The 276,714-nt window shown below is 32.4% G+C and overlaps 43 protein-coding genes, 2 long non-coding RNA genes and 2 pseudogenes across 63 annotated transcripts in view; 22 read left to right on the top strand and 25 right to left on the bottom strand.

Annotated features, from left to right (window-relative positions):
• The window catches only part of LOC105435172, a 5,642-nt gene extending 5 nt beyond the window's left edge, over positions 1 to 5,637 (bottom strand). The window contains exons 1-6 of one of the 2 annotated variants that reach the window (XR_004216288.1): positions 5,404 to 5,636; positions 2,424 to 3,337; positions 2,135 to 2,172; positions 1,854 to 2,046; positions 1,366 to 1,459; positions 247 to 386 (exon numbers count right to left, since the gene is read on the bottom strand). Coding sequence is in view for 1 of the 2 variants with exons in the window: in XM_031884718.1 (XP_031740578.1) it covers positions 252 to 386; positions 1,854 to 2,046; positions 2,135 to 2,172; positions 2,424 to 3,332 (1,275 nt within the window). In the remaining variant the exon portion in view is untranslated. Of the gene's footprint in view, positions 387 to 1,365; positions 1,460 to 1,853; positions 2,047 to 2,134; positions 2,173 to 2,423; positions 3,338 to 5,403 lie in introns of both variants that reach the window. The other variant, XM_031884718.1, reaches the window with a different exon arrangement.
• A 7,227-nt stretch (positions 5,638 to 12,864) lies between these two features.
• Positions 12,865 to 14,282, top strand: LOC101210877 (calmodulin-like protein 3). Its single transcript, XM_004152050.3, has one exon. It carries the CDS (start codon positions 13,274 to 13,276, stop codon positions 13,724 to 13,726), a length of 453 nt encoding a protein of 150 aa, XP_004152098.1. The 5' UTR covers positions 12,865 to 13,273; the 3' UTR covers positions 13,727 to 14,282.
• A 2,902-nt stretch (positions 14,283 to 17,184) lies between these two features.
• Positions 17,185 to 22,583, top strand: LOC101211125 (proline--tRNA ligase, cytoplasmic). Of its 2 annotated transcripts, XM_004152051.3 has the most exons (13): positions 17,185 to 17,323; positions 17,737 to 17,801; positions 17,900 to 17,985; positions 18,416 to 18,508; positions 18,589 to 18,705; positions 19,250 to 19,437; positions 19,683 to 19,749; positions 20,368 to 20,490; positions 20,592 to 20,744; positions 20,836 to 21,120; positions 21,257 to 21,475; positions 21,916 to 22,009; positions 22,117 to 22,583. In XM_004152051.3, exons 2-13 carry the CDS (start codon positions 17,756 to 17,758, stop codon positions 22,179 to 22,181), a joined length of 1,536 nt encoding a protein of 511 aa, XP_004152099.2. In that variant the 5' UTR covers positions 17,185 to 17,323; positions 17,737 to 17,755; the 3' UTR covers positions 22,182 to 22,583. The 2 variants fall into 2 exon arrangements, with proteins under 2 accessions (XP_004152099.2, XP_011653053.1); XM_011654751.2 differs by lacking the exons at positions 17,185 to 17,323; positions 17,737 to 17,801 and having other exon boundaries at positions 17,907 to 17,985; positions 18,407 to 18,508.
• Positions 22,584 to 23,556: 973 nt separating this feature from the next.
• On the bottom strand, positions 23,557 to 26,220 carry LOC101211375 (protein FAR1-RELATED SEQUENCE 5). 2 transcript variants are annotated; one of them, XM_031883744.1, is made up of 3 exons: positions 25,871 to 26,220; positions 24,987 to 25,536; positions 23,557 to 24,015 (listed from the first exon to the last, which is right to left on the bottom strand). In XM_031883744.1, the coding sequence occupies exons 2-3, from the start codon at positions 25,527 to 25,529 to the stop codon at positions 23,791 to 23,793; spliced, it is 768 nt and encodes a 255-aa protein (XP_031739604.1). In that variant the 5' UTR covers positions 25,530 to 25,536; positions 25,871 to 26,220; the 3' UTR covers positions 23,557 to 23,790. The 2 variants fall into 2 exon arrangements, with proteins under 2 accessions (XP_031739604.1, XP_004152100.1); XM_004152052.3 differs by having other exon boundaries at positions 25,980 to 26,220.
• Positions 26,221 to 26,861: 641 nt separating this feature from the next.
• Positions 26,862 to 29,718, bottom strand: LOC101211624 (15-cis-zeta-carotene isomerase, chloroplastic). Of its 2 annotated transcripts, none has more exons than XM_031884245.1 (4): positions 29,103 to 29,718; positions 28,352 to 28,498; positions 28,000 to 28,173; positions 26,862 to 27,367 (listed from the first exon to the last, which is right to left on the bottom strand). In XM_031884245.1, the coding sequence occupies exons 1-4, from the start codon at positions 29,526 to 29,528 to the stop codon at positions 27,032 to 27,034; spliced, it is 1,083 nt and encodes a 360-aa protein (XP_031740105.1). In that variant the 5' UTR covers positions 29,529 to 29,718; the 3' UTR covers positions 26,862 to 27,031. The 2 variants fall into 2 exon arrangements, with proteins under 2 accessions (XP_031740105.1, XP_004152101.1); XM_004152053.3 differs by having other exon boundaries at positions 28,000 to 28,209; positions 29,103 to 29,712.
• A 2,461-nt stretch (positions 29,719 to 32,179) lies between these two features.
• LOC101211860 (eukaryotic translation initiation factor 3 subunit H) lies at positions 32,180 to 35,384 on the top strand. Its single transcript, XM_004152054.2, has 12 exons — positions 32,180 to 32,366; positions 32,492 to 32,571; positions 32,821 to 32,937; positions 33,038 to 33,141; positions 33,519 to 33,585; positions 33,815 to 33,948; positions 34,020 to 34,068; positions 34,206 to 34,277; positions 34,371 to 34,472; positions 34,582 to 34,649; positions 34,794 to 34,946; positions 35,082 to 35,384. Exons 1-12 carry the CDS (start codon positions 32,357 to 32,359, stop codon positions 35,137 to 35,139), a joined length of 1,014 nt encoding a protein of 337 aa, XP_004152102.1. The 5' UTR covers positions 32,180 to 32,356; the 3' UTR covers positions 35,140 to 35,384.
• Positions 35,385 to 39,474: 4,090 nt separating this feature from the next.
• On the top strand, positions 39,475 to 40,992 carry LOC101218022 (ervatamin-B). Its single transcript, XM_031884643.1, has 4 exons — positions 39,475 to 39,941; positions 40,089 to 40,321; positions 40,430 to 40,570; positions 40,652 to 40,992. The coding sequence occupies exons 1-4, from the start codon at positions 39,491 to 39,493 to the stop codon at positions 40,868 to 40,870; spliced, it is 1,044 nt and encodes a 347-aa protein (XP_031740503.1). The 5' UTR covers positions 39,475 to 39,490; the 3' UTR covers positions 40,871 to 40,992.
• A 4,089-nt stretch (positions 40,993 to 45,081) lies between these two features.
• LOC105435340 (ervatamin-B) lies at positions 45,082 to 46,615 on the top strand. The gene is made up of 4 exons (XM_031884614.1): positions 45,082 to 45,543; positions 45,644 to 45,876; positions 45,985 to 46,125; positions 46,209 to 46,615. Exons 1-4 carry the CDS (start codon positions 45,102 to 45,104, stop codon positions 46,425 to 46,427), a joined length of 1,035 nt encoding a protein of 344 aa, XP_031740474.1. The 5' UTR covers positions 45,082 to 45,101; the 3' UTR covers positions 46,428 to 46,615.
• Positions 46,616 to 49,516: 2,901 nt separating this feature from the next.
• LOC101212104 (protein farnesyltransferase/geranylgeranyltransferase type-1 subunit alpha) lies at positions 49,517 to 54,127 on the top strand. The gene is made up of 5 exons (XM_004152055.3): positions 49,517 to 49,927; positions 51,178 to 51,287; positions 52,231 to 52,351; positions 52,458 to 52,553; positions 53,331 to 54,127. Exons 1-5 carry the CDS (start codon positions 49,703 to 49,705, stop codon positions 53,754 to 53,756), a joined length of 978 nt encoding a protein of 325 aa, XP_004152103.3. The 5' UTR covers positions 49,517 to 49,702; the 3' UTR covers positions 53,757 to 54,127.
• A 1,023-nt stretch (positions 54,128 to 55,150) lies between these two features.
• On the bottom strand, positions 55,151 to 61,171 carry LOC101212347 (endonuclease III homolog 1, chloroplastic). The gene is made up of 11 exons (XM_004152056.3): positions 60,820 to 61,171; positions 60,587 to 60,717; positions 60,170 to 60,233; positions 59,963 to 60,046; positions 59,654 to 59,772; positions 59,002 to 59,068; positions 57,547 to 57,638; positions 57,222 to 57,359; positions 57,023 to 57,127; positions 56,672 to 56,755; positions 55,151 to 55,603 (listed from the first exon to the last, which is right to left on the bottom strand). The coding sequence occupies exons 1-11, from the start codon at positions 60,950 to 60,952 to the stop codon at positions 55,460 to 55,462; spliced, it is 1,161 nt and encodes a 386-aa protein (XP_004152104.1). The 5' UTR covers positions 60,953 to 61,171; the 3' UTR covers positions 55,151 to 55,459.
• A 645-nt stretch (positions 61,172 to 61,816) lies between these two features.
• Positions 61,817 to 68,441, bottom strand: LOC101212594. Its single transcript, XM_004152057.3, has 8 exons — positions 68,231 to 68,441; positions 65,153 to 65,312; positions 64,908 to 64,970; positions 64,599 to 64,665; positions 64,392 to 64,492; positions 63,977 to 64,021; positions 62,394 to 62,864; positions 61,817 to 62,305 (listed from the first exon to the last, which is right to left on the bottom strand). The coding sequence occupies exons 2-8, from the start codon at positions 65,285 to 65,287 to the stop codon at positions 62,135 to 62,137; spliced, it is 1,053 nt and encodes a 350-aa protein (XP_004152105.1). The 5' UTR covers positions 65,288 to 65,312; positions 68,231 to 68,441; the 3' UTR covers positions 61,817 to 62,134.
• A 1,332-nt stretch (positions 68,442 to 69,773) lies between these two features.
• LOC105435170 lies at positions 69,774 to 71,469 on the top strand. Its single transcript, XM_011654749.2, has one exon. The coding sequence runs from the start codon at positions 70,031 to 70,033 to the stop codon at positions 70,949 to 70,951; it is 921 nt and encodes a 306-aa protein (XP_011653051.1). The 5' UTR covers positions 69,774 to 70,030; the 3' UTR covers positions 70,952 to 71,469.
• A 44-nt stretch (positions 71,470 to 71,513) lies between these two features.
• Positions 71,514 to 73,993, bottom strand: LOC105434441 (probable aldo-keto reductase 2). The gene is made up of 4 exons (XM_011654748.2): positions 73,554 to 73,993; positions 73,274 to 73,446; positions 72,608 to 72,710; positions 71,514 to 71,994 (listed from the first exon to the last, which is right to left on the bottom strand). The coding sequence occupies exons 1-4, from the start codon at positions 73,965 to 73,967 to the stop codon at positions 71,659 to 71,661; spliced, it is 1,026 nt and encodes a 341-aa protein (XP_011653050.1). The 5' UTR covers positions 73,968 to 73,993; the 3' UTR covers positions 71,514 to 71,658.
• Positions 73,994 to 76,212: 2,219 nt separating this feature from the next.
• Positions 76,213 to 77,732, bottom strand: LOC116403188 (ervatamin-B-like). The gene is made up of 4 exons (XM_031883737.1): positions 77,268 to 77,732; positions 76,867 to 77,099; positions 76,618 to 76,758; positions 76,213 to 76,530 (listed from the first exon to the last, which is right to left on the bottom strand). Exons 1-4 carry the CDS (start codon positions 77,722 to 77,724, stop codon positions 76,312 to 76,314), a joined length of 1,050 nt encoding a protein of 349 aa, XP_031739597.1. The 5' UTR covers positions 77,725 to 77,732; the 3' UTR covers positions 76,213 to 76,311.
• A 1,296-nt stretch (positions 77,733 to 79,028) lies between these two features.
• LOC105435169 lies at positions 79,029 to 79,402 on the top strand. The gene is made up of 3 exons (XR_004215812.1): positions 79,029 to 79,094; positions 79,195 to 79,267; positions 79,385 to 79,402. It is a non-coding gene; the product is annotated as an uncharacterized LOC105435169 (long non-coding RNA).
• Positions 79,403 to 80,291: 889 nt separating this feature from the next.
• Positions 80,292 to 81,440, top strand: LOC105435339 (myb-like protein J). Its single transcript, XM_011656024.2, has 2 exons — positions 80,292 to 81,118; positions 81,194 to 81,440. The coding sequence occupies exons 1-2, from the start codon at positions 80,292 to 80,294 to the stop codon at positions 81,438 to 81,440; spliced, it is 1,074 nt and encodes a 357-aa protein (XP_011654326.2).
• A 1,407-nt stretch (positions 81,441 to 82,847) lies between these two features.
• LOC105435338 (vignain) lies at positions 82,848 to 84,409 on the bottom strand. Its single transcript, XM_031883738.1, has 4 exons — positions 83,953 to 84,409; positions 83,561 to 83,793; positions 83,325 to 83,455; positions 82,848 to 83,241 (listed from the first exon to the last, which is right to left on the bottom strand). The coding sequence occupies exons 1-3, from the start codon at positions 84,392 to 84,394 to the stop codon at positions 83,399 to 83,401; spliced, it is 732 nt and encodes a 243-aa protein (XP_031739598.1). The 5' UTR covers positions 84,395 to 84,409; the 3' UTR covers positions 82,848 to 83,241; positions 83,325 to 83,398.
• A 1,326-nt stretch (positions 84,410 to 85,735) lies between these two features.
• LOC101218260 lies at positions 85,736 to 87,417 on the bottom strand (annotated as a pseudogene).
• Positions 87,418 to 90,942: 3,525 nt separating this feature from the next.
• LOC101218500 (GDSL esterase/lipase At5g03980-like) lies at positions 90,943 to 92,511 on the bottom strand. Its single transcript, XM_004152250.2, has 5 exons — positions 92,241 to 92,511; positions 91,899 to 92,111; positions 91,658 to 91,809; positions 91,301 to 91,574; positions 90,943 to 91,210 (listed from the first exon to the last, which is right to left on the bottom strand). Exons 1-5 carry the CDS (start codon positions 92,509 to 92,511, stop codon positions 90,990 to 90,992), a joined length of 1,131 nt encoding a protein of 376 aa, XP_004152298.1. The 3' UTR covers positions 90,943 to 90,989.
• Positions 92,512 to 95,205: 2,694 nt separating this feature from the next.
• On the bottom strand, positions 95,206 to 114,328 carry LOC101212830 (isoleucine--tRNA ligase, cytoplasmic). 4 transcript variants are annotated; one of them, XM_031884070.1, is made up of 28 exons: positions 113,937 to 114,328; positions 113,218 to 113,847; positions 110,031 to 110,096; positions 109,100 to 109,243; positions 107,792 to 108,012; positions 107,435 to 107,600; positions 106,078 to 106,191; positions 105,462 to 105,559; positions 104,925 to 105,003; positions 104,135 to 104,293; positions 103,677 to 103,766; positions 102,738 to 102,871; positions 102,000 to 102,159; positions 101,550 to 101,633; positions 101,184 to 101,396; positions 100,783 to 100,908; positions 99,963 to 100,100; positions 99,031 to 99,134; positions 98,883 to 98,946; positions 98,525 to 98,613; positions 98,310 to 98,451; positions 97,662 to 97,725; positions 97,515 to 97,582; positions 97,232 to 97,354; positions 97,087 to 97,152; positions 96,607 to 96,718; positions 96,438 to 96,529; positions 95,206 to 95,562 (listed from the first exon to the last, which is right to left on the bottom strand). In XM_031884070.1, the coding sequence occupies exons 2-28, from the start codon at positions 113,749 to 113,751 to the stop codon at positions 95,458 to 95,460; spliced, it is 3,555 nt and encodes a 1,184-aa protein (XP_031739930.1). In that variant the 5' UTR covers positions 113,752 to 113,847; positions 113,937 to 114,328; the 3' UTR covers positions 95,206 to 95,457. The 4 variants fall into 4 exon arrangements, with proteins under 4 accessions (XP_031739930.1, XP_011653048.1, XP_011653047.1 ...); XM_011654746.2 differs by having other exon boundaries at positions 113,218 to 113,764; XM_011654745.2 differs by having other exon boundaries at positions 114,023 to 114,328.
• A 2,912-nt stretch (positions 114,329 to 117,240) lies between these two features.
• LOC101213073 (probable phospholipid hydroperoxide glutathione peroxidase) lies at positions 117,241 to 120,787 on the top strand. Of its 2 annotated transcripts, XM_031883800.1 has the most exons (7): positions 117,241 to 117,391; positions 117,794 to 118,152; positions 118,578 to 118,654; positions 119,232 to 119,293; positions 119,377 to 119,495; positions 120,004 to 120,177; positions 120,451 to 120,787. In XM_031883800.1, exons 2-7 carry the CDS (start codon positions 118,003 to 118,005, stop codon positions 120,481 to 120,483), a joined length of 615 nt encoding a protein of 204 aa, XP_031739660.1. In that variant the 5' UTR covers positions 117,241 to 117,391; positions 117,794 to 118,002; the 3' UTR covers positions 120,484 to 120,787. The 2 variants fall into 2 exon arrangements, with proteins under 2 accessions (XP_031739660.1, XP_004152107.1); XM_004152059.3 differs by having other exon boundaries at positions 117,246 to 118,152.
• Positions 120,788 to 121,706: 919 nt separating this feature from the next.
• Positions 121,707 to 125,368, bottom strand: LOC101218737 (pentatricopeptide repeat-containing protein At4g20090). Of its 2 annotated transcripts, XM_031884817.1 has the most exons (5): positions 125,080 to 125,368; positions 123,506 to 124,944; positions 122,826 to 122,918; positions 122,489 to 122,722; positions 121,707 to 122,073 (listed from the first exon to the last, which is right to left on the bottom strand). In XM_031884817.1, the coding sequence occupies exons 1-2, from the start codon at positions 125,272 to 125,274 to the stop codon at positions 123,535 to 123,537; spliced, it is 1,605 nt and encodes a 534-aa protein (XP_031740677.1). In that variant the 5' UTR covers positions 125,275 to 125,368; the 3' UTR covers positions 121,707 to 122,073; positions 122,489 to 122,722; positions 122,826 to 122,918; positions 123,506 to 123,534. The 2 variants fall into 2 exon arrangements, with proteins under 2 accessions (XP_031740677.1, XP_004152299.1); XM_004152251.3 differs by having other exon boundaries at positions 123,506 to 125,367.
• A 2,149-nt stretch (positions 125,369 to 127,517) lies between these two features.
• LOC101213317 lies at positions 127,518 to 129,957 on the bottom strand. Of its 2 annotated transcripts, XR_004216199.1 has the most exons (4): positions 129,407 to 129,957; positions 128,320 to 128,589; positions 128,060 to 128,142; positions 127,518 to 127,966 (listed from the first exon to the last, which is right to left on the bottom strand). XR_004216199.1 is itself a non-coding variant. In XM_004152060.3 (2 exons), exons 1-2 carry the CDS (start codon positions 129,876 to 129,878, stop codon positions 128,510 to 128,512), a joined length of 552 nt encoding a protein of 183 aa, XP_004152108.1. In that variant the 5' UTR covers positions 129,879 to 129,957; the 3' UTR covers positions 128,173 to 128,509. The 2 variants fall into 2 exon arrangements, 1 of the variants encoding a protein (XP_004152108.1); XM_004152060.3 differs by lacking the exons at positions 127,518 to 127,966; positions 128,060 to 128,142 and having other exon boundaries at positions 128,173 to 128,589.
• Positions 129,958 to 145,826: 15,869 nt separating this feature from the next.
• Positions 145,827 to 152,171, top strand: LOC101213559 (30S ribosomal protein S1 homolog B). 3 transcript variants are annotated; one of them, XR_004216344.1, is made up of 10 exons: positions 145,827 to 146,215; positions 147,123 to 147,282; positions 147,551 to 147,612; positions 149,893 to 150,052; positions 150,138 to 150,258; positions 150,820 to 150,901; positions 150,999 to 151,102; positions 151,569 to 151,642; positions 151,728 to 151,778; positions 151,855 to 152,171. XR_004216344.1 is itself a non-coding variant. In XM_004152061.3 (10 exons), the coding sequence occupies exons 1-10, from the start codon at positions 145,982 to 145,984 to the stop codon at positions 151,936 to 151,938; spliced, it is 1,137 nt and encodes a 378-aa protein (XP_004152109.1). In that variant the 5' UTR covers positions 145,827 to 145,981; the 3' UTR covers positions 151,939 to 152,171. The 3 variants fall into 3 exon arrangements, 2 of the variants coding, with proteins under 2 accessions (XP_004152109.1, XP_011653045.1); XM_004152061.3 differs by having other exon boundaries at positions 151,564 to 151,642; XM_011654743.2 differs by having other exon boundaries at positions 151,552 to 151,642.
• Positions 152,172 to 155,620: 3,449 nt separating this feature from the next.
• Positions 155,621 to 157,130, bottom strand: LOC101213795 (dCTP pyrophosphatase 1). The gene is made up of 2 exons (XM_004152062.3): positions 156,847 to 157,130; positions 155,621 to 156,173 (listed from the first exon to the last, which is right to left on the bottom strand). Exons 1-2 carry the CDS (start codon positions 156,967 to 156,969, stop codon positions 155,865 to 155,867), a joined length of 432 nt encoding a protein of 143 aa, XP_004152110.1. The 5' UTR covers positions 156,970 to 157,130; the 3' UTR covers positions 155,621 to 155,864.
• Positions 157,131 to 159,424: 2,294 nt separating this feature from the next.
• On the top strand, positions 159,425 to 161,378 carry LOC101219208 (rho GDP-dissociation inhibitor 1). 2 transcript variants are annotated; one of them, XM_031884659.1, is made up of 5 exons: positions 159,425 to 159,762; positions 159,952 to 160,018; positions 160,345 to 160,572; positions 160,843 to 160,967; positions 161,111 to 161,378. In XM_031884659.1, exons 1-5 carry the CDS (start codon positions 159,556 to 159,558, stop codon positions 161,201 to 161,203), a joined length of 720 nt encoding a protein of 239 aa, XP_031740519.1. In that variant the 5' UTR covers positions 159,425 to 159,555; the 3' UTR covers positions 161,204 to 161,378. The 2 variants fall into 2 exon arrangements, with proteins under 2 accessions (XP_031740519.1, XP_004152300.1); XM_004152252.3 differs by having other exon boundaries at positions 159,439 to 159,762; positions 160,348 to 160,572.
• A 1,935-nt stretch (positions 161,379 to 163,313) lies between these two features.
• LOC101214042 (phosphoglucan, water dikinase, chloroplastic) lies at positions 163,314 to 178,036 on the bottom strand. 2 transcript variants are annotated; one of them, XM_011654741.2, is made up of 19 exons: positions 177,291 to 178,036; positions 176,443 to 177,163; positions 174,194 to 174,280; positions 173,983 to 174,114; positions 172,949 to 173,074; positions 172,650 to 172,828; positions 171,754 to 171,838; positions 169,643 to 169,810; positions 169,512 to 169,564; positions 168,813 to 169,021; positions 167,647 to 167,765; positions 167,292 to 167,362; positions 167,090 to 167,207; positions 166,466 to 166,552; positions 166,229 to 166,315; positions 166,072 to 166,148; positions 165,814 to 165,997; positions 165,558 to 165,666; positions 163,314 to 164,604 (listed from the first exon to the last, which is right to left on the bottom strand). In XM_011654741.2, exons 1-19 carry the CDS (start codon positions 177,500 to 177,502, stop codon positions 163,703 to 163,705), a joined length of 3,726 nt encoding a protein of 1,241 aa, XP_011653043.1. In that variant the 5' UTR covers positions 177,503 to 178,036; the 3' UTR covers positions 163,314 to 163,702. The 2 variants fall into 2 exon arrangements, with proteins under 2 accessions (XP_011653043.1, XP_011653044.1); XM_011654742.2 differs by having other exon boundaries at positions 176,443 to 177,198; positions 177,291 to 177,526.
• Positions 178,037 to 179,114: 1,078 nt separating this feature from the next.
• LOC101219446 (probable xyloglucan galactosyltransferase GT14) lies at positions 179,115 to 181,615 on the top strand. The gene has a single exon (XM_004152253.3). The coding sequence runs from the start codon at positions 179,855 to 179,857 to the stop codon at positions 181,544 to 181,546; it is 1,692 nt and encodes a 563-aa protein (XP_004152301.1). The 5' UTR covers positions 179,115 to 179,854; the 3' UTR covers positions 181,547 to 181,615.
• A 1,415-nt stretch (positions 181,616 to 183,030) lies between these two features.
• Positions 183,031 to 185,915, bottom strand: LOC101214285 (probable aldo-keto reductase 4). The gene is made up of 4 exons (XM_004152064.3): positions 185,262 to 185,915; positions 184,439 to 184,611; positions 184,256 to 184,358; positions 183,031 to 183,666 (listed from the first exon to the last, which is right to left on the bottom strand). Exons 1-4 carry the CDS (start codon positions 185,676 to 185,678, stop codon positions 183,331 to 183,333), a joined length of 1,029 nt encoding a protein of 342 aa, XP_004152112.2. The 5' UTR covers positions 185,679 to 185,915; the 3' UTR covers positions 183,031 to 183,330.
• A 1,102-nt stretch (positions 185,916 to 187,017) lies between these two features.
• Positions 187,018 to 188,219, bottom strand: LOC116403269 (annotated as a pseudogene).
• Positions 188,220 to 189,813: 1,594 nt separating this feature from the next.
• LOC101215245 lies at positions 189,814 to 190,359 on the top strand. The gene has a single exon (XM_004152068.3). The coding sequence runs from the start codon at positions 189,904 to 189,906 to the stop codon at positions 190,108 to 190,110; it is 207 nt and encodes a 68-aa protein (XP_004152116.1). The 5' UTR covers positions 189,814 to 189,903; the 3' UTR covers positions 190,111 to 190,359.
• A 1,905-nt stretch (positions 190,360 to 192,264) lies between these two features.
• LOC101215007 lies at positions 192,265 to 193,769 on the top strand. Its single transcript, XM_004152067.3, has 2 exons — positions 192,265 to 192,590; positions 193,534 to 193,769. Exon 1 carries the CDS (start codon positions 192,337 to 192,339, stop codon positions 192,541 to 192,543), a length of 207 nt encoding a protein of 68 aa, XP_004152115.1. The 5' UTR covers positions 192,265 to 192,336; the 3' UTR covers positions 192,544 to 192,590; positions 193,534 to 193,769.
• A 511-nt stretch (positions 193,770 to 194,280) lies between these two features.
• On the top strand, positions 194,281 to 196,831 carry LOC101214522. Its single transcript, XM_004152065.3, has 2 exons — positions 194,281 to 194,607; positions 196,299 to 196,831. The coding sequence occupies exons 1-2, from the start codon at positions 194,449 to 194,451 to the stop codon at positions 196,707 to 196,709; spliced, it is 570 nt and encodes a 189-aa protein (XP_004152113.1). The 5' UTR covers positions 194,281 to 194,448; the 3' UTR covers positions 196,710 to 196,831.
• Positions 196,832 to 196,927: 96 nt separating this feature from the next.
• Positions 196,928 to 198,961, bottom strand: LOC101214765 (nuclear transport factor 2B). The gene is made up of 2 exons (XM_004152066.3): positions 198,520 to 198,961; positions 196,928 to 197,233 (listed from the first exon to the last, which is right to left on the bottom strand). The coding sequence occupies exons 1-2, from the start codon at positions 198,814 to 198,816 to the stop codon at positions 197,159 to 197,161; spliced, it is 372 nt and encodes a 123-aa protein (XP_004152114.2). The 5' UTR covers positions 198,817 to 198,961; the 3' UTR covers positions 196,928 to 197,158.
• A 1,360-nt stretch (positions 198,962 to 200,321) lies between these two features.
• LOC101219926 (probable WRKY transcription factor 75) lies at positions 200,322 to 201,846 on the bottom strand. Its single transcript, XM_004152254.3, has 2 exons — positions 201,267 to 201,846; positions 200,322 to 200,713 (listed from the first exon to the last, which is right to left on the bottom strand). Exons 1-2 carry the CDS (start codon positions 201,731 to 201,733, stop codon positions 200,533 to 200,535), a joined length of 648 nt encoding a protein of 215 aa, XP_004152302.2. The 5' UTR covers positions 201,734 to 201,846; the 3' UTR covers positions 200,322 to 200,532.
• A 7,261-nt stretch (positions 201,847 to 209,107) lies between these two features.
• LOC105435167 (protein LAZY 1) lies at positions 209,108 to 214,636 on the bottom strand. Its single transcript, XM_011654740.2, has 5 exons — positions 214,525 to 214,636; positions 214,340 to 214,412; positions 211,565 to 212,280; positions 210,570 to 210,912; positions 209,108 to 209,355 (listed from the first exon to the last, which is right to left on the bottom strand). Exons 1-5 carry the CDS (start codon positions 214,528 to 214,530, stop codon positions 209,336 to 209,338), a joined length of 1,158 nt encoding a protein of 385 aa, XP_011653042.1. The 5' UTR covers positions 214,531 to 214,636; the 3' UTR covers positions 209,108 to 209,335.
• A 6,851-nt stretch (positions 214,637 to 221,487) lies between these two features.
• On the bottom strand, positions 221,488 to 222,131 carry LOC116403479. The gene is made up of 2 exons (XR_004216241.1): positions 222,006 to 222,131; positions 221,488 to 221,923 (listed from the first exon to the last, which is right to left on the bottom strand). It is a non-coding gene; the product is annotated as an uncharacterized LOC116403479 (long non-coding RNA).
• A 2,516-nt stretch (positions 222,132 to 224,647) lies between these two features.
• On the top strand, positions 224,648 to 229,128 carry LOC101215487 (protein MAK16 homolog). 2 transcript variants are annotated; one of them, XM_011654739.2, is made up of 10 exons: positions 224,648 to 224,869; positions 225,487 to 225,562; positions 225,663 to 225,772; positions 226,133 to 226,251; positions 226,350 to 226,447; positions 226,843 to 226,930; positions 227,056 to 227,184; positions 227,284 to 227,404; positions 227,652 to 227,785; positions 228,513 to 229,128. In XM_011654739.2, the coding sequence occupies exons 2-10, from the start codon at positions 225,501 to 225,503 to the stop codon at positions 228,555 to 228,557; spliced, it is 906 nt and encodes a 301-aa protein (XP_011653041.1). In that variant the 5' UTR covers positions 224,648 to 224,869; positions 225,487 to 225,500; the 3' UTR covers positions 228,558 to 229,128. The 2 variants fall into 2 exon arrangements, with proteins under 2 accessions (XP_011653041.1, XP_004152117.1); XM_004152069.3 differs by having other exon boundaries at positions 224,649 to 224,869; positions 225,426 to 225,562.
• Positions 229,129 to 231,684: 2,556 nt separating this feature from the next.
• On the bottom strand, positions 231,685 to 232,587 carry LOC105435337. The gene has a single exon (XM_011656021.2). It carries the CDS (start codon positions 232,463 to 232,465, stop codon positions 231,746 to 231,748), a length of 720 nt encoding a protein of 239 aa, XP_011654323.1. The 5' UTR covers positions 232,466 to 232,587; the 3' UTR covers positions 231,685 to 231,745.
• A 4,072-nt stretch (positions 232,588 to 236,659) lies between these two features.
• LOC101215717 lies at positions 236,660 to 239,429 on the bottom strand. Its single transcript, XM_004152070.3, has 4 exons — positions 238,624 to 239,429; positions 238,213 to 238,453; positions 237,306 to 237,423; positions 236,660 to 237,212 (listed from the first exon to the last, which is right to left on the bottom strand). The coding sequence occupies exons 1-4, from the start codon at positions 239,250 to 239,252 to the stop codon at positions 237,121 to 237,123; spliced, it is 1,080 nt and encodes a 359-aa protein (XP_004152118.1). The 5' UTR covers positions 239,253 to 239,429; the 3' UTR covers positions 236,660 to 237,120.
• Positions 239,430 to 243,158: 3,729 nt separating this feature from the next.
• LOC101215960 (ACT domain-containing protein ACR4) lies at positions 243,159 to 246,161 on the top strand. Of its 2 annotated transcripts, none has more exons than XR_004216366.1 (7): positions 243,159 to 243,438; positions 243,618 to 243,663; positions 243,752 to 243,866; positions 243,978 to 244,045; positions 244,670 to 245,266; positions 245,414 to 245,504; positions 245,584 to 245,727. XR_004216366.1 is itself a non-coding variant. In XM_004152071.3 (7 exons), exons 1-7 carry the CDS (start codon positions 243,368 to 243,370, stop codon positions 245,929 to 245,931), a joined length of 1,350 nt encoding a protein of 449 aa, XP_004152119.1. In that variant the 5' UTR covers positions 243,164 to 243,367; the 3' UTR covers positions 245,932 to 246,161. The 2 variants fall into 2 exon arrangements, 1 of the variants encoding a protein (XP_004152119.1); XM_004152071.3 differs by having other exon boundaries at positions 243,164 to 243,438; positions 245,400 to 245,504; positions 245,584 to 246,161.
• Positions 246,162 to 248,292: 2,131 nt separating this feature from the next.
• Positions 248,293 to 251,536, top strand: LOC101220161 (2-pyrone-4,6-dicarboxylate hydrolase). Its single transcript, XM_004152255.3, has 10 exons — positions 248,293 to 248,551; positions 248,652 to 248,723; positions 249,199 to 249,278; positions 249,866 to 249,965; positions 250,058 to 250,111; positions 250,213 to 250,290; positions 250,360 to 250,457; positions 250,548 to 250,605; positions 250,881 to 251,002; positions 251,093 to 251,536. The coding sequence occupies exons 1-10, from the start codon at positions 248,339 to 248,341 to the stop codon at positions 251,247 to 251,249; spliced, it is 1,032 nt and encodes a 343-aa protein (XP_004152303.1). The 5' UTR covers positions 248,293 to 248,338; the 3' UTR covers positions 251,250 to 251,536.
• A 250-nt stretch (positions 251,537 to 251,786) lies between these two features.
• LOC101216203 (BAG family molecular chaperone regulator 6) lies at positions 251,787 to 254,046 on the bottom strand. The gene is made up of 2 exons (XM_004152072.3): positions 252,737 to 254,046; positions 251,787 to 252,151 (listed from the first exon to the last, which is right to left on the bottom strand). Exons 1-2 carry the CDS (start codon positions 253,824 to 253,826, stop codon positions 252,120 to 252,122), a joined length of 1,122 nt encoding a protein of 373 aa, XP_004152120.1. The 5' UTR covers positions 253,827 to 254,046; the 3' UTR covers positions 251,787 to 252,119.
• Positions 254,047 to 255,134: 1,088 nt separating this feature from the next.
• LOC101216449 (5-methylthioadenosine/S-adenosylhomocysteine deaminase) lies at positions 255,135 to 263,115 on the bottom strand. Of its 2 annotated transcripts, XM_004152073.3 has the most exons (11): positions 262,978 to 263,115; positions 261,424 to 261,706; positions 261,146 to 261,318; positions 260,484 to 260,642; positions 259,868 to 260,017; positions 259,573 to 259,716; positions 257,554 to 257,710; positions 256,737 to 256,909; positions 255,991 to 256,046; positions 255,763 to 255,865; positions 255,135 to 255,456 (listed from the first exon to the last, which is right to left on the bottom strand). In XM_004152073.3, exons 2-11 carry the CDS (start codon positions 261,671 to 261,673, stop codon positions 255,367 to 255,369), a joined length of 1,455 nt encoding a protein of 484 aa, XP_004152121.1. In that variant the 5' UTR covers positions 261,674 to 261,706; positions 262,978 to 263,115; the 3' UTR covers positions 255,135 to 255,366. The 2 variants fall into 2 exon arrangements, with proteins under 2 accessions (XP_004152121.1, XP_031740508.1); XM_031884648.1 differs by lacking the exon at positions 262,978 to 263,115 and having other exon boundaries at positions 261,146 to 261,286; positions 261,424 to 261,837.
• LOC101220402 (exocyst complex component EXO70B1) lies at positions 262,568 to 265,111 on the top strand. The gene has a single exon (XM_004152256.3). The coding sequence runs from the start codon at positions 262,899 to 262,901 to the stop codon at positions 264,921 to 264,923; it is 2,025 nt and encodes a 674-aa protein (XP_004152304.2). The 5' UTR covers positions 262,568 to 262,898; the 3' UTR covers positions 264,924 to 265,111.
• A 138-nt stretch (positions 265,112 to 265,249) lies between these two features.
• Positions 265,250 to 266,737, top strand: LOC101216694 (delta(3,5)-Delta(2,4)-dienoyl-CoA isomerase, peroxisomal). Its single transcript, XM_004152074.3, has 2 exons — positions 265,250 to 266,000; positions 266,184 to 266,737. Exons 1-2 carry the CDS (start codon positions 265,364 to 265,366, stop codon positions 266,372 to 266,374), a joined length of 828 nt encoding a protein of 275 aa, XP_004152122.1. The 5' UTR covers positions 265,250 to 265,363; the 3' UTR covers positions 266,375 to 266,737.
• A 513-nt stretch (positions 266,738 to 267,250) lies between these two features.
• Positions 267,251 to 269,875, top strand: LOC101216924 (glycerophosphodiester phosphodiesterase GDPD1, chloroplastic). Of its 2 annotated transcripts, XM_004152075.3 has the most exons (8): positions 267,276 to 267,618; positions 267,711 to 267,895; positions 268,088 to 268,147; positions 268,232 to 268,312; positions 268,539 to 268,739; positions 268,816 to 268,911; positions 269,166 to 269,362; positions 269,448 to 269,875. In XM_004152075.3, exons 1-8 carry the CDS (start codon positions 267,555 to 267,557, stop codon positions 269,722 to 269,724), a joined length of 1,161 nt encoding a protein of 386 aa, XP_004152123.1. In that variant the 5' UTR covers positions 267,276 to 267,554; the 3' UTR covers positions 269,725 to 269,875. The 2 variants fall into 2 exon arrangements, with proteins under 2 accessions (XP_031740509.1, XP_004152123.1); XM_031884649.1 differs by lacking the exons at positions 269,166 to 269,362; positions 269,448 to 269,875 and adding an exon at positions 269,065 to 269,109 and having other exon boundaries at positions 267,251 to 267,618.
• The last annotated feature ends 6,839 nt before the right edge of the window (positions 269,876 to 276,714 follow it).

The following is a 276,714-nucleotide window of genomic DNA, read 5'->3' as shown; positions in this document are numbered from 1 at the left end:
GAAGAAAATTGTAATGTGATACTAAAAATGAAACCATCATCAAATAGGGCCCTAGTTATGGTAAGTATAACTCGAATTTACTACACATAGATAGAACAAGCAAGGCGCAAAAATGACTTCTATAAACAGCAGAAACTGCTCAATACTAAAAAGTCATTTTTATTCTAAAATGTATCATATGATGATCTCAGAATTGTGTCCCTAAAGAATCTTCTTTATAAGAATTTCTTCAGATATGAAACTCGTCAGCCTTACACATACTTGATTTCTTCCTTTAAATGATAAGAGTTCGTACCCCATCCAACTAAAGAAGAAACCTGGATACAATCTTGTACATTTCCAGGGAAAAAATTGTTGATTCGCAACGTGGCAACAGTCAACACAACCTGCAACAAGTTAGAATCCTTAGTTACAAATAAGAAGCATCATCAGATACCGAAAAGCTTGATTGGTATTTAATGGGGTGAAGAGAAAATGAGACTATTTGAAGTTAAAAAAAACAGTCTATATCCTAAAGGGTGCTAGGGATCTACCTCTTTAGGTTGAGATTGAGAATGGCCTATGAATAAGGCCATATTTTGACAGAAAACCAAATGTAAACGAAATAATTGTGTGGTGTAAAGACAATCTGTTACATGTTATGAGTCAGATAGTGACAGCTTTATTATAATAGAGGCATTTATGTTTGGTAGTTTTGTCTTGAGCATCCATCCGAGGAAATGAACTAAGAGTTCGTTTGGAATGATTTTTCAGTACTCGAAAACCTTTTTTTTCTACTAAGCACTTGAAAAACCATACCATGCAGACCCTAAGATTGGGTGATTTGGTTTTGATGTTCATAAGCATGAAAGTTAACAATTGAATTTTGGGCATCTTCAACCATTGATGCTTGTAACTTGTAAGCATTTTCTTCAGAGGAAACAATGCCATAACAACAGCAACAAAAGTCCACAATTCTCAAACTTCTGAATCACGTTTGGTATTAATTTAATGGTACTATAAGATCTAATCTCAAATGTGTATACCTACATCTAACATCTTACCTTTTTTTGTATATTGAGTGTTCGGCTTGCTTACACACGTCTCTATTAAACAGAAAACTTGTCTAACCCTACAACATTTAGATGTCATGGGATAAAATCGTAGGTAGGCTATTATGGATTGGATGCTTACATCAATTACTGTCTATGTGAAATGATAAGATGAAATAATTAGTCAATTCATGTACCGATATAAGAATTATTGTTTGAGTAATACATTCCTAAAATAAGCTGATTGATTGATTTTCGTCTCGAAAATTTTTCATCTTCTCAAAATGAATAGCTTTTCCAGGAGCAAACTTATGATAAATATGTTCATACGTACACAATTGATGTAATTCTTCCTAGACCACAGAAGATTTGAAGAAACTGATCCTTCCATGTTCCATCATGCCCAATGCAATTTACGAACTCGCGGTCTAATAAAAGAAACATATGGATAAGCGTTCGCATCGAAGTATAAGAATTTAATCCATACAAAGTGGCAAAGTTTCAAATGCAGAAAACCAGATTTAAGTATCTCCATAACAGAAGAGAGAGGAGCTAATACAAGAACATGTATATTTATTTCCTATCTTTGTAAACTTTCCCACATTCACATTTTCTACACTGGCACTTCAAGCGCATTAAAAAGGTGAAGCAGTAAAACATTAGACGAGAAACGAAGAAAATCTGTAGGTATTTGGGAGGCTCATTGAGAATAAATGTTTGAAGATGGAAAAATAAGATAACTGAAATATGGAGATTGGAATAAAGCAACTCATGAAAGAAAAGCACTATACATATTAGGTTTCAATTAATAGAGTACTAGACCTTTGAAACGAGCCGCCTGGATCTTCTAGGTAGCCTCTGTTTATTCGTTACACTTCTTAAAACTCTTCTATCAGGTTGACTATAACATTTTGTTTCAGTTTTAGTGAGTTTCCTCTTCTTATGTGCTCCATTAGATTCGAGACTATGAGATACAGGCAACGTTTTCTCCATAGATTCACGGATTTGAGAGCATCTGAAAAAAATAATAATAAAAATAAGGAATGATGATATCAAACAACAAGTCAAAATATTAAAAGGCCTCTCATTAGAGAAATGTTTACTCCGAACTCTCCGTTGCAACACTTAAGTTGTTCCTCTCCTGCAAGCAAAAAAAATCATATCACGATCCAAAGAGTGATTAAAGCGAGCAAAAATAGGTGTACTTTCTACTGGCTGAAGAAGATTTTCATTGGAAAAATGTTCTTATATCCATATCCATGTACGTGAAATATCCATCAAACAAGAACTATGTACAAAAAGGAAGATAGGAAATAGGAAATATAGAAAGCATGATAGACTCGACTCTTAATTGTAGAACACATGGAAATTGGCAACGAAACAACACCTTACCGACTTCTCTGCACTTGTTTGCAAGCAGTAATCAGAAACATTTGAGTCTCCCTGTGGTAATGCTCTACAAGGTGAACAAGAGACATCTTTAGAGCATTGTTCAATATCTGATGATTCCATGTCCATAGAACCAGCTGCTGAGCTTCCAGGATTCTCCACAGAGAGGTTTAAAGCACTGCAGCTGTTCTGCAGTGTTGAAGATTCACACATTTCACTTTCAAGCGTAAAATTTTGATGGACTAATATGGAAAGATCAGATTGACCACCAGAAATTGGGTCAGAATTTTCCTTTTTCTGTAAATCATTGTCAATCTCAAAATCAAGACTCGTAGCACGATTATCCTCTTCCGCACAAAATTCAGACCCAGCAATTTTCTGGTTTTGCCTATCAAAATCAGTTTCAGAAGATATGATTGTCTGATTTTCATCTAAATTTTCAGAAGCATCTGCATTAATGGCATGAGACGTAATACGAGAGAAGATTACAGATCCATCAGCTTCATCTAACCGGCCAGCCTCCGTGCTATTATTTATCATCAGGTTCGAACAGGAGGGAGTTTCCTTCTGTAAATAGCCACCCTTGAATAGGCCAGCATGATTATTCCACTGAAAAGATTTTGCAAATTCTTTATGACCTTTAAACCAACAGAGGTTTTGTTGCAGACGTTTGTCTCTGTAGATGCTCTCACAGATGTAAACCTCATTTTTTAATCTTTCAGTCCAATCCAAAGGGCTAGAATTTAAATCCACGTAAAGATTAATTCCCTCATCAGACCAGACATAGAATTCAATAGCAGATGGGAAGACTTCTGAAGAAGTTTTAGGAGAATCAGCAGAAGCATTTACATTTTGAGCTAAACATGTATGCTCTACACGTCTACTTTGGACCTCAGGTATGTTTCCAGTCATATCACCTGAAACCAATGAAATCACATGTAGTACTGTCTGTCATGCAGTTAAATTTATTCCTGCTATATTGTGCTATTGGCAAGCAAAGCTCTGGAGTTAGATGAATCACAAAGGAACTTGAGGTAAAAATAATTATTTAAAACATGAAAGATACATTCGGATTTATAGGCACTGGATCTATTATATATTTATAAAATACTAAAAAGTAGACCACAAATCATAATTTTCACACTCTATGTATTGGCATTGTTATACAGAATTTTTTATTTCATCAATTGAGCCAAGCCACAAGATATTTAAAATACCACAGTATTGATACTCTATTATATAAGCAGTTAAATTTTGCATAGAAAAAAATCAATTTAATGCACGTGAAAATTTTATTTTGGACCACTGGATGACCTCTTTAAAGAAAATTACAAGTAACGATTCATAATTAAGTTTCCCCTCGACATTATGAGATCTCTTCTTTACACTAAATTGAAAATTTTTAGAATTTATTTAGAGATGCAGAATGCTTCCCTGAAACAGAACGTTACATGTCTTCCTACAAAAGAAACAGCTAGCTGGATATATTTCCACCAAATTAATTTGGCGATCAAGGTTTGTAAGTTGCCAAAGTGCATATCAAACACTAGATTCTCGGTTCTCAAGGTGGTAAACCAAGAGATAAAATTGAATTTAAAGAACGGCTTAGACATGGAGATTTTCTTTTCCAATTCCTGATTGTGATAATTGCAGATTTCTAAAGAATGTTGTTTCAGAAAGAACAGGGGAGAATTCAATTCAGGATAACCATCACTAGTTACTTATAATATTATGTTTTTTTCTTTATTTTATGTTAATTATTTAAAGAAAAAAGTACTAGAAAACTCCTTAATAATCCTGGAAATTCGGTAAAAGGTTGCTAGTATGAGAATATCAACAGATAGTTTATAATTGTGTGCGTCAATATTGATCAACCGGAGGTTCTCCAGGATGATCACTTTGGTGTTGTAGTCTGAGAGGGGGTCTTTATATTACATGGCAGCATATGTCCCTTCGATCCTTCAAATTTCACTTATTGAGATTAAATTTTAAATAGTGGAAAGAATCAAGAACAGATTAAAGAAGTGGATAAAAGGAAAAATTCCCAAAAGGATGTAAAGTAGTCGTGAAACAATCATGCCTTGCTAGTGTGGCCAGCTCCTCTATGCTAAGTGACGTAATGAAGGAGTTAGACAAAAAGTATGAGAATCTTCAAGTCAGTTGAGGAAGGGTGTGAAGAGGATGTTCATGTCGTAAGTTGCATTGAAGTTTCAAAAGAGCAGGGAGCATAACGATAGAGGATGTAGAATAGAGACATATTGCCTTGGCTTCCAAGTCGGTTTGAAAAGAATAAGGACGCAATGAAAAACCTTGAAAAAAACACAACTCTTGGAATTTTCTGGAGCACTATAATAAAGCCAAAGCAGCTCCTCTCCTTTTATTTAACTTATGCAATGGTGAAAAGTTAGTTCCTATTCACATTCAACATGTCAGAAAACTCCGAACTTAGATAAATTTCTACAAGTAAACCCAGCTTCACTTAATCTCATCAAACAACACATGAATATGAACAAAAATCCACACGAAGTTAAAAACCTGAAGTGGGAATTCAGTAAAGTTAGTGATAGTCGGACAATAAACAACTTCCAAAACGAAACCATCATCCTGAATCTAATAGACAAGCAAATGAACAATCTAAACTACGCTCAGCTGAGAAAATAAAACATAACACAACGACTTTCCCAAATTGAACTTCTAGTCAGTGAGCCATGGTGAACAAACCCAATTCCGTAAATCCAATAAAATCCATTTCGGTTCCAAGAAAATGGGGGAATGAAAAACTTTGAAGTATAATATAAACAGGTTGGATTCTCAGTCAAAACAAAATCTACATTCCATTTACCCACTAAGTAAAATTACTTGAAGATGAAATTGATGTACACAAAACTCTTGATCTACGTCTATACACGCAGCAAAGGGGAGATTACGAGCTGGAATCGAAAAGAATAAGAAAGTGTGAAATGAGAGAGAAGATTAGTGGTACCTGATTAGAAATTGTCCAAGGAAGTAAGCAGATAGTAAGGATTTCACATTGGAAAGAATGGATTAAAGAAACAATTTAGTAGAACAAGATCTTTAATTCTCAAACACCCATGGCTTGGCTTCTTCTTCTATTACTATTTTTTCAGTTTTTCTTCAGAACTATATCCGAACAGTGAACTACATTCTCATTGGCTGCTCAAAACGAGCGTTATAGCCAATGGTTATTTTTCTCCCGTCAAAAAATTCAAAATATCATTTTGTTCATTTTATTCCTTCTCAATATTCAATTTTAGTTTTTGTATTAATCTTAAATTTACTCTTCCAACACTCATTTTAAATAATATGTTTGATACTTTTTTAATTAATAATAAATAATAAAACATCCACCAAACTAAATTTAAGATTTATTGAAAATCTAAAAACTATAATTCAACTCTAAAAATGTTAAATTACAAACTAAAAATTGTTTTTATCTCTATATATGTATCCCAACATTTTATTTTGGGTTTCTAATAATATTTTAGGTTTGTAATTTTGATATGTAGTTTAATAATATATTGGTGTGTCGTTCTTTTTTTTTTTTTGTTACAAGTCGCTTCATATGAAAACTTCTGCCTCGTGTCACCTCATTTTAATTATCTATTGTCGACTACCTCATTCCACGTCATCCCGTCCTCTATCACCTCTTCTAAGTAATTTAATTTAAGATCACTTCATCCTAAATACTTTTGGTTAGCCAACTCATTCTCAGTCACCTTGTGCATGGACATTAAGAATTATTTTCATATTTTCATAATTGAGACTTCAACCTTTCTCAACCAACTTTATAATTTGTCACATGGGTAGGGTTATATTTGGTTGGTTTTGATGGGTTATGAAATTGATGAATTTGAACGATGATTTAGAGGGTAACTTAGGGTGTGTTTAGTTGAGATTCTAAGTGTTTAATTTGGTAAAAAAAAAATTATTTTGAAAAAAATGGTAGCGTTTGGCAAATTAAAATAATGCATTTATAAAATAATCTATTTTAGAGAAATCTTTAAAAACCAAATTCACATGTAAACACTTGTAAGAAAGTCTAACTAAACATTAAGTGTTTAAATTTTAAACTCACTTTTAAAAAAATGTTTAAAATAAAATGTATTATTGAAAAACATTAGATTTTTAATTCAATCCAAACTGACCCTTAATTTGATATATAAAATTAGTTCTAATTTAAAGATATTCAGGGGAACACTTCAATTTTGGTGAGTCAATTTCCATGAAAACTTTACTTTCTAAAGAGTTTGTATAATGAAAGAAGCAACTAAGAATACTAAAATAAACTCATACAAACAAAGAGACAAGATTGTTGGAATCAAAGGGAACAAAACCAAGCTACGTGGACCCAATATATCAAGACTCTTCGACCTAGAAAGTCACTCATTTTGTTCTTTTTCCATACAACGTTAAATAGGAACAACTAATATAGCTAAGAAAATAACAATATTCGAGCCAAAAGTAGCACTCTAGATTAAGTACAACATGCCTAAGGGAGAAGCTTATAGCTTTGTCCTTAACCCAAGCTAACATGCTTCGGTATGGTCAAGCCTAACATACTGTGCTTGAAGAGTCATGCCTTGACCCAAGAATATCATTCTAAAACCAAAATGAGGCATGCCCCAACCCATGGAGATAAATGGTTGTCTTAGTTTAGCTCTACAATTCTATAGTTGATATAAGTACATCTTGTAGCGGTAGAAAAATTAAGTAACTAACTCTTATTTTCAAATTCTAAATTATCCACTATTTTATTCTCTAACTTAAGCATAAGAGTTTGTGTGGGCAAGCACTACATTAATAAATATTAATAATCAAGAGGTTTGTAGTTCGAGTTCTTCTCACCCATTTTGTATGAAAAAAATGAAAGTAGATGAAATCTCCAATAATCACTTGTAACGTTGCAATCTCCCACGAAACCTTATTAGATGATTTGATAAGTTTACATATCATCCAATTCAATGAGTTCAAAAAATTTCAAAGGAAGATTATTTATCCATTTTGAATATCTAAAATATAGTGTATTTATATTTACGACTCTAACGTTTAGAGAAGTACGTAATACAAGCTCTCTAATGTTAGAGGACTCTTAATTATTCTATGTCTATATTATTCTTTCTAAAGAAAGTAGATCTTACTCCTACCTTCTATTCTACAAACACAATTAACACATCGTTGATGAACCACGTAAAACTTTTATACAAATTCTCTAATTTTATCTTTTTTATATTCTTTTTTTGTCGCTTCCTAAAACTGAAAATCCTCTCTTTTAGATGGGTCTTACTCTTAATTCACCCAAATGTAATACATACATACATATATATATATATAGTTGGCAAAGTTTTAAAATTTAAAAGAAAAAATCATTAACTATAAAAAAAAAATTATGTGTAAATTATTTATTGTATGGAAAAATAATGGAAATGAGGGAGAAATGAACGGCTGTGATTGAGGAATCAAACACAGCTCATCTTCTTCTGGAAATTAATTGATTAGTTTATTTATTTATCAACTTCTTTTCTTTTATTTTCAACAAAAAGAAAATCTAATGGTCACCCAGCTGTCACTTTAGCATCTGACAGCACTTCTTATTCTCTCATTTTTCCCTTCTCTTTAGAATATATATATATTCTTAATATTATTTTATGTTTGTCAAAAAATACAATTATTATGCATCAAACTAAACCTACATAACTTTTCATTTCTTCCTTCTTCAAATTTGAACATGACTCTCCTTGCTTTTGTTTAAGTTTATTGTCTACTATACGTTTAAATGTCAAAATTCTAAGCTAAGGTGTTAGCTAGATAGAGTTACATAAATAGGAGACGTTCTCACTGTTAAATTTCAATACTACTAACCTAAGTATCAGAGCATTTTGAATATATCAACCTCTATTATAGTATTATGTCTTACAAGTGAGGTCGATTTAAATAATTGACAAAAACGATGGAGCTTATCTAGTTGTTACTAAAGATCACCAAACCAAATCATATATCAACACAATGTATATTGTATACATCTATGATCTGTTGTACGCTACGGAAGATTTTGAAAAGTATGATATTTTAATTTGGAGGGGGAAATGATATATTGATTTGAACATTACAAGATATGGTTTAGTTGGATTTTCTTAGGTTGGATTTCAATCAAATTCTTGTTCAACTAATTAATCTTAGCCAAATAAAATAAAATAGCTTTTGCTCAACTAATTTTTTAAAAAATTGTCTATCTAAAATATTCATCAAAATATCACATTATTCTAAACTAATATTTTTGAATTGGAAATTAGTTATGTCAGAAGGGAAATGAAAATTAAGAAAGGTGGCATGAATGAATAATTAAATTAGATAATGTATATAAACAAGAATCTGTAATTTGACATTTGAACAAAGTTGTGAGTATAAAGTGTATCAAAATTGAAGAAGAAGGTGTGGTGGAGCTCATGTTTATAACTTTTGCTTTATCATCACTTTCATTTCAACACACTCACTTTCTAATTCTTTGGATATTAGGGTTGCAAGGCACCAGCTATTTCCCACATACTTTATATCCACAAATAACAATGTCTCCATCCCACAAATTGTGGACTTTAATTTGTGTATACACGTTCCGTCTAGGTCTAAAAAGTCGAGGTTTCAATTTAACGTAAATGTGTTATGAGTGTCAATGTAAATAGTTGTTTACATAAGAAGAAAAGTGTAGGTTTTTGTTGGCTATCATCTCCATCCCCCTTATATATCGGTTCAAGATTTAGTTGTTATCTTGATCGTTGGCCTTGTTATAAAAACAAAAGGTTGAAAAAAAACAGTAAACAAACATTGCACTTTTTAGACGAGCTATTTTCATGTTAGGAGTGGTGTATCTATCAATTTTGTAGGTGGAGATCGAGCTTTATAATTCAATAAAAGTACTAATGTATCCCGAAAAAAAAAAAGTAAGGAGTAGAGAAGTTTTAGAGGAGGCTATTAAAAAATAAATTTATCACTTAGCTAACTAATAGTATTGATATTATATCACTTTAATATAGCATAAAGTTGAGGAAAGGGTTCGAGCTCTTGTATCTATACTAAATTCATCAGTACGTATTAGTTACATTATTCAAAATCGTAGAGGATGAAAATAGTATCTATAAGTTTAATTTTAAAAATATATTAAAAAGCTAAATAATTATTAAACGAGACAATAAAATATTGAATTGAAAGGGTATTAAAATATTTTAATTGATTTTTGTCTCATTCCTTTGGTGTTACTAAAAACAAACTTTTTCAATATTTCATCCCACATTTTAAAACCTAATATATGTAACCTTCTATATGTGTCGCATTTGAAAAATTTTCTATGGACTCAAACAAAAATTAAAATAGTATTAACGTTGAAATTGAGATATAAAATAAATTTCGAACCTAACTAAGAAAAAATTAAATTAAATTCGTGTAATTTGAGAAGAGATAATCGTAAGCGAATTAAAGCATTGGATTGCTAATGAATCGTTTGACTTTTTGTATCGAGACAACTTTTCACTTGTGAGTTGCATGTTTAGTTTTTTTTTTTTTTAAAAAAGGAAAAAAGAAAAAAGTGGGATGCATGTTGAGAAATACTAATGGTGTAAATTTGTAATGTGTGAGAGTATATATGGTTTAGTTTTGTAGTAATAATCTATCTTCTTTTAGAAAAAAAAAAAACTATATTAACTAATTGACTACTTCCAAGTTTGAATGTTTCTTTCATATGACATAAACTAATTAGTCTCTAATGACTCGAAACACTCTATTAATTAAGTAATAATTGATACGTGATATTGTTTTGTATACATATGTATATATATTTATACATTTTGTTCTTAAAACGATTTATAAATTTATTTTATAAGAAGCTAAAGTGAGTAATTGTTTTTTAGAATATTTAGAGGTGTATGTTTGATTTGTAAGGACTTTTAATGAAGTTTCAAAACTCTAACCTCTTCATTGATAATAGAAATTTGGTAATGTAAATGTATTATAGCTATACACCATCATTGCTCTAACTTGTGATTAAACAAGTTGTTCAATTTCCCACTATCACATTAAAATGTTTTGTTACATCCATATAAGTCTTAATCTAAAACAATATTACTTTTTCAATTATCATTGAATTAAGAGAGTTCGATCTCTTACCTCTATTGAAATTATAAAAAGGACTTTAATTAACTATCAATATAAAATGAATAATGGAAGTAAGAAACCAAAGAAAGCGACGAAACGAAGACACGTGTCAACACCTGATTAATAGACGTATTAAGTATTATTATATTGCCGTTGAGAGCATTAAAAAAGAAAAAGAAAGAAAAAAACTAAAATTATATTGCCGGCCCCCCAAGTCCCAACGGTCTTTTCTCTTTACACCCCCTCTCCCTTAACGGCACAATTTTCTTTTTATTTATATAATAAAAGAGAAAATTAAATTATTACTTATTAATTTCTTTTTTCTTTTACTTTACACCTACATATAATAATTTTAAATAAACATTAATAATGCATCCACATTTTCATTCTATCGTCATTTTCATTAATAACAATAACTCATAAAAAAAAATCTCTAAAAATATTCATATATTTTTTTTTCTTTTTTAATTTGTTTACTTTTCATTTTTTTTAGTGTTAAGAGTTTGTTGGGTATGATAAGTTGATTTTTTGTTTTAGAAATTAGGTCTATTTTAATCTCTTTTAATAATTTCATCTCGAATAAAATATCAAATTCTTAACCAAATGTCAAAAAGGTAAAAAAGAAAACATGCTTTAATTTTTTTTTAAAGTTTTCCTAATTTGTATTAGTTATCCAAAATATTGGAAGGAAGTATATACCATAATTATAAATTAGGGGTGTGGAATAAGTATTATTTATGGACTTAATATTCAAAAACTAAAAACTAGAAAAGAAATATATTTACCAAATGGATCCAATAATTTGATTTTTAAATTCTAAAATTAAAATATCAAAGTTTCTATCAAACATGGTTATAATATCAAAATCATGCTGACTTTTTGTATATGGAAAGTAGTCCATGACCCAAAAAATTAAACATTGTTTTTCTTTTGAGCATTTAAATATTGCTACAAGAGTTGCATTATATATTCATGAAAACAACTCGGATTGGTGTATATATAGATATAGATATAAAGATCAGTAGCTATAAAATATTTGGTAATTAGAAAAGTTTCCTATTTATTAATGTATGAAGGAAAGAATATTATCAAGTTGGAAAGATGAAAGAATGAGTACAAGAAGAGAAAAGTGTTGTGAAGAAAAATTAGCGCGAGAGACAAAAGTGTTTGCGTACAAAGTAAAAAAAAAAGAAAGAAATCGGTTATAATATGAAAATAACTACTTTTTATACCTGAAATAAATAATTATATATATATATAATTTTTATAAATTATATGGAAGTTATACGAAGAGTTTACTCACGGTTTGGTTCACCAATAATTAGGGAGGTTTACTGCATTGTTATTTGCATCAACTCACATTTTGTACATTGTTATTCGTGTCAACTCTCTAATTACTTTCCTACAATTATTAACAACTCAACTCTTTATTTTTACTTGAAATGTAAATATTTTGTTCATTTTATTATTTTTTATATTTGTATACTTAATTTATAAGTTTTAAAATTTTACTTCAATTTTGTTCATTTTACTATTTTTTATATTTGTATACTTAATTTATAAGTTTTAAAATTTTACTTCAATTTTGTTCATTTTACTATTTTTTATATTTGTATACTTAATTTATAAGTTTTAAAATTTTACTTCAAGTTCATGATAATAGACTAACTTACTCTTAAAATTTTAAAATATACTTTTTCAATTTCCAAATTTTTAAAAATAGATTTAAAGGATCTTTTTAAGTATTTATTTTTGTTGATTTAAAAAGAAAAAAATATGCAACATTAAAAAAAACAGTTTTAGAGTGTAATGAATTTTATCATTTTATGATTTTTTGAATAATTATTTAAATTTATTTTAAAAAATTTAAAAACTAAAAACATGCGTTTTAAATTTTAAAAACGAGATGAGTCAATTTTTATAAATATTTTTAAAACTCAAAATTAGATACAAATATCTTCTAAAACTTATAAATTAATAATGTAATTTTTCTGGAAGAAATGAGATTAAAAGTGAAAATCAAATTAATATGTCTTCGACTAATTACACAAAAAATTTAATTTAAGCGATAAATCAAATTAATGTGTCTAAGTAATTACACAATTTTTAATTTGAGTGACAAACCAAACCACCAAACCACAATAATGAGAACGCGTTTTTCGCAAAAAGAGTAAAAAAGAAATACATATATATATATATAATTATTTTTATAAAAAAAATAGAAATAATAAAGAAAAAAATTGGCGCAAATAACGCGTGAATTATTTGTGAAGAGTCCTTCAAAAAGGGGTTGGACATTGGAACCGTTGGTTCATCTTCTTCATAATTTCTCTCTGTTTTAGAATATTTTTGTTTAGCAAAGCCCTAATTTCTCTCCCACTTTTTCTCAGCAACCAAACCAACCTCCACCACATACATTTCCCCATTGCCAACCATTTCCCTTCAGGATTTTCCCCCTTTTACAATCTCCATTTCCACATTAATTCCCCTCCTTCTCCTCTCTCTCCTTTTCCATTAAACCCTAAAATCACTTTCCTCCCATCCTCATCGCTTTTTATTTTCTCTCTCGCTCTCTCTCTCTCTCCCTCTCTTTTTCACCTACTCCCAATCTCCTCCTGCCCTTCGCCGGCTGGCACAGATCTCTCATCCAATACACAAACGCGACATATAATACATAAATCATTTTACAAATGGATCCAACGGAACTACGAAGAGTATTCCAAATGTTCGATCGCAACGGCGACGGCAGAATCACCAAGAAGGAACTAAGCGACTCCTTGGAGAATTTGGGAATTTTCATTCCTGATAAAGATCTGACTCAAATGATTGAGAAAATCGACGTCAATGGCGATGGATGTGTCGATATTGATGAGTTCGGTGAGCTGTATCAGTCGATTATGGACGAGCGAGACGAGGAGGAGGATATGAGAGAAGCTTTCAACGTCTTCGATCAAAATGGCGATGGATTCATCACCGTCGACGAATTGAGGTCAGTTCTAGCTTCCTTGGGGCTTAAACAAGGGAGAACTGTAGAGGATTGCAAGAAAATGATAATGAAAGTGGATGTGGATGGAGATGGAATGGTGAATTATAAAGAGTTTAAACAAATGATGAAGGGAGGCGGATTTAGTGCATTAGGTTGATGATATATACACACACACATATATATCTTTCTCACTTAATCACAAACCTTCAATTTCCCAAACAAAACAAATAAAAAACAAAAAACAAAAACAGAGAATGAGAGAGAGAGAAACAGAGAGGATGTTTTTCCATTAGAGTTCTGTATATAAAACCTTGAAGAAGATGAAGAAGACGACGATGAAGAAGACGACGAAGGAAAAGAAGAGGAAAGATTTGATAATTACACACAAAGTTGCATGGATTATTTCTGCAATCTGTCCACGTGTTGGCACGACATTGGCCAGTTTGTTTTCACCCAATTGTCTACTGACACGTGCTGAGAATATTATATATATTTAAAATGTTTTTGAATTATTAATTTTAATTTATTGAATATTCCATGTAATTTTGAATTTTTTAATTGTTGGGGAAAGAGAAGGAGGGAGAAAGAAAGAAAGGGATAGTGATTACTTTGTTGATTGTCGGTTCCGGGTCGGGACACCAACAAAATATTATTATGTTTTTTTTTCCTCTTTTTTCTTTTTTTAATTAATTTGTTTTTCAAACTCAGTAAGAGATTGATTGTTTTTTCTTTCTTCCAATGGATTTTTTTGTTCATTCTTTTTCCCATATTATTCATTTATTTTCTCATATACAAATCATCTGTTTATCTTCCCTAGTCTTTTATGTTAAATGCATTCTTGTTATAATACTAAATTAATTATTGGTAATTGAAATGAGGTGTTTAGATTGAATCCTGAAGTTCACCACAATGGTATAGATTATAAAATTTCTCGTATCTTACTAATGATGTTTATAGCATAATCTTATAAATTTAAGATACCTTATTGATAGAGCACACATCACAATATTTTAAATGGGAGACTTTCATTTTCTCACATAAAAAATTTTGGATAAAAATGTATTAAAATGTAAGAAACAAAAGAAACAACTTATCAAGTAATCTTTCTCTCTCGATTAACTATGGTAATGCATAATATTTTAATGGATGAATAATGAATAATGAAGGTATGTTACCATGTGGATGTACTTTAAGCCAATAACTTTTATATGAAGTTGAGGTTCTTTCTTCCTTCAAAATTGTGGTTCCATTTCTTATTGGTTCGACTACACAAAATGTAGTGTATACGTCTCGAAATTTACATTTTTAATTTTGGATTTATTTTCATTAAATATCTTTATTGTTAATATATATTATCTAATTTTAAATAATTAATATAAGGGATAGTTGCGTATATAACAACATTTTAAAAAAATTACAAATATAACAAAATTTGTCAAATTTTATCAATGATAGAGTCTATCACCGATAGATCATACTACCCGTGATACTTTTGCTATATTTGCAAATTTTTTTAAATGTTGCTATATTCTTAATTATTATTTCTCAAATAGTCGTCCATTACAATTACCTTTAATATAATTATGTTTCACTATTTTGCATCCATATCAATTTTTTTTATTTTACTACATAATTAATTAAAATTAATTAATATTTTGGAAATCCAAATGAAAAATATAGACGTTGAAATTTAAGAATAAAAATATTATCATATATAACAGAATATATAGACATAGAAAATTATAATTCCATCGCCCAAAATCCAAATTAATCACATCAAATTATAATTTCATCCCCCAATATCCAAATTAATCACATCACCACCACCGATGCAGTGTTTATTAATTGATAAATTTTGCTATATATATAATATAGACGTTTTTTTAAATACTTTTTTTAAAAAATATATAATTGAATTTCATGTAAATTCGAGAGAAAAATGAGAAGCCGAAGGGCATTTTTTAGTTTTTAAAGTTGGGAATCATGTGCAAATTAGTATTTCTTTGCCATACATCTATAGTTTTCATTTTTTTCTACAAAAAAAAAAAAAAAAACGACTATATTGCTAACTTGGTATATTATATTGATTTTACGTTAATTATTGATGATTGAATTTGGGAACGCCAATGGACAATTTTGTCTTTTACTCTCTTCTCCCTCTTCGTCTCTTTTGACCTTCCTCTGAAACTCCTACATATAATTTAACATCGGCTCTCAAACTCTCTCCTTTTCTCCTCGTCAGTGCTTACTATTGTATGAAATTTTAGAAACACTAAACATCAAACCTTGCACACATAAGAATTCAAGAAAAGAGAGTTTGAGATATGTTAAAGGTAAATTGGATTTGGGAGCCATTCAATGAGTTGTTGAAATGAATAATATATATTGTTCATATCTCTTCCTCCTTCCTCCTTCCACGAATACCAAACTCTTAATAAAAAGTTCAATAGCTTCAAACATGTTGGGTTTTGCATAAGTTACTTTTCCTTCTATTAGGAGTTTTTTGAATTGTTGAGTTTTACTGTTATACAGAATTACATTTCATTCTCTAGACTCCACAAACAGTTCTTCACAACTTACAAACAACAATGGTTGTTCAATTCCAAAAGTAGGGTCATTCGTCAATAGCTTCGACTATGAAACAACACTAGATTCATCATTCTCCATCTTTCAAATGTCAATATTTGTCTCATTACTTTCAAATGGATAAACAGAAAGAACAATGAATGTATTCAAAACTCCTAAACTTGTATTATGCTTTTTGTCACAGTAACATGAAACCACCATTATTGTTGTGTTTATGATGGAAATATTAAGTGGAATAGAAAAGAGCAAAGATAAAAACTAATAGAATAGAATAGAATATAGTGTAAATTAGTTTTAGGTACCTTGAAGAATGGTGAGGCATGCAAACAATGGTTATGGTCTGCCTCTGCCGTGGAGATGGAGATCAATCTACCGTCGGACGAAATGGAGAAGATGGAATATAATTCATTTAAAAAAATCTACATACTTTCTTGTGTTGATTTTATGATTGGTTTTCTAATTTGTTATTGCATTTAATTTTGTAGGAGTTGCTAGATAGATGATGTTAAACCACGGTTAGAAGATGGCTTGAGGTGGAGTATGACTAGAAGAGACACAAACACCAATATTAGGTCCCACTGTTATACGAATTGAAAGAACTCAAATGGAACGTCGTCATTAATGAACACCACCAAACTCAAAAGGTAAATAATTAAAATAGTTGAGTCATGATAGAATATCACTTTTATCAAAAGTTGTAAAAGCGCTTTTAAAAAAGGGATGGTAATACTCTCGAAGTAAAACAAATAATATACTTGAAAGATTAATATCACACGTTTTCTAGTATTAAAAGCTAAAATGAAAACGATAAAAAAAAATCAAGAAATAATTTCTCAAAAATAACTTAAAATTTCGTTTATTTTCTTAATTAAGATTTCGTGTTTATTTCTCCTTAATACGATGGAATATAATTGATTTATGAAAATATATAAAGAATATTGCATAGGTATTTTTTTGGTTGGAAAGATAGAAATACACTTCTAGAAAGCCCATATTTTTGGAAAGTGAGGCCCAGCCCAAAATGGAAGACGCAATGAAGTGTCATTGGTCAAAGCCATCTTTGCCCTGCGTCTTTGAGCTCCACCCTCAATCTTCTTCTCTCATTTTCATCACTGTTCGCGCCTCCTCCCAGCCGCCCTTTCATCCAAATCGCAGAGATTCATCCATTGTAAAGTTTCTTACATCTCTCTTCTACCTTCAATTCATCCACTCTCTCTTTTCTCTTGTTCTCAACTATGGCGCAGTTGCAGTGTGTTGTTTAACTCTTCAATGCTCCTTCTTATCTTCGCTTTAATTTTCTTATTCTGAACCACTACAAATTAATATCCTTTTTATGTCTTTACCCATGTGTTTCTGGGGATTATATTGATTCTGGATGCTATTTTCATTTTTTTGCATAGAAATCTTTCATGGGGTGGGTTTATTTCGTGGCATTTGTGGGGAATTTTGGCAATTGAATTCAACCCATTTCGGATTTCATAGTGTTGACTTTGATCCCTTCTTTTGTTCTGTTCATTCTTACATGATAGATTGTGATAACTTTTCTCAGTGCATAGTTAATTGACTTGGATTCTTTCGCAGAAGTTGAAAACTGAAAACCATGGCTGGTCCTAAGCCTGGTAGCTCTGCTACTAATAAAAAAGCTGGTAAGTATTGTTCCTTTAACACGGTACTTCTTTGTGTAAGTGCTTCCTATTCCCTTGTTTGGTTCGTGTTTGCTAATTCTTTGTTGCTTATTGGGCAGGTGGCAAAAAGAAAGAGGTGAAGAAAGAGACTGGTTTAGGTCTCACCAATAAGAAAGATGATAACTTTGGAGAGTGGTATTCTGAGGTGCTGTTTCTTGCGCGGTTTTTGTTTTCTTCATTGCAAAATGACTTTTTGTGTTTTGTAAAATTCGTGTGAGTTTGGCAACGTTGTTTGATAGCTGTCGTTGTGAAGGTAGATTTTGTAGTTTCACTCCTAGGCTGTCAATACATGCCTTAAACCATGAGTAGAATTAATTGTATGAGTTGAGTTTTTTTCCCCTCAGTGACACTTAAATTTGACAGGATTTGAACAGTTTTCCTTTAACTTTGGAGAGAAATGTATATTTTAGTTCTTAAGTTTTATTGATTTTTAGAACTTCTATGTTGCTTTATAAAATGCCATTGATCAAAATGGAATAATTTTTTTAAGATGTCTTTTTAGATCAAGCTCCCCACTAATATTATGAACGGGTTCTTTACAGTGACTTGAATAGTTCTTCTTCTAGTTTGTCTAGGTGGTTGTGAGTGGAGAAATGATCGAGTATTATGATATCTCTGGCTGCTATATACTAAGGCCGTGGGCAATATCTATTTGGGAGACTATGCAAGTAAGGATGCTACTCTTTACATTGTTCATTTTACAATCTCTTGTTCTGAAGTTTGAAGGTTTAATTTGTAATCGCTGCAGGTATTTTTTGATGCAGAAATTAAGCAAATGAAAATCAAGAACTGTTATTTTCCACTTTTTGTATCTCCTGGCGTTTTACAAAGAGAGAAAGATCATATTGAAGGTTTTGCTCCTGAGGTGATGCTTCATATATAAGCAACAATAGAGAAACTTGTCTATTTGAATTTGAAATGTTTATCATCTTTTTGTTTGTTTGTTTGTTTTAATTATTATTTATTTTTTTATTTACAAGATATGGGTGTTTCATTTATATGATGAACTTTGATATGCTTACATCTCTGTTGTGGGTGCAATACTATTAAAGTGATGGTATAGTTGTCATAGTCATTAGCTTATGAATGTCATCGCAATCTTCATTATGTTTTGTTCTTCCAGCCCCTGACCTGTTTATCGGCGATGCTTTAGCTCAAGTGTTGAACTTCTATTGCTTTTATTAAAACGTATTATTTTTATAAGATTTTGAAGACCTGCATTCTTCCGCCTTTTTAGCAGTTTATTAAGAATTTATTCAATGATGAGTAATCTTTCTTATAACCTTATGTTTGTTTCTAAGAAGTCTTTTCATTTCTTATGTTCTGTTCATTCATTTTAAATTTTTATGTTGATAAAGGTGCCATTGTGGTTTAGTACTGACAGTTTGGTACTTGGCATTTATTTGAAGGTTGCTTGGGTGACAAAATCTGGGGAGTCTGACTTGGAAGTGCCCATTGCGATTCGCCCTACAAGTGAGACTGTTATGTATCCATACTATTCTAAGTGGATCAGGGGCCACCGTGACTTGCCTTTGAAACTTAACCAGTGGTGCAATGTTGTGAGATGGGAGTTCAGCCATCCCACACCATTTATTAGGCAATTACTCGTGCTTGTGCTTATTTTTTTGTTCCTTTTCTTATCACTATGGTGATGGATTATGTTGGACCTGTTGACAGTTGACGTTTTATATAATATGTTCCATGTTCCTAATTAATGCCTCTTATTTGCATAAGGCAGTATATTCTTCTTGAACCTTAGAAGATTTTAAACACTTCGTTGTTTTGAAATTATTTTCAACCATTTGATGAAAACATCTAATTGTTTTAAACTATTGACTGCAGGAGTCGTGAGTTCCTTTGGCAGGAAGGGCATACTGCTTTTGCTACTAAGGATGAAGCAGATACAGAGGTATCAAACTTCAGAATTTTAAATTATGATTTAGAAATTTTCTTATCCTGAGCAAATTTGGGGTTTCAGACATGCAAGCTTTCATTGAAAGCAAAAAGAATGAGTGGGTTCTTATTTGGTAGCACAAAATTCTTCAAGGGATTGTCTTGGGGTGCTTTAAACCCAAGGATGAATTTTCTCAGTTGGAAAGCATATGGTGCTATTTAGTTATTAGTTGTCTTGTAAAATTTATATTTTATATGGTTAATGCTATTAGATAACTTTTAACGGTAACTGGATTTTTTAGATTGGAGTTAGTTAGTGAATTCACGAGGTGTTATTTTTTTGCAATGGATTATGTTTTATTAATTGATTTTGGGCACAACGAACCATGTTTTGTTGTGCATGGATCAACTAATGGGATAATAGCTGTCATGCTTTGATCTCTTTCTGTCTGCTCCTTTTTCTTTGGGTGGAAAACAAAATCATGTGAATAATTGAAAGAATATAAAATTCCATCTTATTCTTAACGTATCCAAGGGAGACCACGAGAATACCCTTCTATGTAACCCTGAAAATATGCAGTTCTTTGTGTAACTGTAGTCTGTGGTCATTATTTAAAGGTTACTTTTGTTTCAGGTTCTTGAGATATTGGAATTGTATAGAAGGATATATGAAGAATACTTGGCGATTCCTGTTATCAAGGGCAAGAAGAGTGAGATGGAGAAGTTTGCTGGCGGTCTTTACACCACAAGTGTTGAGGTATAAGTTGATTAAATGCTATGACTATTTTCAGCATGGTGAAATGGTATCTGTTACTGGTTTACATTGTATAAAACCATTTCGTCATATGTGATATGCAGGCATTTATCCCAAACACTGGCCGTGGTATTCAGGGTGCTACTTCACATTGTTTGGGTCAAAATTTTGCAAAAATGTTTGAAATCAATTTCGAAAACGAAAAGGGGGAGAAAGCTATGGTCTGGCAAAATTCTTGGGCCTATAGTACTAGAACGGTATGAATTTTTTTTTTTTTTTGGATAAGATAGAGCGGTATATCTTGATATATGTAAGCTAGTTAATCTAGTCTTTACAAATTGTTTGCAGATTGGTGTGATGGTTATGGTTCATGGGGATGACAAAGGATTGGTGCTGCCTCCTAAAGTTGCGTCGGTTCAAGTTATTATAGTCCCTGTACCTTACAAAGATGCAGACACTCAAGGAATTTTTGATGCTTGTTCTGCCACTTTGGATACATTGACAGCAGCAGGGATTCGTGCGGAGGTAGACTCTAGGGATAACTATTCTCCTGGATGGAAGTACTCTCACTGGGAAATGAAAGGTGTTCCACTCAGGATTGAAATAGGACCTAAGGACTTGGCAAACAATCAGGTTACCTATTTTGTCTATCGATGTTGTTTTTCCACGCCATTGAAATACTACTTTCCTCTCACTAACACATTATAACTGTTAAGACTTGGATTATGTTAATACATAGTGCTAATTCATTGTTATACTTTAACTTTAGGTGCGTGCTGTTCGCCGTGATAATTCGGGAAAAAAAGACATACCTAGGGATTCATTGGTAGAACAAGTGAAAGAATTGCTAGAAAGTATTCAACAAAGTCTGTTTGATGCAGCAAAAGTAAAACGAGATACATGCATTCAAGTTATTAATACATGGGAGGAGTTTACTGAAGCCCTCGGTCAGAAGAAAATGATATTGGCTCCATGGTGTGATGAAGAGGTATTTTGATTCTACTTGTGTTGATTGTAATGGAGGACTGCCTACTTTTCTGACTTATCATGAGGCCAGCATAATTTTATTTGTTTATTGAAGAGATCATTATGATTAATCTTCTTTTCCCAAAGTTCCCAACACATCTTCATGTGCTGAAATCAATTTGCAGAATCAACATTAAAATCCTGGTTTGAAGTTATTGTTTTTTGTGGAGCTTGTTGTCATCGTTAGGAAGAGTTTTCCGCTTGTCTTGGCTGCTGCAGCTTTATACAATATTTCCATATCAGTGGCTTTAGTAAATGCATATTCAAGTCTTTAGTTTCTATTGAAGTTTGTGTTAGTATGTTGAGTAAATTGGGCTAAGTGTTCTGAAATATATATTTTGTTATCATTTACTGGTGTGCCATTTTCTCTAAAAAGATGGTTTCATTGTTATGCTCCTCCAGGAGGTTGAGAAGGATGTGAAAACAAGGACAAAGGGTGAGATGGGAGCAGCTAAAACCTTATGTTCCCCATTCGACCAGCCTGCACTTCCAGAAGGTACTAAATTTCTGTCCAAATCCTTTCTTTCTAATGACTTAATTGGGAAATTTGTTAGCAACTCTTTTTGGTTTCCTTGAATTTACCGTGATGATGTTTCGTTTCAGGTACCAAATGCTTTGCTTCTGGAAAACCTGCAAAGAAATGGAGCTATTGGGGCCGAAGCTACTAAGCTATCAGCTTGTGTTTATCTCCCTATGTTGCGATTGGATACATCGAGAAGTCAGCATTTGGGAGTTAGTGAATAGAGGGGCATTCGATTCAGTTAATTCTGAGTTCATCAGTACTTCCAATAGGAGGCTCTCTTACACGATGAAGAAAAAAGCATTCAGTTAGCAAGAGTTAACTATAAAACACTTTACTTTGGTTGCATTGAAAATTTCTGGGTTTTGCTTTACATACTTTTTTGTTCTCAAGTATATTTCACTGGAATCATTTAATGACAGATTTTTGCTGTAATGATAAACGATAATAGTGAGATTCAAATTATTGTTATAGATATTTGAAGGTAAGGGCATGTTCTGTTTAAATGGATAGTTGGAATTTGTTGGCTTGAATAATTCAAGCAAGTAAAGCATTTCGTGAGCATCATTTGAACTAACTTGACTTGTCAAACTCGTAAATATAATATGAAAGATATAATACGATTTTCAATGCAAGTATCGTATCAACTTGAGTATAGATTTAATAACTTTGAATTTGATAACAAAGAAACTTATCTTGAAGTCTTTAATTAGAAGTTAAATTCTAAAACCTCTATGTGATGTGACATAAAAGAGTACGTCCAATGTGAGTAGAGGTGCACACAAAGATTTGATGAAGACATGAAGTGAGTAATCATAGCAACATGTTTCAAACTGTCCAACACCTCTCTACTGCTACTGACCATTATCATCTTATGTTAAATCATCATTAGTCACATCAATAGTAATTAATGAAAAAAAAAAATGTCACTAAAAGTTATCAATTTCCATTTCCACAAGTCCCAACTTAGTTTCATTTGCCACTTGCCACTTTTCCATTGCATTTCATTGTGATCAAATGTTTAATATAAGTTTATGAGCTACTAGGAAATTGAGAACATGTTTGGCTTTAGTTTTTAAAATCAGTTGTAACACACTTTTAATTATCCAAAAGTGATGTTGATATGAAAGTTGTACTTAAACTTCTCAAACATATCCGAGTCTAATGGGTTTTATGCATGATTTAATCCCTTTTATAGAGAGAAAATCTCAAACAAATCTAATGTTTGATCTTAAAGAAACTATATTTTTAAATGGATAATGATCAACCAAAGTTTCTCATTTAACGGAAAAAGAAAAACCTGGAATGTATGTCCTAATACAGAATAACATTTCAGACACCAAAGTATAATTAAAATGTACAACAATAATTTTGAAATGTTTAAATTTCAACATTACAAAATATTCTTCGATTTAAATATTACCAAACACGTTTTCATTTCCATTTGAAAAGCATGAATGAGAAAAAGAATTAAAGAAAAACAACAGACGGCAAAAAGAATGTCACCAAAGATACCTTTTGTCTCCTTTTAATAGATACGTTTATATCTATTATCTAGTATGACAAAATCCACGTCATTGCCAGGTCACACAAGTTTCCAGATTTCAAGCAGCATGCCATATGGATAAATACTTTATACACTAAAATGCTTCTCAAAGAAGTCATTATCCATCTACAAATGAGAGTTAAATTTTGGATACCAAAAACCCATACCTAAGATATAATAATATATGATAAGTTAGTGCAGTTATGATAATTTAAATCCACCTTTCATTCGAACCTTTTGATTCTTCTTCCTCCTCAACTTCTCTAATGCTTTTTACTACTTCTGCAACTTTGTTTGATATACATTCTGTGTGCATTTCCAACTCCTTCCAAATTGTTTTCAATTGTTCTTCATATGCAGCACATTTTCTCTTATATTTCTGCCTCTCATTGTACAACTCCAGAGATAACTCTCGAATCCGCTTATCCTTTTCATCCTGCGAAAGAACAAGCGCAGGATGAAAAGCTAAAGATGATAAAAGATGATAAAAGATGATAAAAGATGATAAAAGCTAAAAGCTTCAAGAGAATGGTTACATTAATGCTTTCAAATAAGAATTCCAGATATGAAGAAAATGAAGAATCATAACCATTCAAACTGAAAAGCTGGAAGGTTAACTCTTACCAATTTAGTCAAAAGGTAGAATAATAAACACGTTTGGGTGCATGCCAGATAATCATATTGATATAGAAACATAAACTGAAGATCCATTTAAGAAAAAGATGGTTTTGGCTAGACAATTAGATGAATGAATAGTGCTGTCAAACTATGGCAAAACCATGGGAATAGACTAGAGATGGCTTCCTCTCGACACGAAATATGTTAGATGTAAAATCATTGATAAAATGTTGACCCTAAAGTTGATATTTTATATTACATTAACCAACCGACAAGTGACAATGGCAGTATTATAGAATACACAACATAAAATTGATGATAAAAGAAACTCTACCACTTAAAGGGAAAGGAACACAAACTAGAATTTCAATTATTCATTCTAAATCTCGCAGCTGTAGTAGCGATGACAACAACTGAATTTCAAAGAAAAATCCAATTCAAGGTACCCCATCAAGCATGTTGGAAAAAAGAAGTAAGAACCACAAGGTCCTCAATGCCTTTTCTTTCTACACAAAAGACAATTGTCAAACCAAAAGTTCGATTCTAGGGTTTGATGATTTAATAGTTTTCTAATGCAAACTGACAAAGCAAAGCTTGAACTCAAGGACATAGTTGTACAAATTATTGACAAATCTTGTTCAAGTAAGGTCATGATAAAGCAAGTTTGATAACCAACAAGATAGGAAACAAAACCAATACACCCTGAATTATAACAAGACAGGCAATAATCCATAGAAATGCATATGGGAGAGTATATTAGTTATTAAAACAAACAAGCCTAAAACATACCTCGCTCAAGTTTTTTCCAGATCCTTTCCATGGGACTTTACTAGGACTCAGTAACAGATGATTATGATCTTTAACAAATTTAGTGACAGCCCACTTCCCTCCATCCCTTAAAGCCAATCTCATCATTGCTTGACATCCCTCTCGAGTAATTGGTGGTGCTGGAAGTATCCTGTCTTTTCTGCATACATACTTCTTAGCACGAAATCCTTCTTTTGAGCAGACAAAATCCTGACCAATCACCTGATTGTTTACACGGGAACGACGATTATGATGTATTCGAACGGTGAATCCAACACGCCTACCATAATTAACATAGAATTCTCTAGCTTCATCTCTAGAACTGAACTCCATACCTATGTATGGTTCTACTCCATCCATAGGCAAATCAACAACAGATTGTTCTGCTACCTTATCATCGTCACGCAAGCAAAAATCCAAGTCATTACGAATATCGTCTATACTCCCACCCTTCTCATAAATTTCAGTCTGAATATCAATATCACTTTCATCTGAATCAAATGTGTGACTAGATTGGCAGTCCATTAATCACCTACAAAAGTATACAAGTCAATGGAAACAGCAGGAAAGAGTAAACGAACTATATGAGTGAATTATACAGAGCAGATCCGCAAATATCAAATGCCTCAATGTTCTATCTCAACAACCCATCAAAAGTTACAAGAAATGAAGAAAAGATTGAAATTCCAAGACATAAAACTACCGGGAGAAGGTTTTATCAACATTTCCCATCCCACAACAGACGCACATTGCCCAAGAGAAATGAGAATAAAATTAAAAAAGAGACAAAATTGGATAACATTCCATTCCGCAAAATTGGGCATAGTAAAGCGAGACCTGATAACGAATTAGACCCGAAAACGTACTTCTAAAAGAGCGTTACGAACATGGGGACCATTTAACGTTGGCAGAAAGCAAGGCATTGTGGAGAGAAACAAACAAAACAATGAGAGGAGAATCAGTGAAGTCACTCACCAGGAAACAGAGAAGAGGGGAAAGGAAAGGAAAGGAAAGGAAAGGAACCCTAGAACAGAAAGTGCATGATGGAGAAACGGGTGAGGGAATCTTGAAGCTTTGCGGGCGTGGAGGCCGGAGGTTGATGGGGAAGAAGATCGCCGGCGAGAAGAAGGGAAAAGGTGAGAGGGAATGAGTGGTTGTGTTCAGTGTCAGTTTAAGAGAAATTACGGACCCTCTCCTCGTCCTTCCATTTCCTCTCCTCTTTTATTTCTTATTTTAAACCAAACTCCAAGTTAGAAGTTTGATTGATCGTGCTTAAGGTTTAAATTATCAAGTAAATATTTAGTGTTTAAACAATATTTTATGTTGTTCAAACAAATTAAAATATTTATTGCTCAAATATTGATAGTTTTAATTTTATGAAAATATTGATGAAATTCATATTTGTAATATACTTGTACAAATCAATAGTGATTTTATCTAATTTTAATGGATTGTTTTTAAATATAGCAAAATTAACAAATATATATATATATAGCTAAATAATTATTTAGCTATCCATCAATTTCCGCCATTGAAATTCAAATTTCAACACTGTTACTTTTGATCCCACTATTCTTGTTTAGATTAGTTTTTCTTAAAGAAAACTATACATATATACATATATATACAGAAAAAGTGATTGGTGAGTGTATTAGAAAAAGGATTGAGATTATTGGTTGAAGCCATTAGAATGTAATTGACAAATTTTCACCAATGGATATAGATTGTTATATGTATATCCTTTAGTTAATAAGAACAAAGAAATTATTTAATCTACATCCAACCGTTTGTTACATCCAGTTGTTATTCGAGTTAAGCATATTTTAAGGCCCAACGAATAATTTTTCTTGAAGGGCATTTTTATAGTTTTATAAGGTTGAATGATTTTTATTTCATAACTTTGTAATAAAAAAGGCTATGACTATAGCCTCACATTTCTGTATGCTCTATGCTTTGGTTTATACAACAAATGAAATACATTTGAGTATTTATGATACAACAGGAGAGTTAGCTGCATAGAAATGGAGTTACCAATGAAGCCTGAAACTAGCAGCTTGCATAAGAGGGTGAGCAAGGTAAGCTCCTATTGTTAGTGCAGTGATTGATAGATATGGCAAGCGAAGGAACTCCTTGTAGTAATCGTCGGGCAACTTTTGACGACCATCCACAATGGCAGCGAATGGGATGATGCTTGTTCGGCTTTTCACGGCTTCAAAATCTGCCCCATATCGCTTGGCTAGCCTCCTGTCTCCGTTCCATACGCCAAACAGATGATGTCCTATCAAACCAATGGAAGCTGCTACTGCAACAGAGTTCCCAATCCAGATTGTATGAGCAAGACACCATATCACCTGTCCAACCATCTTAAAAGAAAACCAAGATTTGCCAGGTCAGTTTGACTTTTCATGGTTGGTGGTCTTTTTTAACCTCCCCTCATGAAGTATCAACATTTTATCAGGAAACAGAGAGGGACGAAATTGGATTTCATCTTCTCTCGTGTTATTCTAGAAGACCAAATGTGACTTCTGAAAAAACTCGTCTAATGCAATATACAGTTTGGTTTTAAATCCTATATTATGGTTTCTAAGCTTTCATTTGGCTAATTTATTGTTCAACCCTACTATTTGAGGACACTTGACATAAGAAATTTGTCTATGAGACGTGTATTTCAAGTGGTACACAAAATTAAAACTCAAGTTCATCGATGAATTCAAGTCGAAGCCAGCAAACTAGCACTAATAAAGAAAAATAGTTGGGAGCATCCTAGGATGCAACTATCTTGTGCAACCCACCCAAGTGCAAATCACAAGCTGCCATGTAGCAAATTTACTTTTTAAAAACGATTGTCTTATGTTCTATTTTTTTTCATTTTTAATTGACAGTCATCTCATGGACATGGTGCAACCTAGACTGCACCCAAGTACTACTCAACAATAGAACCCGGATATTATAATGAAATGAAATGAACATTGAAGATAATGAAACACGAACAAACCTGTGGATGTCTAGTTATTCTAATGATGCCTGTTTCCCAAAGGTGCATTTTTGGTTTATCAACTGCTGCAACCTCCAGCAGATTAAAAGTTGAAGGATAGAGAAAGATGAAGGAGACAAACGAGCTAAGCCACACAAGTTGATGCAGTAGGGGAACACTTTGGAGCTGCCATAACTGTACTCCATCGTATCGATGGTTAATGAAATACACCTGAATATAATTCCTTAGTGTAAACAAGTCAATATGCGTGTGCATTCGGAAAACTTGAATGAATAAAAGGTACTGAGGTAACTTCAAGAACATTGCATTTACTGCATCAAGTTCAAGGGAAAAGAAGCGGTAAGGTACCTACCACAGTGCTAACAGCCAATGGCAGAGAAACTCCAGCAAACAAAACCCGAAAAGCTCGTTCCCCGACAAGCTTCTCGCCCTGATCTCGGAGACTGGCCAAACCACTATGGACAATGGCAAAAATGAATATGAGGAGCAACATCACAACCTACGGAAGAAAGTTTCAAGACTTAGATTCATAATCAAATAATCAAGTGAGTTTCCAAAATTCAACATTAAACCATGAGCAATATAATCCTTATGCCATGTTCATCCACCCCAATCATTCATATACAGCAGACATACAAGACCTTAATCAGTTTCAATACAATCCTTTAGAACTCAAGGACAGAGATATACAACCTACAAAACAGATCTCGTTCAAATAAGATCGTAGTTTCAATACAATCCTTTATGTATCAAGATTGATTTTTCTATCAAAATCTGTGAGTTATGTACATATTTTACTAACTGAATTGGAAATATTCCTATATCACAAGACAGCCCAAAAATGCTACAAATGAATACAATTTTAGAACTTCTACATATTCATTAGAAGTTTACTAAAATTAAGGACAAAATTGAACTTTCTAAAAGTCTTAGCAACGAACCCAACACGTACAAACCATCTGAGAGAAACACTATATATAAACTATAAAACAGCAGAATTACTATGAACACTGCTTCTATGGCAATGGAACTATTTCTATACAGGCTTCATCTCCAAATGTGAATCAAATTAAACAAAACGAAGTAACACAAAAAAAGTGAACCTCATGACTATCCGAAATTCCAGAAACAGCATCCAGAAAGGCCTTCCCAACACCCCCAGCAGAGTTATCAATCCAAACAACATTCAACACGAACAGAACAACCCCCAAAATCACAGTGAAATAAACCCACGAAGTCAATTTCTGCTCGGAAAGATCAAAAGCAGCAGCGTCCTCGCCGACAAAGCCCTCGTCGTCGGAGACAGAGGTCGACCCACCACTCTCCCTGTCTCCAATAGAAGCCTCGGCGACCAATCGAGGACGTCGGAAAATGTGGAAGGAATTGAGAGAAAGGGGAAGTTGCTGAAGGCAATTGGGGGTCGAAATTGAAAAGGGTCGGAAGGAAATTGCATCAGGACGGCGATGGCGATGGCGAGGGGAGGAGAGAAATGGAGGGGAAAAAGGGGGAGTGGCGGAGGCAACCGCCATTGGAGCACTGAATAGTGAGGTAGTTGTGAGTGGGAAGTGAGGGTTGAAGGCAATCAGGAATCGAGGAATGGAAAATGGAAGAGAGAATCTGAGGTAATTGGTGCTCTTCAAAGGAAGTTTTGGATTTTATGGAATTATGTATATGCAAATTGCAGGCCTACGCTACTCTCATAAGTGATACCAATTCTCTATATGCAAATTACTTGGGAGAAACGTTTCTTTCACTACAACAATTTCGGCAATGGGTCCAATCATTGACTTACAAAAAATGGTCATGTCAATTGTTAAACTATGCTCTTCAAAAAAATTTCACGAAAGATCAGACTGATAGTATAAGTTTATATTAGTTGCCCAACAAGTTTGCCGGATGAGACAACTCCCAAAAGAAGCTTATGGGTTAATGAGTTTTTAATTATACAAATGGTTAATTATATTAATAGTTTGAGTTTATTGATTGGAATGTTGATATGGTTAATCCAATATTTATTCATAATTGTTAAACAAGACTCTTTGCTTCAAACATCTTCCTCATTTTCTTTTTTCTCAATCTTTTATTCCCTTCTTGCCAATTTTCCTCCTTTTTTTTATGACAATTGATCCCACCATGTTGTTGTCCCACCTTTTTAATTTGTATTTTAACAACTTAATTTGTCTCTTTTCATGAATATCCATCCAATCAAATATATCTTTTACTTTTTTTTTAATCAAATCAAATAATTTTTTCATGTATCATTCATCAAAGTATGGCAAATCAATTTCAGCTTGTATCCCATTTCTTGGACTCTTACTATCACTTCAAAAGTTAAAAGTATCACCACTAGATTTCCTCGCAAATTCGCCACAATGCTTCTTATTCAAGTAACAAGATTGCGAGGTGTTTTCATGTTCAGCCACACACATAGCCATATAGTTTCATCAAAATGACCTTTAACCGGCTCATGATTGAAGGCCAAAGTTGTATTCCCCAACCCACGCATACCCACAATGGGTATGATGGATATTTGATGTTCTTTGCTAAATTCAATCACCAACTTCACTATGTTTGAAACTTCCACTTCTCTTCCTATCATAACTTCATCAAAATTAAGATTTGATGTTGTCTCTCGAATCTGCTTAATTATATCAACATTCCCATGTGTTTCAATGCATTCCTCCCTAACCATAGCAATCAAGCCTAAAGGACTTGACTCATGGTAACGTTTACACATAGTTTCAGTAGTGTCCTTCATTCTTTAGGTCATATTTCTACAAACCAAAAATGGATTATTATGGGAAGATGAAAGAAACTGTGAACCTTTTTCTTTATTTTCTCTGTTCCCACTTTGCGTCGAAGATCTTCATAAACAAGCTCATCCAACAGATCATCGTAAACAAGATGTTGAAGATCCTCCACCCACATTCTCACAGATCATGGTGCAATTTCTTAGTGTTGATATCTCTTTAAATGGCTTCAGATTTGAGTAACCATTTTGTCAACTTGGAGAGCTACTTCTCGAAGCCCAAAGCCACACCAATTTTTCAAGCAACTTTGAGTACCTTCTTCAGAACTTCTTGCACACCAGACAAAGAAACATAGCTTGGAAGAGATGTTTATTTTATTATTTTTATTTAACGATAATTACCATGGTATTTAATTTCAATTAATTGATACTATATCACTCAATTATATTCATATTGAGAAGAAATAACCCAGAGGCAAAGTTTTTATATTTTTTTCGCATTTGGGTTATTTCAATTATTATTAGGACGTTGATAATTCGTCTATGTCAACATGAACATATAAAAGTAACTTGAACAAGAAGTGAGAAGTCTACCATTTAAAACAAAAAACACGAAAAATAAACCAAATTTCGTTGAAAACTCGGAATCTGAATCAAAAAACGACGAAAACAAAACAGTAAGTACAGCATCTAGGTTCCATAAACCCTAAATCAAGAGACAAAAAAAAAGAAGATTTGGAGGCAGAGAGGAGGATGGTGGAGCTCAAACGAGTAGAAAATGTAGACATCATAGCGAGCCAAGAACCCATGGGAGAAATGAGGAACTGGCTTTCTGAGATGTCTTTTTTCATTGTCAGATTCTCATAATCTGCAAGGAATTAACGATCGGAGGATCGAATTCCGATCCCCCAAAGCTCCCAGCAGCCAATGATTTTTTTTCCCAGAGAACCTTGTTAGGGTTTTTTTCCCCTATGAATCTCATTTTATAGAACCCTTTTCTTCCCTTAATTTTTGGTCAAATTACAAAAATGACCCCAAATTTCATTCCAACTTGTATGACTATTAAATTAAATTAAATCAGCTCTTAGGACTTACGGATAAGTTATAATATCCTTGATTTTGATTTTTATTATCCAACCCTAAAATATTTGGATGTCGAATAAATTAACAAAAAATTAATTTTTAGGGGACTACAAATTATGACTTCCCAGCTTGTTATCGAGATTACAAATAAAAATATTTAGAGATTATAGTATTAATTGATAGTCATTTTATAACTCTAACAAAAACTATCTTATAACTTGTAAATCAATATTTGGAATATAGTTGTTATATGTTTAATTATTGTGTGAATTTACCTTTTTTTTAAAAATAGAAGCTCTAAAGCTGATATTTTTGTTTTTATTTTTATTTGGGCCGATTATTTGATATACTTCGGCCCATAATCGGAGACGTATCGTTGCTCCTCTTTCCCATCACCGGACAGTGCCGCCGCGGGTAGGGTTTATTCAAACAAAACTCTCCTTCACTTTTGCTCCTCCCAAACACCCACGTACGTAGCTGCTTCTGCGATTCAATTCACTTCTTCCTTCCATCGAATCCTTAATCATGGCAAACTGTACGTACAACCTCTTTCATTTTTCTCTACCTCTTCGTTTGTCCATTTTGAATTTTGATTTGCGAGTTTGATTCTGACGTCTTTTCGCTTCGCTGTTGATGAATTCGTTTTTGTTGCTGCTGCAGCGATGGCTAGATCTTTTCTGCAGGTTGCTGCTACGGAAGAGGTTGCTTCCCCTCTTCGTGTTGTTCAGATTGAAGGATTGGTAAATTTCTCTTATCCCTTTTCTTATTTTGCGTCTCGTTCGATTCGGAAGGTCATTTGAGATTCTTTTTCTGTTCGTTGTTCTTTTAGTGGTTACGTTGAGAAGTTTTCACGCCCGGTCGTACTTATATTTGAAAATTGATAATTAGTGAGACTTCCAGTTTGGATTTATAATTGTTGTTGTATATGTTCTGCATCATTCCTATCGTGTCTGTATTTAGGTTAAAACATTTTGTATCTTCTCCTATAGGTTATATTGAAGATAATCAAGCATTGTAAGGAGTTTTCACCAGCTCTTGTGACCGGTCAACTTCTTGGGCTAGATGTTGGTAGTGTTCTTGAAGTCACTAATTGCTTTCCCTTCCCGGTATGATGAGGCGGCTTATTTTTTTTTTTATGTTGTTTAATGGTTCAGTTTTTTTTTTCTAGTTTAATTTCTTTTTAATTAATTAACATGAATCTGTTAGACTCGGGAGGAGGATGAGGAGATTGAAGCCGATGGTGCTAATTACCAGCTTGAAATGATGAGATGCTTGAGAGAAGTCAATGTTGACAACAACACTGTTGGATGGTAAGCTTAGTTTTATGATAGTGCATATTTATGGAAAACTTGGCATTATTAATTGGGTAATATAAGGATGTAAAACTTTACCCCGGCACTTTGGTTAGCCTTGGTTAATTTGGTTTGGATAAAGACATACTTTTGCGAATTTGAGGTATTTAAATGTAGACTTGATACTTCATTTGGCTTTTCTTTTGGTTGGGTTCATGAATGTAAAAGAAGTGTACTGTTTTTTGTGCTCCACAATGGAAGTTAATTATTAACTGACAATGTCATCTTGGTGAGCTCTTCTGCTTACTTGATTGGCATTATTGATAAATAGGCTGAAACTAATTTCTTCTCATTATTCATTTGGATTGGTTGACATTTTGATTAATCATATTCAGGTACCAGTCAACCTTCTTAGGTTCATATCAGACTGTAGAGCTGATTGAGACGTTTATGAATTATCAGGTATTGGTTTAGTCATTCTCTACTTTTATATTTTTCTTCATAGAATTCTTGTAATGACTTTTTCTATTATTTGATAATCAATAAAAATCTGTTTCCATTCTCGAACTCAGAAGTTGGGCCCTCAAAACTTTTAAAGATCTTTATGTGTTATATCTTCATCATTAGAAGCTTTTCTTATTTGCATTTATATTTTAGGGCATTTTTATTGACAGTTAACATAAACTTGCAGGAAAATATTAGGCGGTGCGTCTGCATAATTTATGACCCATCAAGGTCTAATCAAGGCGTCTTAGCTCTTAAAGCATTGAAACTTTCAGATTCTTTTATGGAACTTTACCGCACCAACAGCTTTACTGGAGAGAAGTATGTAAGCTTATTGCTATTATTCTTTTAAGTCAAGTTATTTATTGGAAACTTTTGTCACTATGCAACAGATTGAGGGAGAAGAACTTATCGTGGGTGGATATTTTTGAGGAAATACCTGTAAGCTCCTTGGACCCTATTTCCTCCTTTGGACTATACTCTAATGATTGGTTGAAAGTCATTATAGGTTTTGAGATTTTTTAAGCAGACAATATAACATAATCACTGCCACGTTTCTTGTTTCTTGTTTCGTTCAGATCAAAGTTTCAAATTCTGCCCTCATTAGTGCCTTTATGACGGAGCTTGAATCTGACTCTCCTGTCACCCAGGTAAAACGTAACTTGTGGGTGCTGTCATCAACATAGGTGATCTAAATTTTATCATTCCGTTTTTTTTTATTGATTGGATTATCACTGTTGCAGTGTGATTATGACCGCTTGCAACTTTCAACCAATCCATTTATGGAGAGGAATGTGGAATTTCTGATTGAATGTATGGATGATTTGTCAGTCGAGCAACAGAAGGTTCGTGTCTTCTGTTGAAGTCTTTATGTGCATATTATGATTCATCCTTTCTTTAATTTCTGTTTTATGATTTGTTGTGGCACACTATAAATGAATCTTTTTTGTTCAGTTCCAATTTTACTATCGGAGCCTGACCCGTCAGCAAGCTCAGCAACAATCATGGCTTCAAAAGAGAAGGTAATTCTTTCTTGGTTTTTCACATGAATGTTTTGGTTACATTTGGCTGGCATTGTAATTCCTTACAATCACAATGCGGAATCTTGTTGTAAGATACATTTGCTTATCGTCCAAGTTCATCCATATCTGGTATCTGTTTTGTAGAGCCGAAAACATGACGAGGAAGGCTGCAGGTGAAGAGCCTCTCCCTGAGGAGGATCCTACAAACCCCATCTTTAAACCACTCCCCGAGCCATCACGTTTGGATAGCTATCTCATAACAAATCAAATAGCAAACTACTGCAATCAAATTAATGGGTACAGCGCTGCTGCCTACTGATCTTATTCTCCAAAAATAATTTTCCACTCCTTGTGATATCTTGTAGAAGCTAACGTGTTTTCTCAATTTCGGAAGAGTTGAATAATAACTTTGTGTGCAATGAAATATTTCAGGGTTGCTGGACAGAGTTTCAACAGACTTCATTTGATGAAGGCTCTTCACGACAACTAATTTTGACGCGTTCTAAGGTCTATTCTCTTCGCCGCATCTTTTTGTAATGCATTGTGTAATTGGGAAGAGATAAAACTAGAGTTTTTACTTTTATATGATGGCGAGCTTCCTAGAGTTGGATGTTGTAATCTATTTGCAATTTATTCAATATTATTGTTTTGAAATGTTCCAAATACTCCCATGTGGTTTTTGGATGATGCCTTTGCTACAACGTTTTTTAAGAAAATTACTTTTTCTTTGAGCAATTTTGGAAGGAAAAAACTTATTAAGCGTTTCTCAAGTGACTTATGTTAAACATTTGAACCAAAGGCTCTACCAATCTGTTCATGAGACTAACTAATTAGGCTGTGCAAAATTTGGTTATTATTACTATTATTATTATTTTTAATGTTCTTGTTAAGTTTAGTGATAATGATTGGGGAATGAGAATCCAGATTGATGGGTGAAATAGACGTTTTTGAAGTGTAATGAGTACATGTTTACTTTTGTTCCAAGGTGTAACTGTGGTTTGCTAAATGCTTTGAAAATGAGAAGAGAATCGAAGTGTTCAACCTAATATGTTAGTGTTCGTCTTGTTTGCATTTCGATCTGCTTGATTCCAAAATATTGAGCTTACCCTTTTTCAAATCAAAGGAATAAATACTAATTATAACAAACGTGAGAGGATAAGTTATTAATACTTATTTATAAACCTATTGCATTTCCAAAACCAATTCGATATATATATATATTCAAACATCTCCATAACATGCTTATTACAATAAAGTCATGTAATAGCATTTTAAGTTGTGCATATTAAAATCAATACAACCAAGCATTTTAGTAGATTTCATAGCTACACATGATAAAATAAGTACATCAATCCGTACCAAAAATAATCTACATGATTAATTAAAATATAATAAAATTTAGGTGAAATCTAAACTATCAACAAATATTAAACATTAATTAGTTTTTGTGGTAATTTTAAAATGTTTTTCAATACACGAAAGTCTTTGAGAGATTCAACTTTCTCACTAAAGTCTCTATTTCCAAATTATTTTTCATAATACAAAATAATGGTTGGTGATCACAAAACAACACAATTAAATCGAGTAACACCATTATTTTAAAAATAAATTGAATAAAGTCTCTATTTCCAAATTATTTTTCATAATACAAAATAATGGTTGGTGATCACAAAACAACACAATTAAATTGAGTAACACCATTATTTTAAAAATAAATTGAAAAAAAAAAAGAAAAATCATATTTCTATTTTAATATTTCTAATTTTTAAAATTTGAAATATTAACCCTAAATATATACGAAATAGTTTCGATAACATTTCTAGTTTAGTTTCGTGGTTACGATTGGATATAAATACTAGCCATTTTTAAAATAAAAATGAAAAATGAAAAAAATAGAATTATTAGAAGATTGTTTATTGCCCATTTGGGTTGTTTCATAATTACACAAAAAAAACAAACATTATTTATCCAATCACTGTTTTCAATAATAATAAATTGATGATCTGGTTGCTCCAACCCTACATTATTTATCCAATTACATGAATAAAAGGTGCAGCCGCATCTCATGATAATCTATACTCGAAGCATCTTGATTTTGATCAAAATTATGTGAAGTCGTAGAGTCTGAAGAGAAGAACTAGAAGACTCAGAAGAATTAGAAGACTAAGAAGAACTAGAAGAATGAGGAAAAACAAGTTGTTCTTATTTTCCATTATCAAAACATGCATCATTATCGAAAAGACCGGCCTGGCCTAGCCTGGCCCATGAACACCAAGTTTACCAAACATATGAAAATATTTTTGTGTGGTGCTATAGGGCATTATTTAGTGATTATTATTATTTATATATAACATAATTAACTAAGTAAAATTTTAGATTATATTATAGATGCATTGGTAGACATTAACATAAGTTTATACTATGGTCTTTTATAAATGTAATATGAAATTTTGTTATATCGTGTAGAGACGTGTTTGCATCCTAGAGGGTGATATCGTGAATAGTCAGTCTTTTATTCACTTTTGCTAAAAGTTGCATCCGATATAAATATTCAATATTCAAATGAAAGATTTAGCAAATTTGGTCTCATGAGATTCAATATACTTAGATGAGACTGGACTGGACTGGTCTTTAATTTTGTAAATATGTTTTAAATTTGTAATAATAATAGACTTAATCGTCAACTACATTTAATTTTGAAATATTTTTCAACACAAGATTTTAACTTACACTCCTTATTTTCAACGTATATTTCATAATATAAAACAATGTTGCGCAATAATCATACAAGAGACCATTGTCACCGTTTTAAAAACAAATTAAAAAAAATAAAAAATTACGTTCTAATTTTAAAAGTTTGAAACATTAACACTAATTTTTTTCTAAAATAGTTTCACTTTATACCTTGTAAATAAGTACTAATAGTTTTAAAAATAAATTTTAAATAATATAAAATGTTAACTTTTAAATGAAAAGGTTAGAATTATGAGTATAAAAGATCCTGTCCTACATAAAATAAAAAACATAACAGTAATATTTTCATTACTAAAATCATTAAAACTATACCAAGAATCCAATATTACTTCACCCTATACTTTTTTGTGTACCTTCATGTTTAGCATGGATAAATATGAGTTATTAATTACCAAATGAAATAAAAACAAATAAATATGAGTTATTAATTACCAAATGAAATAAAAACAACTAATTTGATTTTTTTCATTTTCAAACTTTTTTATTTTTATTTTTATTTTTCCATTTAAAAAAGTATTAATTTTTTAAAAAAGTAAAGTCAAACAATAATAAAATCTAACTTTTTTTTTTTTCTTAAGCAATTATTTTTAAAAGTATATTTTTAGTAGGATAAATTGTTTTAAAAAAAACCATATTAGTTTTTTAAAAATAAGGAGTAAAATAGGTAATAAATATCCTATTATCTTGAAGATGATTATTGATATTTAGTGTGATAACTTTAACTATATATGAGTTTTAAACTTATAACAACAACGCTCAACGCCAGACTATAATTTGGAATTTGGGTCTATGATGTTTTATTTCGCTTTGATACCATTCCTCACAATGATTATGTGTTTATATTCTGGGATATCAGACTATCTTTATATCCTCATGCTCTTCTATTGGTATCTGTTTACTCTCACTTGGAGAGTCTTATATTCTCCTCTATTGCAAGAGCATGAGAACATGACTGTAACTCAATAAAAACATCTCTACGTCTCTAATATCAACCTTTCTTTTCCTTGTAAGGTTAGATACAACAATTTCTTCAATCCCATGTTCTCTTAGCTTGCCATGTAAAGTTGATGCGATTATGTTGTGTATATCAGTCTTATTAGGTCGACATTCGAATGAGTTGTCACGATTCTAAATCCTAGGCTTGAGCATTACATATTGTCAACGACATTGAATTTTAAAAGGTTTCCATTTATTCTTAATTTCCAACTTTCTCATCACACTCTCTATTTCTGATAACAAACAATTAAATCAATTGACGTCATTTTAAAATTAAATTGAAAAAAGAAAATTTATATTCTATTTTAATATCTCAAACTTTTAAAATATAATTTTTTCTAAAATAGTTTCACTTACCATTTTTTCGTTTACTTTCATAATAACCCTTTTAAAAATAAAATTTACAGTAATATAAAAGGTTATTTTTAAAAGATTGAAAAAGTTAGATTTATGAATATAAAAATAATAATTAAAAAATAATGTTAATATTTTCATAACTAAGATCATACAAATGGTAAAACTATACAAATAATGCAAACTACTAAAATCACTTCTTTATGTTATAATGGATAAACAATCAGTGAGTTACTAACTCAACCAAATAAAAACAAATAGGTTTTTTTTTCACTTTAAACCTTTTTTTATTTTTATTTTCCCTTTTAAAAAAACCTAAGTAACTTCTTCTCGACAATAAATCCTAACTTTTTTTTGGTTATAAATCTAAAATTTATTAACAATAAAATCTACTTTTTTTTCCTTATAAATCTAAAATTTATGCAGTTAAGATTTAAATCGAATTAACCTACCCAAATTCCAAAGCAATAAACTGATAATCATAACAATTATAATTGGAATGAGAATGGTCATATTATTTTTTAAATAAAAAAGTAAAATAATAACTGTTCACAATCGAAACATAAAAACTAATGAATAAATCTTAACTAAGTATCCTATAATCAAGAAAAATCTCTATAACCAAACCCATTTTAAGGAGAAGAAGGTGACTATACGGTTGAGTAGAGGCCTATATAAGTTGCCTTAAACTTGCTTTTTCAACAATCAATTCATCCTATTATTCAAGTCTTCTGTCCATGACTATGATGAAATTTCTTATTGTTTTCGTTGTTTTGATTGCTTTCGCTTCTCACCTATGTGAGGGCTTTGATTTAGAGAGAAAAGATTTCGAATCTGAAAAAAGTCTAATGCAACTCTATAAGAGATGGAGTAGCCACCATAGAATCTCAAGGAATGCACATGAGATGCACAAACGTTTCAAGATCTTCCAAGATAATGCAAAACGTGTGTTCAAAGTGAACCACATGGGAAAATCATTAAAATTGCGACTTAACCAGTTTGCTGATTTGTCTGATGATGAGTTTAGTATGATGTACGGTTCCAACATTACTCACTACAACAACTTACATGCCAAGGCTGGTGGTCGTGTTGGTGGATTTATGTATGAACGAGCAATGAATATTCCATTTTCAATCGACTGGAGGGAAAAAGGAGCTGTGAATGCCATAAAAAACCAAGGCCTATGTGGTAATTAATTTATTTTCATTTATAATCTTTCTAAAGTCTAAGGCCTATGTGGTAATTAATTTATTTTCATTTATAATCTTTCTAAAGTCTAATGCCTTCTAACTAATAATTATGTGTTGTTACTAATAATTATGTGTTGTTCAACACGAAGTTGTTGGGCATTTGCAGCTGTGGCCGCTGTGGAATCTATTCACCAAATAAAAACAAATGAGTTAGTATCTCTATCAGAGCAAGAAGTGGTGGATTGTGATTATAAAGTCGGTGGTTGTCGTGGAGGAGATTATAACTCTGCATTTGAGTTCATAATGCAAAATGGTGGAATCACAATTGAGGAAAACTATCCATATTTTGCAGGAAACGGATATTGTCGTAGACGAGGAGTGAGTTTAAACCAATATAATTCTAATTAAACTATCTAAATTTATTATATGAGTGCATTATTGATTATAATATAATTATGTGTATTGTGTTTGATATTTCACTAATAGCCTAACAGCGAGAGAGTAACAATTGATGGATATGAGCGTGTACCTCAAAACAACGAGTATGCTTTGATGAAGGCAGTGGCACACCAACCGGTAGCAGTGTCGGTAGCTTCAAGTGGAAGTGATTTTAGATTTTATGGGGAGGCAAGTGTAGTTAATTTTGTGGTTGTTAATTATAATTTGGTGCAACATATATAATTAAAAGAAAAAATGAATTATTTGCAGGGAATGCTTAGAGAAGGTAGCTTTTGCGGATATAGAATTGACCACACGGTAGTGGTAGTTGGGTATGGAAGTGATGAAGAGGGAGATTATTGGATAATAAGAAACCAATATGGAACTCAATGGGGAATGAATGGTTATATGAAGATGCAACGAGGAACACGAAACCCACAAGGTGTATGTGGAATGGCAATGCAACCTTCCTTTCCCGTCAAGTATTGATTTTCTCTTTTTTATTTTAGGACGCGGGTAGCTAGCTTTTGCTTTTGCTACATTTGGTAAATTTCATTCTGCTTTTGCATTTTTTTTTTAATTTCATTCTGCTTTTGCATTTTTTTTTTTTTGCTTTTTTTTTCTTCCGTGTTAGCAATTCCAATATAAATAAATAATTAGTTTCTCTCGTATTCTAATTGTTCTTATGATTTACTATAAAATTGGGTGCTCTAAAATCAGTGAAAAAAATGTTCATTTAATAATAATGTGATCCAACTACAAATTAGAGCACCCAATTTTTTTAAAAAAATCAAAATTGATATTCTCAAAATTGATATAGAATATGTTTGTTGCTAATTTTTAAAATATTAATTAATTCTTAAAATATGTGAGAAGAATTAAATCTTAACAAATATCAACACCTAGCTATGATCCTTATTGTTGGTGGAGGTGCATGCATAAACATCTCACTTCCATCGACAACAGAGCCCTTGAGCAACAATGCATTATATATTTGCAAGTGAATTTGAATGTTATTGTTGCAAATCAATATATTTGTGTACATTTGTTTTCTCCAAATTAATTATTTTTATCTTTTAAAATTTCTACAAAATATAAATTTGTTTAATTTTAATATAAGGTAGACTGGACAAAGGAAATAATTTTTTTTTATAATTATATTTTGAATGATTAGAATATAGTAGTCATGTGCGTGTGGGTTATTTTAAAAGAATAAAATTAGGATTTACTAATTATTTTTGCATGAATGCCAAATAATTTATAAGAGAAGTTAGGATTGTACGAATGCCAAATAATTTAAGTTCAGAGGAATCATTTAAGTTAATAAATTTTTATTTCATTTCTAAGAATCAAGTTATGATTTAAAAATAGAATAATATTTCATTTCTAAGAATCAAGTTATGATTTAAACTAGAAAGTAATTATTATCATTACTTATATACACAATTTGACTCTCCTTGTTGTTGAGACGTTTCATGGGTTCACCACGTGGTTTGCAACTTTTTTCCATGCACCTTGGCCTAAAAGTTGCATTCCCACTGGATGTATTAGTAAGGAACTTAGATGAGTTACATATATTATATTTTTGTCATTATATACCTACTTGTGCTCTCTTATGCTTCAATTTGTGGAGTTGTTTCTTATATTCATTGAGTTTTGCAGTCGTGGCTGACGATGACAACAAATTTGTCAAAGACAAACACATTGTTGGAACATGTGGTTTGACCATTTGAGTAGGGATGTCGGAAAGCAAACCGGAATAACTAGTAGAACAAAAATGTGATTTTGAGGATCATGTAAGAGAGAGGATTATTAAAAAATGTGATGTTTGAGGATGGTTTCTTCGTACTGTACGCTGTGTAGTCTCGGAGGAGTGAACTGAACTACAATGGAAAGTGGAAGCACAATCAGAATCTTACTCATGGAACTCTTCACGATTCTTTATCTCTGATTCTTCATCTCTCCTCAACTTTTCTAGTTCCGATTGTTTGTTTTCCTAGCAATATTCATGGATTTCGATGACACTTTACCCATCAGCGAGCGATATAACTCCGCTTCCGCAGGACGATGGTCCCAATTGCCTACAAATCTGAGCTCATGGGTTACTTCCGAGCTGTCTATCAAGCAGATGAGCGTTCTCCTCGTTCCACCTCACCGCTGAAGCTATATTGCTATGAATCCTCGCAAATATCTGAACAACGAAAATAAAACATATGATGATAAATTATACACATTCATCATAGTTTACAAGGACTATAAATCGAAATGAAAGCATTGTGTAAATCATTCAAAAGATATTCCTAAATGGAGTGGCACTTCGTATCCATTAATGTATATTCAACCTTGCCTGACTCGTTGGAGCATCATCAATAATGACACAAATGACACTTAAACGTATGTTCTACAAATAGAAAAACTTCTTCCATTTTATAAACATTACATAATAAGTAGAAAAAAAATTACACACGTTTAGCCGGGTTTATATGAAGGTAAGTAAATACACTTTTTCGTAAAAATCATACAAAATTACTAATAAGAAACAATCAATGACACAAATAAAATGCAATAGTACTGAACTCATTTTAAACATGAAAAAAATATCAATGCAGGATACTTACAACACTCACACCTCCCAACACAGAAATCAAGGACGCTAGCATATGTCCCTGCAAGATTTAACGTAGTTTTACATGTTTAATCTGATATTAACAGTGTCTTTGGGATAACTTGTGGAAAAAAATGCTTTTGGACAGACTCAAATTTTCTTCAAGTGCCTTGGGAAGAATTAATACTAAAAAAAAATACTTTTTAATATGATTTTAGATGAAAAAAAATCTAATATAAATTTTGAAAAATAAAAGTATTAACAATTAAAAGCAGTTAAAAAAATTGTAGTTAAAAAATGATCTTTTTAGGTGGGATAATCCATCTTTCAGAAGTTTCTTTAAGAATATAAGAAACGGAATAAGCTTAAATACAACCTACTACACATCATTCTTACTCATAATGGAAGCTTGTCTATAGGTACTAGTCATTAGTAATTACCTGCAGTGGCTGGCTATGCAATTTTAATTTTTATATTTGCTCCCCTTTGGTCTGCATGCATGCAGCATCCAGAAAGGCTTCAATTTTACTTGGAGGACGCTATGTTTTTACTGTAAGAATGTATAGTGGATTCTGTAAGAATGCATATCAGTTAGTAAAGATGTCTTTATTAGGCGTGGACATCTTTACCCACGCATAGCACTCCCCCTATGGCCGTCGGAATCATCTAAGGTATATTTGTCTGATTAAAAGGTCTCTTGATGTCCTACATCTGGGATTTTGACATATTCATTATGAGTCAAATATAATTGTTTCCTTGTGAATGGATGATAAGAGAATAGATAGGATAATGACCACTCAGCCATGATAAGATATATTAGATACATGACATGAGGAGAATCACTTGAACTTGTTCTCGAACTTGCCATGTAGCTATATTGTACCCACCACTCTTGATCTTTCGTTTGCCACAGTGTGTGTATATACACATATGATCTTGGGATCTTTTTATACCACTGTGTGAGCACAACACCACTTGCAACATCATCTTTTCATACGTGAAAAGCTTTGTTGATGTCCAAGTTTTCCAATAGATAACTTTGCCATTGCAAAATGTCTATCCATTAATTTGGTAAACTTGTTAGACACCTGAATTCCGAATCCTAGAACTGGATAATTAATAATGTCAACAACATTTAATTTTAAAACGTTTCCATTTATTCTTAGATTCCAACCTTCTCATCACACACTCTACTTCAGATCACAAAACAAACAATTAAATCAATTGAAATCATTTTAAAAATAATTGAAAAAAAAATTTATAATCTATTTTAATATCTCAAACTTTTAAAATATAGTTTACTTTATTCAACTCTGTATATAAATAATAACCCTTTTAAAAATAAAATTTAAGTAATATAAAATGTTATTTTTAAAAAATTGAAAAAGTTAGAATTATGAACATAAAAATAATAAAAAAATGTTAATATTTCCATCACAAGACCATACAAATGGTAAAACTATACTAATAATGCAAACTTAAAATTCACCTACTAAACTCACTTCATCCTATACCTTTTGTGTTATAATGGAGATATACTTTTGTGCTATAATGAATATATATTGGTGAGTTATTAACTAAACCAAATAATGTTTTTTTTAAACAAACTTCTTTTCATTTTTATTTTCGCCTTTAAAAAACTAAGTCATTTATTCTGAACAATAAAATCTAAACTCTTTTTTTCTTCTTATAAATCTAAAATTTATTAACAATAAAATATAATTTTTTCTTATAAATCTAAAATTTAAGTAGTTAAGATTTAAATTGAATTAACGGACACAAATTTCAACTAAATAAAGTGAGAATATAAATCATTAATTATTGTACTATATATATAACCAATTGTTTTTAAAAATATTTTTTACTAGGATAATCGTTTTAAGAATGGTCATATTATTTTTTAAATAAGAAGTAAAAGAATAACCGTTCAACCATTAAAAAATAAAAATTAATGAGTAAATCTTAACTAAGCATCCTATAATCAAGAAAAATCTCTATAACTAAACCGATTTTAAGGGGAAGAAGTGATTATACGGTTGAGCAAAGGTCTATATAAGTTGCCTTAAACTTGCTTTGCCAACCATCAATTCATCCTATTATTCAAATCTTCCCACCATGACCATGATGAAATTTCTTATTGTTTTCGTTGTTTTGATTGCTTTCACGTCTCATTTGTGTGAGAGCTTTGAGTTGGAAGGAAAGGATTTTGAATCTGAAAGAAGTCTCATGCAACTCTACAAAAGATGGAGTAGCCACCATAGAATCTCAAGAAATGCACATGAGATGCACAAACGTTTCAAGATCTTTCAAGATAATGCAAAACATGTGTTTAGAGTGAACCACATGGGAAAATCATTAAAATTGCGACTTAACCAGTTTGCTGATTTGTCTGATGATGAGTTTAGTATGATGTACGGTTCCAACATTACTCACTACAACAGCTTACATGCCAATCGTGTTGGTGGATTTATGTATGAACGAGCAATGAATATCCCATCTTCAATCGATTGGAGGCAAAGAGGAGCTGTGAATGCCATAAAAAATCAAGGCCGTTGTGGTAATTAATTTAATTTCATTTATAATCTTTCTAAAGCCTAATGCCTTCTAGCTAATAGTTACTAATGCCTTCTAATAATTATGTGTTATATGTTCGACAGGAAGTTGTTGGGCGTTTGCAGCTGTGGCTGCCGTGGAATCTATTCACCAAATAAGAACAAATGAATTAGTATCTCTATCAGAGCAAGAAGTGGTGGATTGTGATTATAAGGTCGGTGGTTGTCGTGGAGGAAATTATGACTCTGCATTTGAGTTCATAATGCAAAATGGTGGAATCACAATTGAGGAAAACTATCCATATTTTGCAGGAAATGGATATTGTCGTAGACGAGGAGTGAGTTTAAACCAATATAATTCTAATTAAACTATCTAAATTTATTATATGAGTGCATTATTGATCATAATATAATTATGTGTATTGTGTTTGATATTTCACTAATAGCCTAACAGTGAGAGAGTAACAATTGATGGATATGAGTGTGTACCTCAAAACAACGAGTATGCTTTGATGAAAGCAGTGGCACACCAACCGGTAGCAGTGTCGGTAGCTTCAAGTGGGAGTGATTTTAGATTTTACGGGGAGGCAAGTGTAGTTAATTTTGTTGTTGTTAATTATAATTTGGTGCAACATATATAATTAAAAGAAAAAATGATAATTATTTGCAGGGAATGCTTAGAGAAGATAGCTTTTGCGGATATAGAATTGACCACACGGTAGTGGTAGTTGGGTATGGAAGTGATGAAGAGGGAGATTATTGGATAATAAGAAACCAATATGGAACTCAATGGGGAATGAATGGTTACATGAAGATGCAACGAGGAACACGAAACCCACAAGGTGTATGTGGAATGGCGATGCAACCTTCCTTTCCCGTCAAGTATTGATTGGATTTCCTCTTTTTTATTTTAGAACGGATAGCTAGCTAGCTAAGCTAGGGATAGGATTTTATTCTTTTGCTATTTTTTATTTTTGAAAATAATGCAGCAGAAAGTACATTATTCTGCTTTGCTTTTGCTTTCAATTTCCTTCCGTTGTAGCAATTCCAATATAAATAAATAATTAGTTTCACTCATAATTGTTCTCTAATTTTTTTTTTATGATTTACTATAAAATAATTAACATTATAACACTTACTCAATCAATTATTTATAAGGTTATTGAACTGAAATCATTCATAAAAATTTATAATGTGATCGAACTATTGATATAGATATATATTTGTTGCTAAATTTTAAAACATTAATTAATTCTTAAAATATGTAAGAAGAATTAAATCTTAACAAATATTCAAACCAAGAAAAGATTTACATTTATAAATATTTTAGTTGCTAATGGCCAAAAATAAAACTTTAAATTCTATATTTTCTTAAACATTTTCAAAGTTTTACTATTTACCGTCATAATAATAATAATAGTTACATCATAATAGCCTAAGTTATGAAAAATAAAAGAGAAAAGAAAATTGAAGTATTCAAATGCTTCTATTGAAAAACATGGTGAAAACTAATATTAAGAGACAAATTGTTAAAATGATGTTTTCACATAATTCTCACAAATAACTTTCGACCCACGAAGACTAAGTATGAAATTTGGTTTTGTTTTAGCTTTCTATTTGCCTTTACCATTTTACTTTATGGGTAAATTCTTGTAAAATCCACTTCTAAGATTAATAAGAAAAAGTAAAATCTCAAGTTGAGTATTCATGATATCAATACATAGCTATGATCACCATTGTTGGTGAAGGTGCATGCATAAAACATCTTACTTCCATCGACAATGGAGACCTTGAGCAACAATCCTACATATCCAAGATGCAAGCAATAAGTTGTTTTAGTATTTTTTTTTTTAATACACCAGTTTAGTAACCATTGCATTATATATTTGCAAGTGAATTTGAATGTCAGTATTGCAAAAATCAATATATTTGTGTACATTTGTTTTCTCCAAATTAGTTATTTTTATTCTTTAAAAAATTAATTATTTTTTGTTTTCTAAATTGAAGTTCTACAAAATATAAATTTGTTAAATTTAATATAAGAGACTGGACAAGGAAATTAAATTGAAATGTTGAGATTTCTTTTTCAAATTATATTTTGAATGATCAGAATGTAATAGTCATGTGTGCATGTGGGTTATTTTAAAAGAATAAAAATGGGGTAAAACAAATATATATGGTAAAAATAATTAGCAAATCCTAAGATTTTGTTAAAAAGAATAAAATTTTAATAACATGAACCCAATTATGTATGAATAATAAACTTGAGACGTTAAAGTTGACATTTTTTAAAGTATAAACACCAATATAGAATAATATTTCATCGGTAAAAATCAAATTATGATTTAAACTAGAAAGTAATTATTATCATTACTTACATATAATTTTTTAGAATTGTAAACTAGAGAGTTAATGGAAACAATCAAAACAGTACATAAAAATTATAAGGTTTTAATTTGATTTATTGATCATTTTTGTTGAGATGCTTCATGTGTTGCGCTATACGTGATTCCGCTAGAGCAAAAAATTCAGGCTCGGCAGTGGTGATATCATGAATACTTGTCCTCTTATGCTTTTGTGAGGTCTGGCGAAGAAAGTACTTCTGTGCATGACTAGCCACTTGTGTGTGTGTTTTTGTAACCACCACGTAGTTTGCAATTTTTTTCCATGCACCTTGGCCTAAAAGTTGCATCCCTGCTAGAAATAATCTGCAATAATATGTATGTATTAGTAAATAACTTAGATGAGTTGCATATATTATATTTGTATTGTTATATACGTACTTGTGCTCCCTTATGCTCCAATTTGTGGAGTTGTTTCTTATCTTCAATGAGTTTTGTGACAATAGCGGTTGTGGCGGTAATGATGACGATGGCAACAAATTTGTCGTTGACAAAGATATTGTTGGAACATGTGGTCTGATCATTTGGGTAGGGATGTCGGAAAGCAAACCAGTATAACTAGTGGAGTCAGCAAATTGACCATTATTATGAGTCATTGAAAAAGTGGAAGGAGAGCAAAAATGTGATGTTTGAGGATCATGAAAGAGAGAAGGATTATTCAAATTGGAGTCAAAAGAACAACCGTTTTCAAATGTCATGGTTGTTTTAGTGGAGTTGGAATTGACGACATCAGAGAGAAAACCATTATTATATCTAATAGAATCATTAGATGAGTTATGCATTGTTGAAAGAGTAGAAGGAGAACAAAGAAAAGCATCACCCATGTTGTTGTAGTTATTGTTGGGATCATTAAATTGAGTATAAGAAGGATGGTAAAATTGTGGAGTTTCAAAGTTATCATTGAGACCATTAAATTGAGGGAAAGAAGGGTAATATTGTGTAGTTTCAAAGTTACCGTTGGGATTTGTTAATGATAAACCATGATTCACCCTTCTCAAACTAGTCTCTTCCATCGCTGGTAGTTGCTCCAACCTTGCATTATCTATCCAATTACATGAAGAAAACTCCAATGGCATCTTATAATTATCATCTATATTCGGACCCAATGTAACTGAATTTTGATCAAAATTAGATGGACTGGTTGGAGTATGAAGAGAAAAACCAGAAGAATGAGGAAAAGACACATTCTTATTTTCTGCCATTATCAAAACACCTCTCGATTATTGTTGAGTTATCTTTTTTTTTTTTAAATTCAAATACTATGACACAAATGGGGCATTTATAAGGAATAACAAAACCAATATTACCTTGGAAAGGTTTCCAAATCATAGGAGAAGTAGGAGTTGAAGTGATGAAATTAACTTGCAGTAAATTTTGTAATATCCTTTTCCAACTCCTAATAGTATATATACTTTGAAAATGTGATTAATTAATATAAACAACCTTTATTTATGTATAAGTACATAAAGTGATAGGTTATAAGTATATACATTTAGTGATTTAATATTATATGAAAAAGGAAAAAGAAATATCCCTAAACTTTTGTATTTGTTTAGTGTATATAGAGAAGTAGAAGAATCACTAATCGTTTCTTTGTACCGTAAGCTGTGTGGTCTCGGAGGGTTGAACTACAATGGGAAGTGGAAGCACAGTCTTACTCAGGAAACTCTTCACGATCCCTAATTTCCTTCCACTCAATCTCTGATTCTTCATCTTTCCTCAACTTTTCTGGTTCCGATTGCGTGTTTTCCCAGCAATATCCATGGATTTCGATGACACCTTACCCATCAGCGAGCGACGAGAGTGGTGCGACGTAACTCCGCTTCCGCAGGACGATGGTCCCAATCCGATTGTGGCGATTGCCTACAAAGAAGACTTCTCTGAGCTCATGGGTTACTTCCGAGCTGTTTATCGAGCAGATGAGCGTTCTCCTCGTTCTCTCCATCTCACTGCGGAAGCTATTGCTATGAATCCTGGCAATTACACTGTAATTTCTTTTACCCTCTTTTTTATTTTTGTGTTTGATGCCTGATTGGATTTATGTTTGGAGTTGGACAAGGACTGGAGTGGATGAGAGTGACTGATGATCTGCTTCGTTTGGGGTCGGGCAATTTCTAAAATTCCAACTTGATGTTTCCTTGACTTGAACTAGCTATTGCAATGTTTATACGGAAAAGGGAGTGTGTTTAGTTATTCAATATTTTGATAATGTATACTACAACTAATGCGTGTTCTTCTCATGCTTCTTAACCTTGAGGCCTTGGTTGGAGTGTTTTTTTATTCTTAGGAGAATCAAAGATTGTGTATTTTGGGCTTTTATGTTTGCTTACTTGTTTATTTGAAAGGATTTTGTACTATTGTTTGGCTAGTTTAGAGAGATTCAAAGAGCCGAAGCATCCCAACTTTTTTGCCATTTCCCAAAGCCAAATGATTTTTACAGGAAAACCTTCCAATTTGCCAAAAGACCAGTTAAGCTAGAATTTGTTAAAGGAGAGAACAAATATTTGTACCAAGTTGAAGCTTGAATAAAACAAACTCATAGATCCTTTCCACAGAGAGGGATTTGCTGTTGGATATTTGGTTGTTCCTTCCGTCCGCAGGAAGCATAAAAGCTCTAACAAGCTGTAACTTGAGAAACTCCGTCTCATCATGTTGAAACGTTTCTTTTCCTCGGATTTGATTTAACAGAAGTTGACTTTGTAGTGTATAAGATGAGTTTGAGTTCCTGAGTGGCTTAGCAAGGATGTGATATCTAGTACTAGTTCTACCTTTTGAACTAATATTTTTAGTTACTTTATTTGTTTCTCTTAGATAGGAGATAATTCCATTGATGATATGAAATGTTACAAAAAAAAAAAAAAAAAGACCGTCCTGTGAAGTTACAAAAAAATTTCTACAGTTTATCAATATTATGGTTGCAAAAAGGCAAAAGATTTTACAGCAATAAGAATCCGTAAAGATGGTGTATCCAATAATTCCTCTGGGCTTCTTTCTTTGTCATGAAAAATCCTTTGATGTCAATTAATTATTACATTTAGTGGTGCAGCACTTGTCAATTCAGCCTTATGAACTAAATTCAAACTTCAATTTATTTTATTAAAAGCCTGTAGACTTTTTAATTCAACCTAAATACAGATCATTCTAAAACCTACGCTTGTTGTAATGTGCTTTGATATAAGGTCGTTCATTTACTTTTACCTTTATAAGTCAGTAAATGAAGTTCTTTCTTCTATGTAGGTTTGGCATTTCAGGCGTTTGATACTCGAGGCTCTTAATGTTGATTTGCATGATGAACTAAATTTCCTTGACAACATTGCTGAGTCTAACACCAAAAACTATCAGATATGGTCAGCCTAATGTTTGAATTAATGAGCTTGAAGTTTTTCTTTTCTTTTCTAAATTTTAATCTTTTGATTGATATTAAAGATGTGTCTATAATAAAGAAGACTGTTTGTTTACTGTTTATTCATACTTAATTTATGAAAGCACTGTAGCTTTTTCCTTATGTTAAGTTATCTCTTATCAGTTTATCATCAAAACAAATTTAATATTTGAGCTTTGGCAGATTGGAGCATGTGCTATTCTGTGGGGTTTTTAGATGTGAGGTGAAAGAAAGAATAGAATCTTTAGGGGAGAGAGATTTCATCCCGTGATGTTTGGTCCCTTGTTAGATTCTCAGTTTTCCTTTGGGCATCAGTGTTTAGGCATTTTTGTAATCATACACTAGGTGTCATTTACATGATTGAAGCCCCTTTAATGGGCTGTTTGGAAGATAGTAATGGGATGAGTCTATATTGTATGTAATCTAAAATTCACGTTAGGATTGTGTGTTTTAGGGTTGATTTGTAATACTAAATTCATTTTGTTCCAACAATTCTCAACCCAATCCACTTTTCTACTGTTTTGACGCTTCACAATCCCATTTTTGTTCTATCCATGATTCCTCAAGCATCCCAACACCCATCAATTCCCAGTAATCTAATTACATTCCAACTTTCCAAATAGCTTCTAGTGTAGTTGGTTCCCTTTTTATGGGCTTCTCATATTTTGTATGAGTGGCAGTGGCAACAAACAGTAACGAAGAGGAGGGACTATCATTATGGAAAGTTCTTTGTGGAAAGGCAGAAGTCAGGGTAGACTGCTAAGAAAGCTTGGAAAGGTTTTACCCTCATGATGAATGGTCAAGATTTTCAAATGTCGTCGGACATTATATTTATGATCTACTTGTTCTTTTCATCCTCTCTTCCGTCAGAATAGGCCTGCATGAATCTTTATGAAATATCTTTGCAGGCATCATAGGAGATGGGTTGCTCAGAAACTGGGAACTGATGCTGCAAACAAAGAGCTTGAATTCACCAGAAAGATTATCTCCCTTGATTCCAAAAATTATCATGCTTGGTCTCATAGACAGGTTTGATCTCCAATCTACTACCATTTGTTATTGTATTTTAATCTATGCAATGTAATTTGTTTCCCATCCAGACCTTAGTGACACGGTTTATTTAATTATAATGCAGTGGGTTCTTCAGGCACTGGGTGGATGGGAAGATGAACTTGACTATTGTCACGAGCTTCTAAAGGAAGATGTTTTTAATAATTCTGCATGGAATCAGGTTAGCGCATACTTCATATCTGCTCCTTGCTCCTTGAGTTTAATCCAAATAGCTGGAAAAGGAAGTATTTTTTTGATGTGGAGGCGCTTCATTAGGAATATGTGCAGAGTTGGGTGGTTAAAAATAGTGTTTTTGGCATAAGATGAAGATAAGTTTGTGAAAGTTAGGTGGTTCAAATTTCCAAATATAGTAACTTAGGCAGAATTCTTTTCCCCTTTCTTTTTAATAGTTATTTAGAAATAATAACCTTTTCATTGAATGGTGAAATCTTTTTATTTATTATTTTTATTTTAAAAAAGAAATCAAGCTTTCATTGAGCAAAGTAAAAGGCGTTAGCTTGCTCCAAGATCTAAGAGAAAAAAAGTCAATAAAAAGATGTTAACTCATGCTTCACATTATTGTAGAGGCGACTGTTTCTTTCAATTCTTCTAAAAAAGGGACAAACACATATTTCAAGAAACAAATTTATCTGGAGCGACAGAGAAACCCTGGTGTCAATGACTTCACTGTCTTGTTTCTACTAAAAATTTTGTGTGAGATATTGAATGGAGGAGTCAGGGATATAACTAAAATCTTTCCGCTGAACTTGTAATTACTTTATTATTTTCATCCTCTAGTTTTGGTAAGTATCTTGAATTCTTTCTGACATGGTTGGCGTCTAATTTCTGTTTGACACATAATCTTCTTTCATAAGAAATCTTAAATAACGATATACCTCAAGTTAATCTCTTTCAGAGTATTAGTTTAATCCTTCTTGCACTTTTTTGTTTGTGGTAGAGATACTTTGTCATAACCAGATCTCCCTTACTGGGTGGCCTAAAATCCATGCGAGAATCTGAAGTGAATTATACTGTTGAAGCCATTCTTGCTCATCCTGAAAATGAGAGTTCTTGGAGATATCTGCGCGGACTTTATGCCGGTGACACACAGTCATGGATTATTGCTCCTCAAGTTTCTTCAGTCTGTTTGAAAGTTTTGGGAAGTAGAATTAACTTTGTGTTTGCTTTGAGCACCCTGTTGGATCTTCTCTCCCATGGTTTCCCGTCAACCCAAGCGTTCAGAGATGCTGTTGATGCTTTGAGGGTACCAGACGACAATCAAACAGATTCCAACCTAGCCAAAACTGCATGTTTAATCTTGGAACGTGTTGATCCAATCCGAGTTAACTATTGGCTCTGGCAGAAGAGTAAGCTTCCTCAGTAACAAGTTCAATTCATCAGCTCATTTTAGCCATCCTCAAGGTTCATTTTAATGTTCACTGTTGAGAATTGGATTCAACATCCACAGTTTTTTGGTGACCAAATCTTGAGAATAGTACTCTGCCACTAAAGATAACTCTCTAATTCAACGTGATTGACAAAAGAATTAAAAAGAAAAAAGAAAAACTCTTTTGCTAGATGGCAAGCCACTGTCTATTTCGCTTGTATACTGAAAACAGGTAATATCAAACCAAGTTTTGTACATTCAATATCTTTATAATTCTTTCGCAATTTGTACTTGTGTATATTATGCTGCTATATACCCCGAGAATGATTAAATTAATATTAATATCGGGTATGATATATTTGATATTATGACTTTTTTTCCCAGACAGGTTTATTTGTATGTGGCATTGCAAAAATAGGTAAGAAAATTTAAAAAACACGATGATTTCAAGTCAAGAATGATCATCTCAGCTCAACTCTATCAACTAAAGCTAAAGCATCTAGTCAACAAAATGACCTGCCACAGGCCATAGAGGTTCAAAGTTATAACCTTAAAAGATGTAAATTCTTAGTAGCAATGCCAACGGTAGTTTCAACTCATCCATTACTATTATTGTTGGGGAGGGCCGTCTATGTGCCCCTAGGATTGAAAGTGAAGGAGCAACATCGGCCTACTAAACTCGGACCTAATTAAGCCTGTGTTTGCTATAGTATTATATTAGTTACATATAGGTACCGAAAACTCATTTCATTGACAAACTATGCAATATTACCCTAGCTTAGCTAGACACCACTTTGGTCAAGAGCACTAAAGATACAATGTGTTTCACTTATGTGGATATGAAACTAGCATCAATGATAATAGCCAATGAAGTTAACTTGCTCTAAATGAAGGAAGGCATGCAAACTGAGAGTTCAACACTAAGAAATTTGAAATTACTAACAAGAGTATTATCAACATATTATGACAGTCTGTTTAAATGCATTGAATAAATTTGGAAGTAAAAGAGTTTTTGTTTAGTATTCATATCAATTTGCACTTATTTTTAACTATCTTAAAAGACAATTTGCTTACCATTCAAACCCCACGTTTCTTTTCTCTGAGTCGTCCATGAACAAGAGTTCCTCCAAAGGAACCTTATATTGATACCAAATTTAGATATGCATAGAAAACAAAATGTCTGTAAAACATGTGTTAAAAGATAAGGGTAGATTAAGCGTGCCATATATAAATCCAAGCTAACTTGTATGTGTATTTAAGCGCCAAGCTAGAGGTGTTGAAGATACTCTCCAAGAAAAACGTAGCTTCAAATTCAAATACGTTCCAATCCAAAATTGATAACAAAGATCTTTTTTTTCTGTAAAACAAAAGTCTATAAATTCTCAGTGACATTGCATCACAAAACAGTTCCATGAAGAATTAGTCGATAATAATGATGAAGAAATTATGGTATGTACGACATGTACCAAGAACATCAATACATCATAACATCAGTAACAATGTTTGTTCTACACAACACTGACCAATTGAGATCCTTCAATATCCACCTATCTATCTATCTATCAACACTTGGTGATAGAAACCATAATGGAAGCTCTAAATCTCTAAACCATTATGGTGCCCAAAAAAAAAGATAGAAAAGCAAAAACTTGGAGGGAAATGTATGACTAGTAAATATATTCATCCACACGGAAAGATGATCATAACTTTTTGGTAGAACTTGAACCCTTTAATTTGGGAGATGGGCTTGAAGACTCTTTGAATGCGGATGGGCATAGGTCACTAACACTGCAATTTCCACATTTGGGTCTAAGGGGAGTGCAAATAGTCTGTCCAAATCCAACCTGTTTCACATGCCAACAATGATTAAAAAAAATAATTAAAGAAATAATCAATAAATGGAGATGTAATAAGAAATTATAGGGGAGAATGTTCCTTAAACCTATAATCCACACAACCCAACAAACTTCATATCATAGGAAGCAAAATAGCACAAGTCACTAACTCATTAATTGCTTAAAGAAAGTAGACCTGAAGCCTAAAAATGAAGGACATTAACAAAAAAAACAATTGAACTTTGTCAATTTGAAGTATACTTGTACAGTATAAAACTTGAGAATTCTGTTTGCCTATTGCATTCCTAATGCTATGATCGATGAGTTCCACCTCAATTTGACTTGTGGAGAGAAGGGTCACTTTTTATGGTTTCATGGGATGTTTGTGTGATCTTTTGGACTTCTAGGCGTGAGTGGAAAAGTATGTCTTTTAGAGGGGTGGTTAAACACCTTAGCGAGGATTTGATCCCTCGTTTGCTTTCATGTTCTTTCATGGGCTTTGGTTTCAAAGGACTTTTGTAACTATTCTATAGTAGTTATTTTGCATAGTCAGAGTCCTTTCCTGCATAGGAATGTGACCTTTGTTGTGAACTCAGGTTTTTTCTATGCTCGTGTATTCTTTGATTCTTTTCAACGAAAATTGTTGAAAAAAAAGGCATGGGGAAGAGCATATTTCTCCCAGGCCACTAGTTTAAATGGCAGATGATTAGAGCAAGTACAAACCCTTACTTTACCAAAGTTAGTTTAACTCATAAAATTGATAATATATCTGCAATTTTTACTTGGAAATCATTTTCTCAAGTGTACTTTGAACTAAAAGCAGCATAAATCATTACAAATAGCAATAAGAAGTTACCTAGATACTAAATTTGTAGATGCAGTAGGGTGTTTTCCCAAGGGGTAAACATCCTACACCGTGTGTGAATATACAGATATACAAATGCACAATTATGAGTAAGAATATCGCTGCTTACGGGTAAAGTATAGGTACAGTACATTTACAAGGAAACAATGTCATCAAATTCATTGACTCATGGTACCCAGGGCAGCAACTATTTGTGAAAGAACATTACATACCAGAAGAGGATTAATTGGAACCCATTCTTCTTTTGGCAGCCACAGTTCTAATCCTACTCGAGTTTCTTCAGGAGTTGATGTTTTCTAGGAAAGGAAAAAAGAAAGTAAATTATAGCAATGACATGTTTGGAAACAATCATATGTGATATGACAAGAATAATTGCCACAATAAGTTGAATCTATTGAATGAAACAACTTAAGAGGAATAATTTGATTCACTTGAGGGAGGCAAGTCCAGTAACATAGCAAAATTTTGAAGTTAGGAAAAAGAGATATTCAAATCTGAAGTCAGAATTTACTCATGTTAGTAAACAAGTGGAGTTGAGTACACATTCCACACTCTACCGTTACCTGTTTTGAGCCTTTCCCAGACACCCATCCAAGCCGATTGCAAATGCGATGCACATGAGTGTCTACACATATCCCCTGAACATCGTTCCAAGCCATAATCATGATCTAAATGCCACATATGAAATATAATTAGTCATGGAAGCATACCCATTACCCGGCGTAAATTCCTTCTTTTCTAAAAAATTACAATCATTCATACCAAATGTGCAATCTTAGGGCCTATCCCAGGTAGCAGAAGTAGCTCCGCCAATGATCTAGGTATGTCCCCACCATACTTCATAAGACATATTCTTGCAATCTTCTTCAAATTCTTAGCCTTTGTAGAATAAAATCCAACCTGCAAGATGGATAACAAAAAAACTCTAAATTATTGGCAGAAAGTGGAACATTCGTTGAGAAAAGAAGTGAAAAACAGAACAGCCATACAAATATAAATGCTATTTTTCAGATATTTCTGTTCACGTGATTCAAATGCAACGAGAAAACTTATGTGCCATGGCTCAATAATTTCCAAAAACAAATACCGGGTAAATCAAACTTTTAATGGTTTCTTCATCAGCTTTGTCCATGGCATCGGCTGTAAGAAGACCACTTTCTTGGAGACGCAATGCTGCTCCTGCACTCCTGAAAGTTCTTTTGTCAATTAAAAAAATATTAGAAGAGACAAGGGGGAGCTTGATATCTTTGGGTTTGGGAAATAACAAATAATGTGCGGCCCTGAGAATTAAAAGTATACCTTCAAAATATAAAATTTTGACATTCTTATTTTATTATCATGATTCATGAAGAAAAAACTTATATATCTGAGCCTGTTGTTTCTCCTTCATAGACTTTCCTGCTTCCAAACATGCCAAGAGGACAGCTTGAGGGTTCAATTTTTACTGTCAGTGATGGTGGTGCAAAGGTAGTTTGACAATTCCTGGGCTGTAACGATCCGCTGTTGATTGCTGGTAGTTATGGGAAATCGGTTATAGGGGAGTATAGGAATTAGAGACGGGAGAAGAGAAGTAGTCTGAATTGTGCAGAAGAAGAGCCCAGACCTCTTGAAGGCAGCAGTCTCACGAGACACTAGTTCTTTCAGCTCCCATTACTTATTGAAAGGCATTTATTTTACAATGGGGTGGCATGACATTTTGAAGCTAGAACTCTTCCGTTATCCCACCCCAATACATTATAATTAATAACTTATAAGTACGTCAAGAAAACTGTAATTTAAATCTGTAGTTCTGGAATAAAAGCTAAGAAAATAATTTGTTCAACTGATGTTCGTAGCAGAATTTCCTTTTGTTCTGCCATCTCATGATACAGGATTTGATGGCAGGGTGACATTTTTAGGCACTGAGAAAGCACCATCATATGGAAAAAAAAAATATAGTCCCTAACCGAAGATTTAAGGGTTAAAACATGTTTCTGAGAACAACATCAAACCCTATTAAAAGCTATCAAAGATAGTAACAGCTACTCTGAAAACAGTACAGGCAGTCTTTTTCTTTGACTCTTTGGTAATTTCTGGAAGGGAAAATTTCAAATTGGCAGGTTTACAGTCAGTGAGTTAGGATCTCATGAATAACATCCAAAGAAAGGCTGATTGCTGGATGAACAATTGAGAATGAGGCATAAAAACTGTGGGGCACAACGGAAGAATCATGAAAGCATAAGGAGGAAAGTTGAAAAAGATAAGAGCACGGGCATTTGGTAACTGACAAAAGGGGAACCACCAGACATGGAGGATAAAATCATGGTTGTACTTACAGGAGTGATGTTGGTGTTGGCCAAGGAGTGAACCTCTCGAAATGGTGAAATGGTAAAAAACCACCAGATATTCAAAGCGTGAAGGAACATTCCTCCCCTTAAAAATTTTGTTTACTGGTTGCTTGAAAGACCAAGTAATCAATAATCATATGAATTTTCAGAAACAGTCAAGGAAAGTGTGTTAAATTAAAATAATCAACCAATGATTTCAGAGTACAAGAACTTGCCATGAGTCACGTGGTCTTTGGTTTGGCTTGAGAGAAGAGAAGATGCCAAGACAGCAAATCTTCTTTCCTAATATAAATAAAGTAAATGAGTAGTTATTGGTTTATATAATGCTGTAGATATCAAATACAATTATGAAAAGAGCAACGAGTCTTCTGTTATCAGTATATAGTGACCGCAAGGCCACAGAAAAAAAGAAAAAGAAAAAGCAAAAGAAAAAGAACGTGAAGTGTGTTACTAAAGCACCTAGCTAGCTCCTTGGTGCCCCTGTTAAATCTGGGATGAAAACATTTTGGTGGCCAGATCCACCATAATCTCTATCATTCAAAAGGTATTTACTTCTAAAGACCAACAGGCTACTGATTGGTAATATAAGCGTTATCATGTCATCTTCACATCTGATTATTGATGTATTCACAGATTCATGATGCATAAAAAAAAATGAATGTTCGTGCCAGAGATAGCATTTAGGATTACTTGAAAGATTTTCTTGGCATCAAGTGAAGAAAGATAGGAAACAAAAGGTTAAAAAGTAACCATCCATCGTGCCTCTAAAAATTTGAAGTTCAAACTTGAGACGATAATAGATCTTGAAAAGAAGTATACAACTACACTAAGTAAAACTGGGGTGTCCATTCAAAATATGGAATTTACCTTGGGAGGAAGAGTACTACCAGCTCGTCCACATCCCATGGTATCTACTGGAGCTTCTTCAGAGGACCTCATTTCCCGAATTCCTTTAAGAACTTTTTCCCAATTCACAGGTGGTTTACCTATACCATAATTCATTGTTTTTCTTAGGAAACTTATCTAATAATTACGTTAAGTACTTAACTAACCTAACATTAACTAATCAAAATTCTGGGGGAATGTACTCTCTTAATCAGTGACTTGCCACATCAAATCTCTACTAAATGCATACACAGCACAAATTCCACCGGAGAAAAAAAAATTATCAATCACCTCGTTCTGCCTTGCCTTTATGTGTAGTTGGATTAGAATCTTCAATTCCGTTGAGAAGAAGATCTAGAGGAGGCTTTAACTTCCCTGCAGTGCCAATTCATTAAAAAGGATGTCAGATGGGAGGGTTCTCATAATTTGGATGCATTGGTCATCCAGTGGAAATGCTAAATTCATACAAGCAAAAGTGCTACTTAGGTAAGAAATTACTTGATCCAGGGGAATCCTTTGTTCTTTTGAATGCAAAATCTTCAATATTAGGAGGACAGGAGCGCTGTACAGTGAAAAGATAAGAAGTTCAACTAATTAACTTTCGCCATTGACTTTTGTCTACAGAGGAATTATAATCTAATCAAACAAGTTTCTAGAATACAATACCGGCAAGGCTATGAATGTTTGTGAGCTTATATAGCATTAACTGAATGCATCAACTAAACTATGAGTGAAACAGAGAGCGACACACAGAGAGTAAAAAGCCCAAACCCCAAAACCCAAGAAAAACAATATGCCTGTATAGTCTTAACAAAGGTAACCGCCATAAAAACGACCATCTAAAGCTAAAAAGGCCCATTTTCCAGGATGAAAGATATATTTGGAAGATGAAAAGAAAAATGGTGAAGCTCTTACTTTAGTGTCGATTTTAGGTTCAACTTCAAACCCACTATCTTGACTTTCTGCAATCTTTTTCACTCTTCTCCTCACAAATACCCGAGTTTCAGGCTCAGAAACGCCATTCGAGGACTTAACACTCGAAATTCCTAAAATCAGTGAAAACCCAGATAAGAAATACCCATAAGATTAACATAGACGGAAGAATTAAGCGGAAAATGAAACATGATCGAGTAGAAGATTTTAAGAACCCGGGTTTGGAGGGACTTCGTTCGAACTTGTTGGCAAGGAGGACGAACTTCCTTTCGACATGGCGCTGCATGTAATTCTTCGAGCAAATGTGATTGAAAGCGCCGGTATTCGAATAGGACAAGCAAAAAACATGGTAATAAGTAGAAGTAGAACAATCCAATCTAAAAAGGGTCCATTTTTGCACGCTCAAGTTCCAAATATTTGCTTCTTGGAAACCGCAGATTGGTTGATCAAGATGGGTACTGGGCTCTCTATGTCGTCTTCTTTGATACCACCACATCTCTCAAGATTGACATTGTGAGTTTTTCATTATTACAATCTGCAATGAAAAATATCTTGATGAAACTTGAATTACATCAAATTTTTTAAATTCACAATCATATGATTGTTGTTATTACATTGTAATGGAAGGAACTACGTGGAAATAGGTACAACCAAAGAATAGGATGTTTGAAAGGAAGATCTTCTTTTCAATTGTTCGACGTTGCGAAGAATCTAACCATTGATTTATGTAGCTTATCAATTAAAGTAAGTTTAAATAGACAAAAATAATTACTAAGGTGTTATTAATAATGTAGGTTTGTAGACTCACTTCATTATTTGAATAAAAGTTTTTTTTTTTTCTTTCTTGATTGGCTGATATGATATATTCTAATATTTTAGATTAAAAAAATTATGTAATTCTATATTGATTATATATAGTTCAATATTTAATAAGAAGTGAAGATTCCACCAAGAGTTGTAAGTAAAAGAGATTATTTTAAATAATAAAATATAGCAAAATAATTTTACTATTTTGCTATATTCAAAAGAAAATGCTCATATAAATTCAAGTTAGAAAAAAATATTTTAGAAATAGTTTCCAAATAACACCAAAACAATATTTTGACTTTCAAGTGTTCCTTTTAGAACTAGAAGAACAATCTAAAAAATATAATTATAACCAAATCAAAGCTAAACCATGGCATTAACAAAATATATATATATATAAAATAATGAAATAAAATAATAAGAACATTGAACTTTTGATTTACTGAGTGTTTAATTTACAGCAATAGCAAGGAGAATCCTCACAAAATTGATAAGAAATTAAAGAAAGAAAAAGACAGATTATACAATCAAAGAAGTATAATAATAAATGATCCACTGACTAAACAATTCCCATTCTAACTTAAGCAAACTCCCTTAAAAACATATGCTTTGTGATAAAAAATTTATTACATAAAACTTGAATGTTGTAGTAAAAGGCACCTGCACATGGACTTCACCCCATGGTTTCTTCAAGAGTTTGTCCTGTTTTCTTTTTCCATTCTTTCACTTGAGAAAGAACTTCCAAACGTCTCGGTCGGTCATCTCCTTCACCAAGTGAGCTCCAAAAACGCCTTCCTCATCGACCAAATTCCTCAAATGCCTTGCACCGCTATTGAAACCGACGTAATTCTTCTTTGTGGCCAAGTACAGCACACCATAGGGCGGTCTCACACACTAATTTTCAACAAAAAGCGACCATTTTCCAAAGGTATTAGATGTTTGTATTCCATAAAGTATTGAAGTTCTTTATTAGAGACTTTACCTTTTTTATCAGTGCATATAGCTTCTTCAAAGAGTTAAGCGAAAATGGGATTTCTGCCATTAAAATGACGTCGTATCCACCTTCTCCCTGATCGGCCTCGCTAGCCCTCTCCCATGCTCGACTTCCTGATAGTTTCCTCGATCTCCTTGAGGAAGACTCGTGGCCGATGATGCTACCATCTTGACTGCTGCAACCATCCATAAAATCTTCTTCGGAGAAACTCAAGCTCATTCCGGTGGGTGCTTCGAATCCATCACCTCTAACAACAGATAAAACTGTTGGGAGCTCTTCCCAGTCACCAGCATAAAAATGTACTGATGGGGCCAAAGTGTGTCGAGATGGAGTTAAAGGACTCTCTGGCTGTCTACTCTGCCTGTCCCGAGCTTGTTCGAGATTGGCAAGAACGTTCGGTATGGTTGTGCATCTAACAGTTTCTGCACTCAGGTCTTGAAAATGTACTATGCTTGCTCCCTGTAACAACATTGAAAACTGAGGTATTAGCACAGTTGCTTAAGGAAGGAAATGCACTGCCATAATTCATCCTCTATATAATTTTAAAACAAACATGCTTCACTTTTTACTTCCTACTAAACCGACAAAACCCCATTCCTTATTTCAACATTTTTCAGTTGATGTATTTTATGGCTTCAGTAACCAATACGTAAAAGCCACTAGCTAAGCGCTCCACTATGGACAATCCCCAATACTACATTGTTACAAACTTACAACCTCCAAAGTAAACCACCACAAACGACCTTCCACCTTGAATAGGATCTGTTCTATAGGTTGTACAATTGTGTTCTTTGAGTTCTAAAGTAAACCTCCACGGATTATGTATTTCAAGAAGATCATGATGTAAATAAACGCATACTTCAGATAAGTTTTCAAGGTTGGGTTAGATTTTAGGGTGGATCATAATAAGATAAGTAATAGGTTGGCTAATGGTGTAGTAATGATGTCGGTTAAATATTTCGTCCCAAGTGTGTCCTTTGTGTGTTCGAAATTGAGAAAAATAGAAATAAAATAAGATATTTTATTTTTCACGTGCTAGACACATCTTTGGAAGCATGTTGAAATGAATCGGTTTCCAACATATATTTGACATGAAAGAGTCTGTGCTTCCTCGGTTAGAGTCTAGTAAGTATTAATTGACTTCTCAACAGATAAACAAAGATTTTGATGTAGAAATAGTTGTTGTTACAAACTCCAGTGTAAAGACCATTTGAACATCTAAATACTAGTAAACGAAATGAATAGTAAAAATCAATAACAAATCATGTCAGTATATCTTTATTATAATTATAGTATGGATATATAAAATCTAAGAATGTATCCAAATGATGCTTCAGTCAATCAAACTTGCACTCGACGTCCTAGTCTACATTATACCATGTCGTAATAAATAAACTAATGGTGAATGAATTAGAAAAATGATTTAAATACTGTCAAACAGTTCGAACTCTATAAAAGCGCAACAGAAAACTTAACAAAGTAAAACCAACATATGTTAACTAGTAACAGACATGGTGCATACTATTAACGAACGTACGAACAGAAATGAATAAAAAATTATTTAAAGGTACCTTGAGGCAAGCAAAAACCCCAGGAAGTCCATAGCTACAACCTAGCTGCAAAACACAAACTAAAGAGTTTAGCGTAAAAATCACGTGTATGCTACTTTTTGCATATAGGAAACAGAAACATATAAACATTTGGAATGCAATGAAACGAGGAATCAACAATTAAAAAACACACGATCATTCACCTAAGACAAAAGATATTTCGTGATATAATTAGTCATGCACAATAATTAATAAACAAACCTTGGGATGGAAGAGAATGTCAGTACATTGACCATATAAAAAAAAAGCTTTGCAATGTCATCCCCGAAGTTGTAAAATTATTACAACCAACATAAAAATTATACTTACAACTAGAGGACACTAAAAAGTTCAAGCGATTTTGTCCTATTCTAAAATTACTATGAAGGATTATTACCTCAAGTACTCTTTTACCCCTAAAGCTCAGTTGTCCATCACGAATCTCATGCTTAAGGACATTTACAAGATCAATGGAACTGTCCCACGATTTCAGATGACCTACATAATAAAGATATACTTCAGCCTTAATACTTGCTTTTAAAACAGATTTTGAAAAGAAAAATTAGATTTCAGGTAATTACGAGGGTAGAAAGCATAAAAATACCTTCAGGTTTTGAAGATGTAGATTCCGAGCCGTTAAAGGCAATTATATCAGCTACACTAACTCTGCCCTGGAGAGATGGATGCCAATTAGCACAAATGAAGAACTCCATTAAAATTTGTTCTAGTTATCTAATCCAGGAAAAGCAAAAATCTTACTGGAAATTTGGTTTCATGTTAATCAAGTTTCAGAGTGAAAAATAGAAGGCAACTAACCATCGAACAAACAATATAGTATAAATGTATAATTTAGATAACCTCTAGTGTAAGAGAATCCCATCACCCTCCCAGTATAAAAGAATGAAATAGATACCTTAAAAACATTGAGACCTTGCAAATCTACGTTCTCCCCTGCATATTTGTATGGATGAGCTGTCTGATAAAAAAGATAAGGAAGTGTTAATGGTATTCCAAAAGTAGGTGTAAAATGGAAAAACAAACAGATGGGTTAATTGAAATGACCTAGTTAATATTGGTTTGATAACTAAAAATAGTTTTTCACAATTATAAGGGGTGCTTTGCAATAACAGGAAGATAGGTGTAAATGAATTGAATTACCTTTGAAGGGAGAATCTCAACAGCCGGTGAGGGGAGGTGGACATCTCTCTCTGAAATGGAAGGAGAGCTGTGGCTTCCTTTATCTTGCGGCAACAAGCCAGGCAAGCACTGTGAAAGTAGTGATGGCGCTCTCATTATACCTCAAGGAATTAAAAGATACCTGCGCATTGTAAGGACAATTTATAAACAAAAAGTGGTTACTATTCTCACCCAGACCCAAAACCTCATCACGATGTAGATCATTCTTTTATATAGGAAAAATAACTTTATTCACAACAGGGTAGATAAGGAATGCTCCAACCCCAACAAATCAAGGGGTTTACAAAGGAGAGAGAGAGAGATGCAAATTGGCAAAACTCATCAGCATATTCTAATTACGAAATCTCTTGATAATTAGGGAGAAAACTTGTTGATCCCTACCATTGGACCAGATTAGCTCATTAAATCAAAGCATATGGTGTCACTCAATAACCAGATGATCAAAATTACCACGAGAGTTTCAAGCTCATCCATAAAATGGTTCCTTCCATGGTAGGAGAGAGGACCGTAGACACTTGAGATCCACTTGGAGAAGTCTCAGCCTAAGGAGCACTTCCAACGAAGGAGAGTTTCCACATTATAACTACGAAAGAAGCTATTTCACTTATCAGGTTATGTAAGGTTACTTGTATTGACCGGAGGGAGGTCAACAGTGTTAGATTCCATCATGCCAACATCAACATTCAACAGTACTCAAACAGTTAAGTAAATTTTGGAAAAAAAGAAATCTTCATTATTCGAAAGAATGACTTCTACCAACTGAGGTTGAAACTTGAAAGACCTTGCCTAATTTTAACACCTCCTCAGATATCTTGAAATAGGACCAGAGAACAACTAACATCAGTGAGAAAATATTTAGCAACCATGGCAAGACTACACAATGAGCGAAGAAACTTCCATGGAAACCAATTGAGATTGAAAGGCATTGAGATCTAAACCAAAACTAAAGTCCCTCCTGGGAATTTGAGCCTAGTTAAAGACTCAGAAAATGGAAGCTTCTGAAAATCTCCAAAGATAATGTCTTGACAGTAGCATTGAATAAAATTTTTACACAACTCACTAGTAGCACAAACTGTCCTCATTCCATATGTTAAATGATAATGAAAATTTAAATCCAACAACCAACACAAGAAGGTTAGAGAAATGACAGAGGTGAGGCAATAAATGAATTTCACTTTTTGAAGTTAACTGCCCTTTACTTGAGCGTGAGGTTCATTTTTTCTTGATTTTTACCAGGAAATAAAGTTCCCACTTCGAGGGTGAAATGGTTTAACATAAACCATGGATCCAACAAGCTTGACGTTTTAAGTGATCTTGAACGTGAAACAATTATTGTAGAATCAGCATGGTGATCACAACAGTAAAATCCCAAAGGACTTTGAAGAACTCAGCACACTCTGAGAGACAGTTAGTGGGCTCAGAGACCAAGAGTTTAATAGCAGGGAAAGAAAAATGGGTGCTCTAGGGGCAGTTAACTACTGTTTGCCTCTACATATGAACATTCTCTTTTACAGAGGAGCAGGGATACATGGAGGAGACAAAGCTTTACTCCAGGTTTTCTAATCTCTCTCCAATCATTTTTATCAATTTTTGTTTCTGTTTCTTTCTAAGTTTTGTTAACTAATCTCTCTCCAAGTTTTGTTTCTGTTTCTTTCCATCTTCTTCAAGCTCCATAATTTCTTCAAAAATATTTTTAGTTCATAATTGTCTTCACCTAGAGGAGACACTCCCACTTGCCATTTCCTAATCATTCTGGCACTTAGATCAAAGTTAGAAAAGGTATCGCCTACCGGCCAGCCATTCTATATTGGCTGTCAACCATGATAAAAAATATTAAAAACCACCTCTCTCGTAGTCCTAATCTAACTCTTCCATATATAATCTTCCTATTCAAGTCCAAGAAACCCTTTGCTAGAAAGAAGAAAGATAAATGGAGACACAAAAGAGGCACCAAACTGAAGTTTGTTACGGTAAACTTCTGCATATATATGATTGGCAAAATTGTTCTCCAAACAAATAAAAACGGACATAAAATCATCTAGCTGTCAAAAACTGGAAATGAAGTAGCATCTTATGAGAAACTTAGCAATTTGATTTTGCAGCTATATATATACAAGAAATGTGGTCCTTTATAGATGAGATCTCGCTACATACTATCACACTCAGCAATTGAATAAACATAAATAAATAAATGGAAGGACCAAAGCCGGTTGGTAAAGAGATCAAGTAAAACTTCTATTAGTGATGCATATTATTTTCATGCATTAATCTAGCTCATTTAGATGCTCAAATGTATCATAAAAATTATAATACACATACTCACACGACGCACAATTCCCCAAACAAGCATTGTTATCATAGTCCACGTATACTGAGAAATAGTAGTATCATTTGAAATTGCACAGCAAGTACCAGCTCAAATATTATATTCTAATAGTTCGAATTAAAATGATACATAAAAATAAAGCAGTTTCAAAACTAAGATGGAAATAATCGAAAAAGAACTTCCTCAAAAAGGTAGCCAAAATCACCAACCATAACCATAAACATTAATAGACCACCAAATAGCTTTCTTTTAGAAAAAAAAACAAAGGAGAATGAAAATGAATCATGTATTGATCCATCAAAATTGAAATCCAAAGTAACCTCCAGTTTCATGTAAACATATAGGTTTGAAGATCTGAAAAGGGGAAGGACAAAATCACACACAGCACTTCATATCCAATGAAAACAAATACACCGAACAATGAAGTTACCCAAAATACCAATCAAACTAGAAATTCAATCTCTGTATCTAGAAAATCCAACCCAAAGCCTTAGTTGTTGAATAGCAATCAAGCCTGGCAACAATTAAGAACGAAGAAGCTGATCTAAACAGTCCGATTACTCAATCAAAATCCCAAAAATCCAAGACCCAGAAAACAAAATTACACCTCTTTAACACAACAAGGCAATAAAACAATCAAACCCAAATCACCAAATACAAAGAACGCAAAAAAAAAGAAAAAAAAAGCCATAAAAGCAAAGAAAGCAACTCACCCAGGAAGCTACTTGAATGGGAAAGGGAAAATCGAAGGAAATTATGAGACGATCGAAGACCCAGAAAAGTATTATAGTCAGAGATATGAATAGGCATGAGGAAACTCAAGAATTTCACAAGAAAAGAGATATGGGTTCGGTTTAGAATCAAAGTCAAAAAGAGAATACAACGCCAAGAAAGAAATTTTCACAGCTGAACAGAGAAGCTTCGATTCAGACCTGCACTCCAAACACCAAAGTTTTTCCATACTGCCCCTTCAAGTTCTCGCTATTTTCGAATTTACCCAGACGATTTGAGTCACTTTTGACTCAGTTGAGATGGTGGCAGTGACGTAATTGAAAGGGAAAGGCAAGCGTACTTTCGGTAAAAGAGCGATTGGGGTTGGAGATAGCACGTGTGATTGTGAAGGTTGAAAGTCGAGAAAGGAAGAAATGGCCGGATTTTGGTCGGTAGTTTCATCGGCATCTTCACCAGAAGTTGTACGGATATTCTCTCACCTTTGCTCTCTGCTTGCCACGTGTGCAATTATTAGTCATATCTTTTAGTATAAACTAAACCAATTTATAGCTTTACATTACTACACATCAAAATTAAATTGTCTTAAATTCAACTTCTACCGGCCAAATTCATCCAATCCAAATTTTATTAATGGATCAATCTTTATTAGTACCGTTATCCTTTAGAATCAATCAAACAAACTAGGGTGGAAGACCAATTCAATTGTTGCTAGGTTGATATCAATTTGACAATAATGTTATCTTTATACTTTGTAATTTGGAAGTCTATCTCAATTGAACTAAACTCACTTTGACAATAAATATTATCAACACTTTATTTGTTTCAATTTTCGATTGTGTATTAGTCATATAAATCCTCCCCACATAAAAATCAGATTTATACTTATAGATCATATAGTTTTTAAAGTTTTTTTTTAATAAGTCATAACATATTATTAAATATTTTCAAAGTCATACTTGTTCTTTGTTTGCTAGTTTTTTGGTCTTCGAAATAAGTCATTTTTTTCTATAGTTTTTTTTTTTTTGCAGCTTCCGGGTGAATTTAAGTCGGGTCATGGATTTTTTTAGTAAATCGAAATTTTGAATTGGTCAAGTTGACAATCTCAAAGATCTTTCCAACCCAACCTTGGATTGGATTGTCAATATTTATTTATTTTTTTATTAATTTAGATTATTTAAACTTACTATCACATATAACTAAAATTTCTTAAAACTCAAATATTAAATACCAAATATCTTTTATGTCAATTGCAAACTTTAAACAAAGACAAACATAACTAAAGTAAACACATGGAAAAATTATAAACTCAACACTTCCAAAAGAAGTGTGTGTGGGTGGGTCAGCATAGTAAGAAATTTATTTAACCCGAGATTCAATCAAAAAGAACAAAAATTTAAAAGATTCAAACATACCTTATTCGATCTTTACCATTTGGATAGAATAAATCACTCCTACAATCATTTTCATTTTTGTTAAGTAATTAAATTGTTAGTCAAGTTTTTCAACACATCCTTTTTTAAAACTATTGTTGTTAGTTTTTTTTTTTTTTTTTTAAATTTTGGTTTATTCATTGATTTTGTTTAGAGTAAGCATGATTGAGTTAGAAAATCCAATTTACTTTGTTTTTAAATTCTTAATAATGAAACTTCCAACATTATTATTATTATTGTTTTAAGTGATCTCTATCACTCTCCCGTTAAAATTCATCTTCTATTATAATTCAATTATTTCACTATCATTTACTTCTTCATTCAAACATTCAACCCATTAATCTAATTCAAATGCAAATTGCAAATTGCAAAACTCATCTCGTCAGAAATCCACACAGCTTCCATGATCACACAATAACAATTATAATTAATTACTATTCAATGGAGATCTCTTCCCTTACCGCTGATCAGATCCACGCCTACAATAGTTCCGATGAACAAGTTGCAGAGATACGGCTATTTTTAGATTCCAACAACCGCTGGAATTTTTTGAACTCATCCCCTGCTTTCTTGCTGAATCTTGAAAGAGAAGATTCCAAGCTGATTCCTGACGGAGAGTTTGATTTCGATTGGTTTCAGTCTAACTTTCCGAGTCCCTCATTCCGTAGCGGGTTTAATTTCGAAGTGAAATTAGCAGCAATAGAAGATGCTGATGGCGAGATTCGTGACGGACCGTTGTTCTGGCCGCTCGAACATGAAATCAAATGGAAGTCGATGGAGGATTGGAACTGGTTCGCGATTTCACCGCGGAAGGAAGAACTGAAATCTTCTACTGTGCCTCTAAACTCCAATAATGGAATGCGATTTCAGGGACGAAAAATTACTCTGAATCAAGTGCCGAAGAGGAGGTTCGTGTTTAACTCGAGATCGGCAGCGTCGGAGATGATGGAGTTGAAGGAGAGGCGAGATTCGAAAGCTTGCGTTCCGAGGATCGGTGCTGTTCCTTCGAGATTCAACAGGCCGGGAAACAGAAATTCCGTTGGGAAAGGTTGGGAAGAGAAATTAATGGCCGTGGATAGAGATTTTGAGGAGAAGGATAGGGCGGGGCGTGAAGAAATACCGATGGAAACGTTGTTAGGGCTTCGTGAATTCGATGGGCGGGAGGGATTGGGGTCAGAGTTGGATGAGGTTGTGTTATCTCTGGATGAAGATGAAGCCTGTAATCAACGAAGCTCCTTGGTATTATACAACGGACTATCACTGCAACTTTAGAAGAATAGGGTATGTTGATGGTCGTGCCTTTACCTTTGACTCACTTCTCTTTGATTTCTGGTTGTTCTTCGAGCTAGAGCTAACAATACATAAGAGATCATCGTGTCAAACCTACTGTACAATGATGGATAGGATCGGTCTAGGATTGATGTCTCCTTCGAGACTATCTACTCTCTCATTTGAGATGGTTGAATGAAGTTCTTTATATACTTGAGTTCACACACACTAGTTCTAGAATTAAGGGTGGTATTATAGATGTTTTGTATGGTCAAGGTTGCAAAGTGTTTGTCTAAAAACTTACCTTGATTATTTTTCAATTGGTCTATATTGTCCTTCTTGATACCACGTAGGCTTTAGGGTTATATTTGGGTCTTGTCTTGAGCAACACTATCGAGAGTACAAATCAAATGAAAGAATGACGACCAACACATAATTTTAAAGTAGAACGGATGAATGAGTCATGTCCAAATATTATTTTATCCCCAATTAATATTCATTTATGGTTTTGTTCTACCAAATAAAAATTATTAAATAACTTTTTATTATTGAAAAACACACCACACACTAACAACCTCTCTCTCTATATATAACAACATATCATATGAAAAATTATTCAAGTACACAATCCCTTCTTATACTGTATTAGTAATTAAACATAACATACTATAATCTCAGTAAAGAAAGCTTTGTATATTTGGAGAAGTAGGTCAAAATTTCCATGAAGAAAGTGGTGGAGTTTCAGATTGGCTCCAAGTGGAAATGTCATCACCATATCTTCCTCCTTTAACTCCATCGGATAATGCATAAGCTTCAAGTTCAGCCATTTCTTGTGGTGTAAGTTTCACCGACAAAGCTTCAATGTTTGATTGCAGATTTTGAAGCTTAGTGGTTCCAGGTATTGGAACCACATCACTCCCTTGGTTGTGAACCCATGCTAATGCTAGTTGAGATGTGGTGCACCCTTTTCTAGCCGCTAATTCACTAACCTTCTCGAATATACTCTTGTTGTGCTCCAAGTTTTCAGGTTGAAATCGAGGGAGTTTCTGTCAAAAGGATTAAAAAACGCAAATGATTAAGGCTATGTTTACCAAATCGTCAAATGGACTACGATAACAAATGTAAATTGATGTAATCATAATGAAATTTCATTTATAAATCAATTGTAATGAATTGCAATCGAAAATATTTAGGTTGATTTTCACACAACAAGAAATAAATTATTTTCCTAACGTAGAAAATCGTTGAAAAAGACCTAAATCGTGTTTACCTAAACTATAACAGCAATGGTGATAATAAGTGTATAAGAATTCATAGCTTTTTCTCGAAAAATAACACCTTATTTTCATTTTGAGATTTTATTGCCTCTAATACCATATAAATACAACACCTTCAAACCAAGAGCTACAAAAAATCACTTTTGAGATACGGTAATAATTACAATTATACTCTCAAACCTTCTATGGTAAGAATTGACACTTCAACTTCTACCCGCGTTAAAAATGAATACTCAAACTTTTAATATAGTTGTTAAAATTCGACTCGTATAAATGGTAAAAATTGAACTTAATTTCAAAGTACACAATTGTTACACCCTACTTTTACAATTAGATGTCTAATTTTAACATTCACACAAGTTTTGAAGGATCAATTATATACCTTTCTGTAGTCATCTTCTGTTAAGTTTTGAATGAAGGTGGCCCCTGAGGATAGAAAACCCCTTCCCAGAGGACTGTATGCCACAATTCCAATGCCCAATTCCCTAAAAAAGACAAAAGGAAAATAATAAATCGCTGAAATTTTGTTAGAAAATTCAAATTCAAATCACCATATAATATACATATTAAATATATATCACATTTTGAAATTTTAGTTGAATACATAAAGTATTGATCAGAGTATGAATCTTTTAAAATATGTTAATAATAGTTTATTAAACTTGTAGTTTAATCTTAAAAAATAGCAATACTTTGTATTTTAAACTCAAATTGTGCATTCAATTTTAAATCTTTACTCTAACTTTAAAAGAAAATAATATGTATATTAACTAATTGAATTATATATGCTCATACATCTACTCCATAATAACTACCTGACTCCATTTATTGACCAAAAAGTTAGAGAAACCTCACACTTGAAATCCAACAACTAATAGGAATCAAACAACAAGTTGTTCAATATATAATTGTAGTGCGTTTTTTATAATCATTCTTAGTAAAAGAAAATAGCATTAATTAATAATGTGTTTTGAGATTAATTTAAGCTTGCTAGATGGATGTGATTGAGAAAGAGTTTTCTCTTAAGAAAAAGAAAAGAAATTAATACCTGCAAGTAGGAATAATATCTTGTTCAACATCTCGAGCCCACAAAGACCACTCGATTTGAACAGCTGAAATGGGATGAACTGCATGAGCTCTTCTAATGGTAGAGGCTGAAGCTTCTGATAAACCTATGTATTTTATTTTCCCTTCTTCAACTAGCTTCTTTAGCTCTCCAATCTACAGTCATATCCAAACAAAACTCAAAAACCTCACAATGGAATTGTAAAACATTTTTTACAACTAACTTCAAACCAAACTCGAGATATAATATAATATTAACTAACCGTGACTTCAATAGGAACTTTCGTGTCGATCCGATGTTGATAATAGAGATCAATACAATCAACCCCGAGCCGCTCCAAGCTAGCCTCACATGCAGCCCTCACGTAGGTTGGATCGCCATGAACCTCGAAATCGCCGTCGACAAGATGGAGTCCAAATTTAGTAGCCAACTGAACTTTCTTTCTAACCCCATCTCCCTTGAGAGCTTGTCCAAGAAGAACCTCGTTGGTGAACGGCCCGTAAATGTCTGAGGTATCCAAGAATGTAACCCCGGCAGCAACAGCGCGATGGATGAGGGAGATCATGTCTTCTTGTGGGCAAGCAGGGCCATAGTAGGAGGACATGCCCATGCACCCAAGCCCCTGAGCTGATACTTCAAGGCCTTGAGACCCAAGTTTGATGGTTGGAATGGCCATATTGATTTTATGAGTTGGGAATATGATATGATATGATTTTGTGTGGTTTAATTTATAGTAAAGGCAGCTTGGGGTTAGCTAGTGCGTCACCTCTTGCGTTTTTTGTTCTGTATAGTTTGAATTATTGAATTTGTTGAAAACCTTCTTTTTGTATATTGAATTTAGCATATGACTGCATTATTCAAATTGTTGAGATTGTGTGTAACATATTATTCAATTTGAATTTTTGGGGATTTGGATGTCTATATATTATTTTATATTTAACTTTTGGAAGTACTTTTACCTAACTTTAACTCAACAAAGAACAAAATGAAAATAAGAGAAAATTGAAAGTTGCTAACAATCATGAACCATTGACAAGAGAGTTTTAAGAGGAAATAAGTCGAGAGAAGAATGGAAATTAGAAATTTGAAATGTGTGTTGAGAATATAAATACTTTATCTTTTCACTTTGTGATAAATATTTTTTTAAATAAAAAAGCTTCTCAAATTGTCATAAGAAAAAAAAATCTAAATATGAATAATATGTGATGTTTTGAAAATAAAATAAGTGTTAATTTAACTAACTATCTAATAATGCGTTTAATAATGAAGGAAAGGAATACGTAGAACCACAATGCTAAATATTTCATGGGTATTGACCAAGTCAAAGGGTTAAAAAGGAGAAAGGTTGGCATTATGATCATCTTGGTCTTGGTGGTGTGCCCATGTCTCTTAGTCGTTGGACCCCTACGTCACCTCTTACGTTTTATTATTATCCATCCAATTCTTTTATAGATTCAATCTACATGAAATCATTATTGTGGTTTCTTAAAGAAAAATTAAGATATGAAAAAGTAGAAACGTCAAAATAAATATTTTAGAAGTAATGAGAAAAGAAACCAAAATGAATATATTAAGAAATATAAGATAAAGTAATCCCAAGACAGAAGTTTTGATACTAAAATAGTATTATTATAATTAGAAGGAAAAAAATGCCTTAAATCATAGTTTGATTCTTACAAATAGAATATTATTCTATTTTGGTGGTTATACTTTTAAAAAGGTCCATTTTAACCTCTTTCTTAAACATACTTAATTTGATTCATGTTATTAAAATTTTGTTAGGATTTTGGTAATTATTTTTGGACGAATGCGATTTAAGTTAATAAATTCATGCACATGACTATTATATTCTAATCATTTAAAATATAATTTTTTTTAAAAATATCAAACATTTCAATTTAATTTCGTTGTCCAATCTACCTTATGTTAAAATTAAACAAATTTATATTTTGTGGAACTTCATTTTAGAAAACAAAAAATAATTACTTTTTTAAAGGATAAATATAACTAATTTGAAAAAAATAAATGTACGCAAGTATAATGATTAGCAACAATAACATTCAAATTCACTTGCGAAATTATATAATGCAATGGTGTTATTAAACGGGTCTATAAAAAAAAATACTAAAACAACTTATTGCTTGTATCTTAAGTGAGATGTTTATGCATGCACCTCCACCAACAATGGTGATCATAGCTATGTGTTGATATCATGAATTAAAATAAAATGGTTACAAGGATAAATAGAAAGCTAAAACAAAACAAATTTCATACTTAGTCTTTGTGGGCTAATGACAATGGCAGAAGTTAGCGGAAGTTATGTGAGAATTATGTGAAAGAAGAATATTCAATTCGCATATTAATATGTTGATTAATTCTTGATTTGCATTTCTAGTCTATAATTCTTGTGGTATATATTTTTAGGATTATTTTCAAAATTCAAGGTGAAATTAGAAAATCGTTTTGGGTTAGACATTCAAATGCATTTGAATAGCCAAATTAAATCACCATTTTCAAACTAAAACCCTATTTGAATATTTCAATTTTTTTTTCCTAACTTTTATTATGATATAAACTATTATTATTATAATTATTATAATGGAGTAAAACTTTGAAAATGTTTACACAAAAAAAAATATAGAATCTAAAATAGTATTAGCAACTAAAATACTTAAAATATTTATAAGCGTAAGGTTGAAATCTTCCAAAATTATTGTAATCTTTCAAAATTATTGTAAGTTTAAAGTTTTCGATCACACTAGACATTTTTTTCTTTTTATATTTCCTAATTATTTCACAGTAAATCATAAGAAAAATTAGAATACAACTATGAGAGAAACTAATTATTTATTTATATTGGAATTGCTACAACCGAAAGAAATTAAAAGCAAACGCAGAATGAAATGTACCAAATGTACTTTCTGCTGCATTATTTTCAAAAATAAAAAATAACAAACGAATAATTATTCTATCCCTAGCTTAGCTAGCTAGCTACCCGTTCTAAAATAAAAAAGAGAAAATCAATACTTGACGGGAAAGGAAGGTTGCATTGCCATTCCACATACACCTTGTGGGTTTCGTGTTCCTCGTTGCATCTTCATATAACCATTCATTCCCCATTGAGTTCCATATTGGTTTCTTATTATCCAATAATCTCCCTCTTCATCACTTCCATACCCAACTACCACTACCGTGTGGTCAATTCTATATCCGCAAAAGCTACCTTCTCTAAGCATTCCCTGCAAATAATCATCATTTTTTCTTTTAATTAATTATATATGTTGCACCAAATTATAACTAACAACAACAAAATTAACTACACTTGCCTCCCCGTAAAATCTAAAATCACTTCCACTTGACGCTACAGCCACCGCTACCGGTTGGTGTGCCACTGCTTTCATCAAAGCATACTCGTTGTTTCGAGGTACGCGCTCATATCCATCAATTGTTACTCTCTCATTGTTAGGCTATTAGTGAAATGTCAAACACAATACACATAATTATATTATAATCAATAATGCACTCATATGATAAATTTAGATAGTTTAATTAGAATTATATTGGTTTAAACTCACTCCTCGTCTACGACAATATCCGTTTCCTGCAAAATACGGATAGTTTTCCTCAATTGTGATTCCACCATTTTGCATTATGAACTCAAATGCAGAGTTATAATCTCCTCCACGACAGCCACCAACTTTATAATCACAATCCACCACTTCTTGCTCTGATAGAGATACTAACTCATTTGTTTTTATTTGGTGAATAGATTCCACGGCAGCCACAGCTGCAAACGCCCAACAACTCCCTGTCGAACAACACATAATAACACATAATTATTAGTTAATTATTAGTTAGAAGGCATTAGGCTTAGAAAGATTTGTCGAACAACACATAATAACACATAATTATTAGTTAATTATTAGTTAGAAGGCATTAGGCTTAGAAAGATTATAAATGAAATTAAATTAATTACCACAGAGGCCTTGATTTTTTATGGCATTCACAGCTCCTTTTTCCCTCCAGTCGATTGAAGATGGAATATACCTTGCTCGTTCATACATAAATCCACCAACACGACCACCACCACCAGCCTTGGCATGTAAGTTGTCGTAGTGAGTAATGTTGGAACCATACATCATACTAAACTCATCATCAGACAAATCAGCAAATTGGTTAAGCCGCAATTTCAATGATTTTCCCATGTGGTTCACTCTAAACACATGTTTTGCATTATCTTGAAAGATCTTGAAACGTTTGTGCATCTCATGTGCATTCCTTGAGATTCTATGGTGGCTACTCCATCTCTTGTAGAGTTGCATGAGACTTTTTTCGGATTCAAAATCTTTCCTTTCTAACTCAAAGCTCTCACATAGGTGAGAGGTGAAAGCAATCAAAACAACAAAAACGATAAGAAATTTCATCATGGTCATGGTGAGGAGATTTGAATAATGGATGAATTTATCGTTCCAAAAGCAAGTTTAAGGCAACTTATATAGGCCTCTACTCAACCGTATAATCACCTTCTTCTCCTTAAAATGGGTGTGGTTATAGAATTTTTTCTTGATTATAGGATACTTAGTTAAGATTTATTCATTAGTTTCAATTGTTGAACCGTTATTATTTTACTTTTTATTAAAAAAAATTAATAGGACCTTTCTAAACAATTATCATAGTCAAAAATATTTTAAAAAACAATTAGTTATATATATATATATAGTAGAATAATCAATGTTTTATATTCTCATTCCAATTATAATTGTTATGATTATCAGTTTTATATTCTCCAATCTACGGTCATATCCAATCATCTTAACTATATAAATTTTAGATTTATAAGAAAAAAAAAGTTAGATTTTATTGTTGATAAATTTTAGATTTATAACAAAAGAAAAATAAAAGTTAGAATTTATTGTTTAGAAGAAGTGACTTAGTTTTTTTTTAAAGGGAAAATAAAAATGAAAAAAGGTTTAAAGTGAAAAAAAAAAAACTATTTGTTTGTTAGTAACTCACTGAGTATAGGATGGAGTGGTTTTAGTAGTTTGCATTATTTGTATAGTTTTACCATTTGTATGATCTTAGTTACGAAAATATTAACATTATTTTTTTAATTATTATTTATAGATTTATAATTCTAACTTTTTCAATTTTTTAAAAATAACCTTTTATATTACTTTAATTTTATTTTTAAAAGACGGGTTATTATTTATATACAAAGTTGACTATGAAAATAAATCAATAGTATAACTAAAAATGGTAAGAGTGAAACTATTTTTAAAAAGATTATATTTTAAAAGTTTTGAGATATTAAAATAGAATATAAATTTTCTCTTTTCTATTTGTTTTTAAAATGATATCAATTGATTTAATTGTTGTGAAAGGTTAATCTTGGGTAGTCAATCATGTTGCATTGCCTACCTATTTGCTATACTTTTGTTGGTCACCCTCCACGGTAATAAAGCATTATTTATTTCTTGTACTTCAATTTAGATATTTCATCTATGATTTTAATTTTCAACTATGACCTCGATCTGCTGGCTATGACAATACTTATGTTTTCTACTTATTATTGTATTGTATCGATATCTCTATAGTATTCTATAAAATATTAAATATTCTGGGAAGTCCTATAACTTGTTACGTTCATATTTTTGTTCGAAATAGAAATTCTCTCAAAGCCTAATGTATACTTTTTTCATTCAGTATAATTATTTTGCTCTCATTTCCAGGTTATATGTGTGTGATGCTTTGTCTGTTGATCCACCGTCTCGTTGTTGTCATGGAAAAGGGGAGAAATTTCCTTGTCAATGAGTTTTTTTTTTCCAAAGTAAATCTTCAATGGCTCATGATGAGTGTAAGGGCTCTTTCGAGCTTATTGTTTATTTTCTGTTTACACTTTGCAGTGGCTGCAATCTTGTTTTACAATGTTGCAATTCATATGAATATTGTGTTTCATGCTGCCAGAATCCTTCAAGGGTATGATGGGTTTCTTCTTGATTCTTATAATGCTTCAATCTTTTTTTTAGTCTTCTTTTTCCCTATGAATTTGAGATGGAATTTAAAAATTGACGCCTTTCTCGATGCTGCATGCAGACCAAAAGGGAGCAAATACTAAAAATTAAAAATGCCAAGCCAGCCACTGCAGGTAATTATGACTAGTACATATAGACAAGCTTCCATTATGAGTAAGAATGATGTAGGCTTTTTCATGCATTCAAGGAAGAAGAAATTACAGTGTAATTGCCAGGATTCATAGCAATGGCTTCAGCAGTGAGGTGGAGAGAACGAGGAGGATGATCATCTGCTCGATAAACAGCTCGGAAGTAACCCATGAGCTCAGAGAAGTCTTGTTTAGGCAATCGCCACAATCGGATTGGGACCATCGTCTTGCGGAAGCGGAGTTACGTCGTACTACTCTCGTCGCTCGCTGATGGGTAAAGTGCCATCGAAATCCATGGATATTGCTGGGAAAATAGGCAATCGGAACCAGAAAAGATGAGGAAAGATGAAGAATCAGAGATTGAGTGAAAGGTAATTAGGGATCGTGAAGAGTTCCATGAGTAAGATTCTGATTGTGCTTCCACTTTCCATTGTAGTTCAATCCTCCGAGACTACACAGCATACAGTACAAAGAAACGATTAATGATTCTTCTACTTCTCTATATACACTAAACAAATACAACTAAATGTATATAGTTAACCTATCACTTATATATCCTAATTAAAACTATATGCTTATATACACTTATACATAAAAGTCGTTTATATTAATTAATCACATTTTGAAAGTATATATACTATTAGGAACTGGAAAAGGATATTATAAAATTTACCACCACAAGTTAGTTTCATCACTTCAACTCCTACTTCTCCAACGATTTGGAAACCTTTCCAACATAATATTGGTTTTGTAATTCCTTATAAATGCCCTTTCGTGTCATACCATTTGAATTTAAAAAAAAAAAAGATCATTCAATCATATTCGAGAGGTGTTTTGATAATGGCAGAAAATAAGAATGTGTCTTTTCCTCATTCTTCTGGTTCTTCTCTTCATACTCCGACCAGTCCATATAATTTTGATCAAAATTCAGTTGCATTGAGCCCGAGTATAGATGATAATCATGAGATGTCATTGGGGTTGGAGTTTTCTTCATGTAATTGGATAAATAATGTAGGGTCGGAGCAACTACCAACGATGGAAGAGACTAGTTTGAGAAGGGTGAATCATAGTTTATCATTAACAAATCCCAACGGTAACTTTGAAACTACACAATATTACCCTTCTTTCCCTCAATTTAATGTTCTCAATGATAATTTTGAAACTCCACAATTTTACCATCCTGCTTATACTCAATTTAATGATCCCAACAATAACTACAACAACATGGGTGATGCTTTTCTTTGTTCTCCTTCTACTCTTTCAACAACCCATAACTCATCTAATGATTCTATTAGATATAACAATGGTTTTCTCTCTGACGTCGTCAATTCCAACTCCACTAAAACAACCATGACATTTGAAAACGGTTGTTCTTTTGACTCCAATTTGAATAATCCTTCTCTCTTTCATGATCCTCAAACATCACATTTTTGCTCTCCTTCCACTTTTTCAATGACTCATAATAATGGTCAATTTGCTGACTCCACTAGTTATACTGGTTTGCTTTCTGACATCCCTACCCAAATGATTAGACCACATGTTCCAACAATATCTTTGTCAACGACAAATTTGTTGCCATCGTCATCATTACCGCCACAACCGCTATTGTCGCAAAACTCATTGAAGATAAGAAACAACTCCACAAATTGGAGCATAAGGGAGCACAAGTACGTATACAACAATACAAATATAATATATGCAACTCATCTAAGTTATTTACTGATACATACATATTATTGCAGATTATTTCTAGCGGGGATGCAACTTTTAGGCCAAGGTGCATGGAAAAAAATTGCAAACTACGTGGTGATTACAAAAACACACACACAAGTGGCTAGTCATGCACAAAAGTATTTTCTTCGTCAGACCTCACCAAAGCATAAGAGAACAAGTATTCATGATATCACCACTGCCGAGCCTGAATTTTTTGCTTTAGCGGAAGCACGTATAGCGCAACACATGAAGCGTCTCAACAACAAGGATCAATGAGTCAAATTAAAACCTTATAATTTTTATGTACCGTTTTGATTGTTCTCATTAACTCTCTAGTTTCCAATTCTAAAAAATTATATGTAAGTAATGATAATAGTTACTTTCTATTTAAATCATAATTTGATTCATAGAATTAATGAAATATTATTCTATTTTGGTGTTTATACTTTTAAAAATGTCAATTTTAACCACTAAACTTTATTAAACATACTTAATTTGGTTCATTTTATTAAAATTTTGTTAACGTTTCAACAAAATGTTAGGATTTGCTAATTACTTTTGTAGAACTTCATCTTAGAAAAAAGAATAATTAATTTTTTGAAGGATAAAAATAACTAATTTGGAGAAAACAAATGTACACAAATATATTGATTTTTGCAACAATAACATTCAAATTCACTCCAAATATATAATGCATCTTTGACATGTGGGTGGAAGTGAGATGTTTATGCATGCACCTCCCCCAACAATGGTAATCATAGTCAGGTGTTGATATCATCAATACTGATATTTTACTTTTTCTTATTAATTTTAGAAGTGGATCTTACCAGAATTTACAGATAAAATAAAATGGTTACAAAGGCAGAAAGCTAAAACCAAAAAAAAAAAAAAAAAATCATACCTAGTCTTCGTGGGCTGATGACAATGGCGAAAGTTATTTGTGAGAATTATGTGAAAGAAGAATATTCAATTTGCATGTTAGTACGATCCATTCTTGATTGCATTTTGAGTCTATAATTTTTGTGGTATATATTTTTAAAATTAGAAAATTGTTTTTGTTAGACATTCAAATGATGGAAACCAATGATTAGATTAAGCCAAATTAAATCAAAACCCTATTTGAAAGCATAATTTTAACAATTTGTCTCCTAATATTAGTTTTCACCATCTTTTTCAATAGAAGCATTTGAATACTTCAATTTTTCTTTTTTCTTTTATTTTTGATAACGTAGTCTATTACGATGTAAACTATATTATTATTATTATTATTATTACAAAGGTAAATAATAAAACTTTGAAAATGTTTTTTAAAAAAATATAGAATCTAAAATTTTATTCTTTTAAAATTTTATTTTTGGCCATTAGCAACTAAAATATTTATACATGTAATTTTTTTCTTGATTTGAATATTTGTTAAGATTTAATTCTTAACACATATTTTAAGAATTAATTAATGTTTTAAAATTTAGCAACAAATATATATCTATATCAATTTTGATTTTTTTAAAAAGATTGTAGTTCATCCATATGAGTGAGTGATTTGTAGTTCGATCACCTTATAAATCTTGATGAGTGAGTTAACATGTTTATGAGTGATTTGTAGTTAACGGATTGAGTAAGTGTTATAATGTTAATTATTTTATAGTAAATCATAAGAAAAATTAGAGAACAATTATGAGTGAAACTAATTATTTATTTATGTTGGAATTGCTACAACCGAAGGAAATTGAAAGCAAAAGCAGAATAATGTACTTTCTGCTACATTATTTTCAAAAATAAAAAATAGCAAACGAATAAAACCCTATCCCTAGCTTAGCTAGCTAGCTACCCGTTCTAAAATAAAAAAGAGGAAATCCAATCAATACTTGACGGGAAAGGAAGGTTGCATAGCCATTCCACATACACCTTGTGGGTTTCGTGTTCCTCGTTGCATCTTCATGTAACCATTCATTCCCCATTGAGTTCCATATTGGTTTCTTATTATCCAATAATCTCCCTCTTCATCACTTCCATACCCAACTACCACTACCGTGTGGTCAATTCTATATCCGCAAAAGCTATCTTCTCTAAGCATTCCCTGCAAATAATTATCATTTTTTCTTTTAATTATATATGTTGCACCAAATTATAATTAACAACAACAAAATTAACTACACTTGCCTCCCCGTAAAATCTAAAATCACTCCCACTTGAAGCTACCGACACTGCTACCGGTTGGTGTGCCACTGCTTTCATCAAAGCATACGAGGTACGCGCTCATATCCATCAATTGTTACTCTCTCATTGTTAGGCTATTAATGAAATATCAAACACAATACACATAATTATATTATGATCAATAATGAATAATGCACTCATATAACAAATTTAGATAGCTCAATTAGAATTATACTCACTCCTCGTCTACGACAATATCCATTTCCTGCAAAATATGGATAGTTTTCCTCAATTGTGATTCCACCATTTTGCATTATGAACTCAAATGCAGAGTTATAATTTCCTCCACGACAACCACCGACTTTATAGTCACAATCCACCACTTCTTGCTCTGATAGAGATACTAATTCATTTGTTTTTATTTGGTGAATAGATTCCACGGCAGCCACAGCTGCAAACGCCCAACAACTTCCTGTCGAACACATAACACATAATTGCATTAGTAACTATTAGCTAGAAGGCATTAGGCTTTAGAAAGATCATAAATGAAATTACACATAATTGCATTAGTAACTATTAGCTAGAAGGCATTAGGCTTTAGAAAGATCATAAATGAAATTAAATTAATTACCACAATGGCCTTGATTTTTTATGGCATTCACAGCTCCTTTTTGCCTCCAATCAATTGAAGATGGGATATTCATTGCTCGTTCATACATAAATTCACCAACACGATTGGCATGTAAGCCGTTGTAGTGAGTAATGTTGGAACCGTACATCATACTAAACTCATCATCAGACAAATCAGCAAATTGGTTAAGCCGCAATTTTAATGATTTTCCCATGTGGTTCACTCTAAACACATGTTTTGCATTATCTTGAAAGATCTTGAAACGTTTGTGCATTTCATGTGCATTCCTTGAGATTCTATGGTGGCTACTCCATCTCTTGTAGAGTTGCATTAGACTTTTTTCGGATTCAAAATCTTTTCTTTCCAACTCAAAGCTCTCACATAGGTGAGTGGTGAAAGCAATCAAAACAACTAAAACAATAAGAAATTTCATCATGGTCATGGTGGGAAGATTTGAATAATAGGATGAATTGATGGTTGGCAAAGCAAGTTTAAAGCAACTTATATAGACCTTTGCTCAACTGTATAATCACCTTCTTCCCCTTAAAATGGGTGTGGTTATAGAGATTTTTCTTGATTATAGGATGCTTAGTTAAGATTTAGTCATTAATTTTTATTTTTTAATGGTTGAACGGTTATTCTTTTACTTTTTATTTAAAAAATAATATGAACATTTTTAAAACGATTATCCGAGTAAAAAATATTTTTAAAAACAATTGATTATATATATAGTACAATAATTAATGTTTTATATTCTCATTCCAATTATATATGGTATTATTATAACTTTATTACATTGAGATTTGGTTATGTTAATTCGTTTTAAATCTTAACTACATTAATTTTAGATTTATAAGAAAAAAAGGTTAGATTTTATTGTTAATAAATTTTAGATTTATAAGAAAAAAAAGTTAGAATTTATTGTTCAAGTGACTTACGTTTTTTTAAAAGGGAAAATAAAAATGAGAAAAGGTTTTAAGTGAAAGAAAAAGTAACTTATTTGTTTTTATTTGGTTGAGTTAATAACTCACAAGTATTAATTTATCCATTATAACACAAAAGGTATAGGATGAAGTGATTTTAGTTAGTGAATTTTAAGTTTGCATTATTTGTATAGTTTTACCATTTGTACGTCTTTCTATGAAAATATTGTCATTATTTTATTATTATTATTTTTAGGTTCATAACTCTAACTTTTTCAATTTTCTTTTAAAAAAATTTATATTACTTAAATTTTTTTTAAGGGTTATTATTTATATAAGGTTGACCATGGAAAAAGGGTAAGAGTAAAACTATTTTAGGAAGGATTATATTTTAAAAGTTTGAGATATTAAAATAGAATATAATTATTTCTTTTCCATTTATTTTTAAAATGATGTAAATTGATTTAATTGTTTGTTTTGGGATAGAGTTAACTAGAAAGTTATGAGAATAAATGGAACGTTCTAAAATTAAACAAAAGTGTTTATTTGAAACTTAATTCCTATATGCATGGTACTTGAGGTTTTAAATTGAAACTATCAAATGTTTGCTTTAAGTTAATTTTTAAATTGATCATTTTAATTGATATTGTTGAGGGTCGTTTAAGACAATGATATTCAATCGTGTAAGATACTAGGAGAAGGCGTAGGGAATGATCCATCCCAAAAGGAAAAAATGCCAATGTTGACAAGAAACCTGCAACATCATCCAATGCAAAAGAACGATGAACCAACAAATAAAACAAATATAATACAAGAAAACGATACACACTATAAGTTTGGAGAGAGATCAAAGTTTTATAACTCTCAATCTTTATTATATATAATTAACGTAACACACATACAATATACTTAGTAGCCTTAATTATAACATATATCATATGGAAGAGGGAAAAGGGAGCTAGATTCCTCTCTTGATTTAACTTAATTGTAATCTCAAGAACGAGACATGTTGATCTTTTTATTTCAAGAAAGCAAGTTAAATTTGATCAACATATATTATTATGTATTAGTTTTAAGATAAATTCCACGAAGAAAGTGGTGGAGTATCGGATTGCTCCCAAGTAGTGATGAGTACTTTATTATCATATCTACCACCCTTCACTGTATCACTCAAAGCATAAGCTTCAAGTTCAGCCATGTCTTGTGGTGTGAGTTTCATTGATAAAGCTTCAATGTTTGATTGCAGATTTTGAAGCTTAGTGGTTCCAGGGATTGGAACCACATCATTCCCTTGGTTGTGAGCCCATGCTAATGCCAACTGAGATGTAATCCACCCTTTTCTAGCAGCTAATGCACTAACCTTCTCGAATATCATTTTGTTGTGCTCCATATTTTCAGGGTAAAAACGTGGAAATTACACCTGAACAAAATAAACTCTTTCTAAAACTATCCCATTTTCTTTAATCTTGAACTTTAATTTCGACAAAATATTTGGAGAAAAATGTTGCAAAAATAAAATCTTAACATGAAACTTGAAAAGGTGTTAATTTTTTTCATTTGAGTGAAAATAGTTGTTTTTTTGTTTGTTCAAGTATTAAACGTAACCTTTCTGCAGTCATCTTCAGTTAAATCTTCGACAAGCTTGGCACCCGATGATAAAAAACCCCTTCCGAGAGGACTATATGCTACGATTCCGATGCCTAGCTCCCTAAAGATCACATATACACACAACACAAAAGGGTCAACATCAAAATTTTTAATTTCATCTTTAAATTGTCAATGGATTATTCAAAAGTTTAAGTTGATGGGTAAATGTTCGGAAATACCTGCAAGTAGGAATGATATGTTGTTCTACATCTCTAGACCACAAAGACCATTCAATTTGGACGGCTGTGATTGGATGAACTGCATGAGCTCTTCTAATGGTAGAGGCTGAAGCTTCTGATAAACCTATGTATTTTATTTTCCCTTCTTCAACCAACTTCTTCAGCTCTCCAATCTTTCATATTTTAAAATTAAAACTAAATTTAAGATTGATGGAAAATACATACTTGGAAACTGTAGGATTAGAAGGATAATTAATTGATGAACTGACCGTGACTTCAATGGGAATTTTGGTATCGATTCGATGCTGATAATTAAGATCAATACAATCCACTCCCAATCTTCTCAAGCTTCCTTCACAAGCCGCCCTCACATACGCCGGATCGCCGTTGATCTGAAACTTCCCGTCCAAAAATTGGATCCCAAATTTAGTAGCCAACTGGACCTTATCCCTAAGCCCAGTCTGGGCCTTAAGAGCCTTTCCCAGCAGGATTTCGTCGGAAACGGACCGTAGACCTCCGCCGTGTCGAGGAAGATGACGCCGTTGGCGATGGCGCCGTGGATTAAATCGATCATATCTTGTTCCGGCTTAGGTGGGCCTGCGCCGATACTTCCAACCCTTCATTTCCCAACTTCACTCTCTTCACTAATTTGCTCGTCTTCCTCTCCATTGTCTTTGCCTCCAAATTTGTGTTTTGAATTGGCCTTTTCTACACACTTTCCCTCACCATTCAGTAAGAAATATACAAATTGTTGAATTAAAAACCAAATGGCTATCGAATCATATCTAAAATCTTATATTTTAGTGGTAAATTTGTAATCAAGTTATACCTAAAACAAAAATAACTTTAATTAAACTTAACGTAACTAATTGCTTTTATAAAAAAAATTCAAAATATACCAACAAACAAATTCAATCAATTCTCAAATTTTTGAGAAATTGGAGGAAATCAAAATCCCCTATCAAAATTTTGAGCTATCAAAATCTTGAAATTACGACTTAAGTTATTCAAATATATTATTAATATAAGCACGGTTCAATTACACAAACAATGTATATCCTCAACTAAAAATGTTAAAGTTTGTATTTTCAACTATAATATACATAATTGAAAGAAAAATAGCAAAAAAAAAATAGAACAGTTGATCAAATATTTACAAAAATCAATTGTAATCAATTTTGTTTGTTAGTAATTTTTTTTTGAAAAACCTCATCATTATAATGTCTACCGTAAATAAAAAAAGTTACTAAAAAATAATTTTTTTACTTCCTATTTTTTCTTAGAGTAACGAACAAAATTAAAATAAATAGTGAAGTCATGAATAAAGAGATTAAACTTCACATTTTCAATTATAAAAAATAATTAACTATATTTATAATAAATTTAAGAATCTAATTAAAAGTTTAAGAGTGTAATTAATTACCGATTGGCTAGCCGCCCTCAGTTTTATTTTGATTAGATATGAAATGATTTTGCCACTTGTTTTACTTTTGGGAAAATGAATCAATAATTCCCACTTAACAACGATTAATTCCTTAAATCAATATTCTTAATTCCAAATTTTGACCCTTTTTTTTTCTTTTTTGCTTTATGAATCTTTTTTTCTTTCACTTGAAAAAGGAGAAATTGAAGTAGAGGGTCTCAAAAGAGCACCCCAATTTTGAAAATTGCCCTCTTTTTCTTAAAGGTTATTGGAATGTGGACGTTAGATTATTTTGGCTATCTCACTACTCAACTTAAACTTGGTTTCTTCTTCCTTACCCTTAAGCACAAACTCCATAATTTGTATAATTTTTTGTTTACTATTTTTTTTTATCTTAAAAGTTACAAGTTAGGGTTTTATCATTTTAATTATTTAAAAGATCATTTGTTTTGTTTTGTTTTCTTTGTATAGTATTTTCAACGTCTCCATTGAGGAACGTGTTGATTGAACCATACTCCATGAGTCCATGGTCATAGCTCATGCGAGTGGTTTTTGAGGCATTGCTTGATAATTCAGTTGTCATTGAATTGATGTCCTTGAAAAATATTCAAACTTAAGATATGTAAACGGTATGTACTTTTTTTTAACCAAATGATGAGAATTAGAATATGAAAGATGAATAGATGGCATGAGATATTGTGGAGGAGAAGAAGATGGGCATGGTTAACGGTTCTTTAATACATATAGTGAAAAGAAAGAAAGAAAGAAAAACTTGTGTTGCCATTCTGAGGCGACGCCACCTTAAGGAAGAAGAAAAGAAAAATAAAGAAAACTTTGACTTGATATGGTGGCGGCAAATCAACTGCCCAATACTGCTTCCTTTTTATTAATAATAGAACTCTTACATTTTTTTCAATTTTAAAACACTTCTCTCCATCATATCACTGCTACAAAGTAAGTAGTGATGGTTTAGACCAAAATATATGTGGAGGCAACAAAGGGAATATCCTGTGCTCTGTCTTGCAAGGGACTAAGCCAGATGTTATGATCATAGTTCTTCAAGTTGGTCGTATGGTTACTCGATTTAGTTTGGAAGCCTTTCAATCACATTCTCTAAACTCAAACTTTGTTGTATCTCTTACCCTCTATTGTGACAGACCCTAATTACGATGGAGTTGGTCTGACAAGCACCAGTAGTACATGCGAACACAAAATTAATCAGATCACGGTTTCAGTACACGACTTCATCACAGCCTAGTTTTGGGTATCTAACATTCATTATTATCCCATTCTTTGTTCTTTCTGTAGATATCATCGCCGTTGGCCTCAAACTTTCCGTCCACCAAATGGTGCTTATCCCTTACCCCAGGCTCGCTCTTCAAAGCTTTTCCCACCAGCAACGTCACGCCCTTACCCCACGGCTCCCTGGAATGAGACCGATCATACCTTCTTCCGGCTTGGGGTGGGCCGTATAATAGGCCGACATCCCCATGCAACCCCAGCCCCTGCTCCGATACTTCCCATCCTTCACTTCCCAACATCACTCTCTTCACTATGCCCATCTCCACCATTGATTTTCCTCTTTTCTTTTGTGCTTCATGATCCGGTTTTATACAAAATGCATGTTTCATCTTGATTTATGTTAGATATATGAGAATGTGATTCTACCTCTAGTTATTAACCACCTGGGAACATCGAGTTAGTTGTTACTACAATTATGATTTCATGTTAAGAGAAGGAAAAAAAAAGTTGATGGTGATTCAATTAGACAGTAAGATTTTACTCATATAACTTATTTAGTTGAAATGAGTATAATTCCATTAGCTTAAACTATATTTATCCTCCATCTAATTACTAGATATATATAGTTAAAGTTATAGGGTAACATTTTCTTACCTAGGGTTCAATTTCTCTTCCACTTCCATATAAGTATTAAGAGTCTAATTTTAATATTTTGTAAAATTTCGAATACTAATTTTTTAAAAAGAAAAAAAGAAGAGATTGTTTTATTAAAATTTGTCCAAAATTTGAATAGCCACTTAGGATTGAATTTGTTTGTATTGGTGTGAGTGAGGTATGAATAAAGGGATGATGAGATGTGAAATGATTGCCACTTGTTCCTTGGGCATATTAACCACTATTTCCTTGATTCAACAATTTAATTCCATAACACATCAATTCAAATTTTTGTATGTTATATTTTTCTTTTCTTCGCTTACAGGGATGAGAGAAAGGGTTTGTATTTTATGATCAATTCAATGGTTGGTCTCACACTTCACCTCATTTTATAAGAAAATATTTTAATAAAAAATTGTTGAAAATATTTTTAAATATAATAAAATTTTGTTGGTAGACTACTTACACATATTTTACTATATTAATAAATATTTTAATTCTTTTTACTATTTTTTAAAACAAATCATAACACAATATTAGTTCACAATCATTATTGGTATTAGTTTACAATCATTATTGGTATTCTATTAAGATATATTATTTTATAGGTAATTGCTCCTAAAGGAATGCAAATTTTTTTAAAAAAAAAACTATCTAAAGTAATTGAGCTCAAACAGATCTAAAAGCTCAACTCTTTGTTAAAGGTAGATGAATAAAGTATTTACGCATGAGATTAGATTGAATACAGAACCAATATTTATCTCTTGGACCATTTGTTTTGATATTGTTTTTACAAATCATCAATTAACTCAAAATTTTAAGTTGATAGGTAAAACTAAATTTACTACGATATCTAATTTTAACTGACAAGACTAATCAAGATATATTAGAGAAAAAACTACAGCTACGGAGAGATTAAACCTTCAACTTTGAGCTTTTCTTGATTTGAGAGCTTTAAACTAAACTAATTCAGTTACTTCCGCAACGAAACTTTGGCGATATATCACGCATGAGCCGATGTGCCATGATTTGATAAGTCTTTTGTGTTAAATGAATTCCATCCCAACTAATATGTTTATCAGGATTAGAACAAACAGGTACTCTCGGAAGTCCACATATTTGCATGACATTAAAGTTGTAATCACCTCCCGTTCCACAACAAGACTTTTGTAGAAATGTTTCATCAAATCCTACAAATTAAACAACAAAAGTTAGATATACAAAAAAAATTATACAAATATAGAACAACAACAACAACAATAACAAGTAAAGAAGCATACCCAGCAAAGAAGCATGTTGAAAAACCCAAAACAACGCATTATAATAATCACCATATGCAATTATCACATTTGGATTCTCTTTTCTCAACAACTTTATAGCTTGCTTTAACTTTTTGTTATGATAACTTGCTAAACCGTTGAAATCCTTTAAACAGTGAAACTTGTCGTATGCAGTTGAATCATTGGTTTGAAAGCCAGTGAGGTAGATTGGTAGACATCCCATTGAAAAGTGTCCAGGAATAATAACTCGAGTAGCTCCATAATCAATTACCCTCTACACATACAGTAGAGATCATAATCTAATTAAAAGTTTAACTTAAATTTAATATAACATGTAAATAGTTTAGATTCACATACTTTAGTTGCATCCATTATTGTTTGTACAACTCGAGGTACCATGTTTTTTACTTCAGCAACAGTCTTTCCTTCAAATAGAGCATAGTTATAATCATTTCCTCCAATCTCCCCCATAAAAAATAGTGCATGCTTTAACTTCGTAGTACAATCATCTGCACAAATTAATTAATTAAGGAAATTGATATATATATAATGAAAAGTAGTTTTGAGAGATTGAAAAAATTGTGTAAGATAAATTAACCTCTTTTGTTAGAACAAATAGTATTGAGATATGAATGCATCCAATCAAGTTGTTTAGAAAGAGAAGTGTTGGTAACAGGAGATGTGATGTTGTTTTGAGCAAGAACGTCTAAAGGCAAAGCGGTAGAACCAGCCACTGCAAAATTCACTCCATGAACGAAAGATGCCTTCTTTTGTAGGTAGGGATTCACCAAAGGAAGTCCAGCTGCCAAAGCTACAATGAAAAAGAACTAATTGTTTAATTAAGAGTACTTAAACCAAAGAGACGGACATTTGGTCCAGCTGTAATCATAAATGAAGCTTGAAATTGAAAAGAAAGGAGATGGAAAGAAGCTACAAATACCAAAATAATCAACCATAAGTAGACCATTAGAACATCTTCCAGTGGGTTTGTTGAAGAAAGTTTGGCCATAAGGAAGATGAGAGAAAGGAGTTGAAGGGTTCTCTCTAATTAGATTTCCAGTGTCAGCTAAGGAATCACCAAACTGAAATATGGAATCCAACTTACAAGCTTTTAGATCCTCAGAATTTGAACCAAATGGAAATACAGCCAAAAGAAGAAGAAGTAAGGTAGAAGAGAAGAAAATTGATACAGTACTACTCCCAACCACCATTGTTAAGTACTAACTAATTAAAGAAAAGCCTTTGCATGCATTTGTTTCAGTGATTTTAAAACTGTCAAGCATGCATTACTTATATAGCCATCTGTTTCACCTTTCCCTATTTTTATAGATATATATAATATTAAATTTATCTTCACAAACCAATTTAAATATTTGAATCGGTTAGTGACTTTATATAAAAAATAAGAGATTCAACGACAAACTATAAATTAACACAAAAGTGAATAGGACTATTAGGACTATTGTGATGAATGATTTTGAATCGCATTCTATAATAAACATAAAACAAGAACAAAAGCAATACGACCAAAACAAGCCTAAAAGAGGGGTTGGCTTGGGCCTTGGACCTAAGCCAATGTTCTCTTCTCAGCTTCGCCTTAATAAAATGGTACGAGACGTTTCGTCCAAAGAAGTAAAGAGTTATCTTATTGTCACTCTAAAACTGTACGAAAGATAACAAATGTCATTAATTTTTATAAATACATCCTTATATAACTCTAAGGAGAGAAAGTTAGTCAATTTTCACTCTCAAATCTTAATCTCCCCATTTGATTTAAACATAGTGTATATGGCCAACACTGTATCAGTGTGTATCATGGTTTTCTTGGTGTTGGCCTGCTCACATTCTTCCTCCTCAAAATAAACTTAACGAAAATCAGATTCTGTTTTATGTCCAAATGTCAGTATGGCTGATTTCTACTTACTAGATCTTCTACAAATCTTTAACAATCACGAGACAGACTTAATTTTTTTGAAAAAAACTAGAAATAAATGTTTGTGATAATTAGATAATTGTGTGTAGGCTACATAAACATCGGTAGGACTTAGGAATTGCACCTAAAAACGTGTCGTCTAGATGAAAATTCTAATTTGACCGAACTTTAGGAGTATCAGAAAGGATTGATATTATCTTCATCATCTTTATGACCGTAGTGTATTAAATTCGAACATTAAAAGCTCCTCTCGATCTCTTCTAAAAGGGTTTGGAACTTATCTTATTTTTGTTTTGAGTTGGAAAGAGGTGTTGAGGATTTATACATTCATTAAAGCTTTTTCTTAAAGAGTGTGTCGAAGATGAGAATTTAAGTACATGTTGTTTCCTTTGAAGTGTGTGAAACCTTTGAAGACTGTGATACTCGCCACGATGCCTATGGAAGATAAAAGGTGCATTTGGAATACATTCAAATAAATTATAGTAACAGAAATGTGTATTATATTTTTATAGACAGTATTTTCTCAAGTGAATCCAAACAGGTTTTAAATTATTCAAGAGGTTGAAACAGTGTAATTGACATCCCTACGCCTTTCATTTAAAAAAGTAGAAATTGTATATCATGATTGTATAGAAGGGCTATAAGATGACAGACAAATTTGTTAAGATATGGTATGTGTGATGATACAATTTTGACAGACAATTGCAATGTACAGATATGGTATGCGATGAATATTCGATCCAACTCAGGAAATAATTTTTCTATATGATCAAATGAACTCTTTTAAGGAAGTTATATATATAGGATGAAACAAAAACAATCTTGGAATATGAAGATATAGTTTGCACACTTCAAATTTAATAAGCAACCTTATACCTGATGCAGTAAGGACTAGAGGTTTGTATCATGAGAGTAAGGATATGTTTTGGGAGTAAAATCAATTTTTGTCATATTCATATATTTAATCATTTGAAATTCACAAATGTGTGATGAAAAATTGTGGTTTTGTCAAGGATACAAGTGTGTCATGACAAATTGTGGTCTTGTGAGAAAAAAATCACACGTATACTGTCGGATAGTGCTGAATCCAAGTAACATATCCAAATGTGTGATGACAAATTATGATTTTGTCGAGTACTGACTCTGTTGAAATGTCTTGAATTTGTCATGTGAATATTAGGAATAACTTAGTAAAGGGGTCTCACTAGTAACATCATTTTATATTCACATAACCTTGGGTTTATATGTGCGCTTTAGAGAACATTCTCAAGTAATATTGTTATCTCCCCTTGTTCGTGGATGTAGCTAACACTATTAGTGAACCGTGGATGTAGCTAACACTATTAGTGAACCACAAATCTATTTTTAGTACAATGATCGTTGAGACGTCAAATGAAACTTGGTTAATTCTACAACTCAGTTACATTATACATCAACTCATTTACATTACACATCTAACTCTGATTTTGTCTATAAATATCAAACTGGAATATTACACTAGGCTCAGTGGTGTTTACCCCGATCTTGCCGATTCTTCTTTCTTAGTCAACTTCCTTTGCAAAGAAGATGACATTTCAGTTTATTTCATCTATGGAAGTTCTCCCACAAATCTGGTTGAATGAATTTGAACTGCTCTAGGGAAAAAGAAAAAAGAAAAAAAGTTGAAATTAGATGAATCTAGGAGTTCCTAAACCCTAAACCCTACAAACAACAAAACAAGCCATGGTATCCATGATAAGAAATAACAATCATGTCTTTTTCATCACACTTTCTTTAACCTTTTAAGAATACACTTGAAGTAATATTGCAACTTTAATCAAAATGAATTGGATTGGTATAATATCAATTAAATCCACAGGTTAAAGTGAAAGTTCATCATCATATTGTAAGAAAACTATATAAGAATTGGTTTCATTAACCAAATCATTATGTCAACTAAATGATAATTGGGGATAATAATAAAACTATATTGTAAGAAAACTATATAAGAACTGGTTTCATTAAAATCAGAATCACTCAAATTTTAAAAAATGAGTATATAATCCTTGAGATTTTGATACAAAACTGTGCGCCCTAAACTTTGGTAGGCATCTACTCTGTTAAGTTGGGGGATTTAATTCTATCCCATATGAAAGAAAAATATAAATGAAAAATGAAGAGAAAAAAATACAAAGTGTTTGAAAGAAAAAAGGTAATAATATGCAGAGATATACAAAAATGAATTCTAAGAAGAATTAGCCTTCAAATATTGGTCGCCTGCCGTTAAGAAAACATGCTCGGCCAACACCACCTCCACGCTCGGCTGCCCGTCGATGAAATCAACCCTAATCTGTTTCACACAGAACCAATGTCAACTGTTTTATCCTTTTTTCATATTCCAAATTTTCATGAACACAGATAGAAAGAAAATTTTCTATCATTTTTTTCCTGGTAAAAGAAACTAATAAATATTTTGTATATTGAAAAGAAAGGCATAAATTAGGAGAAATAACATGCATGATCTCGAGGAAGATTAAGGGCACATTTGGAAGTGATTTTAAAATTGACAAAGTCACTCCAAAACCTTGTTGAATAATTCAAAATCATTTGGATGATATGAAAATTGCATTTACAAAGGTAAAGTTGAATATTGAATTGCTTTTGTGTAATTAGAAGCGTTTTCATAGTGTTTTGAACATAACAAAAGTGATTCTAACCGTTTCAAAATCACTTGCAAATTTGCACAAGACTATTTTAACGGACAAATTAGATCTTTTACTTCAAACTTTTAACTAAATTTTAGGAGTTTAAATATTATTTTGAATAATGAACTCTTGGTTTTAGTTCATTTCTTGTACCTAAACTTACAAGTTCAATTTGATTGTAACTTTTTAAAGGTGATTTTTAGTTTCTTATAAATGAGAACGAATGACAAAATATTTTCATAGTACAACCTCCAAAATAAATATGTTCAAAGTAAAGAGATCATAATGAACTAAAGCGAAACCAAAACAAATATTTTCAAGGTAAAGAAATTATAATAAACTAAAGCGAAAAGTATAGGAACCAAAATAGTATTTAATCCTAATTCTAGGAGTTTCAATTTTTGGTTGATTGAAGAGATGCAGTTTTCTTATATTGTCATTTCCCGTATAGTTTCATTGAACAGCAATTGTATTTAACGTAAAGATTCCTTTATAACACAAGATGGAGAAGAATACAAACCTTGCCATTTCCATTGGAGAACTCAGACTTCAAGTTGGAGAGATCTCTTGATAATAAGTAAACTTCAAGTGATCGGGCAAATTTCTCATTACCTAAAATTGTGCTCACCAAGCATGAGAAAGAGAGTACAAGAACGAGGGAGTGTGTGTGCAAGAAATAGTGCATATACCTTCATATAAAGCCGTTATAGCGTCTGAATTAAACACAGGTGCCGGTCTGGCCAAGATAATAGAAAATGAAATCCCAGCTACGTTATGGAAACTTTCTTCAGCAAGCGTGACCTACAAATTTTATAACACCGGAAGCTCATATCAACATGATGGATATGCAAAACATACTGTATGAGCAAGACAGCACCATCCCTTTCATTCATGTTTAAGCTAAGCACTCTAAGATGGAGAACAAAAAAGTAATAACAAGATTCAAACAGAAGATAACTCAGTGGGACACTCAATGCATCCACGAGCTACTGAAAAATGAACAACGTTGTTGTAAAAATTTAAGTTTTTTCTTTCAAGAAAGTGTATACAGCATATCATATATTGAAAGAAATGATAATTTCAAACAAATAAAATGAACAAAGTCCTAGTGTTTGTATTACAATTCAATAAAACAGGCAACATAACATATATTATGGGATGCAACTTACTGCATATGAAGGTAACACAGTAGACGGCAGCAGAGGGGAACCGATTGCTTCACTTATGTATAGTTCCTATCCAATAGATCAAATTTCAGTTAGTTATGAGATGAGGATGATATGGTAGTTCCAAAATAGGTAGCTTGCTACAGACCTGTGCTTGTAAAACTCTCTGCGCTACTGATGTATCCTCATCCTGTGATCGAAAATACACCTCTACTGTATCTGTAGGTTCAAGGGCAGCTTTCTTCCTCAACTTCTGGATTCTATTAACAATCTGAAATGGATAAACAAGTAAGCAATGACAATTCACAGGGACTTTGACCACGGATACAATGCAACTATTACAACCAACTTTAAACAAGTTAACATGGTACAGAGTATTCATGATTATCGTATATCATATATAGAGATGAAGCATGGAAAATGCAAGATACCTCACGAGCGACACCAGCCTCAAATAGAGATTCATCTGGTCGTAAATCCAAAATCACTAGTACATCACCTAAAATGAAGCACAAGCAAAGAGTGAGATTTAAGACCCTTGAAGAGTTGAATAACATTGATTTGTTAAATTTTCTCACCATCACCAGCAGCATCAATTTCCTTGTCCGTCATACCATCAGGACGCTTGAAATCACGGACAACCTGAAGGCAACAGTGGATTTTGGGGGAAGTTAGAAATTTGTATGCCTTAATTAGTTCTTCAAAAGAAAAACTACCAACGGTTGAAAAATATGGCCCTCCCTGCACATCACAGACCAAAATGATAACCAACTACACCACAACACCTGACACCTCAATTCTCCCAAGATAGCACGAGAAAGAAAAGGTTCACCATCAGCAAGATTCCTAGAGGCCTAAAACATCAACTTTCATAATTTGGTTCACAACTTGAAATTTTCTTCCGCAATAATATGATCAGAAGCAGATACGTAACGAGATGTGTGAACCACTTCCAAGAATCTCAGTTAAGAGAAACCAAAGTTTTCCTTGAGAAACATAGATGGCCCATATAGAATAGGACAGGAGGCCTTTCTTACCCTTAAGGGTAAAGAGTTAACAAAAAAGCTCTTAAAAAATAGTAAAATTATATCTACCCTCAAAGGCACATACATACAAATTCACCTATGATTCAACCTCATGAACAGACATATCATTCAATTCAGGATCAAACAGTACATTCTATCAAGAACAGACAGAATTGCTGCCTTCAAAGTGAAAGCAGATACCTTTATTTCAGATAATTTTAAGCAATGAGTAGCAATTGTAACTTCTCCCACTTTCTCAAAAGCCAAGATATCTTCCTGTGACATTGCTTTGACTTCCTTTGCCACGACTCCCATAGCTTTTCCAAGACGCTTTCCCAACATACTAGAAGAGAACAATCATATCAAAACATCTGGACAAAGAGAAGAAGATTCTTTCAAGTGGAAGTTTTTTATACCTAAAATCCGGCTCAGCACGAAGGGATGCATACTTCAATGTATCATTGCATGGGATAAGAGATCTTATATTTAATTCCTCAAGAACGTACTGCAGCACAATTAGGAAAAGATCAAGAAGTAAGAAATTAAACTAACGGAAAGATAAATAGATAATATTAAGCATTAAAGTACCAAGAAAACCCAAGACAAAAGGCTCAATAGAATAGCCCCAATATTTATGATAGAATGAGACAATAGACATTCCAAGTGCATCGTGTGAAACTCCCAAAACATCATAATGATTGGAAATCAAAAGGAGTTCCCAACCCTAAGACATGCCTCAAGTAAATATGATATTAGCTTTCAGGATATAGATACCTCTCTTAACTTCCCGGCTATGTCATCAAGAAAATCTTTATCTGGATGAACCACTATCATTTCTCTGATGAGATTACAGAATTAGATATGAGCATGGAAAATGCTACAATAAAATCAGCAAGAAGCAAAAATATATGCATCTACAAACCTCAAAGGCGCTTTAAGAGGTTTGTTATGACGCTCCCGAATGTTGCGAGCAAGATCAATAATTGTCATCATCCTTGTAACACTTTCTTCAATTCTTTCCCCTCTCTAAGTTGGCATTCAATAAGGCATATCAAATATCATAAAGTGAAACAAATGTAAGAAATCAAGTTGGACTTTTTATAAGAAACATCAACAGGCATATATTCAAAGTGAGAAAAAAATACGGCCTAGGGGCCGGGGGTAGAGGGGAGCCCCTCCCAAAAAACTATTACAAAAAAGTCTGCCAATGGTTAATAATCATCAACAAGCAGTAGTCATAAGAAATCAAGTTGGATGAAGTTATAAAAAAACTCATTCATGAGGAATTCAAATTCAGCTCAAGGTAGGGGGTAAGCTTTCTGCTGACATGTATCTTTTTACAAATAAAATTCAAAGATAAAAAAGAGAGGCTCAAAGACCCTTTTCAGTTTATGATTTCTAAAGTGTATGTGAAGAGCTTAACATTAATAGTTATTTTAATAGATTTCATAATGTTGTATCATTTTCTTTTATATTCGTTAGTTTGTGGGACAGATTACGCTCACCTCAACTGATCTCACGAGACAACATACTTGACTCAACAGCATTTAGGTTTCAAGAAAACTCATAGGATATTAAATCATAAGTACATAATAGTGTCACTTAACAGACATTTTCATTAAAATGTAAAACAAACTATGAAGAAGGGAATTTGTGTTCAAACAATCCAACCCCTTGAAGTAGGAAAAGGCTCTCATTTAAAATAAATAAATTAATTAAAATTAAAGGTGTTACAAAAGTGCTTCTCAATTCTTTGACAACAAAACACCAAATACAGTGCCCCTTGCTACACAGGAATAATTTCAAAAAATGATTACAAATATTATAGCATATAAGTAAACCGATAATAAATACCTTTCCTCCTTCTTGAGGATAAGAACAGTAATGAATGCTTTCCTCTGACCCATCAGAAACTTTCCGCAAGTTTTGATATAAAACTTCAGTGAAAAATGGAGTAAATGGAGCCATGACCTTACAAGATGTTAAAAGGACCTGAAGGCACAATATACTCCGTGCTCAGATCAAAATAAAAAATAAAATGAACAAGGAAATAACAGATTTGACAGCTAAGAAGAAAAACACAGAATATAATACTACATTCGAAGTGGTGTGATTCAACATTAATTCACATGAAGCAGAAACAATTTGCATTAACCAAAAAAAAAAAGAATTAAACAAGATATTCATTTAAATGATAATAACACTTCCCATAAAATTGAAAGAACTATAATACTCCACTATGTAAATATACAACATAGTACACCGATATGAACAAAAATAAAAAAGCCAAGTATGTCAACGAAACATCTTATAACCATAATATAGGTGTAATCTATATATAAGAAAGAACGAACTCTACAATTTAGATTGTTAATTAATAGCACTCAAACTCTATCCCCAAATAAAGGGAAATGAATCATCAATGTCTCTGTCTGACTAATTTGTCGACTGAAAAATGACCAAAATTCAGCTTATATCAATTAAATTTCTCAGAGTGAGCAGCTTTAGTCTGTCTTTAATAAGATGAGTCACTCGCCCTTACGACTTAATTTACAGCAATACAGAAACAGAGAAGTTAATAAACCACATACGCAGATTTGTACACTACCAAAAAGTTGACAGTTAAAAAAATTGTCAATCATTTATCTAAATAGCGGGGGAAAATGCACCATACATGGTACAGAGTAGAGAGTGCTATCCTGCAATCTTCTTCCCCAGTACGGCCTTTTAGTCTCTTGCGGTTGAACCTCACATAAATATTTGTAAGGTTGTCAAGGAACTTTAGAAGATATGGAACAACCTGTTGTATTGAGAGCACGGTTAATGATGAGAAATGTCGAACAAAAGAGAGTCCAACAATTGCAATTAAGTTTCAAGAAAAAAAAAATTAAAAGAAAAACAGAAAAGAAAGGAACAAAAACTTTCACAGCTGCTAACAGGAATCTAAAACAAGTATTGAGGTGTATGCATAGGCCTTAATTTTCTAATAAAATCACGAAGATATATAATCAGAAAGTCAATCAATCATATCCAAGAGAAGATAGGAGCCATATATATCAATTGAAAGTGCCGAACCGTATAGAGTCGATAGCCATCCATTTCTTTCCTGACAAAATATACTAAACTCTGGGTGGCAGAGTTTATCCATTGGTCAAGCACATTGAATGATTTTTGAAGGGTGGCCTGATCCACTGGAGAAAATGGTGCAAACCCCTCAATCTCGAGCCTCTTGGCATTCTGAACAAGGAATCTATATGCATTGTACCATGGCAGGAATACATCCCTGACCTGTCAACAGTCCATAAAGTCAAAGTGAGGAAAAACAGGTCTCAGTATAGCTGTTCATGAACTATGAAGTAAAGTTAAAGTTAACGAAGACATGGTGCCCAAGTGGTGCACCGAGAATACTTGGTACAGTGTAAAATATCAGTAAAGACTTACAACACCAAAGACACCCTCCTTCTTGAATCGCAAAGTCTCTGCACGTACAACTGGAGAATTTATAAGATATAATCTCAGAGCATCCTGCAACAAAAAAACACACACCAACCTTCATAAAATAATAACCACGATTAATTGAAAAGAAAGCTCAATGAATATCTTGATGCTTGCTTTTTTATTTATGATTATTATTATTAACTCTTTTTGGAAGAAGAATAAACATAATTTCATTGATTGAACGAAATTGTACTCAAAGGAAGGAAGAGCCTTCCAACCATCCAAGGTATCATACAAGAACACCTAGCAATGAGGCTTTTGAAACTATAGTCTTTAAGGGAGTTTGTATATTTACACCAATCTTGTTTTTCAATGTCATTGTCATCAGAATAATGAAAAGTGAAGTCAGAAATACAAGATAAGTGAAAAACATAGATATAATACAGAACTTACAGCTCCATAATCATTTATGATTTCCATTGGTGAAGGATAGTTTTTCAACCTTTTACTCATCTTCTTACCATCCTCAGCAAGTACAAGGCCATTACAAATAAGGTTCCTAAATGCAGGCTTCCCAAATAAAGCAGTAGATAGAACCATGAGAGTGTAGAACCTGCAGACGTAAAGAGCAAACAATCCATATCTCATCAAAAATGAACATTAGTCTCTTTTCATTATATTAATGAAGTTTTGGTTCCTTTCAATGTGTTCAAAAAATGAAAAAAAATATGTAGTAGATTTTCAATGTGTTCAAAACATGAAAAAATAATGTAGTAGATTATTAATCACCAAAAGTCATTGTTTCACACCATGCTCATATTGTGTCTGCTTCCTCATATCAATAAAATAAGTTATCAATTGTCCAACCAAAAAAGAAAAAGAAGCATCAATTTAAAAGAGAATTATATCAACATTCCACTCTCGTGCATATATTTGAGTTTTTCACCACTAAATACAATCCAACTAGTGATTTACAACTGCCAAAGTGAGCTTAGCTCAACGGTAATTGGCATAACCTTTCATCTTAAAGGTGAGGGGTTTGATCGACTACCCCTACAATTATTGTAAGAAAAACACTAATGATTTACAACTCCAAAGTAACAGGAAAATAATTTTGCAACTTGACTAGTTGATATTTTGGAACTATGAAGGGTAAAAAAAAATAAAAGACACAAACACCAAGAAACTTACCATCCACGAGTTTGATCAAGCCCCTCTGCCACAAAGTGCCCAGGAAAATTCTTCTCAAAAAGCTCAACGTTCTCAAATGGATAATGAATGTAAGCATATGGCATAGACCCACTCTCAAACCAGCAATCAAACACCTGTTAAAGATGAGGGAACAAAATATACTGCAAGTATGAACACCAGGAAATAAATTTTTCATTAAAAAATATACAGGTAGAAAACATGGTTAAGAGAGGGAAACTACAGCAACTCACTCAAATAGATTGCACGTATTTGTGTACTATTTTTTACTTATTTTTCTTTCATTGAAAAGAAAAATAAAAGAATCAGAAGCATAAAAGCAAAAGGCTAACAGATGGAGCCCATCGAACGAAGAAAATGACTCCAATCCAAAAGGATGATTATAGAAATCCTTAGCCAGGTATGCTCAAACCAAGGCATGAGGTCTAATCGCCTCCCACAGACCTCTCACTCTCTAACCAACAACACAAATTTCACAATTTTTCTCGGAAGCCAAATCCTCCATATAATGGCAAAAGGATAAACAGGCCTGCCAAAGGATTTTCACCCAAGTCACAATAATGCCTCATCACACCCTTGGCCATGTTTACTAATTCCCCATCCTCCGCCATGTAGATTACCTTTATACCCCTTACCCTCCTCTTCTTATTCCCTCTAGTCTAAATAATCAACGGTGGTGACCTCTAATTATCTATCTATGTGAGAAAATTTTGAAGTTACAAGATCCATTACAAAAGAGTAGTATCAAAAGTAAGTGACTGAATCCAAAAATAAAATAAAAGTGTGAAGCAGAAAAAGGCAAAAAAAAAAATTATCCTAACTTCCATAGTTCCAGAGAAAGTGCAAGAAAACGCCAGTATTGATCAATTTCTAATCCAGAAAAATAATATTTAAGAGAAAAACGAGATTAAGTAGTCTTACATCATCTACCCTCCGAAGAACACCATATTCAGGACCTCTTCTGGATGGAATAGTAATGTGATCGATCTTGTGACGATGCAGATCAAACACCTGAAAGCTCGAAAACATAAGATTCCCACAGATAACTCACAAGTAGATTACAAGCAGTCCCCACCAGAACATAAGAATTAACTGCTTAAAGAATACATGATGGTCACCAAGCCATTTCATAATTTTTTTTATGTTAGAAGATGTCAATTTATTTTCTTCTCTACGGTATGAATCATGTCCTCACCCCTCTGCATGGAAACCAGACAGTTTGAAGAGAAATAAAACTCACGGTAAACTGATTTAAGTTCCTATGGCAAGCTTAAAAAAATCCATACATAGCAAACGATTCGATAAATAGAAAAAATGGCTGCCTCTACCTAAAGCAGTTATATTTGAAGATAACAAAAACCGGGAAATAAGAGTGATACCTTAACACCAGAAAGCTTTTCAAGTTTCTCAATTGAGTCCATGACTAGTATTTCCTCCCCATCCTCGCTAACCCAGACAGGGAGAGGTGTTCCCCAAAATCTGCTACGACTGACAGCCCAATCTCTTGCATTCTCTAGCCAATTATGGAACCTTTTCTCCTACAATTTGACATTAACAAATAAAGATGAAGACAAAATAGATCTCACGAGCTATGAAACAGTTCATTTTCACATCAGCACTCTGTTTTTTCAACCCAAGTATATTTCAGGACTCAAGTTTCATAGTTCTAAAATGTTTGTATCTTCAAGCAATGAAAAGAATATATATATATATATATATAAACGATTCAACTCTTGAGAGTTTATAGTTGTTTATTTTAAACATGGAAGATTTTCATGATGGTTCTCTTTCTCAGAAGCATAGTTATATCAATGCACGAGAATTTAATTGAAAAGAAACGAAAGAATACAAAAAGAGAGCCCAGATAAAAGAAGTGAAACTACAGAAAAGCTGTCCAACCAAGGAAAACAAGTTTCAAGTTTCTAACAATAAGTAAAAGAAGGATTTGCCACAAAAGCCCACAGAAGCATAGATACAACAAAAAACTTCTATCAATCTTTTTTATAAAATTCTATTAATCTTATATATCTTGATTCATATCACACTACTACTTTTTACACCGTGCATAATACTATACCCCATTCAACCTTGCCCATGCATACTTGACCAAAATTCAAATAAAGTGAAATGTGAGTATTTAAGAGAGGAGTTCAGCATAAAATATAAAACCTTCACAAAGTCAGGCACCCAGTAAGTCTTCTCATTGTTTTCTAGTAAATTCTCCTTTAATTTCTCAACTCGGACAAACCTAAAGTAAGAGAAGTCCGATTGGTTAGGATAGTAACAGTAGGAGGAAGACAAACAAACAAAAAACAAGTTTATTTACATTTGTCCGCATTCAAAAATGAATATCAGATAGGACAAAGGTGGAATGTGCAACAGGAAGAGAAAATGAGCAATATAAGCACTAAAATCAAGTGTGAATTTAGAATTCAGTAATAGTATTACGAGGGTTTTCTTTCTAAAGAAAAAGCTATAAAAGGAATATTCCATAATTTCTTTGCCATTTTAAAAATACTCTCTTCGCAACTGCGCCCAAAGTGTGAACCAAACCTAACTGAACTCTTCATTTATCCAGAGGGCAGGAGGCAAACAGTTGCAGTGTCAAAATGTACACATACGCAAAAACAAAATTACCAAAGTGAAAAGGAGGACCTTATCATAAAAGAAAATAGCAGATTTCAAATAGATAATAAATGGACTTGCCAGCTTGGAACAGCCCTGTAGATAAGGGGAGTATCAGATCTCCAGCAGAAAGGATAAGAATGGGTAAAGCTTCCAGATTTAACAAGCCTTCCTTGTGCCTGAAACAGGAAATTTCTGACCAATAATGCACGTTCATAATGAAATAATAAAGAATTTTAGATTCCAACATATTTTTATTTCAAATAGGTTGTTTTCCTCCTCTCCTTTATACTTCCCTAGTCCAAAAGCAACAAGAAGATCACCATAAATATAAAATTACAGAATGAAAACGTAATCGTCAAGTAGATATGTCTTCAAGGATAAAGCTAATGAAGACTCACATTCACCCATAGTTGAAATTACAAGTTCAAGATCCAAACGTTATTCTATTCAAAGTTTGTTTCTCAATCAAAAGCTTACTTCAAGTTGCAAACAAGAAACAAGGCCAAATTGTGAATTCAAGCTCCACTTTGAATTCTCCAAGCTTATTGAGATTGCATCAAAGAGTTAAAAATTTACATGGGTTTTCATATCACACATGAATACATTGGGATGCTATATCTACATGATGAAACGATAGATATTCCCAGAAAAAATAATTCAACTTGAACATACTACTACAAGGGCAAGAACATACCTTCACCGCCTCAATTATATCCTTGTCTGCATCCTTGACATAACGTCCAGAAAAATCGGTAATCTTTGAAATAAAGCAACCATCATCATCGACTGCAACAATCAAATTCTCACCCTACAAGCAAATGGAAAAAACACGAGCAAAAATAAGACGGAAATGCAGAGTAACTTATCCTCACAAACAATTATAGTGCACTTTAGTGATCTTTTAATTTTAAACAAGATACGGCATTCTCATTTCAGTTATGCAAAGAAACAGAAGGGGTCAAGCAGAAAATGAAAATAAACAACATAAGTCAACTTGAACTTAAATATCTAGCGAGGAGAAAAAAGGCCTTCAACTTTGATCAAATTTCTTTAAAGGAATAATTAGCAAGTAAATGAGAGAGAATACAAATGAGATGTTTTGAAAATAAGAATGTTGAATATTTCCCTCCAAACTTTGAAAACAACGTTTGAATTTGTAGAAGTATTTTGCATTACATTAAAAAAACAAAAACCAAAAATCCGATAAAAAAATATTATTCAATTTGACAAACTCCTTTTAACTCTTGCAAAAATCGAAACATGTATGACATAATATAACAGATAATATTTATTCGAAAACAATAATCGAACAATAATTATTAGTTGGTAACTATTTTAAAAATTAATTAATAACATTAGTTGGTAGATACAAGAATTCATAACATTAAATATATTAATATAGTAATCATTAATATTTGAGATTTAGTTAAATTATTAGTTAGTAACTACTACTGTTCTTATTATTTATAAACATATCACCAAACGTTTTGAACAACTTTTAAAATTCATAACCTATCAAAAGTATATTTAAAAATACAACTTTGTTTTTTCATTGAATCTCTTAGGTCCCATTTGATATGATAACCATTGATTTTTTTTGTTTTCAGTTTTTGAAAATTAAGGTATAAACACTACTTCCACCTATTGGTTTTTTTACTTTGTTATCTACCTTTTACAAGTGTTTCAAAATTCAAATAAGGTTTAAAAAACTTCCAAAGATAGTTTTATAAAACTTGATTTTATTATTATAATTTGGCAAAGAACTCAAATGGTTACATGGTAAACAAGAACCACTTGAAAGAAATGGTGAGAGAACACACACTACTAGTAGACTAAAAACCAAATAGTAATCATTTGGAGTGTTAGTTTTAAACTTCTGTTTCTCGATCACCTTTACTAACCAAATGCACCTCAGATCACTGACCTTCAAAACACCAATACTTAACAAGTTATTCCACATCACTTTTCTTGGTTGTCACTAATCATGTGGTGTGAAGCCATATAAAACTTACTAATGATATGTGAAGAATAAAAGAATATTCATGACAAACCTTATTGATCACTTGGTTCTCAATGCAAACACGATAATCATCTTCACCAAATGCAGGAGCACAATGGACAATGCCCGTACCACTATCATCAGTGACATAACTATCCGCAACAACTCTAAATGCCACATCAGAAAACTCTTTGAAGTAATCAAACAATGGCACGTACCTGGAAAAAACAATATATTTAATATCCTTCAGCAATATCATTAGATACAATTTAATAAACATTCAGGAACCAGAAAAAAAAACACACACACACACGCACACATATATACACATACAGGCATGCATATATGTATGTATATAACAGCCTTGCTAAAATCATCAAGAAACGTATCAACCAATGAAAAGGCTTACTTTTTACCCACAAGAGAAGCTCCTAATACTTCCTCCAATATCTCGAATGAGTCCTCGACTGAGTTCTCTGTTTTTGAATTCGAGGATCCCTTTTTCTTAGGATTTGACTTGTTAATGCCATCATTAGCATTTGCTGCATTCACTTTTTGTTTCTCGACAGGTAAAGCAGACAATCGAGATTTAGCAACCACGTATACTTTTCCGGACACCTTGTTGCGAACCTGGTATTTTTTTTCTATTACATTAGATTATCAACTATAAAAAGAACTTCTGAGAGCTTAGGCACAATGAACAAAACATCTAAATGCTGTAAGATTCACAATATGTTGAAAAATATACAGTTTGTGTATAAATGAATGAAAAACTAAATACAATTGAGCATAAAAGATTTAACCGGGAGCCTGTGTGATGTTGATACACTTATATTATTATGTATTTTTTTAATGAAAAGCCCTGACTCTCATTCAGGAAAAAACAAAGCCCACAGAAAGAAAGCAAAGAACAAGAAAGGACTCCTATTAAGAGAAATAAGACCTGCCAAACAATTACAAAAGAGTCTAGAAACAAAGGCCTAAAGAGAAACAGAGGACTTGAAGGCAACACAAATGCCACTGGATAGTGTTTCTTGAGTGAAAGATGGCACAAACAAAGAACCTAGGAAGACAATGGCCACAGGATGGAGGCTCTTTTCTGCACAAACTTTTCCGGAAAGAAATTAAACTTTCATTGAAACTAATGAAGGAATACAAGAGCACACAAAAATTACGCAAAAGAAGTAGGAAAGAAAAAAAAGGAAGGCTCCATTCAGCTTGAAGAGCTTTATGGCGCGGTTGATCAGAGCTTCTTGATGGGGATTGATGCCGAGTGTAGATGTTGTACACTGATATTTTCATCTCGAGTCTTCTGACCAGATTGAAGGCATTTCCAAAAGATGTGTAACAAAGCTGAATTTATTCCTGGACCTCTGTATAGATCAAGAAAAGGAAAAACCACAAACGACCTAACCATACACGTACCTAGTAGTTGGTGGTGCCTAACTGAAGATAGGGATGATGGCTAATATATTCAAGGATCAAACAGGGAAGACAAATTTCAAAGGTCATTTCTTAACCAAAGATGCAGCAAAATAAAAGTCATCTGCATGCACTTCACAAAGAGATTTGACAAGGTTAAATTGTAAAGTCAAAAAGAACAGCAAACAGTAAAAAAAATCTGGTGAAAAGAGTTTAAGACCACATAAAAGTATACTTAAATTTGCTAGTTACTACCAAAATGCAATATGTTGAACATAAATTTACATAATCGGACCTTCACATAAACAAAATTGGCATTAACACAAAGGGCAAGATTACTCGGAAGGGTCCACGGAGTAGTTGTCCAAGCCACAAAAGCCGCATTTTGGGGATCCCCAAGTACTGGAAAAGCTACCATTATTTCAGGATCAGGGACATCCTGTGTAAGGTAATACTCTTGGATATCAGAAGACAGATTATAAGTCAATCTGATGCAAATCAACAATTCATACATTAGCTGGTGTCTAATAATGCAATTGGAAAACATGAAATTTTATGTAGACAAACCACCAAAGACTAAGACTGAAAATTCTCTTGACGTGATTTGAAAATCTATGCTACATACACCAAATGAACACGGAACAAAAATTTGGCTTTTTCTTTGAACCCATCCCAATCCTATTTAATGTACAAATTATCGTGCTTACTAAGTTGTTATTTGCCCACTAAAAAAAATAATGCACTTAAATACAATTTACTATCAAAAAAGAAGAAGAATCACTTTGCAAATTTTAACTATTGTTTTCTTACAATACTGACAAACTAAAAGCTCACGTGATAATTTTCTTACATTGTAGAAAATGAAAAAAACCATCATAGATTCATACTTTGGGTAAAAAAATCAACAAAAATCAAACCTTGCACAAAATTAAGCAAAAAATTTTAGATTTGCCTAAGAGTTCAACTCTTTTAATTAAGAAATAAGCAAATCCTTGTAAGAAAATGAAAGAAAATAGGTTTACTTTAAAAAAAGTAGCTTTTGTATTTCGAATTACGTATTCTTAATTAACCAAATATGTCATATATTGTATTCTTGATTTATTGAATATTCAAAATTTCTCAGGAAATAGCAACTACACCATGCATTCCATGGCTTCTACATACAAAGGTGATTCAACTATATTTAATGTAAGGAAAAAATTTCAATTGAAGAAAGAGTTGCAAACCTTGTAGCTCTGGCCAGCTTCGAAGTTTGAAAGTGGTGTCTTGCAACCAGTACTATATGGCATGACCTAAGAAAAAAACAATGCAAACAAATTTATAATTGAACTCCTACTCAGTAGTTGAATTAGATTAATTGCAGTTAGTTATATTTACATGGCTTTTCCAAGGATTAACAATAATTAAAAGATATATACATCGTTCGGTACCATGTAAACCACTTTAAAGCAGTCAGAAAAACAAATAAATAACGAATGTTAGTTACACATGGCAAAACAAGAAAGAAACAGAAAAGCATAAACCTACACGATAACTACAACTATAACTACGAAATCTAGAAAGCTCTATTTCATAAGACAAAAAACAAAAGATTTGCTTAGAGAAGGGTCTTTATCAAAATCATTTATGTATGGGGCTGTTGGATTTGGTATTGATGGCCCTATTGTTCTTCTCTCCATGTGCTCACACACCTCTGTCAACCATAAGAAACAACCCCTCTCACAAAAGGGAAAATGGATGAAGAACTCGGTATTGGGGGGGGGGGGGGGGGGGGGGGGGAATCGAGTTGGGTGAAATTACCGAAACAGAACCTCAAGCACATAGATTGAGCTTCTCCCTCTCTTTGTCTCACTCTCACTGAAATCTCCTCTCTCTATGTCATTCTCTCTTGCCTTATTCTCCTCACTCTCTCCTTTCATACAGATTGGCCGGTCACTCTTACACTCAACAACATAAACCAAAACTATGAATGCAGGAACAAGGGGGAAAAGTCACAAAGAATAAAAACCCATAAGAGATAAGGGAGGGGGAAATTTGGAGGTTGGAACAGAGGAGAGGAAGGGAGAAAAAGAAAATCAAAGGTAGAAACAGAAGGGAAGAAGAAAAGAAAAAAGAGAATAGGGAAGAGAGAAAGGGTAATTTTGTAGTTGTGGTTGATGATGACATGGGTCATTTATCAAAAAACTTCTGAGAAAGAAAGCAAGTCACTAGAATATAAGAAGCAAACTACACACAAGCATGAAAATGAAAAGGAAGAATTCTAAAGAAGACGCATATCTTGAAGGAGATAGAGGAACAAGAAGTCTGTATTTTACAACTTTTTTTTTTCCTTCTTAGTTTTTTTTTTTTTTTTTCTTCATTCTTTGATGAAAACGATAACTTTCATTGAGAAAGAATGAAAGAATACAAGGACATACAAAAAAATCAGCCCACAAAACCATCCTTTTAAAGGAAGGGGGACCAAATAAGTAAAATGTTGTCTACAGAATAGTTACAATAGTTCTTCGAAACCGAAGCCCAAAGAGACACGTAAAATCTAACCAAAGACCAAATCTCACTATGCTCCCTCTCTCTACTCCTAAACACCCTAGAATTCTCTCGCCCCAAATATCCCAAATAACCATACCACAGCACACCATAAAAAAGCCTCCCTTATCACTGAAGAGCGGATGGAGAAGGAACTCCTCAATCGTCGCTCCAACACTCCTCAAGTTGGCAAAGCTAACACCGAACTCCTAAAGAAAGGAGCACTACACGACCCTTACAAGCTGGCAATCCCAAAAAAGGTGATCAAGATCTTCCTTCGTCATTAGACACAACATACAACATAAAGGCCCGACAAGCGAAGTCTTCCTCCCGACAAGCCTATCAATAGTGTTAACCCAGCCAAACAAGACTTGCCGGATAAAGAACCTAACTTTCTTAGGAACCTTAGTCCTCCACACCACATCAAAGACCAACTCCTTAGGGGGAGCGAGATCCAACAACAAACAAAACAGAGATTTACAAGAAAAACATCAACTAGGATTAGGATTCCAAACACGAGCCTCTCTCCTCCCCTCTTTAATAGTGCACTCCTCGAGTAAGGAAAGAAGAGAGGCCACCTTTGTTGTTTGGTCAAGTTACGATAGAACCCGAAAGAGAACGACACAAAATTCTCATATCTCACCAAATTATCTGAGATAGTACAATTTTCGGATGAGGAAAGATGATACAGAAGTGGAAAAACAGTACAAAGGGAATTCTTCCCCACCCATCTTTTTTATTCCTCGATGGAGATCAGATTTTCTGAGCATTGGTCTCATTCCATTACTTCATTGAAATTTCTCTTTTCTTGGTCAAAGAGAGAACAAAGACTTTTTGGCTAATGCCAAAACCCTGTCCTAATTGTACACAAAGGTGTGTCATATTTAGGACAAGGTGAAAGCCAATAAGTAGTAATCCATTTTCAACAAGTTGAAAGGATGTACTGTCCCCAATATTGGTAAAAGATCTTGGATTAAAGATTGAACCTCACTCCAACTGAGATAGGTTTGAGATAAGAAAGGTAACAAATCAACAGTAAGTTAAAGGTAATATTATTTCATCTATTGACTAATATTACAAATGATATCGTAATGGATGCCACAAACCTACTACATATTATTACACCCTTAATAATCATGGCTAGGTATGATATTGCCTTCACTAAATAAAAAATGTCCATCAACAACAAAATGTGGTCAAAATCTTTAACTATACTCTCGTTAGTTGTCTAGCGCTTATGATTAAAGATTGTTATGAAGCACAAGTAGAGAAGAGACCTAAAACAACTCCTGGGTTGACAAACTATATGTCAAATATAAGGACTCATGCCCAAGTGAGCTACCTAAGACATTTATTTTCAAAGTTTCTACACATAAAGATACCATAACATGACATTATCATCAAATAAACTGGATAAAGAACATCCTCAGATCACAGAATCCAATGCAGTGCAATGCAATATGACCCAAGCACGTATTTTCTCCCTCTAAATTTAAAAAGAAAAATTAGCCGTAGCATATTTTTCTTCAAATTTTGAGAAGTAACTAACGATTCAATGATGATCTCCAATGAAAGAATATACTCAGCTACTTAGCTCAAAATGATGATGATCCCATCGTGCACATATCCTTTGATGATCAAATGAAAACTAAAAAATATAACACAGTGAGTCAAGAAAATTAAAGGCAACCTTCAAATCCTATATCGCATCAAACAAACTGAATTTCCCACGGGTGTTAAATTTCACATGGCTTTCCACCCCCTATTCTCATGTTTTAAGGGGGAAAATGTCGTGAAAGAATGAACTAGCAACTGATGGTATAATAAAAGGAGTCTATGAATATTAGCCGAAATATGCAAATAAAGAAAGATTATAAACCAACTAACCTTAAAACCTTTATAGACAAGACCTTTCTGGTAGAGCTGAGAGAAAACCCACCAAACACTCTCCATGAACTTCAAGTCCATTGTCTTATAGTCGTTCTTAAAATCAATCCATCGTCCAGTACGCGTGATGATTTTTTCCCACTCCCCCACATACCGCGTAACTATACTTCTGCATTCTTCGTTGTACTTGTCAATCCCCATCTTCAACACATCGTCTCTCCTCTTAATACCCAGCTTCTGATCAATCTCGTTCTCAACAGGCAATCCATGACAATCCCATCCAAAGCGGCGAGTCACATGATGACCGGTCATAACCTGATACCGGGTGACAATGTCCTTGATTGTCCCCGCCAATATGTGGCCATAATGTGGAAGACCAGTGGCGAATGGAGGCCCATCATAAAAAATATACTCAGGAAGGTCCCGTGTGCGCTCGAGCTGAGTCTCAAATGCCTTGATATCAGACCAATACTCAAGCACCCCCTCCTCATGCTTAGGGAACGAAAAGTCCTTACCCTCGCAAACTTCATCCATGGCGGCACTACACCTAAGTTGAAGAAAAGGGTGTTTGTTCAATTAGAGTATAAAAACTATATTCTGAATAATAACAAGAAGTCCCCACAATTCAACCTGCATAAAGATGTTGACTTGTGAGGCAAAACATTCAACCACTTTGCAGCAAGAAATTTAAAGAAATAAAAAAACAGAACAAAACAAACCAAAAGGAAATGAAGAAGATGATACTGAGCTCGGAATTCTGAGTGACAATCTTGGAGAGTTGAAATGAGAAAATGTAGAGAAATACCCTAGTAGTTATCGTCAGCGGCTGATTTAAAGAAGTGAAATTGAAGGACTGAAAGTGCGTTTCTAAATCAGCTGCGTTGGTCTGGTCTGGTCTGCTCAGCTCAGTTTTAAGGTAATTAAATAACCGGTTTAGTTAACCCCGATTGCGGCGGCGGCGATTTGGTCGGGAGGCTGAACCGGTTAGATTAGAGTGGAGACCTGGAGGGTGTGGTGAGCGACGGCGGGCGACGGAGTGGGGTGGCAGTGGCTGTAGAAATAGGAATATAGGAGAGATGGAGGGAGCAGCTGAGAGAGAATTGCTGTAAACCTAAAAGATCAAAGTCATTTCTTTCACCCAAAAAAATTAAATAATAATACCAAAAAATGTACCTTTTTACCTTAGGAAATTATGTTTTTGACCATGAAGAGGTAGGAATAATTGTACAGTTGCTTACTCTGAAGACCAACAATGTAAATTTACTCCTTCTTTTTGCAAAAATATTTCAAATGAACATTCACATCATGATCGAGTAAAGTTACAAATATGTCTTTGTTTTCTTTCATAATTCTTACAATCAAACTTCTCTTGCAAATCAACTTGAAGCTTTTTTTCTCTTTTCTACCATTTTTTACTGCGACGAAAACTCACTGTTTTTTTCTCCTTTCATTTTTCTTCTTCTCCACCACCACAACCAAGTTCCACAAAACCACACACATGCTCACACAACATGAAAAAGGAGAATGATTTATGAGGGAGGAAAAGAAGAGCAATAGCGAGAGAAATGATACTGATTTGTGGGTGAGAAAAGGAAGAAAATGTGAGATGGAATGTGACATAACATAAAGTCGTTTAAAATTTTCTTAAAAAAACAACCATCTGCCATTTTTTATACAAAATGTTCAAGTAAATAAATATCAAATAACCGAAAACAAATTTCTCATCTATTTATCTTCCTTACTTTCTTTTTATCTTCACTCTAACATTGCTTGACTTGAGCACAAATGGTCCATATTCTTCGACACCCCTAGCAAACATTGGTATAAGGGTGTGTTTGCCTCCTTTTCATTGTTATCAAAAAATGATGATGGTGTTCATCAAACTCTACGATAAAAATCATCTGTGGACATTCCACGTGATCACAAACAATATCTCTCTCTTGTAAATTACTTCAAACCATAACCATTAGGCCAATTAGAACCGGAAATAATTTGAGTTATATTTTTGTAAACTTGATGGTCTTGTTAATCTAACTAAAAGATTTGCAAATTGTGTTAATCATGTTAAATCACATATCTATTGCAATTGTAAATAACTTTCGTTGTTTAGTATCACATTTCAATGAGTGTTATATGTGATTACGACAGACTCATAAAATAATGCAATTAAATATGCTATGAGCACGAATGCTATCAGAAGGTGTTCATTGTTTTTACGTATGGGTAAATTGTTATTTCAACCTTGAAATTTTGGTCACACACACACACACACATATATATATATATATATATATATAAAGATTTAGTTTAAAGTCAAAAGATACTCTTTCTTACTAAACATCCACTTTGACTGAGATGTGTGAATCAGATTCATTTTTGAGATAAGGATAAGTGAAGATAAAGTAGTTGAAAACAATACATGGAATTTTGGGTTTGGTCATATTTGATGATGGATATCAATTAATATACAATAGTTCAAGATTTTGAGGCAATAGTTTGGGAACTATTTCCCCCCAAGTTAGCAGTGTAACTTTGTGGGTGCATCATGTTGCTATTGACGAAAGGATATCATGGTGGATATTCTTTTGTCTTTCTATTTTTTGTGGAAGATTTCGTCATTTGTTTCGATAAAAATGCTATTTGTTAAAGATGTGTACCTGTACCCTAAGGTGGTCAAATGATGTATATAAAGTTGGTTGATATAATAACATTGTAGATCGACTGACTGTTGTAACCTACAATTAACTACAATATTAAAATTTCATATTTTTTTTGTAATATTTACTATTAGTTACCATATTTACTATTTCTTACACATACTCACATGCATATTTCTCTTTGTTACTATGTTTATTATATTCAATAAAGACTAAAAGAATCTGTAACTCAAATAAATATTAAAATAGTTTATACCTTAAACACATACTATTACAATCTATAAAATAATATAACTTACATATTCCTAATTGTTTATGTTGTGCCCTAATTCTATATACAATAAGCAAATAACCTAAACAAACATAACTTAACAAATTGGGATTGAAGGAAAAACAAAAGTTGGGAGGGAAACCATATATGGAAAATGAATATAATTCATAGATGGATGAAACTAAAACAAACAATCATAAAGGTAAAAAAAAGCCCTAAAATTTCCTCTTTTTCCACCGATCACTTTTTTTAATTGTCGATTTAAAAAACCAAAGGTTGATCACTCTTAAGTGACGAATAATTCTAGTCACAATTAGTGACACAAAAAAATGTCAAAACAGATGAAAATTTTGTAGACTTTCTACTTTTTTTTCGCCAAAAAATTTCTATTTTTGTTTTCCATATTTAATGACATTTATTATCAGTTATGAATTATTTACATAAAAAATTTGTCATAAACTTCAAACAAAAACAAAAAAATGCAATTTTGGCTTGGATTAATCCTTTCCCTCTCTCCCTACATATCTTTGCTCTATTTATGTATCATTAAAAGTCAATTTTGTTGTAGAGTACAGAAATGGTATCTTATAGTTTCCATGAATGTTTTAGTGTACGGTAGTTTTGAAGTTGTTAAAAATTTGGGATTTTGAGTGATTTTAGCCATTTTAAAATCATTTTCAAATATATTTAACCAATAAATTTCTATAAAATTATATTGGTTAGTGTAATTTGAAAATGAAAATTAGTTATCATCGTGCTAGAAAACCCTTTTTTAGTAACAAATAACGTTATCAAACACATTAGTTTCATAAAAATTTAGAAACAGAAAACATGAAATGGAACTTTACTAAATGGGTCATTAGTTAATCAATTTGAGAAAAAAAAAAAAAAACAATTCACTATTTTTTTTTTTAGAAAAAATCCTTCAATAATCTAAAAACTCTCAAAATCGTTATTTACGAATTAATTGTTCAAAAAATCATTTTAAAGATCCAAAAGAGGAGAAAACATAAATTTTGAAAGTGAAATTATAGCATTACCCCTCTTCTATTGGTTTAGGGTTTTTTCCTCGTAGCCAATCATCTTCTTCTCATCCTCTCCTCCAAGCACTTTTTCAAAACCAAACTCAATAATCCGGTGCTTTCTTCTTCTCCAGCTCACTTCTCTGTCTTCTTCTCCAACACTGAGTACACCAATCGGAGATGGACAAAAGTGACACCAACCATGCGAGACTTAGAGAGATCAAGTGCGAGAGTAATATTGTTTTTTCATGTGCAACATGAGTGTATTTTGAAAATTTCAACCAGTTATTCAAAATTGTTTTTTTTTTCAAAAAATAGATCATTCAATATTTTATCCCAATTTCTAAAAGTCATATCCAAGCACATCAAACCCAAGTCCCTTATAGGACTCCCATAAAATTCTACAACAATTCCCATCTTTTATAAATCAAATTTCACAAAAGTATTTGTTTTGATTATTATTACCAACCATTTAAGCTCATTTTAGATTTGTCTAGAATTAAAATAATAACAATTTTTTAGGGTGAAATTAATTTGAATATTGAATGAAATATTTAATCAAAATTTTTCAGAGGTTACAATTAAGAAGTTTACAAAGACTGAAATATAATTAATATATATGGCAGTAGGAGGTGGCAGTTGGTGATTTGTCTGTGACGGACCCTTCTCACGTAGCAAAGTCCAACTACGTTACCCGCCAAGCCATTATTTTCCCCCCACATTTTGTAAACAAATGATTATTACTAATCTAAAGATGGAAGGAAATTGAAATGCTTTGACGAAACGGTGTATCGAACAACAGCGTAGGGTTGCGTTCAAATTTGAACGTTGAAAAATGCATTTTTTTAAATTCCTTAATTGGTTCTCCTTCTTCTTCCTTTGCTTCTCTCTGTTTTATTACTACCGCACACCCCAAATCTCTCCCTATTTCCTTCTCAATATGGCTCAAGGTTCCTCCAACTCCATTTTTGATTTCACTGTCAAGGTATTCAACTTCGTGCCTTTTCAATCTCTCTTCTTCTCTTTCATTTGTTCAGCTGATTTGTTGGATCCAAGTTTTTGAGCTATTGGTTTTCTTTTTAATTACTTTCCGCTGAATTTTGGATTAGTTGGACATTCACTTCGAAATATTTGAGATTAATTAGATTAGTTTGTTTAGTTTTTCATTTCGTCCACTTTGGCTTCTTTATTGAAGTGATTTCCTGTTTCATTCGTTTTTATTTTCACTTCGGCAATTTTTGTTTGGTTCTGGATTTGTTTTGGATATATCAGTAATGTAAGATCTAAATATCTACTCAAATGTATTCTGACTTTCAATGGATCTGTTTTGTACACTATAATTGCTTGTTCTTCATTTCTTTGACTTTGGCTTTGGGAGTATGTGAAATTGTAAAATGGATTTGTTTGCAGGATATTCGTGGGAATGATGTGAGCCTTAGTGAATACAAGGGGAAAGTTCTTCTGATAGTGAATGTTGCTTCTGAGTGGTAATTTTTGTTCTCCTCCAACTATTTGAGTGTTGGGTTGACGGTTGGTGTTCTCTTTGTGTAGAATCATTGACAACTTTTAACTCTCTTGTAATCCACTTCTTCCACGATGATATTCATGGAGATAATTACAGGATAATAATTAGTATGTGTATATTAGTTCTTAATTTAGATTAATTCGTGTTTAATTAGTTATTTTCATTTTTTAAGGCTATAAAAATAGCCACTTTAGGTTTTGTAATAGGGAGCTTTTTATTATCCATTTTGAATATTGAACTTTCTGTTACTGGAGAGTTTCTCCCTATCTTTTGGGATGAATTTCCTTTGTTTGGCCATGAATTTGGCTTGAATACCACAACTTGCTGCATCAGATACACTCTCAAATAGGCGAACATGAGATAATGAGTGATTGATTAAGTGAATTAAAGGGAGTCATGATTATATGGAAGTTAAGTAAAAAAAAAGTGCAAATGGGTCGAAGAGCGAGAGGGAAAAATGCCAAGAAAACCTGGCTGTGAGTGCTGTATTATTATTATTATTATTATTATTCTTTATCAAGATCTTTGTTGTTTTGCAGTGGTTTAACGAAGTCAAACTACAAGGAGCTGAATGTATTGTATGACAAATACAAAAATCAAGGTCAGGCATTATCATGATATTAAAATTCGTGAAGTTCTGTAGTTCAAGACTGGGGTTAGTTTAACCGATACGTATTTGGGCAGGTTTTGAGATATTGGCATTTCCTTGCAATCAGTTTGCAGGACAAGAGCCAGGAAACAATGAACAGATTCAGGAAACTGTATGCACAAGGTTCAAAGCTGAATTCCCCATCTTTGATAAGGTAAATCACAACGTGATGCAGTTTTAAACCAACCAAGATAACTTTTGAATATTTAAATATCTTGGAGTTATTTTGATATCAAATATTGTAGAAATAGGCATTTGCCTTATTAATTGAAGCAGTCCAAATCTTCATGGTTGTTAAATAAATGAGCAACACACAAGCATGGCAATAGTTTTTGTTTTGCAATAGAGAGGCGTTTCTTTTAAGTTTCTCTACCTACATCTCAGCTGATGTCTGTTATAAGATTATACACACTGAGACTATGATTTAGGATAATCATATTCTAAGCATTTATTAGCTCAGTTATATTTGCATAATAATACTAGTACTTGCATCCCACGAAATATCGGTTTCTAAGCAAAAATTTAGGATAGATTTAGTTTAACTTCAGAATCGGAGAGAATTGCTTTGTTAGCAAAATTAAATATTTCTCATTATTTTTGTTTCACTTAAAAAGCTATTCTCGAAAATTGTTCCAAACTTGCTGATAACCTGATTTCTTTAGGTTGACGTTAACGGGAAGGATGCAGCACCAATATATAAATTCCTGAAATCACAAGAGGCTGGCCGTGGACTATTTGGCGATGGCATCAAGTGGAACTTCACAAAGTTCTTAGTGAACAAAGAAGGGAAGGTAGTTGGTAGATATGCTCCAACCACCTCGCCTTCCAAGATTGAGGTTAGTACATTTTTGTGATAGCCCTAGTTAGGGATAAAAGGAATTATTACTTATTAGTATGGTTATTAGACTGTTAGGTTAGACCAACTAATGGAAAGGTTAGGTTAGACCAACTAATGGAAAGGTTAGGTTATCTTTTTTATGATATTACAACGTACTTTCAAATATGTTTCCATGTTAGGTGGCATCCTATCATTTTCCTCAGATCAAATTCATAAAGAGTAAGACTGTATTGAAAAGGCTTATTTTATATTTTTGTTTCTCATTCTGCAGAAAGATATCGAGAATCTATTGCAATCTGCTTGAAAACAAGGTCAGAACCATACACAATGAACTCCAACAGTGCTTATTTACATGGTTTGTTAGTTATGGGATTGCATATTTTCTTATTTACATGGTTTGTTAGTTATGGGATTGCGCTGACCATATTTTCTCTAAACCTTGCATACATATATACAGTGTTACGTGGTGAAATTTGAATTTTATTTAAGAGATCTTCATTCACACTTGTTAGTTGTTATCCATTTGGTCATATGTAAAAGTGAATTGTGTTACGTGGTGAAATTTAAATTTTATTTAAGAGATCTTCATTCGCACTTGTTAGTTGTTATCCATTTGGTCACATGTAAAAGTGAATTCTGTGATTGGAGCAAACTCTTTTTTCTGCCCAGCAACACCAACTAGTTTTTTCGTCTGTCAAAATGCTTTCAGGACTATGGATGAGATGATCTTGTTCCATTGAAATTATTTCTTATTTTTAAATATAAAATAGGGAAAAAAATACATTTTTTGTGCTTAGGTTTTGACCTAGTTTCTACTTCGTTGCAAATTTAGTCCAAAATTTTGATTGTAGTTTCAATTTAGTTCTCATATATCAAAATGCTACAATTTCACTCTTAGGATTTGGTCCATAGACTTCAAGATTAAGATTTTATATTTTTTTAGCACAACTTTTCATTAAACACTTTTAAAGAGTTACATTAATAGTTATTATTAATTAATTTAAAGTAATTATGAAGTAAGATTTTAAATTTAATTTTAGAAGTGAGGAAAAGAGAAATGTAATTAATTATAATAATTCCTATGATTATTTAAATTTATTAAAATAGAATAACAAAAAATAAGTATTTTAGTAAAAAAAATTTGAGGTTAAAACTGTAAAATATAAAAATTTAAGGACCAAAGTGAAACAAAATTCTAAGAGAAGTAAAATTATAACATCTTAAGTTGAAATTAAATTCAAAACTTAAAAATAAAATGTGTAACATATTAAGCCCTGAACTAAACAAAAAGTAGTAAAAAGACATTTTTCCCTATAGAATAAAAAGAGGACAATCTTGATATATAAATCCATGGATAGTAATTTTATTTTATTCAGCTTATAAACAAATGATGGCCACAGTAGAGGAAAGCTAATGTAAAAGAGATGTTTCGGAATTGAAATACCAACGTCCACGTGTACCTTTATTTACACAATTTATAATTTTCTTCTAATAGAAAATTTGACAAAAGGGTATTTGTAAAATAAATATCATAGGAATAGTCTCTTGATTAGCTAAAAGTATTTGTAAACTTAGTAAACAACAAGAGAGCAAAATGTATAAAATTAATGCACAATGAAGATGTCTAACTATATCTGAATTTGATATTGTATAATGCATGGGTGCGAGAATCAAATGTTCTAATCTCAAGGTTCATAATACAAGTCCAACAAAATGAGTGCCAACACCAATTGAGAGCATAAGAAGGATTTCTTCTTTGAATTTTACTGTTAATAACGAGGCCAACAAGAGATACAGACCAACTGAAGAAGGCACTTCTTCGGGATCATAAAGACTCCAAAAGATATTTACAAAGGAAAGCTAGGATGACCTGAATCGCCTCTATGATAGTTGACTGCACAGATAGGGGTAAAAGCACCGTGCCGGTGCAGAAGTGGAGTTAGACAAGAGAAGAAAGATTTCATAGTAAAGCATCCACTACTATCAAGCTTCCAGATTCTGCAATCTTTCTTTTCTATGGCAACATTTTCGCTACGAGGATGCTTGGGAATAGTTACGATAATCAAGTCAAAGAGAGTTTTTAAATAAAGATTAAGGGCAGGTATGTGAGTGAATTTAAAATGGTAAGAGAATTGATTTTGTGATTTTTAAAAATTAGTAATGAAATATGCTTTTGATCATTCAAAGCCAATGAATTTTGGTGATCTAAAAATTACATCTAAAAGTGTAGAATTAAGTATTCAAGATTTCATAGTAATTTTAGTAATTTCGAAACAACTCTCAAACATGCACTAAAATTGATAACATACCTAGCTGAGGACCAATCTTTGATGTGATTAGTGTTGATCTGATGCTTGACACGTGAAAGGTCAGCTTTTGAATGAATTTTTCCTTTCCTAGAGACCTAAACTCACCCACTGCCCTTTCCTTTTCCTTTTCTACTTGTCCTACCCCATTTTCAGGAAAATGTAGGACAAGCTTGAATTCTTTGCCTTCTTGCCCTCTTTGTTGCCAATTGCCATTGTGTTGTCCTGGGGTGAATTCTGGAGAAAAAAGAAACAAACGTTATTTGGATTCAGCTGAAAAAAAATACAAGATACGGTCTTATAAGCTAAAACTGAAGTTTTGTAAGCAAGTGATGCTAACCGATATGATCCTCATCAAAGCTAGTTCAAGTGGTAAACTCTCTAAACTTGAATGCAGATCTTGGTTGATTGGGAACACGTTCACTGGAAGGGCCTACAAGAGAAGCTCAAGCTTCAAAGACTTTAAAGGACTCAAAATATGTTAACGTCAACAATGAGCTTTTGTACGTTTAGTTTAGGATATCAGGACAGATAAAACCTCATGCAATTTTGTCACATTAAAACGAAAACACAGTCTCAAAAAGAAAGTTTATGAGAATATATTGAAGTTTCGAATTTTCATTGATCATATTATTTATTAGATAAAAGAAAGTATCCCGATCGAATAGAATGATTCCACATTATGACTGATGAAAGGAGAGGAAAAAACCCTATGGGTTACTCTAGCAAACACAGCATAATCTGTGACCTCAGATACTTTTTCTTAGTAGGCTAGGGAATATCATCAAAATATTTTTGGCCTTTTATTTTCATAAACACATTTTGAATTGCTCAATCCGAATCCAGGATCAATCTGCGTTGAGAAAGAATTAGAGTCTGTAAATATACAAAAACGTGCATGCAGCATGTAGGAGTTTTCGGTCAATCAAGAAGCTTCCAAACACAATGGAGCGTGCATTAATGTTGGTATTGCTATTGCAGCAAATCAAATATATCAAGCATGAGAAATCTACTACTCACAAGTTCTTTGAGAGTGGGAGAGAAATTTCTCATGATGAATTTCTCGTTCTTGACTCATGTTGGTGGACTCCGTCCATCTTCTGCAGCAACTCTCGTGCAATCTTAAACTTACCCTTCTTTTGAAATGCACTCTCAAACGCATCTCTAACATATATAGGAGGAGACAAACCCTTTTCAAGCATTGACTTCATCTTTTCATACGCAGCCTCCAGTTGTCCTTGTTTACAAAGCTTCTGCAAAATTTGGGCTTCCCATTTCATTTCCAGCTTCAAGCACAGATCAATTTGCCCATGTTCTCTCATTAGTTTATCCACTATACTATACACATGAAAATGAGGAGACATGCCTAAACTCAACATTTCTTTCAATAAACCGTAGGCAGCTGACCAATCCCTATTTTCACCGTAGGCATGGATTAACGCCGAATAAGTAACATGATCAGGTGCACATCTTTTCTTGTTCATAATCCCAAACACCCTTTCAGCACTATCCAAATTTCCTAATTTGCATAACATGCAAATAACATAATTGTAAATAGCCAATTTTGGCTTCATGCCCTGAGAAAGCATCCTCCCAAACAGATCACTAGCTTCGTCTACGTGACGATGTTCACATAATGCTTTCATCACAACAGAATAACACTCTTCAGCACATCTAAGCTTGTCACCCTCAACAACCTTCAATACTCTAATTGCTTCTTGCATTTGACCTAACCGACAAAGCTCTGAGATGAGCTGAACTGTTACAAAAGAACTGGGAACTAAACTCAGCTTATTAGCTGCCCAAAAAATCCCAACTGCAGGTTCAATGGCACCGCTCTTCGGATTCACATTTGGAACTAGAACGGTAAAAGGTCTATAAGTACTATTGACCCTAACTTTTTCTACAGCCCCTTCTTTAGCACTCAAAGAACACAAATTCCCAATGAGAATGTTCACAGCAGTTCGAGTAGGTACCAAACCTGCCCTATACATTTCACCAAACGCTTCAATAGCTGTACTATACCTACCAAATTTACACAATCCAATTATAACATTACTGTATGAATATTTATCAGGCAATTCAATTCTTCTGAAAATCTTTAGAGCAGTATCAATCAATTCCCCAGTTGGTTCCTTCTTACAAAGTGCATAAAGCATGTTGTTAAAGACCAGATTATCAGGTTTACACCCAAATTTTGGTTCCATTTCTTCAAACAAGCAAAGTGCTTCTCTAACCCTCCCCTGCCTACCCAAAAATCTAATACAAATTGAAAATGTTCGACAAGAAATCCGACCCTTATGAGACAACACAGTCACTAAAAGACACTTCATATCATCAAACAATTTCCTCCTACCTAAGAAATCAGCCATATACTCAACCACGGACGCATCAAACCGAAACCCCATTTGCAATCCGGACCAAGAGAAGAATTCTAGCGTTTTAGCCCGACCTAACAGCTTATAATTCATCAGAATTTGAAGCACGAAATCCGAACTTAAGTTGTCTTTGAACCTTTTCAATAAATGATCAAGATCGAGATTAGGTGTTTGGGGATTTTTGTTTGAAAGTAAAGAACATACTGAGTTGACGACATCGGAAGAGCCGAGGGTGTTCGGAGACCGAGGAGTTGGGGCAGTTCGCGAAGTGGGTCTTCTTGCAAGAGCTCTTGGAGCTATGGCAATGTGGTTAGTGGTCTTTGAAGTGCTGAAAAAGTGTGAGGAGGAGCCATGGAAATGAAGAGAAAGGAGTTTGAGCAACGCCGAAGAGCTCCTAATCGTTACCAACATCGACGATTTTGTAGTGCCGAAGCAGAGCCGATAGTTTCGACCTTGAAAGTTCTCGCTGTGCTCTTCTTCGCCCAAAGGCCAAAGCTTTCTAAATTTCCATATTTCTATAAATTTTTTTCAAAAATAAAAACATTAAAAAAACTATAAAATCATAAAAGTTATTCCTCAATTTCTATATTAAAATAACATAAAATCCAAAAAAAAGTATTTACAAATGTATAAAAATATCATATAAACTAAGATAAAAGAATTTTGTAAATATTTTTATTGGATGTTCACTTTTGGTCCTATGTATTATGTATTATTTGATTCAAAATAGTTATGATATGTAAATTTTAATAACAAGTAAGCCAAAGTTAATTTAATCTATTAATCTAAGAATTATTTTTAAATATAATAGAATATATTAAAATTTTTATAAAATAAAGAAAAATTTCATAATCTATGAACAGTTAGGTAAACATTCATTGAAGTATATTTGGTGATTATCGATCTAATTAGATAATTTTGTTATATTTTGTAAATAGTTTTAATATTTTTATCATTTTTAAAATATTTAATTATATATATATATATATATATATAAACTATTTAAAATGGTGGAACTAACTCAATGACTTGATATAAAAGAGCTAAATATTAAAAAGAATGATTTAATAATATTTTAATTTCTAAACTTCCTACCGAACTATTTTGAAAAATTAAATATTATATTTGAGTCTCTAAATGTTGTATGATAATCTATTTTATTTTTCGGTTAAATTTTTAAAAAATAGTTATGATCTTTCTTGTTGATTTCACCAAATAATTGAAAAGTTTCACTATTACACTCTAACATTAAAATATTATTTATTATTTCTTCTTTTTATTTATTTTTAAATAAGATAAAAATCGACCAAAACGAAATTCTCAAATATAATAAAATAAATTAAAATATAGCAAGATTTTAGATATTATAAACGATAGAATCATACATTATAGAAATAGATAGAAAGCTAACGTAGAATTTAAAATTTTTACTATATTTTATAATTAATTTGTTAAATTTGATATTTTTAACAATTTATCTTGACGAACGAGCAATACTAACATGTAAAAATCGGACAACGAACATTTTCATCGATTATTATTCATATTTTATCCATATTCCATTTCAACCATTTGTAAATTGACAAATGTTTATATTTTTATAATTGATTTCTATGAGGCAAACGAAAAAGAAAAATAAATCACAAACTTATCACGTCTTCATTGTGATAACTTATTATATGAACAACCTAACTTTACCTTAACTAACATTCATTACTTCTAAAGTCCAATTTGTAGTTCTTCCACTAAAACGTGTAAACGGTCGAATTTTCGATCTTAACATCAATCCATTAATATATTATACACTAAAATGGATTAACTCATCCAACCAAAAAGGAAAATCACAATCACATCACATAGCTTTCAAATTGAAAAAAGCAAAGGCTTAGAAGAAGTTTGGAAAAGGTCAGATATGTTTTGAAGTATCAAAATGAAATACTAAAACCATTCTTTAACATTATCTGAAATTACCACCCAATTACTAAGTTGACAATTCTCATATAAAAAAGGCAAAAGCTTTGTGCATTTGGCCCAATAATTGGGAGGTTAGGAGATTGGACAAATATTTTTTTCTTTTGTAATATCATTACTTTTTCATAATAATCTGAAGTTAGAATCTTGTTTTTAATATAATAATCAATGTGTCAATTCAATGTTGACCATTCTTTATAAATTTGTAATTGAATTTGTTTCCCTTTTTTAAATTATCACTTTTACATTTCAAATACCCATTATTTTAAATTCTTAAAGTTTCCCTTTCAAAATAGAATATCAAACTTTTGATTATAGTGTTTTACTTGTATTACAAAACTTAAATACCATAGTTTTGATATATATATATGTATAGTAGTTTTAGGGTAAAATATTAAAAACCAAACAATTATGAAACTAAGCTCTACTTATATTTAATTGAGAAAAAATGCTTAATATTTAAAAAATTAATATCAAATCTATTTTTGACATTTGAATTCATAACTAAATCTTAAAAAAAAAAAGTAAGTAAAATTGCCTTCTAAAGTTTGAAACTTTGTGAGAATTTATTAAATTGATTCATAGACAAATAAATATTTTATTTTCTAAGAATTGAGTTAAGTTGTTAATTATGGTTGGAAAGAGTAATTAGAGGAGTTAACATGAATAACAAAAGTAAGAAATACCAATAAGGATGTGATAGATCTTTCAATCGTTTTATTAATTTAATCATCCATCTCAATTACATGTTGGTTGTCAAACGCTTTTGAGACAAACAAAAAAGTAAAGTTAAATTCTCCCAATCTTCTCTTCTCTTTGGCAAAACCATGGCCTGAACTCAAGAACTAAACTACAAGGACATCATAAGGCAACAACCTTTCTACAAATACAACATAAACCAAAGATTTCCTTTTCCTTTGGCATCAAGGCCCTCAGGTAGATTAGAAAATCAGAAGTAGAGACGAAATCAAGACTGTTAAGTTCCCCGGCCTCTAATTTCAAGTTGTTGAATGGCAGAAACTAGAGGACATTACCCACCAACAACCCAAAATAAGAAACCAAAAATTTCTCTACTTAGACATTGAAACAACAAAGAATGAACTTTCTGCCCTGTGCTTTCCTTTGGAAAAACCTGATAGTTAGTAAAGTCAGGGTCAGTTACCTACAGAATGGGGTGAAAACAGAGAAGAGAAGAACCACTTTGGGGGTTAGCACAGTTAGTTACCTCAGCCATATGCAAAAAGGTCAGTGAAAGAGACTTGGGTGTTGGGTGTGGTTATGGAAGCTAAGCTCTCAAAGTCAAAACCACTGCATAAAAACCACCAACTAATGTTTAAATTTAAACCAAAACAAAATGGAGATATAGAATTGATGAACTCATAACATTATTATGATCAATTTATTCTCAAATTTACAAAAAAGAACTACATATTTTACAAAATCTATCTCAGTCAGACTCATTTTGGTGTATGGTTAATCTCAAACCTGACACATTCTTCTTCTTCTTCTTCTTCATAAGTCAGACTCATCAAACGACCCGTTTGTTCATTCAATCATTCAATCTATCTTTTCTTGGAACCTTTGCAACGTCGTCAAACCATAAGGCTAGGTTACTAGTGCAAAAAGATGCATTCATTTTCTCATCCCAAATCAAAACTTCCATTCCATGGTCTTCTTAGTTGCATAGTCTAACAGTACATGCCACTGCCTGAGCCCAAAATTTGAGCCTCGCTTTAACATCTTCTGGATGATCACCTGTATCAGCAAAACAGCTTCAAAAGTTCAGAAGAATGTCTTATCTTACCCCAAGTACACTTAAATCTTTTTTTGTCAATATTTTCTTAACACCCGTGGAGTCCTAAAATTATCAAGGTAGTTCAAAAAATGACAGAAAAAAGACTAGATTGTAAAATCCCCTGTCATAAATCATGTTGAATCAATATTTATTTTCAATGCTTTTTTTTAAGGAAAACAATTTATTTTCTATATATATTCAAGATAAGATTACACGTAAAACAGGGTAGATAACCAGCTTGTAAAATTGGGACCGCAAGAATTCATAGTGATAAGCACAAGATAGAGTGAAGACAAATTCAGGACTTTTGACTTCACCCCACCAGTACAGAACAAACATCCAACCAGCTAGAAGTAGAAAAAACCACATTCTCATTGAGGAAAAAAAAAACAGACTCATTTTCTCAAGAGAAGTAGGGGAAAAATGAAAGTTTAAGTCTTAGATCTCTGAAATTTCAAAATTACTACTCTGTTTTAACCTTGAAACTTTCTTTTCTAAAAGGAAAATCTGTTTTAGTCCCTAAGTTTCCATAATCAACACAAACTTAAAGATAAATATAGAGACCGCCCAGTTGATTTCAAGCAATTATCCATACAAGTTGAGAGACAAAAAGTTCAGTCAACTAAGAAACAAGATCAGCTCATTCTCAATTCAAACTCCTTAAGAAGAAAAGAGGGCAAAAAAAACGATCTACACAATCAAGATAAAACAAAAATGTACGATGTGCAAACAAATCCAGTTCCAAAATCAAGATCCCAGAGAAAAACGGGCACTCACCAGGACTGGAGATCTTCCAATTCGCAATCGGACTGGAAACAGAAGAGCAAGAGTCGGCCGGAACCGCCGAAGCCGGCGAACTCTCCGGCGACTTCTGGTGATCGTCCATGTACTTCTGGCTCATGGAATAACAGAGCTCCAAAGCCGGGAGAGTGTTACAGAGCTCCGGAATCTCATCATAGCTAAAACCAAAGCCTAGATCTACACAGCCTTTAAGCTCATCAAGATCCTCATCCGTCAAGCTCTTAGTCCTCATCAAATCATCCTCATCCTCAACAAACCCTTCAAGCAAAACCTGACTCCTCTTCTTCATCATCCTCTTCTTCACCCCCATTTGAGCCGACTCATCGAAATCCGAATCCGTCCCAATTCCCTCACCTCCGTCAATGGAAGTTTCATCATCTGGGTCTTCTCGAATTCCGTTAACAGAAGAAACCCACGTTTGAGATTCGGTAAAGAAATCACTTCCCATTTTCCTTGGCTTTTGAATTCTCGCTTCTCTCTTTTCTCTCTGTCTTTAAAACGTGTCCGCAACAGAGTTGGAGAGAGGAGGTTGGGTTTATAAAGCAGAGTAAAATTATTTTAAATTTTGTTTTTTCTTTTATTTAATTTCGATGTATGCATGTATGCATGCATGTCTGTATGTTATGTTTGGACATGAGACATTATGATGCCATTTCATAAGAATATGACGTGGAAATGGACAGCTGTACCTAGAAGCTTGGATGATGACAAAGAATGGAGGGGTGGGGACACGGGGTTCCCATGTGGGGTCAGGAGATTCCATCAATAAGAGGACGACAACGTGGGCTCTGGGGCCCTCTCACTCCAACAGGTGGTGTTTCGGTGTTCATCCTTCATCCTTCATCCTTTCTTTCTTACGTATTTGCATAATCACATCCACATCCACATCCACATCTTATAATGTTATATATACAAAATACAAAATACAATTTCCCTTTTTCTTTTCTTGGTATTACTTTTATGAGATTTATTTTGTTTCTTTCCAAATTTGTTCTTTAATTTCTTTTTAACTATATTTATTATATTATAAAAATTTAAAATTTCACTAAAAATAAAAAAAAACAAACATAGTTTAGTCGTAATTGACGGGTATTAATTTTTAAAATTATATATATAATTAAAAATTATTACTTACACAAATAAAAATATTATTAATGTTAGATTTATAGTTCATGATTATATTCTTAAGCTTATGAACTTGACAAAGTCTTTAATCAAATATTAGTTTCATCGATATCACTTAAACGAAAGTTTTTACAAGTTGAATTTTTCACGAGCATCATTCTAGGACTCTATCTAATGTTTTTAATTCCAACAAAATTATATTTTGAGTAATCTAAAAGAAATAAATGTACTCATATCAAATCATTATTAATTAATTTATTGTTATTGCAAATTTAAACAACCACTTAATTATTCTTAGACTAGACTCATGATATATATAAATATCTAATTAATTTCATTAGCAAGGTTTTTAAGTAAGATATAATTTAAGATCACAAAGTTGAGCACCATTATTAAGATTATCATACATTTCAAAATATTTGGGAAAAAAAACACTACTTTATATTTTCTTAGAATAAAGTGATGATCATAAGGGAACAAATTGGAATTTCTTTTAAAAATATTTATCCATAAAAAGCTAAATAACTTTTGCTAAATTTGGGAATATTAGATAAATCTAGACCATTCATGTTTGGCACGTGCTGATCTGACACGTGGGAATCAATGTAATCACATGTTGGATTCATGTATTCTTCTTGCAAAGCAAAACAAAAAAGGGCCAAATAGATTTCAATCCTTTTATGTATATCCATTTTTTCAATATTATAATTTTCTTTTTCTTTTCTCTTTCTCCTCTTTTGTTATTTAACGATTATGCTTTGTCGATATTTTCTCTCTCGATATTAAGAATAACAAACCTCCACGTACCATTACGATAATAGATTAGCGATATACTTTGAAGTATAAAATTTATGAAATTTTATACTAATTGAGATCTTAATTGTTTATACTCAGTCAAAGTGAAATTCTGTTTGCAAACTTTGAACAATAAATCTTTTTTCAAACAAAGTAACACTTTGAGCCTCTTCGTTATTCGTCGTCTCCTCTTGACTATTTATGAGATTTTGTTTTTTTCAAGACCAAAATATAGTTTTTGGTCAGTATCATCTCTTGCTTTTCTCAAATTTTTTTTGTAATTATAATAATAGCAATTTTAGAAATAATAATTAAATATATAACAATATTATTTTTAAAAAATGTATATATATCAAAGTCTATCTATCGTTGATAGACTCTTATGGTCTACCAGTGATAGATTTTGTTATATGTACAATTTTTTTTAAAAATATTATTATATATACTAATATTTTGAATTTAATTGTTATATGTGTAACTATTTCCAATTCATTTTCTTTTGAATAAAGATGTATCTACTCTCAAAAACCTATTGAATACGGTAGATCTTTAGCTAATTTGATAGACCTATACTTGTTTGTTGCAATTTAAACGCTTTTTGTTTGAAATTTTAGAATATCACTAACACAACTAAATTTAGTCCATGGCTATACCAATCCTTATCCTACCATTGGAGAGAATTGTTCACACTTACCTACTCGATTAAGATCAATTTTATTTGCCTTCCTAACACAACTCTAAAATTTAGACCCTTTTAAATCTTGTAAGTTGAATTTGTTTTAAACAATATTATTCTAGTAAAATCGAAGTGGAACCGATTCGAACCACAGTCTCGTAGTTGTTTTGGATTTGATTTGTATATAAAACACTCTAATAAATTTGATTAGGAAAGAGTAAACTTGGTTTACTTGGGGAAAAGGGCATGCATTGATGATAATTATTATCATACAAAATTGAATTTCAGATTTATATGCTTAGTTCATTGGAATTTATTTTTTGATGTTGACAAATTAACGTTATTTTAAACATTGAGTTGAACATATGGAATTGAGATTGCAATGTAATAGTTTTTTAAATAATGAAAAAAAAATTAGACAATCTTTCCAAATCAAGCTTGAAAAAGATATTGATGTTATCCAATTCCTTCCATTTTCAAACCATTGTTTAGCTTTAAATTTTATGTTATCAGAAAGTTTAATTTATTCCAAATTACTTACACGTTGTTTTTAACAAAATAAATAAATAAAAACTTCCTTACGCTTCATAGATAAAAATCCTACAAATTTAAATAAGAAATTTGAGAATTGATCCAAATGAAAACATTCAACAGAAATGTATATATTTTATTGGTAAATAGTAACTACGAGTTCTTTTAAGTTTTTATTGATCTCTCATTTTGATTCACTTACGTTTTTCTCTAACATTAATACCCATTTAGTAATAGAAATCGATTCAAGTTAATCATTGATAGAGGTTGATAAGAGTCTATTAGTACGAATTTTTTTTAACAAATGATTCAAAATTTCTCTACAATCTATGTGTGTGGGTACCATTTTTTTCCCTTTTCAAAAAGATTACTTTTTATGAACGTCATTATTACTACACATATGAGCCCCATTGCATAGAGCAGCTTACCACTAATAGTTTGGTTAAAATGTTTCCAAATAAAATATAAAACATAGACGTTATGATAATGATGAGAAAAAAAGGCATATTGATACACTTTATGCCTTTACAAGTGGAATAGGTTAGGAAAAATGAAGCCTAGAGAAAAAGTTTAATTTGGTTAGAGTCATTTTGACTAACCTCTCCTAAGCTATAAGGCATATATTATTCTACCTGACCCATGTGACCATCAAAATCTCCAAACCTAAATGATATGACTCTTACACACACCTACAAAAATAAAAGAGAAATAGTTGATCTACAAAGTACTATATAATATTATAAACAAACATGATGAACTTATATTTATATGGAAACAAAAATAGAAGAAATAATTGGGTCATTCTAATTATAAACAATTCTTCCAAACCATGAATATATATATATAAACAAGAAAACATGGGAGGAGTGTGAGTGAGAGTGATTCGTTTTTTTCGACAAATTATTATATTAAAACTTTCGTTGCACCAGTACATTAAAAAGCGATCCTATGTTAACCCTCTCTTTATGCATTTTCTAATATGAGAGTACATAAACTTTGATGAGAGAGCTCTTGTGATTGAAATCAAACAAGATTTATTTAGTGTGATTTTAACACTACTTTTTTATATGATAGTTTTTTCTCTCGATGGATCGTAACTTTTTCACATACGTGTAAGTTATAGAAAAAGAGAAAATGGAGTAATCTTGTATGTATTAATGTCTCAAAACCCACGAAGTAAAAGAAAGAAGAAAGATGGAGGGAAAGAGATAGAGAAGAGAGGGAAATGGGGATAAAGGGAAGAATTTAGGTCATGACATGGGGTGTGGCAAAACCCACAAACTAAAACTAAACAAAATGTAATAAAACAAGAAACGTGAGAGAGAGAGGGACACATGTGGACACAATTGTGATTGAGTTGCTTTTCAGCAAAGGTATCCAATCCAAAAAGGAATTACTTTTTTCAAGTTTAAAAGATTAAAAGAAAGAAAGAAAAAAGGATTGCACAAGAGAATCATGATAAATCTTGTGGTTTGTAAATGGAATTGAGAGAAAAAGGGGTTCTTTTTTCCTTTTCCATTTCTTTTTTACTTTAACACTTAGAGACAAATTAGTTTTTTCAGAAAGGTTTCCTCCCTCTCCCCCACACCACAAAAGAAGACAAAAGAAAGAAGAAAACATTATACATGTTCTCTCATTACTTTTCTCTTGTGTGATTGGTAGAGAGACATGTCAAACAATAGTGCATATACTCAATGTTTTATGAAGTTGATAATTAAATACAGAACACAAGATATGCACAACATAAAATATTGGATTTGGATTTAAATAAATCAAACTACCTAATCCTAATAACTTAACCATTGTGTTGAGGATCATTTTGGACCGGTATAGTTACGAGTTCATAAGAAGGTAGAACTCTGGCTAGGAAAAGGATTGCTACATATAAAATAGAGGAATGTAAGAAACGTGATAATGAACCAAGTGAGGAAAGGACCACCCGAAATAAAAAAGGTTGAGCCGAATGGTCCAACTAACTCACGCATCTCGACATTGGAAGAGAAGCTCGAGGGTGCTCTACTAGACCTTTGAAGGCCCACTTTCCATGGGTTGTGATATCCTAGCTAGCCTCCATAGATGGCTTGTCTTACCCTCTTCTAATTTGTTTAAGGTTTGGCAATTACCCTAAGTCTACTCCACAGTAAATAAGGGTTCATAGCTAGACATTGCCAACGAAAGTACTTTTCCTTTACCTTGCTTTCACCTCTTGCTAAACATTGACTTAAGCATATCGAGGGTTATATGCAGAGAGTGATGTTTTCTTTTTCTAGTCTTGTAGTTCGTCTTTTCCTCCCCCAAAGATTATAAATTTAGTTTTGAAAACATGTGACGACTATCAAACATGTCTTCCTGTGTTTTTATTTTGTTATCAAAATAATAGGGTAAACAAAACTAAACTAAACTCAAGTTTGATAGAGATAATCTAAATGATTATTTTGTTTAAAATCACTCTAGCTAAAACATATTTTACTTAATAAAGAAAAATTCACACTTAATTATAAGAAATATCTTTTAATAATTTAAATAATAATGTCAAAAGCAATTTCAATCCTGGGCACTATAAATTGTTTTGTGTCCGATTATAGAGTGTTATCTTTTTATCTCTTTGTCAATCTATTTAATTAATATCATCTTACGCTAATCATAAATCTTTTGATATCATCCACAAAATTTTGATGATAAATTCATCGCCAAATGTGGATCAAGTTGTGACACATTTTTAATCAGGTCACATCAAATTAACTCTAAACCAAATTATTATATAGTGAACTCATAAAAAATACTACAAACAAACAAAATTTCCACAAATACAATCGTCGAAAAATTGTAAAATGCATCAGAATATCGAAAAAACCTCACTTTATGATAATATTGAATTATTATGTGTGATTTCAATAACAAAAATATGTATGTTGTTTTCTTATTATAAGTTTAAAATGTATTTTGTTTGGGATGTAAAAATTGTTAGAAAAAGCTCACACTCGTAAAACATACAAATTAAATAAATTTAACTAAAGTTAGTATACTAAATTAAACTAAAACGTTTTTAACTAGAAAATCTTATAGGCTTGAAGTTCATCCACGTTTTTTAATTTGAACTAGACTACGACAAAACTAAAATGAAGTTTTTTTTATAAAAAAGTATAACAATTTAAAATATAAATCCAAAAAATTTAAAAATACTCTCATTTAACTCTTTCAATCCTTAAAATCATTTACTAAATCAATTTTTTTTATAAAATATAAAGATCACGAAATTAAAATTAAAAAGAGTAAATGTAGGAATGAAGAAAAATTAATTTGATTTTAATAAAAGGGAAAAGAGAAAAAAGAAGAGGGGCATTTTAGGAATGAAGGTATAATATGTTGAAAGAGTAGTTTAGCATATGGTTGATAAACATGCACCATATGATTATGTTGTGGCTCTTAGCCAATCTATGTGTGTATGATACTCCAATGATATATATCCTATATATATGTGTGTGTATATATATATATATATCGAAAGAAATAAAGAAAATATTCTAAGAATCTTCATTTGTTTATATATTTGTTTGTGATTGAACCAAATCAATCATTATCTAAATATTAACTGATTAATTATATATGTAGAAATAAAAGTCCCACTTGCCCATAAAATCTGCCACTACCTTACCTGCTTATTTGGTGTGCCCACTTCACGTTTCTCACATCCCATTCTTTTTTTAATCTCTAATTATTTTTTCTTTTTCTTTTATACAATCAAATCAATATTAATATTACAAAATTTCACAATTATTTTTCGTTTTCTGTCTTTCTAACATAAATAAAATAAAATATCTTCTTCCCATAGGATATTCCCCAAATATAGGATCATATCCTCTCTCTTCAAAATCACTTTAAAAACTATTTTTTAAAAAAGTTTATGAATATTACTTCCACCGATTTCTTCCTTTTTGTCTATTATTTTAAAATCTAAACCAATTTTGAAAATTTTAAAAAAAAATTCCTAAAAAACCTTTTCTTAAAAGAAAATTTAAACAAGTAAATTAGTGTAAGAATATATATATATATAGAATGTAGACTTAGTTTTTAATTTATTTTTTTTATCAAAGAATGGTTGGTTGAACTACAAATATCTATATATTATATATATGAAAGATTTGATGTGGATCTTAGACATTGGAAGTTCTAATGAGTAGGATTGGAAGTTCTAATGAGTAGGTAGCAAATATATCTAAAATAAAAAGTAGAGATTCAACTCTTTTTTTTTTTCTCTCACAAAAGTCATGAATGAAAAGTTATTAATCGATTGACTTTGGTTATAAATAATAAATTAACTTTCTTTTTATTAGGTTTGATTGGTAAAATGTGAAGTTCATCGACTATGATCCATTATGATTACTATATAATAAAAAAGAGATATTTTTTGATTCATTACGAATATATAACATTTATCTCTATATAATTAATTAAATGTTAATAATAGGTTCTCACTACTTATATTATTATTTTTGAAAAGTATAATTTTATTACAATGTGTTATATTACTCTTTAAAGTATTAATATTTTATCTAAATTACATTACGAATTAGGGAAATTGTAAAAATTAAACAAAACCCCACATCTTGCTTTTTATTGATTTTGTTCTTTTAATATTTTTTTTTGTGAGTTTTTAATTTTATTTGAATTTTCAATGATTACCACATTCTTTTTTTTTCTAAAACAAAATGATTACTCTAATCCCTTCTACCATGATATATAATGAATGAATAATTTGAATTTGAACTAATTCATGGAATCCCATAGAGAGATCACTTTTTCTACCAAAAACATTGGAAAGATATTTTTGGAGATGATAGCAAGTTGAGAATGAGAGTTATTGTTTGGACAAATAATTAATATCTAACATTCAAAGTATTTTTCATACATGTTTAAAAGAGAGACGAATTTCAAACCATATAATTTTGGGCCATCAATGTGTCCATTTCATGAGACACTTGAAATATGTTAGAGGTCAATATGCTTTGTTTGAACTAGACATATGCTTATATATTGTATCTATGGTTGAGTATATATAATAAACTTTATAGCTAACAAAATACTCCAAAATCAGGACTTCAACTCATAATAAGATTAAACTAAGATGTTGGTACTTTTGAGTGGTATTATTTCTATTGGTTGTTATATTTTATTCTTTGATATTGAGAATAAAAAAAATTGAATGATATATAATTCATTATTTCTTGAAAACTACAATTCGTATTATATACATACTATATTATTCAACAATAAATTAAATGAATATCTTTGTGTCCAAATCTGGTTAATATATACACACTCACATATATATAAATATAGTTTCATACAAAATCGGCGAACTTTATGGTAAAGTTAATTATTTATTTTGAATTAAATGTATAAAAAAATAATGACACCATGCACTTTATATTATAATTTAAACCAAACTTAATTTGGAAGCAATTTGACTGGAAACTTTAGTCAATTTTTGAATAGAAAAATCTTGAATTAAACTGTCAATTTGATAGCTTTTATAAACTTTTCGAATATTAAAAAAATGTAAAAAGTTCAACCCTCGGATTGTTTAGATTAACCTAAAGTAATTCACATACGTACATAATTCAACTACTTAGTTTTAATTTAATAATATCTAACATAAATGATTAGGATTCGTAGTTTAATATAGTGTAATTAATTGAACCTAATATTACAAACATTGAATTACAAATTTAGTATCTCCAACACATGTAATTATTTTAAGATTACAAATTTAGTCTATCAAAATGGGAGTGATTTTTAGGATTATGAAAATATTGTTAACACTAATAAATATTATAAAAATTCCATTGGAAATATATGTTAACGCTAATAAATATTATATCATCTGATGATTTCCAAGGCCATGTGAAATAATGACCTTAAAATTTGAGAAATTGACAAAATTTTAATGGCCATAGAATTCAATTTGGAATAGGCCATAACTAGAACTTGTATGAAAAGGAAAAAGTTACATTATTAATTATATATCAACTACTATTCATTTACTCATACCAATTATTTTATAGATCGGTACTCGAAGTTTCTAGGCCTACTACTGTTGTCTTTTATGTTCGTGTTTGGAATAGTTTGAATCATTGATTTAATTCTCTATTAGGAATGGTTGATGTTCTTCTATTTGATTTCATTTTTGTGAGAGTCAATCTCTTGACGTCAAGAGTTTAATCTCTCTTTTGGGTTTGTGGTAAAGTTTTTAGACACGGTTTCATTGTTTAAAGTTGTTGGTTTATGATGTTTCTAACGTTTGTTTTAATTTGTAATAATGAGGTTGAGTAGCGAAACCATTTATTCTTTGACTAACATCTTAATTGGACTATTTGAACGGTTGTGTTTTTGTAGATTGCCATTTTAGTGCAGGTATCTTCTCATTAGATATCTCGATGAGTTATAAAATTTGACTAATCTTGTCATTTTAGTACAAACAAGAGGTACAAGGAGGAATCAATGGCGTGGAGTGGAATTTAAGAAATAAGGATGAACATGTCAAATTCAATTTGATCTTCTTAATTTGAATTTCATACTTAATTCTAACAACACAACAAACTATCATTTTGTCAAGCTAATTAATTTGTCAGATATTAATTCAATTTGTCACGACGTTAATAATGCTAACTAATGCAATTTTCAAAGTTAATAAATATTAGTTAAGTAAGGATAACAGTTCACATTCATACAATAACAATTAGAATATGTATGAATTTAATTTTAAGAGTTGTTTTTAAACATAATAAAATGAATCAAAATATGTATAAATATAACGAAAACAATTTTTTTTTTCTATTAACGAAATATTGTATAGAATTGAGGTTATATAATTTGGGTGTGTGGATTGCATAAAATGATTGCCACATTTATAGATTGCACCAATAATAAAGGCTACATAGAGCTACATGAGGAGGTGTCATTACAAATAAATACATATGAAGAAGAGTACTATCCTATCCACCATCAAAATCAGGTAATATAAATAAATAAAGAAGAAGGCTTTCCTTTCCTTTCCTTTGGTTTCCCACATGACTTCTCAAAATTAAATTAGATGTGTTGTCATAGGCATTAGTTTAATTAAATAAATAAATAAATAATGGGTCCCTAAGCCGAATGCTTTTCTAACCCCTTCCCCCAAAATTCAATTAGAAAAAAAAAAAGAAAAAGCAATTATTCATGCCATGTCATGTGCATCATTGTCCACATCATCATCCCATCCCATTCCATGTATCCATACGAGTGACTCAAGAAACAGCCACGTAATCATATGGGAAGGAGGCAGAAATCGATTACGACAAATTACAGCCCAACAACCCACGTGCCCTGTCATTATCGGTCAATAAATTTCCTCTTCCGGTGCAATTACATATTTATATATATATATATATGTTACTTATGAGTATGGACGTTTTTTACCGATCATCACTTAGCTCTTCTGACATTTGTATGTATTTAAGATTTTATTGTTTTTAGATATATATAGATAGATAAACAAAAACTTTTGTTGATAGTTTATGTTATCGAACTACTTATATGCACCGACGGATTTAGTATAGGTATAGGGGGCTTAAGTCCCCTCAATTTTATTGTCTTTATATAATATGTATAAACAAAACCAATTAATATTTAAAATTTATAGACAATTGAGTGGTAATGAAGCTAGTTAGCCATCTTTCCAACTAGAGTTCAAGTTTTAATTATGTATATTTTTCCAGATTTTTGTTTTTTCTCTAAGTTACAACTCGAAGCCCCGTGTTAATAAATTTTCTGGATTTTCCGCTGCTTATATGATTTGAAATTTTGTTAATGTTTCTCTTTTTTAGAATTCTGATATGTTTTGTTTAGTGTGTGTATAGACATATTTATGGAAAGTTTGCAAAAATAGCAAAAAAAATTTAATGATAATAGAGTTCATGTTCACTTATATTTTTAAAATTGTAATAATAACAAATTTAAAAGCAGATTACTGTCATTAATTGACTTTAATAATAAAGACTTTTGCAAAAATAACAAAAAAAATTCTGATAATAGAGCTCATGTCACACAATTTTCTAAATTTGTAAAAATAGCAAATTTAAAAGTGATGACCCTCTGATAGCTGTATGAGAGTCATATGATAATCTTGTGATTATCGTATGATAGTTGTCTAATATAACTAATTTTGTTATATTCGTAATATAAAAAAAATTGGTATCATAAATTGTTTTTTTCTTTTCCTAAATGTTTTGATAAAAATTTTTTGTTAATTGATGACGTTAAATGTAATTAGTGGAGGATTGAGTAGAAACTTGTTAGAGAAATGTAAAAATGGTTAATTTAGTGTAAGAAAAGGAAGATTAATGAATGAGAAGAAGGCAGGTGTAGTGGGAAGTTATAAATTGGTACAATGAATTGCATTATTGTGTTCAAACTTGAATGTACAACTGTTGATAATTGGAGTGGAGAGCAGAGCAGCAGTAGATATGATTTTTCTTTTGACTTTTCATCACTCTCACATTAATTCATATGAATGCATCTTATTATATTATCATAATTTCATTTTTATATATACACACACATTTCCAATCTGCCCATCTAACCATCTTATTATAAAATTTTAATTTTCTTTTCGAATTTTAGTATTTGGCTAGTTGGAATGAAAACATCAATCACATCTCAAAATTAATTGATAATAAAATAGATCATAAGGTATCCTCGAGTTCAACCAACATTCAAGGTTTAAATACAAATTTTTAAGACAACATATGGAAAGAAAAAATAAGCAGAAACAGAGGATTATGTTAAAAGGAATAAAAGTTAACGATAGATTTCAATTATAAATGGGAAGTTCTTCAAGCATTAGCAAGACGAAGTCAGTAATGGATTTTGATAAAAATCTATCCATGTTTATTAAAGTTTATTATTGGTAGAGTATGAAAATAAACTAGAGAAAAACTAAAAAGAAAAATTTGTGATAATTAAAATCTTTAATTTGTGTGGAAAGGTAGTTAGATTTAGGGATAGTTGCAAATTTAGCCATTAAATTCAAATTAATTAAGTATATAGCACAATTTTAAAAAAATTGCAAATATTGGTCAATCACTGATATACTATATGAAGTCTATCAGCGATATAAGTCTATCAGTGATAATTTTGCTATATTTGCAATTTTTTTAAAATGTTGCTATATCTTTAATTATTATTGCTAAAATAGTCGTGCGTTGAAATTTCCGTTAGATTTATTATTAAAATGATTGGAAAGTGGGTCAAATATGAATTTGGAAGCCCAATGAATAATTGAACTTAGGTTTCGACTCAATTGAATGAGAAAGTAAAGGGCCTGTTGGGGTTTTGGAGCCCAATAATGTAGTAAGACTTGGTGTTAGGAACTACATCTATGGATGACTTGGTGTCACAATTCATTGAAAGATTCCATTGATCCAAAAAACACGTTAAGTGGGACGAATAATAAAGCTAATATGGACTTAGTTCAACTAACATTGATGTGTAGACTACGAATAGTTTGAATCTCTAACTCTAATTGTTATATTTTTTCTCTTAAAATAAATTAAGTGGGACAACCTGATAATTAGTATGTATAATTTTCGGCTACATTATATTAGCACTATGTATGTATATGTCATTGAAATACTTAAAGTCTAATATAATGTCTATTTTCTATTCATCACTTTCTTCTATGTTAGACGAGAATATCATGGTAGAAAAAAATCATTTTAAATGATAAAACTGCTAAGAATATTTGTAAATATAACATATTTGTTTAGGAGGGATGAAAATCATTATATTCTAAAGATTTAACGTGAAAGCAAACACATATTAAAAATTCAAAGAGTTAATATGTGTATTTTTTAATAAAATAAAGTAGACATGTTATGAAAAAGTTTGGGATAGTTTTCAAATATAATAATGTAATAAAAACTAACAAAAATATTTACGAATATAGTAAAATATCAAAACACTAATTAATATATATTGGTAAATTTGTATTAGAAAATTTAAAAATAAAATGAAAAAGAAAAGAAATAATTAAAATAAACAATTGTATTGGAAAATATGAGAATTGCTAAAGTTATGGACACTCCAAATAATAGAAAATTACAAATTGGAATTAAAATTGTGGAATAATCTTGATAAAATGATTCGATCGATATGTTTTTATGCATCTAACGAATTTTCCAAAAGAAATAGCCGTTGACTATTTTTTTCGAAAAAAAAAATATTAAATCGTATAAAAGTCTACGCTTTATATATATATAACAAATATATATTAGTATAAGTAGAGAGTAGAGATAAAAGAGTCAACGCAAGAGCATCTGTATATACTAAGAACTAAGAAGTTTCAATTTAAATTCTTTTCTTCAATTTGTGCTAATAAAAAGAAGAATGAATGTGGAAAATTTGAACCATAGATATCTGGATCTTTAGCACACATACACGTCAATTGATCTAAGCTTTTATTATAAAGCTATTTTGGTAGTCCGTAAAATACTAATGTCGTACTTCTAGGTACACCGATGTATTAACTTTTTTCATAAAAAAAGTTCTTTCTTTATTACCAATTTGGCCATAGACTTGGAGAATCACATTCATATATTCTCCCTACACTTTTTCAAATGTATTGATCCCAAAGTGATCTATTCCCCAATAAAAGATCTCCAACATTTCATTTTCCCAACCTGATCAACGACTCAACTTGACCTTGTATAAACTCAAGTCTCACGTAACAAAAGTATATGATTTTACATAAACTAACAAACAAAATATTACACTTAATTTGATTCATAAGATTTGAGATTCGTATCAAACTAATCTTTATAAGTAAATTTCAAAACTAAACAACTAAGTCTTCATTAAAAATTCTCTGTCATGCTCCTCGTTTACCGTTTTTTCCCATTTCTTTCTCGATTCACTCTCATATTACTATCTCTATAGAGACATTTGAAAATAATAATCAAACTTTAAACCCTTACAAAAGTTTCTTCAATAATGAAAACATGACCATGTTCAATCTATAACTTGAAAACAAAGAAAACAATCTATTTCACTTTCCCAAGAAATGAAAAAACGTGTTGAACTCCAAAAATCAAACTAGACCAAGTTCATTCTCTTCCCTTCCAAACTCATTTATCTCCCCCTTTTCCTAATGGTATAATATAAAATCTCAAACCCTAAAGTACAGCACCACCATTTCCATCCCTAACCAGAACAGCTTAAAGCAGCTTTCTGTAAAAGGGTTTGGTTTTTCCCCTACCCTTATTTTTTGAAAAGTAAAAGTTGGGGTTACCCTAATTTATAATTTGAGCCATGGCTGAGAAAAAGATGATGAAGAGCCATAGCCATAGGCATAAGCTTAGTTCGAAGTGTGCTGCTTTGATAAAGCAACAAAGAGGCAGAATTTACCTCCTCCGCCGCTGTGCAACCATCTTGCTTTGTTCCTATATTCATGGAGATCATGACTAAAACACAACCACCAACAAAACAAAACCCACTTTTTCTTTCTTTCTTTTTAATTCCCTCAAACTTTATCTTATATTTTTTTATTCACGTTTTTTTCTGCAAGTTTCAAAAACCACGACAGTTGCAATTATAACATCAAACTTTCAATTCTAAAAAGTTAAGAGTTAAAGTTGGAACCTTAAACGGATATAATTGTAGTGCATGAACAACAATTGTATAAGTTTGAGGAGTCAATTTTTTTTTCTTCGGTTGGGATATCTAAATTTTACAAACTCAAACTTTAGGGATGAAAGTTTGAGCATTTAATAGCAACTACCGTCATGGGGTTGACTTTTTGTCGTAATTTGTCAAAATTTCTTTACTTAAAAAAAAATAGTAAATAGGGACTTTCACACACTCATTTGATAGGTTTGTTAAGATTGATTTTTCTAAGTGCTTAAAATATATTTTTCATTTAAAAATATTTTTTTTGAAGTACTTAAAAAATTGATCCGTGCATGCATGTCTCTACTCGAGTTTAATTGAGTGGTAATTTTGTGGTTTGGTTTCATGGGGGAAAATGTAAAAGGGAGAGGCTATTGTTAGAGCCTCCATTAGGTTTTTTTGTGACCAAATTGGTGATGATCATCATGTGATATGTTGTTTCCAATGAGGTTTCATTATGTAGAGTACTTGAAGGAGATTGATGAAGGATTATATTATTTGAGAGACCTTTCATTTTTTAACCCAGAAACCATTTACCCTAAAGACTACTTTGGCCCTGGAGATGTGCAAATTAAAACTTTGCAAGCCATTGGTGATCGTGTGGATATGAAGAAAGTGCCTTCATGCATCTTTGCTTACTTTAATTATGTGTTTGCTCTTATGTTTGGTGTTGTTTCTCTCTTATCCTCAATAAATTTCCTCTGTATCAATAATAATCATTATGTGTTTGCTTACTTTGTATCAATAACAATTAATATATAGGGTTTTGTTGATTTAACACCCTCAAGCAATCAAAGTTAGAAGTCCTACTTATTTTGCCCACCTTCTTCTTTTTCAAAGCCTCAAACTTTCTACACAGGTCGAGCCTCCTGTGGTTGAGGCATCGGACTTGGGAGATTTGTTGTCTCGTGTTCATATTGTTTGTCACTCGTTGTATGCTCATCCTTGAAAATTTTGATATGTACAAATGCTCAGACAAACACGTTTTCTTTTCCATATACAGTGTCAAGTACTTATGACAAACTTGAATAAAGAAAAACACACATAATATAATCTTCATGTGTATTTTTAACCTTCAACTTCCAGTTTTGGAGGAAAGAGATTACTTGCAAGATAAGAGAGAAACTGCACACTCTTACGAAAACACATATCCTTAAGTTGGAGAGTTTTAAAGATTGTAGAGTCTATAACCAACCTACTTCAAAGTTCTAATGAAGTCGCAATGACGTATTTGTAACATAGTTGACTGAATCCTTAGGTTCTATTGACAAGAATTTATATATTTAATTTCAACTAACAAATACGTCCACTTAGCAGAAGAAAAATACTTTTATTTTATTAGAGAGAATATTAAAAAGAAAACAAATCAAATTTGCTTCCTTTTCTCAAGCATGAAATGATAAACATAAATTATCATGGTAACATCATACAACAAATTCACATATTCAAAATTGGGATGGTGTTGTGTGATGTGGTAGGTCAAACTGAATTTCATATGTGTTAGGGGATATGATTTGTCCAATCTTAAAAGGTTGAATTGATAGAGATATTTACACATATAGTTTGATAAAGGAAAAGAGAGACGTGTATGTTTATGCGTCACGCAAATAAGCGATGTGTTCCCATTCGGATTTGCAGCAGTTGGTGGCTTTCCATATCCGAATCCTTTCCCATTGCGCTCCTCCCCGCCATTTTCTTCCCTTCTCTCCACTCCCACAATCATGCCAATCTTTGTTGCAACCATCGCCTCTGTCTCTGCTCATTCCTTTCTCTCACTCCTTGCTTCCACTTCTGATGCTTCTTCAACCTCCTCCTCCTCCTCCTCCTTCATTTTACCACTCAAATCCCCCTCTAAACGCTCTTCCATTTTCCCCTCCAGAGTCTCCCTCTCCGGAAAACCTGACCCCATTGCCGGAGTTCTAGACACCTCCCCGGAATCCGTTCGACGTGCTCGGGTGAGTCACGTTCTTCTTCCCTTCTATCTATGTTGTTAACAACAGACTGGTCTGTTGTTAATTAGTTTTGAGATGCATGTTATCTAATATACCATACCAGCGTAAACGGGTATTTGATCTAATAAAAAAGAAATTGTTATCTACCAAAAGAGTCGCCATATCAGGGGCAAGTTAAGAAGTACACATTGGAAAAATCAAGGAAAATCTTGTCTTTTGTTGCCAATTGGTTTTTGATATGGAACCAACTTGTTATTAAAAATTCTCAGGTTTATGCGTCATAGATTTTAATGGACATTTTACTGTTGGACAAGTATAGGGTGGTGGGAGCGAGGAGGAATTGACATATCTTAGTTACAATTACAACTAAGTGAGAACTAGCACAATGCTTTTAGAGGAAATTGTAAAGCACCATCATGCTGTGTTATTATGGAAGGCTAGATAGAAGCTCGTCAGCCTATAAAAATTGGCTTCTTATCTCAAAAAATGGTGTACCGAACCTGAGGAGAATAGCTCTACATAAGGGATTTGAGTGATACAATTCATTTTATGAAAAATAATATAACAAACCTAAGATGTGTGACAAAATAATATATGCAAGAAATTACTAATATACTTACTTTGCTATTACAAACACAAGGAAATATTAAAGGAATGGTAGGATAAGAGAAGTGCTGCATTCCATAAATCATTGAAGTTTGTTCTTCGTAGATTGAGTTGCCAAGATCCAGCAGTGATCGAAAATGCAGCATTATAGTTAAAAAACTTTTGTAGTGATATTGGGCATGTTTAATTAGGAACTTGCTAGAACGAATTGAGCATTTCCCATGAAAAGTTTATGCTTAGCCTGAGTTTCTATTACTTTCGTATAACTCTTGTAATCTAATACTTGGTTTCTGCAAAGAAGTAGAGATCTGCTGATTGGAAGGCAGCGAGGGAATACCTTGATAGTGGATTTATCTATGAGGGTAGGATTGAAGGTTCAAATGCTGGAGGTTTACTTGTGCGATTTTATTCTCTTGTTGGGTTTCTTCCATTCCCTCAATTGAGCCCGTCTCATTCTTGTAAAGGTACAAGTTTTCTTAATGCTATACTTTAAATTTTGTCATAAAGTTGCCTTGACAACATATCTCATATTTTACTTTTATCTATAGTAGGTCCTGAATTAAGATCAGTAAAAAAATTATGCTTCCCTTTTTACGTGGTCATTTCTTGGGTTAAATTCTATGGAGAGGAAGTCAGCAGTTTACCTAATTATGACTTAAATTTCTTGAGCTAGATGTGTTTCAAACTTTTAACATGCTTCCTCCCTGCGCTTGCCTTCTGAATTTCTTGCAGAACCATACAAGAGTATTCAAGATATTGCAAAAAGCTTAATTGGTTCGCTTATATCAGTAAAGGTAGTTAGCTTCTATGGTTGTTCGTAACTAATCATTTATAGTTCTGAAAACTTCTCTTTAGTTAGCTGAAGACTGGTATACCTCTATATACTTGGTCACTCCCTAGGTTTACTGCTGAAAGAAAATAGGAGACTTGGATATTTGTTTCTTTAATTTCTTGATTTGTTGGATACACCTAAAATACGAAGTTGAATTATAGATGGTTTGATAATGTACACACTCAGTCACATCCCAAACACCAACTTTTGTCTTGGAGGAAGTAAAGTTCTCTACAACCATGAATCTCTTTCGAGGCTTGCTATATATATTGTTTTTCTTTTCTATCTTTCTTTCTTTCTGTCCTTTTTTTTTTTCAAAAAAAAAAGATTATAAGAAACGATCATTGTATTGAACCAAAAGCAAGACAACCTAGGGGTTGGAGAAAGAGGAAACCCTGAACAACAAACTTACAAAAGTGCAGTGCCCACTGTCATTGTCATTATCACTAATAATCATGGAGCAGATGAAGTCACAAAATAGTTTTTATGGTTTTTACACCAGCAAGAGGTTGTCCATTGTACACTATTACATCCGCCGAGGATGATTTCCTTAAACAATTCTCTGATTTTCTCTTTCCAAATAAACTAAGGAGTATCAATTGATGAGATGAGGAATAAATTTTTTTTTATAAAAAAACTAAAGAGTACGTCCGACAGTTCAATTCCATAAGATTCTAGCTTTTCCTTTGAAAAAACTCAAGACATTAAATACTTTCATTTAGCCATACATCCACCCAAACTGGGAGGGAGATAACAAGTTCAAATGGAGAAAATAAAGCTCCACACTTTCTAACCAAAATATAGCAGCAGAGGAAAAATGGTCCACTGATTTCTTATCACTAAAGCAAAGGCAGATGGAAGGAGAAAGACTCCATTGAGGAAACTTTCTCTAAATTCCGTTTTTCGTGTTTGGGCTGCTGTTTAACAAAGACCAAGTGAAGACCTTTACTTTCTTGGGCACTTCAAAGTTGGAAACTTTGTCCACTTCTGGAACACTGAACGTCGGCCTTGGTTTAGTGAGATGGACTAAGGCTGATTTAACAGAGAGCCCTGGACATATCAAGCTTCCACTGACATGACGCCATCAAAGCCCCTCTCAAATTGCACGGACTCAAGTTCACTGCCCATCTTGATAATTCCTTGTCAAACAGTTCTCTACAAATACCTTAGTTCCACGTCTGCTTTGAGCCTTGAGGCAACCCAGCAATTAGCAATAGAAGCCCCCTCTTTAGACCAGAGGCCATAGAAGTCAGTAAAAACAGAGGATAAAGAGATTTTGCCCACCCAAAGAGTCTTCCTAAAAGCATATGTGATGCCTGTTGGCCACCTCAACTGAACAAAATCCTGTAACCACTTTAGAAAATGATCACTCTCCCCAACTGTCTCATTGAAATTTTTAGAGTCCATACTGTCTTCATTGCTTCCTCTGTATCTGTCAAATGTTTTTCTGAAATTCCCCAATCATTACTCGAAATATGAATCAACATCTCCTACTAACAGCTGCAGGAACAGTAATATATTTCTTTGAGCCATCATGGAATGATGAAGTGATTTCTTCAAATCAACCACTTATTTTAATTTATTTTTTTTTCGGTACCAAGAGACTCCCATCTTAAACAGATATTCTTGAGGAATGTTTCTATCAAGAGGTTTTGAAGCATCTCAACAATTAATTGTTTGGAATTGCTTCCACAGCAGTCAATGTAAATGTAGGATATTTCCACGTTTCCTCCAACTTGATTAATGGCTGTCTAAATTATTACCATTGAAGCTAGTTTAATGGTTCTTTATTTTCTGTTGGAGTGACCATGATTAAACTTCAATTTCACTAAACCATAGAAAATCGAAAAGGTTAATCGAGAGAAAATATCTCATTCTGCATAGTGTGCTCTTTGGAAATTGAACTACTGGATGACATACCCTTGCTTATTAGGTTCAGAACCTGTTGTATACAAATTCAGCTGATCCATTTAGGTCCAAAATAAATTTTATCATCATCATGGTCAGTGAAGAAAGTAAAACACATGGATCATGTGGAGGGCAGTGCCATATTTCTTTTATTCATAAAGTGAAACGGAGAAGTTGTAATACAATGGTTTATGATGGAAATTAGGGAAAAATTAGGAGTCTCTTCCATGTGGGTGAGCTAGTTCTTTCATCATTCATATTAACATTTAACCATCTTTGGTTTTGAAATATTTAAGTAAGAATATGTTAAACCCTGCCATTTCTTATTTTCTAGGTAATCCAAGCAGATGAGAAAAACAGGAAATTGATATTTTCAGAGAAGGAAGCTGCGCGGTCAAAGTTTTCTGGGCAAGTGGCTGTGGGGGATGTTTATGAAGGCAAAGTTGGATCTGTGGAGGATTATGGTGCTTTTGTACATCTACGTCTCTCTGATGGTAATATTTTATGTTCTATTAATCTTCTTCCCTGACGCTGATGTATTTAGAAATCAATTACCACTTATTTTCCCAAATTCTGCAGGTCTTTATCATCTTACTGGTCTAGTACATGTATCAGAAGTTTCATGGGATCTAGTTCAGGATGTACGAGACATATTAAGTGAGGGTGACGAAGTGACAGTGAAGGTCATTAATGTTAACAAGCAAGTGTTCTCAGATTCCTTCTTGTTACCGACTAATTTGCTATTTGCACTTTCTAGGAAAAACCTGTTATTTGTAGTATTTTCAATTATTATGTGGTAGATTTACCTCTTTTTTCTATTATTTACTTATTTTGCTTGGGCTTCATGAAATTTGTTAGGTCCAGGGTTTTGGTTATGTTAGCTAGGGAAGTCGATTAGGAAGTAGGTGGAATTGTAGAAAGTGGGAAATTAGAGTCACAAGGATAGCTGAAGATTCTCTTAAATCGCTGCCCCATTTGTTAACAATTATTACTATTATTATGATTATTTTACCAACAATCCCCACTCCATATTAAGAATCAGAGTGCTTCTGAATCTCAATTCTCAATGAAATACAATCGGTTTTACTCTGATTATGCAATTTCTGAATTTAGAAATAGGAGACATTTGAATTGTAATTTTCGCACAAGGTTAGGAAATGGAAAACAAGGAAAATGAGATAGACTTGCTAAATTTATATCATCTCAAACTTTTAGTCCACGACCATTGGCATGCTGAATCTGTCTTATTGGTTTCATGCAGGAATAAGTCTCGGATCACATTGTCGATCAGACAACTCGAGGAAGATCCACTTTTAGAAACATTGGACAAAGTAATACCGCAGGTTTGTAAAACATTATTGTATGCATTTAGTCAACCTTTTCAACTACTCTCATCTCCTAACTGAGCTTTAGCTATATGATGAACATCGTAATTAACAGGAAAGTTCTGCTGAACCTGATTCTTTTGGACCTAAAGGCGACAGCGAAATAATACCCCTCCCTGGACTTGAAACAATAATTGAAGAGCTACTGCAGGAAGAGGGGTATGTTACTATTTTTAGTTTGACATATTGAGGGTCATTTCTGAAAAGCTTTGAAAGTATCACGTGCAGTCTTTAAAGATTACTGATAACAACAATGTATCAGCATCAACAGTACGCATAAATATGCTGTGGCTTGTTCTGAGTACTTGAGGTTTAACTTTTATGCTCTTTGTTATGTCTAAATCAAAAGCTAAGATTCTAGTGATATTTGGGCATGTGCAATTTTATGGACATACCAAATTTCCTTAAGCATGGACGAAGTAATTTCACACATACAAAACGAGGAGATATGACAACCAACTAAAAAGAGCTTTTTAACTTTCTCGCTTACTTTCTCTCCATCGATTACACTTTTTGGGGTTTTAGTCATCGGTGGAGATCATATTATGTGTTTGTGGCATCTCAAGATATCTTGACCCTGAGTCACAATATGATCTTAATTTGGCTAGTTTGAATATCAGTATAGTAGATGTTCGTGTCAATCGACAAGGATTTGAGAAACGGGTGGTTTCACAAGACCTACAGCTTTGGCTATCAAATGTAAGTTGGTTTTATTCCTATGAATATGATGTGGGGTTTCATCATTGGCTTCACTTTTTCTACTCTCATCTCATTGTTACTGTAGGCACCTCCCGTTGAAAAGAAGTTCACTCTCCTTGCTCGTGCCGGGAGGCAGGTAATCATCTCTCCTCACACACACACACACACAAACACATGCAACAGATACTAATCCATCATGTGTGTGAATTTAGGTTCAAGAAATTCAGCTGACAACATCACTCGATCAGGAAGGTATAAAAAGGGCATTGCAGCGTGTGTTGGAACGTGTCCCGTGATTTTGGAAACAAAGTTCGTTTTGTTCGATTTTGTATGAAGCTGTGTGTAAAGATGATGATGCCAATTCAATTGTTTCCAGTAAGTTGTACATTTTGTCTGATCTCTAAATCTATTCTAATGGTAAAAGTAAAAGGTGTTGTAAGCATGAAGGCTCTATCCTTGTATGTACATATTCTTTGTTTCATTGAATTCAAAGAAAATTTCAACTAACCTTTGTTTCTTATATTCTTTACTTTCTATATCTTATTGTTCTCACCATCGCTCATATGACCCTATGTGGTATAGATATTTGAATTCTCGATCTTTGTGTTCAATACATTTTATAAGTTTCAGTTTATATTGTATTATAAAACTTTTGAAATTAATGTTATATTAGAAACTAAATTTAACTGTGTTTAAAAGGTAATCTTGGATATCTTTTTAAATTTATTGATCTAGATTGAAAATTTAAAGGTCAATTAAACATCTATATGAACATTTGTCTAATATTATAGTTAACATTTAAAATTTTTGAATTTGTACATATCTTATGAATGAATGAGAAGATTATAGGTCCTTTTTGTAAGACTAAAATAATTTGACCATTTAATGAGTGACTAAAAGATTATCTGACATTCAAATCTATAATTATTCAAATATTTTAGTGAATTACTTTCTGTCTAAATGTACAAATCTGTAAGAAATCAAATCATCTTGGTTTATTATATGCTTTATTGAGAGAATAATTAACACTTTCTGTACCTAAATAATTATATATAATATAATATATATAAATATATTACAAATCATATATGTAAATTGAGTTAAGCTTTTGTTACACCTAAATAGTTAGGTGCATTTTCTTTTTCTTTCGAAACATTGGAATTGTACAAGCGATCATGAATAGAAGAGGTGCATTTGATTTAACTATTTGTGTGTATAATTTATTAATTTATTTTTTTCACAATCACTCAAGATAGTTTTTTAAATATATTTTAAAAAATGTTTATCAATTTTTTAAAAATAGAAATGATTTTTTCAACCATGATTTGTGTTTTTAAAGAGGATATTAATTATTTTAGAAGTACTCTTGAATATATTATTAATAATGATCATAATTGGCACCTCAATTTAGAATTTTGAAACTTTTAGAAAAAAAAAACTACATATAGATCATATCAGTACTATATTCACATCATAATTCTTTTTTAGTTGTTCAACGATTCCGAAATAAGAGTTTGAATCTTCAATATTTTGAAGTACCATTCAACATTATTTTCTTTCTCGATCAATTTTAAGTGAGCAGTAAGATTGTATCACTTTTAGAATAGTAATGAAATTCTTTTCAAATATATAGCAAAATGAGTTAATATATTTACAAATACAACAATTTTTTATCTATACTAAACAATGAAAGACTCCAATAGATATCTACTGCTTCAGTAATAAAATTTGATAAATGTTTATTTAGGTTTCTATCACTTATACATATAGAAAATATTTATAAACATTTTATATAATTTTCCATTTAAAGCAATTTTCGATAGTAATTAGTATCACTGTCATGAAATTGATAGTTAAAAAGAAATAAATAAGTGCATAATAAAATCTTGGTTATATTATTTTTGTTTATACCCTTTGAATTTTATTTTATTTTCAACAGTGTAAATATTTATTATTCTTAAAAAATACCTATTCACATATTGTATTTTCTTCCAAAATGACGTAACTAAAATTCATTACTCGAAAATACTAAAACTAAAAATGTTATAGGAAGAAGATCAATAAAAGAATTCAAACTCAACCAATAAAAGAATCTAAAGGCATCATAATTAAAATGTAGTCCTCTAGCAGGCTCTAAGAGTACATTAAATTCTCAAATAAATATGTTATACACATTATGTCTATATATTGTATGTACACAACTACAACCTTCAAACATATCTCACTACTACAGTATATGTGATTTGAGCAACTTTGGAGAAATTCGAGAAGAAGATAATAAATGGTGAGTAGGGGTTTAGGGTTATTAGGGTTTGAAAGGATAGGAATGAATGGGTTTGGGAATTTGAAAGTGAACCTTCGAAGCCCTATTCCCTCTGCCAATCGGAATGTCTTCTTCCCTCTATATAACTCAGGTTTTTAGTTGGAGAAAAAATGTTTATCAATGTGTTTTGAAAGTGCTTTTCGAAAGCCAAAAATATCCAATATTTGACTTTGATTAGTTCAACCTAATTGAGATATTAAGATATATAAGATACAAAGAAATTTAAATAAACCAAAATCAACTTTAGTTCAATACAGATACTATCAGAGCTTGATAAGTTAAAATGCAAAACATTTATGAAATTGATAGCCCTGCGCAGTGCACACATTACATTATATATCTCAATTGTAACCCCAACTAATCAATTAATTTTTCAGTGCATTATTCCTTTTCAATTCATTTTAAAAATTAGATGAATACAGAGTTTCTATAGGTTATATAAAGTTAATTTTTGTCAAAATTAATTAAATAATAGTAATAGTATGTGATTATATTTTTTAAATTTATAGTAAAATTGGTATTGATAACAAATTTTTTGAACGAACAATAACAAACTAGCACTGGGGATTAATTTAAGAATGGTTACAAGTATCAATGAAGTTGGATAATTGTTCTTCTCCTTTACCAAAAAAGAAAAAAAAAAGAAAAAGGATAATAATTGAAATTAAATGGACTAAAATTGATAATTTGAACTTAATTTTATTTATATTAGATTAAAGGTACTGTTAGATGAATATCTTATTTGTACTTTGAACAAACTTGATTTGGTGCTTTACTTCATAAATTTTGAATAGTTTCGAACTAATTTTAACCCTAAAATTGCAAATTTTCAAACTTTATAAATCTCACTCCCATCCGAACAAGTAAACAATAATTTAAATATTATTAAAAAATGAATTTACTATGCATCTAATTTTTTTTCTTTTAATTTGATGTCTAATAGATCAATAATAAAAATATCATTTTACATCCTATTTCGATATGAAAGGTTGAAAAGTAAAATCAAAATTTAAAACTAGAGTAATAATCTAACACACATATTCAGATTATTACTCTAATGTAATCTAATGATTAATATAATTTGATGAACGTTAAGTAAGAATGATTAGATGCATTCTAATATTCACTTAACCTTTTTCAAAATGACAATTCCATGTAAGATTATCATCTTGGAAGAAATTTGAGATCGTTTTTTAAGACAAATTTCAAAAGTGATTGGAATTAACCTTTTTAATAATAAAAAGAAAATCAAATTCAAAATGACAAAAAGTCAGATCATCATTGCACCTAGTGGTCATTGGGACTGGTGAAAAAAAATAGGACTTTGAAAATATGAATTCAAACCCAATGACTGCCTGTCTACATATTGTAGAGTCATGCAGTAAATTTAGGATTTATTTTGGTTTATGCAACCCATCCCGTCCCATCCCAAACCCTAAACAAAATAAAAAAGACACCAACCAAAAGAAAAGCTATATGTTAATGAATTGAAAGTTTCAAACCCATATTTTAAACTCATCAAAACAAAAAAGAAATGGGGACACCCATAAGAGAGAGAGAGAGAGAGAAACGTTTTTAAAATGGGATGAACTCAGCAAAAAAAAAAAAAAAAAGGAAAAGGAAAAACTAAGCAAATCAACCGAGCAAAGAATCAGTGGAGGCGGATTTGGGGACAGCTAAAGAGTACTATAGCTGAAAAGTGCTTACAAAAAGACAAGCTATGTCAAAGTATCATTAAATATACTCACAAAAGAAGAGCCATGACAAACGACAACAGCAACAAACAACATTTAGAAGCTATCCAAGTCAAGTCATAAAGACATAATAAAAATCATACCAAAGTTCATAAGAGACACCATCAATGCATTTTTCTCTTATTAAGCCCCGCTGCCACTGTCACTATTTGGTGGGGTCTTCTTCTTTTCCACCGTTTTCATTGCAATCTTCTTTGCAGATGATTTCTGTGTGTTTTCTTGATGACCCTTTACAAAGCTCGACTGGATATTTCTTCCCATTCAGCTCCAGCTTCCTTAGTACTGCTTTATCAAAATCAATCCCACAAATATCAGCAAGTCTAACAAGATAAAGCAAAACATCTGATAGTTCTTCACCAAGATGTTGCTTCTCTTCTTCTTTCCAGTCAGGAAGGCCTCTTGGAACCTCCCCTTTCCATTGGAATATCTCCGATAACTCCCCAACTTCGCACACCTGAAGTATTCCAAAACAGAGAGTCAAAAGGCATGAAGAGTGGGACAAACTAAAAGCGTAAGAGATTTTCTCTTTGGCAGTCAAAGTTGGGATATTCTCATAGACAAACAGACAAAACTTAAAATAAACTAATCATTTGTGCGCAATCCACTAAATAGAATGGCTGTCATGATTCTCTGTCTATGCTTAATCCACTTTCAAATAGTTTAAACAGTTCAAACAGAAGCAGCTTTCACTGTTCCTAAAATTTGTACTTCATGAATGGGAGAATGATTGCTAAGCTAAACTGAGATAAAATCTGGGCGGTCAAATGAGTAAACTATACATAAAATTTCAAGGCAAACAGAAATTGTTCTCCTAACGATCTTCAATATCCCAATATAACTTCCTTTGAATTAGTTCTTCAGCGATTAAGCTTCAATGAAACCCTAAAGGAACGAGAAAGTATTGAAGTGAATCATTCAACAACGAATGAGAAATCCCAACTAAACATTCATTAACACAATACCGACATGAAAAACACTGTTCAATCCTCTCATTCCTCATCGGGAAAACGAACCGCAAAACATTCATCATATATCGTTACCGAAGAATGCGATATATTCATAATCTAATTCCACATTTCAAACGCTCAAGAATATAGAGTTTTGGCTAAAGAATATTAATACATTACCATGGCAAGAAGGAGATTTCTAGGGCTATGAAACTGATCCCAGTCCCTGTCTTTAGAAAAATCCGCCATCACGTTCTTCAATTTCTTGAGAGTTACATCGTCCATTTCTACAAGCTCAGCCATCCGCAGTCGCTGACAGGTAGTAGTCGCGTTCACTTTTCGCAAACCGGAACACCGTACGCGTGTAGAAGGAAAAGGAGAAGGAAAAGAAGGAAGACGGCCGGCGTTGGCTTAGAGGTGGGCGGACATGAAATTGGAGAGAAGCATTAAGTAAAAGGAAAAACGTTGAGGGGTTCTGTTTATGTAGTGCCTTTTTTTCACTGAGATCACGGGAGAGAAGGAATTAATGACCGGGTACGGGAAAATGCCGGTTGATACGACGGGTGCTTCATAACTGCGGAACAAACAGATGTCGGTTACTTTGGGATTTCCAGGGACCACCTCTTTATTTTTAATTTTAAAACTTAAATATTTTGGGTATTAATCTGAAAAAATAAATATTTTTGTAGGAGAGAATAATAATAACAACAACAACAATAATAATATTGGACCATACGAATTATTCCCTAAATCATGTACGTTGTAATAAAGCCCACTGTACACTAATCTTCCCTTTAGGTATGTGAATCATTTCTTTTTCTTTTGTTTATTATTTTCGTTTTCATTGATTATCATTATATAAAATCTATCAGAAGAAGATTTCACTCTTACCTTACAAATATTCACCTCCTACGAACAAAAAAATTATTGAGTACACGACGTAGTTATAAAGGTAGAAGGTGACACAAACACAATACGTTCAATATCATGTCCTTAGCTTAGTTTCTTCAATAAGAAATGACCTTTGAGTTATAATAGTTTGTCTTTACGGTTCTTTTTCAACGTTATTTACAATTAATGGAAATATTGAGATGCCTAACAATATTAGCACTAATTAAGCCCACAATCAACCTGTAGACTATGAGATGAGAAAATAATAAGTGTTTATAATTAGTAAGAAGAAAACTAAGGTAGTTTTTATTATGATATTATTTTAAGGTCATTATGGGTATTCTCAGTGACATCACAACAACTTCTTTGTAATAAATATAAACCAATTCAAAATTTGTTTACAAACATAATCATATTATATATAAATCTAAAATTGAGTATTCAAATAATTGAAGGTTTTTTTAGGGTGGAATTTATAGAGTATTTAGTAGTAACAGTCGTTAATATAGCAATTAGATTCAAAATATTAATATGCATAACATTTCTAAATATTTGTAAATATAACAATGGCTATTGTTACAAAAATCAACAATTAATCAAACAATATGAAGAAAGTAAAGATCGACATATTGATGTACATGATTCATTAACAACATTAGCTACGTTTATGGATAAACAGAGAACAAATATTATTAAAGAGAATGTTTACGAATACAATATTGAGTCACTGGGTCATAGAGTTTATATATTGCACTTCTCTAAACCTTACTAGATTGATCGTATATAACTGATAGATTAAAGATTATAATGTAAATATTGATATGTTATTGATACCACCGAAGTCTAAGCGATAGACTTCTATTCTAACCGGCTTTGCTATATTCGTAATTTTTTAAGAATGTTTATTATATTATCGTAGAGAGGAAAGATTAAATTTTAAGATTTTGGGCAACACCCTTTGGGCTCAAGCTTTGTTGGTTTTGAGGGTAACCCTTTGGGCTTGAAGTTGATGACTTTTGGGCTTAATCATTTGGATTTGGACTTAGATGGCTTTAAGCCATCTTCTTTAGACTTTAATGAACTTTCTAGGCTTATTTTGAACATTGAGTTTGAATAACATAAGATTCAATTTAACCAAACTAACTTTTAATTAACACACATGAAATTACTTAAAAAGTTTCATTTTTCTTATTGAAATTTAATTTAAGGATACAATTATTAATTGACGTGTCCCAATTCTAATACTATGTAAAATTTCAATTCAAGTATATCAAAATAAAGATTTTGAAGATAGATATATGGCTTATCCATCATCTCTATATGTTTTGAACTCAAACCGAAAAAAGAGATGAACATAAACAAAAAAAAATGGAGAAAAAGGTTTTTAAAAAATTATGCTTTATAGGGAGATAAGATATTAGAGGCACAACTTTTTTCAATAAAGAAATTTAGGGTTTAGAGAAATTAAGTTATATAATGCAAAACATGCATGGAATCAAATATTTTAAAAAAGATTGAAACTAAGTACTCTATAGAGACCGCTTCAATCTATCTATTCATTTAAAAAAGATTCAAATGTTTGTATTAATTAGAGATACCAAATCATAATATAAGTAAACACAATTTATAAAAACAAAAAACAAAGTGTTACCAAAAGAATGAAGGGAATATTTCTTTTAACAAAATGACAAAAGCTTAGGTATAATAACATCATAATTTGATGATGTAACTTATGGTTTAATGCAGCATCCTTCTGAGTTGGTATACCACATTATTAATTAATAGTTAGTGTGTGTATATATATTGTGTGTGTTGAAAAAAGGGTTGGGTGGTGATCTTTGCTTAAGACAAATAATAGTAATTATATTGTTTGCCCTAATTAACCCTTCTCTCTCTTACCTTCCACAATTTTTATTTATATAAAAGGGTGAGGCAAACATCTATTTTTAGCAAGGTATCTTCTAAAAACTCTCTTTCTTTTCCTTTGTCCATTTTACAATGTCCACCGTGGTCGGTTCTCTCTCGACTAAGGATAATGTTAAGTTTAATCCTCAAGTGAGAGAGGAAAAACTTGGTACCACGATAAAAGATCGAGAAGAAGAGAAGATCATTGAAGAAGATGAAGAGAACAAACTTAAGGGAGAGAGAGAAATAATGGATCTCGGTCCTCTATTCTCTCTTAAAGAACAACTCGAAAAAGATAAGGTAAAATTTTAAAGATGGTTAACTTACTTAGAGTACGTCAACCATATATCTTTAGTAAAACTGCATAGAGGAGAGATTGAACCTTCCTTTTCTAGAAATGTTTAAGTTCATTTGTTAATTTCGATTGATCTAAGTTTACTATTGCAACAATTGCGTTTGCGATTCAATGATCACGTAATTTGGTTTTAGGATGATGAAAGCTTGAGGAAATGGAAAGAACAGCTGCTGGGTAGTGTGGATCTCTCAGCCATTGGAGGTGAAAATAAACCTTAATTCTTCTTTGTAATCAACATGTTTTTCTTTTCAAAATAAAAAAAAATTACTATGATATTGTTATTGTAATTGTGGTTTATGTTAAGAATCATAACTAAATAACTCTTTTATGATATATATAAGCCAAAATCTTCCAAATACTTCATTTGCCAACCATACTTTATTAAGAACTATAGTTTATGAAAAATTATGTATTGCTCTTAAATTTAGTAAGAGAAATAGAAGGGTTTAAGGTTTTACCTTCACACATTATTTGTAGCAAAGTTGAATAATAAGATAAAATAATGTATGTTTTATTATGGTGAAAAGCAGAAAGCAAAGAAGCAGAAGTGAAAATCCTGAGCCTAACCATCCAATGTCCAGGGCGACAAGATCTTGTGCTCCCATTGCCATTTACCAAAACTTCCAAGACTAGTAGCTGCCTCTTCGCCTTAAAGGAAGGCTCTCGGTACCGACTTCTGTTCAGTTTCGTCGTTGCTGGGAACATTGTCTCGGGTCTTAAGTACACGAACACTGTCTGGAAGACTGGGGTTAGAGGTTGGTTTTCATGTCATTTGAACAAGTCGAAATAAAACTTGTTTTTTACTTTTGGTTTGATGGGTTTTGGATCCAAAGGATGAAAATATTCATCTGCATGTCGATATATCCATGAATTGAAGGGATTGCAAGATCAATATTAAATATCTCTCGCGATATATATCTTCAATATTTTGACATACAAAAGTATTTTATCAGTATATCTGTGTAGAACAATTGAATGGTCGATATTTTGATTGTTGGTGGTTGAACTGTCGTTGTGTTTGGCAGTGGATTATAGCAAGAAAATGCTTGGAACTTTCAGTCCTCAGAAGGAACCTTATGTGTATGAAATGGAAGAAGAAACTACACCCTCTGGAATGTTTGCAAGAGGATCCTATTCTGCAAGAACAAAGGTAATTAAAGACAAAAGCATTTTTTAGACTCTGCTTGATTATTCTAATCTTCTGTTTTTGAAAATTATAGATTTGGCTTTTTCCAGAAAGTATAATTAAGTAGAGAATTGAAGTTTGGTTGATTGTTTTGTTGTTAAACACAGTTTGTGGATGATGATGGGAAGTGCTATTTGGATGTGAGTTACCATTTTGAAATCCAAAAGAAGTGGCCAACAACACCCTCTACTTCATCATGAATAGTATATTTAGTGTTGTTCTTCTAATTCCTATATTTGGAGATATAGCTTTGGCTTTATTATCATTATTGTGTTACTTTTTTCCATTAAGCTTTTGCTGTAATCCAAATTGGAATTGTGTCTCTATTCACTTGTTCATTCAATATATATATATATATATAACTTTTCTCTCTCATTGTTTTTGTTATATCATTTATTTTCTCTTACGAAACTTTTTACCATCTTTTGTCAATCGACTAATAGGATAGATTATCGTTTGTTAGTTCAATCAAATATGTCGATAACATTGTTTTAGTACAATAAAGATAGAAGTTTGAAAATAAATTTTATTTTACTTTACATTACAATAATTTTTATGTCAACGGATATATTGAGGTACGTGGAAGTTTTATTATTATTATTATTTTTGTTAATCTTAGTCTTAGACTTCACTTATGAGAAAATTATATTAGAATTTATATAGTTTTCATTATTTAAATGAAAAAACATAAAATTCAAATTGAATATTAAGCTATAAATCTATAAGACGACTCAAACTTGATTAAAAATCAAGTATAAGAGAGTTGAGATTGAAATAGATAACAACTTTATAAAAGAGGATGAATTTCTTTCCTCCTTTCTTTCGAATTCAATACCTCTCTCTACTAATCTTTTCAAAAGATCTCATTCGAAGTCTTTCTCTCTATCGAGAATTTCACATTTGAATTCAAAAATCAAAATTTACTATGAGAAAATTATATATTTAAAATGTCCTATCTAAAATTTCTTCTTTTTACAAATATACAGATACAATTGATAAACTTAGTACACTTTCTAAGGAAAAATTTGATGCTACATATATAACTAGGAGAAATTCTAAAATTATTAAAATCATTTTTTTAATTAAAAGAATTGGAAGAAAGTTTGGTGGGATATTTCCCTTTTAGGTTTATTATCTTATCAATGGCATTAATTGTCATTCATGTGGTGCCAACAAAAAATAGATATACTTCCTCACTTAATTTCTCTTAAATAATAAATAAAATCAGAACTTTTCATTTTCTTCTTTTAGAAAATAAAAAATTCATAAAACTTTTTTTAGCTTAATTATTTGTGTCCATCCTAAAATTGTATATAGGTGAATGAGTGCAAACCATATGTAATTTAAACTAAGTATGAGTGATAATATTTTGTGTCATTTTTTGTGGTTGATATTGATGGTAGTTAGATTAGAGAGAGTTTTGTATATAGTATCACTCTTATTAAATTGAAATACGATGTATTGAATAGTCGACACACATCTATATCTAAAATGATTAAATGGGGTCTATTAGAAAAACATTATTAAAAGGTTAGAGTTGTCACTAATTTTGTTTTTGTTTGTTAGTGGTTGAATTCAATGATTATAGGTTAGTTAAAGCTTAATTATGAGAGGTTAAAATGGGAAGAATCATATAGGAGTGGGCAGGCTCTCCCAACATATTATGGTGTTTTATTGTTCTTATTACTTTGCTTAACTCTTACTCCAAACTTAAATCAATAAATCTTTTCATTCCCTTTTTCTTATTACTATTTGGTGATTGATAATTAGTTTGGTGGGTATTTGTCAAATCTTCGTTGGTGTGTCTTTATGCTTTTTTACTTTCTTTTTTTCTTCTTAATTAATCTCAATTTTGTTTGAAAACATTTCACGTTTATCTATAAATCTCCCTTCTAATTATTATCTTCAATTTTCTTATTGGGTGTGGTATGAGAATGTTCCAAACACACTCAATGTTGATTAACAAATCAAGATTATCAACTAAAAGTTTAGATGTATTAAAAGTACATATGAGTGAACAAAAGATATCGTTACATTTAAAAAATAAATTAAGACGTTTAAATAATATATCATATGGTTTTTTGTTTTTTTGTTATTTAAAATTCATTTCATAAAGCTGTACTTTTGACTCTATAACACCTCTTATAATCACTTCCCATTTTCAAGTCAAAATTTAATTGGAATAAGACATATACAATTAAATTCCCAAACTTTCACATCTAAATCGATAGAAAAAAAAAAAGAAGCAAAATAATACATTGAAATAATTAATACAAAAACAAGGTTAACATTGAATTGCAATCAAAGAAGTCAAGTCTTGAAATGGCAATTGACCTGTTGAAAAAGCAATAGTTTATTGAATAAATTACAAGAAAATAATATTAGAAACATGTCATCACTACATCAGACCCACCTATAGGCTATAATAATCTACCAAGATAGTAGCATTGCCCAATGATGAATTAAGTTTGATACAAAACGTATTAGATTAATCTATGGCTTTACTAATAAACTGTAACACAACAGCAGTTAATTACACAGCTTCCTCTTTATATCTAATGAACTTCAGACAATGTTGTTTTATTTTGGGACTTAGTGTACTTGAGATGGTAGAATAACAACAGAGCAGGTAGTTTATTAAACTTCATCATCACATCTTTCTAAATCCAAGCAGCAGGTCATTGAAAAGACCCTATGTTTTACAATGGTTGCGGGCGTGCTTGGACTATATAAATGTCATCACCCACGGTGCAGCCTTCGACATCCTGTGGACAGCCAAACTTGCATTCCAAGAAATAGCCAACAGCACAAAGACGTTGACCTAGCTGTTCACGAAATTTAGGTTCAATGGACAGTGGTTTTTTACTGTAATCTACAGTAAAACGTGCCATTTCTCCATCAGCGGGGCCAGTAGAAAGAACTCTTAGTTCTTCACTGAAGTTTGCAAAGGCCAGTGTTTGTACTTGACCATCAAACTTCCCAGATGAAAGACGCCAGGGTGTGCCGCGGGTTCCAGAAGCCAGAGTTTCGCCAAGTCCACAGGCAATCTCAGCCTCAACGGACTTGTCGTTTTGGTCGGTTGGGCTGTATGTGTGTAGAACAAATGATAAGTCGGGAGAAAGCATTTCTTGCACCAGCACTGCCATTAGAGCATCTTTCTGAGGTACCCCAGCAGCTCGTCTACTTAGAACTGCTCTTCGAGTGTACAATGATGCCCATACTTTGCTAACAGCATTGCTAAAGACAGTTTTATTTCTCAAACTTACATTTGGAATTGAATCATAAAGTCCAGCAGCTGACATGCCAGCCAAATCCTCGACATTGGCACTAGACCGGACGATTAAGCGTGCATCTTCAGGAAATATTCTCCCCACACTATCTATCATGTCTTGTGACAATTGCAGGGAGGACACCAACTCCTGTAGTTGTTTGCAGAGTTCATCTAGTTCCACTCCTACTTTTGCTGTTTCTATTTGTTCCAAAATAGATTTGAACGTTTTCATGGAATTACTTTGAGTGAGTGCCGATTCCATAGAACCAAATGGAATCACTGCCCCTGCAGGGACTCGAAACGCAGCTGGAATCTTTAGATTTGTAAAACCTGCCAAAAAAATTTATTCATCAATGGCTGGTGGTTGTGTAATATAAGAATCTCCGAAGTAAAAATAAACGATAAATGACATTATCAGTGATAAGTTCAAGCGTCCATAAATCACATCAGACTAAAGCAATTCTGAAGTCTCACCGTGCATTAACCAGATGACAGAAATAACAAAACATAACAAATTTTTTGGAACCATTCGAAGTCTTCCACTTTTTTTCTTTTATAGTTTAGTTTGAAATGAAATTTAGCCAGCTCATCTACAATCATGATTTACAGAACAGAAATCCATTTACTTCCTCTTTGGGTGAGCAGATAAGCAAGATCTTTGATGTCTGAGAGTTTGAGCTCTTGGCCTATGGGGCAGGAGCGGATTTTGTTAAGCTCGTGCAATCTATATAATGATTTTTACTTTAGACTTCATCCACATTTAGAGACTTCGCAAATAATCTAATCTGCAATAGCAATTCCTAAACAGAACAAGAGCCTTTAGATAATCTAAATTGGAAAAAGGCCACACTAGGGGAATCGGAGCATTGGAATTCCATAACGGAAGTGTTTGCAGAAACAAATACAGACTAATAACTACAAGTTCACATGAAACCTCTGGGATTAATTATTTCAAAATATATGAAGCAGCAACAAAAGTAAATACTATTTGAATATTGATATTTCTAAGTACTTACCTCTCCTAAATATAAAGTACGTCTTTTTCTTTGGTGTACCTGGATGAAGAGGTACGTGCAAATATTGACTTCTCTAATGACCGACTCAATTTACTCCCATGATGTAATTAATAGAAATTTCCTTATGCACTGTATTAGGACTTCCTTCCGGTTCATTTGAGATGGGAAAGTTTAAAACCGGAGCGTAATTTCTTCAAAGACAAATTTATGATGCATATAATTACATATAGATTTTGTTAAGGAAAAAAGGTTAGATTCAAAATGTACTTTTCTCAGAGATGGCAGCCAAAGAAGCCAAACGACCACAAGCTGCAGCTTTTGCTCCCGCAATTTGAGCACCTGCATCAGCAAGCGGTACTACTCCAGAAGAAATTTCCTAGACAAAAAAGTTACCGTTTCTGATCAGGAGAAAGATAAATACACTATTAGAGAAAATTCTGGTGAAGCAATTTTGGAGATCTTTTAAAGAAGGAAGATATGTCCCAACATCATTGAGAAATGATTTGACTACAGTATATGGAACCTGTTTCGAGTAGGGAGCTCCCGAGGGAGGTAATGAGGGATCTTCCATACTGGACTTTCCAAAAGTAAACACATATTCATCTGGAGCAGTCCTGGCAGGAAATTTATCAGTGCCAATAGGAAAATTATTGGTGCTAGAATCTGATGGAGGACATATATGAACGCCAGTTGCCGATGCTTCCATCCTACAATCACCATACAATCACCATGAATAAGAACATAAACCAAAAGCCATAAGTAGTGGAGGAAGAGTACAGACCTCACAAATTTTCCAAGAAGTTTCTGCTGAACAGAAATTCTCTCCTCATCTTCACACGTCACAAATACAACTTTTTCCTACAAAGGCCAAACATACTTTCATTGGTACTGTACAACAGCATTTGATAAAGGCACTCTTTTAGAGAAGTTAAACTTACTTGACGAGCCCTTACACCAAGATGAGATAAATGAGGTAGTTCCTGTAGTAGCACAACTCCTGTTATGTTGCTTCCAGCAGCTGTTATCTGCAAATAATTGACTTTAACATCATTTTATTTTCTTTTCTTTCATGGCGGCGCATTCTAATGCTACCATCAATGTCATAAGAAAGAGGTGCAAAACAATAACGGGAAACGATAGATAGGGAAAGTGATAGGAGATATTTAACTTCAAACCTCTTCATCGCCATCAGCTTTGTTAACCATTAGAATAACAGGGCCCTCTATGGATGTTGGAAGAGACCCTGGAACAATCCTCTCAACCTGAAGACAGACTTGCAATTACAGTTGCACAATGGTAAAATTTTAACAAGTAGGCAATGTAGATATCTTTACATAACATGTGGGTTGCAGGCTAAGTAATCAATCCATTTCATATTATGTCTTTAAGTAATGTTTAGTCAAAGCCTTTCCTATCAATCCTCACTCTAGCATCTTTCTTCAATACAGAAACTTTACCTTAATTTCTCACCCAAAAAAAAAAACTGCCATTTACCCTAGATTCTATTGCTCAAATGAAGCTCTTTGCCCCCAACAAGAGTTCCCCGTCTAGGGCTACAACAATGGTAAATTGTAAGCTCCTTTTAGGATCTCTAACTTGCCTTTTTTCTTTCTTAGGTTAGTATGCCCGTGCCTTGAGATTAGACTTTAGATACACTACATGCAAGTTCTAGCTTACGTATGTGTTTTAATGTAACATATGATGAGATAGATTGCAGTGCTTGTGAACTCACTTAACTTCTGTAACTTCCTCTTTACTTCAATACTTGATTCTTGTAAAACAAATAAATAGATCATCACCTGAACAAATGTTCCTTCAACAGATCCAGGCACAAGAACATCCCAGCCCTGTGATCCAAGTGAACTTCTGACTGCTTTCAGAAGAATAGTGCATAGCTTTGATACCTGAAAAATTACACTGTATTTCCCCAACAGACCAGCATCAACTCTTGACTGACACACAGTAATAAAGATAAAGTAAAATTACCCCAAACCATTATACCTAGCACGAATTTCAGCTTCAGCATATGTTCTCACATTGTTCTCAGGGATCCCAAATGCTTTTCCAAGCATCTGAAATGAAAAGCCAATCAAATATGTATGTTCCGTTATGCACAAGACAAGTTACAATTCCAAACTTTGCAACTAGAAGAACCATAAAATCCTCTACAGAAGTTTAAGACAAAGGTTGTCCTTAAAAATGGTGATATTCCACAGAAACTATGGCTATTAATAAATTTACTGTTGCCCACAAAAACACACATTAGTCCATTGGTTGAGTTCATTGTCCAGGAAGTCAAAGTTACCATCTCAGTAAGTAGCTCTTTCGTGCTTATGAATGATAGAAATATTTATACCTGAACTTTCTCAGGGAATATTTGAAGAAGTGCTTCGGAATATTCTTCGGTCAGCCTCCTTGTTCTATCAAGAGTAGCCTTAAGCCTCAATCCCCAAATTTTTTGGCCATCTTCATTTCCTTGATAAGGACAAGGCAGTCATAGAAGTGTCAATTGATTCAGAGCTATGAACATGAACACCTTAATTTGGGTAATGTGTCCTCACATTATAAATAGTGCACCCACATTTGTTAGACATATGTTAGACCTTTGGTAAACACAATAAATACATTTCCAACAAATATTGAACAAATAGAATTCATGTAAACATTAGTTGGATATGTGTTGCACATTTGCTAAGCACAATAAAGATGTCAGGCACTTGTGAATATATGATCAACAATTGTTGGAACATTTAAACTAAAGAGTTCGATTCTTTTTTTTCGAAAAGATTTATAGACATGAAAAGAAATATAGGTGAAAAAAAAAAGATTTTAGGTTCTTTAAAATATGTTAGATTATGTAGAAGTAGAAAGAAAAGTCTGGTAGAATGTTTATGCTACATTTTAACACAAGGCCCTATTGGTTTCAACATCAGTAACTAGCTCCTTCAACTCTTAATGTATTGCAAATTTTGTTACTTCTTTCACATTATCTTTATATGAAGTATCATATAATAGAAAAAGGTTAAGAAAAACATTACAATAGTTAAAATTAAAAATTAAGAAGTTAGAAGTAGTCATATATATACACAATGCATATTTCAATCAAAGTTAAATTATAAGTTTAATCTTTGAACTTTCAAGTTTGTGTTCAATAGGTCCTTGAAATTTAAAAGTGTTAACAGATCCCTAAATTTTTAGTTTTGTGTCTTATAAGTCCATAACATATATTCGTCAGTTTTTAAAACTGACATATCTATTAAAAATAACTAGATTTTGTATAATAGGACACTAAACTTTCAATTTGGTACACAATAGATTCATGAATTCTAAAAAATGTTAAGTAGGCTAAAGACTTATTAGACATGTATTTGAAAGTTTACCGACTAAAATTATAATTTAATCTTTAATTCAACGTTCTTTTTCCCATAAAAATCAATAAATAAACAGGAAGTCCATTTTCTGATCTTGTTAATTTTAAGCAAAAAGAAAATTTTTTTATGGTATGCTAAAGGCAACCATTACCTTCCCTTTCAGCGAGACCTTTCTCCTTCCAAGCACCAATCTCATTTACAATAGCCACACATTCTTCTGGCTTCCAACCAGATAAACCCAGCTGATGAGTACCAGAAATTAGGGCATCCAGTGGATCATTCCAAGAGCTTACATTCTTTGACTTCACATTTTCTGCCAGCCAATCAGCACCGCTTGTTGCCTCCAGCACATTTAGGAATCTAACAACATCAGTGATAATTAGAGACCATTAGAATAGACCAACTTTCAGTTTGTACCCTCCATCTGGAATATATTAGTGGTAATAAACAAAAACAATTATGATGATAATAACAGACCATCCAATTAAATAAAATTTCAGTTTTCAGCCTCCAAGAGCTAACGTCAAGATTATTCCCTAAAATGCCTACAAAAATTTCATTGAAATTAGGATGGCCGAAATGGGAAGAAAGATCCAAAAGATACCTATGCTTAAAAACAATAAAAAGTTTTCGCTTGTAGGAGTCTACTGCCTCTTCCAACTATGGTTAACCTTATCTCCAAGTTTGGTCGACCGAGTAAGAGTTATGAAGTAAACAGGTTCGCCACTGCCAGATATTTCCTACAGAGTTATCTAAGATAGATGCTTTACAAACAATTCAATTCACCATGCACTGTAGGCCTCTATAATAGACAAGAAAACAGGCTATAGGAAGCCTGAAAAAAATGTACCTGCTAAGAAGAACAAATAAGTAGTCCTCAAGTCCAATCTCACAAAGACGCCACTGCGCTTGCACAAAATAAGACCTGTAAAGAACTCTAACTTGATTGATTTTATAAATAAATACTTTCAGTTAGCTTACCTTTTGTCGCATGGCTATTGCAGTATCTGAAGCATCATTTCGTAAGCCACTTTCAAGACCTCTTACGAGTATTTCTCTCAAAGCATTCAAGGATTGAATGGTTTTGAAAACCAGGTCAGTGCCTTGGTTTTGAAAAGAACTGCCCAACTCGTCTGCAGCATCCAAGTTCTGGCAATATAACATACAATCCCTTCATACTCAGCCTAGCTATCTAAAGTTTCTCTACCAAATATTAAAGAAAAAAGAAGAAAAAACTGTTGGTGTGAAAGAAAACTGTAGTCTTGTTCAACTGCATCCAGCACTAAGTGGGGGAACCGAATGGAAAAAAAAAAAAACAAAACAGAAAAAGCAAGAAATTGGAGGCCTGGATGTCCTACAAATTTACTAAAATGATGCTATGCCCACGTATAAAATCAGCAACCATATTATTGAGAAAATAATTATCTGTAAATAAGAAAATATAATGTACAAGAATTGAATAAAATTTATATATTAGTGAACCCCTGGATCAAAGCTGTTTGAAACCCAAAACACTTGAGAAGATCAATATTCTCATCAGGTTTTTGCTTAATCAAGCATTAACAACTGCTGAAAAGTTTTTCTAAAAAGGGAAAAAAGAAAAGAAAAGAAAAGTGTATTGTTATGCACAGAAAGCACTACAACCTTCAGTTTGTTATGTTTTAAGGCAACTGAGGATCAAAATCACCTTTTTTTCCCTATTATTAATACATGTAGAAATTGTTGACAGGCTTCATTCCAATCTTTCAATAACGACTAGGTGTTCAAAAATGATTCCCAGAAGAAAAAGAAAAAAGGAAGAAAAAACCCTTCGGCTTGTGTACAGTCCAAAGTTCACCTCTAAGTTAAGTTGTTTATATTTGCATGGTCAAACCAAACCACTATTTCAAAAATTTAGTGCAATGAAACCAAAGGATTTTTTAAGATAAGTTCCTTGCATGGATTGAGAATATAGAATTAGCTCAATAATAATGTTGACGGAGGTCACTATCTCCATTTTTTTGACGACAATGCCAACCATTTTGATTTTTGAAATATTTGGTGTAATGCCCCATGTCCAAAGTTCTCATGATTGAGCCACTAAAAAGAATGCGTACTTGTTGGTATAGGTAGTAACTTTTGATTCTTATACGTCTTTCTTAACCATAATTTAATGTCCTCATAATCTCTCTTGTACATATGTGATCTCGGGATTCATGACCCCCTCCTAAACTCGGACACTACATGTTCACCTTCTGCTTGTTTCATCCCTGAACCACATCTTATTTGGAGAAATTCTGCTATGATACTATAAGTAACGCCCTAGGTCCAGAGTTCGAATCAAGATTTGGAATCCGGAGTCAACAACTGATGATCCCGACACTTCCTAGCATCCCCTGCAACCTGGCAGCACCATTCTTTCTTGTCTTGAAGTCTTTTGAAAGTGAACTACTATCTCCACAAACCAACACGAGCCTTTTCAGCATGTTTTGTTCTCACTCACAAACATCCTAGGAAAATTTTGAGGTCACCAAACATAAATTCCTCCAAGTTAAGCACGCTTAACATTAATGTCTTATAATTGAGCCACTGAAAAGGAATGTACACATTGTTGGTATAGATAGTAACTTTCAATTCTTTTAAGCCTCTCATGTCCTTAAGATTCATCTCATTCAGATGTGATCTTGTTTCATTCATGTCCCCCTAAACTTGAGGGGTTACAAATTGGCTAGTAAACTGAAAGCAGGGACTACATAACCAAACCTCATGGGTTAAAATGTTGAGTTTGAAAACTCAAAAAACTTCATGCAACCAAACCCAAACCTCAATGACCACAACCACAATGTATTTTTCTCTACCATTATTTGTTTCTTTTAAGTTTTCTTGTAAATTTGTCCATTGAAGAATTGAAAGCTCATATGCATAATGAGAACAAAACATACTGATAATATCTTAAACAAGAGTCAAAAAGATAATTTCGTTCTATTTAATCACTCTCTTCATTAAATCAATACAAAAAATTAACATGAATAAAATATTCATGTTTCTTATAAAAAACTCAAAAAGAAAAAAAACACACACACGCAAACAAATTTAACACAACAAAATATCACCTTTTTGCACTCCAGGAAGTGGGCAAGAGCCGACAAGCCATGTCCATCAACAGACTCCTTGATTGATTCAAGTTGTTCTGCAAGGCTGAACATAGCACAAATTTCTCATTTGGGGTCATAGATATGCACTATAATTTGACTCGTCAGTAAAGACATGTTACAGGATTTCAACAAGCTTATTTTAAAAAATGAAAAGATGTATATCTTACCCCCATGTTGAAACAAAATTTTACATTGAACTATTCTCAAGGTTTTGTAATAATTTCATATTAGTTGACACGTTTTAATTTGACAGATTGAGCGTTGAAGATTCAGTCTATAAGTCAGAAAACGGTGTGCATGGGTTTGATATCAAAACAAGATCGTTATAATCTATGAGAGAGAGACATAGACAGAGAGCATAATGTGAAGATTATATTTGTTTAACCCATTATCATTCTAAAAAAAATGTGAATTCTAATAAAAGCATTATCAGCCCTTGTAACTTATAGCTATTATTCTCAATGTATAGCTCTCTTGTACTTAGAGTTTATTACTAATAAAGAAGCTTGTCTCCTTTTAAAAAAAAAAAAAAAAAAAGTTCCCCTTGGCGATAAAAGACTTAATCTCAAAGATTTGGCATGGATACTTAATCTTCTGTTAAAAAAAAAAATCATCTGAATTCTGTACACTTTTCATTTTCTGGTTGCCAGACATGACTTCTCACTTTGGTATGGCCTAAGTGACTACACTAGAGGAGACAATCCTCCCAAAATCAAGGTTTAGAATCTTTATGATGAATCAAGTAGTCTAATACATGAGAGGGAACTCATACATATCACAGCACATGTAGCACATAGAACATAAACATTTAAGAAAGACAAGATGAAGGCAAACAATGGGACTCTTTATCTGACCTCCCAGCATTGAAGAAATCTTTTAACTCTTGGTAGAATATTTTGAACTGCTCTACAAATGCTTCACTATATTCTCCAGGGTTTTTGGTTATCCTCGTAAGCATTGCTTCTGTGGCAATTAAGTCCTCCGGACCGGCATTGCGATGAAGCTTGTTTTGAATTGTATGTTTGATTTCTTGCTGAAATGTGAAACTTCAATCAAAACATATAAAATGTACTCTATGGTGAACCAATAAGAATCACTAGTGGAAAAAAAAAATCTATTTGTCTCTGACACTGACGGGTCTTCAAGGGATTACCTTGAGGTCATGAGGGATATCATTCCGATGAGCAATATCGCGTATACGTGTTAATGGAACAGATGCAGTAAATTCTGACTTAAAAGATGGCAAACATGGATGAATTTTTCTGACAATGAGGGCTACCTGAATATGAAAAGAAAAGTAAACAGTTTTAATCTGAGAAAAACAAAGTAAAAAAAAAAGTATGAAGTCAGGAATTGACGCATAATGAAATTGTGAAATGCCTACAATAAAAAGGGTAAAAAGTGATGAGTATATAACTGGATGCAAGTGTTAAAAGGTCGTCAATGGCTTTTCTTTTTAATAGAAAATGGAGCTTTCGTAAATGAAAGAAAACAAAAAAGCCTACATAACAAAAGCCTAGAGAAACATAAGAGTTGTTCTTCAGTCTTTGAACCAAGCTCACTGTCTTTCCTGTCCTTTCCTTTCCCTATGAGTTGGAAGGGGGTTGATAAACAGAAGAGTTGATCCTAATGACTATATTCTTTTTTTTACTTATTATTCTTTTATTAATTCTCTGCATTGAGTCTTCACTACATACTAAGCTCTGTCCTTAATTATGTACTGATCTAACCTGTTGGTTTTAGTTTGTCCTCTAAAAACCTGCTGGCTCAAATAGATTGGCTGTCATTGTTCCATTTCATTATATATTAACAGGTTGGCTATTTGATTTTGCTCTGATACCAAAAGACTAGTATCACATGCCCGTCCTTAACTGTACATATCCTTCCTTATCTCAGCCTTTTACTTTGAGATGAGAAAGGGTTGCTGGGCATTCCAACACAACATTTGCTACCCTCTTTCTTCCCATGTTAAGCTTTCTTTACCTTGTCTTCTATTTTTCAAACATAAACCTAATTAAAGAATAAGCTAATCTATAGTGTGTCATTCGAAAGCCAGAATCTTTTTTCTTTTTGGTATGAAGCTGAACTTTCATTGAGAAAAATGAAAAGAAAAAAAAGATCATACAAGCCAAAATTAATTATGAAAAAAGAGGTAAAACAAAAAAGTTAGTAGTAAAAGTAGACCACCTGAGGAGAAATATCTTTCTTGGAGGATAATCGTTCTAATTCACGAAATATAATCCTAGAGATTTCGGCATGCCTATTTGGCCTGTGATGACCTCCATCCTCAAAACAAGGGATTTGACCTGTATTTATCCACTGAACAAGAATGATATTGAGAATATAGAAATACGAAAGGAAAAAAAATTGAAAAATAAAACAAGAAGTTGAAGGAAACCTTGAGGTAGATAGCAGAATATATCAATGACTCCAGGCAATTCTCAGCATGCACATTTTCAACTAATAATTCACGCACAACATCAAGCTGCACAAGTAAAAGTAGAAAAATGTATCAGGAGGATAATTTTTTTATAATTTTATCAAAATGAAGTTGATAATAAATTCTGATCAATGACAAAAGTAAGGGGGTGTTTGGGCAAAGGAATTGGGAGGTAGGGAGTTAGAAAGTGTGGAGTTGTGAACTTCACCCCTGGTTCGACCAAAGAAGTTCGTGGGTCCCACGACATGAAAACATTCTGTCTTATTGTTAGTGGTATAATATTAAATTAGCCTTCACTCATTGGTTTAAGCTTTTGAGTCAATCAATGATTTAACATGGTACCAAAGCAGGTGGTCTAGGAAATCATGTGTTCAAGCCCCTGAAATGTTATTTCTTCCCCAATTGATATTGATTTCACCTTGTTGGGTGTCCTACATATGCCAAACCCATAAGTGAAGGGGAACGCTAGTGATAAAATATTAAATTTTCTTTTCTCTATCAACTTAAGCTTTTGGGTTAGTAAGTGATTTAACACTTATTAACTCCCTAAGTAAGTCCCCATGAGTTCATAACTCCACTTCTTGCCCCAAACTAATCCACCGGACAACCCACCTGACCCTATAACATTTGGGTGTCAAGGAAACTCGTAGGAAATTAATTCCTAAGTAGGCGGCCATCATGGATTGAACTCATGACCTCTTAGTTAGATGTTGAGACTATGTCTCCCTTTTTACTACTAGACCAACCCATGATGGTTACTAGCCCCTTCTCTTTTGCAGATGCCCAAACCAAACAGTCAAAGTAGGCCCAATACATACAATGTTCCAATGGAAAACTAAGAATTCAGCTTGTTCATCAGTATTCATCTTGTCGTACTTTTCAAATTCTAGCAATCTCATTATACTACCACTTTCAAACATACCAGAGCTTCCAACCACCAATACGTTCAACAACCAACTACAATGCATTTCAATCTAAAGGGAGGTATCGAGCATCCTTACTCATAATCCAAATGGTTGTTAGACAGACATCCCAGTCAGGTAAGACTAAAATGGTAGTGCTCTTCGAGACATTGTAAGAAATGTGCAGTCATCTAAAAGCCTTAGAAAAAGCAATCTTCTCCTTTTTCCTTCCTTACCATCTAAAAAGCATTCTAATAATAGAAATTCTCAGAAAAAGAAAACATTGTCAAAAGCCAACTAGCATGCTTCAAGGAGACGTCATGAGCCACCGTCCACAACCAGCGTGATCCAAGCACTTGAACGACTCAACTTAACCATATAACCATTCTGGTAGAAGAAAACATTAATTGATGATTCTACAGAAGTTGAACTACGCCTTAGAAATTGCATCCTACCAAAAGTTGCTAATGCATGAGTCCAAAAAGACCACGCATGATGACTCTACAGACTTCATCAAGTGAACGTGTCCTAGGGCAAGAATGAGATGAACAATAAACAGTTTTAAAAAATTGATGTATGAGACAAAAAAAAAGTCAGTCATTAATAACATAAAATGCCATTAACTTTCATCTCAGCCATTAGCAGGACAGAGCCAACTCCAAGGTTCTCTGCTCTAAAATTTAATTAGCTATGAAGTGGGTCAAATGACCCTATAACTATCTTCACATGTAACGCTAATTATTAGCATTACTTGCATTCTATTAGAAGGCAGAAACGCAACAAAATTGTCTCATCTTCACTAAAAGCTTTGAAGCCCCGAAAATCTCTTAGTTCAACCACTTGAAATAGGGTTCTAACAACGATTTCATCACATTTCTACCAAGGTAACAATTTGTTTCATTTAAGTTATGAAAACTCTATTTATTTTAGAGGAAAACATATATTTCATTCATTGTTGAACCAATTTTTATCTTTTTCCTTTTGAAACATTGTGTTGATCTGACCCGCATGGTTAGTCTAAGTATGCAAATGAAACCTACTTTGATCGCCTCCTAACTACATTATCTCTCCCCCAAATTCAAATAATAGCGACCATTGATCAGAATTTTCATCACTGCCAGGTGCATCAGAATCACCAACATATCCAACACTACGTTAGAAGCCAGGTTGAATTTCGAAAAAGAAGAAAGAAAGAAGAGAAAAAACGAGATAGACTAGAGAAAGTCATAAAGATAATAAGACATCCACATCAATCATTTAAAACTCGAAATAAATTAGTAAGAATGATGGGGTCTGGAAAAGTACCTTTCTTCGCCAATTCCTGGCATTTTTATCTCCTTCTACCAACTGTAGAGCCAACCCCTTAAGATCAGAAGTGTTCCAAACCCGCTCAGATTCTCGGCTGTGATGTTCATTAGACCTCATAAATGAGATTTCCTTCCCTTTCCACTGCCCAACAAAAGGACTGGCCTCATCAACCAAAGATCCATTGCCATCTTCAACATCCTTGTCCTTTTCATCTCCTTCGTTAATCTCATTCACATCAAAAAGCAACGCTCCAACTCCTTTGTCGACCCCTTCTGCATCCAATGGCAACGTTTCATTTCTTTCTTCAATGGCTTTTGCATCCAAAGGCAACGTTCCATCTCCATTAATCTCCTCTAATTTCAGGGGCAACATTTCCACAACCTCCCCAGTTTTATTCCATTGATAAGCTAAGCTAAATTTCCCTACCTTAGGCAACTGGAGAACCCGGTTATCACCAGATTCCCATGATACACTCCCATCCTTCCCCAAAATAACGAACTTGAACTCCACTCGTTCATCCCCCCTGTGCTCTAAATCACAAACCCACCCATCCTTGCTCCAATTCAGAAGAGTATAATTCTTCCATGAGCCCAATTCTTCAGACGACCCTAGTATTACAACAGACTCCCCAAATTCAACTTGGTGAGCCAACCTCAGTTTCAGAAGGACTTTCCCGCCACTTCCCAGTTTCCCGGTCATCTTTTGCTCCTCATCTTCCCTGTTAAAGTCCAACACCATTTCATCGTCAAATAGCTGAAATATTAGAGTTAATCAGAAGAAGCAAATAAAAGAACAATCCTAATCAAAAGCAAAAGAGAGGGGAAGAAAAAGAGTCTTCACTTAACCTGATAGTTTCTTGAGAAGCAGAGGAAACCCCACAAACAATCCGTCTGTTATGATTACAAAAAGAAGAGAGAAACCCAGATTGGGAATAAACAGTCAAACGAAAAGGGTTTTTCCGGCATTGCAGCTGGTGACGACCGTGGCAATTCAAAGAAAAGGGGAGTGGGAATCTGTTAGAAGTACGAAAGCAATGTGGAAAACGAATGGAACCCATTATTGCTAGAAGGAGAAAAGAATCACTGGTATCACTACAAGCATTCCCAATTCAACACAATTGATTGATTCGAGAGAGAGAGAGAGAACGAAAGTGAGATTTTTCACTCGATTGATAGAACTTCCAAGTTCCCAATGGAAGGAAGATATTTTAAAATTTATGAGGTAATCAATCCCCAGAATGAATCTGACCTTAGCCACGTGAAATTAAGAAGAAATATGAAACTGATAATAATAAATTATGCTCTCTTTTATCATAATTGAAGTAAAAGACAAGCATACAAACAAGACAGAGGAAATGAAAAGACTCTTCGCAAATTCCAAGCCGTCAGTCTACTCTTTTTCTTAGATTTTGCTTTTCATTTGGGTGAAGATGATGAAGAAGCAGCTATGATTATGAACCGCAAAATCGATTATAACAATCGGCAACCTTCCAGTCACCTTTCATCTTATATGAATTGGGAAAAAAACAACTTTTTGGACCTTTTTCTCTCCCTCGTGTTGGCTAAAAAAGGTCTGCACATGATTTTGGTTCATTAAAGCTTTCAAGTTTTCTTTTTTGTTTCTCTTTTTGTTCTTCGTTCAACAATATATGAAATATAACTGAGGAAGGTGGAGGATAATTTGCATTATTTTTCTTTCTTTCTTTCAACCTCGAATCTCTATTTACAGTTAATCATAAAACTCGAGATTAATAATACATGTTCATGTAAGTTGAGGTATAAAAACGTGTTAAACTTATGTATATACCAATCTCTAATCTCTTAATCTCTTCATCTATAACATGTAATGAGTCGATAAATGTTAGTTCGTCGTGTTAATAAAAAATGGAAGCATTAAATTTTAGTTAATTTTGGGAAAAAGACCTAAACATTAGTCATGGAAATAGAATATTTGTACATGTGAGTTGGGATCTCTCTTTTTCACACCTTAAGGGTTAGTTTTTCACTTCTCATTTTCTTTATTTCTTTTTGCTACCTGCTTTTATTATTGCGAATATAAAAAGTAGCAATAATGGATAGTAAGATTGAAAACAGGTTAAAAACATGCATATGTGTGTATTACGTATCTTTCAACCTTCAAAAGTATTATTTGATTGTCTTTACACTTCATCCAAAAGCAAATGTGGGGGAAATAAACATCTTTTTTTTCTTCTAAAAATAAGCACAAGTTTTTTTTGTTTTGTAAAAAAATATAAAACTAGACCTAATATACATAATAAATTGTAATATTAAGTAGGTATATAATCAATAGTAGGAAAAAGAAAAAGGAAAAAAACAGAAAAAAAAATTATTAACCCAAGTAATTGCATTGTGGCTTTCCCTACTTTGGAATTTCTCCTATTTTAGTTATTTGATTCTTTCAAAAAAAAATTAGGATAATAGAACTTTTTTAGTAAATAAAAAAAAAACAAGCTTTAAATAGGTTGGAATCTTCTCATCCATAGTCACACGTTGATGAGCTAAAAAAAACAAATAAATACTTTAACTATGGATGACCATTCAAAGAGTAAAAATATAGTTGTTTCTTAAATCGAACTGAATTATGTGGTTAGGTTTGGCCAAATTGAACCGAACCGTTTTCACCTCTAACTTCAACTATGTGGAGGAACTAGAATATGACTGTTTTTGAGGATGGGATGTAATGGACGAAACAAAAACAAAATGGAAACATACAAAACTAAAATTGGGATGAAATTAAATGGCAATAAAAGAGAGGTTATGTTTAGAAGGTTTTCCATTGAAGGACGTAAATATTTTGCCTTCTATGGCTCTATTCTTTCATTCAATGGATTTCTCAAAAAGAAAAACCTCCTCATTTTCTTCCATTCCTTCACCATCAACATCCTCTCTTTCTCCTTCCTTCCCTTTCAAGAAAAAGAATAAACAAAACAAAAAACCTCCATTTTCATCCCTTCCTGTTGCAGTGTTTCTGCTAAAGAAGAAATAATACAATTCCTTTTCCCTCATAGCTCTGTCTTCACCACCATTTGAAGGGGGTTTTTTTTCTCTCTCTTTTGGTCCTTTAATGCCTTCTTTATAATCCCATATATTCTATTTCTCACTTGTCATCGTAGGGCCGACATCATTACGCTCACTCTCGTTGTAGAGTGTTGGCCTCCATACATGGTATTACGACTTTGTGGAAACCTGTGTTGTGTGTTCGAGTTTTGTTACTACAATTTGTTGTTTCATCGTTTCTCTTGAAGTTATGGAGCTATTTTACTAAACTTCTTTGTCAAGAGAGGAGGCATCCTTCTCTCAAAGTTGTCGTTTGTTATAGTGAGTTGTTACGTAAAAAAATTTGTGCTAATGTTTTTAGGTGGTTAAGTCCATTGAAAAGCAGCTGAAAAATGCAGAAGATTATAGTTCCAAAATGCACTAATCCAATTCGTTTTATTGCACTAACCTCCTTCATTTTATGTTTTGTATTGTTCTTCTTTGATTACTCTGCCTTGTATGAAACAAGAAAGAATGAAGTCACCCACTTAACCGATGACTTCTCAAATTCTTCATCGCCCGTTTCTTTAAACCCCACCAACGATACAAAACCAGAAAAAGAAGCCATTGTAACCGATAGCGAAAGCTCCTCCATTGACCAAAACCCAGAAAAAGAAGCCATTGTCAAAACTCAAACCATTTCCTCCACTAATTCTCGTCCAGGTAGAAGATCAAGAAAACGAGCTGTTCGTCGAAGAGGCAGATCAGTAAAAACCAAACCATCTCAATCTCATGCTGTTCAACTGCCAAAAACAGTTCCACTGAAAACAGAGGATCCATCATGCATAGGAAAATACATTTACGTTCATAATCTTCCCAAGAAATTCAATGAAGACTTAGTTGAGAACTGCAGATTACCTCATTTGAAATGGTCAGAAGTTTGCAGATTTATGTGGGAAAACATGGGATTAGGACCAAAAGTTCAAAACCCCAAAAGAGTTTTAACAAACAAAGGCTGGTTTTACACCAACCAATTTGCATTGGAAGTCATTTTCCACCAGAGAATGAAGCAATACAAATGCTTAACAAAGGATTCTTTTAAAGCAGCAGCAATTTTTGTGCCATTCTATGCAGGCCTTGATGTTGGCCCATATCTTTGGGGATTCAATGCTTCAATAAGAGACAAAGGCCCAGTTGAATTAGGTAAATGGCTTTCACATACATCAGAATGGAAATCCCTGTGGGGTAGAGACCATTTCTTCATTGGAGGAAGAATCACTTGGGATTTCAGAAGAAATAATGAAAATGACTCAGACTGGGGATCAAAGCTAATGCTTTTACCAGAGCCTAAAAACATGACAATGCTAACAATAGAAACAGGATATTGGAACAATGATTATGCAATCCCGTATCCCACTGATTTCCATCCTTCAAGTGACTCCCAAATCATAGAATGGCAAAGGAAGGTGAAAAGACAGAAAAGACCTTTCCTTTTCTCCTTCATAGGAGGACCAAGGCCAACACAAGAAACCTCCATTAGAGGGGAACTCATAAATCAGTGCAAAGCTTCAAAAAGCTGCTACTTTTTGGCATGTATCCCTGGAGAGAAGAAATGTGGTGATCCTGTAGCAGTGATAAACACATTTTTGAACTCAGTTTTTTGCTTGCAACCACCAGGGGATTCATTTACAAGAAGATCAATCTTTGATGCTATTTTAGCTGGTTGTATACCTGTTTTCTTTCACCCTGGAACAGCTTACGCACAATACATTTGGCATCTTCCAAAGGATCACAAAAAATACTCTGTTTTTATTCCTTCAAAGAGGGTTAAAGAGAAAGAGGTGAATGTAAGTGAGGTTTTGGAGGGAATTTCTAGTAAGGAAGTTTTGGAGATGAGAAATCAGGTTGTTAAAATGATTCCTAGGGTGGTTTATGCAGATCCCAGATCAAGATTAGAGAGTTTTGAAGATGCTTTTGATATAGCAGTTAAAGGGATTCTTGAGAGAGTGGAGAGGGTAAGGAAAGGGATTGAGGAAGGTAAAGATCCGACTGTTGATTTTGCTGATATGAACATGAAAAAGTTTGAAATGCTTGGATTTATATAAAACAAGCATGGTGATTTTGATCTCAGTTCTTAGTGTTTTATTGTAAATCCAAGCAACAGGAAATTAGTAGATTTCTTTGGTTTATTTTGACTAGATAATAATTCTCATGAAGTTGAGTGTTCTTAGTTCAGCGTAATATTATTTTTTTGTCTCATTTTAGCTATATGTTGTTGAATATTTCTAACTTGTATCAATGGAGAAACAAAGTTCCTATTGTATGAATAGTATGCAGACTAATCACATTCTTTATATATTGGGTACGGTCTACGGTCTGATCTATAGCCAACCTCTAGGTTGTAGAAGTGCATGGGAAAATTGAAAAAAAAGTAAACAAACAAAATCTCAAGATTTTCGTACGAGTCACCTATTGAGGAGCTCGTTTATGATTGATACCTCAAAAAGTATGAAATCAAATTTTCTTTTTACTTACATCAAGTCCCTTCTTTTTTTATCTAACTTATCACGTTAGATATGACAATATCTATTATAGCTCTAATGTGATAATGATTGAGTTTTCTCCACCTATGTTCACGAGAAATTGTAACAACAAAAATGAGATCACGTTAGTGTTGGTCGATGCATAATATACAAGACCATACCTAAGCGAATAAGTTACATGAAAAAACTGTACATGTGGTAAAAATGTATGTTAATAACGATGAGATAATGTTACAATAGAAATGTCATTCCTACCATGATAAGTAGTAAAAATGTGGTGTCAAATTTGACATAAGCAAAATGTTAGATTTCATACTTTTGTGAGAGATGAGTCATCAGTAATACACTCGAACCTAAAGAGGTCATTTATACAAAAAAAAAAAAAGTAATACAATCTCAATCAAATTGGTTCATTTGAGTAGGTTTGATTATCCTAAGATGTAAAACAAACAAATACTTGATCAATTAGGTTTAGATAGGTACTAAAAAAATAGAGTTCAATAGACCTTTTGTTTGCACACATTGGTTTGATCAACATTTTATTAGAAATGTCTGGGTGAGTTAAGCTCGTAATTGATGTGTAACTTCTACCTTGAGCCCAAGATTTCCAATCTCCCATCTTCATAGGTTTTTTTTACACGTGAGAATGACGAAATTGAACATCTAACTTCAAAATTGATAGTACAAAAGCTCTATCAGTTGGGATATATTCATTTTGACATCAACTGACATTTGAAAGTGGCTTTAATCTTTATACTTTGAAACTTATTGAATTGTTGATGTATTTTCAAATCAAATTCAATCTATATTCTTTCAACAAATCTTAAAATTATTTCAACAAATCTTAAAATTAGTTTCTACTGATAATCTAAAAAAATTACTCTCTTAACCATCACAATAAATTTTGAAAACATGTTCGCATTATATTTTTCAACATAAAATACGCCCGTACAAGTGCACAAACTAAAATTTTAAATTTTAAAATACAAAGAATCCAAAAGTATGTAATAAAAATGACATTTGAATATGAAGACATTTTCATATTATTGTTTCCAAGAACGTACCAAACTTTCCATTAAACCAAAGCTAAGAATTCCATTATTATAAACATTCTCCTGTTTGAGTACGATACATACAAGACATCATCCCAGCTAGAGCTGATAAATAGTGACATCTTGTTCAAGTTTCAGCTCTTATAAAAGTAAAGATGCTTCTATTATCTTTTTTCTTTGATTATTAAAAATGATCATAGATTTATTATACAATTCGAAAACAGACAGCAGACTCCAAAAACTAATGACATGTCCATAGCATCATGTAAAGCAGCTTTAGACAATGGTATGACCTTAGGCTTTCCATGAAGAGAGGGGTGGTGTCTCAGAGGTCTTCCATGTCGCAAAGGCACTTTGATATCGATCGCCTTTGACCACATCATCTGCAGCAAAGCCTTCGAGCTCAGCCAGTTCTTCAGATGTGAGTTTTACCGTTAAAGCTCCAATGTTCTGGTTGAGATTTTCAATCTTAGTTGTTCCGGGAATTGGACACACATCGTCCCCTTGGTGGTGAACCCAGGCCAAGGCCAGCTGCGATGTGGTGCATCCTTTTCTTTCTGCTATAGCACTGACCTTCTCAAACACAGTTTTATTGTGCTCTAGATTTTCGCCTTGGAACCGCGGCAAATGCTACACAGAATATAAGACATTTAAAACAGAATCTTATTAACTCAAGAAGAGCATGTTCATAGACAGTTAAGCTTCAGCATTGATTGTAAAGTGAAAAAGCAACCAACGGAATAGAAAAACCATAGAAATCACTATCTATCAAGAACGGAAGTGACAAAAAAATTATTACAACTTGATAAGATAAAGAGTAATGCAGACTATAAATATTTTGAAACTGAATAGTTTAAATATAACCAGGGAGCAGTTTAACTTTAACAGATGCTGATGCTATGTCTCTTTGTCATATAAGAAACTCACGTCGTTCTCAAACTTTACATTAGAATAGAAAAGAAAGTATCAAATTAATGATTTAATTCTCAATAGAACCCCGTAGTATGCGTTAAGAATAATTCAATGATACTTTCCACTGGCCACTCTATACTTAATTTAACGGTTGAGAAACACCAGCAGACAGGGTTGCCAATCACAAAACAGCTTGATCATCTTTGAAATTATGAGCTAAACTTGTATTACATAAACAAAAGGATCCTAAACTTCATTCAAACAAAATAAAGCCAATTTAGTACAAGCTAAACAATTAGATGCAAACCTTTCGGAAATCATTATCTTCGAGACCTTCGACGAGCTTGGGCCCAGAAGAGAAGAAGCCTCGTCCAAGAGGGCTGTATGCCACAATTCCAATGCCAAGTTCCCTTTGACAATTGAAAAAATAATATTGAGGTCAACAATCAATCTAGCAAAAGGTTAGATACTGGCACTAATAAATCCTCACCTGCAAGTAGGAATGATCTCTTCCTCTACATCTCTTGACCACAATGACCACTCAAGCTGCACAGCTGTTATTGGATGAACAGCATGTGCTCTTCTTATTGTGGAAGCTGAAGCTTCAGATAAACCTATATACTTTATTTTCCCTTCTTCAACCAGTTTCTTCAGCTCCCCAATCTATAATCAAATCAATATATACACATATGACAATCCATATTGCATTTTTAATCCCTACTTTCTCATTACATTTTCATCACTATTAAAACTAATTTTAAATTTTCATTTCATAGTTATTTTAAATTATGTACTTGGTTTACCTTCTTCGACTAATTTTTTAAGTTCTCCAATCTTTCCACAGACAAAAGAGGGAAATCATCATGATAAGTTGAAAGACTTTCCTAAACTCAAAGAACAACCTGCCTAACACTACAACATTTGTATATTAAGAAAACCTGTAAAATATTAAATCTTAGGTAGGAAAAGTTGAAGGAAAAGTTGATCAAGAAATAGAAGGGGAAAAGGGCATATATACCTAAACAGTAACTACCTATAAAAGCTTACCTATATTTAAATAGACATGAAATTATCATCCTTCAGAAATAATGACAACTCGCAATTCTTAATTACAACTTGATGAGACAGAAATTCAAGGTAAACGTGGGCTTTCATTTCCAAATCATGAAAATGGAAGTGCATACTTTTCATCTCAAATTATGGTCTCAATCCTCAAATTACCAATATACCAAAACGCAGTATATAATTGATAGCAAGCAAAACTGATCCAAAGAACGTAGCAGCAACAGAGTAGAAGGAAGAAAACAACAAACCGTGACTTCAATCGGAACCCTGGTGTCAATCCGATGCTGGTAATAGAGATCGATGCAGCCAACATCGAGACGCTTCAAACTAGCCTCGCAAGCGGCTCTCACATAGGCAGGGTCTCCACGGATCTCCCTCTTACCATCGGCGAAACTAATTCCAAATTTAGTGGCAAGTTCGACCTTGTCTCTGTAGCCGTCCTTGAGAGCCTTACCGACGAGGATTTCGTTGGTGAATGGGCCGTAGATGTCGGAGGTGTCGAGAAGAGTGATGCCGCGGTCGACGGCGTGGTGGATCAGAGCGATCATGTCGGAGTCGGGCTTGGGAGGGCCGTAGAAGGCGGACATGCCCATGCAGCCAAGACCTTGTGCGGACACTTCGAGACCTTGAGAACCGAGCTTGATTCTAGGAACTTGAGAAGCCATTATGAGGTCGCCGGAGAGAAGAAAAATGGTCGGATTGGAAGAAGGAGATGGGGAATGGGTCAATTTATCTACGGATTTAGTGGTGGTTGGTAGCTGATGGCTGCTGCGTCGTTGGGGGTTACCTTTTTGCCCTTTTTCCGGCGAAATTTTATAAATTGAAATCAATTTATGAATTTTACCCTTTTTTTTTTCCTGTTGTCTGGCCGGCAGGCCTTCCAACTTCAAAATAACGGAATTATTAATTAGAAAATTAATCTTCCGATAAAATTCATAAAAGTATTAACAAAATATACCAAAATTTTATATTGGTTAATTATAAATAGATTTCAATCAATATCTATCAATATACCAATATATTAACAAATGCTATATAGAAACAAAATAAAAAAGGAAAGAAAGGTGTAAATGAAAAGAAAAAAAAAGGGGAAATAAAACTCATATGATCTCTATATCCATTTAAGGTGCTAAAAGGTGGTTTGTGGAGTTGGATAGTTGGTAATTAGAGGTGGTCATAATTATGTTCGAAGGTGATCTTCGTTGGACTGGGTTGTCGAAGTAATCACTACAATTGGTCACGAGGTGGTCATTGAAGTTGGTCGCTAAAGGAATCTGTCGAAGTGAACACTGTAGTCGGTCACCAAAGGTAGTCATTCGAGTTGGTAGTTGATGACTCAAGTTATCGGACATCGGAGGAAGAAATAATTGATTAGTTTAACCACTAAGCTAAAAATAGAGTTTAAACCTTACTTTTTGTTACGTTTAGGTAAGCTATTATAACGTACTCACTCAAACATTTCAAATTAGAGCCTAAATTACTCATCTTGTTCATATAGGTGCATTATTTGGGTTCTTAGGTATGGTTCTATAAATTCATCACAAAACTACAAAACTACTTCATGTTATAGTTCTATAAATCTTTTATATAAATAAATATCCAATAGATTAATGAGTTGACATCTCCACAAGGAGTCCTCATCTCCTAATTAATATAATTCTATCAATCGTATATATTCAATTTAACCATAGTGTTTATGAACATGCGCATCAATATTAGCTTCAAGGAAAGACGACGTTAATTATAAAATGTGAAAAGTATAAAAATTACATGAACGCTATTATCTTTTTGTGGATGAACACTATTATTATCGATAGCCAACGTAAATATAGTTCGATTAAACATAAAATAGTCAATAGACTACCTTGATTAAGAGGTTAAAGGTTGAACTACGTTCATACAAATACAAAGAATAAATTTTAAAAAATATATATATATAAAGAATCGTTTTTAAAATATAAAGAATCCACGAGTATAATGATGAAAATGACATTTTAATATCACTACTCGAACACATTTTTTTATTATTGTTTTCAAGAAACCAAACTTTTCACTAAACCAACACTAAAAACTCCATTATCATAAACTTTTCATTAGCGTTGATAAATAGTGACATCTTGAAAGTAAAGAGCTTCTACTCTCTTTTTTCTTTGATCATTAAAAAATGATCATCATAGATTTATTACACAAAATTCAAAAACAGACAGCAGACTCCAAAAGCATAACGACAAATCCATTGCATGTAAAGCAGCTTTAGAGAGAGGTATGACCTTAGGCTTTCCATGAAGAGAGGGGTGGTGTCTCAGAGGTCTTCCAAGTCGCCAAGGCACTTCCATAACGATCGCCTTTGACCACATCATATGCAGCAAAGCCTTCGAGCACAGCCAGTTCTTGAGGTGTGAGTTTTACCGCTAAAGCTCCAATGTTTTGGTTGAGATTTTCGATCTTAGTTCTTCCGGGAATTGGACACACATCATTCCCTTGGTGACGAACCCAGGCCAAGGCCAGCTGCGATCTTAGAATTACTTTTCAAAGGCCGACGTATGGCAGCAACAGAGTAGAAGGAAGAAAGCAACAAACCGTGACTTCAACCGGAACCCTCGTGTCAATCCGATGCTGGTAATAGAGATTGATGCAGTCAACATCGAGACGCTTCAAACTAGCCTCGCAAGCGGCTCTCACATAGGCAGGGTCTCCACGGATCTCCCTCTTACCATCGTCGGCGAAAGTATTTCCAAATTTAGTGGCAACTTCGACCTTGTCTCTGTTGCCGTCCTTGAAAGCCTTACCGACGAGAATTTCGTTGGTAAATGGGCCGTAGTTATCGGAGGTGCCGAAACGAGTGATGCCACGGTCGACGGCGTGGTGGATCAAAGCGACCATGTCGGATTCGGGCTTGGGAGAGGGCCGTAGAAGTCGGACATGCCCATGCAGCCGAGACCTTGTGCGGACACTTCGAGGCCTTGAGAACCGAGCTTGATTCTAGGAACTTGAGAAGCCATTATGAGGTCGCCGGAGGGAAGAAAAAATGGTCGGAGTGGAAGAAGGAGCTGATCGGAAATGGGTTAATATATCTACGGACTTAGTGGTGGTTGATAGCTGTTGGACTGCTGCTTCCATGGGGCAGCTTACCTTTTTTACTTTCTTCTTCATTATTAAAATTTTAAAATAACCTATAATATAATGAAAAAACGTTAATATTATTAAATTTCTAACACCCTATGGTATCATCTACTTTTTTTAAATGGGAGTAGTCAAAGCTAATTATACTACTCATCTTGTTCATATAGGTGCATTATTTGTGTTCTTAGGGTATGGTTCACCACACCAGTAGGTAGTAGTTCCTCGTCTTTCTAATTAGTATAATTCTATCCATCTGTATTCAATTTAATTAGCATAATGTTTGTGAATATGCACACCAATATTAACTTAGGAAAGACGTTTTAACGTGGAAAGTATAGAAATTACATAAAAGGATCTTTCCTCTCTTGTTTAGCCCTTCAAATATGATCCACGAACCAAACTATACGTAAAAAGTATAGTATTATTGATTGTTACCGTTGTCCCTCTTCTCACTCCAACAATAAAACAAGAAAAATGTTTTGATGCCCTCGACTCTCAAATTAGTCTAATTCTTATGTAATTCATTTCATGATTTAAAAAAATATATGTATAGACTCAAAATGAAAGAAGACGGAAAAGATAAGTCAAAAGTCTAATAATTTTGAGTATGATAAAGACTTCTATTTTAATTTATTAAATTTATTAGCAATGCGAATCATTGTATGTTTTGAATCATACATAAATCTCTTCAATAATTAGGTTACTATCTTTTTTTTTTTCTTTTTCCTATTTGATTACATTTTCACTTTAGCAGTACATTGAAGAGTTATCGTAAATAAAAAAAAATTATTGAAAGTATCTATAAAATATAAACAAAAATTTATATTGATTCATAATTAATATATTGTTCTAACTAATTTGATCAATTTTGAATAGACCTACGGTTTAATTTACATAATGAATTACGTCACTGATGATTAACATATATTTCTTCTTGAAGTAAATGTTAATTGAAATCCATATTTATTTTATTACCAAAATGATTAAACTTAATTGGATTTTAAATTCCACATTATCTTGTTGTGTTTTCTTTTTAGAATTGAATAAGACATTTTGGATTACTGGTAATGGAATATTTCTCTTAAAAAAGTCTTCCACAGTCTTTTAAATAATAATAATAAGATTAAATGACTTTTCAAATCTGTAGCTATTTCATTGAAATTTCTTAATAAACAAATTTAACTACTCTTTATTATGGAGAGGAGTTATCATTCTTGTATTTTTTTTTTAAAAAAAAAAACATAATTCTTTGACAAATTGCAAAATCGAGGTGGTAGTTGCTATTGATTTGTTCTTAATTTCATATCACCAATACCAAAGATATCAAATTCAATACCTCTCAAGAACCAAAAATAAAAACAAAATTCAAACGTCAATATAATCATCATAAGTGAACAAATATTTTAAGAAAATACTAAAAAGAGAAACTAAGTTCAAATTGTATATTAAACGAATAAATAATATTTAATGAAACGTCATTTTTCAAACTTTATTTTATTTTAAAGAATAATGACAATTTATATAAATGATTAAAAAAAGACAAAATTGAAAATTAATATAATTAGTAGGACCAATTTTATGAAGAATTTACAAAGAATACTCCCAAACCAAATTGTAATTGAAATAATGAAAATTAATTAAGTTATAGTTTAAAAATGACTGGGGGTTTGATAGGCCAAATATAAAAACAGCATATATAGATATATAGCAGAGACTTTAGAGAGAAAAGGCAAGCTAAGCTAACAAGAAGAAGAAGAAGATATATCAATGGCGGATTGGGGGCCAGTAGTTGTAGCACTGATTCTGTTCATTCTTCTATCTCCAGGGCTTCTCTTTCAGGTCCACGGTGCCGAAAAGTTCATCGTGTTCGGAAACTTCGAAACAAGTGCCACCTCCATTTTTCTTCATTCCCTCATCTTCTTCGCCCTCTTCTGTCTCTTCACTCTCGTCCTTCATCCTCATATCTACATCTGATACATCAATCTCATGTAATATCAATTTCATCTCTTCCCAGGTATATATAAACTAAGTTCCATACATCGTATCAATTTTCTTTTCCTTTCGTTTAAAAAGAAAATGTTTAAATTTGTATGTTAATGAAATTGTTGTATCGTATCGATTTTAATAACTTGTTGCCCCTCTCGATTCACGCTTGAACTTTTCATTTGAATCTCAATTGTATCGGTTTCTTAAATTTAGTACCAAACTCATTATCTTACCCAATTAATAACTCTTTTATACTAAATATATGGATTTATTTTCAAACTAAAAGTTTAGGGTATAAATTTATGATATAATTGTGACATTATTTAGGATTACTCTAATGACCCTCTAATGTCTTTTGATTTAATCAGTTCAAATAATAATAGAAGAAAAGGATAGTAAATTAGGTCAAATTATAGATGTGGACCAAGTTACTCATTTATTATATTGTTTAATAATGTGTCTATTTAAAGTTAATATAGTATAATAAATGTTGCATGTGGGTGGAGTTTTGTATTATTTTGATGGGGCATCTTTGCTAAAAGTCTCACACCTATATACTTTGGTACAACATATACCTGCTTCAATATTTATCATATAAAAACAAATTTATAATCACTTGAATTAGTAACTAAATGATAACTCAACATGCATGTATATAATGAAAATATGTTTAGGTGAATGTATATATATTTGATAAGAATAATGGAGATATTGTTGTTTTTAAAAGGGAAAATGCAATTTGTCATTATTGATTGGAATTAACATAATCAAGTGGGGATTCATTTCAAGGGATTGGGGTTTTGTGGTGGAAATTTAATTAAGAAATGAAGAAGTTCTACCAAATATACTGACAGCTTAACTAAAATTTAGACTCTTTGAATATTAAATCACTATTATTGTTATTGTTTATATTGTTTATCTACAATTAGTTTGTATTTTAAAATTTATTCTTATCCTTAATTAGCATCCATTAATTAGTGGTTAGTACTCTTTTTTTAAGTTCTAATTATATAAAATAATTTTGACATCAGTGGCTCAATTTTATTTAAATTATAAGTTTGAAATTAAGTACTTCTCTCTTTGTATATTCTATTTTTAAGAACACATTTATAATAATTTGTTGATTAAAAAAACAAAAACAAGGAAACTAATTAATTCGAAGAAAAGTTTAAAATATATACTTTTCGTTCCATATCGCAACAAATAGATTTAAAGGACAAATAGTTTTAGAAATGTCGTTCTAGATTTTTATGGAGTGAACATCTAGTTTATAGTATTGTTTTTCATCGAAGAGTTTTAGATACGTGCCCTCATTAAACATTCTCGACTTTTTAAAATTTTTATTTTACACATAATTTTTTTAATTAAGTTGTAGTTTAAAAGTTTTAGTTTTTATCGATTCAAATCGATCATTTTCTTCTCATTATAAATGTCTCATTGTTATATAACCATATTGTAAATGGGAGATGCATCAGATCGATCTATGGAAATAATAAATGTCACAATTTTTCATGAATGGTTAATTAATATATTGGTTTCCAAATTCCACCAACTCCGATCCCTACCGTGACAATTTCCTCATTGCATTTAGAAAAAATAAAACATTTGGATAACAACTAACATGATTTGCATCGAGGTCATATGTCATAATTCATTTCAAGGAAGTGGTTTTTCCACGACTTAACAATCAATCTATTTGACACTCATACTTACATATTTAATTTAGTCATTCGTTTTATTTTCAAGCTACCAAAATGTAAGAATGAGCATGATAGACCAAACAAACGAGCCGATTAACCAAAATCAATCGAACTGAAGGCTACCCGTTAGAGATAAAGAGGAATTCGGTCAAAACCGACTGATCGACTGACCAACGACGAGTTCGTACTCTTTTATGGTTGAAATTGGGTTGATCATTTACTAAATTAACCTAGTTGATTTGATAGAAAAATTGACTTCCATGGATCGATACATGACTCAAAATAAACCCCGACAAAAACCGAAAAGTAAAAGAAATAAAAGTGTAGTGGTTAAACCAAAACTTTGATAGCTTTTTAGAAAAGTACAAATGTATCCACAATTACCAAGAAGAAAAGAAGGAGAAATCTGTCATTTTCCAAATCCACAAAATATAAGAAAGAACACAAATGAGTCGTAAACCACATAATAGAAAGAAAAGAAAAGAAAAACGAAGAGAAAGCAAGGAAGAAAACAATGGCGGATTGGGGCCCAGTTTTCGTGGCTGTGGTTCTCTTCCTCCTTCTATCCCCCGGCCTTCTCTTCCAAATCCCCGGCCACAACAGCTTCGTTCAGTTCGGCAACTTCCAAACCAGCGGCGCCTCCATTTTCATCCATTCCCTCATCTTCTTTGCCCTAATTTCCCTCTTCACCTTCGTCATTCAACTTCACATCTACATCTGATCATCCCAAAATCAAACTCAGATTCTTCCTCTATTTCCAATTTCCAGGTACATACGCTCTGTTTCTTCTGTTTTCGACTCCTCTGTCTGTATAATCTCTCCGGATGGATCTTTGTTTTCTATGAATTTGTCGGCCGCGTAGTAGAGTGAAGCTAAGCACATATATACATATTATTATGTTGAAATACATGTATATTTTTAACTTTAGGTTTTGAAATTTGTTGAAGAATGATGATGATGATGATGATGATGATGATGATGATCTCATCATCTCATGAATTGGAATTTGTTAAATTTGTGTTATGGAGTTGTTGTGTGATTTAGTGATAGTAAGTAATATTTATATAGGTATATTATTATTATTTAATGTGGGTAAGGTTTAGGTTATTATTTATTATACATACATTTATTACTACTTTAATGTGGGTGCAAATATTGTCTAATGTCTCATTCATTCTATTTAATTTCTGCTTTATTTACATACGCATCTCCTTACTTCAAAATTTTTTAGATCTTTTACTTATTCAAGTTTATTAAATTATTGCAATTGTTACTTTCTTTTTTAACTTTTAGGAATTCAAAGTAACTTAATATAAATAATAAACCTATTAATTAGTTTAAAAATTAAAATATAACCAAATTTTATATGTATCGATATATTATGTTATACATTACTTTATTATTGACATTTCTAAAATTCTGCAATTATCCTTAATTTATAATGTAGTAAACTTTAATGATTTAATTTATAATGTATCTCTATTCATAGGCGTTCATACTCAAGGGTCGATCTCACTGCTAGTTCGAAGGATTAGGCTATTAATACATAGGAAATCAAGAACTAAAATTGTTAAACTCGAGAAAAAAAAGAGTGAATTGATACTTTAATGAAATAAATTGAAGCGGATTGGAACAATCATATTAATAGTTTATTCTTATTATTAATTATTGTAAGTATGGTTGAATAATATAATATTTAATTTGTTTTCAGGTCAATTGGTGATTTAAAGATGGTATCAAGAGAAGGTTCGTTCAGGAAGTCTTGTGTTCAAATCGATACATTATTTGTTTTCCTTCTCAATCTAGACAATTGCAAATATATATTTTCTTTTTAATCAATCGAGACAATTGTATAGATAACAATATTTTTAAATAATTGCAAATATAGCAAAGTTTGTAATCTATCGTCGAAAAAATACATCAAATCCACGACTTGATTTTGCCAAATAAAAAGGTTATCATCAAACTTTATAAAAGCAAAAACCGATGTGATCTCTTTGTCTCTTTTTTTTTTAATAAAACTTTCACCTTTCTATTTATTTAAATAAAAAGGGGAAAATGTAATTTTAATTTTTAAACTTTCCCTTTTAGTTATTAATGTTTGGTTATTTGTTAATCATAATAATTCAAAAACTTTTAGTAACCTACGGTGAAATATTTTAGATCCAAATACTCTAACAAAAAATAATATTTGTTCTATAGTAATAATAACCCAGATTTGAAATGTCGATGCTTATAGAAATATCGAAGTTCAGTCAACATGAGCTTAGCTAGCACTTGTATCTTCATGTGAACAAGAAATTCTGGGTTCAAATCCCCACCCCAACGTTTAATCCATTAATATAGCTAATTTGTAACTAAAAAATAAAATTAAATTTTAACAAAATCGAGATTTCGAACATCTATGATAATCTTAGATTATAATAAAATTGATATTGATATTTTGTGAAATGGAGAAATTGGTTCAATAATTGTTTGGAAGAAAAAGAAAGGGTAGCAATGGGAGCATACCATTAAAAAGAGAACACGTGTCAAATAGCAATTGGAAGGTATTCCACGTGAAAGTGAAATGATATATTCTGTTGGAAAGTGAAGAAAGAAAGAAAAGGAAGAGAAAGAAAAGAAAATGGCGGAGGCGGCGGCGGTGGAGATGGAACTCATCAGCCTTGCGATTCGGAGGCTGATGGAGGAGAATCGCCACAGAACCAACTCTCATCGGAGCTCCGATGCCGATGCCGATGCCGACGCCGACGATATGCAACTTCTTTCCCGATTACTCTCTGAGGTTCGTTAGATTTCGTTAATTCATTCATTCATATATATATGATCAGTCTGCAGATGATTTCATCGATTAATTTTTTAATTTTAAAACATCCTTCCATTTTTTCTTTTTATATTGAGATTCAAATCTCCTGTGATGTTTATTGCTTTCATGATTATTCAACAAAATTGGGAGAGTTGAAATCTGGATATCATTTTTGTTGAGTTTAGGAGAACTTGATAGATAATTCCACTTCTTTTACGTTTTTGGATTTCGAGTTATAACTTGAAAAATAAAAATCTAACTATATAATAAAACTTAATTTTGGTTGGAAGGAGACCGACTATTATATAACTATACTATTGAATAGTATGCAAACTGTTGAATAATATAGTTACCTTAAAGTGTTAATTGGTTTTGTTTATACATATTGTATAAAGACCATAAAGTTGAAAGGGTTTGAGCTTCCTTAATCTTCAAGCCTATACTAAATTCGGGTTTGAGCTTCCTTAGTCTTCAAGCCTATACTAAATTCATGTGTGCATTTATAGGAATTAAATTTTGTTTTCTAAGTTTGTGTGTTTCAAACTGTTCAATTTTTTAAATCAAAATTGCTATATTTAACCGGTCACGTTTAAACTCAATCCAATTTTGTAAAAATAATATATACTATGTAATGGTATAAATTATATAATACTACAAAATAATAACTATATACATATTTTTATGTTAAATTACAAAATCTATTCCTAAGAGATAGAATTTAGTTCCAAAATAGTAACTACTACATAAACACTATATAATATATATATATGTACACATACATACACATGGATTAAATTTTAAATTTAACCAATTAATTTGCAATTTAACTGATTTTTTAAATATAAATTATATTACTAATAGTTTAGACTAGTTTTGATTTTTAAAAATAGTAAAATATTAAAATTATTTATAAAATATAACAAAATTGTTATATTTTAAAGGGAAAAAAAAATGAACACTTTCCTAAAATTTTGGTTATCCTTCTCAATTCTTCCATTTTTAAAATTCCCCTTAACATAGGATACAATATCGAACACATTTAAACAATTTTTTAAAATTAAAATCTAACTTTTGAATAAAATAAAACCTTATTTTCTTTGAATTTAGATTCTCTATCAAATATTTCCCTAAATTACTCTGCCAATTAAAAACCTTTGATAAATATGGTATGTTTTAAATTTGAAATTTGACATCTTAATTTTTTTTGGTTAATTTAAAATTTAAAATCTTTATCAATAATTTCTCACGACCCATTTGGTTATTATTTGGCCTTATGCTTTTGGTTCGTTAGAATTAAATATCTTTTCTTGTTTTCAAAAAATCAAATACTTACGACTAACAAATAGTTAAATTTCTTAATAATTTTCACTTAACTTTTTTTCAAAAGAAATTATGAACCACACTGGAAACCATTTTATTTTTTATTTTTAAAAACTAAACATCTTTCCTTTTCTCATAATTGAAGTTACAACAAAATACAAGTATAGAAATTATTTTTTAAGAACTTTACAAAGCATTAACCTCTTCTCTTTGCTTAAAAGAAAAACTGAGAGAAAATAAACTCAAATAAGAATAGGTTTGATTTACCAATGAGAAACAAGAGTGAAAATCCTGAAATTTATTTTCAAATTAGGAAAGAACAAGTAATTGGCCTTTACTACCATTAACAGGTGGAATCAACAAGAGGAGAACAGAGGCTTAACCACTCGAAGCAAGAGGATGGGGAAATAATTGAAACAAACTTAGAGGCAGAAAGAGAAAATAATGTGGAAAGAAGTGAAATGAAATTGAAAACAGAGGAGATAGTGAAAGAGCTAAAAGAAGTGAAGAAGCAAAATTTCATAACTCACTGCCTTGTTTCAGCAATGATTATCCTCACTGTTGCTTGGCAAATCTCTGAAGTGTCTTTCATTTTGAAACTCAGAGATGGGTTGTTGAGCAATCCATTCAAATCCCTAGCAACAATTCTGAAAAGAAAGACAACTTCAGCAATACAACATCAGATTGAAGCTACTGAATTGCCTCATCTTAATATACCTGCCTTACCTCACGTGACCTTACCCGACTTCGATGATTCATAGCTTCATCAAGATATCATCATATAAGTTGTGTTCCTTTGATTTTGTTTTTCTAGCCACAACTAAACATTTGTACAAACTTTGTATCTATATTAGTTGTTCTAAAGGAAGAAATTATATTGAAATCCTGTATTTTGTCGGGCGCAGAGTGCCGGTACTGCCTTTTGTTTTGGAAGTTTAAAGCTGGGATTTATAATAAATAGCAAATAGTACGACTCACATTTTGGATAGAACGCAGGGAGTACTTGAATTTGAAGAAAGTATCTATTTCATCAATTCTCAATGACAACCAAGAAATTCGACTTTGCATAGGCACACATTGAAGCATAAGCACAATAAAATATAATCCAAGTCCCAATTTGAAATGTCTAAAAAACTGAAAGGTGATAAACAAACTGTTTGAATAACCTGACATTTCAGGTCTCACAATACACCATGGATTACTCTCAACTTCAGGCATAGTTCAATCGGAAAATGTCGTTCTGCACAAAGAAGCTTCCTTGTGGGGTTGGCATCAAATGGAACATCTGAAAGAACATAGTAAATACATTTTGGTTAGAAGAAACCAATTACAAGAAACATGGATGTTAGCAACTTAAGTACTTCAGAACTCACAGCTGGTACAACCTATAGGACAAATGCTCTAAGAAACATTGGCCTAAGCAACTATAGTAGTATACAAGTGAAAATTTAAAAATATAGAACCACAACTACCAACAACAAAAAACTTGTCACCAAAGCAATTTAATTAGCCAGGACATACTGTAGTTGTAACAAATTCTCAATTCTTTTATGAATTAACTTGACATAATTGAATTTGTTTCATAACAATACAAAGTACAAACAAGAAAAGCAATGCCTATGTATCACATTCTCAATGGCTATCAATATTCCGAAAAGTAATTCATAGAATATAAAAGATAAAAAATAAATAGATTTTTTAACAATATGACTCGTCCTTTTAAAAATTTCAACCCACATGGAATTTGAAAATGATTTGAATTTAGAGGAAGTTAATGACGAAAAGACAGTTGCGTTCCCATAAAATGATATATTAAAGGTAACAAATTTGCAACGAGAATAGATCATGATCTTCGAACGTATCACTACAATAAGCCAAGGTAATTGTAACAAGCAAATTCATTAGGAATAAATGACACATGAAACGAACTCAGTAGCATTCTTTTGTTTGAAGAGAAGAGCAGGTCTCATGAGTCATTTCACCTCAGAAATCCCCGTAAATAAAAAAGCAACCATAAACAAATTATCAGTTCAGCATAAACTTTTCGAGTTAAGTGATAAAAAAACCGTTCCTTTTGTTATCTCATTCTCACTACACCCATGCTGATAAATGAGAAAGATGACCATTGACCAGAAGAACTCGTTCCATAATATTTCTTTTCAGAAACAATAACCCCAAGCAAAAAACATAATCATCTGAGACATACTGAAGCAATAACATAAACACATCACAGTCTCAACCTTGATCTACAGATTCGGTGTCCCATTATAATACATATAATCCCAACAAAAGCCCCTAGATCTACAAGAAGAAGGACAACGCAAACTACACAAATCCTAATGATATTAAACAGCAGAACCACGAAAATTAGAGAATCAGAACGCGAATTCAATCAACGCAGTCCAACTCTATAATAACAAAAACCAATCAGCTAACTCCAAAACAACACTAGATCCAACAAAGATCAAATCCAAAAATCCAAAAAATCAATAACCACAAGGCTCACAAATAGAAACAAATAATAATAATAATAATAATAAAAACATCTGGATTAAAAGCAGAAGGCATTACCTGACTGAATTTGAGAGCGTGTTGTTCACCAGCGAGTTGAAGATTGCCGCTGACGAAGACAAGCATGCCACCAGTAGGACCAGAAGGCTGGCAATCAACGGTGCTAACGGAGTGCTTGCACTGCTGGAAGGGTAGACTAGAGAGCTTGGCGACGATATTAGGTGAGCCTTGGATCTTCTGACCTTCAAACGTCAACATGGAATTGTCTTGGTAGAGATTACCAAGATTGGCTCGATTGGCATCGAAAGTGGAGTAATAATGATCGACGAATGCTTTAGCTACCGCGTCGGGATCCATTCGGGTGAGGTTGAAATTGGGCGGTGTGAGAGAGGTAAGAGAGAGGAAATAAGTTCCGCCGTGCTTGGGAACGACGCCGGGTTTAGGAGAGAAACAAATGGAGACGACAGCGTTAGCCGAGGGTTCGAGAAGGGGGAGGGTTAATTCCATATTTATATCGTCAACAAATATCGAGGGTTAGAATCGTCATATTTGGGAATTTCTTTATTTTATTTTGAAAAGCAATTCGCGTAACTCAAACGCAACGCAACGCAACCCAACCCAACCCCCCACAACCCAAACCCAAACCCTTACGAAATTATTTCAAATTTCTTCTCTTTTCAAACCTAAACAATTTCTTTACTTCACAATCTATCTAATTAATAATAATGATGCATTATGTTCTCTCTCTTTTTTTCTTTCTTTCTTTTTATGTAGGCCAACCAAAAATAAACTAATACGTTTTTATATGAGACCTAAATACTAATTACTTGCTTCCATCATCACCTCTAACAACTACTTATGTTTATCGTTCATATTTAAAACGTAGGCAAATTATAATCTAGCATGTGATTTTATTGATTTGGTAGACTCTCTTATGCATGTCTTACCGTCACAAAACAAGATCCTTATCCTATGTGTATACATACGCACACAAAAAAAAAACCTGAACTTTCTAATTTAGGTATTGAAAAGTTTCAAAAATACTCTAACTTTTAAAGATTATTCAAAAATACTTTTACCGTTAGTTTTCCTTACCAACTAAAATAAGAATCTAAATTTTAAGTTAAAATCATAATAGTGTTAAAATGTATTTGATTATTAACAAACACCTATGGATTACATACCCAACCAATCTCTATAGTTATTGTTATAATTAATATATGGTTAATTGTCAAATAAAATATTATTAACAAACAATTATACTTCTGTAAATTGATCAATTTTATATTTTTTTTTTGTTTGACTAACTATTGTTTTAGTATGTTTTAAAAGAGAAGTTTTATTTTGGAACTTTGTGAGATGTTGTGAAATTTTATGTTTTAACCAAAATTTAAAATATCGATGTTGATTAGTACACTAAAATCTTAATTTTACAGAAATTTCGGTCTTCATTGATAAATCTAAAAGATGATAAAAATAAATTTAAATTATTAAATAAATATTTCATTATTTTGAAATAAATAAACATGTTTATTATTTGTATTATATTTAAATCAGTGTTATTTTGATGTTTATTTGTTGTGATTTGTAGATTTTCTTAAAATGTAATAGAAATATCAATTCACATCTTTCATAGATATTGAACCCATCAAATTATGAAAATATTAATAGAAATATATAGAAATTTAAAACTATGTTATTAAAATGTTTATTTTTATTTTGAATACTAACAAATTTGGCATAAAAAAATAAATTAATGAAGGCATCTATGATTTTTGAACTAACCACGAAGTTGAATGACTTTATATAAATATATATAATTCGGCCTCGAAAAAACGTTTGCAACTTTTCTCTAACATCCATTTGAGCATTGGGCTAAAAGCCCAAGTCGTCATTTCCAACACACAAATAGGAATGAAAATAAATGATATTGTTTCCTTTATGCAACAAATTAAATAAAAGAAATGTACAGAAGAGATGAGTAAAGTTTATGTATATAATTAAAAAGGAAAATTGAAAGTGTGTGTGTGTGTGTGTATGTAATAGTCTATGCTATCTAAGATGATGATAATGTCAATAAGAAGTAGTGTAAATTTGCATTTGAGACAAAATATGCTCAAAATTATCAGTGGATTTCTCAATGGGATGAGAATGAATGCCTTCATAAGTTGTCACCACCACTCCTTCATCTCTTGTTAGCCTTTGAACTTGCTTCTTCACTTTGCATCCTTGGTGTGTACATCTATAGTAGCTTCTGAAAATGTTTAATATACATCTCTTCCTCATCAATACCCACAAGTGAAGTTTGGAAAACTTTGAAAATATATTTTTTAAACCCATATTTTCATTTTTAGAATTAGGCTAATAATTCAATTTTTACTCCACAAAAATGAAAACCATAGTTAAATTTATAATAGAGCTAGTTTTGTAAATATATAGTTCTAAGATTTATGTTTGTGTTTGGGAGGTCTATTCCGACCAACTCATAAATATTATAAATAACTTTAGGAAAAAAAATCATAAGAAGAAAGTGATATATATATATATATACCCATTGGAAGAAAAAAAGATAAGTAGTGCTAATAGAAATAATTGATGGTATCATTCAATGCTAACCATCAAAATTGACTTTTTTGGATATCTTTTAATGCCAAGAAATAATTAATTATCATATATCTCAAAGTTAGTTTAATTTGCTATAAAATTTATCAATTTTAATTGAAGTGTGTATATATTATATTTTATCAAATTGAATTGTGGAGTAGTAGGAAAGTAAGAATTGTAAAAAATAAAGAATGGAATTATACCTTGGGAATTTGTTGTTCTTCACAGCCTTCTGTCCATACTTCCTCCATCTATAACCATCATCAAGAATATCAACTTGACTTCTTGTTTGAAAAGCAAATCTTCTATTTCTCATCTTCTTCTTCTTATCACAATCCTCCCCTCGTCCCCTCCCCTCCCCCTCCTCCTTCTTCAACCCATATTCCACTACTCCACTTCTACCCGACGACCCATCAACACGAAACCTTTCAGTACTAACCGAAACAGCAACATTATTACGATCATCATCCTTCACACTACTCGTTGCATCAAACGACATGTCGTCTGTTGAAACGTCACGAAACAAGATCGGAAAGCCATCAGAGACGAAGGGTGGCTGTCGAAAATGGTCTCCCCCGTGGTTGGAAGCTCGAGAAAACAAGATTTGTTGGAGAGAAAGGGCGGATGAAGAGGATGAAGTTGAGAGAAAACTAGGGAAATTTTCCATCATTTGGTCTCCAAAGAAAGAGAGAGAAAAAGAGAGAAAGAGAGAAAGAGAGAAATAGTATTGGCGGCTAAAGAAGAGAAGTTCTGTTTCAATTACACTTTGAAGTTTGAAGATTCGTAAACGGCAAGTAAGAAAGTCTTATTATTTATAAACACAATTTTTCGTAATTTCTGTTTATATATATAAAAATTAAATTTCATCAGGTGGTTTTATTATAAATAATTTCAATATTATATGCATTAATCATGCTTACGTAAGTGATGTTACATCTGACTTGACGTGCTTTTATTGGTTTAATTATTCATTATATGATCTAATAATACAAAACAAAAGTAGAGGACTTATAAGTTGTTTTTATTTATTGAATGCTATATAACTAAAATTATATGCACTATAAATCTATGGTTTAGTTATCAACATAGAGTAAAACTCAAAGAAATTTTAATATGATCTTTGTTTCAACTTCACTAACCTCTAATTGTATATATTCTAAATAAGAAATATGTTTATAAGTTATTTTTAAATAGTTAAAATTCCTTTTAGTATTTCTAAAACAAAACATATTTTTAATCATTTCAAAACCAATTTTGCTAATATGAAAATTGTATTTGAAAATGTGAGTTTAACATGTTCCAAATCTCTTATAAAATTGTTAATTATGGGTTTGGCTTAAAATAGCACATTATTTCAATCATGCATTGATATTTTATGCTAAACTTGGGGTGGGGTAATTGTTTTGAATACAAAGTATATTCCAATTATTGTCCATCAAAATTATTTGATAAATGTTAAACATAAATTGTTGTTAAATTTTGAAATTTGAATATTGAAGATTTGGTTGTAAAAAAGATAAAATAAATGTGATTTTTTTTTTTTTTTATATAGTACAATTGACGTAGAGAATTTTAACACTTGTGTCATAATTGAGCTATTTGCTTGATTTGAGAAATTAATGTGTCCAACAAGATCTTTAGAATTAGTCATTAGCACTATAAATATTTAATATAAAAAGCATAAAAGCTAGACAACATATTTTTTTTTAAAAAAAAAAACTTCTAATAATTTAAATTTTAATCAAGGCTTGTGTTAATAGTCAATTTTGAACTGAAAAATTAATGAATAAAATATATCTCTCTTTTAAAAATTTATATAATAAACTTAAATTAATATCATATTAATGGAGATGGTTTGGTTTGATTCCCATATGTCTATTTCAATGGTTCTAGAACTCATAAGTGTTTGGAATATAAATCTTTGTTCAAATCTTTACAAATATTAATTTAATTTGAAAAGTAAACTCTTAAACTTTTCTAATTTGGCCAAAAATTAAAACACAAGGTCTAATTGTTATCCATTGGTTAATTGTATTTAGTTAAATGCTAAAATTGCATAGTTTAAATTTAAAAATGAAAAATGTTTATTATAATTGGAAGTGGGTTTGAAAAGAAAGAGTATTTTAATGTAAAAATGGGTTGGTTTTGATTTTGATCAAACCCTAATAAAATTCGTACATTGTACTTTTCTTCTCATTTTGAACAAATAAATACCTTTTCACTTCTCCCTTTTAAGATATATATATATATATATATATATATATATATATTATAAAAAATGAATTAATTTTAAAAAAATCGTATTAGATGAAACACGTAGAAATATTGATTCACCTTTAATAAAAATTGTATATTGTTCTTATCATTATATTTCACACTATGATTTCTATCACCTTCACGTGATAATTGCATGTAAATCAACTAATTCACATTACTATAATTTAAAACGACAAAATAGAAATATAAAAGAAAAAAATTAGAGCCAAACAAATAAATATTTTAAATCCACTAAAATATATAATGTGAACTAAACTTTTGAAGTATCTAACTAACTACTAGAGAGGGTTTTCTATGAAATTCTTATGTTCATACTAACTATACTATGTACCTTTTAAATCATGATCGGTGTGATTGTTCTCTAAACATGTTTATTTCTAGTAAAACATTGATTTCGAATAAATGATATGTATTAAAAAGTTATGGATCATAAATCTTTTAATATCGGCTTTGAAATAAGATGTTTGATTTCTCCATCCAACGTATGAATATATGTATACTAATTAGCATTATAGATTTTCATATCTTTCGTGTCATTTTTAAGAACTAAAAGAAAGAAAAGGATGTTTTAAAGATGGTTAATAAATCAATGGATAAAAAAAATTGTTATCATTGAATTCTTTGTACCATAATTTTTTAATATATATGATAGTGACTAAAATAAAATTCTATATGAAATTTAGAGAGCAAACCCTAACAATAATGCTAAATCCAAATACATTTCATATAATACCAAAAGAAACATATAGAGATATTGAGAAGTAAAAATTGTTAGCTTGTTTATTAGTTCATTTTGTTGGATTCATTCAAACAAAGATTAATTTCTTTTGACTCAAAAGATAAACAAGAAAAAAAGAGAAACATTTTCCCTTTTTTATCACTTTAATTTTAAGAGTCAATATTTACAAAAATGGATTTGTTTTAGGGATATATTCAAACGACGTGCTCCTCTTGATAAAACGATGGTCAAATTTTGGATTAAAAGTATTTCTCATTCATAATCAAAACTATTTACAAAATACAGTAAAAAAATTTAAATTGGTTAAGAAGAATTTGACAAATTTTGGTATGTTTTATAAAATAATTTTAATTGTTGTGTTTGAAAATGCTCATAACTATTTTTAAATATAGCAAAATAAAACAAAATTTGTATAATTTCTTTTGTTTATAAGTTTTTAAAATAATTATGATGTGATACTTTTTAATAGTGATAAAAAATTAATGAAACTAATTTAATTATGATCAAACAAGTTCTTCCAAATAAATTAATAAACATTATTGAAAGAGAGCGTTAAATATAAGTTAAATTTCAAAATTAAAGAACAAAAAAGAATAATAAACCTAGAAATTTCTTATCAAGTAATTTCATCTTTCAATTCTTCTTTTACATTTCACGTTTATCATAAAATTTCATCATCTTATTTAGCTCTATTTTTATATTTATTGTATAACTTCACTTAATTTACTTTATACAACATTTTAACTTCAAACTTATTAATAACGTTATTCCACCAAAAATGCCCTCTAAAGTTACTATAAATGTTGAAACAAAATGTAATTAAAATGCAAAATTGCAATATTTTAAAGTTTCTAAAGACTAAATGAAAAACTATATATGCCCAATATCTAGAGACATAAAACTAAAGTTAATTAATGTTGTTTAATGTGTGATTCTTAGTAATTGGGTGAAAATCATTACTTTGTGGAAAATTGAATTTGATTAAGAAACATAAATGTGGAAAATAAAATTGGTGTGTCAAAAGTTTTATTTGTTGTTTTGAAAAGTAAACAACAAATATTAAGAGTTTTCAAATTGAGGGATATCTTAGTCAAATCAAATAGGATATATTCAATGAATTTAGAACTTATGAAAAGTAATTTATGTCACTATTCATAGTCCATTCTATTTGACCATATTCACCCTCCTTACCTACTTATCTTAGAAATTTTTCCCCATAATTATTATTATCCCTCTTTATTTCTTTTAATTTAAAATATTAAGTTGATTTTCCGATCAAACCAACTATAGTTAATTTCGTAAGTGTTAAAATCGATCTTGATCATTGAGAAGTGAAAGTCGGTAAATTTTACACTTTTAAATATAAATTTTTTAAAACGATCAATTTGGCTAGTTGATTTGATTTTTCGTCTATCCTTTCTTAAATTTATTGTATGTCATTGAATAATAATAAAAAAAGATTTAATATGAAAATGTTCAAAGAATATTGATATGGGAAATTTCCTTGAGTTTTCCTAATATTATTGACTAATTGAAATATAATATATAGTGTATGTTATGATGTAGCAATCCACCAAATAAACACACACTATTATATTGATACACAAAATTATATTTTAATTAACCCTAATTTTAGTTTCACAAATCACAACAACTCTAAACTTAGTTTTGGTCATAAACTATATATTATCATTATTCTTTTAGAAAACAATGGGGCTGTGAGGATTTGACTTTGTAATTGTAATTATTTTACAACTTTTTTATAAAGTAAATATGTGTTTGAACATTTATTCACTAAATATTATTATTTTCACCTATACTATTAATTTTTCTATAAATCTATCATTTAGAACGACCTAATTTAGATTTGTTTGGAGACTATGTGCCTTTAGTTTCAAATACTTGTAAATTGGGTTGAAAAAACATCAATATGGTAAGATTTGTAAAAAGATTCTTACACCACCTTTTTCATATTTGTAAGTCGTCGTCAAAATCATCATCAAAAGCGGTTTTAATTTACGTTATGCAAGTTCAATAGGTCTTTCTAAGTTATGTGTGTCTTGTTATGGAAGGATTTGGAACTTAAAGAGAAAATATGTTAATATATAGAAGATAAATACAAGATAGAGTGGACGTTATGATCTAATCAGAGAATTTATTAAGATTAGATTTGAAAAATCTCATCCTAATTTACCTTTACGTCATCTCATTCTTCCTGTAAATACATAATCAGACTTCATTTAAGTTGGGAGATAAGATGTTAAGCTTAAACTCAAACTTCTTACGTCTTTTTTGTTATCTAGTTCTTTTAGGCATTAAACCTTTTTTTTTATTATTGTAGATTATCTCTTCTCCAAATTACAAATTTACTATTGACGATACATAAAAGTCAGATGAGTTCATTTTGACTAGATTTTGTCATCAACATGTCTAGTACGTCTTCAATTTTGAAGTTAAATGATCAAATATATATTTAAACTATAAATTTTGTGTTCAATAAATGTATGTTCGTGTGATTCTAAAATTTCATTAAAGACGAAAAATTAAATTTTGATATGAATGGAGATTTGAATTTCACTTTATGTCCGATCATTTATCAAATACAAAATTAAAAAAAAAAAAAAAGTTAACAAACTTAATTAAATACCAAATTAAAACGTAATAAAAATAGAAAATTTAAAGTTTAAACAAATTTTAAAATTTTGAAGACTAAAAATTGATATAAACTTAAAAATTCATGGACTAAACTTTGCAACTCATACTTATATTTAATATTACTTAAAAAAATGTGAGACGTGAGAGATTTTACTAATGGATCGATTTAGAATTCAAATTTTGAATAGAGAATATTTAGTTATAAATATATAATCACCATAGAGTCGAGTAACCAAAATCAATTTTGTTTATTTATTTCTATAGTAATAGTGAGAATTTTTGTTCCAACAACTAAAGTTAAATTTTAATGACAAATTTATAATTTAGAGAAAAATATATGATTTACCAGAGAAAAAGAAATGTAAAATAATGTGGTGATTGTCACACAGATTTTAGATTCTGACGTTCAAGTCACAAAGCGTATATGATTATGGGGAAGAAAGTTAAGTATGAGAATGAACTTACTTTTCCCAAAATCTATCATGGTGCTTAAGGTCTAATTAACTTATGTTTTAGACTTGTATTTGGGTGATTCTTTATAGATGGACGTACAAGGAAGTGCCTTAATCGTCTGGTATTTTGTTGGGTTGGTCTCGACCTAAAGTTGAAGACAAAATCACTTTCTCTTATCCATATTTTGAACTTGATATGATTTATTAGGTCATGATGACATTCACAAGGTGTTGTCCCAATATGTATATATATATTATGAGTTTTACCTCAACCTTTTAGCCAACTTCATTTTCTTCGCCCATTTCGATATTAATTTGTCGTTTAATTTCAACTTGAATCTTGATTTTTTTTTGTTCGATTCAATTACACTTTTTGGTTCAAAATTATCTAGAAAATAGTAGAGAAAAAAAAAAAACACACCTAAGTAACAATTTTTAACTTTATTATACCATAGAAAATACTAATAAACAAGATCAAATTACTTTTATTTAGAACAAGTCAAAGTTGTAATTTAAGTGGAATTATATTTGTTTGAATGTTTAGCTTTGAACAAGATTGAAAAAAAAAGGAGTTAATATTACAATGTTGCCCATTGGTTGTTGTGATGAATATATGATGATTGACATTTTGTTCACATAGATTAATACTATAAAAACTATATCTCTAATTTCAAAATCTGACTTATTTAAATTTGAATGCATTAATATTGATCTCAAATCTCAACAAAATTAAAGTTAATTATTTTGCCATTTGTGTGAGATCTTTTATACAAAATTCCTTTCTCCTATAAACAAAAATTAAGCTTAACATTTCACCAATTCAATGGAGGAAGACTTTTGATTTGAAGCTAATACAAAACTAAAACCTTGATTTATCATCTCTTTAATTTAAAGAGGGATTTGTGAAGTTTTTGGAAGACTCGTTCTTTTGTTCTAATGGTTTTTATTATATATCTATACACATTAGTCAATAGTTTGATTTGGGTTGTGTGAGTAAATTAAACAAATAGTCAATATGTTATTGAGAATATTTGTGTGTGTTCTTGCCTTGGCCTCTACCCTCCGTTTGTATATTGTTTAATTATAATTGTTGGGATTTGGTTTGATTTTTATTTATGTTTCAATTACTTAACTTAATTTATAAATGATGTTTAGAGAAAATAATGAAAGAAAGTGTTAGAAGAGTGGTGTAACTGATGTAAGAACACGTGGATTTAAGAATATAGAGTGAATGAATTGTGAAATCCACGTGGAAATGTAGTAAAAGACTCCACACATGAGGAGGTGAGAGAGCGGAAATTCTCTCTTTTACTTCCCCCTCCCCACCAAACTTGACTTTTCTTTCTCTCTTTAATATTTGTTCATTCTTATTCTTTTTGCTAAATATTTTAGTTTATTTTTCTTTTTTACTTTTTATAATTTTTATAGCATGAGGAGGTGAGAAAGCAACCCTAATAGATCATTTATATATATATATAAAAAAGTATTTGCTTAAGAATAGATTAAATTTGAACTTTAATTTGATTAGTACTTAGCCATTAATTAGTACAAATAATATAAAAATGGTATTTGAAAACGTGGGAGAAAGAAGAGGGTTTCATCGAAATTTCATGCAAAATCATAGTTGGAGTTATTATCCATATTCTCATTAAAACATTTTGTCAATTTGTGTTTTGATTACTATTGCTAAAATCTTTCTTTTAATCTATAATTTATAGTCTATAAAAAGCTACAATCGTATGTATAAATGTTTCTTTCCCTAATAATAAACAATGCTCTTTCAAAATTCTTAAACCAATCTTGTTGGCGTGAGGGGACTTGCTTTCTTTACTATTTTTCCTTTGACAATATATAACTATTTGTGTGTGTGTGTGTGAATACCCTTTACACATTTCACAAAACACAAATAAAGTTTGAGGGGGAAGAGCTTCTTTCATTTTGTTTATTTTAATACATTCACGATCACAAAATCATAAGAGACACACTAACTTTAATTTAATTTGCACACCATTTTAGTAATAGAAATATATTTGACACACATAGACTACACTATACATACATATATATATATATTTTAGCAATTATCAATTACTAGGTTGTTTATTTATGACCTAGGGTTGAGGGTGTAGCGATTCTTGTTTCTTGTGCTTCAAAGCTCCAACACCAAGTCTAATAAACATATACAACAAACAATATTAGTTAGTAAACGTATGAAAATATTATAACTAAACACTTAAAGGATGTGTTCAATTAATTCTTGTGGTCTCTCATTTGTGTAAATGCAACCATGGAAGAAAAAGGAGAAGTTGTGTATATTTGCTTTAAAACATTTTGGTTGTTATTCCATTCATATATATATATATACACCTGTGAGTTGGAAAAGGCTAGCTAGATTGGGAAATCATAGTCATAATAAGTTGATTTTTAACTAGTTAACATGCATCAAAATTTTATTGTAAATTATGTGATGAAGTTTAGGAATATAATGATTAATTTAATTTTTTTTATCCATAAGAGTTAGACAGTGCATTGCTAATATGAGTAATATGAGTAAGCATAACACTTTGTATACTATCAAACCTTTTGATTAAAGATTTGATTCTCCCACCCTCTTGTATGATTATAAGAAAAAATTCTTGGAATTTTATTTTGGTGGATAAATGAACATCTGTATTTGAGCATAGGGCTTTGTAATTTGCAAAAGTAGATTATGGTTTTGTAGAAAAAAATTGGACTAATGAGCAATTTAATTTGTAAAGTGAATTCTAATTCCGAGCTATATGAGCCACAATTTATTCATTTTTTTCTTTTTTAGATAACTATATTTACCACTCGTTTGATAACCATTATTTTATTAACTAAGAATTCAAATCTTTATTATATCTACTTTCTTAAAAGTTGGTCAAAATCAAAACCAAGTTTTTGAAACGTATAAAAACTAATTTTGTAAAAGTTTTAAGTATTAGACTTTGATGACTAAAACCGAAGAAAGCAAGAAATGAAAGGGGTCTTATGTTTTATACTTAGCGTGGTTCCATTAGGAACGTTATAGTGAAAAATTTTAACCCCATGTTATTATATGCATAGTGTTTATAACGTATCTACTCAATTACTTACACGAATAGCTTTTGAAATTTTTTATTTTCCAATGATCAATTTTTAACTCAAAAAAGTTAATCATTAAAAAGAAAAAAAAATCTATTACGTAAGATAAACTTTATTAATTTCTTTCTCAAATAAAAGATATGTCCGATAAACTTTAATCAAATTAAAGATAGAGAGACAATAATAATGCGGAAACGTAGATTATAAAAACATAGACGGTACGTACGTACATGAAACTCAAACCATATAGGAGACTAAAATTACGACATTTCACTTACAGTCAGAGTCCGATTTGATCCATTGCTCCTTGTTCCAATAATTGAAATCGACATCGTCATCATCATCGCTAATGTCGGAGAATCGTGGAGGACCAGAGCGGGTTTGGATGCTTTGTAGGGTTTGCTTTAAGATGAGCTGTTTTGGAAAGATCATGATGTCTTCATCTGTGGAGGTTGTTTCTTCATTATTGTTCGATGATCTTCCATCAACAGTGGTGGTGATTGTTGTTTTTTTCTTTTTGTCATAACTCTTTTGTACCTTATGAGGATCCCCTACTTTTTGATCTTTGCCCATTGTGATGCTTTCAGCTGGATAAACTTTCCTGTTGAACAAATGAAGAATCTACAAAGCCCATTGCAAAGTGCACGTATTAGGCCGATATCATCAAACACGATTATCGATACGAAACGAGGCATATCTTTTCTCTCCTTTTTTTCACAAATTTAAAATGGCATGGATAATGGATAGTAAATGCTCTTTTGATAACATTCTTGTTTTTCACTCCTCGTTTTCGTGTTTTTCTTTTAAAATGAAAAATAAAGTTGCATTCGTAATTTTTTTTTTTAAAAAAAATGAAATTGAAAAATTGTTTTTAATTAAAATGACATATGTATACAAATATTTTAGAGATGAAAATGAATAAAAATATTTACAAAATAGAGTCAAATATCACCGTTTATCTACAATGGACCGTGATAGACCAAGATATACTATCATTTGTGACTATTTGTAGCATGACAAACATAAACATTAGTTTATAACAAATAAATTGTATTTTTGAATGTTTTGTCGTTGTTTAGAATGTGAAAAATAAATTTTTGAAAAATGAGAGTATTTAATTACCTAAAGGTTTTGTCGTTTCTTTAAACTTAGGAAACGAGAAAATCGAAACACGAGAATGGTACCAAAACCAAAGAATATCGAAATGACCTATTTTTATCGTGAGAAATAACACCAAAAGAAAAAAATTGAAAAAGAGTCTGATGCATATTACCTTGTGAAGTTTTGTTGCAGATGAAACATCCAAGACTTCACCAGAAGCATTTGAACTTAAAGTGCTTTTAGAAGCAGCACAAAACATCTTTTTCTTCAACTTCTTTTTCAACAATTGCATCCCATACCTATTATCACCTTCCTTCTCTACTTTCTTTTGCTCATCCTTCTCATCACATCTTCCCCCTCCACCTTCCTCTACCACCTTACTTCTCTGAAACAGTTCCCCAAGTGATGTCCGGTTCTCCTTCTTCGCCATCGTTGTTGACATCTCAACCGCCGACCCAAACAAGTACTCTTGAAGTGGGCAAACCACAGCGTCATGATCACCACTCTCAACATAATTATTATATATATTGCTCTCGACTTTGTTCGCATGGCTGTCCTGCCTCGACCCCCCTTCGTCTTTTGCCTCGGCCTCTAGCACCTTCTCGAGCTCATCGTTGATCAGTTTGAGCTCATTCTTTGTGACTTCAGTTTGATCACTTTCAGTAATGTGATCAATGGAGATGGAGAATTTTGGGGTTGCGGGTTCAGAAGAGCCTAGGGTTCCAATGGCAAGAAAGCCAGGGAAGATTTCAGATATGGAGATTAGGGATTCATCTTCATAGTCTTCATGATCTGATCTTGCAATATCTAGGTCTCTTTGGGCTTGTTTGAAAGGGTTATTGGTGCTTGTTCTTGGGAAATATTGTTGTTCATCACTTGCTTGTTGCCCTAAAATACAACTTCAAATATTTAACTAGCATTTTCATGAATTTTCATCACATCCAAAAGCTAGCATACTTCAACTATAACATCTAGATGTATGTTAGCGACCAATATTATTAGGTCCGCTGGTCAAATCCTTCTTACCACTATTTTGTATTAAAAAATATCTTATATTAATATAAACGTTCGCACACAACGATTAGGTAAGTCAATTTCTTGGACTTTGAATGACGAGCAAATAGCTCAGGTAACAAATAGATACTAAAAACTTCTAGTATGGTATATTTTTGTGTGAGTATATTATTGATTAAAAATCTATTCTTTTTAAAGTTGTTGTTGTGATATTGAATAATATTTTTATAGGAAATTCAATTCTTTATTTGAAAATTGATGTAGAAGCATATAATTATAATATTAATAATAAATATGGAACAAATTAAAATGGTGTATGTTGACGTTTTTTTCTGTTGCTAGAAATATATTGGTAGTCATAAAATTCCGATGACGTTTTATGCATGAAAAAAAATTATTTGTCGACATATCTTGTATGGTAGAAAACAATTTTTATACAAGAAAGTCATTTATGTGGGCAGATATTCGTTATTGTAGAATTTTGCATGGGTACAAGTTTTGTTTTCTCGAAGAAAGAATTTCGTTGGCAGAAACAGTTTTTGTTTAATATGTCCTTAGTAAAGTCATCAGGTCATGAATGGTGAAAATTGATTAATAGTTTACTAACTTATTAGATATAAAATTTAAAAATTCATGAATTTATTATACTATTTAAAGTTTAAAAATTTGGTGTACATAGGGAACATGTAAGCTTCTAATATAACAAAAAATTAATAGTGAAAGATTAAAATTATCGACTTTTATGCAACGTTAAAATCTTCATGTTTGGAATACATTTTCAAGTATGTAATTTTACAAATAAGTCATTTTAAACAATAATGAAGTGTTTGGTATCGGATACTAAACATAAATTTTGAAGTGTATTTTAAACATTATTTATAAAAAGAATTTAAATAAAATGATTTTTTTAAAAAAATATTCTTCTTCTTAAGTTGATTCCAAACTAGATTTAGAATTATATCTCGAATACACTTTTAAGTGTTTGATTTAAAAATTGTCATTTTAGAGAAAATTATTGTTAACCACTCAAAATTAACTTTCAAAATGTATTTTAAACAAATTTCACAAAAAAAATTAAATAAATCCTTTTTTAAAATCATTTTCTCTAAAATCAATCCAAATAAGTTATTTTGTTCGAAGTGTTGAGGGTGAAAGCACAACTTTGGGAGGTTGAGGGGACAAATATGAAGTATGTAATTAATTAAAGAAATATTTTAGAATGATTTAGAAAAATGTTGTTTTGCAAAAAAAAAAAAAAAATCATGTTTATATGTGATTTATTGAAAGCAATTTCAAATTAATCATTTTAATTTTTTGTCTTACACTTATAAAATAAAAAGGTGATTTTTGTTTAGTTTTATATATGGAAATTCTAAAAAAATATAAAAATTAGACAAATTAATATTTACAATATATAAGTAAAATTTCATATTCAATTAATAATAGATATTATATTATAATTGGTAAGTTTATTTTATTACTTTTAAAAATATCTCTTTATGTTATTGAAATTGATGTTTTTCTTTTTTAGTTTTTAAAAAAACACTTGAATTTATAATCAAAATTCTAAAATGAAAAATAAGATCTTAAAAACTTATTTCAAGTTCTCAAAATTTTAGAAAACTTGACTTTTCAAAACATCAACCGAAAGTATAGAATGTCGATATAACTAAAAGTAATTCTTATAAATTTATTAATTTTAAAATAACCTAAAACAAAATTATCTTAAATTTTCAAATTTTGAAAAAGTAAGTAAATTAAAGAAAAAATGAAGAAACTCAAAAGTAGAAAGATTTTTAACTCTAACAACCAAATCATCATCAAACATAACCTAAAAATATTTATAAATCTTATTATGTCATCGTATATTGACAAAGGCATCATGCATGTAAAGATGAAATTAAAGTAGTAGAGAGAAATTAGGAGGAATTACCATTGACAAAGTACTCTTTGAGTGGTAATTGGCCATTGTTTTGCCTAAACTTGCGATGCATCCATCCTAATAACTGTGTTCAATTTACCAGAGAAGAAGAAGAAGAAGATTAGATTAGGGTTTAATGTGGTTGGTTTTTTCTTTCAAAGATGATCAACTAACCAAGAAAAGTGTAACAATCTTACCTTCATCTTGAGAAGATTTCTTGAGATGAAGAGTTTGAGAATTACTTTCTTTTAATAGTTTTGAGAAGATTTGAGGAGGGATGGAAACATGGAGATGGTAACAAATTTAGGTTTTGATTTTCTCTTGGAACCAAGTGTTAATTGCATACATCGTGGACCTCGTTCGGTTTCTGGGTCCCGATCATTGGATTGAATTGATTCTTTTTTAAATGGCGGTGTAGTTTAATTTCAATCTATTCATATAAATCATCAAGAGTAAAATCAAATGGTACACTCTTTTAAGTTTATTCTATTTGGAGTCGCATCTTAATTCTTTCACAAACATAATTTTTATGTATGAACCAAAAAATAGGACACATTCAATGAGTGAATAGAAAGACATACCCCAATTAAATCAATACATCATTCCTTGTCTTTGCATGTTTATTTGCTACCAAAATTTTCCTCACTTTCCTTTCTTTGAGCTAATTGTTTCGTCAAGTCACATGGAACACATATAGAACCTATTCTTATGTAAGAATGTTATATATAACACCATAATTAACAATAATCGTATGGTTATATAATTCACATTACAGTGAATCTAATTAGAAAAGTGCTTTATTTTCTTGTCATCTTAAAAAAAAAATCAAACAAATTGAAGAATAATATGGGGAATCTTCTAGATCTTGTTTATTTGTTATATAAAATCAAGAATACAATGATACATATACACTTAATTGGACAACCTATAAGGAAAGGATCAAATTAATCTAATTACAATAATGTATTCCTAAATTATTGCTAAATTACTTTAATTACGGTGATACCCTCCCTCAAACTCAAGTTGGTAGAGTAGAAACCACCTTGAGTTTGTGAAGTAACAGAGTGAAACGAGGAGAATGGAGAGCTTTGGTGAAGATATCTGCAGGTTGATCAATGGTAGAGATAGATTGAAGATGGAGAGTGTTGCTTTGAAGATGATGACGGACAAAATGACAATCGTTCTCTATGTGCTTTGTTCGTTCATGAAATACATCATTGTGTGCAATCTGAATGGCACTGCGGTTATCACAATGGAGAGTAGTAGATGATGTTTGTGGGGCTCCCATATCAGTAAGAAGCCAACGAAGCCATAATAATTCTGAAGTGGCATCAGCTAGAGCACGATATTCAGACTCAGTGCTAGACCGGGAAACAACAGATTGTTTCTTGCTGCGCCAGGAGATAAGAGCATCACCTAAATAAAAACAATAGCCAGTGGTGGATCTTCTATCAGTAGGATCTCCTGCCCAATCAGCATCAGAGAATCCAGAGAGAACCAGAGAAGACTGTGAGGAGAAGTGGAGACCATGACCCAAAGTGCCTTTAATGTAGCGAAGAATCCGAAGGACAGCAGTGAAATGAATAGTACGGGGAGCGGCCATGAATTGACTGACTATGTGAACTGCGAACGCAATATCAGGGCGAGTTACAGTTAAGTAAATCAAGCTACCAACAAGTTGCCGGTACAAAGTAGGATCGTCAAGGGGAACACCATCATAAGGAGTAAGTCGAACATTTGGATCCAGAGGTGTTGAGGATGTTGTAGAATCAGTAATACCAGATCGACTGAGTAGGTCAGAAGCATATTTAGCTTGAGATAAGTAATAACCATCAGACACGGAGGTGATCTCAAGGCCAAGGAAATAACTGAGAGGTCCTAAATCCTTCATTTCAAAGTGCTTTCCCAGGTAGCATTGCAATTCAGATATAGCTTGAGGGTCATCGCCTGTAATAATCATGTCATCAACATATAAAAGAAGGAGTACAATACCATTAGGTGTCTGGCGGGTGAACAAGGCTGAATCATGAGGGCTGGAAGTGAACCCAAGTTGAGTAATAGTGGAGCTAAAAGTTGCAAACCAGGCTCGGGGAGCCTGTTTGAGACCATAGAGAGCTCGTCGAAGAAGACATACTTTCTGATGTGGCGGGGTAGTACCAGGTGGTGGTTTCATATAGACTTCTTCAGATAGAGTTCCATTGAGAAATGCATTTTTAACATCCATTTGTAAGAGGGGCCACTGTTTTGCAGCTGCAATGGCTAAAAGACTACGAACAGACGTCATTCGAGCTACTGGAGCAAACGTTTCTTCATAATCAATGCCATATTCTTGAGAATAACCTTTGGCTACAAGTCGTGCTTTGTATCGTTCTATAGACCCATCAGAGTGCGTTTTGATTTTGAAGATCCATTTACAGCCAATAGGTTTCTTTCCAGGAGGTAAGTCCACATACTCCCAAGTATGAGTCTTTTCTAAGGCTTGAAGTTCTTCATTCATTGCTTGCTGCCATAATGGGTTAGTGCTGGCTTCCTTATACGAGGAAGGTTCAACTAAAGACATGATAGTGGAGAAACAATGATAATCTTTAAGATGAGAGGGAATTTCTCTTACCCGTGTAGATCGTCGGATTGGTGCAGATTCAGGTTCCTCAAGAGGGGCAGATGGAAGATCCGGGAGTGCAGAAATATGGTCCGATTGAGTGGGCTCAGGTATAGGTAACATGCAAGGTGTAGTGTCAGGTGTTGAATCAAGTGAGGGAAAAAGGTCAATAGACGGATCGGTGAAGAATGGGTGAGAACTTGAAAGAGATTCATGGAATGAAGAAAGACTAGAAAACATACGATGTTCCCAAAAGGTGACATGACGAGATATACGTAATCGTTGAGAGATGGGGTCCCAACAACGAAATCCTTTATGTTCAGTACCATAACCCAAGAAGCAACATAGACGTGCACGTGGTTCAAGTTTGGTATGTTCATGAGGATGTAATAATACGAAACATGCACAACCAAAAATTTTTAGATTGGAGTAAGAAGGGGAAGTACCGTATAGTCTTTCAAAGGGAGAAACATTTTTAGTGACTTTTGAAGGAAGACGATTGATGACATAGACAGAGGTGAGGGCAGCCTCGCCCCAGAATTTTTCTGGACAAGCAGCAGATAGAAGCTGAGCACGAACAGAGTCAAGAATGTGACGATGTTTGCGTTCAGCTCTTCCATTTTGCTGAGAGGTGTGAGGACAGGAGCGTTGAATCAGAGTGCCTTGCTGGGCAAGGAAGGAAAGAAGTTGAGAGTCCTTATATTCCATCGCATTATCAGTTCGAAAGATTTTAATTTTGCTGGAGAATTGAGTGTGAATCATATTTGCAAAATCAACATATATTTGATATAAGGAAGAGCGATGTTTAAGAAAGTAAATCCAAGTAAAACGAGAATAGTCATCAATAAATAAGACAAAGTATATCGATAACCATTAACGGTAGTACAAGGAGCAGGACCCCAAATGTCAGAATGAATAAGGTCAAAAGGCTTATTACATAGAGAGGTGGAATTAGGAAATGATAAAGCAGGTTGTTTTGCAAGTTTGCAATTTAAGCAATCAAAATGACTGAATTTTGAGACATTATTCAAATTACCAGTAGAAACTAAATTACGAAGTTTATCAGAGGATGCATGACCTAGACGAAGGTGCCACTGATATATAGTGGTATCAGTGACTGGTGCAGAGATAGGTGGAAACTCAGGAGATTGCTGAAGATATGTAAGCTCAAATAATCGTCCCACCTTCCGTCCCGTACCAATCACTTGCCCCGTTTGAGAATCCTGAACCTGACACCCATGAGAAGAAAAGATAACAGTTAGTCCGAGATCACAAAGTTGGCCAACAGAAGCTAGGTTGAATGTGAGTTTTGGAACATGATAGGTGTTTGACAGTTTTATGGTGGGTGTGTTAACAGTACCAACGTGAGAGATAGGCATATGATTACCATCAGCAGAGTGAATTGAGGGAAGAGATTGAACATGAGTAGGTGAGGATAATAATGAAATGTCAGCAGTCATATGATTGCAACAAGCTGAATCAAGGAGCCAAGATGTACCTGGAGTGACGGCAAGAGCAGTAGAGTTGGAAGAGATCACCTGTTTCAGTAAGTCATGAAGATCATTTAACTGAAAATTCTGAGGTGTGGTGATATCAGATGGGGTAGCAGCAGCAACAATAGGTGGAGAAACAATAGGTGGAGAACTGTATTTAGTGGAGGACTTGGGTTTATATGGAGCACCAGGAGGACGGGGTGGGCGGGTGGGACAGTTGTCCAAGATATGACCTCGTTTGTGGCAATACCTGCACTCAATAGTAGGACAATTAGCGAACTTATGACCATGAAGTTTGCAATTTTTGCAGAAAATAGACTCATTAGCCGATCGTGAATGGGTGGTTACAAGAGCGACATCAGATGGCAGAGAAGAAACAATGCCAAGGCGGTTTTCCTCAAATAAGATTTCTTGTATGGCAGCATCAAGAGTCGGCAGAGGGTTACGATGTAACAATGCAGCACGGACTGATTCATACTCTGGGCGAAGACCCATAAGAACTTTGATGAGGCGAATATGCTCCGGTTTGATTTTTGCCTGATCTAACTGAGTCCAGATTGGTTGAAGAGTTGCAAGATACTCGTTCACAGATTGTCCTCCCTCCTGATTTAGACTAACAAGTCGAGAGTGCAATTGGTAATAGTGAGCAAGTCCAATAGACTGAAAACGTGTGGACAGAAAATCCCAGAGTTCTTTTGCCGTATCAAATGCATCAAATTGTGTGTGAATTGCTGGAATAGAGGTGTTACCCAACCAAGTGATGATCTGATGGTTTTTGCTATCCCAATCCTCAAGACGTTCAATGTATTTGTCGGTTTCTGCAGTCGTCTCTTGAACAGTGACATCAGATGGGTCTGTATCAATATTTTCAGTGGTGTCCATCGGAGGAGTAGGTTTGACTGGTTTAGTGATATCTCCAGTAACGATGCGCCACAGTTTTCGACCTATCAAAAAACTCCTCATTTGGTGGGCCCAAGTAATATAATTAGTTCCATCGAGAATGGTGCTAATGGGACGAGCAACTTCATGTTTCTCCATCTAAAGATAATTAGCTGCTGTAGATTCACAGAGTATTTGCGGCTGGGATTCGAGGCTGAAGTTCGTGGCTGGGATTTCACTGGAATTGCAGTTGGGATTCGAGGCAGGAGGTTGTTGGAGTTCGCGGCGCGGTTGTTTCTTCACGGCAGGAGGTCGCCAGCAGAGGTCTTCAAGGCAGGAGGGTGCTTGCGACGGCGGCGAGTATACAATTCACAGAATATTGGCAGGAGGTTGCTGGAGTTCGCGGCGCGGTTGTTTCTTCACGGCAGGAGGTCGCCAGCAGGTGAGATACTTCACGGTGAGATGTTGTCTTCACGGCAGGGGGCTGCGGCAAGGTGTCGTGAAGTGTCTTCACGGCAGAAGGCTGCGGCAAGGATCGAGGGGAGATCTGGCGCCTGGCGTTCGTGGAAGCGTTTTCACGGTAGAGGGTTGCGGCAGGGAGATTGACCGAGGGGAGATCTGGCGTTCGCGGAAGCGTCTTCACGGCAGGGCTTCACGGCAAGGTGTTCGCGGAAGTGTCTTCACGGCAAGGCTTCACGGCAAGGCGTTCGCGGAACCGTCTTCACGGCAGGGCTTCACGGCAAGGACCGAGGGAAGGTCTTGCGTCTGGCGTTCGTGGAAGAAGGCTGCGGCAGGAAGATTGACTGAAGGGAGATCTGGCGTTCGCGGAAGCGTCTTCACGGCAGGACTTCACGGCAGAGTTTTTCCGGTGGCGGCGACGGCGACGACGGCGGCGGGTACAGTAAGTCTAGGGTTTTGGCTCTGATACCATGAAGAATAATATGGGGAATCTTCTAGATCTTGTTTATTTGTTATATAAAATCAAGAATACAATGATACATATACACTTAATTGGACAACCTATAAGGAAAGGATCAAATTAATCTAATTACAATAATGTATTCCTAAATTATTGCTAAATTACTTTAATTACGGTGATACAAATGAAACCTCTTGATTCCATTCAAATCTATTGATATTTATCATTCAATGACAATATATATTATGAGCTAGCTAGCTAAGAACTCGAAACCTATTTAGTTTGAGCCTTGTCTTCATTTGGAGCACTATTAATGAACTCAATGGGGACACACATCCAATAAGAAAGAGACAAGCTCCAAATAGGAAAACCCTACATATTCAAATGGTGTGTTCTACTTCTAATAATATTATTACATCTTTTTCCTTATATGTTCGAGTGATCGAATTTTTAACGTCACGTATGATAAATTGATGTATGTAACACTATTTCTCATCTATAAGTATAGTGTAGTGTCTTATGATATGTCTTTATTAAAGAAAATATACCTAAATATATATAATAATTCGACGATGATAGAATTAAAGATACATAAACTAATTAATTTAAGAATGGAAAAACTCACGTATCTTTACATTTTTAGAAGCAAATTTAAGGTCTTTTTTACCATATCATTACCACATCATGATAAACTCGGCAAAGATAGGTTACTTAACAAGAGAGACTGGACTAAATTGAAATGATAGGAATTAAATAGAGAACAAGTGTTTGAGATATAATATTATATATGGAAGAAGACATAACACAACACATCAACATAGTCCCACATCATGTGTTGAATCTAACAAAATAAGGACATGGAGAAAAGGGGATCAAAACTTTTCAAAAAAGAAAAAGAAAGAAATAAATAAATTAGGGTTTGGACATATGGTCCACAAAGACATGTCTCTTGAACTTGAAAGTATATATTTTCTCACAAATTCATTGAAGGGTATGTTGTAAATTTTTATATTGATCCCTTAAATCCCATGTATCGTTAATATCAGCTTTCGAAAACTTATAGATCAAAAGTAGTTAACCATAGACTACTAATTCCAAGGTTATTGAAAAGTACATGAACAAATATTAGAATCAAATATTTAACTGTTTAATTCCTTTTCTTTAAAGGGGTTTGAAGATACTGTTTTCATGGTTCTAAATATTAAAAAGTGAAATCGGGTGAAACAAAAGGGATTTGTAAATATTAATGAACTTTTCAAACCATTTGTCCTTTCTTAAGCTGATAAAAGATCTTCATTAATGATAACACACACCACCTTTTGCGAAGGTATGTATATTATATCAGTGGCAGTGTATCAAACAACATAAAATTTCAAACATAGAGAAGTTCCTGTAGAGAAAAGGAAAATTATAACTCACATGTTATTTTATATAATATAGGAAAATACATTTCTTTTCCAAATCTCATGAACTATATATGTGTGTGTGCGTGTTAGTACAAACTGAAGTAGGAATGAGTCTTCAAGGAGTTGTTTTCTGTTCTCTCAAAGATTTTGGAAGGATTTTGTCCAAGACTGTCTTTGTAGATTCTCCCTTGCAAAAACATAGATGGAAGTTGCAAATACATTTGACTGGATCCGAACAATCTTGCTCAGTATTGCATGGAACGTTTACTACATTTCTTGCTTCTGAGACGAACAATGTTCCTGAAATATTTTAATCGATAATTGTTCGATAAAAGAAAAACGAATAAAAAACAACATATAAAATCAAAATTATTTTATATACCAGAGACAATAAAGAACATCAATAACATGCAAGCCAACTTGGTCGAGGACTTCTCCATATCTAAATTGTAGTTAGGTGAGAGACTATTTATATATGATTTGGAATGTTGTGTATATTAGTTTGTATGTTTTTCACATCCAAAATGAAACCATAATTTATACTCAAATAATGTAGGTAAAAATAGGAGGAAACATGTGAAGCATTAAAATCACAATATAAATTTGTGGTTATAAATGAAAAAGTAGTTGAGATATTTTTGTGAAAAGATTTTGTGTATTCAATGAATATGATTTGCTCTAATTAGAGCAACGTTTATATACAACAAATCCCTTTAATTTGGGAAAGAAATAATAAGAATAGTTCTAAATATTACTCAAACTTTACAAGCTGGTTCTTAATTGTCTAACCAATTGAAGGTTTTTAATCCCTTCTAGCTAGGTGTCATTTGCAATGGTTGAGTTTGTTGACTCCATGGAATGCTGTCCATTATCTCATACTTCTCCCTAACATCTCCTAAAGCAAATGATACATCAAGTTACCCAAATTTAAAACGTGAGTGTATAATTGATTTCGCAAGATAGTAAGTCAACTAATTAATTAGATAACATAACGAAATTGATAAGATTTTCGATCAATGTTGAAGTAAGAGTTCGAAAATGTTTTTAGTATTCTATGTATATTGTTAGTATATGCACACATGTATAGTTGACTCAATAGATAATCTTGACTAATTAGTCTAAATATAGCTCAAACACATGCCTACAATAAATAAATAGGTTGGATTGATCAAACATGAATGAATTGAGTTCTATTTGAATCGAGCTTGGGTTGATTGGCTCGTGCCAACCGACTCATTGATGAGGTTATTGAATAGCAATGTTGCAAGCACCTAAAGACATCCTAATCCTTATTCATTCCCGGGAATGAACAATCCTTATTTGAATCCAACCCTACCCACCAAACAATTCAAACCAATCAATTAAAAAGCAAAAAACAAAATCAATAACCTAAAATGTTTTGATAAATAAACTATTGTTATTCAAATATGAAATTGTATATTTACTCTTAATATTTTTTTTATTACATATAATAACTATTATTAGACAGATTTTGAAAACGTTGTTACAATATAAATAATAACCAAGGCATTAATTGAGATAAAATTATTAAAACTTAGATAATATGTGAATAGGTGAAATATAACATTTAGTTGTGTTTAAATTAATTAGATAGATGTGTGAATTGGAAGATTATATATATATATATATATATATATATATGCAAAGACACTAAACTTTTGGTTTTGTGTTTGGATGGTTATGTTCATATCTTCTTATCAATTGCATTGAGATCAAATCCCTTAGACACATTGTGGTTGAATGTCTTGATCACTTTGGATTCTTAGGAATTTTCTTTCTGTCAACTTATAATTGGAATTGAAAAAAAGTCACTGTTCTACTGTTCTAAATTCCAATAATGTAGTATAAGATTTATTTTATGTTTGTTGACGTGAAAAAATATTGTGCATGGATATAACGTTTGTGGACGCAGTTAAATGAAAACTTTTGGATCAATCATAAATTCTCATGTCGTTTATCCAAATTAATGACAAAAATATAAATAATTGGGTTTATAACTATTAAAAGTTGAGCTCTTTTTCAATTTAAAATTGAAGACATAAATTGACAATTGTCGATGATGTCATATATTCTCATCGTTACCGTTGGATTAAATAAAATTAATTTGGTATTAATTATTTGGGTTAAAATCCAATTGACCCTCAAATTTAACTTGAATGTTAAAGGCCAAATCCAATTTGTTGGGCTCGAGGCTCAGGTTCACGAACCAACCAAATTCAAGCTCACAAAGTCCACCAAAGAAAAATCTATAAATAGATGAGTTTTCTTAGTGAGAATCACAAATTTAGATTAATTTAGACTAATTTATAGATATACTTGAGAGAATTTTATCAATAACCGAAAGACTACCTAAAAATCTACACGTTCGGCTAATCGAAATAGAATAAAAGATCAAGTACTAAAGATCGAATTACACACTCCACGTAGTAGTTTTTCTGAAAACCTCATGTGTCAATGAGCAAAGCTTTTGTTGATACATTTGATCATGTTACGTTGGTATTTTTGCCAATGAAAATAAAAGAAGTAGGAAGAAAGGCATTTCTACGGTGCAACGTTTGTTGACACAATGATCTTTCTTCCTAAAGAACAAATTTTGTAGACAAAAATCTATTTTTTGTCCACACATGATATATCAATAAAAAGAACGGTCTGCCAACACGAAAACATTCGTAGATAGAAAACGTGATTTCTATGCATACACAATACGTAGCCATATATTATTTTCTACCAACATTTATGCCCACACAAAGCATCATCCTAGCTCTATAACCACCATTGTAGATTACGATATACATTTCTAGCGATGCAAAAAAAAAAACGTCAATAGAAACTTATTTTAAATTTGTTATGTGAAGGATATTTTGTAGAAGACATTGATATATTGGAGAAACGTCACAGCATAAGGTTTGAAATTAGAATTATTATTAGGGAAATTATGTTTTGTATTATTAAGTTTGATATGTAAAATGTAAAAGAGATATCCATTTGTTATATTTACAAGAAATGTATTTCTCTTTTTATATTTTCACTATTCCATCTCTTTCTTCCTAAACCTATTTTCTCGTTCGGACGGTTATAAACCCCTCCCGCCGCCGTGCCCTTCCTTCCGGACGCCGTCTCAACTCCTCCTCTCTCACGCCGCTCTCCCTCCCTTCCAACGAAATCAAAGTTACTTCTCTATTGCCTTCTTCTCAGAAACGCTGTGCTTCAGCCCCTAAACCCCAGGTCAGATCGCTCTGCCGCCATTCATGTGTTACAACCCTAAGGGTTTGATCGTTTATGGTTTTTCGTTAGTTTGTGTTGGTTTATTCTGTTCATCTACGGATAAGAAAATCAATGGATAGTTTCTTCTTTTGTTGATTTCTTGTTCTACTAATGTTCAAGCAGTATATCCAAATCAATAAATGAAGAGAAGAAAAAAGTTTATTGACTAGGAAAAGACAGTTTGCCTTGGTTGGTTTGTAAAGAAGAGTAGGAAAACCTGTATTTGGAGGTATTGATATAATAGTTGTTAGTTTAGACAAACAGTGAGATACAATTTTAAATTAAGTAGAAAACGAAACTTTAGTTTCTGTGTGAGTTTTATGGAATAGCACTGAGTTTGCTTGAATAAAGAAGAGACAATTCGAGCTTATGAACTTGCTTAGAGTTACATTGGCATGTGAACTGGTGCACGTCTGATTCTTGTAGGATAAAGTTGATTATAGGGTGAAGCTTAGAAATCAAAACTTATTTTAAATTCCTTGTTTTGTTTTCTGATTAGAAATCCTTCGAAATTTAGGGTTCGAACAGGGGTAAAATATTCAACTTAGCACAACTTTCTTTCTCCATCATTTCATTAGTTTCTTAGCAAAAGATGCAGCACGACGAGGTAATATGGCAGGTCATCCGCCACAATCATTGCAGTTTCATGGCCAAGTGAGTTTTACTCGAGAGTTATTTACATTTATTATTTGAAAATGTTTTTTTTCCCCACTTTTCTCTTTCTAAATTTTGACTGGTTTTGATGCTTCCGTAGGATTACAACTGGGAAATTCTGTCGGAACCCTTATAATGTAACTGGGATATGTAATCGGAGTTCATGTCCTTTGGCTAACAGTCGCTATGCTACTATTCGTGACCATGATGGTATTTTCTGCTCCTCTGTATTTGCATTTTGGTTTCTGTGTGAATTCTTGATTCTCAGGCTTTATCATAGAGCATCATACTTGTATTTGTTCAACAATTTCTTGTTTGTGCACTTAGAGGCTGATAAAAACAAATCCGCTGTAGTGTACCTCTATGGTGTTACTATGAGAATCAAGAAGAAATATGTTGAGGAAAAAAGCATTTTTATGCATGCTAATGATTTGTTGGAAAGCCTCTGTTAATTTGATACCTAACTATAACAAATCATTTTGTCGATATTATGTATTGTCTATGGTTGAAAAATCACTAACAAAAAGTTTTCCTTCAAATAAGCAAAATGTTATTCTCTTGTTCTGGTAGGGGTTTTCTATCTATATATGAAAACAATTGAAAGAGCTCATAAGCCAAATGAGTTGTGGGAAAGAGTTAAGTTGCCCAGAAATTACGAAAAGTCACTGGAACTTATAGATAAACATCTAGTAAGTAATCATCTTGCTCAATTATGCTCAGTGTCTTACTTTCTCTGTTTGATTCTCTTTTATTAAGTCTTTAATCTATATTGTATGCCCTTTGACAGATGTATTGGCCTAAGATACTTGTACACAAGACAAAACAACGATTGACTAAAATGACCCAAATGCGGATACGAATGAGAAAGCTTGCTTTGAAAACAAGGTTCACTATTTTTTTTGCACACTTCTTTGTTTTGGAAACAGAGACTGTTGCTCTGCCTATATTAATTCATCGTGGGAATTCAATAAGCTTTATTATGTTAATTTTTTTTCTTTCTTTCCTGATTCTGATTGAAGAAACAGCAAAATGAAAATGTCACTTTCAATAAGTTTAAAGTTTGGGAGCTCTTTTGGTAGTTGAAATTTCTGAATAAATTATTGCTGCTTTAAAACCTCTAGTATGATAGTTGTGCATATGGGAGAATTGAAATCTCTTAGTTTCCTTAATCATGTTGAATGCACCCAATCTGATGCATTAATGAGACGCAATCTTATATTAATGTTTATAAGGTTATATTTCATTGGTATTGACTATGTATCACTCTAATTACCAAACAGGGAGAAAATAATGACAACACCCAGAAAGGAGATTAAAAGAGAAGCCAGGAGGGAGCAGAAGGCTGAGAAAGCAGCATTGTTGGATAAGGTTGAGTATTTGGGATATTCTTGATACTGATACCAATGGAATCTTTCTTTAATTCGACTTGAAATACTTTTCTTAACTGAGTAGTTAATGTAGGGAAACCCTATCTAATATCTACTTTTATGCAGAGCATTGAAAAGGAACTACTGGAACGTCTTAAAAAGGGAGTATATGGCGATATATACAACTATCCTGTTGAAGCATATAACGAAGTTCTTGAAATGGAAGAATTGCAGGCTGCTAGTGAAGAGGAAGAGGTAGCAGTGCCTTCATTCTTTGTAGGAAGAGTCTGAGACTTGATGAATAATTTTACATTCCATCGTCTGATAACTTGTATTTTTGCTTGGAATAAACAGGAACCTGAAATTGAATATGTTGAAGGGTATGAAGAATTAGAAGAAGAAGAAGATATGGAAGATTTTGGTGGTCTTGCAATCCATGATCAAGATGCAGATGCAGATGCAGATGAAGATAGTGGTAATGCGGGATTTATAATTGAAAAGAAAAACTAATTTTGCGTTTTCAATGAACCATTGTAGTCTTTTATTTCTTTTATTTTTTGTTAGAGATGTATTATCTCTATCCATTTGGGTAATGGATAGCTAGATCATGCAACACTAAACATGACGTTCTTTTTATTCTGTCTCATATTATGTATAGAGAAAAGGATTTTGTTTGATTTTATGAAATCTGAATACCTAGATTTTATGTTCTGATGATTCAGATGGACTTGATGAAGATGTTGAAGACATAGAGGTTCCTCGCAAGAGAGGGAGAAAGGAGTCTACTTTTTCTTTGAGGAAGCTTGAGAAAGATGCTCGTGCCAAACTAAAGAAGAAAGCAAAGGTTATAGTTGAGGTAATAGTTGATTTCCTACCATCACCTCAATAGTTTGTTGGCTAACTTGCATACACTTATTTAGCTGTTGTTATGGTGACCTGCTAACTAGTAGAGACACTACTAGGAATAGGACAGAATTAAGATGTTCATTATCAGTAATTAGTTAGGAAAATTATTATGATGATTTTGTAAATAGAGTGAGTCGGAAAGGGCGAACGTAGATATTGAGTCAGTTGGTTTTAAGCTCGAGTAATCTCAAGAGAGTGAGGATTTAAATACCTTAAATTAATAGTCCCAATTTTATATTGCAAGATCATACTGGATTTGTTTGGGTTGTATCATTGACAATTATTCATGAGCTTTTCCCTCTGTCTCGTATCGTTCCAGTCTGTTGGACAAAGGAAACTATTGTTTTTTCTTCCATCTTCTGTTTGTGGTCTTCCATTTTCCTGATAAATCATAGATGAAGCTATGTTATTTTTTGACATTTTTATCGCAATGCTATTCAGTCCCATTTACTTGCCACACCATTACAATTCTGTATCCATGGAAGATAGGTTTTCTAATTCTAACAATATGGTATGAACTGTTAATTTATCTAACTATGAACCGGGATCTTCACATTTGAAATTTGTTCCGGGCAAATTGTCTGAAATCAAACTATAATACCTGGTATACAATTGTGCTACTTCCGTTATTCACTGTCATTTGTCAATTAATAACATTCCTTGTGCTATATTGCTAGGTTGAGAATGAAGAAACCAATGAGCGGCAAACAACAGTCCATTAAATTATTCCTTGGCTTGCTGTTTCTACAAGAGGAGAGACTAAAGAGAAGCCATTTTCCAGTGTAATGAGACAAAGCTGAGGGAGTGGTAAGAGTTTTGTTAATTAGAGTCCAACTTCTATAGATTAACAATTCAATTTTGCTGTCTCAGAAAGGGAAATCCATTAGATCCAAGTAAATCACATTCACCGTTTTCCTTCCCAGAGTGCTTACCTACCATTCAAGGTTTCTCGTTTTTGTTTTGGTTGTTGGAAAAAACTTCAAAATCCTATCTTCAGAATATTTCATCGATACAAATGTCACATCTTTTTCGTAATTATGCAACTTGCATTGCAGATACAAAAAGTCGAAAACTAGGTAGGTTAGATAGAGATAGAATCCATCATGAAACATACTTTTGTTGGCTTTGTTTTATTTATAAGGTGCACTAAGGTCCAGATAATGATAGTCATGATCTTGGACAATGTGATTGATTGATCCAATAGATTGTTAAAAAAACCATACTTACTAGGGATTGGCCGACTGCTGCTGGTGCTACTAATAATAATAACATGAACTGCCATTTCTCTATTAACATATTGATGATGTTACTTAAATTTTCCTCAATCTGATGTAACATATGAGTTTGGAACTAAGGAGACAAATGATCTCGTAGGTTTTCTTTAAAGGTCTCTTCATATACCAAGGATTGGTCTTAGATAAATATTAATCAATTTTTGGTGAGTGAATTAGAGCTTGAGAGTTATCTTTGAATCCTCAAAAGTACTTTGAACACTTGGTTCATTTTGTATCATTGTTATTTATTACATCTCAATATGTTTGTGTTTTTTCATATACTATTTAAAATGGTAACACTTATCTAAACTTGCAATTTAATTTCTTAAATTAAATGCTTTGTACAGAAATTAATGCTATCAATTAAGTTACAAAAAGAGGTCTTTTTTTTAAGAAGAGAAGTTTGATTTCCATTCCCTTCCTATTTGAATCGGTTTGGTATATTGTATCAATTGACTAGAAAAATATCAATTTTGTTTTTTATGAAATTTCAATTTTATCAATTGGGTAATGTTGTTGTAGTTTTTACCTTCTAATTAAGTTTTCTTCTTTTTAATTTTAAATAAAAATCATGGAAGAAAAGGTGTATAGAGAATTATTGAAAGTTTTTGAAAATTGTGAATAAAGCTATATTTTAATCCAACTTTGTGTATTTTGAAATAATTCAATTTTTTTTGCAAAAATAATTTTAGTTGAAAGTTTGGAACTAGAGACCTTTTGAAAGATTCTTGCTTTTCTTTTTGTTTTCTTTGTTATTATTTGGGGATAAATAGCAAAAATTAAACCCTCAGCAAATTTTGTTAAATTTGAAAATTCAAACAACAAATTTAGAGATAAAAAATTGAGGTTGGATTTGGCGATGGTTTGGTTTTGAAAATTACAAACATTTTTTCTTTTAAGTTTCTTGTTCTATTATCTACTTTTTACTAATATTTTCTAGATTTAAGTCACGTCTTGAAAATTTTCTATATTAGTTCTTAAAAAATTTATTTATGCTTTTTTGGAATTTAAATAAGAATTAAACCTTTAAACATTGGGAAAAATAGAGGGAAAATGGTCTTCTATATTTCGATATTTGTTTATTTATTTTCATATTTAGTAAATGCAAACTATCCTTTTTCCAAAAGAAAATTATCCATTTTGTTATTTTTAAAGTGCTAAACGGCCTTTATTTATTTGTGTCAAGAAAAAGTAGAAATTATTATTATATATTCATGAAATGTCAAATTTCGAATATGGTGTCTAAAACTAGAATACCAATATTTGGTATGTAATAGAAATAATAAGATTCTAAGAATACAATTTATATTTTTAAATCAATCAATGGTAATAGAGAGTCAAATTTAATGTTTTAAAACAAAATAAACATTCATCTATGAACTTTCAATGGTGTTGTCTATTTATTCAATCAATAACTTTATTTCATCGATGATATAAGTTGTTATAATCAATTTTAGTTCAATGCTTATATAAGTTAACATGCCAACTACAATGTGTCCAAAGTTAACTAATTTTAAATAAGGTAATAGAACGAATTTAAGAAACTGTTGGATAATCATTTGGTTTAGGATAGTTTTCATAACCAAATCAAGTTTTGAACCACAAAGTATGTTAATGGATGGGGTGTGTGTGTGGTGATTTCATCTTATGATATCATTGATAAGGACAAAAGGATTATGACAATGTTCTCTTGTGGGCCGATTCATTAATGCTCATTATCATCCTCCCTTTTTCTTATCATATCCACCAACTTGTTCCAAAAAAAAAAAATGAAGAGTCGACTACTTAAAGGTTTGCCATCTTCAACTTCTAAGTATTTGGTCCCGTGATTGAGTCCTACACCCAATGAGTCTTAGTATGTTGGAGATAAGTCGAAGTCATCCTCCAAGTCATTTGACTAAAATTACCAAACACTCTATAACACTTGCGACCTCACATGTGATTATTGATGATAATCAAGTGTACCACACAAATTTATAGTTAAAAAAAAAAAAAAGGAAAGATAGTTAGCAAACACTAGGGATTATTTTGTTTGAGAGATGCTTTGGTTTGTTAGTTAATCATTCAGAAAAGAAAGGAAAAAAAAGAGGAGGTAGTACGCTAGTACTCTAGTAAGTAGTTGAGTTCTTGCTATGGTAAATTTTATTTGTGTCATAAATAATTCTTATATGTTTTGGGATGCAATGTGGGTGAGGTGACAATCAATAGAACAAAACTTTCCTTAAATCACTACACTATACACTATGGACTTTAATTAAAATCAATACATTCCGTTGTCTCATAATTCCGTCTTTAATCAATCTTAAGTTAATCCAAAATTTTAAAATTGAAGAAAAAATGAACTGAAGATTATGAAGAACCATCACTACATCGCTACATTCTTAACTCATTTAAACATGTAGTGTAGTGTAGTGATTGTTCAAAAGATTTTTCCCAAAAAGAGAGAGAGAGAGAGTGAATAAAACCATTGGAATTTCAAAATAATTGCATTGAGAAAAAAGAGAGAAGACCTTGAGATTTAATTAATAGCATGCGATGGGGTGCGAAAAAATATAATAAATAACATATATATATATATATATAAATTATTATAATTTTTGGGACGCGGAAAATTTTTGAAATTCAATAAGAATAATTTAAAGATTCGGACTCCACAGACTCCATAAACGCGAATTAAAAAACCCCAACACGTCCGGTAGTACCTTCGTCGCCAAACCCTTCTGATGCTCCCCGCCGCCTACATCTTCCACCACCGGACCACTCTCTTCAACTTCCTTCACCACACTTCCTTCATCTTCCACCACCGGCGATAATGGAACGTCGACGCACTCATCGTTAACCGACGTTGGACAATGAACAACAGGTAGAGTCTTATTATCAGTACTACCTTGACGCCCGATTCTATCTCTTCTCTTTCCTCTACCGGTATTCTTCTTCGGCTTCTCACCGTTGGTTAAATGATCTTCAAACGCCTCGATGGCTTGGTGGATTAGTTCGCGATTGGGAGAGGAGTCCCAGCGGCACCAGTAGGCAGTGTAGCAGTAGAAGCAATCGCAACTAAACAAAGGAGTTTTATGATAAGTAGTATTAGTCGTAGTAGTAGTAGTAGTAACAACATTACTGTTTCCGGTATTGATTGGTGGTTTTTTGGTGGATTTCTTCCTGGAAACGCGAGTGGCGGAAGTGAATGCAGAGGATTGAATGGACCTGGCGATCATGTAAGCAAGGACTTCACGGTCGTCGAGAGAGAGGAGTGAAGCTAAGGCTAAGATAGCGGCTGGTAGAAGCTTGAAGACGGAGGAGGAAGAGGAGGGAGGCGGCGATGGGTGAATTTTAGCTTTGTGCTTAATCTCCATTGGAGCTTTTCAGAGAAGAATGAGGAGAAAACAGAGAGTGATTTCTATTATTTCTCTTTTTTCTTTTTTCCTTTTATGCTTATAAATAAACTTTTGTTTATTTATTATTACTCCCATTTCTATTTCTTTAATATATATATATTTTAATAACTTATGTAAAAACTAATTTTGTTTTCTAAAAATAATTATGGTAATTTTTAGATTAAATTGCAAATTTAGTTGTGGTTTTAAATTTCCAGCTAGACATTTATATTTCCATAATATAAGTGTAACAAATGAATATATCATAAATCGAAAATAAAAATGTAAATAAGCACTTTTCCTTGTGTAAAATAATGTTGAATATTTGTGTATTTTGAATTGAAAGTTTATGAATATGTAATATATACCATTGAAAGTTTATTGTATTTTAGAAAGTCTTACTTATCAATAAATAAAATAAAATTTAAAAATCTAATATTTGACAAACCACAAATGTTACTAAGCTTCATGAATTGAAAGCTTCATGGATTTCTTTTGTTTAGTTAAAGAAAGTTATGGTATATTGAATTAAACTATTTTTCTATATAAATCAAACTAATTAATTAAATATAACAAAAAGAACTAAAATATTTATAAAATATATCAAAATTTAAAACTTGATATTATTAGATGTTAATGGAAAAAAAATTCCAAATGTTTATATTGATAAAAGTATGAAATTTTGTTATATTTTATAAATATTTAAATTGTGTTGTCCATTTATCGAAAGTAGTAAACGTGTATTACAATAATTGTTGACTAAATTATATATATATAAAAAATATAGCTAGATCTTATATTTTGTATAAAAAATACCAAATATTCTTTAATTTTTAAAAATAGTAAAACTATTAAAATTTTATTTAAAAAATACATATAGTATTTAAAAGTTTCATATACATTCATATTCTTAAATATTAAATTTGTAAGAAGAGAAGAGAAGAGAAAAGAAAAGAAAGGGAAGGGGGGAGCGCGTGAAGAAGACGCAATAGAAGTGAGAGTAAAATGAAAATGGGAGGAGAAGAAGGGAGACGTGGCAAAAGGGAATTGGATAAAAACAGCTAATTCCGCTTTTATCGGACAGAGTGCTCCAGAAGTATTGTACGGCCACACCCGTTTTTCTGCCACACCCTTTCTTTTTTACTATTTTCCATATTCCACCCCCGCCCTCCATAAATTCCTTTTTTCCATTTTCACCCTCTTTTGTCCTTTCTCTATATATAATCATACCTTTCTCACAAAGTTATGAACTCTAAAATTAATATCCGTTTAGACTTAGAAAGTTTGTATTTGAAATACGAAGTTCAGTAGTTTAAGTATTTTATGTTCTATCCATCCAAATTTCCCCTCCCATTCCTCCATTCTTCTTCTTCTTACTTGCATCCTGCCTTCTCCCCCTTCATTTTAGACCATCTTCTTAAATATAAAAAAAGTGAAGAAGATATAGGGGCGGGAGGGAAGAGAATGAAGAAGAAGAAGAAGAAGAAGAAGAGAAAGAAGGAGAGAACAAAAGTCGTGAACAGTCAAAGAGAAAGCGAGAAGGGCGATGGTCGGCCCCAAGAAGAGGAAGATGGCATTAAGGATAGATGATATACACTTCAATTCTTGTCTAAATTGAGAAGCAAATTGAATATAATATAATCAATCGGTCTTGCATTAATAAAGGAAACCAAACCCAGATGTCCAATAAGGACAAAACCAACTATTATTATTATTACTATCATTCCACTTTGACTTACTTTGGTTTCCGTTCTCAGTTCTCAGTTCTCCCTTCGGTTTTCCACTTTAATTTCTTCACCATTATCAAATTTTAGCAATAAACTATTTTCACATATGTATGTAAACAACAAACAAATTAGTTTTCTATTCTAACAAATTTACTTCTATAATTTGGCCACTTTATTAATGTAATGTTTACCAATTGAAGCTTTGGAACTTGTGCAAGAGTATTGGTTTCTAAAAGTAATAAGAGACAATGTTGGTCCAGATCACTAATCAACAACTTGATAAAGACCAACAAACCCAAAAGTTTATCCAACCTTAGAATAAGGTCTAATAACCATTACAACGATTTGTATCTTTTCTAAAATACAAGAAAAGTGTTACAAAATTTAAAAAGAATTGCATTAAAATGTAAATATTGAAGGGCAATGAACTATGGAAATGTTTGATATGGAATTGGGCATACTGCATAGGATTCTTTTGTGGGTAAATGGTAAATGTTCAAAAGGGTTTAGGGTTTTGTTGTCAATAAGTCGGGATGTCAGTTTGTCAGCTGCCTCCCTCTCCCTCTCATTATCATCACTTACCCTAAACTTTATAACTTCAAGATTTATATATATATATATATTGATATAGAAAAACCACAACACATTCTCTTTGCTCAAACTCTCTAACAACATTACCAATTATTGACCTTCAAATCATACATACATATATATATATACACACACACACGAGTGATGTTGAAAAGTCTTAACCTTACCCATTTCTATGAAGATTGGTTTTGGGAAAACCTTATCCAAGAATATAATGTTAAAGCATCCATTGGATTATATTATTTGGATATAGTAAGTTTGAGTTTGGAATCCTCTCATCTCATTCATGTACTAATTATAATTACAAAAATATGATTGAAACAATAAAATTTCAATTTATCAATTGAGTTACAACACTCAAGTGCCTGCCTCAATTAGAATTTATAGAACTAAAAACATGTCATTGCACAAAGGCTATTACTCCCCATGCATGTATTAACTCCTCCATTAATTAATAATGATGGGATTCTTTTGTCATTTCCAAAAAGAAAAGAAAAAAAAACGGCAAATTTATTTATTGCATTAAATTTGTAGACATTTCCAGTTTCTTTTACTAGATAAATTTATTGGTAATCTAACGTTTTATCGTTTTTAAAAAATAATAATTACAAAGTATGTTTTTCTAACATAAAATATGTTTAAAAATAAAAAAATTATACCTATACATACATTTTAATTTAAGACATTTTGTAAATTTTTTAGTAAATTTAAGTTTTTTATCTAAATTTTTCTATATATATCCAATCTAAAAACGAACCAACCCAAACCCTTAGATCAAGTTAGGAAATGGCTTAGATCAAATTTGTAACCATTTTTATTTAAGCAATTTCTCTTTAGTCTCCATTTAAGTGATATTGGTAATGAAAGATAAAACAATAATTTTAGTACCGTGGTTTAAGGATGAAATGAGATTCAATTATAAGGAAACAGTAAATAATAAGTGATGCTAGGGAAGGAGACATTTTCTTGTGCCCATATCACACCATACCAACACAACAAATGAAATTCTTGATTTAAATATTCTTTGATCGATGTATTTCATTTTTTTTTTTGTTCATTCTTGATTTAAACATTCGATTTAAATATTCTTGGTCAATGTATTCCATTTTTTTTGTTCACTTTTGATTTAAATATTCTTTGGTCAACGTATTCCATTTTTTTTTGTTCATTTTAACATTTATACCTTTATGCATTCAAAATATTCATTGGTTCATTTTGATACGTATACTTTTAGCAAGGACAAGCAAAGGAAGCTAAAAACATACCTAAGTCAACAACCAAAACCGACCAAATTGAAGAATATCGATCAGTTTTCCTTGAATCCAGCCGTAACCAGTTTTTTCAAAAGAAAAATCGAACCCATAGATCTCTCTCTGACCAACACGGTCCGTCTCTAAAACACATTGAATCAATATTGAAATAGAAGATGAAAAGTACTAAGTATCCCACAAACCAACCTTTTAAAAGTATAAAAACCAAAATTAAAAGCACAGACTAAGTTCACATTTAAAACATCCAATTTTGTTTAGTCAACCAAATCAACCGTCCATTCTGTCATATCAGCAACCCAAGGGAAGATTGGAGATATCCATGGTAGATTAGACAATGGTTCACCAATGAACACAGAATATAATGTCATCTGATCCCCCCAATTTGCTCTCATTGATGATTAAAAAGAAAAGCAAAAAGATGTAAACTTAGCTACAAGAAAATCTATTGATATCAATTGGCATTGGTTGTATCAAAACCTTCATCAACCAATAAAAAGCCTAATTGCCTTCTAAAGCAGTGCCCTATCCAAATCCATTTCTTTTGTTCTCTTACAAAACTCTATAAATAAAAAGAAGATAGAGAGGAATAAAAAATAGTTGGCTTTTTTTAGCATTAAAAATACTAAGAATACAATACCAACAGCAAAAAAAAGCAGTAAACTTCCTGGATTTTGGACCCCAAATAATCAACTCTTCTACCAGTGTCTATACTACAGGCACTCTCTTTCTCATTAATAAAATCACTTAAACAACAACAACAACAACAAATTTGAAGAAAAAAAGGCCGAAAAAAACTCACAATAGCTGCTCAACTGCAGGCGCAAAACCTGCAAAATGTTAGTCAGACAAAACAAGTACGTACTGATTTGATTTCTAACAACAATTTCTTTCTCTACCCCCCCCCCCCAAAAAAAAAAATGGAAAGCAATGCAACCCAGATTTTGATTTCTTCCCATCTTGATTGCAAGCCTAAAAAATAAATTAAGACCGTGCTAAATTAATTCTCTACTCCAAATCTAAGCCACAAAATTGCAGGATTGAAACCTCAAAGTACCATTGCCACTTTTTCCTGTGAAACAATTGAAGAACAGTGGGCGATGAGAGGCTCGTAATGGTCTGCTCCGGCGCCACACCAACCTGAATAATGATAAAGAAAATGTTAGCTGCAACTAACTTTGAAGTTCGGCCATGTGAAACCAAAATAGCCAGATGGTGGGGTTCTTCCATTACCTGTTCCTTTCATGAATAGAAAGAAAGGAACTTCGCAAATTTCGCTCCTGGGTCGGTGTGGAAGAAAGAAAACGCAATTTTCTTCATCAACCATTGCGTCGGATCCATGTGCTTGCACCTTGAAAGTTCATAATTTAGGGATTTCGTCAGTAACTTTTCGAAACAGGTTTTACAAAGTAAACTAAGTTTGATGAACATAGAATAAGTTCCAAATTCTGAAATTAATTTGTGAGCTGCGAAAGCTATATTCAGTGCTTCACCTATTTAGGTTTTGAAGTACTATTGTCTTGAGTGATAAGAAACTTACGTGAAGAACAAACCTAGAACTCTTCATAGAAGAAAGCTTCAATTCAGCCTATCATTTATTTTTTTTAATAAAAACGACTTTCACTTGGAAAATGAGAGAACACACAAGCATACAAAGCTCCTCTACAAGAAGGAACTCCAACTACTTGTGTGAGATAGTGCCTACAGAATAGTTACAAATGGTCTTCAATAGTTGCCTATCAACATGAAATTGTAAACCAACAATAGGAACTTTGAGCCAATTAACATCTCTTCAACCATGAATAAAATTTCACCTAGAAATCTCAAGTATCTCAACTAAATCCCACATAGGGAATCATCTAATCATAAACCTTAAACAATTCCATTGCGCCCCATGATTAGGCCTAGAAATCTTTTGGAACAAAGCAGTTTTTCAACATTCATCCATTTATTCATATGTAGCAGAAGGAACCATCTTGACCAATTTGTCGAACATCAAATGTCATGGAATTTCCCAGAACAGGATTATCAGAAACTTAAAACTAAAAAGGGTCAATGAACTAACATACGAAACAAATTGGTAAAAAATCAAATAAAGCCATAGAGAAACACATGAAGAAAACGATTGGTTGGTTCTTACAACGTATATCTCACGCTTGAACTCTGTTGCAAGACATTCAATCGCTATGTCATCCCCAAAAGCTGCGGCGTGGCCTTCTCTGTTCTCATCCACAGATAACAACCCGTCCTCTGTGTATTGCAGAGTTATAATATCGAATTCATCCCCAAGGGAACCGGAAATTGACATGTATTTCGCCCAACTCGCACCGTCGTTGATCGGAATACATCTTTCTTTGTAAATCGACTCCGCTGCCGTTTCTCTTCAATTGAAGCAAACAAAATGAGATGCAAATACATTAAAAATCGAAAGGGCGCTATGGCCGCCGTAGAACGTAAAAGAATCCAGATCTCATGATTATCGCTGTTTAGAAGTTAGAAATGGCTATAGAAGAGAGATTCCAGATCCAATGTAAGGATGAATTGATTATACCTCTGCATGCCGAGTTGAACAAGCTCATCGATAGCTCCGTCCAATGCCGGCCGATCCTCTTTCTTGGCCAAGAATTTAACCTCCTGAACCACATGGATTCCCCATCCATTCTTCAGATCGGGAGAATATAGATGCCTAATCGCCTCATTAATGACCTCAACCTCCTCCAATCTGGCAGATCCAAAATCGTCCAAGAATCGCCTGACCGTCCGCCGTCGAAGTTCCCGAGCGTCGACCTCACGCGCCATGTTCATAGCCTTATGAGAAGCCGTAAACAAACAGTTTCCATCAGAAGACACCTCACCACCATGCGAGAGACGAAACACAACAGATCTCAAAGACATAGAGGAGGATGAATCAATAGTATTCTCCTCGGGATGCTTCCAGAGAACGCCTTTAGCATGAAGTCTCTGAAGCTGCCGCCTCTGCTGGTCCTCGAGACCAAGAACATCATCCCAAGCAGTAGGTACAACGGCGGTTGCGGTTGCGGTTGTCTGGTCAAGAAGATCTAAAGCTCCATTAGCATCTATGACAGAGGAAGAGTTCTGGTCCCTCCAATTAACGGCCGGAGAGGTGGTCGGAAAAGACTCGGCTACAGCCGTGGTGGAATCACAAAGTAACTTGCCCATTATTGGAGCAGAAATGGGTACAAAAAGTAAGGATGTAGAACCGTTTTTTTTCTTTTCTTTTTTTTCTTTTTTGCAATTTCTCTTCCAATGGCGACGAAGTTACAGAGGAGAGAGAGAGAGACAGAGAGAGAGAGAAGGGAAGTTAGGGTTAACGGATAGATGTACGAAGGAGAAAGATGAAGACACGTGTACTAATCTACACTCTTTTTAAGGCGCATTCGAGCATGGATTATCGTCCCAATGCCCCCAACGGATTTATTTGCTATTATACGCCCTTTATTTATTTATTTATTATACCTTCATATAAAGCAGAGAAGAGAAGAGGAGAGGTTGGTGGGATTTTCTTTTTTCTATGTTTTCTAATCTTTCTTAAATTATATTTATATAATCATTTTTTTTCTATTTTTGTTTATATATATATAAATATAATTCTTTGTTATTCTTATCATAGAACCTAAAATGAAAATGTGACAAAGTTTGATAATTATTTTTATCCAAAGTGTAGTTTAAGTAATCAAAAAATTTATAAAATATAATAAAAATTTATATTTTATAAACGATGTACATGGAAAAACATCTATTTAATTATATTATTATTTAAATAAATTATTTTTGTTCTTTTTTAATTAATCGAATTCAATCAGGATTCTCGATCTAATTTAGTGAGATGTTGAGAATTTACAAGTTACTGAATCAATTAAATTTGTGAATATCGATCAAATTTGAATTTCATCCATATTTAGAATTACACGAAAATTGAATTTTATATCAAACTAAAATTTTGAGTTGGAACTAAAAAAATTCTACTTAAAGCTTTCATTGAAATGATTCATACACATTATTTATAAAGATATGGAAGAATTTTCTATTTAGTCTGATAAAAATAAATACTTTTTTTAAAAAAATAATAATAATAAAAAGAACACTTGAGATGAAAATAAATAGTTTTCGTTATATTGTAAAGTTGATAGAATATTTGTATATTTGATTAGAAAATTGGGTGGTGGTGGTGGTGGTGGGAGTGGTAGGTGCCAGCCTGGAGGGCATGAGAAGAGAATAGTGTACGAAAAATGGTGCCAACTCAGCTGAAGCTGACTTTGAATCTTTTTTCTCAAAATGGCGCCATAACGTAAGAGCCGAGCGTTCAAGCCAAGCCGCGTAGTTTGGTTTTAAAATAGCCGTTGTTATTTTGTCCGTTTCTTGTTGCCATTTAACCGTTCCTTTCAACTACCCTTCTTATTTGCATTTTATATTACTAATAATAAAATGTTTAATTTAAATCTATCTAATAAGATGATGAAATATCTTCGCGAGCACTTGTTTGGTTACTCATTTTATTTTCCGTTTTTTGTTTTTCAAAATTAATTTTTATAAAAATAGATGTGATTGATAATTAATTTTTCTTTTTTTCTTTTTATTTTTTTAAATATGAAAATTGTGGTTCATTATTGCGTTATTGCTTAAGCTCAAGCTCACAATCTTCAAAGAAGCATGAGTGATCCATAAGGGATACTTAGACTGTGGGAAGCCTAAAACTCAAGCTTTTTAAGATTTAACTATGGAAAATGAGTTTCTTGTCTTAAGAGATCATGAGAGGTTCATTAGTGAAAGAAGTTTTATGACTTTAAGAGAAAGTGATAGCGTTAAGAGAAGCCATATACACACTATATCGAAAGACAAAGTCTACAACAACAATATTACCAACCTTATGGAGAGCTTGAATATATTTGAAAAAGCTAAAGCTCTAAAGAGATCCTATGTGATCAAGGAATTGAGCTTTACATGAGTCGCTTTAATAATCATGAATTGTAGATAAGTACTAGTTTTGAAGGCAAATATTATCTAAGACTATAATAACCACTTTTTGCTATAGTAAATACTATTTAAATGTCCTTTTTGTTAGATTTATTTTCCACATCCTAAATTATAAATTGAATTTATTTTTTAAGAACTATAATTTAATGGTATTTGAAATAAGGAGAGAAGAGAGTTGAATTAGAATTTAGATTGGGTTGAATGTAGTTAACAATTAGAAGAGAATAATTCAATTAGAATGGTACTGTATGGGTTTTGGGCCTATGGTATGTTGTGGGCCTCAAGCCCATTATGGCCATTGTGTGTTAGAAATTAAAAGCAAAAAAGAATGGTATTTATATAAAGATCCTATACATATGTCCCTTAGAAAGTTGAAATTATTATAGATTGAATGTGAATGCATTGATGGTTAAAGATGGAATAAAAATGAAAAATTAATGGGAAATAAGAATGACAAGGAGGGGGTGATGTGGCAGATGATAACTGTCAAGATGTGACATTACATACTTTCAAAATCATAGTGGGCCCAACACAAACATCCACCTCAGATACTTGCCTCCACGTGGCACTCTCGCCTTCCCTTTTCTTTTCAAAACAATTCCTTTTTCTTCTCCAAAGTGGCCGAATAATTATCCTCTCACATTCCAACTCAAGTTGAACTTCATATATTCATAATTATTTTGTTTTTTAAAATACTTTCATAATAAAATTCACATTTTCTTTGGTTTTATTCATTTTGTTGACCATTTAAAGTATATTATATTTGTTTTAATTGGAGATTTAATTATGGATTATAAATTCAAAGTTGAAATTTGAAGAAATTAAAACGGATATAATGCTAATTAAGTTTAATATCATGATCAAATTAAATTTGACTAAGTACAAAGTGTTTTTAATATAAATTTAATGAATGAATAATCATTTTACCTCTACACTTAGCTTAATAGGGAGATTAAGTTAGAATTAAAAGTAAAAGAAAGGGAAGTTAGAATTAGATTTGATTGATTAAATGATTAAATGATTAATTGATACATAAACTTCAACTTTTTTCTCTTTCTTTCTCCTTTCAATAATTAATTAATTAATTCACCTTTTATAAAATGTCTTACCTAATTAATTAATTGATTTTTTCCTTTTTATAAAATTCATATGACAATAGCTTTTAATTATATTTTAAAATTTTATAAAATGTACTTCACAATCAGATCATCTAATTGATTGCTAGAAAACAAAATCAAATTTGGCTTTTCTTTCATTCAGTATATATTATATTTCCAATGTACTTCAAAAAGTAAATGACATGCTTGTTAAAATAAACCTTCCTTATCAAGCAAGTGTTTTTGAATTTTATTATAATCAGATCTATTCGAAATCAAAACAAAAAAAAAAAAAAATACAAGAAAAATTCGTCAAATTGGTATAAGACCGTGAAAAAAAATTGTTATTTAGGTTAGCAACTCTAAAAACATAATAAATACAAAATTAGAATATTTGAAAATTTCGACGTTAAATAACAATTCATATTTCAATTTCTCACTATTGCTATTTCTTTTAAAGATATTGAATTGTAATGAAAGGAACCTAATTGAGTCCTCTCCCTATATGCTAAAATCTAAATGGTTATAATAATGAAATTGTGATTGAAAATTTATAAAAGTTCACTAAGGTGTTGTCTAATAACATCATGATTGTTATTTTTTTAATTTTATACTTTTTAAATAGTATGCTTACTTGCCTTTACTCCTTAAGTTTGTGAAATATTTTCAATTTCTAATCATCTTCAAAAGTTCTTAAAAAAAAAAAAAGATATTAAAATTAGACAATTGTCTAACAATAATTCAATTTTAATCTTCAACCAATAATTAAAATATCAAACTAATAAAAATAACTATCTATAAAAAAATGTTTAAATATTACAAATTGATTGATGAAATGAATAGTGTATCGTTTGATTGTAAGTATAGATATAAAGATATAGTAAATCGATTTTAGGTAGTGATTTAAGGTTAGTAGAATAAAAATGTATGGTAAAGTTGTGACATAAATTTTAGAAAAAGATATATATGAAAATAATATTTGGATCCGTCCATAACTCTTCCGCCAGCTCAAGAGCCGCCTCCACCCAACCAACTTGCTACGCGGATATACAACAAACACAAAACAACTCTCTTCTCTCATCTCACACACACACAAAATTCTCACAAATCTCATCGCCAAGCACAAATTTCTCACAATTACAACAACAATCAAATTCCTCACAAACCCACTTTCTTCTTCTTCCTCCTCCTTCACTTTCCCCCATGGATTCTTGGGCTTCTCTTCCAGTTCACGATGAGTATCAAAAGCTCGTCATTAGAATGAACCCCCCAAGGTATAATCGCTTCCCCTACTACTTCCTCCATTCGTTTTCATCCGATTCCTTCTCTTTCTTATGGGATTTTCTCACAACCAATTGGGTCTTCAAATTTTATTTATTTTTCTTCCCGCGATTTTTCGTCTTTCTTCGCGGGTTCTGAATCTGTTTGTTGCTTTTTAATGCTCCATTCTCAGGGTGTCTATTGATAATACCTCGAGCAGGAAGGCCACTTTGATTAAGGTATTCCAACGAATCGATTGGTTTTTGTTTGTAATTTTGGATGCAGGATTTGAGATTTTGTTGTTCCTGATTTGAGATTTTTTTGTAGGTTGATAGTTCTAACAGGCATGGTAGTTTGCTGGAGGTGGTTCAAGTCCTTACTGATTTGAATCTTATAATTCGTCGAGCTTACATTTCTTCAGATGGTGAATGGTTCATGGACGGTAATAACTAATAATCTTTTTTTTCTATTCCTGTTCTTTCCCATTTCAGTTTTTGGGGTCTGAAATTCATTATCTGTTGTGTTTCTTGTTTTGCCTTTTTTGTTTTTTTAGTTTTTCATGTCACTGATCAGAATGGGAAAAAACTTTGTGATGATGGTGTGGGTGAGAGAATTCAACAGGTACGTTTTACATTTCAAGTTTTGTTTGAATGTTTGCACTCTTAAGCCATTTTTCAAAGTTAAAACTCGAATTTCAATAGAGAAACTTTCATTCAATCTCATTGAGTTTGATTTAATGTCATTTGCTGGTTAATCTGTTAAACTAGGCCCTCTAGAATTAGCACTTATAGCCACAGTAGAAATTAAGCTTCAATTGATTGAGATGACCCATGGAATGGAAGTAGTAGACAAGAGAGAAGATAAGAAGAGTTTTGGTTGAATGTTTCTTTAACAAATTACACTCAAGTCCCTAAAGTTTGAGTTTAGTTTCAATTTAGCCCCTGAAACGCTTAACTTTTTCTTATCTACTTGATGACCATTGAGGTTTTTACTTTGTCAGTCAAGTGAAATGTTTTCATTATATTTAATTGAGGATGTCCTTGCTTAACTGTTTTTAACGAGGTTCGTATATCAAGTTGGCAACAAGAGGAAGAACAGACAATAAAGTTTATGATAGTTGTCTTGTGTCTGATTTTTGTCAAGTTGCTTTAGCATAATTTTGTTTGGAGTCATGTGAAAAGCTGGTTATGCTTTATGTTAAGTTCACTTATTGAATGGAAAGTAAAAAGTTTTTTCCTGTCTCAGTCACTGGGGCCAAGGGCACGCAGTTTCAGATCATTGAGGAGGTCGGTAGGTGTCCAAGCTGCTGCTGAACACACAACGATTGAATTGTCTGGAAGAGACAGGCCAGGCTTGCTTTCTGAGGTTTTTGCTGTTCTTACAGATCTCAAATGTAATGTGGTAGCTGCAGAGGTTTGGACCCATAATTCAAGAATGGCTTCAGTTGTTTACATCACCGATGACACGAGTGGAATGCCGATCGATGACCCCGATTGGTTGGCTAAGATTAAACAGCTTCTCCTCTATGTTCTTAAAGGAGACAGAGATAAACACAGTGCCAATACTGCTGTTTCAATGAACTCTACTCATAAAGAGCGGAGGCTGCATCAAATGATGTATGCAGACCGTGATTTCGACTTGAATTACACGAGTTGCAGCGAAAGCTACCAGAGCAGGCCCCTTGTGACTGTAGAGAACTGTGTTGAGAAGGGATATACCGTTGTCAACCTTAGATGTCCTGACCGACCCAAGCTACTTTTTGATACGGTTTGCACCCTGACCGATATGCAATATGTGGTGTACCATGCAACCATCATTGCTGAAGAGCCTGAGGCTTATCAGGTTGGTTCAAAATTGTGTTTGTCAGACTTTAATTCATTTCCCTTTTAGTTAAATATGAACTTTCGAACACGGATTTCGGCAATCCCATTTGACAGAAATATATGAAATATCAATCTCTCTAACTCTCTGGCAGGAGTACTTTATCAGGCATGTAGATGGAAGCCCTATTAGTTCAGAGGCAGAGAGACAGAGGGTAATCCACTGCTTAGAGGCTGCAATTAGGCGACGAACGACTGAGGTATTTATACGAATCAGAGTGCTCCATCGCAAAAATTACTTTTCATTGTTCTTATGCAACTTCGTTGTTCGAACTGTAGGGTATAAAACTCGAGCTTTGCAGTGAAGACCGAGTTGGACTTTTAACAGATGTAACGAGAATATTCAGAGAGAATGGTCTTTCTGTCACACGAGCCGAGGTTACCACCAGAGGAACACAGGCCGTGAATGTTTTCTACGTGACAGATGCATCTGGAAACTCAGTAAGGAGCGAAACCATCAAGGCAGTACGAGAAGCCATTGGACTAACAATACTCCATGTGAAGGACGACGAACAACAGTCAAAATGTCCACCACAGGAAGGCTCAGGTTTCTCTTTAGGAAACCTCTTCCGGTCAAGATCGGAGAAGGTACTTTACAACTTGGGTTTGATAAAGTCATGCTCATGAGGAGTGGTAGTAGAGAAAGTAATATTTGGAAGAGGGAGTTGATGTAAATATTAGAATCATCCTTCAGTAATACAGCAGAGTTTCAAATCAATGGTTGTTGATATTGAGACATTTGCTTGATGATCAAATATTTGCTTCAGTTAGATTCTAACTTGTACAATGATAATGAATGTAAATACTCTCACCTTTTAGTTTAATGCACATAAATCTTATTATTGTTCAAACGCAAATATGGCCTTGACTTAAAAGGAATGATGTAAGAACTTCCCTAATAAAAAATCAACAAATTTAAAAAACCATCTTTTCACATGAATAAAAAAAACATAACGTTAGCATGTGACATCAATTTAAATGTCAAAGCACGTGTTTAGTCTTTTATATATATACATATAAGGTATACCTTAATGTAGGTTAAGTAATAATGATGATATTATATAAGGATGAGAAGAATAGAGGAGAGAAGCGTGGAATTGTGGATGGGTTGAATGATAGATAGGAAGTGGGAAGGAAGAAGGGGAAGTGAAAAAATGGATTGAAATTTGGTAAAAAGGGGAAAGGGAGAGAGAAGAGATGGTTATGTTGGTTGGGTCGCTTTCCCAAATCTTGGTTGGTTGCTTTGTTCATAGCAACGCAATTTCTTTGTACACGTGGCATCATCTTATCAGCCCTTCTTTTTCTTTCTCTTCCTCTTCTTCCCCCCAACCATCTCCATCTCTTTTTTCATTTTTTTTTTCATTTTCTCCAATTAATATCTTTCCATTTTCTTTATTAATTCTCGTTTTAACCTTTCTATACAAACTCTTTTTAACCTTCACGTTTATGATTTTACCTTTTTAAATATTTTAACCAAATTTTAGATTCCCAATTAATCTTTTTATTATATTTATATTCAACTTCAATCAAATGTTAATTTAGGCCTTACTAACTATTTGAGAAATAAGCTATGTCATTTTATTTTCTTACAGAGAACTTGCATATTTAAACGAATTTTAAAAATAAAAATAAGTTTTTTAAAAACTATCTTCTTTTAGTTTTCAAATCTTAAATTGATTTTTTTTTAAATACGATTAAAAATATATATATCGGACCATGATATCTATTTAGAAAAACTAGAGTTGATATTTGAAGCTAGAAAAGAGAGTGGTAGTGCTCTCTTCATTAGGTATAATAATGTTGGGTTGGATGCATTCTTTTTAGTTGAGTTTTAACCTCTTAATTAAAGTTGTAGCAGTGTTTTGATATATAGTTCAAATATTAACTATTAATTTGATTTCAATTTTGTATGAATTGTTGAGCAAGTATATATATCAAAATGCAATAAATACTTTTAACCCTTTCAAGTGTTAGGGATGAAGATGTGTGTTGTTGAAAATAACAAAACGAGTCACCAATATATTTGTTAATAATGTAGCCTAGAAGTGGGGTATTGATGAAAGGGTGGTCAAATTTTACCTAAAACTTTGAGAGTGGTAGGTCATGGATTCTATATTGTGAATCGAGACATGTCGTGTGTAGGTTGTAGGCCACTTGACTGGTAGTCATCAACCAAAAAGTTTGAGTTACAACTCTTCTACTGTCTTCATTTAAATTGTCATGCATCATCATGACTTGGATCATATACTTCATTCATACTTAAAACGTACAAACTTAAATGTTGAGTCCTTGCAAAGAGTTATTTTGTGTTTGATAATTTTTTTTAGACATTTTCAAATACACATATCGAACAAACCAACCATCGTTTTGAAAATAAATAAGTAATTGTTTATTTTTTTTAAATTTAGTTTAGAACTCAACTCTTTTACTTACACCAAACAAAAATCATGGTAAAAAATCGAGAAGAAATAGACATATTGTATGTTCGGATTGACTTTATAAGCGCTTAAATAACCAATTTGATGTAAGAAAAGTGGTAGTCTACATCTAACAATCACAAGAAATTTTCAAATAAGATTATCAAAGAAAGACGTTTTCGAACCTCTGTTAGATGCTCAATAAAATAGAAACCTCTATTGACACCTAAAGTGGACTCAAAGTGCCTAACCCTAAACCTCCAAAAATACAACCAAACTAACACTTAAGCCTTCCAAACTCAAAAACAGTGTCCAGCTTCACCCCTAAAGCCCAAAGAGATGGCTCACCTCAACTCACTCCTAAAGCCCCAAAAAATGCTCAATAACTCTCCTAAGGTGGCATCAACAACTCTATACAAATGGGAACTTCATTTAACATTTAGTTACTAAATACTAATCAAGTAGGAATCTTACCAAAAATAAAAATGTAAGTGGCCAATTAGATTAATAATATGAACTAAATGGATTGGGTGAAAGCATGTCCTTACCAAAGAACTCTTAAAAGAACCACGCGTGGCATGCGCCCTACTACACCCTTACCGTAACCATTATCTCAAATGGCAGTGGTGGCGAGGCTCAAACTTCTTTCACTCCCATCTTCTCTTCCCTCTCTTCATTTCCCCTCATTGGCATTCCCATCTTCTGCAGCAATATTTGCATCTCAATCCATCAACACCAACCCAAATTTCAAACTCAGAATGGCTTCTTCTTCTTCTTCTTACGGCAAAGTTATCGATTCACATCTCCATGTCTGGGCATCTCCTGAAGAGGTAAAATTAGATCATTCATTCTTTTGTGTATAATATTGTCAAAATCCCTCCAATCTTTGTTGTATAAGCATCAAATCCTGACTCACTCATCGTTCTCAAGGCTGCTGCAAAATACCCTTACTTTCCTGGCCAAGAACCCACCTTGACTGGGCATGTTGATTTCTTGCTTCAGGTATCTCCCTTCAATTTAATTCTCTAATTTAGGCTTTGACCCATCTTCTGTAATGCAAACGTAGTCGTAGATGTAAGGGGAGTTAGCGATATATAAGCAAATAATAGCATTTCATATGAGGCCCTTCTGGGTAAAACTAAAAGTAATATCAAAAGGGTTTCGACTGAACGGATAAAATTATGTTATGCCTATTGTGGAGTTGTGAAGAAGGTAGTTTCCGTGAGCCACTTAAATGATATATATCTATGACAATGATGATGAACACGACGGTGGTCCAATTTAGGGTAACTGCAGTCCATACTTTCAGTTAGTCCAACTCAATGTTAAATTCCAAGATTTATTCCTGACCCCATATGAAGTAATCACCATTTTCGAATATCAATAGTTTGTTAGTTTGGCAGTGTTCCATTTTTTTGGTTTACCATAAGGAAGCTATATTTAAAAACAAACGCTAACATTTACTCTCCCCTATCAGTCTATGGAAGAAGCAGGAGTAGATGGTGCACTTATTGTCCAGCCAATCAACCACAAATTTGATCACTCTTATGTGACCAGGTCAGTCCTGAGAGCTATTTATCATAAGCATGTTAGATGTTCAGGATATGCCACATGCCTTGAACCATGATGCAAAAATAATGTTTCTATTTCAATTAGGTTAAGCTTGCGCATTACATTTAGAAGTGTCTAAGCATGAATCCAAATAGTTTGTGACGTTAATCTAATTTGGTGAATGCATTTACTTCCAGACATAAATATATTGGTTTCTAAGAATGATCATAAAAGAAGCAGTTTCATAACTTCTCCAAAATCATCTCAATCTTGCTCATTTTACTTTGGAATAAAGAAAAACACTTTAAAACTAGATTTTCCTTCGGAGTAAGGAAGAGTGCTTTTGACTACCTTTTAGAGTTCACATGTTTAGTTGCATTTCTCAAAATCCTATATATAACTAAAACCACTTTGGTGCTTAGTACTTGTTTCTCCAAAAGATACTTCTAGTGATCTATTTTAAAATCGTACTAAAAGAATCTTAAACTCATCTGATAGTCTCTCTATTTGGGAATAAATGTTCTCATGGTTTAGGAAACTATACTGATGTGACATCCCAAAGTACATCTTCATTCCAAATCTTCTATGGACAGTGTATTAAATAAATATCCAAACAAATTCGTTGGTTGTTGCCTAGCAAATCCAGCCAATGATGGAAGTGGAATTCAGCAACTCGAACATCTTGTAACAAAGGTTTTGACTTTTTGTCTAGTCTCCTACAAACAACACATACTCCTATCCTAACTCAGCAAAGTGATTTCGATGTACTCTCTTTGTCCTTATAGGATGGATACTCCGCTGTTCGCTTTAATCCGTACTTATGGCCGTCAGGTCAAAAGGTTGCTGTGTGATTATTTTGAATCCGGATTGCTCCGATCTGCTCCCTACTTCCGACTTTCACTTCAATATGTTTTCCTAACACGTGCAATGATATTTGCAGATGACAAATGAGGTGGGGAAAGCATTATTCTCTACAGCAGGAAAACTTGGGATTCCTGTGGGTTTCATGTGCATGAAGGTAGTCTCAAATGTACCCTAATAGGCTTCCTATCAGTAATTTAGATATGACAAGAGTACATCCTTTCAGGGGCTAAGCCTTCATGTTGAAGAGATAAAAGAGCTTTGTACAGAGTTCCCTTCAACCACTGTACTGCTTGATCATTTGGGTTTTTGCAAACCCCCAGAGTAAGTCAACAAAACAAACTTGGGGTTTCTATTTGTTTTTAGTGATTTGTTTTGTTAAAACCCATGTCGCATTTTAACAACCCTGTGCAGAAATGAAGAAGACAGTCTTGCACTGGCCCACCTTTTGGAGCTAGCAAGTTTTCCTCAGGTAAAAGTGAAATTAAAAGTCTTTAGATAAGTACTTCATATGACGAAACATCGTCTGGTTTCTTCTCCTGTAAACCTGGGAATCAAATTGAGCCTTCAACATCCACTTTAAGGTTGGAATGTTAATTCAGATAACAATAATACATACTGAAAACTGAAAAGTATAAACTTTGTTAACAAAGCACATCCCTTGCAAAATCAAGATACTGATATAGGGGAAATATTTATCTCTGAGTCATCCTAAATCATCGTATCTATATTTCTATTTGTGGGCAGATATATGTGAAATTCAGTGCTCTATTTAGGGTGTCAAGAAGGCCATTTCCATACTTGGATTTGTCCCGCCTCCTCTCTCAGATTGTATCCAGCTTTGGAGCAAACCGCATCATGTGGGGAAGGTATTGGCTTCAGTTCCCCTGTTAAAGACAGCTTTGAGCATGAAGATATACTTCAAGAGTAAAATAATAATTCGAATGTGTCTGTTACAGTGACTTCCCATTCGTTGTTCTTGAATGCGGATATAAAGGAGCAATTGATGCAGTAACATTAATAGCCAATGAAATATCTCTTTCTTCTGGCGAGTTGGAGTGGATTAAAGGCAAAACTGTGGCTCATCTGTTCCAAAGTCGATGGATATCTTCTTAATCTATGTTCGAGCTCTCTAAACTAGGTTAAGCCTGGTCTTCTTGGATTTCATATCTGGATTTCCCAGCATCTTCATAATAGAGCAGAGTTGTAGGACATTTGTGTTTGCCACATAAAAATTCTTCTACCCCATTTTAACAATTTCGAAGTCCACATTTTAGAAAACAATCCAATTACCTTTTCCAATTTCATTGCAACTGTTATATAAACAAAATTACACCCACTTAAATCGATTTGGCCTAAATCTTTGATTTTCTTGTATGAGAATTCTATTAACTTATAAACTCCTTTTGAGATATTAACCCTAGAATGGAATATTGTAGCTTAAGATTTGAAGATGCTTTTTTACCAGTAGATATACACAAATTACATGTTGATTGAGAATATGGTGTAAACTAGAAGATAGGAGAAAGAATCATAACTTCCTCCACAACAAGCTTTCTTGACTAATCTTAAAAGAAGCACAAAGGTCGGAGAAAGAATCATTCGACAAGAAGAGCAAGAAGCTCTCTTGACTAATATCAAAAGAAGCACAAATATCGCAAAATTCAATCCATCTTCATATTATTTTTCAATAGCCTCCCAAATCAGAAAGGAAGCTCAAAATTTAAATAAATATTATAATTCATAGTAAAAAAGAGAAGAAAAAGAAAACCCAAAATATATCACAAATCACAAAAAATAAACAATTGAAAAACAATAAAATTGCTTCAAAATTCTTGAATAGAAGATAAAAAACACTAGTTTGGTGGCCGATACACTTCGTGTCATCTCCAAACTTGTATTGCTAGAGCTGCTACCATTAAAGTATAGACCACAGTTGCACTTCTCATCGCAAAATTTCATTTACAGGAACATCATCATCATCTTCTATGTGCTGAAGGCATTTTGTAATTCCAGAACTATGAAGTAAGGAAACAAGAGAACTTTAGGACCTCAGTTAAAGAATCATTACTAGAACAAAGGATATAACACTTTTTGTTTCATCTCATTACTATTGTGAAACTAGAAAGTTGTGTTCCTATTCTAGTTTCTAGATATCGTTATCTATATAATTAACTTAGTGCAAACATTATACTATCATTTACACGTAGAAGGTAAACAAGAAACATCCCTCGTTAGAAAACAAAACTAAAGATTTAAACAATTTACAACAGGATTCGTTCTAAAGGTATTGGAATAAGTGTAGAATCGATGGCAGAAAAAAAATAGATGGATGATGTGTGAAAACGGGAAGAAGGGATAGAATTAGATTGGAATGAATCAATCACATTACATTCCTTTCAATGGCACAGATTTACACAAGTCAGTTTTTGAAGAGTATAAACATAATTGCTTTACACGTTAAAAGGGTGCCAAAGAAGTTATTAGAGAGCTGCCACAAGCTCAAGAATAAAAGCAACAAGTGAACATGCATTGACATTACTTAGAATTCCATATCCGAACTTTAGCACAGGAGAATTATTCATAATAACAGAATCATTTACCACTTTTCTTTGTTTTGGGGGATTTTTCTGAGCTATCTGTACCGTTCCTCTTCTTCTTTCGCAGTATCTCACACAAAAGTGTCTTTTCTAACCTCTCAACCCTTTGAGACAGTGAGAATAGCAATTGTGACTGCTTTTCATTCTTTTCAAACAGCTGCGCCATCATCTCCATCATTCTTTTGTTGTCCATCATCATCCTTTCAAGAATCTCTCTACTCTGCCCATCCCCCTCTCTTTCTTCGATTCTGCTATCATCCTCTTCATTTGCACCACTCTCTCTTTCATCTACAGACCCACATTCTGCAACCCCATCGTCTGAATTTGGTGGGTTGTTCGATGAATCCGTCTGACTCACATCTTCACTCGCTGCCGCTTCAAGATCCGTGTCATCTTTTCCTGGACAGTTCTTCCCTTCCTCTGATTCTTGAGGAACTTCCGGATCAACATTAGATTCCACAAAACAAGCTTTAGATTCCTCAAGAATTGCTCCAGGCTTTGGCGCTTCTACTCCATCAGCATTCTCGCCATCACACTCATCAGCAGATTCGCGATCAACAGCTTCGGAATCACATTTAGCAGTAACGGGTTCGAGAGTCTCATAAATCACGTTAGTAGCTCCATTCGCAGCAGCAATTGAATCAATCTTCTCCTGTAACGCAATAGCCTTCTTGATCACCGCTTTCCTCAAATTCCTAATTCCAGAATCCACGCCTTTCACCGAATCCAACCTAAACAGCAAATTCATCAATATCTCACCAAACCTAATTCTCTCCTTAGCATCCTTCCGAACCAAATCGACCGTCTCTTCATTCGCAAGCCTCCTCTCTATCTCATTCACTTCCCTCTCAATCGCCACAACTTTCTTCAAGCTCTTCCGCACCAGAAAACCTCTGAACACCCTCTGGATTTTGATGGCCGAATCAAGCCTGGTATTTTCGGATTTGACATAACAGACAGGAATAGGAACGACCTTCGGCACCACCGGCACCGTTCGGCGATATACCGGAGGTTCCGCCATCCTCGGCACATGAAGACTCGAAGGTTCAAAAAATTTCCAGTGATTTCTGAAGAGGGGATGGGGACGCTCCATTGATTAGAGGATTGAGAGACAGAAACTTGTTTGTTTGTTGAGTGAATAGAAGAATTTATCTGTTGAAGATAACTGCAATTGTAATCTCTCCGATGGAGAAGAAGGGTTAGAGAGGATTGGGATATATAGGAGAAGAAGATGAAGAAAGGTTGGAGAAGAAGATTCGAAAATTCGAGAAACTTCGGGACGATGAATTTATAAAAGATTCGATGGGACAGATTCTGGAATCTTCTTCTGCCAACGTGGATCTGGAGAGAAATTCTTAATTGTTAATGTTAAGATGACGTGGCGGACTTTTCCGTAATTTGGAATTCCTTTTAGACAATTCTAAACCTTCTTCTTTTCTACTAACTACAATGTGTGGATCTTTCACAATCAAAATATTTCTTTAATCATTTGGAGTATTTGCTTGATTTAATTTAATGTTGTTTCTATAACATAATATGAAAAAAAAAAACAAAAAAGTATGATGATTGATATTTAGAATAATGCATGTGAAGTACAAGATTGAGTTGTGGAAGCATGAACAATCAACTTTTAATTGGCTTTGAGATAGATTGTGTGATGAAATGTTGATCTAATTATATATACATATAAACACTACAATTTTAGAATGGATAGGAATAAATAAATAATTGCAAATTATCTCTATCTAATATTATCTCTATAAATATCTAAACTAATTGTTTTTTTTTTTTTAAAAAAAATTGTCTTTTAAGATTTTCAAAATTTTCTATTTTAAAAAAAACTTCACTATTATTTCTATTTTGTTTAGATTAAGATGTTTATTTATATATACAATGATTATCAGTATTGGAATTTCATTTTAAATTTTTTAAAAATAAACCATTTTATTGTTGATTTTTAACTTTTAAAAATTAGGCTTATATAACAATTTCTTTCTTCTATCTTCTGTTATCTATTATTTTAGAAATGTCTTCAAAATGAGCCAAATTTCTTTAAACAAAAATGGCCACAAGAAAAAAAAAAAGTGTAATATTGGAAGCATTTGTTTGTTTTTACTTTTCGACCAAACTATTAATTATTAATGTTCAAATTAACTTCAACTATTCAGAATTAAAAATCAATCGGTTAGTTTCATTGATTTTATTCTTTGAAGTTTCATTTTTTTTAAGTTTATCGATTTGAAATTTTTTCAAACCGACCTCTCACCTCCGGCCAACTTGGATTCGATTTGATTGTCTCAGTTTTTTCTGTATGATACATCATTGATAGTAAATCATATATGCAGTTTTAGCAAAATATTTTAAACAATTCCATACGAAATTTGATTGAGAGAAGAAAGAATTTTGTAACTAAAACGAAACTTCATTAAAAAAAAATGTTCAAAGAAGTGTGGCCACTAGAACCTTTACAAGCTCTAAAATGAAACTAACTAGAAAAAAAGTACCATATGGGTAAACATAACGAGTTAGGTTTAAAACAACATTTCATTAAAATATATGAACAAAACAAACCAAGCTAAGCAATTGAATGAAATTTTAAAACAAACTGAAGATTAGATAACCTGCTTGGCCAATTAGATGAAATTCATTCTGTTCGGAATTCTTATTCCTGCTCTCTCAAGCAGTTCCCTGGAAGCTTGTTTTGCCATCACAATTACATCTTCCTGAGTTCATTCAAAATTTGAGTTCGTTAGACATGTTCAATCTTGAGACTACCAAGTAATTTTTTTGTATATCAAATTAAATCTAAAGCTATTTCTACTTGCATCATTGGGTTTAAAACAAGTATTCTACTTTCATTGTTTGGTTTCAATTTACAAAAACAAGTGTGAGTAGAGAATTTGAAACCTCGAGAATAAGAAATGCATGAATCAATGACTTGGATTGATTAGTAGATCGATTAAAAGCTATTGTGATTTGAAGTAAAGCAATGGTCATATTGTCTAAGAACAAAAATTGAAGTGAAATACCTCATTCACATTAATGATCTTCTTATCTTTCATTATCCACTGCCCATTACACATTACAGAGATGACATTTTCAGTTCTCATACTGTAGACGATGCAGGAAATGCTGCAATATCAATTAAGCAATGCCATCAGTTCCTTTTATAGATCTCGTGCTCAAAACTTATCGTACAAAGCTTTTAAGATTTAGAAGATGAAACATCCAAGTTTTTCTGAGAAGGAAATAAATACCTGTCGTGGGAAGGAACCATGGACCAAGAGGAAGGGTTGATCACAACCATATCCGCCTACAATCAAGTTAGAGCGACAAATCATCCTCAAACGTTTGAAAAAAAACAGGTTGCATTAATGGCTAAACCAGTAGAAATGCCAGTGGTTTTATTTATCTAATTTAACTCCAAAAAAATCCCTTTTTTCTTTATACATAACTTTGATACGCTTGGAATTACATTGGTTATTTAAATTCAAAATGGGTTAGTACAAGGTCTTGCACAACAACTTGTGTCCACACCCTCCCCAATGTGTCGTGCCACTTTTTTAAAAAATGGCGTGTTGCCATGTCTTGACCTTGAGTCTTGTGAGTATTTTCACATCAAAATATTGAAGAATTAATTGGCAGAAAAGTGGGTACTCACCTGAACATTCACAAATAATATTTAAACATTGTAACTGTTCGTTATCAGAATACCTCTTGTGGCTCCTACAGTTTCATTTAAAAATCACAGACCTAGTACTAGTGAAAATAATTCTTCTTAGATCATCAATGATTAAAACGGAACTTTTTGTCACAAATAATTTATTACAACTATCTGCCAATGGGCCTATATAATGACCAAAGACCCAGTAAGTCGTATGTTAAGCTCTGAAACCATCACGATTGAGCAATATCCACATTAGTTTCTACCTAAATAACACAGAACAAAAGAAGTAAAAATTGAAATGAAAATTGAAAGAAACATGCCTAAAGAAAAAATTACCTTCTTCCCAACTTCAAGTGATCCTATTTCATTATCCCAAAGTACTGATTTTGCGCCATTTATTGTCACCATTTGTAGGACTACTTCAGCAGGAAGAACAGAGGGATTGGTTGTTCCATTTGCATAAACTTCCCGGCCTTTATTAATCAGCGATGCAAGGTACATCTCATCAACTGCAAAATATTTAGACATTTAAATTGTCAATTCCCGTGTACTAATATGCATGGTGCAATGCGGAATTTTTTTTCAAGAAGAGTCCATAAAGTTGAGGTCAAGGTTACTGTGTTCTGATCAAACATTTTGTCTGCATCTTTTCAATGTTACATTTTTTTTTTTCTTTTTTCCTTTACACACACACACACAAGAAAGATTTCATTGATTAATGAGAAAGGGGAGACTCCAAAAGCCAATAGCCAATCAAATTTTTTCTAGGTTACATTCATCTCTGGGGTAAGACACTAATGCCAATAGACCCAAAATATGTACTCACTAAAGTCCATATGACAGCCAATATAAGAAGTTCCACTGGATTAACATGCGAGGGTGTGCCAAAATAATCCTTAAAAGTGAGGTGTTTAGAAGAGAGTTTGTCAGTTCTTAGTAAAATGCATGATTTGACAAAAAAAATTCTGTGGCCGCCTGCTGGCAGTGCTACTATTCTAACCACTAGATGTATAGTTAAAAGAATGCAGGCTTTTACTCTCTCATACTCAAAAAGTATAAAACCATCAACCTTCTTTTATCCCGTTAAATAATTTCTATAAACTAACACATGAAATAATGTTCAATTCATTAGAATTTCCGGACTGAAACAAACCTATGCTCATTCGATTATTTGACGGTGCTCCATCTGTTCCAATGGAAACACAAATACCAGCATCAAGCATCTCTCTGATAGGTGCAAAACCAAGCATTCTCATTGCAGAAGCTGGACAGTGGGATACTTTGACCCCATTCCTTGAAAGAAAACTAATCTAACAAGATATCAGTTAATCTTGATTCATAAAAGAATGTAATGAAAACATGGACATAAAAGTATTTATTAATCCAAAAGCATATTCTTGAATGAAACAGATGGCAATAAACAATGCCCAAAAGTTCAAATCTACTCCAAATGCTAAATTAGTTCAATTTAATCGAATACTTGATGGCATTTGATATTTAAGAATAAAATATTTGCGTTAAAATTTTGTACACATTTCAAGCAATTGCCTAACTAGCATAGATTTTTTAATAGAATCCATCAAAATGTTCAGCTTCAGATTGACAATGGACCTTCCCAAGGATGGCCCCTTTGGTTGTCCAAGTAACACCAAAGCACCATGTTAGGATTCTAACTCAAATATCACAATCAATCCTAACAAAAAAGGCTAAAACAGAGGTAGCACTCTGTTATTTATATTACTTTCAGTCAAATACAAGAGTTCAACAACAAAATATAAAAGGAAATAACAATGCTTACCCAGCACCTTTACAAGGAGGCTGGGATCTTCCTCTCCTAAAGCTCTCTGCAGCTTTTACGCAATAAAAGAAACCCTACCTACACAATTCCCATAAAGACATATTTGAGAAGCTCTAGCCATAGCCTGACCTAGATGAGATAAGAAAGCCGCTGAGCAAGGGGGAACCTAGTCCAACCGACAGTGACTAAAAGCCACAGCCCCAAAGTGAGACTAGGGAGTAACATAGCCTAGGTAGACCAGAAGGCAACTTGGCCTAAGTCAAGGCTAAAAATGGGAGACCAAAGCTTCCTGGCCAGGTTAGTCTCAGCTGGTAACCATGGCTGAGGTGAGACCTGAAACTGGCGCAAGAGTTCTAATATAGCATGTGACTCAAGATCACATTAGATATCCTAGATCATGTTAGATATCCATATTCTACAATCATTTTGTGTCATTAGTCATATTTGACGTAATTAGTGCATCTCATCACATCCTTCCTCGTTGTAGCTAAGGGAGCATCAAATCCATTCAAAAGCCTGCAAAGTTTACTATGATGCCCTACCAAGCCTCAACTTAGGCTGTGCTTGATGAACAACTTGGCAGGCTAAACACCATTAAGTTGCATCTATCAAGATTGGTATGCATGTTTGGCCCTACTTGCAATACAAACTATGACTAGCTGCAATCAGGACATGCTCTCTACTATATCAAAATTAGGTTAAACCCGAAACTTGTACTAGCTTAAACATTGGAGGGTATTCAGCATACATATATCACACCAATGTTCATGCTAACCTAAGATTCAACCACACTATGGCTTTGTCACTGCCAACCATGTTGGGCATGCACTTGATCGGTTTGGTCAACTATCCAATGGAAACCTTGCAACAACAAACTTTATAGCACAAGTAACCAAAGAATCTACAAGTTTTGGGTTGGAGTATGTTCCTACGTAGCTAGTACTTGAATTCCTTTTGAGGGACTAATCTTTTTATCCCCTTGAATGTCTTTTCATGTTTCTTAATGAAAAAACGAAAGCATTTTTTTTTCAAAAAAAGAAAAAAAGAACAACCAACAGCTTAGCTGTTGAGTATGGCTGGTTTGGTTCCACCAAACAATTACTAAATCCTTGTTTGGCTTCTAGAATTATAGTTTTGAACAATGCAGCACTAAACAGATGTTAATAGTTGAAAGATCTAGTAAGCAATATATAAACCAAAAACTTCCAAGAGATAATAAAATGTATGGAGCTTTGGGCAACCTTTCTTCTTCCATTCAGCTTATGAAAAACTGACTTTATAAATATTTTTGCAGAAGATGAAAATATGTACAGAAATAAGAAACCATGTAGAATGTCTAACACAGAGCTCGTAGAAACGAGAATGACTTCTCACCTCATTGTCATTGACCCAAACAGTATGTGCAGAAAGTAAATTGTTTCCCAGAAACTGTATTTTCTCCAAGTACGTAACTGTTCCATGATCAACTTTTCGTTCATTTATCACTTTCTGGTTCTCATAGGCTATTTCTGCAACATGCTAAAATGCACATAACAAATAAAGTCAAAATCAACAACTGATTGACCACTTTATCCCCACTGATAGGACATAAAACTAAATATAATTAAAATTCAATAAAATTTGAACAATTTTGAGACTGCAAAAGCATAAGTAAAGAAGATAGAAGTACCATGTGGATCCCGGTTTCAAGTTCTAATGCATTATCCCTTGTTTCAATCAATAGACGGTCTGTTGCATTCATAATTTGTCTGATACCAAACCATATTCTGATGCGCCCATCTGCTGTGTTATGGTGCTTCTTGTAAAGCTCCTTTTGAGACTGCCCTTGAAAATTGAAAATTCAGAAATTGTTAAATATAGTTTTGATAATTAACATACTTATTTAGAAGGACAGGGAGCAAATCACTTTCACAAAACCGAAAACAACAAAGTGACTTAACCTTCTGACCATGAACATAAAAACTTCTTAACCAATAATTTTATCAACGTAATTATTAAAAAATTTACCTCTCTTTCATCTTCCAAGTCGCAAGGTAAACTCCGGAGAAACATTTTGATAATTTTCAATCAGCATATAGTAGCAGTTAGTCTAGGATAAAGCTAATCAATTAATCTGTTATCTACACAAAAATTCTCTAAAAGCTTGAGGACTTGAAAGTCATTAATGTCGAAGTTTAAACTAAATACTAGCTCTACATTGCTAATCATATGAATGAACTCTACTATTGTTAAAGAAAAATGGTAAAAGAGAGAACCATTAATATATAAAGTTAAACATGATAAACCTGAATGCAATCATCAGTTGTTACAGCAGCCCAAGGAGCTGGCAACCCTTCCCCACAGTCCATTATTGACTGAGTTAAGCACGCCCGTAAACCCAGCAACTCTACAGCCTTAGCCATTCCAGATACATGTTGACCCCCTGCCTCAGCGAAGCATGTTACCTGAATAGATATATCACGTTAAATTACTAAGTTTCGTCCCTGAAATGTTCCAGAACGGTGTACAAACATTTAAGTACTGTGTCATTCACATATTTTAGAAACCTTCTAGTATGCTTCTAAATTTTGGATTTTATGTAAAAAATCATCCGTTAACCTAGAAAGAAATGCTCCAAGATAAAGGCAAATCATCTAAGGAATTTTTAGAGTCTGCTATTTTCAGCCATAGTTTCTCTTTTCTCATTATAAACTAGAAAGATCTTGAAGGGCCCTTTTGTATATCCTTGGATTTTTTATTCAATCAATGAAATTACCTTAAAAAGAAATTCCTCCATTAACCAAGTTTAACACGAACTTAAAATTAGCAACAACAAAAAAATACGCATAATCAAAGGCTCAAAAAATATTTTCTAAACACATAATTTAACCTATACACTTCCTTCATCAATTACAGCGAAAAAGTATAAGAAAGGAAAAGAACTGGAAGCAGAAACGCAGATACTTACGCCCGAATGAATGAGTTCAATACCACAAAGTAAAGTGGAAATGTAGGAATCTTCCTCAGTCATGTTGGATTCGTAGGGCCAAATACGATGGTGCAACCAAGTCATCAAATCCACATCGTCGGCTATGCTTCTCGCCAGCTGCTGAGAAGTGTGGACATGCGTGTTAATAAACCCTGTGGTTTAGAAGGGCGATCAAGATCTCAGATAACAGCGCTGAAGTCAAAAGAACCCATTGAGAAAATTGAAAAAGTTAAACTCGAAGATGCAAAGAGAAAGACCCGGGAGCAAGATTTGAGAGTGAAGATCAATAATATGGTGAGCAGAAGCAGAGAATTGGTGGAGAATTTCGGAAGAGTGACCGATGGCCTTGATTTTGTCACCGGAGATAACAATTCCGCCGTTGCGGAAGACTCGACTGTGGGAATCCATGGTGATGATGAGAGCGTTGTGGAGAAGAGTAAGAGAGTTGAAGTTGGGATTGATCTTCGACTCCATAGCTTCTTCACACTGCTGCCTGCAAGCTTCCATTTTTCCACTCTCACGTTGACTTGTGGATCTCTTCTATAAGAATTATTACTTTTAGACACATTGAGGATGAAGAAAGTGATGTTAGAATCAAATACTTTAGATCCAAAATTATACGAAACCTTTTTTACCCATCCACTTTCTTCTACCATTTTTTAAATCAATTCCACCGAGTCCTAATTTGATAAGCATTTGATTTTTATTTTTTATTTTTAAAAACTAGGTTCGGTGACGAGTGGACTTAAACTCAAGGGTATCGAGAGGAAGCATAGGAGAACATGCATCCCAAAAAGAAAAAGTTAGTCCCTCTTAAAAGACCATCTGTGATAAATATATACTAATTAAGAAACAATTGAGTTATTGCAACTTAGAAGTACATTAAAAATAGTCCTACTTGATCGGATCACACCACACTATCTCTTAAAAATCATCTTGGAAAGTAAAACCAACTAGTTGAAGGTTAGGTCGACTAATGGCTCGCATGTGCTACCATCAATTGATTTTTTTTTTTGTTGTCACTTTTTATAAGTACTTTTTAAAAACTAAACAAAAATTTGAAATCAAATGCATTATTTAACTTTTATTTTATTGCTTAAGATTTTTCCTACTTTCTCTTCCATGTTAAACCGATATTTAAAAAAACAAATTAAGTTTTGTAACTAGAAAAAGTAGTTTTTCAAAACCTCCTTTTCAATATTTGAATTTGCTACTTGAAATTAAAATTGGAAGTGAAATCTCAAAACACTAAAACATATAAGCCAAATGGTTGTGTAAAAGGTTTATAGGTGCCACCTAGAAAGCAAGTAAACTATCATCGTTCATATTGAGTATATAAAACATCAGCCTTTGACATTCTTTTTTGTTTTCTTGACTTATTATAATTTGCATTCACAAATGATTCCATGGTGATTGAGAAATTAAATAAAGAGAGAATTCGAAAGGAAAATAAAGGAAAGAAATACGTGAGGATCACAAACAAACTTATTAGAAAAAAAAAGGTCAACCTTTAACGAACAAAGTGCAAAATTAGTGGCCAAATTAAGGCATTAATCCTTCTGTTTTTGCCACATTTTCTTCTCCTCCATTAATCTTCACCAAAACACACAAACTGATTTCCCCTTACAGACACGAATCCCCAAACACTCTTTTCATTTCTCTCTTCTTTCCTTTCATTTACCTCTCCATTTCTCCATTTTCCTCACAATCCCCTATTGTTTTCTTTTTATTCATGGAGAAAAACCCACCCCCAGAAAAGTCTGATAGTTTTTCTAAAAATTTCAATAGAAGAATTGCTAATTTGGGCTCACCTCGTCGCACTCCTGACGCCACCCCCGTCGCTGCTGATGCAAGTTCCGAAAAGCTTGCTGCAGATAGAGATGATGATGCCTTCATTGAAGACCCTCCTTCAGAATCTGATACCCTATTGATTTTCGAAGAGGTTGATCAATTCCTTGAGACTTTGTACAATGTTGGAGATGATGGATCGAATGTAGTCCATGAAATTCCGAGTTCGGTTCATTCCTTGTCCAAAATGGTGGATTCCATGATCTCTAGATACAGTTCTAATAAATATCCGGCGAAGCTTGGTAAAGATCCCGACAGGGATTCTTGCTTTTTCGAAGCATTAGGTCGGATTGCCAAGATTGCGATTAAATTAAGTGAATTCCCTACCAGCACTGCTTCCATTCCTTCTCTAAATCGGACCACCACGGCTGTACAGCGAGCGATGTCGTTATTGGATGAAGAATTCAGTACCCTTTTAAAAGAATGCAAATATCGGGAGCTTGATTCTAAATCGGACAAGAAAGCATCTAAGCAATCGTCGTTCAAAGCAATCAACGAATCAACAGATCAACAAAACAGCACTGTATCTGAATCATCTGAGCCTGATTCTGCCAGGGAAGAGATGTTCCCCTCTTTTTCGCACGACACTGTATCGTACATGAAAAGAATTGCCGGAACAATGATCACTGCCGGCTACGAGAAGGAATGTTGTATGAGTTACAGCTTCCTACGGCAGAGCTCGTTCAAAGGAATATTGAACCAGCTTGGGTATGAAAATATTAGCATAGACGAGATTCAAAAAATGCAATGGGAAACACTTCAAACGGAAATCGACAAATGGATCGCCGTCGTAAAGAAATGCTCAAAATCTCTGTTCCCAGGTGAGTGGAGGCTTTGTGACTCTGTTTTCACCGATCATCCCTTCATTTCTCATACGTTATTCAGCAATTTAACAAGAGCAGTAGTCATCAAGCTTCTCAACTTTGCAAACGCCGTCGTTTTAACAAAACGATCGGCGGAGAAGATGTTCAAATTACTTGACATGTACGAAACCATCCGCGATTTAGTTCCGACGATCAATGGCTTCCCTGAAAATTGCAGAACAGAGCTAATTACCGAAGCGGAAGGGACAAAAAACGGGATAGGCGAAGCAATAGTCGGCATTTTCTACGACCTAGAGAACTCAATCAAAAGTGACAACGCGAAAATTCCAGTTCCAGGAGGAGCAGTTCATCCATTAACACGCTACATAATGAATTACCTAAAATACGCTTGCGAGTACAAAGAAACCCTAGAACAGGTGTTCCAATTTCTCGACCCTAAAGTCGAAGAAGACCGACCATCAAGAATGGACGAGAACGACGACGCATCACCGAGAAAATCTCAACTCGCAATTCAGATCGCAATGGTAATGGAACTACTCGACGCAAATCTGACAATGAGATCAAAACTATACCGCGACGCATCTCTTCGGTACATTTTCCTGATGAACAACGGAAGATACATAGTACAGAAAATCAAAGGGTCATGTGGAATTACGGAGTTGATGGGGGACCGTTGGTGCAGGAAACGATCGACGAATCTGCGACAATACCATAAAAATTACCAGAGAGAAACATGGAGTAAGGTGTTGCAGTGTTTAAACCACGAAGGATTGCTGGTGAACGGGAAAGTATCAAAGCCGATATTGAAGGAGAGATTCAAAAGCTTTAACGCCATGTTCGATGAAATACACAAAACGCAAAGCAGTTGGGTGGTAAGTGACGAGCAGCTTCAATCGGAGCTTAGGATATCAGTGTCGGCGGTGATGATTCCAGCGTACCGTTCGTTCGTAGGGAGATTCAAGCAGCATTTTGATGCGGGAAGACAATCGGAGAAATACATAAAGTATCAACCTGAAGACATTGAAGGTTTGATTGATGATCTGTTTGATGGAAACACTGCGTCTATGGGAAGAAGAAGAATGTAAATTTTCATTCCCATACACTTTCTCAATTTCTTTTTCTTTTTTCCTATTTTAATTTTCTTTCTTTTCCTTTCGATTTATTGTATTCATAATTTTTTTTTCCCTCTTATTGTGATTTATTTATTTTTCCCTATTAAGAGAGGGGAATAGAACGTTCAAGTTGAAGGCAGACTCTTTTTCACCTTTATTCATTCTTTCTATCTTCGGTATATTTTTGGTATGTGTGACATTAATACACAATTATAAAAAAGATAAAAACTATTACGTTAAAATTATCAAATAATCAATAAATCATTAACCTAAACTTTCTACTTTCTGAAACAAAAAAATGATTATACAAGTAGAAATGTATGAAAATCTAAAACTTAACACACAAGTTCACTTCTCAAAGTATACTTTCCAATTCTCCAAAATTATAACCCACCAATTTCCGCCGAAGGCCAATGGAGGACTACAAATGCATAAAAATCGAGCGACAAAACCCAAACTCCGGAGTCTTCCATCTCCGCCTCCATCGTCCATCACACTACAACGCTCTCACAACCCAACTCTTCACCGAACTTCGTCAAGCCTTCTCACATCTAGACCAAAACCCCGATGTCCATGTCATCATCCTATCTGGATCCGGCAAACACTTCTGCGCCGGAATCGACCTCAAATCCACAGCCTCTAACTTCGAGAAGCATCTATCGGAGGAACGGGGACGAGCCGGGGAAAGAATCCGACGGGAAATCAAGTGGATGCAAGAGTCAATCACGGCGATTGAGGAGTGCCGGAAGCCGGTGATAGCAAGCATCCATGGAGGGTGTGTTGGAGGAGGAATTGATATAGTGACGGCATGTGATTTGAGGTATTGCACGGCGGAGGCGGTGTTTTCGGTGAGGGAGGTTAAATTGGCGATTACGGCGGATCTTGGGACTTTACAGAGGCTGCCGAGAATCGTAGGGTATGGGAAGGCGGCGGAGTTGGCGTTGACGGGCCGGAATTTTTCGGGCTTGGAGGCTAAGGAATTGGGCTTGGTTTCTCGAACTTTTGATTCTATATCGAAGCTTCAAGATGGAGTCCTCAAAATCGCTGAAGGTAATGAAATTCTCTATACTAACCAATTTTCCTATGCCTTCTCTTTTAGTACCACTCTCATTTCTTACTAGTTTAATATCTTCTGATTAATCTAGTTAAATTAGTGGTTAAAGCATATGATAGATTGTTGTGTAATGTGTATGAGATTGGGAAAAAGGAATGAAAAGTGGATGGTGAATGCAGAAATAGCATCATCATCTCCATTGGCTGTGGTGGGAACAAAGGCAGTGCTACTAAAAAGCAGAGACCTAAATGTAGAACAAGGGTTAGATTATGTTGCAACTTGGAACTCAGGGACTCTACTCTCCGATGATCTCAAAGAAGCCATCTCCGCTCAAGCTAGCAAACGCAAACCCAAGTTTTCCAAGCTTTAAGATGGAGAGAGACGTGAACACTTCATCTCTTCATCAAGAAACTCAAGTTAGGCCTCTTGCTCTCAAAGCAGCTACATCCTACATTTTATTCTTGATTTCTTGTTCTCAATAATAACATGAAATACTATCGTGTATGTGCCTTTTCTTTTCTCAATCACCTTTGGTTTTTCTTCTTCTTAGTAAAAACCAAAAAGTAAAATTGAATATTTCAAGATCCATACTATGTACATTCATTACCTAGGACGATAAACGATGCAAGATCACATCGATTGTATTTATCATTCATTACATAGGACGATAAACGATGCAAGATCACATCGATTGCATTAAATCCAAGTTGTTTTGGTTATTTTCAAACTTGAACCTTTTGTATGTCTTTAACACATAGTCCAAATATTAATGTTAGTCAAGGGTTCGTAATTTATTTATATAACAAGCACTTCACTTGTACAATAACATTAACTTTATTGAAAATAAAATATGTTTATTATTTTACAAACCATCAATTTTAGAACATAAAATCTAATCTAAGAATACTAATGTAGTTTTAGAAGCTTTTTAAGTACTAATGGTTTCAAGCAAATAGTCAAACAAATTCATCTTAATGTTTTATATCAAACCTCCTAAAAAACAATTCATTAATCTAACTTCGACCAATTTATCATAGACACCATCAAACCAACTTAATAGTGAAAAGAAAACATGATCTTGATCAACGACAAAAGAGATCAAAAAGTTCAATCTATTGAAATTTTGTATAAGTCAAATCGTTTACCAAAATCAACCTATACAAAACAAAAGATGATTAAACAAAAGATGATTAAAATAAATTAAAAATGGAAAGAGAAGAAAAGATGAAGTTTTTCCAAAATTAAGCATGAAGGCAAAGAAAGTTGAAAAGGGTGGTTAAAAGTGAAAAGAAGGGAATGATTATCCATCCCTAAATTTGTTGTTTGAGAGGGAATCTAGCAATTGTTTTTCCTTCTCTTTTCTTCTTCAAAATTCCCCATTTTTCTCTCATTTCTTCTTCTTCTTCCATCATCTTCCTTAACGCTCACGTCAATTTTCGTCGTCTACCTCCAATTTTCTACCTTTGTCGGTCGCTATTTGTTTCCCTTTTTCCTTTTCCTCTGGACTCCCCCAATAATGCTGGCTCTTCATTCCCCCTTCCAAATCTCCAATGCCTCCACCACCGCCGATCACCTCCTTACCCCCACCTCATTTCCCCTTCCCCCAACCCCAAGGTATGCTCTTCTTCTTCTTCTTCTACAATCTTTCGGTTTCTTGCATGCCTTCGCTTCTTCTTCACATTTTTGTTCTCTCTTTCAATCTTAAGAGCCTAACTTACTGGAAGATCCCAATGTATGGACGTCTAAATTCTTGGTGATGGGTCATAGAGGATGCGGGATGAACATCTTGCACTCCTCTGATTCTCGTTTCAAATTCATGAAGGAGAATTCCATTCTGTCCTTCAATGCGGCTGCTAAGTTTCCTGTTGATTTCATTGAATTTGATGTTCAGGTCAGAGGATTTTTTTTTTTTGTTTTTTTAATGTCTATTATTTCATTATTGTAAATTCTATTTGTTGGTTGCCGTCTAATGGATGTGGAATGTTCTTGTGAAATTATCGTCGATTACTCATTTGATTCTCTTTTTTTCCCTTTATTTTCTTGTCTTTATTAGGAAGAAGTTCTTAAGAACCAATTTTTGTAGGTAACTAAAGATGGGTGTCCAGTCATTTTCCATGACTGTTTGATTCTTACTGAGGAAAAGGTTAGGCCCTTAGTATTTTCTGAGATGACGTTTTCCCTCTCTTCAATTTATTGAACTGCTAAAGTGACTATTGGTTTGTGTTAGGGTGTTATTGTGGAGAAAAGAGTTACAGAGCTCATGGTCGAAGAATTTCTTTCATATGGGCCACAACATGATCCTTGGAAGGTAAGAGATTTATATCTTTCCTTCCCATTCCACCTTTAGGTTAATTGGGGATTGTGAAATATGAATGTCTAAGGGTGTGTTTGGTTTAAACCACTATAAATAGTTTTCGACATACTTTCAAGGTGTGTTAAACCGTTTTTATCGGCCCTTTTGTATTGAAGAACGCTTTTTTCTCTTGTCAATCCATAAAGTTTTTGTAACTTTGTTGTGTTTATGAGAAATTCAGATAGGTAAGCCTCTATTTAGGAGGACAGTAGATGGGGGAGTATATGAGTGGAAAGTTGAAAACGATGCACCGCTATGCACGTTGCAAGAAGCTTTTGAGAAGGTTGAGCATTCAGTTGGTTTTAATGTAGAATTGAAGTTTGATGATCTTATAGTATACGAAGAGGAGCAACTTGCTCAAATGATCCAACAAGTCTTAGAGGTAGTTGCTTTGTCAAACAAATGCACACCAAGATTCTGTAAGAAATGATATGCTTATAAAAGAAAAGCTTTCACAGGTAGTGGAAATGAAGGCCAAGGACAGACCTATTATATATTCTAGCTTTATACCTGATGCTGCCCAATTGGTTAAAAAACTTCAGAGCAGCTACCCAGTAAGATCATTTTCTCAGCTTATTCTATTTTATATTTGCATTTTTTTCTTCATATTCCATTTTTTATAATGTTCAGCAACTATGGAGGCTGTATCGACTTGTAAAAACACTGTCAATAGTCTTTGACCAAGAATAATAAAATATTTGCTAAAGTCTGTCACAGCGCACATGATAGCATTGTAGGAAGTTCTTCACCAAATGAAGAGGAAACTAAGTATCATTAGAGGTCTCTTTACATTCACCTGATCTAACAGGTATTCTTCCTGACGAATGGAGGGTTGAAAATTTATCCTGATATTAGAAGGAATTCGCTAGAGGAAGCCATTAACGTGTGTATGGTGGGAGGTTTGAATGGAGTTGTTGCTGAAGTCACATCAATTTTGAGAAATCCTGCTGCAGTTGATAAAATTAGAAATGGAGGACTCTCACTTATAACCTATGGCCAATTGAAGTAAAATTTCATATTTGTCTTCATGCTTTTCTCTGTCTGAGTTGCTTGAAGTTCACTATCAAACATATATACTCCTGCTGTGCAGTAATCTTCCGGAAGCGGTATATGTGCAACGTTTGCTGGGCATTGAAGGAGTAATTGTTGATGTAGTAAAAGAGATCGCAGAGGCAGTCTCTAATACCATCTCTTCTGAGCAGGAAGAGAGCTCGCACGAGCAGCAAATGAACATGAAGGCCAGAACGAAACCCAACCTCTCCCAAAAGAGGGCTTGCTTTCTACTGAACGGCGAGCAGGGATGCTCACAAAACATAAGTTTAAGTTCGCATATTGATAATATAATACAACTTTATCAATGTAAATAAGCAATGATCTTGATAGCTGTGGCATTCGACATTGATAACATTATTCATGTTTATCAATGCATGTAGATAAAACATTGACATTCTTACACTTTCTGTACAATAAAATGTAGAAAGAAAAACCAAACGTTGGTTTCCATTCTCACTTCCAGGAGATTTTACTTGCAACGTTTTCTTTTCAGTTTACATTTTAAGTTCAAATTTAGGCATCAAGAAATTACATTTGTTAGTACAAATTTTCCACTTTACCACAGAAAGATTGTTCCACTTTATTTTAGAGGTCAAGAAATTTAATTTAGTTATGTAACTATGTTCATCTCCAACAAATTTTAGTTCAATTCCTTAGTTGGATTTGCTATTTTTCTTTATTAGACATTTTAATCAAGATGAACTTTAGTATTTTTACTACCAACCTTAGCTTGTTCATTGCATGCTTATCATAAAACCCACAAAGACCTTGCTTATATGTATACATATAAATATAGAATTCAATTTTTACAAGTCATCTAATTATTATTCCTACGTGACATAATATACAATTGAATAATCACTTCTCAATACTCACACGATACATATACTTAAAATTCTCATAATTTCAACTCAATATTATTATTAAAGAAAACTTGTATATTGAAATTTAAAAAAAGTGGAGTTATGATATTGATATTCTTGAAAAGTAATGATGACATCTAGAAGCCAATTAATTAGAAATATTTTGATATGTAAAGTCAAAATTCCTATGTAATTTTAGACTATATATTACCCCTTCATTTTCGTTGATTACCTTGTTTGCTTGTAGGATCATATAATCATATTTTAAACATTATATTATATTATGAATATGAAAACAAATTAATAATCGAGCATATACGGCAGCCGCAATAAATAATAATCAACATTATTTTTCAATATTATTCTTTAACCATAAAGTTTCTCTTTTAATTATATTCATCACATTAGTTTGATTAATTATTAATTATAGTTCTTGTTTGGACATAAATTCACTGTGTTCGTTTCCAAAAGTTGAACTAGTTTGGGATCGATTTTGTTAAAAAAAATTGAATATTTTCAACATTTTTAACCGTGTAAAAGTAACTTCTCTATTTTTTTTTTAATATTTATCATATAAATCATATATATGAAGAAAAAAAAAAGTTAAACTCAAACATTTGAAAATGATTGTTGATAAAATAATTGGTTGACCAATGTTCAAATATTTACTAGTGAAATAGGTTTGATTAATATGAATGAGTTTAAATAATTAAAGTTGTTGTTTCCTTTAGAAACACCCAATATTTATATTTTTACCTAAACAAAGAAAAATCCAATAGTCGAAATATGTCACACTCCAATTTTTTAAATATAATGTAAAACAATTTTATTTCTACCAATTTTTTTTTTTCATTTAAAATTCTCAAGCAATTAATTCCTTATAAGAAAATTCCACTAATTGCCATTTTCTTTTCTAAAATAAGTAATTATAAATAAGTTGAATTTGAATCTTTTGACCATATAAGATTATTACAATAATAAAATCGGTCAATAAAATAAAATAGAGAATTATGTTTGAAAGTTTATTAAAAGTTTTCATATGTACGTAACATACGTGATTATATAATATTTCTATATTAATTATGAGTAACATCTCCCAAATTATATATTATGAGATAGAAACTTATTATAAAGCTCCATGTGCTTCTCTCCATCCATAAATGTAAAATTAATCCAATCATTTTATTTTAAATCACGAAAACTTTTGAAAGTATTTACAAATTATATAATAGAATTTTTAACAACGATAATAAAAGCTTATAAGTTTTACGTTTCCAAATCTCACTTTGTGCGACAATATATATGAGAGCAAAGAACGGATCATCCCTTATTAACTAGTTAAAGGTCGATAAGATTTTAAAGAGTTGGTTGACGTTACTTTGTCTTCAAAATTAATTAGAAGGATAATTGTCACTAAGGGGGCTACCTACATAATCTCATAGGGTGACCTAGAAAGAGCTTGTAATTTGATCAAATTATAAATTCCAAATTGGGAGAGTCCTATCTCTCCAATTAAACCATAAAAATATAATATTGACTATATATATAAATAAAAGAGGTAAAATAAAGAATAAGGTCAAAACGAAAGCTGAGAAGAAGAAGACAAGTGAAAATAAAACAGTCATGGAGGGGAAAAGGGTTTCATTTTTCCTCCCTTCTTTAAGCTCAATTCATGGGTCAGACATTTTAAATATAATCTTTAATTAGAAGCATTTTGGTTTAGATATTGAGTAAGATTAATAACTAATTAAGATAAAACACACACACACATATATATATATATATGATATGATATAATGGTGGGTATGAGAGAATGAAAGAAAGAGAGAGAGAGGTTTAGTGTATGCATAAGTTGAAACAATTATTGCTTTATTTGACGTTTGGATGTTTCGTTTTCATTTGAAACACTCTTCAACACACACACGCAATCTCCCTTTGACCCTTTGAAATTATTCTTTGAAAGAGAAGAGAAGAGATGTGGTGAGGTGAGGTGAGGAGAGAGGAGAGGGACCCTTTTACTTTTCTTTTACGTTTCATTTTAAATGTGTAAATGCATCTCCATAACTCATCCACTGGATGTGTGTTGATCAACAAAAATATTTGATGTGTTATGAGTTGCACTTATCTTTATTTTTGAAAAGGACGTTGATGTATCAAAAAATAGATCTAGCTATTTTTACAATTCATGTTTTCAATAAATCAAATCTACGCGCTTGATTCTTTCGTAAAGAAGATTGTCATCACGATATATAGTCAAACTTAAAAGCTATTAATTGAGTTGCGTTAATTTTAAAAGCTATTTGAATAGTTGATAGGATATTTTTCTCTAATTAAAAGGCATTTAGTCTTCTGTTTAAGTATAGTTTTGTATAATTAATTTTCAATATCATTTTTGCTTTAATCTCCATGAGAATTTTGAAACTTAGTTAACAAAATAGGATGAATTAATGCAAAACTATTAACAGAAAGAAGAATGTGCGAGACTCACGCATAACATATATAAATAATGAAAAAAAGAAGAAAATATTTGGCCCAACATAATATATATAAAAACGAAAAAGAAAATTTTTGTCGATAGTTTTGCCATCCACTCTATTTTGAAGTTCACATTATTTTTTTTAAAAAAAGTTCTTATTGTAAAAAAACATTATAATTATTTGAAATTACTTTTAAATTTAGAACATCACAATATATATTTTAACATTTTTTTTCTTAATCTAATGGTATGCATTTTATACGTACATGAAACGTATATTTGTTAAATGTGTAAGTAACCATCGACATCGACATCAACATCTAATCATTTCATCGGACATCAATTACATGATTTGGTGCTTAAAAAATACACTCTATATGAGTTGCATTGCTGAATCCCCAATCTTCAAGAGGAATACTATACAGTAATACAAATCTTCATGTTCAAACTATGGGCAAATGATTGGAAATTATACTTGATTAATTTTAAAAATGAGAGCACATGTTTAATATTTGAATCTTTTTTATTGGGTAATTTGCTTTTCAACTTTTTCACATTCTATCTTGACAAAAATAGGTTGCCTTAGTTAAGATCCAAACAAAAAACCTCATTCACATTAATAAACCATGGATTATTCCTTTCCTACCTTTGCATGTGTTCTTGGTTATAAGTTAGGATTAGTGTGAAAAGAGAGAGTTAATTAAGAAATTAATTACTTATATAAAGTTAACTTCTTTATACATAGAAATGATAATTTAAAAAAAAAACTATACTTAGTAATGAAATAATAAAAGCCTAATTTTCCATCATCGAGTTAGTAACTAATGTATGTTTTGGAATTTCCAATGATGCATTTAGTATCATTCATATATTCAATTACTTACATATCTATTATTTTAAGGTTACATTATTCCTAATCTAAGTCTCAATTTTTGTAAACATTTTTTAAAACTTTTAATTACATTTTATAATTAATTAAATGATTATTGAAAAGCTTGTAGAGTACAATTACAATCTATTAAACTAATATAATTTTAAATAAACAAAATTTGAAGATCCATCACTCATTACAATGACAATTATGTATTTTTGGTAGTCAAAATTAGAGGCTACAAAAGGATTACACATATATTTATTTTTCTTTGTTAGAGAAAAGAAAAGTCAAAATTATGGTTACATTCAAAATATCAAAATATTTGAAAATTGTGTATATTCGAATCATAATCATAGTGATAATTAAATCATGTAATAATAATATAGCCTATAGGGAAGGGTTTTAAAAAATAGAAATATAAGATGTGATGTATATATAGTTTATGTATAAAATTATGGAAAAGGTTGGAAAGGGCAAAAGGGTAATTTGGGGGGTAGAGATTCCAAAATTCAAAGGTTTGATATAAAATATGGAGACAAGGAGATAAGAGGAAATCTTGATATGATGACACTTTTGTCCCTTTCCCCTTCCTTCCTTCCTCCCTCCCTCCCTCCCTCCCTCTTTACCTTACCTACGTCGGTGACGGTGCCCATTGTTTTTCATTCAAACCCAATACCATTTTCCTTATTTCTAACCTTGATCAAAACTGTATTGGAAAATTTTGTTTTAATTAACTTATAGAAAACTATTGACGATCTTTACTTCGTAGAGAAGTCGTAGAATAACAGGGTGGTCGTTTGTGCCAACTAGTTGAAACCAAAGTATAAACTTAAAACCCATTAAATTTATATTTGTTGTAGAGGTAGAATATCAGTTTAGCTCTTCAAATATTGTGTGAAAATTGATTGTTTGGAGTGTGAAGGAGTATGTGAAAATGTCAAGAAAGTTACCCATTACATTTCGTGTGAGCAACTTTGTTTGAAAGTGGATGCTCAAAGCCAAATGATCAACACAACCAATAAAGGAAATTACCCACAAATCAATTATTTCAATTCTTTTGGAAATAATCCATCTTATTAACCCAAAGCCCAGAGTAAGTAAGAATCAAAGACTAATCATAATTAAGTTTACAGTACATCTTGTTCATCTTTATAAAATAGCTCTTTAAAAAAAATATTCACTTAATGATATCAATATTTAACTTGATCTTTCATGTTGATGCATGTCAACAAGTCCATCTCAATTAGTGCAATAGGAGACATATACTTTTACTATATGATTTTTCAAGTTGTATTAGAACTTTATGTTTTCAACCGAAAATAAAAAGATCATCCTTATATATACTTTAAAATGTTAACAGTACATAGTATTAAGATATTTATCAAGATTATAGGATTAGCGAATTTGATCATTCAAAGTTTTAATTAACAAACTCAAGAACATTTTCAACCGTGTGTCAAAACTATTCTCAACTAAACATGGTACTTATCTTTAGTAGCTACGGCGTTGCTTCACATCAACTTAGATATAGAAAAAAAGATCACTAGTAATTTAAAGGTGGTTACGTTCTCTAGTGTACTAAGTACAATTGCGTGAAATTTTGTTGTAAGAGGAGAAACATGAATTAACTTTGTTAGATTTGATCACATCAATAACATAATGAGTAGCACGTAATTACCAAAATCGAATTAGGATAAGCAATCGAGATTGCATGCTATGTACATATTATTCCCTCCAAAAGTGGCTACAAGATAATTTTAAGATTACAAAAGTGTAACGAAACATTATTCTCTCCAATTTCCAACTAGAATAAATATCATATAGTTTCCAAAATTGACTAGAAATCAAAACAATGTTCTTTTTTCTCTCTTCCCCCAAACACGTCTCTCCCAATTTGGCTAAAAATGATGAATTGATAGGAAAATTTTATCGCAACATCTTGATGCTTCAAAAGGAAAATCTTTAACTTGAACGTGTCTTGGCACAATGTAACCTTAACGCCTCTAACGTACGTTGGTCTTGACTACGACGACGACGACGACGATAACAAACCTATTTTTTAAAATAAATTTTAGGGACTAAATGGAAATATTTAAGACGGGAAGGATTGAATGAAAAAGTTGATATAATATGTAGCATTTAAAAGCAATAAAAATGGAGTTAATTGAAGCATTTAAACCTCAACTCTTATTTTGTACACAAAATGGAGTATGGGGGTGTTTACACGTTTCCTCTTTACCAACATCTTTACTTCTTGTTTTCTTTTTGTTTTTGTTTTAACAAGTTGATGAAATCCATTCATTATTGTCCCTAATAAGGCTCTAATTAATTTGATTTTAAACTTGTTTTTGACTAATCAAACAATATAAACTATATAATAAGTAATATTTTTGATACTTAAACCTCTCTATTTATGGATAACTAAGATATATAAAGTAACGTGTTCCAAACTCCAACTACTCCCATTTGTTAAATTTAATTTACTAGGATCTCTCTATATATATATAGGTATAGTCATTAAGTGTATACGATTTGATTTTTGGATATATCACTTCTACAAGATTAGGTCATTTATGTTGCAATTTTTATATGAAAGACGTTTGAAAATTACTTGGAAGTTGCATAATAATTTAGTTGAGTGAAGTAGCTCCTCACTAGAGTTTCAAGTAAGATGTCACACCCAATCACTTATGTATCTAATTGATGATCGTCTCACTAATTAGTACGTCATGATACAAAAGGTGAGACAAATATTTTGAAAAATAATTTGGCTTGGAGTATAAGCTGATGATCATATGCATTCATGTGTTGTTCTAGTAGTTTGTTTTTTATATATATTAATATTGATATGACAAACATTTTGCGGACGGTTCAATTGATATAATTAACATGTACTATCAACCTTGAAGCTTGATTCTCTAACTTTATATAGTTGTCAAAAAATTGTTATGATAAATTTATAAACTCGTGAAATTTTATCAAAACAAATATAGCTCAAACGATAAACGAGGTGTGTTAGTTCTAAGGTCATGAATGTGGTTTGAATCCTCCCGCCCTATTTATTATAAACTCATGAAATCAAATAAAATTT

This window comes from Cucumis sativus, chromosome 4, assembly GCF_000004075.3.
Source record: "Cucumis sativus cultivar 9930 chromosome 4, Cucumber_9930_V3, whole genome shotgun sequence".
Lineage (NCBI taxonomy): Eukaryota > Viridiplantae > Streptophyta > Magnoliopsida > Cucurbitales > Cucurbitaceae > Cucumis > Cucumis sativus.
This window is presented reverse-complemented; position numbering and strand designations above follow the sequence as displayed.

Excerpts from the sequence above, each read along its gene's own strand:
- LOC105435167 (XM_011654740.2), bottom strand. Across the intron at positions 212,281-214,339 it reads CAAAGAGTACTTTGTCAATG|GGCAACAAGCAAGTGATGAA; the intron begins GTAATTCCTCCT and ends GTTGTATTTTAG. Across the intron at positions 210,913-211,564 it reads CTGCAACAAAACTTCACAAG|ATTCTTCATTTGTTCAACAG; the intron begins GTAATATGCATC and ends TGGGCTTTGTAG.
- LOC101216449 (XM_031884648.1), bottom strand. The coding sequence starts at position 261,822 with ATGGTAGAAGAAAGTGGATGGGTAAAAAAGGTTTCGTATAATTTTGGA. Across the intron at positions 257,711-259,572 it reads TTTGGGTCAATGACAATGAG|ATTAGTTTTCTTTCAAGGAA; the intron begins GTGAGAAGTCAT and ends ATATCTTGTTAG. Across the intron at positions 255,457-255,762 it reads AGATCATTAATGTGAATGAG|GAAGATGTAATTGTGATGGC; the intron begins GTATTTCACTTC and ends GAATGAACTCAG.
- LOC101212104 (XM_004152055.3), top strand. The coding sequence starts at position 49,703 with ATGGATTTCGATGACACCTTACCCATCAGCGAGCGACGAGAGTGGTGC. Across the intron at positions 49,928-51,177 it reads TGAATCCTGGCAATTACACT|GTTTGGCATTTCAGGCGTTT; the intron begins GTAATTTCTTTT and ends TCTTCTATGTAG. Across the intron at positions 52,352-52,457 it reads ATGCTTGGTCTCATAGACAG|TGGGTTCTTCAGGCACTGGG; the intron begins GTTTGATCTCCA and ends ATTATAATGCAG.
- LOC101215717 (XM_004152070.3), bottom strand. The coding sequence starts at position 239,252 with ATGGGCAAGTTACTTTGTGATTCCACCACGGCTGTAGCCGAGTCTTTT. Across the intron at positions 237,424-238,212 it reads TCAAGCGTGAGATATACGTT|GTGCAAGCACATGGATCCGA; the intron begins GTAAGAACCAAC and ends TGAACTTTCAAG. Across the intron at positions 237,213-237,305 it reads TCTATTCATGAAAGGAACAG|GTTGGTGTGGCGCCGGAGCA; the intron begins GTAATGGAAGAA and ends ATCATTATTCAG.
- LOC101215487 (XM_011654739.2), top strand. The coding sequence starts at position 225,501 with ATGCAGCACGACGAGGTAATATGGCAGGTCATCCGCCACAATCATTGC. Across the intron at positions 225,563-225,662 it reads CATTGCAGTTTCATGGCCAA|GATTACAACTGGGAAATTCT; the intron begins GTGAGTTTTACT and ends ATGCTTCCGTAG. Across the intron at positions 227,185-227,283 it reads CTGCTAGTGAAGAGGAAGAG|GAACCTGAAATTGAATATGT; the intron begins GTAGCAGTGCCT and ends TGGAATAAACAG.
- LOC101214522 (XM_004152065.3), top strand. The coding sequence starts at position 194,449 with ATGGCGGAGGCGGCGGCGGTGGAGATGGAACTCATCAGCCTTGCGATT. Across the intron at positions 194,608-196,298 it reads TTTCCCGATTACTCTCTGAG|GTGGAATCAACAAGAGGAGA; the intron begins GTTCGTTAGATT and ends TACCATTAACAG.
- LOC101211860 (XM_004152054.2), top strand. Across the intron at positions 32,572-32,820 it reads TTGTTCAGATTGAAGGATTG|GTTATATTGAAGATAATCAA; the intron begins GTAAATTTCTCT and ends CTTCTCCTATAG. Across the intron at positions 34,069-34,205 it reads ATATTTTTGAGGAAATACCT|ATCAAAGTTTCAAATTCTGC; the intron begins GTAAGCTCCTTG and ends TGTTTCGTTCAG.
- LOC101218022 (XM_031884643.1), top strand. The coding sequence starts at position 39,491 with ATGACTATGATGAAATTTCTTATTGTTTTCGTTGTTTTGATTGCTTTC. Across the intron at positions 39,942-40,088 it reads AAAAAACCAAGGCCTATGTG|GAAGTTGTTGGGCATTTGCA; the intron begins GTAATTAATTTA and ends GTTGTTCAACAC. Across the intron at positions 40,322-40,429 it reads GATATTGTCGTAGACGAGGA|CCTAACAGCGAGAGAGTAAC; the intron begins GTGAGTTTAAAC and ends TTTCACTAATAG.
- LOC101213795 (XM_004152062.3), bottom strand. The coding sequence starts at position 156,969 with ATGGCTGAGCTTGTAGAAATGGACGATGTAACTCTCAAGAAATTGAAG. Across the intron at positions 156,174-156,846 it reads GAAATCTCCTTCTTGCCATG|GTGTGCGAAGTTGGGGAGTT; the intron begins GTAATGTATTAA and ends GGAATACTTCAG.
- LOC101214042 (XM_011654741.2), bottom strand. The coding sequence starts at position 177,502 with ATGGGTTCCATTCGTTTTCCACATTGCTTTCGTACTTCTAACAGATTC. Across the intron at positions 169,022-169,511 it reads TTATTTGTTCTTCTTAGCAG|ATTCCTAAATGTGCTGGAGG; the intron begins GTACATTTTTTT and ends TGATGTTGTTAG. Across the intron at positions 165,667-165,813 it reads GAGCTCCCTACTCGAAACAG|GAAATTTCTTCTGGAGTAGT; the intron begins GTTCCATATACT and ends TTTTTTGTCTAG.
- LOC101214285 (XM_004152064.3), bottom strand. The coding sequence starts at position 185,678 with ATGGCTTCTCAAGTTCCTAGAATCAAGCTCGGTTCTCAAGGTCTCGAA. Across the intron at positions 184,359-184,438 it reads GAGATCATTCCTACTTGCAG|GGAACTTGGCATTGGAATTG; the intron begins GTGAGGATTTAT and ends CAATTGTCAAAG. Across the intron at positions 183,667-184,255 it reads AAGATAATGATTTCCGAAAG|CATTTGCCGCGGTTCCAAGG; the intron begins GTTTGCATCTAA and ends TATTCTGTGTAG.
- LOC105435170 (XM_011654749.2), top strand. The coding sequence starts at position 70,031 with ATGCAAATTGCAAATTGCAAAACTCATCTCGTCAGAAATCCACACAGC.
- LOC101219208 (XM_031884659.1), top strand. The coding sequence starts at position 159,556 with ATGTCCACCGTGGTCGGTTCTCTCTCGACTAAGGATAATGTTAAGTTT. Across the intron at positions 159,763-159,951 it reads AACAACTCGAAAAAGATAAG|GATGATGAAAGCTTGAGGAA; the intron begins GTAAAATTTTAA and ends ATTTGGTTTTAG. Across the intron at positions 160,968-161,110 it reads CCTATTCTGCAAGAACAAAG|TTTGTGGATGATGATGGGAA; the intron begins GTAATTAAAGAC and ends TGTTAAACACAG.
- LOC101212347 (XM_004152056.3), bottom strand. The coding sequence starts at position 60,952 with ATGTTTTTTGCTTGTCCTATTCGAATACCGGCGCTTTCAATCACATTT. Across the intron at positions 59,773-59,962 it reads TAAAGGCAAGGCAGAACGAG|GTAAACCACCTGTGAATTGG; the intron begins GTGATTGATAAT and ends ATTATGGTATAG. Across the intron at positions 57,360-57,546 it reads TTAAAAGTTTGATTTACCCG|GTTGGATTTTATTCTACAAA; the intron begins GTATTTGTTTTT and ends TCCATCTTGCAG.
- LOC101210877 (XM_004152050.3), top strand. The coding sequence starts at position 13,274 with ATGGATCCAACGGAACTACGAAGAGTATTCCAAATGTTCGATCGCAAC.
- LOC101216203 (XM_004152072.3), bottom strand. The coding sequence starts at position 253,826 with ATGGAGCGTCCCCATCCCCTCTTCAGAAATCACTGGAAATTTTTTGAA. Across the intron at positions 252,152-252,736 it reads CCCCAAAACAAAGAAAAGTG|TTCTGGAATTACAAAATGCC; the intron begins GTAAATGATTCT and ends CTTACTTCATAG.
- LOC101213559 (XM_011654743.2), top strand. The coding sequence starts at position 145,982 with ATGCCAATCTTTGTTGCAACCATCGCCTCTGTCTCTGCTCATTCCTTT. Across the intron at positions 150,053-150,137 it reads ACATCTACGTCTCTCTGATG|GTCTTTATCATCTTACTGGT; the intron begins GTAATATTTTAT and ends CAAATTCTGCAG. Across the intron at positions 150,259-150,819 it reads AAGGTCATTAATGTTAACAA|GAATAAGTCTCGGATCACAT; the intron begins GCAAGTGTTCTC and ends GGTTTCATGCAG.
- LOC105435340 (XM_031884614.1), top strand. The coding sequence starts at position 45,102 with ATGACCATGATGAAATTTCTTATTGTTTTCGTTGTTTTGATTGCTTTC. Across the intron at positions 45,877-45,984 it reads GATATTGTCGTAGACGAGGA|CCTAACAGTGAGAGAGTAAC; the intron begins GTGAGTTTAAAC and ends TTTCACTAATAG. Across the intron at positions 46,126-46,208 it reads ATTTTAGATTTTACGGGGAG|GGAATGCTTAGAGAAGATAG; the intron begins GCAAGTGTAGTT and ends AATTATTTGCAG.
- LOC101215245 (XM_004152068.3), top strand. The coding sequence starts at position 189,904 with ATGGCGGATTGGGGGCCAGTAGTTGTAGCACTGATTCTGTTCATTCTT.
- LOC101211624 (XM_004152053.3), bottom strand. The coding sequence starts at position 29,528 with ATGGCGGTTGCCTCCGCCACTCCCCCTTTTTCCCCTCCATTTCTCTCC. Across the intron at positions 28,210-28,351 it reads CATTGGCTGTTAGCACTGTG|GTGTATTTCATTAACCATCG; the intron begins GTAGGTACCTTA and ends AATTATATTCAG. Across the intron at positions 27,368-27,999 it reads GAATAACTAGACATCCACAG|ATGGTTGGACAGGTGATATG; the intron begins GTTTGTTCGTGT and ends TTTTCTTTTAAG.
- LOC101216924 (XM_004152075.3), top strand. The coding sequence starts at position 267,555 with ATGCCTCCACCACCGCCGATCACCTCCTTACCCCCACCTCATTTCCCC. Across the intron at positions 268,313-268,538 it reads CACAACATGATCCTTGGAAG|ATAGGTAAGCCTCTATTTAG; the intron begins GTAAGAGATTTA and ends TGAGAAATTCAG. Across the intron at positions 269,363-269,447 it reads ATAACCTATGGCCAATTGAA|TAATCTTCCGGAAGCGGTAT; the intron begins GTAAAATTTCAT and ends CCTGCTGTGCAG.
- LOC101219446 (XM_004152253.3), top strand. The coding sequence starts at position 179,855 with ATGCAGAAGATTATAGTTCCAAAATGCACTAATCCAATTCGTTTTATT.
- LOC101212830 (XM_031884070.1), bottom strand. The coding sequence starts at position 113,751 with ATGGATGAAGTTTGCGAGGGTAAGGACTTTTCGTTCCCTAAGCATGAG. Across the intron at positions 108,013-109,099 it reads CCAATTTTGTTTATGTGAAG|GTTCGCAACAAGGTGTCCGG; the intron begins GTCCGATTATGT and ends AAAAAATACCAG. Across the intron at positions 99,135-99,962 it reads ATCCTCAAGAAGGAGGAAAG|AGAGGGGAAAGAATTGAAGA; the intron begins GTATTTATTATC and ends ATGCCAACTTAG.
- LOC105435337 (XM_011656021.2), bottom strand. The coding sequence starts at position 232,465 with ATGGAGATTAAGCACAAAGCTAAAATTCACCCATCGCCGCCTCCCTCC.
- LOC101212594 (XM_004152057.3), bottom strand. The coding sequence starts at position 65,287 with ATGAGAGCGCCATCACTACTTTCACAGTGCTTGCCTGGCTTGTTGCCG. Across the intron at positions 64,666-64,907 it reads AAGGTCTCAATGTTTTTAAG|GGCAGAGTTAGTGTAGCTGA; the intron begins GTATCTATTTCA and ends CCATCTCTCCAG. Across the intron at positions 64,493-64,598 it reads TACATCTTCAAAACCTGAAG|GTCATCTGAAATCGTGGGAC; the intron begins GTATTTTTATGC and ends TTTATTATGTAG.
- LOC101213317 (XM_004152060.3), bottom strand. The coding sequence starts at position 129,878 with ATGGGAAGTGATTTCTTTACCGAATCTCAAACGTGGGTTTCTTCTGTT. Across the intron at positions 128,590-129,406 it reads TTGGAAGATCTCCAGTCCTG|GTGATCATCCAGAAGATGTT; the intron begins GTGAGTGCCCGT and ends TTGCTGATACAG.
- LOC101213073 (XM_031883800.1), top strand. The coding sequence starts at position 118,003 with ATGCATTTTTTTAAATTCCTTAATTGGTTCTCCTTCTTCTTCCTTTGC. Across the intron at positions 118,153-118,577 it reads TTTTTGATTTCACTGTCAAG|GATATTCGTGGGAATGATGT; the intron begins GTATTCAACTTC and ends ATTTGTTTGCAG. Across the intron at positions 119,294-119,376 it reads TGACAAATACAAAAATCAAG|GTTTTGAGATATTGGCATTT; the intron begins GTCAGGCATTAT and ends GTATTTGGGCAG.
- LOC116403188 (XM_031883737.1), bottom strand. The coding sequence starts at position 77,724 with ATGACCATGATGAAATTTCTTATCGTTTTTGTTGTTTTGATTGCTTTC. Across the intron at positions 77,100-77,267 it reads AAAAAATCAAGGCCTCTGTG|GGAGTTGTTGGGCGTTTGCA; the intron begins GTAATTAATTTA and ends GTTGTTCGACAG. Across the intron at positions 76,759-76,866 it reads GATATTGTCGTAGACGAGGA|CCTAACAATGAGAGAGTAAC; the intron begins GTGAGTTTAAAC and ends TTTCACTAATAG.
- LOC101214765 (XM_004152066.3), bottom strand. The coding sequence starts at position 198,816 with ATGGATCCCGACGCGGTAGCTAAAGCATTCGTCGATCATTATTACTCC. Across the intron at positions 197,234-198,519 it reads ACGCTCTCAAATTCAGTCAG|ATGTTCCATTTGATGCCAAC; the intron begins GTAATGCCTTCT and ends ATGTTCTTTCAG.
- LOC101215960 (XM_004152071.3), top strand. The coding sequence starts at position 243,368 with ATGGATTCTTGGGCTTCTCTTCCAGTTCACGATGAGTATCAAAAGCTC. Across the intron at positions 243,439-243,617 it reads ATTAGAATGAACCCCCCAAG|GGTGTCTATTGATAATACCT; the intron begins GTATAATCGCTT and ends CTCCATTCTCAG. Across the intron at positions 245,267-245,399 it reads AAGAGCCTGAGGCTTATCAG|GAGTACTTTATCAGGCATGT; the intron begins GTTGGTTCAAAA and ends ACTCTCTGGCAG.
- LOC101216694 (XM_004152074.3), top strand. The coding sequence starts at position 265,364 with ATGGAGGACTACAAATGCATAAAAATCGAGCGACAAAACCCAAACTCC. Across the intron at positions 266,001-266,183 it reads AGTCCTCAAAATCGCTGAAG|AAATAGCATCATCATCTCCA; the intron begins GTAATGAAATTC and ends TGGTGAATGCAG.
- LOC101215007 (XM_004152067.3), top strand. The coding sequence starts at position 192,337 with ATGGCGGATTGGGGCCCAGTTTTCGTGGCTGTGGTTCTCTTCCTCCTT.
- LOC101218737 (XM_004152251.3), bottom strand. The coding sequence starts at position 125,274 with ATGTTGGTAACGATTAGGAGCTCTTCGGCGTTGCTCAAACTCCTTTCT.
- LOC101219926 (XM_004152254.3), bottom strand. The coding sequence starts at position 201,733 with ATGATGGAAAATTTCCCTAGTTTTCTCTCAACTTCATCCTCTTCATCC. Across the intron at positions 200,714-201,266 it reads AAGAACAACAAATTCCCAAG|AAGCTACTATAGATGTACAC; the intron begins GTATAATTCCAT and ends AAACATTTTCAG.
- LOC101218500 (XM_004152250.2), bottom strand. The coding sequence starts at position 92,511 with ATGGTGGTTGGGAGTAGTACTGTATCAATTTTCTTCTCTTCTACCTTA. Across the intron at positions 91,810-91,898 it reads TATTTGTTCTAACAAAAGAG|ATGATTGTACTACGAAGTTA; the intron begins GTTAATTTATCT and ends TAATTTGTGCAG. Across the intron at positions 91,211-91,300 it reads TCAACATGCTTCTTTGCTGG|GATTTGATGAAACATTTCTA; the intron begins GTATGCTTCTTT and ends TTTAATTTGTAG.
- LOC105435339 (XM_011656024.2), top strand. The coding sequence starts at position 80,292 with ATGGCAGAAAATAAGAATGTGTCTTTTCCTCATTCTTCTGGTTCTTCT. Across the intron at positions 81,119-81,193 it reads TGGAGCATAAGGGAGCACAA|ATTATTTCTAGCGGGGATGC; the intron begins GTACGTATACAA and ends ATATTATTGCAG.
- LOC101220402 (XM_004152256.3), top strand. The coding sequence starts at position 262,899 with ATGGAGAAAAACCCACCCCCAGAAAAGTCTGATAGTTTTTCTAAAAAT.
- LOC105434441 (XM_011654748.2), bottom strand. The coding sequence starts at position 73,967 with ATGGCCATTCCAACCATCAAACTTGGGTCTCAAGGCCTTGAAGTATCA. Across the intron at positions 73,447-73,553 it reads AAGTTCCTATTGAAGTCACG|ATTGGAGAGCTAAAGAAGCT; the intron begins GTTAGTTAATAT and ends ATATGACTGTAG. Across the intron at positions 71,995-72,607 it reads CAGAAGATGACTACAGAAAG|AAACTCCCTCGATTTCAACC; the intron begins GTATATAATTGA and ends TCCTTTTGACAG.
- LOC101211375 (XM_031883744.1), bottom strand. The coding sequence starts at position 25,529 with ATGGACTGCCAATCTAGTCACACATTTGATTCAGATGAAAGTGATATT. Across the intron at positions 24,016-24,986 it reads CTGGAAAAAACTTGAGCGAG|GATGAAAAGGATAAGCGGAT; the intron begins GTATGTTTTAGG and ends GTTCTTTCGCAG.
- LOC101220161 (XM_004152255.3), top strand. The coding sequence starts at position 248,339 with ATGGCAGTGGTGGCGAGGCTCAAACTTCTTTCACTCCCATCTTCTCTT. Across the intron at positions 250,291-250,359 it reads TGGGTTTCATGTGCATGAAG|GGGCTAAGCCTTCATGTTGA; the intron begins GTAGTCTCAAAT and ends ACATCCTTTCAG. Across the intron at positions 250,458-250,547 it reads GGTTTTTGCAAACCCCCAGA|AAATGAAGAAGACAGTCTTG; the intron begins GTAAGTCAACAA and ends AACCCTGTGCAG.
- LOC105435338 (XM_031883738.1), bottom strand. The coding sequence starts at position 84,394 with ATGACCATGATGAAATTTCTTATTGTTTTAGTTGTTTTGATTGCTTTC. Across the intron at positions 83,794-83,952 it reads AAAAAATCAAGGCCATTGTG|GAAGTTGTTGGGCGTTTGCA; the intron begins GTAATTAATTTA and ends TGTGTTCGACAG. Across the intron at positions 83,456-83,560 it reads GATATTGTCGTAGACGAGGA|CCTAACAATGAGAGAGTAAC; the intron begins GTGAGTATAATT and ends TTTCATTAATAG.
- LOC101211125 (XM_004152051.3), top strand. The coding sequence starts at position 17,756 with ATGGCTGGTCCTAAGCCTGGTAGCTCTGCTACTAATAAAAAAGCTG. Across the intron at positions 18,509-18,588 it reads CTATTTGGGAGACTATGCAA|GTATTTTTTGATGCAGAAAT; the intron begins GTAAGGATGCTA and ends TAATCGCTGCAG. Across the intron at positions 18,706-19,249 it reads TTGAAGGTTTTGCTCCTGAG|GTTGCTTGGGTGACAAAATC; the intron begins GTGATGCTTCAT and ends ATTTATTTGAAG.